The sequence below is a fragment of the Panthera onca genome, chromosome A1, assembly GCF_046562875.1.
Source record: "Panthera onca isolate mPanOnc1 chromosome A1, mPanOnc1 haplotype 2, whole genome shotgun sequence".
Lineage (NCBI taxonomy): Eukaryota > Metazoa > Chordata > Mammalia > Carnivora > Felidae > Panthera > Panthera onca.
The window spans coordinates 110,020,788-110,301,750 of record NC_138339.1 but is presented as its reverse complement, the minus strand read 5'-3'; the positions used below and the strand labels follow the sequence as shown (position 1 = coordinate 110,301,750).

General features: G+C 39.8%; 1 protein-coding gene and 1 long non-coding RNA gene across 12 annotated transcripts; both read left to right on the top strand.

The window, feature by feature from the left end:
* Positions 1-6,719: 6,719 nt before the first annotated feature.
* On the top strand, positions 6,720-37,741 carry LOC132681353 (uncharacterized). Its single transcript, XR_009611030.2, has 5 exons — positions 6,720-7,394; positions 10,913-11,102; positions 13,368-13,531; positions 24,670-24,788; positions 37,555-37,741. It is a non-coding gene; the product is annotated as an uncharacterized LOC132681353 (long non-coding RNA).
* Positions 37,742-45,945: 8,204 nt separating this feature from the next.
* Positions 45,946-243,055, top strand: ZSWIM6 (zinc finger SWIM-type containing 6). Of its 11 annotated transcripts, none has more exons than XM_078449545.2 (17): positions 102,415-102,544; positions 112,084-112,152; positions 117,548-117,702; positions 120,300-120,433; positions 168,627-168,983; positions 184,734-184,882; positions 188,062-188,212; positions 216,520-216,699; positions 221,576-221,752; positions 222,028-222,174; positions 226,494-226,640; positions 228,430-228,690; positions 232,488-232,623; positions 235,750-235,907; positions 236,524-236,687; positions 238,413-238,494; positions 240,303-243,055. In XM_078449545.2, exons 3-17 carry the CDS (start codon positions 117,677-117,679, stop codon positions 241,163-241,165), a joined length of 3,132 nt encoding a protein of 1,043 aa, XP_078305671.1. In that variant the 5' UTR covers positions 102,415-102,544; positions 112,084-112,152; positions 117,548-117,676; the 3' UTR covers positions 241,166-243,055. The 11 variants fall into 11 exon arrangements, with proteins under 11 accessions (XP_060491686.1, XP_078305671.1, XP_078305664.1 ...); XM_060635706.3 differs by lacking the exon at positions 102,415-102,544 and adding an exon at positions 107,604-110,417 and having other exon boundaries at positions 114,678-117,702; XM_078449538.2 differs by having other exon boundaries at positions 112,084-117,702.
* Positions 243,056-280,963: the final 37,908 nt, after the last annotated feature.

Here is a 280,963-nt window from a genome sequence, read left to right as displayed (position 1 = left end):
TGGTTTTTTTCCTTGCCAGAAATCAAACTGGATTAGGTTTTTAGACTTAACTATGTGAAATATGGATATGTACATATTCATGTAGGAATGGGGAGGTTGGATTAGATTAAATCTAAAAAGTCTTCCATGCTTTAGGTTTACTACAGAATAAGCATATACAGGCAACTCTTGACTCACACTGGGTTGGATATGGGAGGATTATTTTAAGTCTGAAGTTGATGGTACAATTTCAAATCTATGGAGGAGGTGGAAGAAGGGAAATTGATGAGGAAGCGAAGAATAAAAACAGAGCAGTTGAGAAAAAACTGTAAAAAGGTAGGGAAAAAATAATCTTTGTCTTAATGCCATAGAAAATTAGTTGATGGAGAATAGTTGAAAATTACTAACGTTGAATAAAGTAAATCAAATTAGTATTAGTATGTGAGTATGTGATTATGAAAAGATGGACTAAATTAGCTGTCTTTTCAAGACTATTGGTAATAGAATCAATTAGGGTTCATTATTAGCTATATTAACAGAAAATTAGCCCTTGCTAGCTCCTAAAAATATGAGGTTCTTATAAGAGATGGTGATCCCTTATCAACATATATAAAACTTGAACATTTATAAAGCAGCTCCCTTCCCAGAGCTAAACTAGATTAGATGATCAATTAATGGCTAAAATGTTACTGTATCTCTTTTTAATATTTCTTGTCAAAAACTTAAATATTCCTGATTCAACTTGTGTTTCTATTTGAGTAATATAATTTGGTCATAATTGGTTTCATTTCAATTGTCTTTACATTTTGGGTACTTATTATCTTTTCTCTCATCCCCTGGGAATGCCAAGTACCAATTTTTGCTATTTAGCAAGTCAGTAAGGAGCTTCCCACTGAGTGCCTTAATTATTGTTAATTGAATATTGTAAATGGTTTTTCAGGATCACCATCTTGTGACATTTTTGTCAGTTAGCAAGACTTAAAGCACCAAGAATCCCTTCTACCCCTTTCCATACAATCATCAAATCAGTAACTATAAAAAATACTCTCCTCTTGTCAAATGTCAAGTCACATACGTGCTTCATATGGTATTTAGAACATGGTAGGTGCTCAATGAATATGAAACAATAGCTGCCCTTTTATTTTATTTTTAATGTTTATTTGTTTAACAGAGAGAAAGCGAGAGAGAGAGCGTGCATGAGTGGGGGAGAGGCAGAGAGAGAGAATCTCAAGCAGGCTCCAAGCTGTCAGCAGAGATCCTGACACGGAGTTCAATCCCACAAACCATAAGCTGAAATTAAGAGTCGGACAAATAGCTCTCCTTTTTAAATGGAATGATTCCCAGGTCCAGTCTTCGAGGGAACATCCCTTTCACTTTCCCGAGCTCCCACAGTACATCTCATCCAGCATGGCAGGCCTGGTGCTCTAGGGTAGAGCTCATCCTTGTTCATGCACCAGGACCAAGCTTTCTAGTACTCTTTGCTGCTCTATAATCAAAAGAAGGAAAAAATTGTAAATAAAGAGCCTCAGAAAATCTGAGAATGTCAAAAATGCTACAAGCAAAAAACTGGAGAGAACTGGAAAAATCACTGAGTCAGCCTTCCTATGTACTTCTTGCCTTACAATGAACAATAAAAAAGAAATGAGAAATTTATGATGTGCTTTTTGAACTTTCAAACTATGTCTCCAATTTTTTAAGGGGCTGGGGGATAAGGCTTCAATGTACTGAAATTGTATTGGAGGTTGGTTTTAACTATGTAAAATCTTGCCTTCTTTATGATTTGTTTTCTTGCTTGGTCAATGAAATCTCAACCATCCTTAAGAAATCAGGACCAGAAGAAGCCTTGAGACATAATCTAGAGTCCTTTCCCATCATGGTGGCCCATAAATTACCAAAAAGAGAATGAGAGAGTGAGAGCGTATATGTCTCTTTGGAGGGATAGGCTTCCCTTGGCTTGGCTAGTAACCTAACAGAATGGCTTAGCTAGTAACCTAATAGAATGTAAATGGCATTTTCTGTCAGGACTTTTGCCTTGTACCTAGTCAACTGTTATTAAGTTTGGCAGGTTTCAGATTTAGAGACAAATTCAAGGCCCACCTTTGGTTATTTTCCAAAGTCAAGTTTTATGTACTATGCAGTGATAATTTTGCTCCTGGCTTTTGATTTTTCTTAGGACAATAAGAACTTGCTTTCTTTTCTCAACTATTTGATCTTTATTATATATAGATTTGTAAATCACCTTAAATATTTTATGATAGAAAATGAGTCAGAATGGATAAATGCATGAATAAAATAATAAAAATGTCCTCAAGCTCAAGTTTAAGAGAAAATTTGCTAGCTCTGAAGAAAAGCTAATTATCATTATTTTGTAATAGAGACAGCAATCAGAGCCTGCTTACACCCCAGACACTTCTAGTGAGAAATGCCCTGAACACAGCCTTTTACTTCCCACCAATCATTTGCTCCTAGGAACTGGACCAGAGGCAGACACCTGACCTGAAGGTAACCATTGAATTGGCTGGAAATGGCCTCTAATGTAACCTGGAACCAATAGGTGAATGGGACCAGTCAGATTCTGTCTCCTGAGAATTGAAGTGCAACAAGAATGTGTTCATTAGTAAGAGGGAGCTCAATGGGAAGGACCTCTATTAGGGAGGGTCCCGAGAGCCATAATGCCATGTGCACACTGGCCGAGGAAGCAGAGACTACAAGGAAGCCACGAACGTGGTCAGGGGAGAAAAGGGAACGAGTCGAGTGGGCCTACCGGATAGATATGGGACAACAGCAGGACCCAGAAGTGCCATTCTTTCTGGAAACTTCAGCATCTGCTTCCAGTCCACATGCATTCTCCTGGTCAACCTCCCGTTTCTCCAAGGAAACCTAGCAGAACCTTTGTTGTTTGCAGTTCAGAGTCTCAATATGTGTCAAAGCATTTTCTTTTCCTGTTTTTACTCACTTGTAAAGTTTTTACTTGATCACTTTGGGCTTTTCATTTCCCCAATAATATTAAAATTTTCTATCTCATAAAAAGATATTTGGGAGCAGAAGTTTGAAGGAAACCAACAGAAAGGGCTATTATTCCCATTTCCTTGTCTCTAAATACCATATTAAAAATTCCTTGATATTTACGAAAGGAGATTCACTAACTTCCTCCGACGGCTTGCTTACTTTTCTTACAAAGAGTGGAACTCATCTACTGTGAGGCCCCACTGTCTGATATTTGCATATACTAGGATTTTCTCCACTTTTTGGAGTTGCTGTGGGTGGAATATCTGGCTTGACTTGATTTCTGCCTGAGACATGCACTGCGTCTCCACTCAGTGCTTCCTTCTTTAGGGCTCAGTTCCCTACACTAGAGGCCTGTTTATCTGGGGGCTATGGGAGGAGCATATCAGCCTGTTCCTACACATGAGCCGAAACTTTTTAAACGGTAAACATGACAACAAACAGCAAACATACTGTGCTGTAGAGAGATCCAGAACTTTTGGTCCTTCCATGTCCTGCAAGGGAACACTGGTGATTAGCTTGATAGAAATGTAGATCCCATGGGAGTTCTACCACAGTAGACACCTCTTAAGTCACCGTGTTCTCCTTGTCCTTCATTTATCAGTCACTTCAGGCTTTCAGAAATAAGCAGACATTTCACCCCCTAATGCTTCTCATTTTCATTACTTCTGTATTCTTTGGGCCCAGAATACCTGCCACACAGAGTCCAAAATTTTAAATAATTCACAAATTTGTCAATGTTTAGTTTCTCTTGGGGGGTCATCTTAGTGACAACAATGACTATATAGCAAATCAAGTCAGTTGTGCAAAATCCAGTTTGCTCATCAGCCGAAAACATCGGGAGGACTTTTCAGTCTGAATATGTTCCAAGAAGTATAATTCTTCCTCACAGTCCGATGCATGTTAACTAAGATTGAGTCCCAGATAATGGTGTCCGGATTTGCCACTTTATCTTTCAGGGCAGGGTCCTCTTGTTCTTAACCTTATGAACTACTCACACCTTCTCTATTGAGAAGCTTGTTTTGTAAACCTTTGGCCTACTTTCCATGGGAGAACCCTAGCTGCTTAACGGTACTTTTGCATCAGCCCTCCCCCCCACCAAGACATTCATGCCACCGTGTGGTGCATAATGCTCTCATTCTGCTCTGCTGGAATGTCCTCCTTTTCCTGGCCAGCCATTGAGGCCCAGCTTAAGTCTTCCCTTCTTTCCAAATTCTCCTCTGATTTTTCCAGTTCTTCTCAACTCTCACAGCCTTAGCCATCCGTATCAACTTAACTCATTATTATAAACTGCAATGGATGGTTGCCTGTATTTGGCAGGTCAGACCCTCCACCAGATCACAAGCTCAGAAACGGAACTGAACTATGGCCTTCACTGTGAGTTCATGCTCCACATCTTTTGCACATTAGTTCTGATACACAAAAGAGAAAAGTTATGGTTGATATACTGCAACTGCATTTTCTTTGCATGTGGAAAAGCGGTAGGAAGCAGAGTCACTATAATCTCCTCTATGGGAAAAACTAGAGGGGGCATGAATCGCCTTCCAGATTTGAATCGTTCTGGAAAAGGACCCTTTATTCCCCCAGGAATTGCCCTTGCAGGAGGGCAGCCTGGAGAGAGAGGGCAGCTTTCCAGTTATCCACAAACTTGCTTCCTTAAGTTGTTCTAAGGGAATGATCAGGTCCTCTGATGTGCCCCGTATTCAAGCGCAAGTATGAAAACCTACTCTAAAATGAAACCTAAGTGATTTTTAAAATCATTCTTCTGAGAGTGGACAGGGGAGCACCCACCACAGAGGTAGTGACAACCAGCCATTGTCACTACCATGGTGTCATTGTTCTCTTCCTCCCCAACTCACAGGGCATACCAGTCGCAACTGAAAAGTAGTCTCGAAATATTTGAGTTGAAATGTTACTAGAAGACTTTCTTATTTTCAATGTTGATGTATTTTGCATGTCAAAGATGCAAATTTATTTTTACCATGCAGTCCAATGGCTCCATACTTTTTGACGATTAAGGTTACGGTGACATTTGCTCACAGCCAGTAAGTTCAAGCTTGTAAGGCAAGCCCTCCAAAGCTGGACTAATTTCCCCTAAGCCCCAGGACTGGAAATTAGGTTACTGCCACTAGGGTTTTCACATGACTCAACCCTTCTCCTAGCTCTCTCTGCTGAGGCAAAGCATTTAGCTCACAATCCGGTCAATGCCTTCAAATGAGATCATAATTGGGAACAGGCTTTGTAAGTGTCTCCTTCACTGTGGGAGCTTAGGTCTGACAGCAGCAACCAGAGAGAGAATAGCACAGAGAGTTGCTGTCACTGAGCCAGCCCATAGGACTCTAGGACAGAAGACCTTCCAAGGCCTCGGCTTCTCACTCTGTGGTAAAGGGAGGCAGTACCGCTCTTTATTACATGTAGTGGCCCTGGAGGAGCAAAAGACATGGACAAATCACCTAACCAGCTGCAGGATAAGCAGAAGCAGAGTGGCAGAGGGAGGAGGGGGAGGGGGCAGGCGAGTAGCCACATCCAAGTGGGGAGCACAGCAAATACTGAAGTCCCAGAGACATGCTGAGGGCAGGCATCTGGGCCGACAGGCTTCGGAAACACAAGGTCTGGGCTGGGTTTGCCATTGCAGCTCTGCTCTGGAGAAATCTCTTTTGCAGGCTTGAAGTACCACCGGCTCTGAGGCACATCTGCCATCGTTACGAGACCGCAATTCAGAAGCGACCGCCTCACACCAAACACGTGGAACAGAAAAATAGGATGAATTTAAGAAGTGGTGGGGCACCTGGGTGGCTCAGTTGGTTAAGCGTCCAACTTCAGCTTAGGTCATGATCTCACAGTTCGTGTATTCGAGCCCTGCCTTGGGCCCTCTGCTGACAGCTCAGAACCTGGAGCCTGCTTCAGATTCTGTGCCTGCCTCTCTCTGTGCCCCTCCCCTGCTCATGCTCTGTCTCCTGTCTCTCTCAAAAATAAATAATAAACATTTAAAAAATTAAAAAAAAAAAAAAAAAAAGAAATGGAGTTGAAAGTCTTGGAGTCACATTCCATGCAGTGGAGAATTGGAGTGGGCTCTCTAGAGCCAATGCCTCTCTTCCCAACTCCACATCCAGTGATGTCAGGATGATGCCTTGAAATTGCTATTGTTGGAACATTCACACCACAGAAATTGGCAAACAGTAAGGCCACCTGGGTGGCCCAGTCGGTTAAGCATTTGACTTGGGCTCAGGTCATGATCTCATGGTTTGAGACTGAGCCCCACATCACTGTCAGCACAGAGTCTGCTTCAGATCCTCTGGCTCCCTCTCTGTCAGCCCTTTCCCTCTTTGTGTGTGCTCTCTCAAAAATAAATAAATGTTAAAAAAGAAATTGGCAAACAATAAAGCTCAGTGTGGTGGGTGTTTTTCCCCCTGGCAAAAGTCACCTTTGCATATATGCCACATGAGCCGTGTGAACCTTGGATGATACTTATTTCACAGGGGGATTAGTGCAAATGAGATACTTAATTTGGAAGTCCTCTGTAACCTGTAAAGTTTCTACATGTGTTAGCTTTTATTATTTGAAATAAAATGTTAAATATGAAGCTTTAACATTTATTAAAATCAAAGTGTGTAATTATTACCTTTCATTGCAAGCTTCAAATATGATATAGGACAAGATTTCAGAAAGCAAAACAATTAGGCAGCAGCCTTTTTGTGTTGGTTAAAGCTATTACGTGCAAGTTACAAAACTCCTAACTCCAACCGGCTTCAACAGTGAAGTGAGTTCACTGTCACCTAAACTAAAAGGCCAGAGAGAGTGCCAGCTTAATTCAGCTAGCTTAATCCAGAGTCCAGGCTAAACCCAGCAGGTCAGATGATGCCATCGTAGAGCGGGAGGACCATATGTTCCTGTTTGCCCAGGATAGTCCTGTTTACGCATCCTATCTGGTTTGGTGTATGTCTTGCCTGGTTTCATTCTCGAAGTTGTCCTAGTTTAGAAGATAAATGATATGTTTACTTAACCAAGGTTTGCTCTCTCTGCTCAGTTTTTTGTGTTGCAGGATTCACCCTCAGGTATCACAAGACATGTTTCCCCACCCGTTCCCTGCAGTTCCAGCCTCTTCCATGCAGAGAGCATAAGATCTGTAGAAGCTGCAGACCCTATAACCTCACACCACCCAATCTAGTGGGACAGAAAATCTCTTCCAGTAGCCTGTGCAAGTGCTGGGATTCACTGCCTCTCCCTGGTCTGATTTGGGTCACATGGCCATTGCTGAAACATCCCTTTGGGAACATGGATTCACCGATGGACTTAGTCAACTGTGCTCACACCTAGAGTAGGCCTGAGAGAATTCCAAACAAATCGCCCAACTGAGAATGAGGTGACTTCTCCCAAGGAACAGCAAGTAACGGTCGGCAGCAGAAGAGGTGAGTGGATACTGAAGAGGGAACAAGAATGATCCGTGGCCTTGCAGCGCAGTAAAAGTGCTGGAATAGGAATGAGCCGACCCAGCTTTTAGCTTTTCCACTAACTAGGGTTGGGATGGCGGGCAAGCCTTTGCATGCCGTAGGCCTCAGTTTCTTGTTAGGTAAAGTGGAAGGGTAGGACTAGAGAATTTAGAAGGTTCCATTTCACTCACCATGTTTAATTTATGGCTGTATCTTCTCATTAGTCTTCAGGGTTATCAATTCCAGGTTTATTTTCATACCGGATTTTTCTCACTGGGCCTAAATAGAACTCACCTTGGCTTTATTCCTGATGCTAGAAAACTTCCAGCTCTGGTGGAGATCTGAAATGTTCCATTGCTCCTATTAAGTAAATCATATTCTTTAACTAGCTAACTTTCCCCACAGTTTACAACTTGTGTCAGACCCCGGGAAGATTTGCTTTTAGTTTTCTCCCTGTGAACCAAACAAGTCATAAAAACAGATTTATATCATGGTTTCCTTACAGCTGCATTTTATCCTGGGTTTCTTAAATCAAGAAATTGACTAACATAATGGCTGAATGAATAAAACACGGCAGCAATGAGTGACTGCCTTTAGCAAACTGAGAGGGAGTCTTATTATTTAAATGTTCCTGGTTATATTAAGTGGAGCAAAAGGCTTGGAATGGAAAGTGAGAGAAATAGACAGCCAAGTCAAAAACGCCACCAAGCTGTAAATAAAATATGAAACTGGCTTGGAAAGGGAGCTTTACTTCGAAGTCAAACACTGATATATAGTCCCTAATTGTGGGACGTTTGTAAAAGGTGACATGACACCTGTCAATTATCTACAGCAGCCAGGAAGTGTAGATTACATGAATAATTCACCAATCCAGTGCCCTTTGTTGCCAAGCCAGCTAAGCCCAGTCCATAAAATAACTGCTGATAGGAAAGAAGAAAAAATATGTTTAAATCGCAAGAGCCGTATGTTACACGCGGAAATGTTTTCAAGGCAGTTTCATTATACAACTATGTTCCAGTCAGCACCAGTGGCTAAATAATTAACATGGGAGCTTTTATCAGGTGTAACAAGGGAGGGGGCTCGGGCTCTGGAAACTTTATAGGTCCCCTTGGGGAGGCCACAGAAGAGTCTTCAGTAACAGAAACATATCGTTACGTATCATCATTTCTCACCTGCACAAGTAGCACACAACCCTTTAAAAAAGCGAAGTCTGAACTTTTGTTTTGGAAACATGGAATCATAGAATAATACATTTGGCAAGTCACTTAGGGATAGCCTACTCTATTGGTTTTTAAAAGCAGTGGAACCCTTTTTTTCAAAGAAAACCTTATGTGCATGTACACAACATAAGACAGATAAAAGTGGGATGATTTTAGCTCACTCTGGGAGTGGTGGTGAGGAGGATTATAGATCCCTGGGAACTGCCTACTTAGCAGCCCCCTGCCCTGCACCTCACTCCCTACCCCTGCCCAAGTACCTACAGGGATCCAACAGTCCCATTTCACAGATGAGGAAAATGAGGCTCCTGAGAGGCAAAAGGGGCTCCTTGAAGTCCCAGAGCGAGTCGATCGCAGAGCTGGGACTGAAAGCCAGACTGCCGCCACCCATGCACCACATATACACATGTACGACTGTCAGGACAGCTTGTCTACACGGCCACGTGAGCTGCCAGGATTTGGAGAAATACCAGTTCTGCAGCTCCCAGGACCTCACAAGTGAGCTTGAGGAATGGAAACAAGTGACTCTTTCATCTGTGGCCTGGGCCCAGGCAGCCTGATACCTATCCTCCCCCTACCCCCCCCACTTTCATGTTGGCCACAGGGCCAGGGTCAGAGGCCACAGGCCAGGTAGAAGGTGGAGACTTGCAATGCCCAAGAGACAGGGCAGGCAGCCATAGGTCACTGGAGCCAGCCATCCAATCCACCTGCTTCTCTGGGCCGTAAGAACAAGCCTGACTCGAGAGCTACAGGGGGCGCCAATTCCAGGAGCAAATCCAGTCACCGCAGAGAGAGCTTTTCTCACCTCCACAAGATGGTTCATTCCTGTAACTTCCTTCCTACGTAAGGAAGATCCCAGCAGACTACGAGGGACAAGAAAGAGGTTCCATTTCATAGAGTGTATGTAGAAAAGAATCCTTCCTCCTCATTTTAGGTTTATTTACTACCAAGGTTTGGCTTCATCTTTGAAAGTTTGCAAGGAGGTTTCATTCCTGTGTAAACCCACTAGGTACAAGTGCTTTGACACAGGTTTTCTCTAACCTTGTTATTTTTCTCTAATTGTTCCAACTGATTATATATATATATATATATATATATATATGGCTTATTAGAAGGCTACTGGGAAAGAAAACAAACTTTCTGATGCAGATTAAAGGCAAGTATAATTTCAAGACTTGCTGAAACTCTCTCTGCAGTCAGTCCTCACTTTTAGAATGAACACATGATATTTAGTTATACATAGAAATAAAACTGTGCTGCTAGCTTTATTGTGAAGAGCTGAGGTTGAAAACTGCATGTTTTCACTTTGATCATTCCAACTAGCACAAAGCAAGAGAAGTTGGGCATCTTGATGTTATGGCTACTTTGAGACTGATTCTCTCAGTGCGTTATGCTACTTCATCCCTTTGACTGCAAGGCCGCGGGAGTTTCTTTCAACAAATGGAGTTCATTATTAAATGAATCAATGGTTATCTAAACCAATTAATGCTCATTCCAATAATGTTTCAGTGTCTCTCAAGAAGAATCTGGAGAGCTCTTCTCTAGTAAGAGGCTGGTGGACCTAGAGCAGCTGAGGGTGAATTCTGGCAAATGGACAGAACTTCCTGAACCTAAGTTTCCTTATTTGTAATTTGGGTGCCATGGTGGTGGTAACAGTGCCTGTCTTACAGAGTGATGGTGAGTGTTATGGCTACCTCATTGCCTGACAAAATCTTTGCCCAGGTGGTTTGTAGTCTGGGCTCCCAGAAAGCTGGGGCTTAGACAAAGGCTCACATGCAAGTTCTTTATGGTCATGGGATTCCAGGGACCTGGAGGAGAAATGGAGGAACCATGGAGGAAGGAATCAGGGCCTGTGGCCTGTATGAGCATGCATGTTAAGTTGGCTACTGCTTAGGGTTTTCATATTTAGCAAATAAAAATACTAAACACCCACTCAACTCAATTCTAGAGAAACAACAAAGAATCCTTTGCAATACGTATGTGCCATGCAATATTTGGGACATAACTTATCGTAAACAAATAAAATTATTTGTCATTTATCTGAAATGCAGTCAATGGAGCACCCTATACTTCAGATGGCCTGCCACTGTTACTAGTGATGGGTTGCTTGTTCCTGTAGGACTGTCTGAGAAGTTGTATGAAATCTGTCTTGGGATTGAGCCATTTGTCCGCATTCTCTGTTTGGCAAAGCCAGTGTTCCCCATGGATTGTAACTTCTCAAAGGCCTTCTGTGTTGTTCATTTGGGGTGAGCAGATTCCCATTCCGTTCTGCACGGTCAGGTAAGAAGCCTTCTGTGAGGTGCTGTGAAGCTGCTTCTGTGTGAGGCTGATCTAGTAATGGTGGCCAGATACAACACAGTGGAGGATGTGCTAGAGGCATTCATACAGGGGGTGAAGTGCAGTGATTAACAGCACAGATCTTGGAGCCAAGAAGGCCTGGGTTCAAATCTCAGCTCTGCCAATTACTAAGGTAGGTCATCTAAAGTCTCTGTGTCTCAGTCTTCTCATTTTTAAAATGGAGATAATAATAACACTTAGTAGGATTATTATGAAGATTAAAAACAAATACAGAGTTCTCAGAATGGTCCCTGGGACGCTGTAAGTGTCTATTGTTATTATCCTGACAGTAGTAGATTTCAACACTGTAGCTTGGCAGCTGGTGTATCTTGAACACGTCGCAGCTGTCAAATTTGATTTGACAAAATTTGCCAAACTTGATTGATGTCTAGAATACAATTTTTTTTTTCATAAATGAAGCTAAATGGTATCACCTTGGTTTGTTTTGGTTTTATTTTTTCCCCAGCACTGAGAATTATTTTCTGCCCTGACTAGTCTTTTATATAATCAGAAAGGAAAGGTTTTTCACCCTCCATTGAGCCTGTGGTCTCCCCCTAGAACCAGCTAGATGCCCTGAGTCTCCCAGCACTCACTCTCAGGGTCCTCCTCCATCTAGCGCCACAGGAGCTGCTCAGTTTGACACAGTCGGCTGACACTGAGGCAATGGTATGCACCCACGGTGGTAGCAAAATTAAACCTTGTGTATTGATCAGAATATAAAATCATGTTCTGTCACCATATACTGAGATTAATAGCAAGTTTCTACAATTCTGTGAAACTTGCTTCTTTGGCCCAGTGTTTACGTCTCAGTTCCTCAAGTGGCCTGCCAAAAATTCTAAAATTTGAAACTGGGCCTTCAACACAAAATTGCTGAAAAATACTGTCTTAAAGAGCCATTCAGGCTATGTTTCCTCTACAGAGCCAACTTCCCGCTCTGTGCTGAGTTACAACTGGCCCCCCCCCCCCCATGCTCTTGGGAGACCTGCTAACAGCCTCACTGGTAGCCCTGACTGTGGGGTGTCACACTGGCTTGTTTGGAGGTCTGCTTCCCCGAGGCTGCTGAGCTCCTTAGGACGGGAGCCATGTACGTTCATCTTTGTATCTCTAACCCGCAGCCCACATCTGGCACAGGCTGAGGAGCAGGGCTGCCTTATCCAGTAAGCTTGGTAGGCTCAGGGTCCACAATATTTTTTAGGGGGCCGTGAAAATGTTTGATTTTTTTTAAAATCAGAAGAAAAAGACAGGGCTGTTAGTATAGAACTTTTATTTATTTATTTATTTAGTTAGTTAGTTAGTTCTAAAGGTTTTATTTTTAAGTAATCTCCTCACCCAATGTGGGGCTCGAACTCAAATCCTGAGATTAAGAGGCTCACACCCCATCGACTGAGCCAGCCGGGTGCCCCTAGAATAGAACTTGTTTTACTTTTTTCTTCATATCAGAAAAATGAAGGATTTTTAGGGCCACAAAAATTTATTAGACTATTTTAATGTTTTGGTTTTTTTAATGGGGGAAGGGCCTAAGAACGGAGAAGTGCCTAGGGCCCAGAAAAGTCATGATGTGGTCCTGGTGTTGAAAGAATAAGTAAACAAATGATTAAATATTATAATGACTGTTAAAAAATGCTTTACAAATGACAAAGTGCCATGAAAATGCAGCTTATTATTAAAAGCTGACAATTTTATTGCTGTTGTGAAGTTCTCTTACCCATTAGGACACTATACTCTAAGGAGTTTCAATTATTTCTCTAAATTCAAAGGTTTTCTTAGTCATATTCATATTCTTTCTTGCTGTGAAAGAAAAGCTTTAAGTGGCTTTATGTGAGGAATATTTTAGTGTGGACAGGGGAGGGGCAGTAAAGGCACAGAATATAAAGGCTCTGGTAATCAGAAGAGCTATCCCCGTGTACCACACTTCAAAGGAACCCCTTATATGAAAAGCTGAGTTCCTACAGAAGGTACACCAAGATGGCTGTTGTTTTTACAAAAAAAAAAGGGGGGGGGGTGGGATTCCTGAGCTTTAACCTTCATGTATGTGTTATCAACATCCCATGATGTTGTCTCACCTCTGAGAAAAGTGAAGTCATGTACTTCTGAGGTGATCTGGTGGTATATTCTATCCTTTGAGTTGGTTGATGACAAATGAACAGTTTCTCTCTCGGAAAATATAAATAGAAGGGACACTGATGTCCAGGATATCTTCAAAGGGATGCTAAGAATTTTCTGACCTGAAGATCACTTGAGGAGATGATACTCAATGTGAGCTTCCTCATATTACCAAGTAGCTACATCCTTATCTTGCAATCTTGAAGGGTCTAATTCATATCAAAAAGAAACTTCACTTTCTGAAATTATTCTCAGCATATTTACTTTATTTATTTATTATTTATTATTTTTTGAGAGCATATGAGCTGGGGAGAGCAAGAGAAGCTTAAGCAGCCACCATGTGGAGACTGATGCGGGACTCGACCCTACGATCCTGGGATCAGGACCCGAGTGGAAATCAAGAGTCAGATGCTCAACCGACTGAGCCAATCAGGCGTCCCAGGAGAGTTCCTTTAAAATGTGAGTTCTCAAAAAATAAATAAATAAAATAAAATAAAATAAAATAAAATAAAATGTGAGTTCTCATAGTGCATTTAAATTTGAGAGTATAAAATGACCATAGGTGGTTACTTTAGGAAAGTTCTTCCCTCTTTCCTTTCTCTTCTGAGTATTCTATAATGTGGCTAGAGTAGACTCACAAGGATAAAACAAGTAAGAGTTACAATTTATGGAGTCCGAAACCCTGCTCTAAGCTCTTTACATACATTTTCTCATTTAAGGAGAGAAATTAAGGATGATGTAATTTGCAAAGGGTGTTTTACAAAACTATTGAGAAAGAGGAGGACATGTTCCACTGATAAAAATGACAGAAAAGCAAAGTAGACTATAAGAGAAAACCTGCTGTATTATTCCCTTCTTTCAGTTTTCAGTTGTATGTTTACCGGCCGGGCTTCTGTACAGCTTGGTTTTCATTTGGTGCAGAAGGCAGAGAAAAGCCCTTATGAAAGCAGAGTCTGATCAGAATAGTCATGATCGGGCTTCCCAGGAGATGGGCAGCCAAAGAACAGAGAGCAAAAGGAATAAAAATTTCCAGCAAATGAGTAACTACCACCTCTTGAGGGTCTCCAGCTATTCTAGACAGCCATTCTAGGCATCTTACATTCATGAATAAGTGTCACATTGGACAACTTTGGGGAAGGCTCCTGTGTTCCAGGCACTATCCCAGGCATTTTTATGTTTATTAACTAATCTTCCCAATATACCAACAGAGTAGGTCCTATTATTAGCACTCTCATGCTAGAAGCAAGGACAGTGAGGCAGAGAGAAGCTCGGCCTCTTGGCCAAGATCACTCAACCAGTAACACATATTGGTCTGGAAACCAAACCCTGGAGTTACGCAACTTAACGTGGGGCTTGTAACAATTCTAAGAAGTAGGGACTTTCATTATCCCATTTGACTTTCGGAGAACAGGAGATTTAGAGATGCTATATGGCTTCCTGGAGTTTACCCAAGCAGCCGGGCCCCTGGGCCCACGCACTGAATCGTTTCAACACACGGAGTCTCCCTGTTCAGGATGGCGCCTCCAGACTGTTTGTCGAGAATGGATATAGCAGCGACAGAGAGAGGTTGGTGGCAGAGAATAGAGGTGAACTGACACGTGGGGTTGGGGTGGGAGCACAGAAGAGGCTCTGGGGAGTATGGAAGAAAGAGAAAGGGGACGGCCTCTGTGCTTTACAGAACAACAGCGAGCTAATGCAGCTTTCCAGGACACAAGAAGACGAAGCAAATCAGAAAATACACGGGGCAGAGAGTTTTAACAGAACCATGGGGACAGAGGAAAGGGGACAATAAAAGTGCAAGGAAAGAGAAGAAGGTGAACAAACTGTAAAGAAGGCTGTGGTGTAAGTGCCTGGGAAAGTCTGGAGCCACCAGCTCCTGGAAGGCCAGCGTTGGGTGGGCAAGGTGACAGCTCACTGCTCATGCAAGGCCTCCTGGGGCTCTGTGCAGATGGCCACGGGCAGCCCCCTCTCTGTGGGGGTGACGCACACGTGAGGATTGTAAGACGAGGCCCTTGGGGCTCTGTTCACAATAAAAACATTGTACAGGCCTTCTACACATGACTCAGTGTGTATTGTGTGTCTGACTGAAAGAAAGATCGGCTTTACCTGCAAGTGCGAACGTGTAGGCTGAGTTGAAATGAGTGCACAATTACATAAGAAACAAAAATACCTGGGGAGCGAGCAGTCTAATGCCTTCCAGGGGACATGCAGAATCCCTAGAGGAAGAGTGCCAGGCCACTCCTTTGCCAACTGTGAGAATAGCTGTGGTTGGACAGGGTGTTTTGTTTTGTTTTGTTTTTACCCCGGCGCTTGGCACAGAATCCTGAACACCGAGTGGGGCCCCTGAACCCTGCCTGACACCAAACCTTGCGTTAGCTAACGTCATTCCTGTGTTACTTTGTTTGAGAAGGACTGGAAAACAGCAAAGGGGAAAGGGAAAGAGTCATTCAAATTTGTCTTACATGAAGACTTTATGTGCTAAGCCTGAGAGAAACAATGTAATGTTTGAAAGTAGGGGGTCTGGGGACAGACATAGGTTCAAGCCTTGGCTCCATCATGTCTTAGCTGTGGCACCCTTGGCAAGTGACTCCATCTTGCTGGATCTTCATTTTTCATCTATAAAATGGGTGTAATGGTAGGACCCACCTCAGAGAAGGTGGTAGGTGTAATGGTAGGACCCATCTCAGTGTGAGAACTGTATGAGATCATGCAGGCAGATAGCTTCACTTAGAACCAGGCACCAAGCACCCAGCAAGTGTTCACCAGTGTTACCATCTGTAAATTGAGAGAGATAACCTCCCCAGTCCCTCAAGGGACACTAAGGCTGCAGCCAAAGGTTAGCAAAATGAGGGCTTTTTGAAAAGTACTTAATAACATCTATTCTCTCCTTGGCAGTGTGATGAAGTAAAAACAATTATCGACATTGAATTCATTAAAAGACTTAGATTCTGGGATCGCCTGGGTGGCTCAGTTGGTTAAGTGTCCGACTTCGGCTCAGGTCATGATCTCACGGTTTGTGGGTTCAAGCCCTGTGTCGGCCTCTGTACTGACAGCTTGGAGCCTGGAGCCTGCTTTGGATTCTGTGTCTCCCCCTTTCTCTCTGCCCCTCCTCTGTTTGTGTTCTGTCTCTGTCTCTCGCTCAAAAATAAATAAACATTAAAAAAAAAAAAAGACTTAGATTCTGGTCTCTGGACCTTCATCTCTCATCACTCAGTGGGGGCATTAACTAAGTTCCCTTTAACATCCCTTTCAGCTCCGATAGCCAGTGCCCAGTCATCCCCCTGACTGACTGCAGCAGGAGGGCAGAGAACCTCACTCTGGTGGGCTTGTGACTGTAGCTCCCATCCCCTCTGGCCTGCCAGGGCCCCAGGTGATGGATTCAGAGAGGCAGAGAGACAGAGAGAGAGAGAGAGAGAGAGAGAGAGAGAGAAAGAGAAGGAGGAAGGAAGGAAGGAAGGAAGGAAGGAAGAAGAAAGAAAGAAAGAAAGAAAGAAAGAAAAAGAAACACATACCTAGGAAGATGTCCCAGATACTTTAAGTGAAAAAAAGGCAAATTGAAGAACTAGAAATAATTCTGTTGAATAAATATTCAAGAATAATTTAAAAAATATAGATGTGTGTATGCAAGGATTATCTCTTGGGCAGGATTAAGAGAAATTTTACTTTACATTTTACACAGTTCTGTATTGTTTGAAACGTATACTATGAGCATGTTTTATTTGATAATCAAAATAATAATACTAAAGATGTGAACAAAACTAAAATGTGTTTTTTAAAATTTATTTTAGAGAGAGAGAGAGTGAGCAGGGGAAGGGCAGAGAGAGAGAGAGGAAGAGAGACAATCTTAAGCAGGCTCCATGCCTAGGGTGGAGCCCGACACAAGGCTCCATCCCGAGACCCTGGGATCATGATCTGACCCAAAAGAAAGAATCAGAATCTCAACCAACTGAGCCACCCAGGCACCCCTAAGACATGTTTATTGTAGACAGTTTGGAGGGGAAAAGAAGAAAAATCACTTATAACCCTCCCCCAACATAGAAATATTGCTACTGACATTCTAATTTACAACCTTTCAGTCTTTTTTCTGTATGTTTATAGCATAGAAATATACATACATATTTACAAAATGGAATCACATTTGTCCATGCTGTCTTATAATTAGCTCCGTTTAACAATATATTGTTTGTATGTTTCCATGTCATTAAAGTTTCTTCTACACTCTACAGCACGATTTTAATGACTGCTTCTTTTTCCATATTGTATGTGGCCAACTTTGCATTGCTGCACATTTTGGCTGTTCTCCGTTTTCCCCCATTGTAAGTATTGACAGGCTTTTGGAGAATAATGAAACGCTGAAATGCTTGGCTTTGTTTCTCTCTTTGGGTAGAGCTGGCTGCTCTCTTTTCTTCTTCCTCTTTGTATCCTTTAGCTTTTGGGTGGAGGCCCAGAGAGCTCCACAAGGGGTGGTGTGTGTTTAAGAAACTCAGCTAAAGAAACAAACGGATCGCAGAGAGCTCTGAACCTACAGTGTTGGGAAAATGCTGAGCGCTGTAATTGGCCTAATGTTGCTCCCGTGAGAGATGCCATCTGCCTAGGCCTCCAAAGTCCTGGCCAGGATTTTAACTTTTCTCATCCAGCTGATGACAGACAAATATTCCTCACTTCAACAGTTATGCGCAACCCCCAAAATGTTTCCTCAAGTCTGTCAAACACTCAAGGGAAGAGACTACCAGCTCATCCTTGAAGACGGAGAAGCAGGCAAGGTCACGTCAGCAAATCAGGACCGTGGGCTTTAAGTTTCATTGAAAAGATAGCCTCTTGGACAGCTCTGTTCCCTGCTCCCTGAGCCAGGCTGTTGGTCCAGTGGTGACTCAAGAAGGAATGCCACTGACGAGCCACGGGCATGCCAGGGAATTATTCGGCACATGCCAACAAGTAACCTCATACGATAATCAAACGCCAGCCAATCTGCGAACACTTTGCGTAACAGCATATTTGGATTTGGGGCTTAGCTTTCAAAGCTTGAGTTTCACGTTTGCCCGAGCACATTCCCAGCCTCCTGGGGCCTCTTCTATGTGCCCTGCCTCTGCTTGCAAGTGCAGAGAGCAGTTCTTCCAAGAGCCAGAGCTTGGCTCTCCCCTCGAGGTAAAGCAGAACTCTGCCAGGATCAGCGGGCACTCATCAGTCTACAGTTCTCAGTTTGGCCAGCAATGCTTCTCCATATGCCCTGTTTCTTACCAAAAGGCCAGCAATGTGGGTGATGGATGCCTCCTTTTGCTGTGGAGACGCTGAAAAGTCATTCCTAGTATTGTCAAGGTCTTCGATACACCTTATCCACAAGAGAGATTTGTTGACTGACAGCTGCTGGTATAACAATGTCCTATCAGGTCTGGCTGTAGGAATCGGCAAAGTATTACCGCATCGACAGGTATCAGGGCTATCCAAGAGCCTCAGAAAGGGCAAAGAGGCTTGCAAATTTTAAGACTTCTTACTCCTGGCTCTGGTCCTTCTCCTGCAGATACCCTGAGAGCCAAATGTTTGAAGGATTTAATTTTGGATCCACAAAAAGGTGATACACTTTTGGGCACAGATTTGCTACAGAATGGCAGCCATGCCCTGAGGGGTCCTGGTGAGCTGGGTAAATGACCTGGCTGTGCACCTCCGCACCCCACCCCCTCCCGTCTCACCAGTAGCGTAGGTCAAGGTTTCCTTAAGGCCTTGAGTGTTTGTATACCCAAGATGATACTGAACATGAAATATTCAAATAGCAATACCTTGGGTGAGAGACAAAGTCTAGTCAATGATCTTATTCATAATTCTTCCAGTGAAGAAGTTGTCACCATGAAGTAGGGCTTTCAAAGTGCTCCTGCCCTTGCCACAGTGATCTCAGAGAGAACTCTGACCTCCCCAGGAGAATGTTGTCATGAGCACAGAGTGCCCAGGTTAGAGACACCAAGAGCTGCAGTGTCAGTCAGCTACATCAGTGACACAAAGCCTTCCCCAGGAATAAGTTGATAAAGACTTAGTACCTAAACATAGTACTTCCAAAAAGAAATAAATCAGTAATTAGAGATCCTGAAGACAGAAGCAGACATTCCAACGCAGACTTAATCATAAGACCTCATGGGATGTTCAAAAGTTCTCCAGAGTAGGTATGAACAGATTTCCTTTGCCCCATCGGTTAGGCTGGGTAGAAGCCTTACTGTGTCTTCCTAGTTTTAAGCACCGATGACAGAAAGCAGGGGATGCCCAACTGAAGGAGGTGTCAGTACTTTTTGTAGCATGGCGTTTACGTGCCAGCCAAGGTCATTAGGAATGTGAAATTCCTTTCAAAATGGAAAAATATACTTGTTCTCTTCTATAAGTGAAAGAGTAAATTCACAGTTAATTATCAATGCTTTATTAGTAGTTACAGGCCCCACAAATCTCACCAAGTTGAACCTCCACTACATATATACAAGAACATAAAAAGTGGCCTTCAGTGATAATAACAGGAGGAAAGAATAAATCTGGGAAATTCTCTGCATAGGTCATCCTAGAAATTTATCAATCCAAAGTCCTTAGATTATAAAGACAATTTTTGAAGGTTTAAGAGGTGCACTTCAAAGAGCTACTTCTTTAATATGAGCTGTGTGAAGATCATTAAAAAGTTTTAAAGTCACAGGACACATAAGAACGCCTCAGGTTCACAAGGAAGATTGGAGAGCTTAGAGCGGAAGCCCAAGTATTTGGCCCAGATGTTTGCTGCTGATTTCTGAAGCTGGTGGGTAAGGATCTATTCTCAGGAAGGACCCAGCAGAACCTCTGCACAGTGCCATCGTGCAGGCAAACTCAGTGGCCTCTGCTCCTAAAAATGGGACCACTCAGCTTGGCCACAGCTGGCTGAAGCACTGGCTTCCCTTATGGGCAGGGTTGTTTCTGAAGCTTCTCGTCTGAGGGAGGTAGCGTCTTGGGCGCCCGTGTCATCTCCCAGTCATGTTGCCCACGAGCAGCGCTGTGAGGATGTCCTCGAACCAATCCAATTCCCAATCCCATCCCTTCTATTTGATGAAACCCTACAAACACTAAGAAAATATATGCCCTCCCACCTCTCGCTCTGCTGTTTATCTGCTTTTTTCTTTCATATACTCTCTTTCCAATTATTGGGCAATCATGTCCAATTCCAGGAAACCAATGCTTATTTTACCTTTCTCATCTGAAGGTGAATAAGGAGTCTACCTTCTCTAGTCCAATGCATAAGGTGAACTTTCTCAACTTGTCCTCCTTAAGGCAAAGTCGTTGCCAGTCTTGTGTGTGTTTTAAGTTTACACACATCTTTTTTTTTTTTTACGTTTATTTATTTTTGAGACAGAGAGAGACAGAGCATGAAGGGGGGAGGGGCAGAGAGAGAAGGAGACACAGAATTGGAAGCAGGCTCCAGGCTCTGAGCCATCAGCCCAGAGCCCGACGCGGGGCTTGATCTCAGGGACCTCGGGATCGTGACCTGAGCTGAAGTTGGACGCTTAACCGACTGCGCCACCCAGGCGCCCCTACACACATCTTTTAAACAGTATATACATACACAGACGTGGTATCCCCTCTCTCAGGAAGGTAGGCTCCATCTGTGTGGGTCAAGCAATATAAAGACTGCCATGGTTATCATCTCTGTTTCATTGACAGTGTTGGGGGAAGCACCCGAAATGGGCATATTGCAATTTAGAGGAACCCCTGGCTACTTTTGTTATTTTTTTCTTTCTTTCTTTCTTTCTTTCTTTCTTTCTTTCTTTCTTTCTTCCTTTTTTTTTATCCCTGGCTACTTTTTTTTTTTTAAGTTTATTAATTTATTTTGAGAGAGAGAGAGAGAGCAAGTACAAGCAGGGGAGGGGTAGAGAGAGGGAGAGAGAGAGTCCCAAGCAGGCTCCGCACTATCAGCACAGAGCCTGACGAGGGCTCCATCTCATGAACCGTGAGGTCATGACCTGAGCTGAGACCAAGAGTTGGACTCTTAACTGACCGAGCCACCAGGCGCCCCAATCCCTGGCTACTTTTAAAGCTGGATCACCATGTACATATTCTGTAAGGTCATCAGTGATAGCACATTGGTTGCCGTTTCTTGAAAATGCTTCTCTGTAGAAGTGTTCATATGTGCCTGGAACACTGTTTCTGCTTCCTTAGATGCCTGTTTATTCCCCACGCTGAAGATTCCTTAGAATCATTGAAGGTAAGTCTTTTGACATGGGTTAGGGGGAAGTGAATGGGGAAGAGGATGAAGAAAGGAGGTTAATCATTTAAAAATGTCAATAATTCTTACTCTTTCCCTGGGTCTGTCACCTTCTGTCTATGCCTCGGTTTCCTCACGTGCAAAACTGGGATGGTAATAGGGCCAAGCTCAGAGAGGTGGAGGGTACAATGGGTTACTATTGGTTAAGTGTTTTGAGCACTGTCTGGGGCATAATAAGTGCTCTTTTTGTGCCCATCCTTATTTATATTCTAATCACTACATAAGGAGTCAGAGGGGCTGGCCTTTGGAAGGAGAATAATTCTTCATGTCAACACCACCATCACACATTATTGAAGAGATTTTGGTGCGAATGGGGCCATTTGACACCCCAGCTTCCTGTGCCACATTTCCCCTACCTTTCCCAGTAAGCTCTCCTTTCCCTAGGCTCAATGTCTTTCTTTTATCTACTGTAAACCACAGATAACTTATCAGGTTAGTCTGCCAGGGGAATTCGTATCTTAATAAGACTCAGAACCTTAAGTCATTTATTAAAATTTCAGGAGGTGAGGGGGTGGAAGGGTGTTTCTAGAACCCCTCAAATCACCCCCCCCACCCAGATGTAGTTGCTTCATTCACGTACCAGTGACGCTGACCCTGGCAGGAAGTCACTTGTACTTTTCACTAATTGAGGTCCTGCCCTCTTGAATCTTGCAATCTAAAAGAGAGAACTTTGATCCGGGGTGATAATAAAACAAGTAAGTAATTAAAGCCCAGGGATGCGGATTGAGTAACTGCTCTGTCCCAGGTATTGGCATGGAGGTGCCGGGCGCACTGAGGTGGAACCAGACTTGTTTGCCTTTTAGAACCTCACGGTGTATTGGAAGGGACAAAATACATCAGACGGTGATAAGGAAATGTGTGTGAGTAAAAGGAAAAGAGGTGTGTGTTGACAGAAGACAGCCTGAGGAGTTTAGCAAACAGGAACGTTTCTCAAGAACTTGAAAGCGTTGGAGGTCTTTCGAAAGGGCTAGTTGTACGCTGCCTGGAGGCTAAGGTAGGAACTGGAAAGGGACTTAGATCAGCCCTTGCTAGCTGGAGGGTTGACTGTATGCTTCAGCACAGGGATCTTGGCTGGAGAGAAATGGGAGCCAGAGCATCGATGACTCATTCTCATCTACTTGACATCATCTTCAGATTTTCGTTTAACTTTTCCCATCCACGTCAGATGCCCCTAATTCTTGGGTGGTCTGCCATGCCACTTCCTGCCAAGTCCCAGCAACTTTATTCTGGGTGGAGGTCTGGGGGTACTGGATCTTATTTCAAAAGGAGAGGGGAAATTGAAACCAGAAAGGCTTTGTGACAGACTTTAGGAGATTCTTTTTTTTTTTTTTCCCCAGCACAGGTTTCTCCAGGCTGGTATCTCTAGCTTAGACTTTCTATTTTATTTATTTGTTTGTTTGTTTGGTTTGGTTTGATTTGGTGAGAGTTAACTATTCAAAATGGAAGTCCTTTTATAATTCAATCTAGTTATGTAAACATAGCCCATTGACGTTAACAAGTAGAGACCAGATGCAAATAATCCACTGGGGCATAACATGGAATAACTAGCAGGAGCTAAAGCAGGCTGTCTCCCCACCACCCTATTACCTCATAAGAATTCCTTCCATGTGGAAATGAGCATGAGGAGAATTTTAAAAAATAATAAAAAACAGGACTCTTACGATGTTTCAAACGGCCTTAAAATGACAGCAGTAGTGGAGATGCTTGGATCACACAAGATTGCCATATAAACAACTGAAGTCATTCCAGAGTTCTGTGGAATTAGGCATGCGTCCCTAAGAAAGGTTAGGTGCCTCCATCTCATGAAGGATAAATTGATTCCAATGGGAAAACAGATTCCAAACGGAGGTCACCGAGTCGGTGATTCATACCCAGGTGCACACGAGAAGATCTGGTTCTCTGCAATTCATTGAACAGGGCATCGCTGCCATGATGAAATTTTATGCCGTTCCCTGCAGCACTGGGTGTTTTAACTGTTCTGGATAGTCAATCAGTTGTTAGGTGAGGCCGAATACAGGGAATCCTAGAATGGCAATGGTGAGGCCATTTTCTGCAGCAAAGAAAGTTTTAGTTGAGTAAAAGAGCTAGGCAATATAAACAAACTTACAGGGAGTCACCAAACCTCTGAGCTGGCCACCATTTCTGCCTGCTTTTCTCAAAATGCCATTGCCTTATGAGTGGCTATTTGATCAAGAGGCCTAAGTCTTGACTAATGTAGTGGGTCTGATTTTCTGCTTTCAGAATAATTCTTTATTTTAAAAGGGTTTTTTGTTGTTGTTTTTGGTATTTGTGTAGGTGTGTGTGGGGAGCGGGGCGGGGGGGTGGGGGTGGTGCTCCAGGACTGTGAGCTCTGTGAACCTTCCTAAGTGGCTGAGATTAAGATGAGAAGTTCTTGGGGGCAGAGGGTTGGCACGGGGATGGGGGCAGTGGGGGAGAGAGCATTACTTTGTGAGGAAAGCCAGAGTCCAGAAAAGCATTTCGGTGAAATCTTCCTGATTTAGCTCTGGGACAGAATTAGACACAACCAAGAAATCCCCAAAAGGTACCCAGTAAATGTTGGCAGAATGAAGGTTAACCAAAACTCTGAAGCTCCTCTTGCGAGATTGTCCAGCTCTTCAATGTTCTCAACAGGAGTTCTTCCTGAAGTCAACCCTAAATCTCTCCTCCAGCATCCTTAGCTCATTTCTCTCTCCTGTTCCAAGGAGAAATAAGATGCTGATACTGCTATTCTTAGGCCCCAATTAAATTCGTACATATTAAAATCTGCCCTCAATCTTCCATTTTGTGGGCTACATAACCCCAATTTTGTAAGCTTTTCTTTCAAAAAGGTAATTTCAAACATTTCCATGTGCCAATCTTCAGAATCACAAATGTTTAGAAATAACTTACAGGTTACCATATAGACGTAGCCACACTGAAATGAATAATGTACTTAATTCATGAAGGTGCCACTTCCTGTTGAAATCCCTGCATCCTGGGCAGTGGGGGGCAGCGCTGCAGGTTTCTGCCTTCTCTCTGGAGCCTGGAAGGAGGTGAAAGCTGATGAGCCAGGCTAATAAGATGCAGCCTCACACTGATTAAATGTCCATTTTCTTGGGGGAAATGGCTGACAGGAGCAGGATAAAGCTGTCAGGAAGCTTGTAGCAATTTTCCCAAATCTACCACTACCAGTGAGCTTTATTTGTGTGCTTAGGGCTATTATTAGCAAAACAATGGCTGGAAAATGTACCAAGGAGAAAATTAAGAAATGACAGGCTTGTTTTTAAAAAGAAAGAGAAAAGTTTCTTTTGTTAAATTTTGTTACGTTTTTTTGTTTTGTTTGTTTTTTTTTCAGCAGAAAGTTTCACTTAGCAAAATACATCGTTCAACCATGGCGTCTGGGTGAGGAAAGTGAAGGAGCAAGAGTGAGTTCCGGTTACCTGTGTGGAGGCATTAATTTCAGCGGCTACTGCCCAGGTGGGAGCATGAGCTCAGGGCTCTCTACAAGGGATGCGAAGGGGGAATTTAACAGTACAACGTAGAGTTTGCCTTAAAATCCTAAAGCCACCTGTAAGCCATGGTGTAGGTGCTGATGGGGTAGAGAGGGCATGCAGGAGTGCAGTGGTGAACAGAGAGAGCTGCTGTGTTTCCAAAGTAACAGGGGTACCTGGGTGGCTCAGTTGGTTAAGCGTCCAGCTCTTGGTTTCTGGTCAGGTCATGATCTCGAGGTTCTGGGTTTGAGCTTCGCATCAGGATCTGGACTGACAGCTCGGAGCCTGGAGCCTGCTTCAGATTCTGTGTCTCCCTTTCTCTCTGCCCCTCCCCCACTCGTGCTTTGTCTCTCTCTCTCTCTCTCTTTCTCTCTCTCAAAATAAATAAACTTTCTCAAATAAATAAATAAACTTAAAAAATAAAAATGCAGGAGCGCCTGGATGGCTCACTTGGTTAAGCGTTCGACTTCGGATCAGGTCATGATCTCCAGGTTCGTGAGTTCCAGCCCCATTTCAGGCTCTGTGCTGACAACTCAGAGCCTGGAGGCTGCTTTGGATTCTGTGTCTCCCTCTCTCTCTGCCCTTCCCCCATTCATGCTCTGTCTCTCTGTGTCTCTCAAAAATGAATAAATGTTAAAAAAAATTTTTTTAATAAAATAAAAATACAAAAGGAGTAACAGAGAGGTATCTAGCTAGGGTTGTGCTGTTCAATACCGTAGCCACCAGCTACAGGAGGCTATTGAGAGGGTGCATTGTGGCTGGTCTGACGAGATGGCTGTAAGTGTAAAATACACACTAAAGTTCAAAAGAGTTTATACTAAAAAAAGGATGCCAAAAACATCATTAATTGCTCTTAAGATTGACTACATGTTGAAATGATATTTGGGATAGATTCAGTTAAACAAAATGTATTATTACAGTGAATGCTTCAACAGGGATGAACCTGGAAAACATTATGCTAAATGAAAGAAGCCAGATGCAAAAAACCCACACATTTTGTGATCGCACTTGTATGAAGTGGCCAATAGGCAAATCCATAGACAAAAGGTACAGGAGTGGTTGCTTAGGGCTGGGGAGGAGGGGGGTGGTTTGGAGGGAAATGGGAAGTGAGTGCTAATGGGTATGTTTTTTTTTTTTTTCACGAAGTGACGAAAATGTTCTAAAATTGATTTTGGCAATGTTGCACAGCTCAGTGAATATATTCAGTTGTATATTTTATTTCTTTTTTACTTATTTATTTTTATCTTTAAATTTTTGTTTAGTTGTACATTCTATTTTATTTTATTTTTTTAATTTTTAATTTTTTAAAAGTAAGCTCTACACCCAATGTGGGGCTTGAACTCACGTCCCTGAGATCAGGAGTCGCATGCTCCACCAACTGAGCCAGTCAGGCGCCCCTCAGTTGTACATTTTGAAATGGGTTAATCATATGGTATGTGAATTATATTTCAATAAAGCCATTTAAAATAATTTAAAAATTTTGGAGGCAAAAGAGCTAATTTTACCTGTTTATTTTAAACTTTTAACAATGAGCTACTCGAAAATTTAAAATTACTTAAGTGGCTGGCAGTATATTCTGTTGAAGCCTGTGGGCTAAGCAACCAAGGGTGAAGCGGCTATGGAAATCTAGGGCTAGTGCTGCCCAAAGTGAAAGTCATAAACACAGGGCAGAGGACCTGACAGAAAGGTTCACCTTTGGTGCAGGGTGAGCAGGAATGAGGGTGAGGGAGAACCTGACTTGGAAGGTGGGGGGTTTTGAGGATAAGGGTAAAATTCGAGGACTGGGACAGGCCTCTGCACCAAGTACCAGCACATGGGGCTGAGGAGCAGACCAGAATTTTTGGTCTCTAGGCAAACAGGGGGCGCTGTCTTTAGTCACCTCCCCGGAAGACTCTTATCAGCCCAGCCGTGAGCAACACTGAGTTATCTTTCTCAAGTGGCTGCCCCAGCTGCCTCAGGCTCTGTTCTCCAACCTCTGGGGCTGAGAGGAGCCAGGGCTTGACTCACCAGTAGCATATTTGCATACCTGGAACCCAGCCTCCGTGAGATGCAGACAGCAGGCGGGGACCTCCAGCCTTATCCAGGAGGGTGAAAGCTTGGAAACTTCTTCAAGGAGTACTAGCCAAGGGAGTTTTTCTGGTCTGTTTGTGAAACGTGATAAACAAACCCTAGTGTTAGAGGGTTTGCTGATTGTAGCAGAAGGGGAAGCCTTGGGTACCTTCTTGCTATCCTCTCCTTCAGTGAGGTTTCTTTCTGACTCAGTTACACACCCATTCCCAAAAACGTATAACACTATGTCAAAGGACACAGCTCAGTGGATGTTGGATAAGGAAGCTACACTTTTAGGGCCTCCACAGAGAAAGGATCCCATGGCTCATCTCTGGAGACGAGAGAGATAATGGGACTAAAGGATGCAAAGGGGTGATTAGCCAAATGAACTGTAACCCCAAAGGCCTAGTTCTGGAGGAGAGGTGAGTAGCCTAGAAAGGGGAGAGAAAATCAAATACACTGTACTCGGTGTAGAGTGAGTATTTGGCACTATTGTGTGCCTTGTCCAAAATATGTCCTGACATTTGCTCCCACTGCAGTAAACTTTACTTTTTTTCATGACGACTGCGTATCAGGTTTCCACAGACCCGGTGGGTCGCAAGCAAAGAAAACGGGGTAGGCAAATTTCGTGAACCTAGGGGCATTGTCTGAGCAGAGTAAGATCTCCTGTTTTCTTGTCCTGATGGAGTAGCAGCAGAAAGTTAATGAAAGTCAATGAAGGCAGAGGAGACACAGACGAGACCATCTTCTATATGACTGTAAGCTCCCTAAAAGCAAGGATTAGAAATTATTTGCCTCTCATGTCCACAATAGGGCCTGGAGGGTGGTGAGTACTCCAGGAATATTTGTAGCATGGGTGGATGAATGGAGGGCAGGTGAGAGGCACAGGACACAGGAGATAATTAATTAACATTGTGTTATGTAATGATGTTTTGCGGGGGTGGGTGATGGCAAGGAAAGGCTGGAGAAAGATTTCATTTATGTGATAGGCAAATAAATTCTGGAAGTGTTAAGTTAAAACTAGTATGATTGCATATTTAGTTTTGTCATCTTTCTAGCTTTTTTTGAGCAGTGCTTAATGCTGAATGAGAGTGAGGGTAGAAGGGGGAAAGGAGGCCTAGAATTATAGCTCATGGGCCTCTCTCATTCTGGATCTTGTAAAATGCAAACCACTTAGGAGTGGACAAATGACTTAATGATGATGTTGTCAGGGCCCTCAGAATAAATATTGCCTTTTCCATTCCCACCGCTGGTTCTACATAGTGCAAGCTGACGTATCCTCGAAAGGCTGAGATCTCCTCATTCTTATCTTCTGAGTCAGGCAGCAAGAGATGGTGAAAAACTTGCTCAAAAAGCATTTGTATCATTTACCCCTGTCCCTTCAAGCCAAGGCGATCCTTTCTGGCCAAGGATCCTGTCCTATAAGTGAGTTGGCTTTTTGTATTTGGCAGTTAGAAATCTAAATTTAAAGTCAAGGTACTTAAAAGTCAGAATACAGAAAGAGTTTCTATCTCCAGATAATTCTATCATGGAGCTCAAAAGGCTCATCTGGAATATTAGAGGACAGGGAACTTCAAAGAAAGCAAAACCATGTGTTATTATCAGAATGAACGTAGATCTCTAAGAATTCTGTGAAACCGTCTTATGTGGGTCCACGGCATGCTAGTAATTGAGGTGGACGTGGTCCTGGCTGGGTGAGCTAAGAAAGCTGGATTCTTCTAAGGAAATAACTTTCTATGATATCATGATGGGGATGTGCAGGTGCAGTTGGGTGGGAGCCCTTGGCAGCAGGGCTCCCTGTAATGGGTCCAAATCCCTGGTGCCCGTGCTCTCCTGCTCAAGTCACTTCTGCTCATGGACCTGTACTATGACTCACAGGCAGCCAGCAGCTGAGAGGAAATGATGTGGCAACTGTGTCCAAAGATGATGGCTAAATGTTGAAAATAGAAAAGAAAATCCATTAAAAAAATATGCCGTTGTATTTTATAAAGGCTGTGCAAGATTTAAAAAGCATGTTTAGCATTCCAAGTATTTTCCCTTTTGTGTCTTTAGAGACTAGCTCTGAGAGTGATTTTTTGTTTACTTAACATTTAATCAAAAGAGATTTGGACCCCGCCAGCTTTTGAACAACAGCTCCAGTAGCCCTGCCTCTTTGCATTTAGTGCGAAGAGAGAAACTTCAACCAGACGGAGAATTTGATGTCTGTAATATGCACTAAAAGATCAGCTGGTCTAACTTTACAGGGCTAATAAAAGGGAAGAATTTTCCTGTGCTCAGGTCTTTTATGAATTATAAATAACCATTCACTTTGGAAGATAGCACATCATAAAATTTTTTTTCACAAATATGCACAAATCCATTTTAAGATCCAAGGAAAAAGATGTTCAGAAGTCTCAGATGTACTCAGTTTTGATTTCGTGGGGAAACATGTTCTTTTACCATATGGATGCTTTTAAGGGGGCCTTCAGCTGGGGCTCAGTAATGGTACCCCAGTGGCTAAATAAGGGATTTCTTTCCTTCTAACATTATTTCTCTGTTATTAAAGGTGGAAAAACCTTCCACAAATAGCATACTATTAGACTGCTTTAGGGGGTGTCCTGGGAATCAAGGTTATGTATCTGCTCCAGAAATACTGTCTGTAATTATCATTCCTCAGTGGTTCTGAGGATGCAGTCTGGGTGTTTTCATTAATTTCTTGATTCTGCTAGTCTGGAGTGCGTGCCTGCTCTTGATATTCAATATTTTGCAGTAGGAGTTTTTTGTGGTTTTTTTTTAGGGTCACAGGTCTCTCCCCCTCCCTTCCTCTCATAATAACCATTTCCTGGCTTCTTTTGTCTACTAAAATAAAAAGGTACGAAAGACTAGATTTGAAAAGGAAGAGAGCTCAGATGTGAGATTCTTCCAAATCCAAGCCTTTATCTACCTTATTTATAATTTAATATGAATATTAAGAGAGAGAGCATTCAGATCTGACAAACAACTGAGGAGAATCCACAGGTCAGACTAGCATATTGATGTCTCTCCCCAGCACATTATTATGAGTGTTTCCAAACAAAGTTGAAAGAATTTTACAGTGAATACCCATATGCCCCACCATCCAGTCGTAGATTCTACCCTTAACATTTAACCATTCTTATTTTATCACATATCTGTACATCCCTCCTCTATTAATCCTTTCAAAGTAGATTGTAAGCATCAATCAATTTCCACTTAAAAAATTCAATATTTCCTTTCTTTTTTTCTGTTGTAAAATTTATATACAATGAAATGTACAATCTTAAGTGTACATTTTCTGAGTTTGGACAAATGTATACCTGTGTTCCCAAGCTTCTGTAAACACATAGAACATTACCATCATCCCAGAAAGTTCCCTCGTGCCACTTCCCGTCAATCCTCACCCTTACTTCCCTTCCCAGAGGCAACCGCTGTTTTGAGTTTTGTCACTGCAGATTAGTTTTGCCTATTCTAGAATTTCATGTAAGTGGGATCAAATAGGATGAACTTTTTAATGTAAGACTTCTTTCACTCAGCATACTGTTTTTGAAATTCAGTCATGTTATCGTGTAACACTAATTCATCTGTTCCATTGTGTTGCTGAGTAGTATTCCATTATATGACTATATCACAGTGTGTGTAGCTATTCCCTGCTCATAGATACCTGGGCCATACTCAGTTTTTGGCTATTGTGCCTAAAGCTGTTGGGAACATTTTTATAAAAGTCTTTTTAAAGACTTATGTTTTCATTTCCCATTTGTGGGAAAAGACCCATTTGTGTTGACTGCTGAATCACAGGATGAATGTGTGTTTTGTTTCAAAGAAACTGCCATTCCTCTTTCTAAAGTGGGTGCACCATTTTGTATTCCCACCAACAATGTAGGAGAGTTCCAGTTGCTTCCCATCTTTGCTGACATTTAATGTTGTCAGCCTATTTACTTTTAAACCATTTTGGTGGGGGTGTAGTAATGCCTCATTGTGGTTTTAATTTGCCATTTCCCAATGAATAAGGGCATTGAACACATTGTCCTGTGCTTATTTGTCATTCATACATCTTCTTTTGTGAAGTATCTGTTCAAAACTTCTGTTCATTCAAAATTTTCTTTGTCTTTATTGTTCAGTGGGAGTCCTTTATACATTCTGGACTGATGTCCTCTGTGGAGTTTATGTTTCACAAATATTTTCTTTCAGTCCATGACTTGCCCATTAATTTTCCTTTAAATTTTTTTAAATTTTTATTTATTTATTTATTTATTTATTTATTTATTTATTTAGAGCCAGCAAGCTGGGGAGGGTCAGAGACACAGGGAGAAATTCCAGGCAGGCTCAGGGCTGTCAGTGCAGAGCCCCACAGGAGGCTCCAACGCACAAACTATGAGATCATGACCTGAATGGAAGCCAAGAGTCAGACACTTACCTGAGCGAGCCACCCGGCTGCTCCTCATTTTATTTTTTAAATGTTTATTTATTTATTTTTTAGAGAAAACGAGATTGCTAGCGGGGGAAGGGCAGAGAGAGAGAATCCCATGCATGCTCCCGGCTGTCAGCACGGAGCCTGACAGGGGCTCCATATCACAAACTGCAAGATCAAGACCTGAGCTGGAGTCAAAGAGACAGACACTTAACAGACTGAGCCACCCAGGTGTCCCTTGCCTATTCATTTTCTTAAAAAAAAAATTTTTTTTAATGTTTATTCATTTTTGAGACAGAGTAACAGAATGTGAGTTGGGGAGGGACAGAGAGAGAGGGAGACACAGAATCTGAAGCAGGCTCCAGGCTCTGAGCTGTCAGCACAGAGCCCGATGCGGGGCTCAAACCCACAAACCGCTAGACCATGACCTGAAGTCTGTTGCCCAACCAACTGAGCCACCCAGGCGCCCCTTGCCTATTCATTTGCTTAATGGTCTCTAGTGATGGGAAGTTTTTTTATTTTGATGAAGTCTGATTTATCAGTGTTTTCTTTTATGGTTACTGTGACCTAAACAAAGCACATTGATCTCAATAAATGGTGTACCCAAAAATCTATTGTAGCCTCAAAAACACTCAAAGCTTCATTGGCTTAATTGCAATAGATGTGTCTTCCTGAAAAAACATCTATTTACACGCATTTTTGGGAACAACTGAGGAAAACCTGGTGACTTGTAAACACTCACTCTCAGTATCCCAGAGGATGAAACAAATTCTAGACCTCCCTTGCTACTTTGCACTACAATAACAAGACTTCTGTTTTTGGTTTGTTTCGTTGCGAAGATTTTTTTTTTTTTTTTTTTAATTTTATTTTTTTTTTTTAATTTTTTTTTTTTAACGTTTATTTATTTTTGAGACAGAGAGAGACAGAGCGTGAACAGGGGAGGGGCAGAGAGAGAGAGGGAGACACAGAATCTGAAACAGGCTCCAGGCTCTGAGCTGTCAGCACAGAGCCTGACATGGGGCTTGAACTCACAGACCGTGAGATCATGACCTGAGCCGAAGTCGGATGCTTAACCGACTGAGCCACCCAGGCGCCCCTTTTTTTTTATTTTTAAGTAACCTCTCCACCCAACATGTGGCTCAAACTCACAACCCTGGGATCAAGAGTCGCATGCTCCATAGACTGAGTCTTCTGTTTTATTGGTGGAGAGTCACCACCTGGTCAAAGGCATGTTATGGTATCAAGTCAGTCCTTTGGCTTATGAGCATCACAAATGTTTTTTTTTAATTAATTAATCATATGTTATTGAGAAATCATATTATAAACAGTTTGAATGTATGGCATGAATGCATGAAGTCTTCCCCACAAAGGCTTTAAGGAATTGAACTAAAGGAAAGAAATCTACAGAGAGACCCAGGTGTCAGTGACAGCATGGGGCAAAATTAAGAGCAGATTGAAGAGGGTCGGCAATGAGAAAAGCAGAACTTGGAAAAATAGAGACCAGCTGAAGAGACATTCAACCTGTTGTGATTCTTTCAACCTGTTACTGGGCTCCACATCTTCCCAAGATTGCACCCCAGACTCTTTGCCAAACGCTGTGTTGTCACTAAAGCTGTTTGATTTCTCCCTTTGTTTCCTTTTGGGACCTAAGGGACACTCAATACGGACATGACATTTTGAAAACTAAACTCACATCTTTTTCACCCTATCTTCATTGTTGTTCTGGCCTACTTTCTCTTAGACACTTTCTTGAGGGTGTGGGCTGAATGTGGTCTTTCAAACTTTCATGCCAACTCCCTTACGTGTCTTTCCCTCTCTGATTCCATCTTTTCCTGGGATCATTAATGTTCTGAAACTGCTCATTTAGTTGTGGGTTACCCTGGGCCTTCTGTGTCTTCTGTCCTCTATTTTTTTTTTTTAATCATTGACATGATTTCCTTCTTTATTAGAGACTGATTCAGGAAAGAAAAGGGGTGAGACTTGAGTGGATGATTTTTGCTGTTTGACTACAGGTTGAAACGAGCAGTTGGATTTTTGGGTTTCATTGATCCTCTAGGTTTTTATAACCAATTCCTTTGGTTACTGATTGTATGATTCTCACTGGAAATTATCTGGAAATATGAACTATGGAGAGAGAGCACCAATTAGCAAAGCTCTAGGTGGTTTTAACCCTGGAGAATATTCCCCAATGACTATGTGGGTGTGCCTGCCAGGCCTGGAGAGGATCTAGGCTAACGATGAGTTTCCTAACCCACCAGTCCTCGTCCAGTTGCTTCAGTATGAAGATTAGATGTGGGTGGTAAGATTTCCTGGCCTCCTGGATCTATTCCTGAAGAGAGCAGATAAGGTCAGGATGAGGGAAGTCTAGGTTCTGAGTTAGAAAAATCAAGTACGATTTCAGGGCCTCTGAAACAAAGATATGTCCTGAGTAATTCATACACAAACATGATTGAAATAATCAGAAGGGAGAAATGAATGGGGTTAGAGTCACAGGGCCACATGATAAATTATGCCTGGCTATGCAAGTAGGTTAAATCATTTCCTAAGATGTTGCCAACAGCACAAATATCTGCATTTAGCAACACATGCAACCAAAAAGGGAACCAAAAATACTCTCCAAGTTTCTTCTCCTTTGGAATAGTGATTCCTGCTATTTTACTGTCTCCATTGAGGCACTCAGGGATCTTGGGTGAAGTCAGCTAGGTCGGTCCCCCTGGCCAGCCATGTGGGTGGACTTAAGTGGGTACCCGAAAGTGGTGGGGAGGGTTGTGAAGCTGTCCTGTTGCCAACCCTCCCCAAGACCATTTTCTGCTCCTGCATATTTTTCTTTATACCAATGGGAGTGGGAGGTGAAAGTATCCAAAACCCAGTCTTGGAATCTTTTTTTTTTTCTTTTTTTCACTTTGAGCTACTTCAAAATGTATATAAAGTAAAATGCAGAACCTTGAAACCCTGTTTCAGCCTGAAACTCAGTTGGCTCAGTTGGATTGGCTGGGCTGCAGGGTCCTTTACAAGCAGAAGAGCCTGGGTTGGATAAGAGAAATGGATAATTCTGGATGGGACCCATGGGAAGCATACACTGATTCTTTCCTCTGACTCTTTCTTTCTTCCTTCTTTATTTCCTCCCTCCTTTTCTCCCTATTCCTCTCTCCTATTCCTTCCTTCCTCCTTCCCACCACCCCCCCCTTCTCTTTTGCGCCCTTCCTCTCTTCCTCTCTGTATTCTTGGATGGCAGCTCCATCTTCTAAGGAACTGGTCTGAGAACAAAGGGAGAGACATGGTAAGGAAGAAGACTAAAGAAACTTTTCTTGTGACTGAATAAAAACTGACAATAAAAATGCCAAAGTTTGGTGATTATACTGATAACTGAATGGGAAATCAGTACTGTACAGAAGCTTCACTTACTTTTTAGGCAAGATAATTCTTTTGATATATTTACCAGAGTTCGGCAGGAACATCTGGCTGACTAGCAGTTATATTTTCTGAAGGGAGGGGGCAGCCATTGCTACCGTCAAGTATCCTCTAACTTTTCCTTAGTACCATAAGGTTTATCTGAATCTCACAATATCTGAGATCCAAATTTCCCTTCAAGCTGATGTTTGTCTTTCATTTGTTTTCTAATTAGCATTCAGGTTTCAGCCCTAGAGTGCACTGCCAGAGGCAGAACGTCTCCCTTGGTGGTGACCCTTGTTGTCATTCTTCTAAAGTGAATTCACAGGACTGTTCTGTGACTTTCAACTTTGCTCTGTGGTACGAGGTCTGTGAATGTTTAGTTGACAATACGTGTGCGCCTCTCTCATTTCCTGTTTTTAAGGGCTGCACTTAATTTATTTGAAAGGGTGGAATATTTTAAATTACAATTCAGCAGTTTTACTAAGGAAGGCTGTAAAACACAATGAGCAAGGAGTTTTACTTCCTCCTCACAATTGCTACTCCCCGGTTTTGAAATCTTGATATCCTCCAATCAGTGGGAATGACTTTAACTTAGGCTGGAACAGTTTGAACAGCAACCAAGCCATGGCTGGAACTATAGAAAGGCAAGGGATTCCTGCACACTATAATTCCACTTTTCCAGACGCCTTATTAGTACCCGGAATGTGTCTGCCTATGCTTGATATTGTTCTATCATGTTGAGTTCCCCTCCCCCAGGCACAGCATTTGGATTGGTTACAGAATACAGTTGCTCAGCCAATCAAGTGAAACCTTTCTCCTGCAACCCTAGCAACACCTGACAATGGTCATTGACAAATGTTAGCAGAAAAATCCCTCACAAATCCAACCAGCCATGAAAGTGGTTTCTGGCGAGGGCAAACAGCTAGTCCTGCCCACAGAGCACTTTGTGTGGCCAGAGGACTTGGCGTTTGGTGCCAGATCTGTAAAAACAGAACCTGCATGTGGATGGCTACCTCAGTCTGCCACCACTTAGGCTGAGCTGGCTTTGGTCAAAGCCATTGTTGGAGTCGGTGATCTGTTGTATGTGTGTATGTAGGGGTGGGTCTCATCTTCTCCCACACCGACCAAACCCTCATCCCCAAACAGAATATTTTCAGTGGTTGGAGAAAAAGTCCACGTAAAACTTCGGCTCCAAGGTCACACTTCTATGTTGGATGGTAATTTGTTCCTTAGGGTAAGGCAAGAGTAACATTTTCTGAGGGCGGCAAGATACCTGGCTGTGTCCCCAGTGGCACTTTTCCAAGCCTTCTGGCTACACATCTTTCACTTCCCAGCCAGCCTCTGAACCCTGTTAGGGTGCAGTTGGCCTGTCTGGCTCACCTGCGGGCACATTGGGACACTCCTCTCAGGAGGCTGCTAGACCTAATGAGCTCTCACTGCTCTCCGGGAGGCTTCATGACTGAGGGATCTGTAGGCAGACCTGGCAGAGGCTGGGGTGGGGGAGGGGGCAGGGAATGGAGAATAAGAAAGGGGACCTGCCAAAAACATGCACAGACAATTCATACGCAAACACATGTTCCCACAAAGACATAATAGCTGTGTGTATATGATACCCTCCTGAAGTCCCCTTACACGATCATTCCAGTTAGTCTAGCCACCTTGGAGGCATATTTCAAACCCTGGTTGAGTAATCCATTGTGTGGTGATTAGCTGTTAATGAAGCTGAAAATACCTAAATCGTCCAAGAAGTAATCTGAATTAATTTTTTTTGGTTACACTGCAAGACAAGTCGGTGTCAAGACAAAGACCTGGGGGACACAGAGACATTTGCACACACAGATATAATGCACACACAGAGATAAACCTAGGTAAGAGGAACAGAGGTAGAACAACCTGGCGTACAAGATGGGGAAAAGAAAGGAAAGGGAAACTTCAAGGACAGACATGAATTGAAGAATGGGAAACCCAAGGTAACATCTTGAAATTAGTGATGTTCATTCAATGCTCCCCACTCACACCCCAGACACCCTCTATTAGGACCACCCTACAGTGCCTGTCTGAATTTAATTTTCCATGGGGGCTGGGGGGAGGGGGTGGAAGTCAGTTTAACGAATTCCTTGGGATTATAAAATGGTAATGGCTTCAAGTCTTAGCCTTTCAGGGGATAGTGATATTTTTCAAAGGGGGCTCATTAAGGTCCAAAGAACCAAATCTCTAATGGTTGAATTGTAAATTGAGAGGAATATCTTTAGTGTGGAGATGTGGCCTTGCTCAAACACATTTGTAAGGTAGAAGCCTTACAAAGAAGGCTGGGGAGGGTGGGGAGTGCAGAGGCGAGCCAACCATCAGATGGATGTTCTACAGAACATGGTGTCTTAGATGGCAGAGGAAAAGCAGCAGGCCTGACTTACACACAGGAACAAACCAGGAGTTGTTAGAATATTCCATGTCCGTCCTTCAGGGAACTTGGAAACTTTCTGGTGACTTGAGATATGGAAAATTACAGGGGTGCCTGGGTGGCTCAGTAGGTTGGGCATCCGGCTTTGGCTCAGGTCATGATCTCGCAATTCGATTTGTGAGTTTGAGCCCTGCATCTGGCTCTGTGCTGACAGCTCAGAGCCTGGAGCCTGCTTCAGATTGTGTCTCCCTCTCTATCCGCCCCTCCCCCGCTCACACTCCGTGTCTCTCTCTCTCAAAAATAAATGATAAACATTAAAAAAAAATTTTAAAGAAAGAAAATTATAATAAAGGATACCATACATTGTGTTAAAAACCAAACCTTATGTAGCCATCCATATACATGCACATAGTTCTCGGTTTCTGAAAGAAATGAAGCCATTCTGAAAGGAAGTAAAATTGTGGGCATTGTCTATTGAGGAATCAAACAATTTTCTTCCTTTCCCAGATTTTTAGAAGTTTGTCAGTTATTACTGGTCAAGTTTTCAGTGGGTATGAGCAACTATCAACTACGAAGACTATGGAACAACAACAACAAAAAAAAGTCACATCAACTGTTTACTTCTTGCTCTGGAAGTTCAGAAATCTTGTCTTACTTGTGAAACAGAGAAAGACAAAATAAAATTGACAATGTATATAGTATGGTTCTTTGTAACCCAACTTTCCGGGGGGTCAGAAAGAGCCGTATAAAATATCTGAAGCTTCATGAAGGTGCCTGGAGGGAAGAGGTAAAGTTTCTCACTTAGAGTGGATAGTTGATGCTCAACAGTTTGAATTTGACTTGAAGATAAACCAAGAGCCTGCAACTGGGACAAGGCATGTTTATCTTTCGTGCAGCGGTTTGGAGGTGGAGGCATTCCTGCAACAATTGCCTGGCACATTCTAGGCACAAAATATTTGTTGGTGACCCAGAACCACTGCCTCCAAATCGACCTTCTCTCAATTCACAGATACTATCAAAGGAGGAAAACCCTAGAACCCCAAGAGAAATCCATTTCTCTCCTCTTAATCCCCAAGAGATCAGTGTTTGCTATTTCCATGGCAACCAGAAGACGCAAAATGGCCAAAACCTGAGAGCTACTTCAGATGAAAGCCAGAAAAAAGAAAATTAACAAGAGACATGTTACAGACAGCATGGATGACAGTGTGGCCAGGTTTCCGAAATTTGGGGAGATTTTCTTATTTCTTTCCTTGGAAGAATGCAATGCTGTCCAGAATGTAGCAGTGGAGCTTCTTGCTGTGCTGCTAAATGTTCATTGAGTACTTCGTTTTATTCTTTTCTTGAAAGGAGTGGAGGGACCCATGGGCCTTGGCAGCAATTGAGTGAAGGTAAGCTGTTGGAAATTGCTCTCCTGGTAAGCCTTGATGTTAACCTCAATGAGGAGGCCAGTCTGGCTACGATGCCCTTGTTCCCTTTCTTCCATGGAGTGAACAAATATTTATTGAGCACCTTCTATTTTCTAGGTAATCTATTCCACACACAACGAAATGAAAACTTACAACTCTGATAAGGGCTCCTAGGAGAAGTCCCTGTAACTACTAGAGTGTGTAGTAAGCAGAGCTGACCTGTTAGAGCGGCCAGGCCCTCCTAAGGAAGTATGATTAAGCTGAGTAGGAGGAAACTGGGCCGTGGTTGCAGGGCCTGGGGAGGGAGAACATTCCAGGCAGTGGGAACTCTTGGGCAAAGGCCCTTTGGAGGAAGTGAGCCTCAAGTGTTCGAGGAACTGAAAGCAGGCCTGAGCAGCCTGTGTTGGCAGAACCCCAGAGTGTGAGGGGAATGAACTTGGGGCAAGGCCAGTTGGAGATGTGAGCAGGAGCCAGGTCATTCTCAGTGCAGAGCCTAGTCTTGCAGGGTGGGTTTGTTAGGGACTTTGGTGTCTATCTCTCCTCATTCCAGGGTGAACTCAAGCTGTAACAGGAATGTATGACAACCCTTCTTGTGTGTGATCTGGGAATGGCAGCTTCTGGTTTATCTGAAATCCGTCAGAATATTGCCATACGTTCCAGATGTGAACCACCAAGTTTCAAAGGATTATAATTTTATGAAATACTTTAAACCTAAATCACATTCAAGATATTTTATGTATGAAGACTCAGGCACTTGGGCGCCATCACCATGAATTTCACTTATCATCATATATTAACCCCTCAGAAGCCAGAGTTTGACCATCTAATAACTTCCCCTGTATCTGTGACCCACCTGGAATCTGGGAAGTTCGCAAGAAGCCAAAAAAAATGTATGTAACAAATTTTAAATACATATTTTTACCAGAAGGTAGGTCCTCATCAAGAACTTAATTGATTAATTTCATTGTACACACAGTTCTAACGAGTAGGTTTTTTGGGTTCCAAGGGCACAGCAGATAGGGAGCAATAATTTACAAAGGGAGAAGGGATGGGGTGGTATATGTAAATAATTAACAGGGAGCAGTACAAATGTAGAGAAGGAGACCAAAAAAGAACCCCCCCACCCCCAAACAAAACAAAACTCCTGAGACAAAAAACCCAAAAGAACTGAAAACTATATTAAAAAAAAAAAAGTAAGGAAGAAAGAGAAAGACTAAAAGCAAACTGGGGCTTTAATTACAGACAAATCTTCTTGCATGCCTTAAGATCTTGAGGGTATTGTTGTGTTTATGATAAGACTTAATGCTTAAGAAGTCAGTCATATTTTAGAAGGATTTCTGGGCCACAGAGTCAAGCTCTTAAAAAGGGTGTTGGTACTTAAGAAGTAGATCTTCAGTCATTGGGGAAATTGTTGAGGATGGTTCTTACCAAGGTTCTGTGTAACCACGGGTTTACTGTAGTATGGTTCTATGGATGTGTTAATACAGATTTTGGGCTGAGAAAATATGTGACATACCAGCTCTTGCTGAAACTGCTTCATTTTCACAAGCCCTCGAAATCTGGGTTTGAAGAAAATCATTGGAAGTGACGCTTTTCATATGTGAATTGTCATGGTGCTATTCTTGACAGTGAATGAGTTCTTGAATATTTAAAAATATTGTAGGTGATACAATGTGCTGCATAAATACATCTTAAAGTTTGGCTTTCACATTTTTAACTTTAATTTTCATGCTACCTCTTAAATGCAAATAATCTTTCTCCAGGCATAAGGTGCTCTCAAAAGTTATGTGGTTGTTGGAATTGTATGTTTTCACTTCCTCCAGATGGGAATGAGAATGAATAAAAAACAGTCCGAACACTTTGGAGAATGCTCATGCTATATGTTTATGGAATGATTTGGGGGATGACATTATGCGTTGCAAATAAATCCTCCGTACATGTCAGGGCATTTTCTGTCTCCCTAGAGAATATGTTCACACTGTAGTAGTTGATGTTTTAATTGTATTTTTCTTATGCTATCTCCCTTATCAGACCATCTGCAAAAGAGTGATGGAATTTTGAAGAAATCATTAATTTTCTAAATGACAATTCTTCTATATTGCTACTTTTTCAGTGTTTAACAGCAGGAGTTTTTGTTTGTTTTCTTTTTTCCTCCAGTTGACATAGGTAAATAAATATGGAAGTAAATATTTTCACATTATCCAATTAAACATATTCTTGGGTCTATCTTGTGACAAGCTTTACAAAAGACCTAGTAAAACGTTACAGCTATTACAAAGGGGAAAGACTAAATGCTCTAATTAAATGTGGCATTTCCTATTTCTTCTGGCTATCAACTAGGTTCTAGGCCTGGTTGGAGGCCAGTAAAACATTCTGGTTCTGAGATGGCTTTTATATGATGAGACTCACCACGGATCTTCAGAGTGGAATGAACAGCAGAATGATACCAGTCTGGTCAGTTTTCACAATACTGAAATTGTATACAGTCTGTATGTACACTAAAATGTTTTTGCTCAAAATTAACATAATATAAATAAATAAAAATAGCTTACCTAATATTTAACAAAAGCAAACATTTACCTCTTGAGAGAGAAATTATTGTTCAAATACAAAATTTATTTTTTTAGATTTTAATTTTTAAGTAATCTCCACACCCAACAAGGGGCTCAAACTCACAACCCCAAAATCAACAGTCACATGCTCTACCGATTAAGCCAGCCAGGCACCTCTCCAAATTATAAAATATAAAGCAAATTTATTTGTAAGCAAGTTGTTAACCTGATCATTTTGTGTATGTCGAGATGTAATGATTTATTTTTCAAAATTCCAGATTGTAACTTATTCCCTCGATTAGCTGAGATGACTAGCAATAATGATGAGGCAATGTCATTTTTTCTTTCTGGAGTCTTCCTTCTAAGCACTGGACTGTGTGAAGTTCTTGCCACTAAAGAGTAGTTTTCAAACTTGGGTGTAAAAAAGCCTTATGTGGGGAGTGACTGATGGTCAATTTATGGTTCCCAGCTCCAGCATTATGTTCAGGTGCACTCTAAGCTTTCTCTCTTTGAAAACCACTGCTCCAGGAATTTGATAAATCTCTATTGAATTTAAATCAATTTTTTCACTTTTTTAAATGTTTATTTTGAGAGATAGAGCATAAGAGTGCACTTGAGCAAGCAGGGGAGGGGCAGAGAGAGAGAACCTCAAGCAGGCTCCACACAGTCAGTGTAGAGCCTGACAAGGTGCTTGCTCTCACGAACTGTGAGAGTGTGACCTGAGCCAAAATCAAGAGTCAGATGCTTAACCGATTGAACCCCCAGGCACCTCACATTTTTCATTTTTAAATTAGAAATTTACCTGGGTACAGGTGCCATGCTAGGTCTCTGGATAGGACTCTACTGCCCCTTTCAAATAAATTCCTTTGCCATACATCCATGTAGGCATCCAAGTACACAGAGCAGGTGCTAGATTTGGTGCTGGGGGAGGGAGTGTCTCTTTCTTGAGGCTCTCAGTTTAGTTCCTGGGAGTCCTGTTAATGAAGTTTGCCTGTCAGCCTAGCCCCTGACCACACTGGCCGATGTGATATGTGATGTGATATGATGAGCCACAGCATTTGGGAAGCTGTAGACGTTTTGTACTTTTATTTCTTACCATTGCCTAATGGCAAATATTGGAACATAATCAGGGGCCTCTAGTCCTGATTTAGTCCCTGGGGTAGGGTCCTGTTTGAAAAGGGTAATTATAAGTAATTTAGTAACGAATTCTATGAACACCAGGAAAACACTGTAAATACCCCCACAACTAGAGCTGGCACAGTACCAACCAATGATAACATATGGTGACTTACTTCTTCCTTGGCTCAGGGGTAAAGCTAACCTCTGGGGAGGTAGCAGCCTTGCAGTATGGTGCTGGGCACTTGGGGCCACAGAAATGGCTGAGGCATAATCCCAATCCTCAGAGGATTTCTAACCAGGGAAGGGAGAGAATGCGAATGGCTCAGGCAAGTGTAAACATAACTGTGATGCCAGGTAGAATGGTATAGATGCTATAGGAAAGATCCAAAGTGTTAGGAGGGCTTGAAGAGAGAGATCACACTTCTAGGTGGGTTTTCCCAGAGGAAGCAGCATTTGAGCAAGTCCTTGAAAGAAGGGTAGGAATTTGGCAAGTTGCAAGGGAAGAGAGAGACATTATAGGCAGTAGACTTGTCCTGAGCAAATGTAGGGAGTGGGAAAATGAGGAGGACTTCTGGAGAAACTGGGAGAAGTCCTGTTGGAGCATAAGAAAAATCCTGTTGGGGAGCTCGAAGTGCTATTGGCTTTTATGGGAGATGAGGCTGGAAAGCTGGGTTTGGTCAAGATCGTATCTGAGTTTGGTCTTCTGCCAATAGGCAGCACGGAGCCATTTAAAAGAACTTGAGCAGGAGGGTGACACAGTCAGAACTGTACTTGAGGAAGCACAACAGCTGGGTGGAGGAGGATTTGGAGGAGGAAAGGTTATACAGACATACCAGTGAGGAGGCCCTGCAGAGTGAAGAGGCGGAATAATTGAGCAGCAAGAGGGACTGGGATAGACAACACAGCAAGTAAGCCTACATGGGAGTCGCAGGAAAAGGAAAAGAGACATAAAGCTTGGGGGCCTGTAACAGGCGGCGACAGTAATGCCAGTCTAGGGGAAGGAAGAGATCCTGGTTTCCAGGGAAGGGTGGTACTCTGGATTTGAGGTGGCCACGGGCACCAGGAAGAAAGAAGTAAGCTGAAGCAGAGACCGTTACTGGGGGATGGGAATGGTGGAAACTCTACGAGGGGCAGGTCACCAAAAATGCAGAAGAGGACCAGGATAGGCTGTAAGGAAGGGTATTATACATTAAAGAGTTTGGAGAAGGAGAAAACCAAAGACAAAGCAGAGAAAGATGAGTTGGAGATGATGGAGCCACAGTAAAGTGTCAGGGAAACCAGGGGAGAGCAATTCAAGAGGGAGAGTGGTTTCAGCTTAAGCTACTGCAGAAGGGAAAACTGAGAGGAGCTGGTGGCTCTGGATTCTTTTTTTAAATTAAACTAGATCCCTCCAACGTAGGATGATGCCTTAAATCTAGTCTCTTTGGTTCATTACAAAATCGAGATCTCTAAAGTTAGGCACCCTCCAAAGTGTCTATTTTTCTGTTCAATATAAATTAATGTCTTCCACTAACACATCCTATGACCCTGAATAAATCACTTACCCTGTCTAGGGGCACCTGTTTTGTCATCTTTTACTTTCCAGATAAGCGATTCTGTGTGTATCATATGAAAATACTTGGTAATGTACACAATATTACACATGCCTGAGACTTATGACTGTATTTGAGAAGAGCTCAAATTGTATTTTACTTTTCGACTTTTTTTCCTATCACCGATGTTTTTCAAAAGTTTAAACATTATTTTTATTTTTAATAGATCCAGAAATGTAATAACTAGAGGAAAGAGCCCTCCCCTCCCATTTGCCTATAAAGATTCTCTTCCAGCTTTTTTCTCAGGCCTTTACCTAAGCATTGAGAGGTGCACCCCCAAATACCAGACAGATATACAGAAACATTATGTCATCAAAATTTTCCTAACAAGTAAGGTAGCGATGGACAGTCTGCCAGCATCCCGTCCCCCAGGGACCTGCAGCCTGGGTCTTCTCAAGGCCTGACCACAGTTAAGAGCCAAGACCGGCAGTTCGAGGTCCCCTGGACCTTGGCCTTCGGTGGGCGATTTTCTTTAAAATTCAGACGCACTCTATTTCCTTTCATTTTAACCCAGGCAATGAAGCAGGCAGGTGGGTAACACCAGCCAATAACCTTAAAAGACGTGAAAGTGTCAAAGGAGATACGGTTTATCTTCCACAATAGCGACCGTATCAGTATCACGATTTACAGTAAAAACAAGGTGGGGAGAAGAGTAAGGATGTCGCCAACGCGCTAATTAAGTCTGCGGCTTGGACCCAGATTTGACCGAGCTCTGTGGAGTGCGAACAATATTCGCAGGGTTCCCCGTTCAGCCCGGGACTCGCCTCTTTGCCTTCGCCGGCGCCCTCGTACCAGCGAGCAGCGCTCTTCGCTCGCCCGCCCCCCTCGCTGCCTTTACCCGAGTGGAAGGGCCGTTCCGGAGTAGCCAGCGCGGCTGGGAGGACGGCGAGCGTCCGGAGTGCCTAGGTTCCTGGCAGCCGGGCACCCGGGGCCGAGCCTGGCCGACCTAAGTGCGCACCCAGCGCGTTAGCAGCCGCCGTCCGCCGCCGAGCGGCCGGGGCGCGCCGTCTCCAGTCGGCTGGGCTGTGCGCGCGCGCGCGCGCGCGCGTGCGGTGTGTGTGTGCGCGCGTCCGTGGCGTGTGTACTCACAAAGGTGTGTTCGCTAAATCCACTGCCCCGGTGTACCCTCTGCCTCGAGCAGAGCACCCAGCTTAGAGCTGGGTCTCGGCGGCGCGGCCGCGGGGGCGACGCGAGCCGGTTCAAGTTTCCCTGCTCCGCGCCAGCGGCCTGGCCAGCTTCCTTGCCCGCCGAGCTGAGAGTGCGCTAGGGCCGGGAGGCCACGGCCAGCTCAGGACGCGCGTCGCAGAGCTGCGGGGCAGGTTCCGAGCGCTCTGCGCGTTTTGGAACACTTTGGCCGGCTCGGCTCCCAGACCGGCCGTCGGGATACAGCGGACACGGGAATCCGGGACGGGTGCACTGCAGCCATGCGGGGCAGCTGAGTGGCCGCTCTCCTTCCCTACCCGGGTCTGCAAAAGTGAACTGGAAAACAGCCGAGCGCAGCCTCCTCCCTCTTCCCCAGCGCCGCAGTCCCGGCTGGCGTGGGGGTGGGGGGAGTTCCCCTGGGCTGACTGTAGGGGAAGCGGGCAGCGGGGCTGCCTCGGCCGCACCTCCTCCGCCTTCCTCTCCACCCCCGTCCCTCAGGTTCCACGCCGCATTTCTTTGTTTTGAAAGCGCCTCCTCCGCCCAGAGGCTTTTCCCCGGGCAGCCAGGCTCTGACGGGGGTGGGGGGGGTGGGGCATTGGCTCGCGGGCCCCGCCCCTCATTTAGCCCGGACCCTTCCCCGGGCTCTTCTCCCCAAGTCCCCTTCGCCTCCAACTCCCCTTCCCTCCGCTTTTAGACCCACCAGGCGCGTCTTCACTTGCCGGACATCAAAGGGCGGCAGGGAATTGGAGGGGGAAGTTGAGTTGGCAGGGGGCACAGAGACCCACCCACCTTAGGCCTGGCTCGGCTGCCCGTCCCCTCCCGCGGGAACCCCGCCTGAGCCCCGCCCCCCGCGTCACAGCAGCCTGACATTCTCACAACCCATCGGGCACCCAACCTCGCCGCCCCCGCTACCCCCGTGTCCGCGGAGTGCTCTATTTATGTTTCAGCTCAGCGATTTGCATAGGCCCCGCCCCTGGCCCTAGGTCCCCCTATCCGTTCCCCGCCTCAACCCCGACGTCACGGAGCAGGCCCCGCCTCTCGTGCCCGTACAAGGAGCGGCGGGCCCTAGATGGCAGCGTGGCGTCGCCGCGGCGTGTGCGTGTCGCGCTTCCTTGTGCCGTTTATAGGGTCCCAGCACTTCCGCTGTCGGGTTAGAAGCGGCGCGGTCATGGCGGAGCGCGGACAGCAGCCTCCTCCCGCGAAACGGCTCTGCTGCCGGCCGGGCGGCGGCGGTGGCGGCGGGGGCAGCAGTGGCGGTGGAGGAGCGGGTGGCGGCTACAGCTCTGCCTGTCGGCCCGGCCAGCGGGCGGGCAGTGTGGCTGTGGCGGCGTGCGGGGGCGGCGCGGCGCTGGGGCTGCTGCCGCCGGGTAAGACCCAGAGCCCCGAGTCGCTCCTGGACATCGCGGCGCGCAAGGTGGCGGAGAAGTGGCCGTTCCAGCGCGTGGAGGAGCGCTTCGAGCGCATCCCGGAGCCGGTGCAGCGCCGCATCGTTTACTGGTCCTTTCCCCGCAGCGAGCGGGAGATCTGCATGTACTCGTCCTTCAACACCGGCGGCGGCGCCGCGGGCGGCCCCGGCGACGACAGCGGCGGTCCCGGCAGCGCGGGCGGCGGCGCGGGCGGCGCAGGCGGCGGCGGCTCCTCGTCCTCGCCGGCCGCCACCTCGGCCGCCGCCGCCGCTGCCGCCGCCGCCGCCGCCGCCGCCGCTGGGGCCGGGGCCCCGTCGGTGGGGGCCGCCGGGGCGGCGGACGGCGGCGACGAGACACGGCTGCCCTTCCGCCGGGGCATCGCGCTGCTGGAGAGCGGCTGCGTCGACAACGTCCTGCAAGTCGGTGAGTCACGGGGCAGCCGCGGAGCCGTCTGTCCGTCCGTCAGTCCCTCGGGGGGCGCCCGCCCCCTCTCCTCCGGCAGCCCCTCAATTGGGCGCGCGTCCGCACCCCCTCCCGATGCCCTCACCGGCCCGGACCGTCCTCTCGAGCGGAGCGCCCATTTCCTTCTCGCCCCTCCCCGCCCCCGTTTCCCCGGACGGGCCAGCGCGAGTGGGAAATGAATCAGCAGGACTCGCCCCGCGGCGGGGTTGGCGGGGTGGGTGTCGGGTGCCCCCGGCCCGCTCCGTTCCCCACCCTTCTCCCGGGGAGCACGTCCCGGAGGGCTGCTCGCCCTTTTTTGGGGGGTGGTTGTGGACAAAGGCGGAGGCGGACGGCCGGGCTCCGGCGAAGGGTGTGTGTGGCGGGGCCGTGCGGGGCGGGGGAGGGGGCGCGGGCCGCACAGACAATGCCGGCCGGGGCCGAGCCGGCGGCCGGGCCGCCCTCCGCGTTCACCCTGCTCTCTCTCCTTGTCTGCCGTTCGCTCCTTTTTCTTTCTCCTCTTTCCCCCTCCCCGCCCCCTCTATTGGAGGGGTGGGGACTACATTTTAATGCCTCTCGGGTGCCGCTCCTTTCGGGGCTCCGACGGGCTGGCGGCCGTGGCGCTCCGGGGTCGTTGCGGCGTCTGGTTTGGCCCGGGCGAGCTCCGCCGGCGGCCCGGGGATTTAAATGTGTCTTTTCCCCCCCGCGCCTCCCCTGCCTAGTTGGTGCGCAGGAGGGAGGGGGGCGGCGGGCTGGACTCCCTCTCCTCAGAGACCTCTCCCCCCGAGGGCGTCCCCGAGTCCATGGGCGCGAGCCGGGGAAGGAACGGCTTGCGCTTCCCTTTCCTGTCGGGCCCGGCGGTGCCCCGGGGCCTCTGCCGCCGGAGTTTGGTTGGCGCTGGGTGGCCGGTGGCCGTGCGCGGGGCGAGCCGCGGTGAGCAGTTACGGGCTTTGCGCTCGCAGCCGGCGGCGGCAGGAGCGCGAGGCAGAGGGGCTCCGCGGCCGCGCAGCGTCCCTCCAGGCGCGGCCGCCTGGCAGCCGGGCGCGACCCCGCACTTTGTTCTCGTTTTCAGGTTTATTTGTGCCCCTTTCAGTTCTCTGTCATCCTCCGAAAAGGGAGACCCAAACAAAAGAGTCTCTTTATATTCTTTTCAGAGCTTGTAAAGTAGAAGATATTTGACAAAGGCGAGCAGGACTTGTGATTTAAAGCTGCACAGCCCTCCTTTTCTCTGACAGACCATGAGAGTTTTCTCAAATACCGAGTTTAAAAGCTTTCCCTATCTTCACTCCGTACCCCCAATGTTTTTTTCTGGCCAGATATCTTTTTCAGCCGTAGGATGGGGATGTTTGGGATGGAGTGAAAAGAACAATGCTATAATGAAACTCCCCCCCCCCCCCCATATTTTTCTCCTGATTGCAAACGGCATGTTTTGCCGCCCCCCCTCCGCCCCCCTCCCCGGCATTGCTGTCTACTTTAAATAGTATTGTGGTGGTGAACATGGTACCTAATGAATGGGGAGAGGGTTGGAAGCATCGCTGTCTCTGATTTTTAATCTTTCTTTCCATAGTCCGTTCTTTTATCCTTCTCTTTGGGAGTCGGGTGGGGGTCTGGATAGGGGCCGCAAAAGAGAATTAAGATTTATTTTAATTCTCTTTAGTTAATTTGAATTCTAATGCAGTCTGCAAACGTGATTTTCTGCATGGTCATTTATTTCCAAAGGCAGCCCCCAGTGTTGTCTTTTCTAGGTTCGGTATCTTCTCCTTATGTCTAGAGGAGATTTAACTTTTGAGGCTATCCATCCTTCTTAAAAAAAAAAAAAAAATCTAATTAGCATTCTTTAAAGTTATACCTCCTTTTTTTTTTTTTTTTTTTACACCCCCCCCCCCTCCCCCCTTGTTTCCTGCTGGGTTGAAACGGATTGAAGCACATCCACGGTTTCTCAGTATAACCAAACTAGAGTTTGGGAATTTTTATGGCTTGGCTGGCAATGTTGAGTGTTGTTTTTTTTTTTTTTTCCTCCTTCTGTGCTTGACTCTGCTTGCAAGCAATGAGGAATGACAGGAGAGCACATAGGGAGGGTTTCTTGGCTGATTGCATTTAAGCCAGGAATTCACTGTGAAAATAAAGCCAAGGGGCGATAAATAAAAGATGCAATCTTCTCTAGGAGACAGACACACAGCGTGGGCTTTGCCTGCTTTCATCAGTGAAGAGGCCTGGGTGAGTTGTAAAAGAAAATAGTAACTTTTTGAATAGTCCCCAAAGGGGAAGGAGGCCACTGAATGGAGTTGGCAGTAGTTGATATGAAATCGTATGATGCTGTTTGCATAGCTTGAAGAGTTGACCACCCTTTCGGAAACACTTACATACGTGCTAAACAAGTGCTGTACAAATTGTGGAAAATATTCTTTTTTCCCCTCTGAGTTGTGCCAGTTTCCTTAACTTCCAAGTTGTATTACTTGTTGTGCCAGTCAGCTTATGAGATGGAAGGCTGTTAAATGCCTGGCAGCTGGCTCTGTGAGATAGAAAACTCAGGACCAGGATTTCTTTTCCTTGATGAAGAACAGAGAGAATGGCTAGATTAACCATCTAACTTAGCTTTAAGTGGTGGTTTGAATTGGTATACTAACACAAGAGACTTATTTTATAATTTTTCGATATGAGGTAGAAGTCATTTTTGCTTCAGAACGTGACATGGAAAATAACACCATATACCATGATAGAACCATAAGCAATATTCTGGTATTCCAAAATTACAAGTTTGTTTGTACAGGAAGTATTCACTGACTTTTGTAGAGATGACTAAATTATAGATGCAGCAGGGAAAATCTAGTTGTTTGACACTGTTGAAGATTTTTTTAAGTATTGAGGGTCAATGAATTGGGACTTACCAGAAATTAAACATGTTTATTAGTTATTTTTAAACTCCTATTTTAAGAAGAAATTTAAAGGGAAAAAAATTAAGTCTTTGATGTAGTAGTTGTAATAGTTGTAAATGGTATTTAATTGGTGCAGAACTGTCCATCAGTTAATTATTGGAAGTTTTGGAGAAAGTGTAGTTCGCTAATTTTTTATTGATTGATATTATATCAAGAGAGAGTCATTGCTGAAGGTACTTGTATGTAAATATTATCGACACCACTGAAGTAATAATTTAGAAGGCATGTAAAAAAATTTCCCCAAAGTTTTGCCTGGGAAAGAGAGCTTTCTTATTATGACCTGAAACTCAAATTTTAAGGACAAATAACTTGAATTAAAAGACAGACAAATTTAATTGGATAAAAAAACCTGAAAATTTCTGGAAGACTGAAAACGTGATAAATGAAGTTAAGCAGCAAACTGGGGCAAATATTTGCAGCATGTTGGAGGCTAACGAGAACTCTGAAAAATTAGTTTAAAAAATAAAAGGGAGGGATGAATAATTTAGTTAAAACACGGGCAACACATTTCACAAAGAAATGTAAATGATCAATTTGTCTTCACTCTTGTTGTTAGTAAAGGTGACAGGCCACGTTCTTCTGCCACATCGGTGAAGACAAAAAAGATGGGTAGATAGTACCCAGAATTGGCTGAGGAGGTGGGAGAAGATGCTGCCTCCCTGGTTCCTTGGCTCTGTCTTTTTATGTCATTTCTAGGAATTTATTTTCTACATTCATTGATATTCATGCACAAAGATGTTCTGTACGTTGAGCAATGCTCATTGCAGTATCTGTAATACTGAAAAGCTGGAGTCTGTGGAAATTTCCATCTGAAGGGAACTGGTTAAGAAGTACTCTATGGAATTCTACGCAACCGTGAAAAACAGAGAGAGAGATAAATATATATACTGATAAGAAAAGGTGACCAGAATATTTTATTTAAAAACAAGTCAGCTCTTCATACGGTAGGCTGTAATTTCTGTTTAAAACAAAAAAGATAGACTTACAGATGCATAAAAATTTCTAGAAGGCTACACAAGCAACCATTGAATAGTGGTTATCTTTGGAAAAGGGCAGTCAAGTGGATGGGTGTACTTTTGGGGGGGGTTACTTTTCATTTTATGATTGTCTTATGGTTGGATTTTTCTAAGATCAGAAGCGCTCATTTTTGTAATTAAAAAGTCTTAGAAAAATTATCTTGTGTTTTTCAATTTTTTGTTTGTTTTGCGGTGTGTGTGTGTCCTCTTTCGGAAAATTGGTATACATTCGATTTTGTATTGAAACAAACAAGTTTGCTTAATTTGTGACTAATCAGTTTAAAATAAGTATTTAAACAAAACTGGGATCTTGCCTTTAGTATGGGCAGGAAGAAGATAAATTTTAAAAGGAGTTGCTTTTTTTTGTTTGTTCTGTTTTGTTTTGTTTTGCTGGTTACTTTTGGGAGAAAGGAATATTCCCCGGAATTCTGTTAACACTTTGGTAAACATTTTTTTATGGACTTTTTAGATTCATAACTTAAAATTTCTTGTTTTAGGGAGTGGCAAGGCAGTAAAAGGGAATCTGTTTTAGAATTAGGTTGGATAAAATTTTTAGTCACTTTATTTAAGGCTAATTTGTGGGCATTTCTTTGAGTGTTTTGGTTTTCTTTATAGACCAGAGATTGTTATATGAAAGTATGATTCTGGGTACACTTTCAGAATGGGATGTTTTGTTTACTGTTGATAGTATATTTCATTGAAAGCATTTTCAAGAGGGAAGTGATAATATAGAACATTTAAAAATTAGATCCTATGTTTTCTTCCTTTTGATTAATGAAAAAGTACACAAAACAAAGTTTGAAACTAGTTGCATATGTCTTCTTTTATTCTGTGCCAGTTAAAATGTTTGATTTGCTTACAATTGATTTTTGAAAGTATCTGAGTACTTAGTATGTGCTCAGCATTGTTCTGAGGAAGGTTAAAATTTCAATTTTTTCAATTATATGTGGGGAAATCTTGGAATTTCCATCTCTGGTGGCTAGTATTGGTCCAGTGAGGAAATCTAAAGTGTTCAGGAAACAACAATACTTGTAGCCAAAAGATTTCAATAAGATGGAAGGTGAATTGCAGATCTGAATTAAGCAAACATTTTTACTATTGCTTCAGGCTTTAATTTCTTGCCATACAGTTAGTTGTATTCTGAGTACACCCTTGGGGTGAGGAGGAAAAGGCCATCCCCATTATTTTATTTCAACTGTGCATTGAATTTCATCCTTTCTGTAAAGACTTTGATGCCTTTCCTTTTAGAAACATCAGGATGACTGTGGAACATGTCCTTTAATAGAAGAATTATTGCAATTAATTGACCAACTCAAGTCATTATTGTCTTAAGTATGTTCTGGCCGATTTTTAAGATGTTTATCCTGGGCCTCTTTTCTTTTCACAATGGGTAATCAATTGCCATCAATTCTAACTCTAAATGTTTCATTTGTGTTTCATGAGCAGGCCAGCACATCTTTTCTGGTCACACTCATATTAAGGGTTTAGTTAATGTTTGATTTCAGTGGGCAGTATGTTCAGTGAAAAGGATGGCAATGGAAGAATACCAATGTTGTCTTTTAAGAAAGCAACCCCTTTTAAAAGTTACACAATTGGGTCTGTAGTAATTCCACATGCTTACATGCTCTGTTTTTGTGTTAGAAAACCGTTTTTCTTTAATACTTCAAAATGAATTTGGTACCTTTAAGAAGCTTTGTTACATACACATAAAATTAAACAAAACTCCTGTGGTGTTAGCAGTTTTTATAGGGGTGGTCATTAAACTTGAACTGTTGTTGACCTTCAACTGTTATATTTAAGGGGACAAATATCCTAGAAAAGAAAGAAGATCATAGTTAACTATAAACATCTTAGAAACAAAGCAGATTATAGGCAACTATTTTTTAGGTGACAATAAACTATGTGGGACTCACAAAACCATTTTTAGTTATCTTTCAAATTATTGTGTAATCTCAAGACCAGTGCTTTTTCACAACAAAAAAAACCTAATTTAATTTTCTTGGTTTATTAATTTTTTGACATGTGTAAATGTTTGGGGATTACAGTAAATTAGAAAACATAAACAGTTTCCTTTAAGTGGATAGGAAGACTCTCCATCTCCTTTTGAAAAATCAGTCTCAAGTGGTAATTTGGAGAAAAATACTACATAGTCTTGTCTCATGAAAGGAGACTCTAGTTTCTTAGTCCTAGCCAGTCTCACAAATAAAGTATGTTGGTTTAAAAAACATATCTTTGCAGGGGCACCTGGGTGGCTCAGTTGGTTGGGCATCTGACTTGAGCTCAGGTCATGATCTGGCATTTGTAAGTTTGGTGAGTTTGGTAAGTTCAAGCCCGGCATTGGGGCTCCCCGCTGATAGCTCAAAGCCTGGAGTCTGCTTCGGATTCTGTGTCTCCTTCTTTCTCTGCCCCTTCCCCACCTGTGCTCTGTGTCTCTCTCTGTCTCTCTCAAAAATAAATAAATAAGCTTAGGAAAAAAAACCCCATCTTTGCAGTTTTTGCTTTCAGTGCCATGTGTTCTGCTAAGAATATGCTTTAAACATGGTTTTTAGTTCTTTAAAAATAGGATGCTTCCTTTTATTTTTCTCATCTAGAAAAGGTAGTTAAAGTAAGCTTTAGAGAGAAAGCAGTGCAAAATCTGGTTTTCATTTGAAATTTAAAGATTGACTTTCAGCAAATAGTAAGTGGACTTTGGTAAGGGTGTGCTAAGTGATTTATATTTGTGGGATTCCTCAGTGATAATTAGATTCGGGTCAGTTAATATGTATTGTATATATTTACATATATTTACTTACGTATTTGTAACTAATTTGATGTTCATAAGTGCACATAAAAGGAGATGAACTCAGTGTCATTTGGGTATCATTACCCGAAGCATATTTCAGTGACCCTGTGTATAGATACATTGTGCTGTTTCTTCTTAAAATATGCTAACAGATGAGAAGCATTTTGTTTTTACAAAATGCGTTTGTATGATAGTTATTATCTACTTGTAGAGCTGAGGCGCAGACATGTTGAGTAGTTTGTCCAGAGAGGGGTAATAAATTGCAAAGTTAAATGTTGAATTTCTGTTTTTCCTCCCTTCAGTCTGCCTGTTAATTTGCTGGAGATGTTTGGTGAATTCCACAAACCCCCAGAACTCTGCATATTCTTTTTATTTTTTTTTAAGATTTTTTTTTTTTTTTTTTCTTTTTAAGTTATCTCCACATCCACTGTGGGGCTTGAATCCACAACCCTGGCATCAAGAGTTGCATGCTCCACTGACTAAGCCAGCCAGGCTCCAGGCTCCAGGCTCCAGGACAAGTCTTTTTTTTTTTTTTTTTTTTTTTTTTTTGAGCTTATTTATTTGAGGCACCTGGGTGGCTCAGTCGATTGATCGGCTGACTTCAGTTCAGGTCATGATCTCACAGTTCATGGGTTTGATCCCCATGCTTTGGATCCTTTGTCCCGCTCTCTCTCTCTGCCCTCCCTCGCTTGAACTACTCTTTCTTTCAAAAGTAAGTATTTTTGAGAGAGAGAGGGAGAGAGAGAGCATGGGTGAGCGTGAGTGAGGGAGGGGCAGAGAGAGAGTTGGAGAAGGAGAGAGAGAGAATCCCAAGCAGGCTATCAGTGCAGAGGCAGATGCAGGGCTCGAATTTACAAACCCTGAAATCATGACCTGCGCCAAAATCCAGAGTCAGACGCTTAACCGACTGAGCCACCCCACATGCCCCAGGCCAGGCATATTCTTGAATGTAAAATGATTGGAGTGTTGGAGAGATTATTTGGCTAACATTTTACTGAATGTTCTAAAAGTATTTCTAGATAGCATTTCAGTTTCTGGTGGAAATCTAATGGGTTCAGTTAAGCAATGATTGTAGCTTGCTGAATACATGCTAGTGTGAAAATATTTGTAGACATTTGGAAATTGTAGAGGTTGTAGGGTGAGACCAAAGTTCTGAAGAAGTTAGACTGTTAACTGTATGAAACTACATTACAGTTGTGTGAATATACATGAATGCACTCCTATACCTGTACACCTATGTAATAAAGAATTTACTAAATGTTTAAAATGCTTGTGCAGAACAAGAGAAGTTAATACCCAGTAAGAAATTTGGCTGCTCTGAATTTAGTACATTTGTGAAAACTTAACCAGCGTCTACATTTGACTTATTTTTGTAGGCTTTTCCAGTGTTTTTGTCAGAATCCCCTACCCTCATGCCAGTAAATAGTATATAAACAGTCCCTAGATGTATGGGATCTTTCATGTAATTGATGTGGTCTCAGAACTTTAGTAACCTCTCTAATTCCTAAAGACCTCTTGTTTGGGTGGCTTTTCTTTATCGAAGGAAGCATGATTTACGGTGAGCTTTTTAATATTACTGCAACAACATTTACTAACTAATAATCGTAGTTAACACTTTCATACCCTTAACCTTGTGCCAGATACGGCTCCAAGCACTTTATATTTCTTAACAGTCCTATGAGGTAGGTACTTTTATCATTCTCATTTTACAGATGAGGAAACTGAAGTATTGGAAAAAAATGAAAGTGACTTTGCCCATTTACACAGACTGGTACATTACTGAGCCAGACACAGCCTCTCTGGGTGGTACTCTTACCCTCTAAGTAATACTGCCCACGAGGGGCGCCTGGGTGGCTCAGTTAGTTGGGCCAGTTAGTTGGTCTGACTTAGGCTCAGGTCATGATCTTATGGTTGGTGGGTTTGAGCCCTGTCTCCAGCTCTGTGCTGACAGCTCAGAGACTGGAGCCTGCTTCGGATTCTGTGTCTCCCTCCCTTTCTGCCCCTCCCCACTCACACTCTGTCTCTCTCTCAAAAATAAGTAAACATTAAAAAAAAATTAAAAAATTTTTAATGCCCATGATGCATCATCATTAACTATTCTAGAGGGTTCATCTTTAGATCTATTATAGTCTTTTCTACTTTATAGAGTGATTTTCATGGTGGCCAGAATTTTAAATTATCACAACTGTGATTTTTTTTAAAGGTTTATTTTATTTTGAGACAGAGAAAGTGAGTGCGAGTGGGGGAGGGGCAGATTGAGGGTGGGAGAGAGAGAATCTGGAACAGGCATTGTACCATTAGTGCAGAACCCGATGTGGAGTTTGAATGCATGAATCATGAAATTATGACAGCCAAAAATCAAGAGCTGGATGCTCAACCGACTGAGTCACCCAGGCTCCCACAACTCTATGATTTTTGAAAAAAAATATTTATTTTTGAGAGAGAGAGCACCATTGGTGGAGGGGCAAAGAGAGAGAGAGAGGAGGACAGAGGATTCGAAGTGGGCTTTGTGCTGTGCTGACAGCAGTGAGCCCAATGCAGGTCTCTGACTCATGAACGAATGGAACCATGAGAGCGGGACCTGAGCCGAAGTCGGACCCCTCACCATCTGAGCCACCCAGGTGCCCACAGCTATGAATTTTAACATGTATTTTAGAATTTGACTTGAAAAACTGCATTTCACAAATTCCTCTTATGAATGAATTTCAGCTTTGGAAGATGGTTGTGTGGGGTGATTTTGATCATCTTCCATTGGGCATTTTTTAACTTTTTTTAAAAGTTTATTTATTTTGAGAGAGGGAGAGAGAGCATGCGTGCAACATGAGTGGGGGACCCCAGGGGTGGGGTGGGGGGAGACACAGAGAGAGAGAGAGAGAGAGAGAGAGAGAACCCCAAGCAGGCTCTGTGGCCAGTGTGGGGATCAGTCCCACAAACTGTGAGATCATGACCTGAGCTGAAATCAAGAGTTGGTGGCTGAACCGACTGAGCCACCCAGGCACCCCCATTTTTAACTTTTGAAAGAGGAATTAACTTGTAGGTTAGATCTAAATGTGGTATATATGAGGCAAAGGTAATCTTTCAAGGTAAATTTTAGAAATTCTGTATTTATCTCATTTTAAGGCCCCTTTTAAATGTTTTGATTAAAAATCATTATTTCTTGTGGCTGGTAAAAAGATTTCATATTCTTTGAGAGGCAGAGAGTTCATTGGAAAGATGTTAATTTGAAGGATGCAGTAGGACCTGTCAGTACATTTAAACTGGTACTAACTGAATAAAGTGATCAGATAAATTGGAAGCTCATTTAGCGAATTAATGTGCTTAAATTCAGGTGACTCACTGCCTGGTCCTGCCTTATTTACCAGTCTCCCTGTTTACTTAATGCATTTTTTATTGTTAATTGGTGTCAGATCTCTAATGATGGAAGATATTATACTGAAAATAAGCATAAGAAGGTAGCATGTAGAGTGAGTCCACAAAAGCAAGATTTAAATTCTCTTAATTAGATCAGTACAATTTAGAATGCTATATGTGCCACATTGTACCTGTTAAATATTTGCTAACAGTGACCAGCATTTTTATAAATGAAATATTGATGTTTTATAATTTCAGTGTATGGGCAGAGCCTGGAGCCTCTTCTCGTGTTGTGTTAATCTTTCTTGGTGACGGCCTGCCGAAGTTATACTCAACCTTTGCTCTTGCTATAGCTTGATATTAACCAATTTCCACAGACAAGATGGTCATGGTTTTCATAAATATTTGTCATAATATAAGCCCCTAAAATTCAAATACCAGAAATTTGTAATCTTATTGGTGTATGTGAAGGAGCATCTTTTTTTATACATTTGCATTCTTTCTTTAGGACTTTGTTTTCTTAGCACTTCTTGACACTTCTGATTTTGTACTCTTCACACTGTCTTTTAGGCCACCCCTTCCCTGCCAGTCACCTATGTGTTTTTTTCCTTCTACTTTCTCTAGACCATGGTAAACCTGAGGACTGAAATAAATGACCAGTGGCTGGTTTGTGATGATGGTAGAATCAAGTGAGAGAAACCTGAGAGTAGGAGGTGGCGGAGCCTCTGAACCTTCTTCAGCGCTTCACTGTCTTCCTCCCTTTCTCCCCTTCCCACACTTCCTTCTTGTCTTTCCTCCTTTCTTGAGTGTGGGAGATGGAGTGGTGGGAGTGAGGAGTAGGAGGGAGTGGTAGGAAAAAAGGCAAGAAATCTGGGAGAGGTAGAAAATACCAGCTGAGAGCTTATTCTGTTCCCTTCCTTCTCTGCTTTTAGTTGTCTCCTCCCCTTAAACCTCCCTTGATTTAGGGAAATAAAGCTGAGGTCACAAGGACCTATGTGTTCCAGCTGCTGCTTGGCTGCTATTTTTAGCCTGGCCCTGCATCAGGCTGGCACCGGGCCATGATGGCACAGGGCCAGCACGTTGTGGGACTGCTGGCAAATGTCAAAAACCTAACTTTTCGGTTATCAAACTGAAATTTCAGATATATTCTCCACGATGATACTCTACTTATCTCTACTTTTTTGAAATGGGACATATATGTTTATTTTTAGAAAAGATTGAGTTTTGACAGTGGTCATCATACTACTATAACTATTTTAGACAGGAGGAAGATTTAAGAATTGCACTATCGGGTCATTGTTATATCCTGCTCAGTAATTTTGGTTTTGTGGTGGCACCAAGAAGTGTGAAATTTGCCCGACCTATTTAATATGTCTTGGGCATCTTTTTTTAAAAATTTTTTTTTAAACATTTATTTATTTTTGAGACAGAGAGAGATGGAGCATGAACGGGGAAGAGTCAGAGAGAGAGGGAGACACAATCTGAAACAGGCTCCAGGCTCTGAGCTGTCAGCACAGAGCCCGATGCGGGGCTCGAACTCATGGACTGTGAGATCATGACCTGAGCTGAAGTCGGCCGCTTAACCGACTGAGCTACCCAGGTGCCCCTGGGGCATCTTTTAAAATTGCCATTGCTGTTGAAGTTGTAGAGTCCGAATTGGTTTATATAATTATAGGTGTCATCAGGCATTTTTAAAAAACATATGTACTGTTTTTTTCTATAGCTGTCAGTGTTCTCTTTGCTAATTCGGTTGTGTGTGTTTAGGTTTGGTTAATACTGTAGAAATATGTTTCACAAACAAAAAACTTACTGTTTATTTTCATGGGGAGCAGCTAGGTTTCTGGAATATCAGTGTCTTTGTATAGATTTACCCAGTATCATGTGGATTTTCTTTGCAAACTGAGTTTTAAATTTTGGATGCACATGTGGATTTCAGTACTTACCTGGTTATTAGTTGCACTCAAAATGAAAAGTAAGTTGTATTTTTTCTTGAATGCCGTTTTGGAAAAAAGTAAAAAAAAATGTTGGAGTGTGAATCTTTATCTTTGGAAGGGACTTTGGTAAGAACTGTTTATATTCTTTCCACAGTGGTACGTAGAAGAGCTTGAGGTTATTCTAGGTATGATTTTCCATTTACCATGGACTACAGTGAATATGAGTAGAACCAGAGATGATGGTTATTCAACCTTATTCAAAGAGTAGTAATGCTGTAATATACTTAGGTCTTTTGAATGGCAGGATAACATTTAGTGCATTGATCTGATGTCCTTCTTAAAGTAGCACAGAATTTTTGGCCAAAATAACTAGAAATAGAGTCTGATTGATTTTTTTTTTCTTCACTTTATCTTTAAGGCAGTTATTGGATGAATTCTGCTGAATTCATTTTTGTGAAATAAGGAAGTTTAGGTGAGGGATTTAGTGAAAGGTGAATTTGTGATCTAATAGCTTAGAGAAGGCAGATGTTTTAGAGTTTATTTACATTTTTACATCTTCAAGTTCTTACTTTGTGGATAAGAGCAAATTGGGCAGCTTGCTGTTGCTGATATAAGAATAATTTACTTTTTTACTTGGTGAAAACAAAAATTTCATTAGGAAATATAATCAGAATGTCTTGGGGATAGATTATCAAGTACATTGAATTCTTTAAAAAAATTTTTTTTTAATGTTTGTTTATTTTTGAGAGAGAGAGAGAGAGAGAGCGAGCACGACCAGGGGAGGAGCAGAGAGAGAGAGAGAGGGAGACACAGAATCTGAAACAGGCTCCAGGCTCTGAGCTGTCAGCACAGAGCCCGACGTGGGGCTCAAACTCAAAACCGTGAGATCATGACCTGAGCCGAAGCTATAGACCAACTGAGCCACCCAGGCATCTCACAAGTACATTGAGTTCTAATGCAGTGTAGTAGTTGTACCATTTGGTTTCTTTCTGCAGTTAGTGGTTATAGTAGGTATTTCAAAGGTGTCTTAGAAAAAGACTATTGATCCATAAACATTATATATGTCTCTGTAGGGGTATGTGCGTGCGTGTGTGTGTGTGTGTGTGTAGATAATAGATAATCTAGATCGATTATATATCTATCTATATACAGTAATATGATGTGTAGAACATTGTAATTTACTGGATGATAGTGTGTAAGTGACTAAGTTATGGATCCTTAATGTAATTTATATTTTATTGAGGTGAGTCATGTAAATGATGTCTGCACCAGGTCAGCTAACAAGCTTGATTAAAACCAAAGCCCAGAAGGTAGTTTGACTAGTGCTGTTTAGACTCCTTAGGAGCAAAGTGCTCAAATGACGTTCCTTATTGGAACTTTGCTGGGGCAGTTTCTTTGCAGTTTTCATGAATCTCTATTAGCAACTTACTAAAAAAGCATTTTGTCTAGGCTGTTTCATAAATAGGAAATTCCAAAGTACTGAACAGTATTGCATTTTTGCTTCCAATAAGGATGATTGCAGTGGGAAAAAGTTTAAAAAACTCTTATTTTAACGGTTTATGGCAAAATACTTCTATTTTAAAATGGATAGATTTAAAAAAAATTTGTTTTAATACTAATTTGTTTCATTTATGATTTTTCAAGTTTTTTTTCCTAGTTTATAAGTTTAGATGTGTTAGAAAAAAATTGGTGATACAAGAGCCAGTGATTATGAGTTTATTAAAACTTCAGTGTATATATTAAGCCTGAATTTGTCTTAGTAGCTCATAGTTTAGCTTGGTTTTTGGTTTTTGGTAAATCCTGAGACTTCTGAGTTCTTGTGCTCCTCTGTGAAATTTGTTTTTTGACATATAAAGGTATGGTTTGTATTTTTTTAAACGGGGTGTGTGTGTGTGTGTGTGTGTGTGTGTGTGTGTGTATGTGTTTGTGTGTTGGGGTCTTAGGAAGGAATGGTGGTAGTGGTGAGCCAAGCTGTGGTGGCTTAAAGTCAGAAAAGCACAACAATTTCAAGTAGCCATGTTCAAATATACAATATTTATTTCAAGAATTTATATTTCTTTGGGTTGCACATTTATGTTGTCATATAAAAACTTATTTTTTACTTAACTTTCCCTCTCCCCTAGTTCTTCCTGTTAAAAATACTAACAATTCAGAAGGTAATCTATGAAAGTTCAGTGTATATTGGTAGTCTGTATTATGATAGTTTTATGGATGTATTTTGTATTGCATCTTTAAAAGGCTAGTTTAAAGAAATTTACTTCCTTGAGTTGCTCTTTCCCTCTTTGATCCTTAACAATTGTGGATCAACTATTTTTCTCTTTTTAGTTTTGCCTTTTTAATCATTTAGAATAGAGCTTTGATTCTCTTTCAAGAAGCCTTATTTAACAAATCTAGAAAATTCTATTGTGTCTTGATTCTTAAGAAGCCTTACATAAGGAATCTAGAACTGTCTTGCTGTTTTTTAAAAAGATATAGTAAATGGGGTACATTTAAATAATCTGGTTTTCTTCCACTGAGAGTAGGTTGACCTTCTGAAAATCTACAAGAGGTTGTTGTGGGGCCTGACACTGGCCTGATTCATGACCTTTTCCAAGCTTGAGAACACAACTGTGGAACTCATCCTTAATGTAAATATTGGAGGAAATGAGAGATGACTTATGAGAAATCAGAAAATCTAATCCTTTGTAGGATTGCAGATTTCTGTGTCTTTGATAGAGGGAGCAACAGTTGGCTATCGAATGACTGAAAATATGAAGTGCCAACAAACAAATGTAAAAATATTCTGCTGTGCACAGTTACAGAGTCACTTTGAGTTGCCCATTGTTTATTTTTAGTCTTTTTCTTTGGGACGAGAATCCCAGAGTATTTAAATACAAAGTCCCTTTTTGGTGTGAAAGATGTATCTGCTAGATGGAAAAAAAAAGGTACTAGGAAATTTAAATTCAGGAGAGCCAACTAGTAATAGTGCTCATGCAGTGTACTTAGTAGACATTGAAATGTTGCTTGAATGAAATAAGCTTAGATTTTATGCCAGTCTTTGTGATTGCCTCTATGAAATTCTCTTAGGTGAAAAAAAAAACCAAAACAATCAAACTCCATTACCCAACGTGACCCCAGTGCACCTCTTTTTGCCTATGAGTCCTGTCCCCATGCTTTAATAAAATCACCTTTTTGCACCAAAACAAAACAAAACAAAACAAACAAACAAAAAAAACCCCTCCAAGTTCTAATTTCTGTTTGCTTTTCTGAATCTGAATTGCTGTAACTTAATCTCTTAAGAGGCATTTTGAATAGGAATATTACCACAAGATAGATAGTTTAATTTTTAGGACTGGGCTTATTATTATCAGCTTATTTCTACAGAGAGAAATAACCTCACAGATGTAAGGTTTCTTTCTTCAGTTTTCTTATTTGAGGGGACTTTTTCTTTAAGCTTGTTAACTTGTTAATAACATTGGCCAAAAAGCTGTTCTAAAAGCAGTTTATTTGATGATTCCAGTCCTAAACAGAAAGTAATTTGAGCATTCCTGTATAGAGCAGTACTTTTGAGTTACCCAAGAAAATAACTTTCAATTACAAATGCCTTTGAGGGATTAAGAGATTGCTTTTTCCTTTTATTTGCTATTTCATTTTTTAAAGACACTGGCAAAAATAAATTTAATTAGTTTTTTTTTTACTTTTTTTCCAGATAACTTGCAAAGCACATGTGACTTCAGAACATCCCACAAAGTCTGACATATTGTGAAAATACATTGGCTAATTGATAGGAATGGTTTATTAATAAACTGGTCTACAAAATGCTGATGACTTTCTCTTGAGGTAGAATTTGCTTCAGACTCAGTTTTGCCTAAAATGGGATAACCAAGCAGTTTTCTGAATAATAATTTGCTAATGAACATGTACTCCAAATGCTTGGCTCACGAGAGGGGGATGGGTTGTCCAGATATTGGGTGACCATGTGTTTCCATTTGTCCAGTCCACTGAATCTTAGTTTATGCCTCATTTCCTGGCATAATTATCAACAGTCCCCTCTTTCACTCTTGTAAGTGTTCCAGTTCAAATTATAAAATATACACTTACTGTAGTTGTATAAATACCTCGTTGTTCACAAAGGATGGAGCAATTAAGAAATCATTTTAAAATTATACTCTATGTGATTGCACATGCACATTCCAGTATGTGTAGAGGGAGAGGGAGAAAGGAAGGGAGGGAAGTTGTTTGAGGAGTTGTTTGGGACCAGAAGGAAACCTTTTTGCTATCCCTGGTCTTCTTAATCAATGACTCCACTCAGTCTCTTTCAGATAGGAAATATTTGATTTCTGTCTGGGTTTTTAGTCATCTCAAAAGGAAACAATTAAGAGATTTTCGAACTCTTGGTTTGATGTGTCTCGCCTTCACTGCCCCCCACTGTTTTTTTCAATTTAGAGATATGTTAATTTTCCTATCCTTATTTGATGTCATAGTATTTTAGCATGTTTATATTAATGATACAGTTCTATTTGCACATTTTCTTACCTTAGATTGATGTTCAGAGGTACTCTCATTTTAGGTACAGGCAGTTGACCACTTCTGTGACTGTGTCATTTGCTTATCACATGACCATGAGCTTAGAGGGGATGCCTAACTCATCAGGAGACAAGAGTCCTCTGCTGGCTCTTGTCTTAACTACCTGTGTACCCTTAGGCAGATCACTTACTGGCTCTGGGCTTCCTTGAATCCTTACAAAATGTGAATAATTATACCTCTGTCACCTCTATCGTGAGGCTGTTTAGAGACCCACATGGAAATGAATACATGAAAGTACTTGAATTCTGAATAGTTACACAGGAGGAAAATACATTGTTATGCAGTGTTCCCGTTTTACCTAATTTTCTCCATTATTTACCTAATTTCTCCAATTTACCTAATTTTCTCCATTATTATTTTCTTCTGTTTTTTTCTATTTCCCGAAAACCCTGCAATAATCATGTATTGATTTTGTAATCAGATAGGGGAAACATTGTTTCAAAAATTGCTTCATTAACCATTAAAACATGAAGTTTTGCTATCTGCAGATTAATCTCTATTAATATTTTATTATGATTGCAAATGTTGCTTGATCTAGTGCACCTAAACAGAATATATGTTGGTCAACAAAGTATGCCTTGACCTTGATGTCATACGCCTCTTTTGTTTTTGACCCGATTGATGAATTCTGTCTTTACATGGAACTCTAGAATAATTTCTTGAAAATGGGAAGAGGAATGTCTAATATCAATTCAGTGATATTCATGAGTAGAATGGACAGTATATGGATTAGCCTAGTGACTTGGGGTTTAGTTTCAATGCTTCCCTGAATATTTACCATAGGCAAGTGGAGAATGGAAGAAGATACAAAGCATTCCATTTCAGATATGCTTCTGAATTTCTCAGGTCATATGACTATGTACTGAGATCTACCTTTCCTTCTTTTGGCAACTGGAATCAGTAAAAAGAGTTGATTACCCTTTTTTTCCTGATTTAAACATTTACAAATCAAGTGTTGAGAAAAATAGTTTCAAGTGAAAATTTAAGAGCTTACTATGAACTGACATTTTGGGTGTTTTTTTTCCCCTCCTCAATTCTATTTTTAAGTATCTCATAAGTCTTGCCCTTGAAAGCTCTGCTGATGTGACCTATTTACCCCACTTTCTTTCTAGCTGTTCAGTGAACTTAATGGCCTTTCTGCACTTCTAATATGTTCCACAGAGATTTTTTATTTCAAAGAATATTCTTGCTTTCTTTGTGTATATGCACATGTGTAAGAGTGGACTTCATGTGTTTCTAAGAGTATTAGAATCAGCTTAAACTTTGGACAGGCAAGCATCAGCTCTTACAATCTGTATTGCAGCCAGAATGATGTTGCCCATTTGCTCCGTGTGTGGCCTCCCTTTGTGCAGAGGACTTAAGGTCATTTGAGGGTGTGCAAGGCTTACCATAATCTGGCCTGTACTCTCATCTGCCTCTTGCACATTTTCTCCCTTGCCCTTCTATTGCCTCCAAGCTGCCCTGCTAGCTGCCTTTGCCCATGTTCTTTTTTCTGCTTGGAATGCTCTTTTTGCCTGGTTCGTGCCTTAATTGTCATCTTGGCTTAGAGAAATATGGCAAAGGTTTCTCTGCTTTGTAACCATAATCACAATTTCCCGTGTGATTTTTTTTTTTATTGTCTCCCCCATTAGATTGTATGTGTGTGTCTGTATGTATGTGTACGTACTTTTGTATCCATAGTTCTTAGACAACCCTTTGCACGTACTCCACTCTCAGAAGTTTGTTGAATAAATGGATGAAGGAAGTAATGTTTTACTTTGAAAATATTTTCCTAACTCTCCAGGAAGAGGCACTGCTTTAACGCAGTGGTTCCATCTACCTTCCATCCCACACCTATGCCACAAAGAATGTGTTAGTTTGAAAAACAGCCCAGTTGTGTGTTTGTGGCTGCTTTGGGCCACTCCCAGATTCCCCAGAGGTACATTTTCATGCGTCTCTGCTATTACAGGGACTTTTCTTAGAAAAGTTTGAGAAGCTCCTTTATCAGGGTCACTTGTGCTGGTATGTGGGTTCATATGACTGAGAAATTTACTTTGTCATGTAGCACCTGGGAAAATCCAAACGGCCAAAGGTTTTGAGTAGATGGTAGGGCATGCGGTTAGAACAGGAGATTCTCTTGCCCACGTGTGGGTCACTTCTTGTTTCCTTTTTTTGTCAGTTCTCTTGAACGGGCAGTTGTGTTTCATCTTGATGGGCAGGGCACTGGCTCTGGAGAGAGCTCATGTGCAGGGTCACTGTGGGCCACATAGCAGGTCTGCATGCAGCATTTTTTTTTTTTTCTGTTTATTATTCTGTGCATTCTTGCTTGTGCTTGAACCTCTGTTTTTTCCAGTCTATTTTTTGGTCATGTTAATCTTGGAATCTTCATGTTAGTTCAACTCAAAAGGAATAGGCTGGAATGATGCATCGAAGACCTATCAATTGCATATCTACTGCATAAAGGTATTTTTGTCCCATTAAAGTGATCTTGGACAAACTTGAACTTTTTTCATCACCTTGTTTGGCATGGTGGAGGGGGTCAACTCTAATTTGAAACCTGTATTCGTTCACTCCTCTATGTAGTTGCAGCATCAGAACATCTACCACTTTTTCGGTACTGGTTTTAGTGCTCTGCAGGCATGATCTCCAGCTGTCATAACAACTTTGAGAAGAAGGTATTCGCTTCATTCGTGACTGTGGAAACTGAGATATGAGATGCTAAGTCACATGTCCAGGAGCCCTCAGCCAGTCTGTGCCAGACCAGGACACTCAGGCCTCCTACTTCTCAAGTGGGGTCTTTTCACTGTACTACCTTCTTTTCATGTGTTGCTGCAGGCAGCTTGTCTTCCTGTATGTGCACCAAAGAAGCCATTGAGAGACCTTCTTGGTCTGTGACACCATGCAAAATTGGCTCCCTGACCTTTGAACGATGGTCCATGATTTCTGGGATCTGCTACATTTTATTTTTTAGGTTTTGATAGTAGTAATGGGTATATGACCCATAGTATCTAATTGCTTCTTGGAGCTGGTACTAAACTCCGTTGCATATGACTTTTTTCTTTGTGAGCTTTTTAAAAGAGAGTTTCATTCACAGCATTTGATGATATTAATAATTTGGCTTGAAACAGTTATGTTTTCTCTTTCTTTGGTTCCTTGGTTTTAGTGGGAGACCTGGGTGCAATGTATGTAGGGAGATACTTGAAAGAGAAGGAGGTATAACAGAAGCTGTGTGAGGCTGCTGTGGTGCAACCAGCACTGTTATGTGAAGGCAGCTCCGGGTGCTGGTGGGTTGTGTTAATAGCCCTACTGATGGAGAGATTTAGCAGTTTGCTGAAGTGCTGTGAACAGTCTTTTCTTACTAATAAATTCTAGTCTCACTCTTAGAGCAGGCATTAAAACTTCCTTTTCCTCTTTTGTTTGGAGGGAACTCTCCTCTGCTGCAGGCTAAGAAAGGCTAGATGTGTCCTTCCAGGCAACGTACAGGGTCTTTCCCTTTTCCCTATTCTCTCCTGTGTGTACCATGAGATTCTATAAAGGGGCATTTATAGAGGCCATTGAATCCACTAGTCTGAGATGCCAAGACCTTTATTTTTCACTTGGGAGTAGGCAGTGTAAAGGTGCACAACCTGACTGGCTAATGTAAGATAATAGTCAGGACTCTATCCTTCCTTAGAAGACCTGGGTTGTTAGAGTTGTCTTCTTGTGACCTCATTCCTGCAGCCACTGTACCTTCTCCTCAAAGTAGTGAACTCTGCATATGGCTTCAACTTTTATTCTATAGCTGGGCCTTTCTGCAGCAACTGCAGCTTACTATGTAGATGTGTCTCCAGTTAAAAGCTTAGTAAGTCTATATAACTTGTCATAATTTTAGCACTTTACCTTATTAAGGTATATGTTTTCATTATCTGATTTACAAAAGTACCATATAAAAACCTACCTATGCTATATAATTGCTGAAACACTGAGTAAGCTCTGCTTTTTATGACCAAGTTATGGGATGAGTAATTACTCTCTAGAGTGAATGGTTCAAAATGAAATAACTATATGCCTAAGGTGTGATGTGACACCAGATGTATTTAAGCCCCAAAGGTGTGTAATTATCTCACTACTCTTGCACATACACACAAGTACATTTATGCTTATGGTAAGTTTTATGTGCAAAAGAAAACTCATTTCTGAAAAGTGAAGGAACAGAACAGTCCGTTATTGAGAGGCTCAGAGGTTGTTTAGTGTTAGAAGTACTGTTTTAGTCCCTCCTGACAAAATCCTACCTCACTGGATTCTACAGGAAACCAGCATCAAATTGTGGATTTCAAGTGTTAAGGCTAATGTACAGATTTTCTCAAAGCACCATGTTTATAATTTATAGTCTGCTGCCGTGTACTCAGTGACTTGTTAAATATTCCATTGTTGGACTCTATTTTGATCATCAGGTGTGTTAATTAAAAGCATTAAAATGATGTACTCTGGTTTCTTACTGAAAATAAAAACTTACAGTCTCCTTAAATTTTTAATTTTGCATATAGGTTATCTGTCTAATCTCTTTCTATAGATCCTGAATAATTAAACATAGTACCTCAAGCTGATTTTTCCTCTCTAGTTTTAATTCAGTGTTAAAATGCTGTTTGAATCACATTAAAAATATATTTTATCACAATTCTACCAGTCCCATTGTGTTAACTGTGCTCCTATCTAATGGTATAAAGTGATCGGGTTACATCAGTTTCCGCCAGCAAATGACCAGACACTGTATTTTGGGGATTTGGTTGGTAGTTATGACTTAGCTCCCTGTTAAGCCTAGGAGATGAAAATTTCCTTAGCGTGGAGACCAGTGCAGGCCCATAGTGGCTGCTAGGTCTTCCCTTGGGCCAGAGAAAGGCGAATTGAGATTCTGCTGGCTTTGGGACTCACAAGTAAAATAGCAGTTGATGGTAGCTTACCTTACCTGTTTACAGTGTGATTCTCTTGGGAAGTTTTTTTTTTTTTTTTTTTTTTTAAATACAGTATTTAAAAACTATTTCTGTTTCGCGGGAGGCAAATGTTTGCTTAGTTTTGAAACAACAATACAAAACATTTACAGCTTTAAATTCTTAAAAATGCAATTTACAGGTAACTTGTGAACAATAAAATTCATATGCTATGCTAACATCAGTATGTTGGGACACAACCACTGTATCAAGCATCAGTCTATTCAGTGAAGAGAAGTGAATTTCACTTTGTTTATATGTGTGCCCTCTGATGGGGTAGCTGCTAGCCACATGTATGACTACATTTGGAATGCACGGAGGTGTGCTGAAAGTGTGTAAGGCAGGCACCAGATTTTGAAGGCAGCACAGTTAAAGGAAGCATGTGAAATATATTGTCAGTAATTTGTTGAAATGGTGATCTTTTGGGTATTTGAGTTCAATAATGTATATTAATTTCATCTGTTTGTTTTTACCTTTTTTAGTGTGGCTACTAGAAAACTCAAAATTACATGTGCAGCTCACATTTTTCTTTTAGTGCTGGTTTCTGGACCCTGTGGTCTCATAAGAAGTTCTTTCTGCTTAGGTATACATTTTAGCTGTGATTTGGTTATATAATTTGATTATAACTTTTTGCCAACCATAAATTTGAGTACCTTGTAGTGATTCTTAAACCATGGTTCCAAGACACTGTTCTTAAATTGCTCTTTGTGGATTATTTAGGACTGTTTTTCAGTCTTAAGTTTCTAAGGTAGAAGAACCATCTGCCAATTGATTATTTTGTAGATTTGAAACTTCATTGGCTAAGTTATTTCCAATAATTTAAGAATCTAAATCCATTTTATCTTCTTAGAGGAGCTCAGTGGATTGGTTATGATATTTAAAATTGAGATTTTATTTCTAGGTAAGGTATACATTGAGAGCTAAAATTATATTTACTTTCAAAAATAGTTCCTTAGAAACTTACAGGCCTTGGGGTACCTGGGTGGCTCAGTTGGTTAAGCATCCAACTTTGTCTCGGTCATGATACCGCGGTCCATGAGTGTGAGCCCCATGTGGGGCTCTGTGCTGACAGCTCAGAGTCTGGAGGCTTCAGATTGTGTGTGTGTGTCTCTCTCTGCTCCTCTCCCGTTCACTCTCTGTCTCTCTCAAAAATAAATAAACATAAAAATTATTAAAAAAACCTATTGGCTATAAAAAATTTATAAATAAGAAACCTGTTGGCTTTGTAATAATGTAAGGAAACTGCCTTAAGAGGTTTGATTTTGCATATGAAGACAGAAGGATGGGGTTTCCTTGCGTTTCAGAGTGTTTTTTGGATTTTATTGTCTACTGAAAAAAAAAAAAGGGAGGGGGGACAGACCAACATAAGATGGCCAGTTCTTTGTTTTGTAGTAGTTTTCATAGTGTGGTCCCTGGTTTAGTAGCATCAGCATCAACTGGAAATTTCTTGGAAATGCACATTCTTCTCTTTCACTCCAGATGCACAGACTGGGAAACGCTGGAGGTGGGGACCAGAATCTGGATTTTGATATGCCCTCCAGGTGATTTTTATACATCCAGAAGCACCGGCTAAACGTACTGGTTAGGGTCCAGCCAGGAAAAGTTTTTAAAAGTTTTCTAAATTTTTAAAATAGGAATTCAGTGCAGGAGATTGGTTACACAACCTCCTGCTTGTGATGGACGAGCTGAGAAGCAAGATAGGATGGTCAGGCAACCCAGAGATTAACAGCACCAAGAAGAGAATAGTATCACTGGTAGTTATGGGAGTTTAAGAAGCCAGGGCTGCTCTGAGATTGGAATCTCCTGGTAGGAGCTGGTAGGAGCTGGTAGGAGCTGGAGCCGTGGAAGAAATGCAGCTCTTGCTGGGAACACTGCCTGAAGTGGAGAAGTAAAAGGGAGAAATACCGTGGCTCCTCCCTTATTTCCACCTGTCAATTCTCCAGGAATGCTTCCCATAGACTGAACCCGGAGAAAAGCCAGGTGACCTGGGAGCCTGAGAAATGATGTCTGCAGTGATCAACTTTCCTGAGCTAAGGAACTCTCAAAGTATGTATCTGTAGGAATAGGCCTAGGACTGGCACGTTTAGTATTTATACTTTAAAACAAAACAATATTTTGATATAATTAAAAAAAAATTTTTTTTGAGAGAGAGGGCAGGGTGCAAGTGAGTGAAGGGACAGAGAGAGATGGAGAGAGAGAAAATCCCACGAGGTGGGGGGGGGGGGGGGGAGAGAGAGAGAGATTGGGGGAGAGAGAGAGAGAGAGAGAGAGAGAAGCAGGGCTCACCTGAAGCAGGGCTGGTGCTCACCCGATGTGGGACTTGAACTCATCAACTGTGAGATCATGACCTGAGCCGAAGTCAGATGCTTAATTGAGTCACCCCTGTGCCAATAATTAAAAAATTTTAAGGCATTTTAATACCAAAAAATAATCTCACAATAGAGGACAATCTTCTTAATTGGGATAAATTTGGCTTTATTTTTTTATTTTTATTTTTAAAAAATTTTTAATGTTTACTTTCGAGAGAGACAGAATGTGAGTGGGGGAGGAGCAGAGAAAGGAAGACACAGAATCCAAAGCAGGCTCCAGGCTCCAGGCTCCGGGATGTCAGCACAGAGCCTGATGTGGGGCTCGAACTCATGAACTGTGAGATCATGACCTGAGCCTAAGTTGGACACTTAACCAACTGAGCCACCCAGGCACCCCTAAATTTAGCTTTATGAACACACACATATCCTTTTATAATTTTATTGATGGCCAGGGAAGTGTTTTCAGGGATCAGCATCTGTAAGTGTGGGAAACATTGCCATATACCTTTGAAAGACTTATTTTGCCCCTACTCTAGAACTTACTTTAATCCTCTTCTTATTTGAAGGGCTACAAAGCTGTCCTTGATTGTTAACACTGTTGTGTGGCAAATGTGGGAAATTTGTTTCATCAGTTTCTCTGCCAGCTGTCCTGGAATATCCTGGATGTTTTTCTTTTCATATTTCCCTTTTTCATTTGTTTCTTAGAGTGTAGTTCTTCCTTTGTGTTATGTCCTCTTTGCCTGCAGTATTTACATTTCTCCCCTTGAATTTTCCAGCCTTCTCTCTTCTCCCTGTTTCTTTTGCTGTTTCAGCTTTGATTAAACTGTAGTTGATAGGAAAAGGGTAATTACAGTGATAGGCCTATAACAAGGAAAATGCAAGTTTCAGATTTTCATAGTAAAGTTAGAAATTGTGTCTTGAACCTTTTAAGCCCTTGGAAGGATCCTGAAGATGCCCTCAGAATCCATGCAGAAAGTCATGCATTTCCTTATCCTTCTAAATGAATGTGTTTTTTCTTCCCAGACAGCGGTATTTAACTAATATTTGAAACAGTATTGTTTTATACTGTTTATAACAAATGGAAGCTAAGAAGCTAACCACAGTTTCCCTCCTTGAGGGGAACTGTGTTCTGAATTCCAATAGACTGTTTTAGATAGAATCCAATTATGTGTTTAATGGTCCAAAATCAAATCTAATATTTCTGAATGCAAATGAGTCTAGAATATCTGTTTTTCTTATATTTGAAAGATCTGTGCTTTTTCTTCACTGACTTTCTTATATACACATTTCGTAAGTTAAGAAAAAAAGTTGTAGGTTAAGTAAGGAATGGGTATAGTTTTCATTTAACTTCTGAGTTTTTAAAAATTTTTTAGTATATGTGCTGCCGAAGCGAGCACAAGTTTTTAAAAATTTTTTAAATGTTTATTCATTTTTGAGAAAGAGAGAGAGCGGGCGGGGAAAGGGCAGAGAGAGAGGGAGACACAGAGAGAGAGAGAGAGAGCGGGCGGGGAAGGGGCAGAGAGAGAGGGAGACACAGAATCCGAAGCAGGCTCCAAGCTCTGAGCTGTCAGCACAGAGCCTGACATGGGGCTTGAACTCATGAAGTTGGACGCTTAACCCACTGAGCCACCCAGGCCCCCTTAACTTCTAAGTTTTTATAATAGCGAATGCTTCCAATTAAGGCATTGAAATGGGGGAGTTATATTTCATGAGGTCTGGTGGAAGACCAGAGCTGTTTTGTGTGAAAGGTGCTGAGTGGGATGCTTCTGGAGCAGTACTTCCAATCTCTTTTACTTCAGAACACACTGAAAGTAATACTTTGTACAGGACATGGGGATAGGAGGTTTTAAACTACAGACAAGCTGCCACTGGACTGGTAGCCCCAGATGGCTGCCCCAAGAGGTGAGATATCAGTATCTTAAAACTTTCAGCTCTCATATTGGGAAGTTCTGCTCTATAGAGGGCATTCAGGAGGTCCTAGTCTTGTGAAGAGCTCAATATTTACAAGTTATAACGCAAACATATAGTGTTAAGTTATGATAGTATTATTTGGTGAAATAGTAAGAATGGAGGTTAGATCTGTTTGAGGTGGAAAGGACCTAGTAAAGGTTCTGTAGAGGGGGTGGTGCATGGAAGGAATTATCTTGTGCAAAGGTAGAGTGGGAGCAAAGGGCAGAGGGAACTTGGGGTCTGCCAAGGATTTCTGATGTGGTTGGAGGGTAAGATTTGGGGATGCAAATAGGAAGCAGGATAGTGGGAATTACTGTTAAGAAAGTAGGCTGCGGTTGGCTTCAGGAGGGCCTTTATGAGATTGAATGAGCTCATGACTTTGGGCAACACTGGTGGTGACACTTCCCCTATTCCTTTTAGGAAAATCCTTCTGGGGCAGTGTAGAGTGAACTGAAGCCTGCAAGCTGATACATCCCTCGGGAGGGAAAGACATTGATCCAGGCTAGATGAGGGATAATAAAGGCTTGCACTTTATTATTGGCGAATAGAGGTTGAAAGTGCTTCTTGAAGTGGGAACCCAAAATTCTGCTTATTGATAAGGAGAAAGGTGACTCACATTTGGAGTCTGGTTGAAGGAAAGGATGACTCAAGACTATTTTCAGAATTAGAGTCTTGTATAGGCGACAAGGAACTTGATTTTGGACATGGGGATTTTAAGATGCTTGCAGAGAAATAAGTGTTAACGTTTATAAAATGCTAGGTTCTGATCTAAGCACATTTTAAAACTCCTTCTATTCTCATAATAGCCATAAAAAAGTACGTGTTATCAGTTAGTGTCCAGTCAGGAAAATAAAGCGCACGGAATGTTTTAAGCACCGAAGGGTTTAATGCAGGAAATTGGTTACAGTGGTATTGGAAGAGCTGGAGGAACAAAAAGAAAAAGGTGTGTGTTGGAGCAAAAAGGAGAAGGGAACAAAGAGGAGGAGAAAGGAGAGGAGGAGAGAGTAAGTGCGTGCGTGCGTGTGTGTGTGTGTGTGTGTGTGTGTGTGTAGATGAATGTTGGAGGAACAAAAAGGAGAAGGAAATGTTAATCAGTTGTCAGCTGCTGCATAAACTGTATGCTCTACAGATTTGCTGGAGATCTTCATTGGTTCTGCTGCTTTGGAACCCCCACAGATGCTGCTGGAGCCTCTGGCTGTCTGTGGCTGCTTGTGGAGGTACCACCAGGAACAGGAAACAAAGACATTTTTCTTGCTCTCACCTTGGAATCTCCTGCCACCATATCCAAGAGGAAGGTAGTTGGTAAAGGGAGTTTGGAAAATACAGTTTATAGATTTCCAGCTCCTATGTAATAATAGAGAAGAGAACCAACAGAAAAATAACCAGCACAGTGGGTACTGTTTTTATCCTTATATTACAGGTGTGGAGACCAAGTCATGGGAGAAGGTCACACAGATACAGCTTGGCAGAGTTGAGATGTGGATGTAGGTAGTCTGGTTTCAGAGTGTGTGCTCTTAGCCTCTGCACTTTGATCTTGCCTCCACACATGGTTATTATTTGCTTTTTCTCCTTATTGCTGAGCACTTCAAATGAGCAGCTGTTTCCATTGATTTTGCTTATCCTGCACTTACTTTTCTTTGATATCTCTTACTGGCAACAGTTTTTCACCTCAACCTCTGGAACCTGTCTTCTGGTCCCTATTGATTTTATAGCTAATATAATGGGTTATTTCAGTTTCTATTTGTCTTTAATCTATTTCTGACTTTTGATACGGATGGATACCTATTTATATGGGATTCCAACCTTGATTTCTATGATGCTGACTTGCTTTATTTTCCCCTTATCTCACTGAGGCTCTTTGGTTTTTTTCTTTTTCTTCCCATTCCTTAAACCATTGCCATATCTTGCCTTGAGTTTGGATTTTAGTGTATTATAAGAAGCTGCTTAATGTTAATTTTATATTTAAATCAGGACCAATAAAATCTTCATGTATACAGTTCTTATGACCTTTTTCCTTTGTGTGTTATGAAGTCAGACAAGTCAGAGCAGGGTTTCAATTTGTGTTCTGCCCTGGGCAAGGAGGAAGAGAGTAGGATGACTGAAGGAGACAGTCTCACTCTGAGTATCTACTATGTACCAGCACTGCGCTAAGTGCTTCAAATGTGTTGCTTCATTTAAGTTCTCCTGTGTGAGATTGCTTGTTTGTTACCCTTATTTACCGATGAAGAAACTAACTCTTTGTGATGAACCAGTAATAGAACTGGGGTTGAAACCCTCATCTGATTTGCTCTGACAGCCAGATTCTTTCCTCTGGACCACCTGGGAGAAGCTCCCACTTTCTTATCTGTTAAGTGAAGAAACTGGGCAAGATCAGTTTTAAGGCCCATTTCAGTATCATCGTTCTGATTTTGTCACAAACTAGTGTCGCAAGCAGTAGTTGCTTCTCGTATTGAAAAAGGAAGTTGCCTTCCCACTCCACGAAACATCCTGTTTTATTAAGATCAAGAGTACTAATGTGTTATTTGTAAAAGTTATGAAGTAGGGCACAGGCATTTAAAGTAGTCATGATGATAGATCTTCATGTAAGTTGCAAGAGAGCCCCATTACCTCCAAATGAGGCTGCTGCCTAGAACATTAGAGGCTGTGGCTTTTATTGACAGGTGCTCAGAATAATAGCTTTGGAACAACTCCAGTCTAAACAAAAGGGCAATCCAGTTATTCCATTATACTTTATGCTGAAAGCATGTGCTTCCAGATTAAGAATCCCTTTCTTTGGATGGAATTTAGTGTGAGATTTGCAAGAAGATAGTGCAAAATACATTTTAAAGATAAGGTTCACTGTAATATGGTTTGATTTCTTTATAAAGCCAGTGGACAACCCTAAAATGGTTAACTGTCATGTGATTCATCCATGTCTTGCCATCAGACATGCAGATAGATGGTTTAAGTGGATACCAACATCCTCTCTTGATATAAAGGACCCATTATAAAATACTCATCTAAGTATTCCTACACACACACACACACACACACACACACACACACACACACACACACCCATTAGGATAAGTGCGTTTTGGAGCACCTGGGTGACTCATTCTGTTAAGCGTCTGACTATTGATTTCAGCTCAGGTCATGCCTGATCTCATGGTTTGTGAGTTCGACCCCTGTGTCAAACCACGCTTCGGGCCCACACTGACAATGCAGAGCCTGCTTGTGATTCTCTCTCTCTTCTCTCTGTCTGTGCCTCCCTATCTTCCTCCCTCTTCCTCTCTCTCAAAATAAATAAGCTGAAAAAAAAATAGAGTGTTTCCAGATTCCGTAGAATTTATCTTCTTTACTCATAAACATCCTCCAGCCCTCCCTCATTCATGTTTTATTTTGTAAAAATGGGAAATTGAAAGGTTTATACCTCTGTTTTTAACTTTTAGTTTTATTGACTTTGCCTGCTTTAGAGGAAGCCTGCAGGGGAATCTCGGCTCCCTGGCCACTCCTTCCTTTGGTTTAGGTGGTTGGTTCTTCCTTTAGCAAACCTCTAACTATATGTGTCCCCGGCACCTGAGGCTGGGCTATTTTCTCCTACGTAGGTGATACCAATCACCCCCAAATTCTTCTATGCTACCAAGTGATGATTACTACCCAATTTTGGTTTCCAGGTCTGACTGCTCTCCTGGTTGCTTATTTACTTCTTAAGTCTATTTAGATTTGGTGGGAATTTCATGCCATACATTGGAATGTAACATATTTTATCGATTATATTAATGAACTTTTTATTTTTTTATTAAAAAAATTTTTTTAATGTTTATTTTTGAGACAGAGAGAGACAGAGTGTGAGTGAGGGAGGGGCAGAGAGAGAGGGAGACATAGAATCCGTAAGAAACTATATCACAGCTGTGCACAAACATACATTACTATAAATAATAGGAACCAAAGTTTCACAAAGACAGTAATTACCTTTAAAAGATGACATACTTGATGTTTTCAAAAGCATTCAGTTTCATTTCATTAAAAGATGTTCTCTGTGACCCACATCTACCTTATTAATGGTTTGTGACCTACTATTTGAAAAACACTGTTCTTGAGCCACTAGATGTGTTAGAGATACTTCAAGTTGAGGAGAGTCTGTCCACATATTTGGGGACCATAAATATTTAGAGTGCAATACATCATTATGAAAGAAGGCTTGAACAGATTCCTTGTTTTTCCCTATTTCAGGAAGCCAAAAGTTTCTTGTACTGCTCTTCTTGGGGTCACTGATAATCCAACCACTAGTTGGTTGACCCTCCTAGGAAACTGTATTTCTGACCTTTCCCTGTATGAGCAAGATCTGGATAAATGGAATTACTAATGGCTTTAAAAAGCTATGAAAATGCAACCAATTAGAATTCCCAGGTACAAAACAAATGTCTGGCCCATATATATTATATACATATATATATATTTTTTTCCTTCAAATGCTTAAGAGATTTTGATATCCCAGATCAATACATGTTTGTTCCAAGTGAATCACTGACTTTCAGATACCTGAGGTAAATCATATTCTGGTTTCAATTTGTCTCTTTTTCCCCTGAGGTTCATGATGAAGAGCTCTGTTTTCTTTAACACCTGCCTACTTGGCAGCTCTGACACTTGCTTGAAAAAAGTTGTTAAAATGAGGAAGCTTATTTCCTCTAATTTGACTGCATCCTTCTTTCCCCACCCCACAGAGGGCAATGCACACAGGAAAGGTGTTTGATCAGAGTCCACTGAGGCGGACCAAGTTGAAAAGAGTTATTATAGGCAACAACCCCAGTTTAAAAGGTTATCCCATATAAGAGTGATCATGTAAATTCCTCAAGAGATTCAGTATGGAATCAGAGCTAGCTTTCGGTTCAGAATTGTTTATTAGTTAGAATTGGTAAGGATACTCTCAGTCACCTACAGACATGTGGAAATTGTCGGATTATATACTACCTGGTTTGAATATATCTATAACAGAACTCGCTATAATAAGATTTTATAGGTACTTACCTTGCACGCTTCTGCTAAGCTCACAGAAGGTTGACTAATCCAATGTTCTCAAAAGCCTCTTCTCTGATCCAAGAGTGTTTGCATATTTTAGACCCAACATTTATTCTAATAAAGCTTCAGGAAATAGCTTGTATCATGCTGAAGAAATTTACAGTTGGCACAGTGACTTACTGGTTGGTTAGTTGACCTATAGGGATTATGCAGGGATGGGGGGGGCTCTTAGCTGTGCTACGATGGACCTAAAAATACTGTGCTTAATAATATGAACATTGCAGAAGTTTAAGTCATTCCTGAGGGAAGTTCATACATGTTTAAAGATTATTACAAATACACAGTCTTATTTAACATTTTGGTGTTAACTTTAGAAGCCAGGATTTTTAAATTGTCTGTAAAGCATCTTTTCCATCTTTTTGAATTCAAAAGCACAATAGCACATTGTTTAACAACCACCTCTATATTTGAAGGGAACCTCATTTCAAAATTGCAAGTCAGTGGGGTTTTTTGCATTTTCATTTTTTTAAAGTTTATTTTATTCATTCTTAGAGAGAGTGGGTGTGTGTGCACATGAGTGGGGTAAGGGGAGAGAGAGAGAGAAAGAGAGAATCCCAGGCAGGCTCCGCATTGTCAGTGCAGAAGCCTGACCCAGGGCTCGATCCCATGAACCATGAGATCATGACCTGAGCTGAAATCAAGAGCCAGTCACTTAACTGAATGAGCCACCCAGGCGCCCCTTCATTTGCGAGTATTAGTATTATGTCAAAGATCCGAAAAGTATGTTTCATTGGCTAAATCTGACCTGCCACCAGTTTTTATGTAGCATGCAGAACGAAGATTGGGTTTTATGTTATTTTAATAGTTGGAGGAAAAAAAATCAAAAGAATAATGTTTTGTGACATATGAAAATTACATGAAATTTAAAATTCAGGGTTCATAAATAAAATTTGATTGGAACATATTTGTGCTTATTATTTTGCAGGTTGTCTTTGCTGCTTTTGTGGTACAAGGGCAGAATTGAGTAGTTGTGACAGAGATTTTTATGGCCTGCAAAACCTAAAATAGAAAAAGTCGTTTACTGAAAAAGTTTCCTTGTCTCTGGCCTATACATTTCCTGGCCTTTTGGAATGTAACATATTTTATCGATTATATCAATGAACTTAACTATTTTATTTTTTTATTAAAAAAATTTTTTTTAATGTTTATTTTTGAGACAGAGAGAGACAGAGTGTGAGTGAGGGAGGGGCGGAGAGAGAAGGAGACATAGAATCCGAAGCAGGCTCCAGGCTCTGAGCTGTGAGCACAGAGCCAGACGCAGGGCTCGAACCCATCGACCACGAGATCGTGACCTGAGCCGAAGTCAGACACTCAACCAACCGACCGAGCCACCCAGGCGCCCCTGAACTTAACTATTTTAAAAGATTCCATTGTGGAATGTCATGTTCATAAACGTAGGTAATAACAAGGGTTTGGGGTTAAAAACAGGAATTTGTTTCTGTGGAAATAATTCCTAGACCAGCTTCTTGAGTGGGGAATGAATGACTTGCCGAATTTTGAAAAATGGCAAATTTTGAGAAATGGCAGTTATAAGGATATGACACAGAAATATAGCAGTGCTTGATATAGTTGCTGTAATAAAAGTGGAATATTTTAAACTTTGTTCACATTTGACAGCTTCTATTTTTGAGGTATCTCAAATACATTTTGTATGATCACCTCCATTTCACCCCTCCCTTGTGTGCTTTTATTTTAATCCAGCGAAGCCAGCCTCACAGTAAACAGTGTTATTATATTCTCTTCTAACACTTAGTGGTTTTTGGTACTTAAGTTTGTCTAATGGGCCCATCACTAAAAGTCGGAGTCATTTCTCTCTGCTGCCTTGATAGAGAGCATGTGGGTTTGCGTGGGGCTGCCTTGCAACACAGCACTGAGTTGTAGTGTGCAGAAAAGCTGTTCTCTTGATCCACTACACCTGGCAGTCCCCGGGCAGGTGTGTCTAAGATGAGGATGTTTTCAATGTACTTTCGTTCCTCTTCAATACGGTGCCTCAGACCCCAAGACCTATCTCTTACTTGTGTTAGGCATCACCTCTTACCTCCCTTAACCCTTATAGTGAGCCAGAGGAAGAGGGTTGTTTGTGTTTTTGTGGACTCTTTTGGGCAGTGCAGTGTACTAGCCTGCCTTCCCTCACCATCTTTGTGTATCTGATTTGATGGAGCCGTAGCAGTGGCCCATTCTAGTGTGCTCCAGCAAGACCCTGCTTATCTGTAAGCCTAAAACGTAGGGTATTTTCTACACTTTTGAAAAAAAAAAATATCACAAGCTGACTAAGCAAAAAAAAAAAAAAAAAAAAAAAAAAAAAAGCACTCTAAAAAGTCCGGCCCTATTTTCCTCTTACCTAATTAGGAGACCCTAAATCCTCCTTTACAATCTGTATTTCTTCTTAAGAGATCATTTTAGAAAGTCTGACTGTTTCCCTTTCTAGTTAACAGTGTATTTGAAGGAGATGTGGAAGAGGGGAAAGAAGGGTAAGCTCCATATAGGCAGGTTAGCATCCAAGAGTGCCAGCTTGAGAAAGTGATAGTTTGAGAAAGTAAAACCTTAAAAAAAAAAACAAAAAAAAAAAGATTCAAGAACTCACCAAAAGCATTTTGAGGCCATTTGGTGTGAGACCAAAGCCCCCAACACCTCACTCTTCCTTGAAGAATCACTGTGCTATTGCTTACTGATCTTCTTGAGTCCTCTACTTGAGTCAGTTCTGTTTACCAAGCATATTACACACTCTCTCCTCATAACAGCTCCATCATGCAAGAACTGTTGTATCAACTCTTACATTTATTTTGTAGCTGAGAAAAGTGAGAGATTTTTTTCTCTAGCTTTTCCAAGACTCATTATTGAGCAGGGGAGCTAGCATATGAATCTTGGTAGTCGGATTCCAGAGTTCGTGCCTTTCCCATAATCTCCAGTCCCCAGAAGAGAACAGGCCAGAGCACAGGGAGGCAGTATAATATAGTGGTTAGACTTTCTAGCTTCAGATTGTAGTTCTGTTACTTTCTGATTTTTTTAACTAATGTTCATTGCCTCTGTTTCTGTATTTATAAAATATTGCACTGGATTTTAAAGTTGTTTGTACTTACATCATAGGGTTATTGTGAGGATTCAGTGAGACTTTGTATGTAAATAACGCAGTGCCCAGCACATATTAAGAGCTCGGAACACGTTAGCTACTATACTTTATATAAAATACAGTTACTAATGATTCACAGCAGACACATAAGTAATTTTTTTATATTTAAGAAGATAGATGTTTAATACATCCTAGGAACATTTTACGCAGCTGAAATATTTAAAGAGTATTAATACTTACACAGGGTCATCATTTATCACTATAAGTTAGGATAATTGGCATTGCCATTTTAGATACTGAGATGTTGTTTTGCTTGATCTATAAACATTAGAAAAGAAGGTGAAACAAAACCTTTCAGAGGTCTGCCTTTGATTTTCCTTTATGGTATTTGCTCCTGAACTTTTAAATAAATCCTTAAAAAAAAAGTCAGGGCTTTGGCTCAGTAGGAGGCTTACCTTTTTAATTATCAGTTTGCCTTTTGGGTAAAGAACTGTGGGTTTTCTATTATGTGTGTCATTAGATGAAACAAGTCTTACTGCTGGCTGGCTACCAAGAAAGGACATATATCAGGGATGTCATCACAAAGTTTCCCTTTGATCACATTGCCTGCACAAGATGCAAGTCCATCAGCTCTCTGATGGAGCTCTGGCACGGAGAGGAGAGGCACGCAAAAGTGTCCTTCACCCCAAAGTGTACTTTCTGCTTTGCCATTTAATAGCTATGTGAACTTGGGCAAATCATTTAAGCTTTCTGAGCCTCAGCTTCATCGTTTAATACCTGCCTTGCTTAACTTAAAAGGTTGGTTGGAATGTGAGGTGGCATATAATGTGTGAAGGGAGCACCTTGAGGGAGTGCTATAAAGAAAGGTCTAGATACATTTTAGTTATCAAATATTTTATATATGATGCCTTTTTAAAACTATGAAGTGTTGTACAAATGTTTGTTGGTGGTTTTAGCAATCACTTCCTTTGGTACTAGATACAGATTCATGTATTGTTATAAGATCTGAAGACCCAGTAGTTTTAGTAATAAATGTGGCAGTTCTTGGGGAGCTAAATCTCACATTCCCTATCATAGAATTTATCTCCTATAACAATCAAAAGGTCTCTGAGCATAGGTAAGTGAAAGCCCAAGTTGAATGAAATAATTTCATCATTGGGTTAAACTTCATAAATGAGCCTTTTGTTAACCATTATTTAAGAAAAAAACAAAACTTTTAAAAATATTTATTCTTTGAGAGAGAGCGAGAGCGCGCAAGTGCTAGCGCATGAGCAGGGGAGGGGCAGAGAGAGGGAGACACAGAATTCAGAGCAGGTTCCATGCTCTGAGCTGTCAGCACAGAGCCCTACGTGGGGCTTGAATTTGCAAGCCATGATACTGTGACCTGAGCTGAAGTCAGGCGCTTCACTGACTAAGCTACCAATCACATTTTTAAAAGTTTATTTATTTTGAGAGAGAGACAGAGAGAAAGAAAGATTGGGTGAGGGGCAGAGAGAGAGAGGGAGAGAGAGAATCCCAAGCAAGCTCTACGCTATAGCATGGAGCCTGACGTGGGCTCGATTTCATGAACTGTGAGATCATGACCTGGGCCAAAATCAAGAGTTGGATGCATAACCAACTGAACCATCCAGGCATCCCAGCCACCATTTCATGTAATAGCTAAAAGAAACAGGTCTCAAAGTCTCTTGTAATAAATGTATTGATTTATGGTTGGCTAGAATTGATCTTCCTAGTGTCAAGCTTAGGGTGACATGGAGGTTTAGCTGGACTTTTTTTTAGTCATTTGGGTAGGCTATCCAGTTCTTTCAGAAATGTTCTAATACTGTGCACAGGTGTTATTGGATGTGGACAGTCTATGTATGTCTGCTTACTTGAGTTGTGGTTTGTGATTATCCTCACTTGTGGGACATTAGTGTTTCCTCTACTCAAGCATAGCTCTGTATGCTTGTGTAAGAACCAAACTCCCTGTGGTCTCAGGAACTGTCCTGCTAGCATGGGACACATTATTAAGATTTAGAATATTATTAAATATGATTTTTACCTAACAAAGTTTTTTCTTAGTACAAGTAGCTCTTTTCCAGCAGACATTTTGCTAAGTACTGAGGATGTCAGATTTTACAAAAAAACTAGAAAATGGAGGCTGTAGCATAAGTCACATAATAAAACATACCAGGTTAAAAATCAAATGGCTTTCCGACTGCATTTAAAATAAAATAACTAGTGGAGTAATTTCTAAAGTCCTAGGTAGGCTCACAATCAATTGTTTTTTGCATCCTTTGTACAGTGGAATTTGGATCATACGTAACAAATTACCTGAGGAATCTTTATTGTACTTTCTATTTTTCTTTTTTGGGAAAAGAATGTCAAAGAACACTCAAATTTCTGTTCTTATATTTTAAATTTGCACATGGTCTGTAAAGCACTCATTTTTCAAAGATTTATTAAAATAAAAGTAATTAAACCACATTTTGAGATTTTTGCACGATAGTGGGGGAAAAACCATTCTGTACCATCACATTAACCAACTATAGTCTAATTTTAGTGTTTTTCTTTTTTGTATTTTCCTGTGCATTAAAAAGGGGTTTCTATCATCTGTACATTTTTGTATCCAGCTCTTTTTTGGTTTGACAATGCAATGTATGAAAAGCAGTTTTCTTGGGGCTCCTGGTGGCTCAGTTGGTTAGGTGTCCCACTCTTGATTTTGGCGCAGGTCATGGTCTCTCAGTTCTTGAGATCCAGCCCCACATCAGGCTCTGTGCTGACATTGCAGAGCCTGCTTGGGATTGTCTTTCTCCCTCTACGTCTCTGCCCCTTCCCAGCTCATGGGCTCTCTCTCTCTCAAAATAAATAAATGAATGTTAAAAAAGAGAGAATATATTAGAAAAACATTTTTCTTTTTATATACCTGTTATAATTATTTTTTATTTTTTTGATGTTTTATTTATTTTTGAGCGAGAGAGAGAGAGAGAGTGTGTGTGTGTGTGTGTAAGTGTGTGTGTAAGCAGGGGAGGGGCTAAGAGAGAGGGAGACATAGAATCTGAAGCAGGCTCTGACCTCCGAGCTGTCAGCACAGAGCCTGATGCGGGGCGCGAACTGTGAGATCATGACCTGAGCCGAAGTCGGACACTTAACCGACGGAGCCACTCACGTATCCCAAGTTTTCATGACTGACGATGTATAATAAACCAGTGGATTTATCCCATTTTACACGACCATATTTTTCTTATTTTGGACATATTTTGGTTGTTTCCAGGTTTTCATTTTATGAATAATTGCCAGAAAAGCATCTTTGAGCATATGTAGTAAGCACCCCCCTCTGCTCTGTCCATATTTTATTCCCGCCCCCCCCCTGCTTTAGAATAGACATCTAGAAGTGGACACTGTGGATGAAAGGGCATGGGGATGTTTTTAAGGCTCTGTGTACATATTGCCAAATTCCCTGTCAGTTTCACACACCACTTACCAGTTCTAGATATTACTGTGGTTTTAAATTTTTGCCCAGTTAGCAAGTTACCAAAGTTGGCATAAAACAAAAGTTACCTGTTGTTTTAATGTGAAATTTTTGGGTCACTCGGAAAGTTGAATATTTTCCTGTGTGTTTGCTTATTAGTCACATTTCCTATTTCAGGAATTTTATTCCTGTCCTCCTCACCTGTTAGTAAAGGTTGGGTAAAGGAACACAGTGGTGGAAAGCATGAGTTCTGGAGACAGTTGGCTCAGTCCCCACCTCGCATCTGCCCCCGGGAGTGGGGGATGTTGGGCAGGTGTTACCATCTTGCCAAGATTTTAGTTGCCATTTTTGGACATTTGTAAGATTTGTTTTACTTTCGGAATTTAAACAATTTTCCATTGTGCTTTCTTTTCTAAGTATAGAGAATGTTTCTCACCTTTCCAGAAGTTTAATACTCAGTTCTATTTTTGTTCCCTTTTTAAAAATTATCTCTTTACTGAGATTTTATTTTTATGTTGTAAGCTCCTATAAAATGGATCACTTTCCTAAGTGCCCGTGCTTATTATGAAGGCATAAGAGATGTTCCTCAGGAATGAAATTTGTCATGTTTGAAATTTCAAAATTGGCACTGCATTTGTAGTACAACTAAATGTTCAGAAGTTAATGTCTTCACCTAAATCACTTTTATTTTAGAGAAACCTGGTCAGAGAACCAGAATTTATTGGGTGTATTAGCTAGTGTTTGGCATGGTGATTTGTTAGGGTTTGGATATTACAAACAGTTTTATTGGTTCAGAAGTATTTGGTGAGATATTTATCTTTGATTTTTTTTTTTTTTCTCTAAAGGTGAGTGTTATATAGGAATCTGTACTTGAGAAACACGTGGCCTGTGTACAGTGTCCAGGGAGCAATTAGAAGGGCAATATGTTAAATCTCTTGCCTCAAGGCAAAACCATTAGTTGTGCTGTGTATGAGCCTCAAGGGGTGTAAATAACCAGACCATTCATGAAATCATCAGTTTCCTTTTATTTCAAGGCAACTGTAAAACCTTTAATCTGTGGAAGAATCAGAGGAAGTTGACCTATTGGATTTACAGATTATTTTCCTTTATGTGATTATTTTGAGAAAGTGTATTTCAGAATTTACCAATTCCTGGTTGAACATTAGGAATATGAACTCTGAATTCCATTTTATGTTTTGATGTGAGCATCCTAAAGTTCTGATATGATTTAAATGCATGCAGACTTCTCTTATGAACTCTTGTATGTCTACGTAAAAGATTTTCGGATTGATTTTATTTTTTTAGAGATTTATTGTTGATGTTTTTTGTTAATTTATTAGAGCTTATCTTTAGGAGCAAAGAAATTCCATTTATTGATGGCTGATATTTCTCACTACCTTAATAAGACAGACCATCCTCAGAAATGAACAGCAATCCAGTTTGTTTTCTGTATTAATTTGGGGGACATTATCAAAAGGGGAAGGGATAACTCTTTTTTCCGTATTACTATTGTGTATAAATACCGTTTAAACATTAGGAAGGCTTTTCTTCTTTACAAAAAATTCTCATTTGACACCCAAGCCTTCCCACTTCATTCTGTCCCTCAGTAACCTTTCTTGTTTGTTTGTTTTCATATTTGTATTTCTTGGAAGAGTGATGTCACTCTGTTTCTTCACCTTCAGCTTCATTCCTCAGTCCGCTGCCCTCTGGTCTTTGTCCCTGTCACTCCACTGAAGCTATGCCTGTTAAGGATCCCAGCGTCACTGAATGCAATGTGTTCTTCTCATTTTCATCTTATTTAACAGCTGAACAACACTGAACGAAGCTGACCTGACTGCTCTTTCTAGTAGTCTTCAGTTGACTTTTATAATTCTAAACTCTCTTGGTTTTTCTCTTGCCTCTCAGGTTAACTCCGCCTCTCTTTGCTGGGTCACCTTCTACCCATGTTTCTGGGCCCTTTCCCTACTCTTAACCTACTCTGAAAAATTCCACATTCTAGCTTCAAATCTTTACTTCTCATGAGCTCCAGCAGTCTGTAGTCTGTTCACTGGATGTCTTTACTTGCTTTCAGCACTTGTGCCTCAAACTTAGTATTTTCCTTACAAACTTGCCTTTCCCTATATGTCCCCTAGTTCTATAAATGGCACCTCATCCTCTGGGTTCAAGCCATCAGTGTCTTAGCATTGCTACTTCTTCAGTATCTGTAAAACAGATCCTTTCTTGGTCACTACTGCTGCTACCCAAAGTCCAGCCATTATTGATCTGGTTCATTGCAATAAGTTTTTCTGTATCTTCCCATGCCATACGACCACTAACCCTTCCTCTATACTGTACACAGATAATTTTTAAAAAGCCATTATGATCATGTTCTTTCCCTATTTAAAATCTCTTTGAGGCTAAAATGTAAAATTCTTAACTGTTGTCTGTAAGTCTCTGCTTGATCTAGCCCTGCATACATCTTTAATCTCATATCTTGCTCCCCTCACCTTTCGGCAGAGAGAATACATTTCTCTTGATATCTAAGACTTGTAGCATTAAAATTACAGGATATAGTAGTAATGAATGTTTTGGTTTTAAAATATTGCTTATAAAATTATTCTTCATTTTTCTGTACTTTTTCATGTGTAGGCATATGTATATTAAATGAGATAGTGTATGTTAAGGTGTTTATAATTTGTAAATGTTAATATAAAATATTGTTTCTCTCAACTTTTTGCTCCCATCCATCATTCCTTTTGCTTCCATCTACATGATGGTAAAAGATACTATACATGTGGTAACAATTCTGTAGGAATGTTGGGGTAGAATGGACATGATTTTCCAATTTAGAGCATCCTTTGAATGGGAAATTAGGAAACAGTCCATAAAATAAATCTTTACGATAGGTGTGATATGTTTTGAAGAAAAGGTTGCTTAGAACCTGGTCTAGATCATCTGTAGAAGCCTTTTTCAGTTCTTTACTCTTGTGTCTGTAGCTTCCATTTTAAGAAAACATATGGTGACCATAGAATAACTTCCTATTTATGTTTAATCTATGGATAAACTCAGTGAATGTGCTGTTTTAGCAGTACTTCTGACTTTCAGACATTTTCATATGACCCTTTTGTCTGTAGGAGGAGGGTTAAGGCCAAACACCACCACTACCTGTGAAGAAGACCATCATCTTGTGACTGGAGATATGCTAATGTGAAATATGAACGCTTTAACTAAGTCTTGAATCACACCATTAGTACTCAGTGGAACAAAATTGCCAGGGATTGGGGTTGTTGCTTAAATGAGCTCCCCAAGTTTGTCTGTAAATTAGAAGTGACCCTAATAAAAATTCCAAAAGGGTTTTCTTTGGCTTGACAAACTAATGTTAATTAATGTAGGGAAAAAAAAAAGTGATGAGAGGTAGAGCCAGCCCTATAAGATATCGAAAGGTATTATTAAGCTACATTAATTAAAACTGTGTGATGAAGGCACATGTGTAGATCTACAGATCAATGGAATAAAGTAGAAATACTGGAAAGAGACCTCAAAACACATAGGACATGATAAAATTGGCATCTCAAATCAGTGCTGAAATTTATTCAGTAAGTGGTGTTGGCATAACTGGGGAGCCAACTGGAAAAAAAATAAAGTGGAATGTATAATTCATACTTCTACCAGAATGAATTTTAAGTAGATCATGCTTTAAATTTAAAAAGCAAAGTCACAAAAGAAATAGAACTAAATAGGAGAGAAATTTTTTACAATTTAGAATGAAGTAGGTTTTTCCAACTTTGATACATAACTCTGAGGCAATAAAAGAAAAAGACTCATAAGTTAGTTAGACTTTATAAAAAATGAATGTCTCTGCATATCAAAAACTAACACAAGCAAAGTCAAAAGATAAGTTGAGAAAACATTTAACTCCTCAAAGATTATAGGAGATTTTCTTTATATATAAAATTTTTCTACAAATCAGTAAGAAAAAGACCAAATTCGTAGAAAAATGAGCAAAGGATATGTGTGGAGATTTCATGTAAATGAGATACAAATGGCACTAAATCTAAAGGTACTTATTTTATGAGAAATGCAAATTAAAACTGCATCAGATGCCCTTTAAAAACAACCCATCACATTGATAAAATAAAAAATTTAACACATTGTTAGCATAGGTTAGATAGGTGTGGGGTTATAAACTGGCACAGTCTTTATGGAGGGCAACTTGATAGCATCCATTAGATTTATAAATGTACAGACCTCTTTGACGTAACAGTTCCATATCCAGGAATTTAGCTTATGCTGAATTGAAATGAAGTAGCTTATTGAAGCATTGTTTATGGTAGCAAAACTCTGGAAACAACCTAAATGTTCATTATGGAAGACTGGTTAAATAAATTATGGTCCTTCCACATAATGGAATATCGTGCAGTTGTAAAAGAACAATGAGGAGAACCATACTGATATGTAATGATACAGATGTTTGTTAAATAAAAGAAACATGTAAAATAGTTTGTGTTATGCTGCCACTTGAGTAGAAAGGAGACTATACAAGCATTTATATTGCTTATGTGTAAGTGCATATAGTATTTCTGGAAGGATTAGTCAGAAAATGATAACCTTATGTTTCCTGGGGAGAGTTTGGGAGGCAAACATATCCTTTCAATTTTTTTTTTTTCAGTTTTCAGCCATAATAAAAATCAAATAAAAATTAGAAAGGTAGATATAAAACAGTTGGGAATTTAACATTAAGTCTGTGTCTTCTTTTTATCAACTGAGAAATGTTTTTATGCTTACTACAATTTCTTGGGCTAGACCTTGTGAAGGAAATTCTTTTTCTATCTGGGGAACGATCTTTTGAATTTGTGAAGTGTGTTTTATTGCTTCTCTTTTCTTTTAGATCTCTATTGTCTAAACGACTGCATAGAAGTACACTGTCATCTTAAAATTGTAGGGATTTACTTGTGGTCGAGTAATCCATTGCCTTTTACAGTTTCATTTGCCAGAGGGTCCTTCGACTAGTTTTGATAACTATGGAATGGTAATTACTATGGACTTCATATAGTGATAACTATATGAAGACAAAGAATTTGATACCACAAAAAACGGAAAGTCCTTTTTATTCCACTGCGTATCTGAAAAACAGCTCTTTTAGGAAATTTTCATTTCCATTGGTTCTTGCCTTGTGAGGGCTGTCTTTAAGGAGGAATAAATTATATTTGGACCCACCCCTATAGGATATCAAGTGAACACTAGAATAAAGCAGTGCGGACCTTCCTTTTTACAATGCCTTCCCAAGAAAATAAACATCCCCCTACCAAAAATTTTCTACCCTGGTAATATACCAAAAGTGGAAGTATGCATATCTGCATCTTGATGTTACTAGCATATCCTGGTCTGAGGCAGGTATGAGATCCAGTTATTGCTATTCAAAAGGACCTGAAAGTCTGAGCATACTTGGAAGAAGGACTATGAGCAACGCAAATGTCAAGTTACATCTGATAGTAAACAAAACTGTTAAGCCTCTTTGTGTCATGTTTAAGATGAGAAAATGGCTTTGTTTATGATTTTAAATAGGCTTGAACCTATTTTGTTCTGTTTTTCACTATCCTCACACTAGATTTCGTAGAGCTTTAAATTATGCCCAGCATTTGGACATCCAGTAGTAGTTTCCTCATAATAGTAGAGCTCCAGAAAATATTCCTAGCAGCATCTGTAGAATGGTTTTCTTATGATATTTAAATCTAGTTTTTGAAAATACTAGCACTGTAAAATCCATTCATAGTTCTTAGGACTTCAAATCTTGACAAAACTGAAGTTACTGAGTGTATTGTATCTGGGTCAGTATTCTCTATAAAAGTCTGGAGCCCTTTCTGGGTATCAGTTCAAGAGGTGGAAGTGTGGGAAATGTTCAGCTGGGTAGGATTTTCTGGCCTGTAGTAAGTACTGAAGAAATACTTGTTTATTGGAAGATGCTGACTGGAGCCCAGGGGGATTATACTTCTATAATCATTATTAACCATGAAGTCTTCTTGAGTGTTGACTTTTGCTCTCTTTGATTTTTGTGCCAGTAATTACCAGTCCCTAGTTTAGAATCGTCATTGTAAGCACAAACTCCTTCCTACGTTCATAAGGAGGTACTGCTCCTTCTGTTCCTCCTTATAGTATGAGCCATTCCAGGACTTATATTTAAAGAATACCATTGCAAATTATTTTAAAGTGAAAATCATCTCGAAAGTTTTCTTTTGTGTAGAACACTGAGTTTACTTATAGTAAACTACATTTGTCTTGGACGAAGAGCTCAAAGTAACATTGTGATGGATGTCGTGGCTTCATCTAAAAGTGTGAAGGAAGGCGCACACATGCCTCAGTGGTGAACAGACAACTGCTGTAGTTTATTTTGTTCTAGTCTGTACCTGTGGCCTCTTGGCTGTAGAAAACCAACACACAGTATATTATGTCTTTGATCATCAGAGAAATATATTTTTCCCTGTTCATTTGGAACTGCGTATAGTCAAAATTTCTGAGTGCCATGAGAAGGACTGTTTTCTCTTTAGCAATTGAAGCATTTTTGCAGTGTGGAGTGAATAGATCCTGCCATCACAGTGCATTATGTAGTTTACTGCATAGATAAGTATAATACAATTCATTCAAAACAAATATGAAATTTACTGGGGCTTTTCATGGAGATGTGGAATGTAGATATCTTTTTCTGTATAACAGATGAAGTTGGTTGTAACTAACATGTGTTATGCTAGTAGAGGTCCACCTGTTAAACTTTCTGTTCTTTGTTGAGGGATAGAATATGGAGTGATACAGATATGCTAGAAAAATGAGAACTGGAATGCAGGCCACAAGCTGGTCTGTTCCAGATGAATGCAACCAAGACTAAGTAGCGTCTTGTTTATCTGATAGACCAGTGTGGCTGGTCCTGCGTGCTCTCTTATGCATCTTTTCCCTCTCTCTACATGTAGTTATCAGTCATTTGGTTATAAAATAGCCAGAATATACATCTGTATTTCAGAGCCAAAACAGAGAATCCTTTCCACCTCATTTCTTCTCTGAGATTTCTACAGAGGGATTATGTGAGTACTGTACTGCCATTGCCTTTGACGCCCATCAACAGTGATAATCTTGAGATGTGTTTTTATTTATGATAAAGTACTTGCCTATAGTTACACAGCAGACAGTGACAAAATAAACTGGACCCTAATGGACTCAATAATTCTTTCTTTAGCGGGTTTTTTTTTTTTTTTCAGTTTACTAAAAGTGTTATACCAAAAGCAGTAAAGTTTTGATGCCTTCCTTGTAGAAAGAAATTTGATTTTTGGGGTGAGTGAGGGGGGTTAGGTAGGAAATTAAAGAGCTAATTTGCAATGAACTGAAATAGAGGGTCAGGAAATCAGGAAACCTGAGATAGACTTTTTTTTTTTTTTTTTTTTTTTTTAATTTAGAGAGAGAGAGAGAGAGTGCATGGGCAGTGGAGAAGGGCAGAGGGAAATAGAGAATCTTAAGCGGGGCTCTTGCTGCACATGGGGGCTTGATCCCATGACCCTGGGATGATGACCTGAGCCAAAATCAAGAGTCGGATGCTCAACTGACAGAGCCACCCAGGTGGCCCTAATAGTCTTGTTTTTAAACAGCATTTTAATTATAATTTCTTTAACCTCCAAATAACTTTCCAGGTAAAGTTTCTCTGAATTCAAAGCAATGGATACAGTTCTTAATCTGAAATAAGTACAGTAAATAGTGTGTCCAATAAGTATGGACCCCCCCCCCCCCCTTATTGATTGAGAATATTTTTTGAAAATCTAACTTACATACTTATTCTGTTTTTTGAAACAGCTTTAGACACTCAATATTTTGTTTGTTTTTAGGATTTTTTTCTTTCCAAGTTTCAAGCATAGTGCTATTTTAATTTATTTATTTAAAAACATTTTTTTAACATTTATTAATTTTTGAGATAGAGCATGCTCAGGAGCGGGAGAGGGCCAGAAAAAGGGAGACTGAGGATCTGAAGCAGGCTCTGTGCGCTGATCACAGAGCCTGATACGGGGCTTGAACTCATGAGCTGTGAGATCATGACCTGAGCTGAAATCAAGAGTCCGCTGCTTAACCGACTGAGCCACCCAGGTGCCCCAGCATGGTGCTATTTTAAAATAACTCTACTGTCAGGAAGGAGGCTAGGCAACTGACCAGCAATCTCCTCCCTTTTAGATTAAAGACCTTCTGGGCTGCTTGGTGCTGCACCTTCAACTTTGGAAGGTGGGGGAATAGTGAAAGGCAAAGGGTGGGAATGGAGGCTGGTGTGGCTGGCTGGCTGGCTTTCTTTTCACTCCAGCAGCTGACTGTAGCTGTAAGTGAAATCTTGATCTTGTTTTGAGTGAGTTGAAGGCCTCGAATGGTTGATGATTCTTGCATAGCAAGTACTATTTTGATATTTCTTATTTTAATCTGGTACTTACTGATGTATAAAAACTTTTTCTTATACATACCAGTGGCTTGTGGGACTGGTTTAAGTAATACAATCACTTTATCTATTTGATCATTTTTAGGGGGGGCAGAGAGAGCGTGTGCACACACATGTGAGTTGGGGAGAGGGGCAGAGAAAGAGAGAGAGAGAGAGAGAGAGAGAGAGAGAGAGAATATCTCATGCACGTTCCATGCTCAGCATGGAGCCCCACATGAGGCTTGATCCCGTGAGCCTGGAACCATGACCTGAGCTGAAATCAAGAGTTGGACGCTCAAACCACTGAGCTGTCCAGGTGCCCGTACAATCATCTTATTTAGAAAAATGAAAAAAATGATGCTAAAGTCAGTAATATTTCTGAGGAAAAACTACTACTTTAATGGTACTGAAATTTGCCAGATAGGGATCAGGTTTACACTGTTAAAACGTTGTTCATGGTAAAACAGAGAATCTTTGATCTTTATTGATAAAAAGTCTTCCAAACTGATACAGAGTTTTTAGAACAAGTGTGGTAGTAAAAAGTATACGTAGCTCTGTAAGTCTAGAGAGGGAGGAGAGATTCGCAAAGAGTAAAAGAATACCACCACCCTCACACAACCTTGTGAACAGTTGCTTTACTCTCGTGTAGTTGAGTATGACTTCATGAGATTACAGTGTTTAAGAAATGTTAAGATTGACAGGTGACCAGTTTGTCTTGTGATGGGCATTATTTCCCTTTTCTGGAATGAAACTCAAGTGTTGGTGGAGTGCTTTGAGTGTAGATGGTATGTTGGAACCTTTGTGTCCCCAAAGCTGCTGAAATGAATTTTAGATATCTTGAGCCACGTGTAAATGGCTTTCTTTTCATATTTTTAACACTTTAGCTCTCTACCTTGGGCAAATCTTATGAGGGAGGTCCTGCAATCATGGGGTTTGACCAGGTGGTCTGTGGCCCTTTCTATCTGTCAGATGAGTGCAGTCTTTCATCCCAGATGGCGCAACACTGTGGACATGGCGCAACACACTGTTCGGCGGTGGTTGCTGTATTATGTTTAAGAAGGAAGTTACAGATTTTGAGAAAGCGTTTCATCGAAAGTGGTAAAAATAGAAGAATGTTAGTGATTAAAGGAGTTCTTCCAACCCAGTGTGCATTGCTTGGTTGTCAAGGAAATGCTTAGTTCCTTTTAAGTTTCAGACCACCTTTATAGATGCCTCCAGTGGAACTGTGACTATTTCAGGACAGCATGATGATGAGAGAAATAATACAAGGCACTGTGATTTGATAGAAAGAACATTTTCTTTGTAGTTGAGGAGATCAGTGTTTGGATTATGGTTCTAGCACCTACTAAGTTTGTGACCTGGGCAAGTTACTTAAATTCTCTAGGGCTCATTTGCATTAATTGAGGTACTTCATGTCTCATATCTAGGCCAGTGTATTGATGCTTTATCACTGTTAATGCTTTTTTCCTCTTTCATTGTTTCATGATGGAATGCACATATTTTGCACAGCACATAATGTCTCAAATAACCAGGCAGAGAAGTTTACTTGGCTCCATCACTGACAATCCACCTGCATCTCGGTTCTTTTGAGAGCCTGTTCTCAGCTCCTTTACCCCATGGACAGAGAGGTGTGGATAACTCTTGCTAGCCTTGGTGATCATACCCGCTTACTTCCGGTTTTACAGAGAGTCTAACCTGGCTCTCTGTCTTTTGAATAGCAGTGAATACCCGAGACTGTTTGGTGCCTGGTTGGATATAATTTACTGCCAGCTCCAAATATAGAGGTTTGCAGTCACACTCAGGAGAAGTCCCTCCTCAGCCACACCACTTGGAGGGGTAGGCACAGATAGGCATAGCAGATAAGGGGAACAGGGGCACATAGCCGATAATGAGAACAGTGGCACTGGTTCCCATTGCTAAAGATGGGAAAATCGCAGGCTAAAGATGGTAAATACTTGAGAGCTGGTCTACATTTGGCATTTATATATGACATACTAATTGAGAACACATTTTATGCTTTGAAGTTGTGAAAAGTTCTGCCTACATTCTAGAGTAATGTCTATGCCCCGAGCTTGCTGTTTGTTTCAAGTACTGCATCAAGGAAACACAGAGCTCCGAGAGACCTTGAGTTTATTCCCAGTATATCAGTGGACATTTCTCTTCCTGCTGCTTCTGAGTGGTTTTGCCTTTGCCTTTGTGCCTCGGTAGTTTTTTTCCCCGCTCCTTGTTTAAACAAGGATTAATACTTCCTTTAGTTGAGCTGAGGCTATTTTATTTTACATGGATTGGTGATTGTAAGTTTTTCTGAGCAGGTGTGGAGCAATGAATAGTCTTTTTAATTTCGTTTTTTGGATTTACATTTTTTTATAACCTCTTCTGTAACAAATGGTAAAGCTCCACCTCCATACTCTTTTTTAGTCAATAGTTAATGTTTCTTCCATACTTCCCAGCTGCTTATCATGGGCACAGCTGACAAAACCAGAAGAGCCTTTCCAGTAAGGTGAGCTGAGCTAGCATTTGAGTAGGACAAAAGGCTTTGGTATAGAATTAGGGCTTTGACAAAGTGAACAAATGTAAAGGCAGCTGGAAAACTTGAGTGTTGCTAATCAGGAATATATTTCGTGATTCTGAAGTTTCTAAAACATGTATACTTAAGCAAAATAATTCAACAACTTGTGGGTCAATTTTCCTGTTTTAAAATCCCTTATGTGGATTTAAAAAATGTTTTTCATACTTCTGAATGTCTTACTTTCTCAAGAAACGTTGCTAGCTCCCCTTTTTCTTTATTTTCATATCTCAACAAAATCATGATTTACTTTTGAGCCTCTTCCTCCATTTGCTCTTGCCAGATGCCGTCTGTGCAACTTGATTATGACAGACCCCTTTATCTTTAGTTGCTAAGACTCTTTTCAAGGGAGCGTTTGCTTTTATTGTTTTATTTATGCTATTGATAGTGAACACTGTGTAGAGTTCAAAGGGGCTTGTTCTAACTTGAGAATTTACTACTTTACTTGTAGTTGTTTGAGTATAAAACAGCTCTTCTTCAGTTGGACTGGCATTTGCGTTTGGGAGGTATCTATACTTTCCCTAAGTCAGTGAATGGGTAATATTAATAATAAGATAAAGTAAATCTGCTAGCCTCCCCACCCCTCCCCCCCTCCCCCCCCAACAAGCCATATGTTTGCATAAGTTGCCTGAAAACCAGCGTTGTGTCCATTTCCTGTTCTCTTTCATGCCTTATGCTGGAGAAACTATGATTATGTTAATTAACATTCCTGCACTATTAAAAATAATGGAATATGCTAAATGTAGCAAATAGAAGGGGCAAGACAACACTCCTGAGATTCAAATGCAAAAGTTACGAATTAAGAAAGTGCTTTTTAAAATTAATTGGGTGCTTATAACATTCTGTACTTTAGAGCTGTAAGGCAAAAGTACTTCACATGTTTAACACTCTACAAATGTATGTAAGACTAGTTTGAATAAGTGACCAGTCAAAGCCACTCTTTGAAAAACAGAATGAAACAAAACAAAAACACCTCCCAAACTATCTTCCTTTTCCTTTTTCCCTTTGAAAGGTGTAAAGAGGGAGGGAACAGGTTTAATTTCAAAACTTTTCTTGATGAGTATAACTCTTCGAAAAACCACTGTTAGCTGAATAGCTCACCACATTCCAAAATGTTATTTAAGATGTAAGAAACACTTTAGTTTTATACTGTCTTTTGAAATTGAGAAATACTTGGGATGCTTTAGCAGTGATATTCTTGTTCCAGGAGAGAAGTTGAATTGAAATGTTCAGTGGTAAACCTGCTGGATGATGATGATGGTAATAATAGTAACAGTCATTACTATTATTGTGTGACATAATGTTTTAAGAGTTTATGTATATTAATTTATTTAAATTAAGAACTACATAAGGAAGCTGAGGTACAGACTTTTAAGTAACTTGTCCATGGTCACATAGCTGGTACATGGCAGACCTGGAACCTGAGCCCACACAGTGGCTCAAAAAAAAATCTATGCTCTTAACCACTTTGCTGTGTAGTGACTGAGAGGCTTTAAGTTTTCCTGAGTTAGAATTGTGGCTTTGGTATTTTGCTACTGAAAAATCTTAACAATGGGAATCTATACTGTTTATGTAGAAGTAGAAATAATTGTGAAATTGACAATTTCACAGTTGAAATTGGTAAATTCTGAATTTGGTTCTGCAGTAAGCAAAAAGACTGCCTTCAGTCTGTCTTTTGAATCATTGTAGATTATTGTTTTTTTATTCTTTGTCACTTGAAGACCCATAAATGCATTTTGGCACACTGGAACCCTTGTCCCTAAATTTATTTGGGGAAAAGAAAGGAGAGAAGAGACAAAAAATGAAGAAAGTCACCATCTGTCATTGAAACTTCGGTCTGTTCTCCTGCCCTTGAGCACACTCTGTTTGCTCTGGGGGGCCCCTCCCACTGGGTCAGCTTCCCTTCTTAGGTCGGCTCTCCTCACCTGAGACTTGTGGTACCATACTTGCATACTGAAATGGAAGTATACTTTCCTTGCAGCTTTCAGAGCTCCACATCTTAATGGAGAAGTTAGGGAAATGAAAAATCCTGTGGTGGTTCAAAGACTAAATACATTTGGGAACTGTCTTGTTGAGGAATAAAACCCAAGTTTAAGAATACGGTTTTTTCTCCTCCTCTTCCTCCTCCTCAATTAACATGTAGTGTAATAATGATTTCAGGAATAGGACCCAATGATTCATCACTTACATATACCGCCCAGTGCTCATTCCAACAAGTGCCCTCCTTAATGCCCCTCGCCCATTTAGCCCATCCCCCCACCCAGCACCCCACCAGCAACTCTCGGTTTGTTCTCTGTGTTTTAAGAGTCTCTTATGGTTTGTCTCCTTCTCTGTTTTTATGTTGTTTTTGCTTCCCTTCCTTATGTCATCTGTTTTGTTTCTTAAATTACACATATGAGTGAAATCGTATGACATTTGTCTTTCTCTGATTTATTTTGCTTAGCATGATACCCTCTGGTTCCATCCGCATTGTTGCAGATACCAAGATTTCATTCTTTTTGATTGCCAAGTTATAGTCCAGTGTGTGTGTGTGTGTGTGTGTGTGTGTGTGTGTGTGTATACACACACAGCACATCTTCTTTATCCATTCATCAGTCGATGGACATTTGGGATCTTTCCATACTTTGGCTATTGTCGATAGTGCTGCTATAAACATTGGGGTACATGTGCCTCTTCGAATCAGCACTCCTGTATCCTTTGGGTAAATACCTAGTAATGCAGTTGCTGGGTCGAAGGGTAGTTTTATTTTGAATTTTTTGAGGAACCTCCATACTGGTGCAGAATGACTACACCAGTTTGCATTCCCACCAGCGGTGCAAAAGAGATCCTCTTTCTCTACATCCTCGCTGACATCTGTTGTTGCTTGAGTTGCTAATGGTAGCCATTCTGACCAGTGTGAGGTGGGATCTCATTGTGGTTTTGATTTGTCTTTCTCTGATGATGAGTGATGTTGAGCATCTTTTCATATGTCCTTTAGTCATCTGGATGTCTTCTTTAGAAAAGTGTCTATTAATGTCTTTTGCCCATTTCTTCACTGGATTACTTGTTTTTTTGGTGTTGAGTTTGATAAGTTCTTTATAGGTTTTGGATACTAACCCTCCATCTGATAGGTCATTTGCAGATATCATCTAACATTCCGTGGGTTGCTTTTTAGTTTTGTTGTTACCTTTGCTATACGGAAGCTTTTTATCTTGATGAAGCCTTAGTAGTTCATTTTTACTTTTGTTTCCCTTGCTTCCAGAGACATGTCAAGTAAGACGTTTCTGCGGCCAAGGTCAGAGAGGTTGTTGCCTGTTTTCTCCTCTAGGATTTTGATGGCTTCCTGTTTTTGTTTAGGTCTTACATCCATTTTGTGTTTATTTTTGTGTATGGTGTAAGAAAGTGATCCACTTTGACTCTTATGCATGTCGCTGTCCAGTTTTCTCAACACCATTTGCTGAAGAGACTGTCTTTTTTCTTTGGATATTCTTTGTCAAATATTAGTTGGCCATACGTTTGTGGGTCCATTTCTGGGTTCTCCATTCTGTTCCACTTATCTATGTATCTGTTTTTGTGCCAGTACCATACCGTCTTGATGATTACGGCTTTGTAATAGAGCTTGAAGTCTGGAATTGCGATGCCTCCAGCTTTGGTTTTCTTTTTCAGGATTGCTTTGGCTATTTGGGGTCTTTTCTGGTTCCATACAAATTTTAGGACTGTTTTCGTTCTGGCTTTGTGAAGAATGCTCGTGTTATTTTGGTAGGGATCGCGTTGACTATGTCGATTGTTTTGGGTAGTATCTACATTTTAACAGTATTTGTTCTTCCAATCCATGAGCATGGAATGTTTTTTTCATTTTTTTCATGTCTTCAGTTTCTTTCATAAGCTTTCTGTAGTTTTCAGTGTGTAGATTTTTCACCTCTTTGGTTAGGTTAGAATATAGATTTGACATTACAAATCCATTTTGTGTCTGTCTGTTCTGTGTCTGTGTTGGTCTTCCATGCAGCTATCAGCGTTGTCATTAGAAGTTACAGCAGGCTACAGATGTATCTTGATGAGGACGTGCTGGGTTGAGAATAGCCACATGCTGTATATATACTAGCCTTGATGTACAAAAGGTGCATGCAGTGTTTGATTTGGAAACCACAAAGAAACCAAGTCCCTTGGCCAATCTGGGGGATTTTTTTTGTAATGAGAATGTGTCATTAATCATATTTCTTGAGGGCATCTGCAGCATGAGGCAGAGTTGAATTTTTCTTTCTTTTTTTCTTTTTCTTTCATCTCATTTGCTACAAAGTTCCCATTCGTCTTCATCTTCTTTTTCTCTCTCCTTTCCTTGACTCTGTTGGCCAGCCTGCCTGCCAGTCTGCCTGTCTACTTATAGGATGTCCTGCCTTCCCAAATGAATTCATTTTATTGGGAAGCTAGTCTGGTACAATGAAGAGAGTAGGGCATTTCATAATTGTTTATTGTATTTATTTTCAAAAGTATTTTTTTTTTCATCAAGGGCTAATAATTTTGACAAGGAAGTTTGCTATAATTAACATTTCTTTATCCTCTTATGCCTTTCATAAAAGGGAAAATTATTAGAATTCAGAAAGAATGTGACCAGCATTGTGCCCAACTCTCAATTGTTTTTTTAGCTCACATACCTTCAGATACCTTATACCTCTCCCTTATTAAACCTGTGCTTATAAGAAAGTAATATTTTTTGTGTCTTTCACAATTCTTTTCTACATGAGGTGGAAAGTCCTATTTCTCTGTGCTCCTCTCCTCCACTTTTGTCGTTGCCCTTTGTTTTGGAGAGCCTACATGCGATAACGTTTAAAAACAAATTTTTTTTAAATGTTTATTCATCTTTGAGAGACAGAGAGAGACAGAGCATGAGCGGGGAAGGGGCAGAGAGAGGGAGACACAGAATCTGAAGCAGGTTCCAGGCTCTGAGCTGTCAGCACAGAGCCCAACGCATGGCTCAAACTCACGAACTGCAAGATCATGACCTGAGGTGAGGTCAGACGCTCAACCGACTCAGCCACCCATGTGCCTCATTGATAACATTTTTATAAATGAGCACTGTCAGTTGGCTAGTGATCTCCAAAGTGGTATAGTTGATCCTTAACAACATGGGTTTGTATTGTGTGGGTCCAGTTATACATGGATGTTTTTCAATAGATACGCTGGAAAATTTTTGGAGATTTGTGACAATTTCAGAAAACTCCAGATAAACTGCATAGCTTAGAAATATTAAAAACAAGAGAAAAGCATGTCATGAATACATGGAATATATGTAGATATTTGTCTGTTTTATCGTTTACTGCCATAAAATATACACAAATCTATTATAACAGTTAAAACTTATCAAAGCTTATGCACACATCCAACAGACTGTATGTGACATCACTCACAGTTGAGATATGTAAACGTAAAGATGCATTATTAAATCCTAGCCACAGAAAATTAACTGTAGTACATACTATACTACAGTAATAATTTTGTAGGCCCTTCTTGTTGCCACTGTACTGAGCTCAAGCATTGCAAGTATCTGGTTAAAGCACCGTGTAACACTGATTTTCTCGTGAGCAGTTTGTCTTTATGGTAAATTGTGTATCACGGTGAAAAGTTCTTTCGTGCGGTTCTCATGTACTTTTCACTGTGTTTAGTGCAATACTGTAAACCTTGAATGACAGCAGGGGCCCCACACAAAGTGCACTAGTGATGCTGGAAGTGCTCCCAAGAAGCAGAGAAAAGTCCTGACATTAGAAGAAAACATGGAATTTCTTGACATCTACCATAGATTGAGGTCTTCACCTGTTGTTGCCCACCATTTCAGGATAAATGAATCCAGCATAAGGACCACTGTAAAAAAAGAAAAGGAAATTTTGTGAAGCTGTTGCTGCAACTGTGCCATAGGTGCAAAAACCTTGTACTTTCTGCAAAATACTTTTTCATCTCATTTTGAACATGCAGTTTTTATGTAGGTGAGGATTGCTGCGAGAAAGACATTCCTATAGACTCTTCAAGTGATTTGAAAAGGTGAAGTCATCATATGACCATATGAAAGTAAAGGACCTAAAGCTGGAGAATATCCCATGCCAGCAAAGGATGGTTTGATAATTTTAGGAAGAGGTTTGGCTTAAAAATGTCAAGATACCTGGAGAAACAGTTTCTGCTGACCAGGGGGTAGCAGACGAGTTCCCATACCCAACATTAAGAAAAGCACTGAGGTGAAAGGATATCTGCCTGAACAGGTTTTTAATGCAGACAAAAGTGCCCTATTCTGGAAAAGAAAATGCCGCAGAGGACATTTACCTAGTAAGGAAGAGAAGTGAGCACCAGGATATAAGGCAGGAAGGGATAGGCTAAATCTAGTGTTTTGTGGAAATGCAGTCAAATTTATCATCAGGACTGCTCTCATCTATAAAGCTGCTAACTCCTTGGCCTTGAAGGGAAAAGATAAACACCAGCTGCCAGTCTTTTGATTGTACAACAAGAAGGCCTGGACAGTGAGAACCCTTTTTCTGTACTGGTTCCATCGATGCTTTGTCCTTAAAGTCAGGAAGTACCTTGACAGTAAGGGACTCCTTTTTAAAGTTCTTTTGATATTGGCCAGGGCCCCTGGCCACCCAGAACCCCATGAGTTCAGCACTGAATGCATCAAAGTTGTCTACTTGCCCCCAAACACGGTGTCTCTGATTCAGCCTCTAGATCCAGGGAGTCATGAGGACCTTTAAGTCTCGTTACACATGATCCTTTATGGAAAGGATTGTCAATGCTGTGGAAGAGAACCCTAAGAGAGAGAGAACATCATGAAAGTCTGGAAGGATTACATCATTGAAGATGCTATCATTGTTTTAGAAAGAGTGGTGAAAGCCGTCAAGCCCAAAACAATAAATTCCCGCTGGAGAGACCTCTGTCCAGATGTTGTGCATGACTTCCAAAGTTTACAACAGAGTCAGTTAAGGAAATTATGACAGAGATTGTGTGTATGGCCAAAAAAGTGGGGGCAAAGGGTTTTAAGGTAGGGAGCTTGAAGAAATTCGAGAGCTAATCGACAGCACGCTAGAGGAACAAACAGAAGATGGCTTGATGGAGATGAGTGCTTCTAAACCAGTGCCAGATGATGAGAAAGAAGACCTAGAAGAAGCAGTGCCAGACAACAAATTGACATTAAACCATAGTACAGAAGAGTTCTGATTATTCAAGACTGCCTTGACTTCCTTTATGACACAGGCCCTTCTATTTTACAGGCGCTGAAATGAAAACAAATGGCGATACCGTATAGAAACATTTTTAGAGAAATGAAAAAGCAAAGCCAGAAATCATAATGTTTTGCCGTGAAGTGACACTGAGTGTGCCTGTCTCTCCTGGCGCCCCCCCCCCCCGTCTCACCTCTGCCATCCCTGAGACAGCAAGACCAACCTGTTGTCTTCTTCCTCTTTCTAGCCTGCTCAATAGGAGGATGATTTGGGTGAAGACTTTTGTGATAATCCATTCCTGCCAAATGAATGGTAAATTGTCAGACCGTACAGTTAATGAACTTATCTGTTTTGTCTATGTATGTCTTCCTGTGGAAATCTAGTAACTGTATGGAAAGAGCTGTGTGAGATGTTTTTGTGTCATCATCATCCAGGTATTAATTGCGTAGAATATTGTGTGCAAGACTTGGATGGGAAAGGATAACTTATTCTTACGTAGGTTTAAGGTGAGTGATATGTAATATAAAATTAATAACATGAGTTTTCTTACTGTCTCATAACTGCTTTCAAAGAATTATAGTACTGGGGCGCCTGGGTGGCGCAGTCGGTTAAGCGTCCGACTTCAGCCAGGTCACGATCTCACGGTCCGTGAGTTCGAGCCCCGCGTCAGGCTCTGGGCTGATGGCTCAGAGCCTGGAACCTGTTTCTGATTCTGTGTCTCCCTCTCTCTCTGTCCCTCCCCCGTTCATGCTCTGTCTCTCTCTGTCCCAAAAATAAGTAAACGTTGAAAAAAAAAAAAAAAAAAAAAAAAAAAGAATTATAGTATTGTACAGTATGCCTCCCTCTCTTGTAATTGGAGAAAATGCCTATCAGCTTATCATCACAGGTAAGTGGTTTTAAAAATGTTAACAATATTTCTAATACTGTATTCTGAATTATGACCATAATACTGTATGCCCTAAAAATTTTATAATGATTAATTCATTAGGCTAGGCTGCTGTGAAGCAATCACATCCAATTATACTAGACTACCATAAAGTACCCATGTTGCTGCTTTTTTTAAAATTTTATTTTTTATTTTTTAAAATATACATCCAAATTAGTTAGCATATAGTGCAACAATGATTTCAGGAGTGGATTCCTTAGTGCCCCTTACCCATTTAGCCCATCCCCCCTCCCACAACCCCTCTAGCAACCCTCAGTTTGTTCTCCATATTTATGAGTCTTTTCTGTTTTGTTCCCCTCCCTGTTTTTATATTGTCTTTGTTTCCCTTCCCTTATGTTCATCTGTTTTGTCTCTTAAAGTCCTCCTATGAGTGAAGTCATATGTTTGTCTTTCTCTGACTAATTTTACTTAGCATAATACCCTCCAGTTCCATCCACGTAGTTGCAAATGGCACGATTTCATTCTTTTTGATTGCCGAGTAATACTCCATTGTATATATATACACCACATCTTTTTTATCCATTCATCCATCGATGGCCATTTGGGCTCTTTCCATACTTTGGCTATTGTGGATAGTGCTGCTATAAACATGGTGGTGGACATGTGCCTTCGAAACAGCACACCTGTATCCCTTGGATAAATGCCTAGTAGTGCAATTGCTGGGTCGTAGGGTAGTTCTATTTTTAGTTTTTTGAGGAACCTCCAGACTGTTTTCCAGAGTGCCTGCACCAGCTTGCATTCCCACCAACTATGCAAAAGAGATCCTCTTTCTCTGCATCCTCGCCAACATCTGTTGTTGCCTGAGTTGTTCATGTTAGCCATTCTGACCGGTGTAAGGTGGTATCTCATTGTGGTTTTGATTTGCATTTCCCTGATGATGAGTGATGTTGAGCATTTTTTCATGTGTCGGTTGGCCATCTGGATGTCTTCCTTGGAGAAGTGTCTATTCATGTCTTTTGCCCATTTCTTCACTGGATTATTTGTTTTTTGGGTGTTGAGTTTGATAAGTTCTTTATAGATTTTGGGTACTAACCCTTTATCTGATATGTCATTTGCAAATATCTTCTCCCATTCTGTCGGTTGCCTTTTAGTTTTGCTAATTGTTTCCTTTGCTGTGCAGAAGCTTTTTATTTTGATGAGGTCCCAGTAGTTCATTTTTGCTTTTGTTTCCCTTGCCTCCGGAGACGTGTTGAGTAAGAAGTTGCTGCGGGCAAGATCAAAGAGGTTTTTGGTTTTTTTTTTAAACTTTTTTTTAAATGTTTATTTATTTTTGAGACAGAGAGAGACAGAGCATGAACGGGGGAGGGGCAGAGAGAGAGGGAGACACAGAATCCGAAGCAGGCTCCAGGCTCCGAGCTGTCAGCACAGAGCCCGACGCGGGGCTCGAACTCACGGACCGTGAGATCATGACCTGAGCCGAAGTCGGACGCTTAACGGACTGAGCCACCCAGGCGCCCCAAGATCAAAGAGGTTTTTGCCTGCTTTCTCCTTGAGGATTTTGATGGCTTCCTGTCTTACATTGAGGTCTTTCATCCATTTTGAGTTTATTTTTGTGTATGGTGTAAGAAAGTGGTCCAGGTTCATTCTTCTGCATGTCACTGTCCAGTTTTCCCAGCACCACTTGCTGAAGAGACACTCTATTCCATTGGATATTCTTTCCTGCTTTGTTAAACATTAGTTGGCACAATGTTGCTGCTTTTTTGTTATCAATGCATGGATCATTATACCTATAAGTACATATGAATTTCTTTTCCACATTATTTTTTTCATCTTTGATGTCTAGCGCTAGTAATATGTATGGCATATACAGTGTTTTATATCATATAAGACAATATTGTGAAGGTACCGATAGATGATGCATCGTGTAAACAGATGACATAAACTCATGGTATCAATAAACACAGTACAGGTTTCTAGATGTATTTTTTCCTCCTTATGATTCTTAATATTTTCTTTTCCTTAGCTTAATTTATTGTAAGAATATGGTGTATAATACGTATATAAAATATAATATTCATCAACTGTTTATGTTACTGGTATGGCTTCTGGTCAGCAGTAGACTGTTAGTAGTTAGATTTTTGGGGAGTTAAAAGTTATATGGGGAGTTTTGGCTGTTTTGCGGGTCATTGTCCCTAACTTCTGCATAGTGGAAGGGTCAACTGTATACGTCTTCAAGATTGTTTTTTTCTTAAGGCTGAAATGCCGTGGTGTTTCAACAGTGAAAATTTGATGAAGTATTTCTTCCAGATAGAACTAAGAAACTATTTGAAATTGATAGGGTGATTGAAGCTATCTATAAGGTATCCTTATAATATTCTGTCTAAATACTTTAGCATTCAAAATTGTGTTTTCTTTTTTGTTTTAAGTTTATTTATTTTGAGAGAGAGAGTGAGGGAGAGAGAGAGAGACAGCGTGAGTGGGGGAGAGGCAGAGAGAGAATGAGAGAGTTCCAGGGCAGGCTCTGTGCTGTTAGCACAGAGTCCGATGTGAGGCTTGAACTCACAAACTGCAAGATCATGACCTGAGCTGAAATCAAGATTCAGATGCTTAACCTAGTGAGCCGTCCAGGTGCCCCCAAGATTCTGTTTTCTACTAGTATTGATGAATTTACAGTGATGCACCTATATAGCCTTTTGCTGATTTCTCTATTATAGCAGATAGATGTAAAACAACACTTGGTGGTTGTGTCCAGGCTAGTTACATACATGCAAGTACTTGCTTTTTTCTCTCTTTTCTTTTATTCTCTAAACCAGTGTTTGAGATGTATGTGCCTATACTGGAGTCTGTTTTTCAAAAATAATTTTGTTCTCATTATATATAAGATCTTTGATCCTGTAGAGCATTCAGACAATATAGAAAATTGTGAGGAAGCAAAAATCAAGGTTAACAGTTTAGTAATTCCAGATTGATCACTGTCGACAGTTTGGTAATTTGCATGCATGGGTGTCCATGTGCACATAACATGAACATACACATGTGTACACTCTTGTGTCATGAGTGAACTTCTATAACACATGCCATTTACCAGTCTTAATTTTTTACTTAATACTTTGTTGTGGCTTTTTTCTCGTGCTAATGAGTATCATATTTTAAAATGACTGAATTGTGTTTCACTTGATGTATATATCATAATCTATTTCTCAGTACCCTTTTGATAGGTGTTTAGTTTTCAGTTTTTCACTATTGGGAGCAATGCTACCCTAAGCATAGTGGCATATTCCTCTTGTCCGCTTGTATTTTGGGGGCAAATTTCTGTAAATAGAAATGCTAATATAATTTTATTTTAAATATAATTATACTTTGTGGCAATATATTAAAAAGTATATAATTTTGTATGGTAAGCAGTTCTGGAAAGCTGATAATTTTCCCTTTTAAGAATCTGACCTGTGCTCTTTTAGACTGAATGTAGTTATTAGCATCCACATATATAGGGCCAAAATGGTCCAGATTGCTGGTTTTGGGGGTTTGGGGGTCTGCATTTTTATAGATTTATTTTTGTCTTCCTTATAAAACTCTTTTCTCAAACCTGCTGCTTTTAACCTGTAGGGAACTTGGAAACAAGATAAATAACTTTATTATATGATATATAAAATTAAATCAAGTAGCCCCTGAGTCAAAATCTATGGAGTGTTCTAGTTATAGAGGTAGAATAAAGTTGTTGACTGGTTGAATTTAGGAAATGTAAGGACTATTTCCATTTTGGGGGCTGTTTATTTTATGTCCACGTTCTGTTGTATTGAATTATTTCTACTACAAAGCAGCAATTTATTGCTGAATGTAGGAGACAAGGCTGTATGAATTGAGATAAAAGGTAAGCTTTTATGATTAGGAAATTCCCTTCCTTCAGGTGGGTGGAAATGCCGATGGAGTGTTTGCCTCCTCGTTCCTTCTCTGCCTGGCATTGCCTACTTGTTGTGCTCTTCACTGGGGAAAGTATATCTTTGTCTCTGGGCATGCTCTCGAGGCTGCTGACACCCTCGGTGCCTTCTCCAAGGCTGGTCATGAGGGAGTCAGCCAGGATCTGACTGCTTGGGCTCTGGCACCCCCTGTGTGGGAACAGTTTTCTGGGATAGATGAGCCCTGGGCAACTGAGCAGTGCCAGTCTTCCTTCCATTATTGCCTGATTTGTGCTGCCAGCACTGGTGTGTATTAGGAGTGCAAAACTGAGTCAGACCCCTTCCTCCTCTTCTGGGAGCTCACCTTGTGGAAAGTAAGATAACCTCAAAGCATGTAGCTTGATAGATGGCACACCAAGTACCCTCTGAGTGGTGTGTTTGAGAGGGGAGTTATCAGTTCTTTCTGAGGAAGAAAGGCTGCAAAGGCTTCCAGAAGAGACGGGGAAACTTGTACCCAGAGGTGGAAAATGAGAAGAGTTGGAGGGGGAAAGTTGTTAGGAGGGGGAAAGGTGGGGTCAGAGTTGGGGGTATGGAGATACACTCATTCTAGGCAGCAGGTAAAGCTTGTGCAAAAATGTGGAGATAGGAAACATTTACACCTCTTTTGTGATTCACATTCTGCACAGCTTTCATGGCTGGCACGCTAAGTGTTGGAGGAGAGGGGGATGCTTGAAGAAGAGATGGTAGAGACCATAGTGGGCCTTGTGTGCTGTGATGAAGAGTTGGACTTGATCTTTTAGTGATAGTGGGGCATCATCACAAAGCTTTAATTAGCCCTGTGCCTTGATTCATGGGCACATTCATGAGCAGCAAATGAAAACCTATTGTGCTCATTTCATGGAGTGATAAAAATCCCATTTATGAGTTAGGGGATGTGCTAAACATTAGTACTAGAGGGAGTACATTTATAATGTGACTCATTCCCTCAGCAAGGCTTTCAGGGTCTGTAAGGTAAGCAGAAAGACTCCTTTAATAAAGGGACGCCATTTCAGACAGGTGGTATAACTGCTTAGTGCTGAGAAAACTTATGTCCAGGCAGTCCAACCTGGTGTATAGATACAGGTTTGGGGGATGGCACAGGGTGTGTCCTTACCCAGCCTTGCCTGACAGCCCGACATAGGACAGACGGCAGGCTATGCAAAAAGGAACAGTCTTTGTGCAGTGCAGAAAAAGACTGCTGTGCATTGATTTTTTTTTTCCCCCCATTTCATACCTGCACACAAATATGGATCTGTCAGGGTGTCATCTCTGAATACTGAGTTAAGTAATATCAGAGTTAAGATAAAAATCAGTGGTTTAATTGATGAAATGAGCATAGGGCTAGACATGTAATAGCTCGATAAATAATTGATTTAAAAAAAAAACCTGACTTTAAAACAAAATGGATTTTCAAAAACTGAAAAAGACTTGGTTAAAAAATTTTAAAAATGTATCAGAAGAGATTAGGATTTAGAATTTCTAGTATATAAATTAAGACATTTTATTCACTTGATCTTTTAGGCAGAGTTTTTAAGTAAGACACTGTAGGCCATGGACTGTATTCATAATCTGATATTAAAGTGTACTTAGAGAATTTATTCCTTTATAAATTATTCAAATGGAGTAAATAAGCAGGATTTACGGGGGGAGGGCAGTCAGTGGGCTGTTGACTTGAATATCTTACTAAGCTTTAAAGATGTTTCCTTGAGGGGCAGATGTTGGTTTGAGGAATTCTCAATCAGTGTATTGGCTTGGAAGTGAAAGAATCTGGAAAGCTTGTGCTTCTTTACAAATCTCCTGCATATACTGAGATCAGAAGGTACAGTCTGGTGTGTGGAGGCAGATGTGATTTTGGCAGCGTGGATCCAGAAGGTTGGGTTTCCACTTACGTCTCACCACTTCGAGCACTGTGCCCTAGATGTCTTATTTACCTCTATCACTTCCATCTTCTTTTGCAGACTTATCCCTATAACACCTCTACCTCCTAATTGTACAGATTTTTTGTGAGAATTGAATGTTCTCATTCTAATGTGAATGAAACATTTTATTTAGCTTGCAAAATACTTTACCGATGTAAGATGGCAGTATGAGGTGTCAGAAAAGTTTTGTTTTTAGTGGCATAGCGTTTTTAAAAAATGTTTGTTTATTTTTGAGAGCACAGAGACAGAATGCGAGTGGGTTAGGGGCAGAGAGAGAGGGAGACACAGAATCTGCAACAGGCTCCAGACTCTGAGCTGTCAGCACAGAGCCCGACGCGGGGCTCGAGCTCACAAGCTGTGAGATCGTGACCTGAGCCAAAGTCAGTCACTCAACCAACTGAACCATCCAGTCGCCCCGAGCATAGCATATTTTAACTTCAGTTTAGCTTGGTTTAAGTAAAGAAAAGGGCAGAAATCTACATTCATCAATACACTAATTAGACATTTTTAAATGTAAGTTTTTGGTCATAATTTCTACATGCTGCTGAAGAAAAATATTCAGAAAACACATGGTTTTTTGGAGAGTGGGTTTAGGTTTAAATGACTGATCCTTCTGATGTCTTTTAAATATTCATTATTAAATTTTTGAACTGGACATAGTTAATCTCTTGGGAGCATTTTACATACAGTGCCTTGTTAAAGTTGCAAGATACAAAATATGCAAAAATCTGTTGCATTTCTATGTACTAATGAACTATCAGAGAAGTTAATAAAACGATCCCTTTTATACTTGCATCAAAAATAATAAAATACCCAGGAATAAATTTACTAACAAAATTTGATTAGTCAAATTCACTTTGAGTGTTATATTAGGGAATCAGTGAAATGCTCTGGGGGGTGGCAATTGTGGCTGAATCCACATTTCAGGAAAAAAATGACAGTTTGTTTTGTTGGTCTGCGCGTGCAGTGAATCCTCAGCCTCGCAGCAGGGGCCCTCTGGGGATGTTGGCATGCACAGCCCATCAGTGACAGCCAAGCTGTCAGGAGGTGACTTCTGAAGGGGAATAGAGTTCTTGCTGCTGCCTGTATTCCAAGTGTATAGAGTGGGCTGTAGGATCCCAATCCTAAAGAGAAGAAATTTGATTCCAGTGCTTAGCACACAAAGCAATGAGAAATTTAATCATTATTAATGTAACTATTAGAGGCTTACCTTCATAATAAAGGAAGTTCGTTTTCATACCTACATTTAGTCCCTCCTGCTGCCATTAATGTTTCTGGTTACAAAATCTCATCTCAGCAGTGTTTCCAAGAATGGCACTTTGTGCCCTGTGGTCCCTTCTGTCGTCTGGTCCCTGTGAAACCCTTGAATAAACAAACTCAGGACCCCCTCCTTGCTGTGGTTCCAGTTGTTGCTTGGAGTCTACAGGATCACTCTCCTTGTGCAAGTAAGTAGGCAGGCAGCATTGTAAAGTGGTGAAATTTGTAGACTTGGAGTTTGGAGTTTGAAGCATGGCCATTACACTTAGTAGCTCTTGACCTTGGGCAAGTAAGTTAATCTCTTGGAGCCTTGTTTTCTTCATTTACAACACGGGGATAATATTTACCTTATCAATAGGCCGTAAAGTACTTAGCATAGCATCTGGCACCTGGTGAGCCTTAGCAGAGGTTCATTAAGATTGTGTTTTTATGATTAAACCAAGCATTGTGTGATTGCAATTCTGAGAATAATTTTCTGGGAGTTAGGGAACAAACTGAATTTGTGGACTATTGTTACTAGGGTTCCTGTTGGTGCGAAAAGGAAGGATGGCTTTAGGTCATATGGCTGAATGGCAGTTCAGGGAGTGAAGAGGAGCGAGTTTTATGGCTCTTTAAAAAGTCAGTCAGCATCTATTATTTGAAAATGTATTTTGATTGGAAACACTGAGTTTGATTGTGAATTTAAATCCTTTTATGTGACTGGAGTGAGAAAATTATTCACGCTGGCAGTTTCTCTTACACACTGAAATCTGTTTCTTTGCCGGTGCAGATTTCATTTCTGTCTTTTTGACTGAGGAGGAAAAATAAGATCCTCTTTTGCCTTTTCTAGAATCTATCAATACTTACTGAATTAGGTGAAAGGTTTGAGCCATTCCTCTTTGTAGGCCTGAAGGACCTGAATCCTCAGTGCAAAGCTCTCAAAGCTGAATTTTTAGTAGAAGAAGGTGTATGATATCTGTGTACGTGAAGGATTGGTGTTTGTTGAGCTATCAGAGTAACTTTGAACTGTATGTAAAGAAGTGAGAAACAAACAAAATCACTTATCCCATGGGTTCTTCCAACTCCTCCTTCTCAAGTGTGAATCATCTCTGAGGAAGACAAGGGTCAAAGTGGCCTGATATGTGGAAGAGCAGGAACAAGATGGAACAGGATATGAAGAGTGTGGATCTGGGAGCCCGGAATGCTGGCTTCTGGTTCTGGCTTTGCTAATATATGATTGTGATACTTGAGAAAGGTAGTTTGCTGGTTTGGCTTCAATTTTTTTTTTTCTTTTTTTCTTTTTTTTTGTCTCTTACTGTTCAGGGGCTGTAGGTGATCTCCAGGCTCTTGGGTTGGAAGTAGCTTATGCAGCCTTCCATAAGAGCACAGGTAGACAGCCTTGAAGCACTCTTGGCAGGTCATTATTCTGTCTCTATTGGCTGTTTCATTCAGCCTCAGCTTCCCTTCCCTTCTAGAGATGGGGGACTCTTTGTTTTCAGTGCAGCTTTGAACAGCTTAATATTGAGGAGCTTTTCATGGTGTGTAGATTCCTAGCCTTCCCATAGTCCTAATTATATCTTCCATCTTTCACGCAACAGATCTTCAGATATTGAACGAGTGTCAGGTTAATTTTTTCCAGGTTATGCTGCCGAAGCTCTAACCATTGCTCTTTGATGTATTTCAGAACTTCAATATCATGCTAACTTTTCTGAAATATCTCAGGTTTTCACTGCCACTTTTAAAATGTGACCCTTGGAGAAGCATATCCAGTACTTTAGCTAGGATGTGACTAGCACAGTGCATGCTAAGAATGTTTGGAAACTGTAATTTAATGAGAATAGCCCAAGTTGATGTTTTTGTTGGTTTATTTTATAGACAGATTTCTGCTATGTTGAGCATGTAGCTCTCATCCTTGGAGTTGTCTTTCACATGAATTGCTCACAGGTAAGGCCTTATTTTGTAGATGAACAGCTTATGTTTTAGCTCTAGGGCAGTACTTTATATTTAATTCTTTTTTCTTGTGAATTGTTTTATACTTGTTCCTTGCTCCTGACTGCTGAATTTTCTGACCCTTCCGTCTGTCCTGGATATTAGGGAGTCCCACAGGTTGTGTTCTCCTCATTTCTCCTCTCTGATACTGCCCCTGAGTCCATCACAGGTAGTTGATGAAAACGTTGACCAAGGCAAAGCCAAGTGGAGACTCTTGTGGCAGAGAACCAGCATCTTTCTTTGTTCTTTACATTTAACGTGTGGGGAACCATCATAGTGGTTCCAGGCTCTTACCAGCAATATGTTTTTAATCATAGCTGGATGTAATTTGTCTTGTTTTGAAGCCTTCAGTTCAAACAGGCTTCTCAGTAAGTTATCATCTGTCTTGAAAATTCTGTATTTGTAAGTTTCTGTTTTCGTGTGCATTTGGACTGCTGGTGCCAGCTCTTTTGCCAGTTCTTGTGTTCTACTTAGGTGAGCCTTTCCTTATGTGATCTCCAATAATATTGCCCACTAGTCCCCATCTTGTGTTTTTCTTGGTGCTCTCAGTCTTCCTATGGCTTCCTGACCTCTGGAATGCCCAGAACTGAGTACTGAATTGCCTTGTGGGCCAATAGAAGGAGGAAATGTCCTATGTTAAGAAGGTTTCTGATCTTTTTTCCAGAGGTACTACTACATATATACCTCAGAGTTTTTCAAAAGACTATAACTTTAGACAGTTTAAATTTATCCTCCAGGGGTAGAAGGAGAAATTGCAAAAAAATATTCCAGGAGTCTTTTCTTTTCTTTTTTTTTTTTTTATGTTTATTTATTTAGAGAGAGACTGAGAGGGAGAGAACATATGAGTGTGCACGTGAATGCACCTGAGCATAAGCAGGGGAGGAGCAGAGAGAGAGAGATTGAGAATGGGAATCCTGAATCCCAAGCAGGCTCCATGCTCATGTGGAGCCTGACACCGGGCTTGATCTCATGACCGTGAGATCATGACCTGAACCAAAATCAGGAGTTGGATGCTTAACCAACTGAGCCACTCAGTTGTCCCTAGAAGTCTTGTAAAGAGGGGGCAAAATTTAAGAAACTATCTCCTCTTATTTTATCACTCTTACAATGTCCTTTATGGAACATGTGTATCCCAAGTAATGGTAGCAGTTAGATATTTCTGTGTTTGAGGTTCTCTTTAGTGTAAAGTATTAATCAGTAATAGAGCACACATACTGTGGAATGAAAGGACCTCATTTGTAAGGATTAGAAAAGATGAATTGTACCGTAAAAGGTAGAAGAACATTCGGAATGGAAGACTAACCTGTGAGAATGATTTTGAACATGGACCTATAAATGCTTGGAATTTTGATGTACTTAATTATTAATGAGAACTTTTAAAACTACAGAATTTTGCATTAAGTCACTCATTATCATTGGAATTTTGCCTTGTTTAGATTTGGCTTCCAACTTATATAAAGGCTTTAATTACTTGAAGTAAGTCAGACTTTTGCAGCATGGATTCCAGGAACAGTATATAGAAGAATTTCCATTAATATGGGAAATACTGTGTCTAGAAGCTCTTCAAATGAAGGAGTCTTTAACGATTAACTTTCTGTGGAGAACAAGATGCTGTATGGTTTCTAGATTACAGTGCTGTAGGGGTACATGTGGAAATTAGAACTCTAATGGGATTCAATTTTATTAAATACATAAGGTTTTGCACCTTAAAGGTTAAGTATCCAGTTGCACTCAACTTAGGAAATTCAAAGTTATTATTCTCAAAATAACTGTTACTTTGTCCCCATGGGCAGATTTTGAATTTGCATTGTTGAGCATAATGTATAATTTATACTTCAATATATACAGTTGAGTCTTATATCTAAATGAGTGAAAGAAATTAACTTCATTTCTGTATATATTGTAACTGGGCAACATTCATTAACCAATAGTGATTTGAACATATACTATGTGATAGGGCCTAGGGATATAGAAATGAACAAATAAAACAGAATCCTTGCTTTTGTGTTGTACACTTAGGTAATATGGGGGAAATGCATGTATCTGTGATTTTGTGATAAAATTAAGGGAGTAATTGTGCATTGCACTAAGAATAATATGTTGTCTACAAATGATGTTATTTGCCAAGTTTACACATCTGACATAGAAGAAACAAAGATTTTGGACTCCATTGAGGACACAAGTCTTTGGTGTCCTTGAGGTAACTCTGGTTCTCAAAGACTATCTTGAAACCATCGGCTGGATTTACTTAAAAAAACCCATTCAATTTAGGCAGTAACTAAAGATGGAGTGATTATTCACTGGGACACTTTTCATATTACCAAAAAATTTAGAATTTATAGCGTTCAGAACTCTTGGGGCTGTTGAATTTATGTTATTGTTTAGAAAAATAAAACATAAAAATAAAAATAAAATGGAAAAATAAAAAAAAAAAAATGGAAAAAGGCCTGGAGTTTCTAAACCATGTGACTTGTGGTCAGTCCCATTTCTCTTGATACAGAGCAGGGAGCTGTTCTCAACAGGACCATTCTAATCTGTGTGCAGTTGGCAGCTTCGGATTTTCACAGACTAACAAGTAAGACCGCTAGAGGCCTATACCTCCTTTAGTTGTTGCAGGGGTGCATCATCACATGGACGAGGTGGGAAAAGAACACTTTGTCTCCAGGCTTAGGAAGTAGGCTTGGAAAAGGAAAGAGAATGTTTTGAATAAAATCAGAAGGGAAATTATGCATGTCAAACACGAGTCTGGAATCATACAGAGTAATGGATACTCAGACTCTGCATGGGAGTTGAAAACTTTTTTTTGGCTAGTATATATTTTTGTCCCAAAAGGAAGCAGTTTTTAATGCTCTGTTCATAGCTTGCAATCTTATGAGCTTCCTGGTATTTAAGTAATATTTTTGACAGTTAAAGCAATTAAATCATTTGGAAATCATTCAGCCCCTGAAGTGTATTTTCTAATTTCTTCCCCTGGAGAGCACTAGCTGTAGTCTTTGCTAAGAGATGAATTAGGCCCCCTCATACAGTCTTTTTAAGAGCCATCTTAGGAGGTTTGAAAAGTTACTCTTTATACCATAGGGTAAAACCCCCTCCCTCCCCTTTCCTATCAGTTGAATTCTTAAAATGATTACATTTTCTTCTTGTTCCCTAGGACTAAATTTTTAAGCAAATAATGGCATAAGTTGAGGCAGATGGAAAACCTCAAAGGGCTTCCAGCACCTTCCTGAATTATTGTTGCCAGCGCCTTTAAGCCATGGCTACCACCCCACAAGGAGAACCCTTGTCCCTGTTCTGCTATCTTTGGTTCAGATTTGCTGTGGGCAGCAGACCTTAAGGTTGACAAAGGCAGGTGGGCTTTAAAGAGGAAACCCTTAACAGTTGCTATTCCTGTAACTCTTGTCGCTTTTCTCCTAGTAACTGCCTTTTCATTTTTGGGGCTGAGATATGAGGCAGAGAAGGTGAACTCAAGAGAGAAGAAGGATTCTCACCACTCCCTCTAGTCCCCTTGTTCCCTTCATGGCCCTGCCCAGTCTACTATTTTCCAAACTACTTGTTTACAAATCAGAGAGTCATGTAGGGAGGTATTTTTGGGTTTTTTTGGTTTTTGTTTTAACCAAGTAGTTTCCCAGACCCCACTGTCAGCTTTTATACTTTAGGAAGTCTGAGGCTTGAATCGTGAAAATCTCTGTATTTGTTGACTTATTATGCAGGTAGGTGCTTTTGATGCCCAGTTAGATTTGAGAATTATTGGATACTGACTCATCCTGACCTTGGAAGTTCTGAGTCGTAAGTCATAGGTCCAGTGGGACTTACTACTCGACAGATAAAGCCACAGGTACCAGGTGTTCATGAACTAAGAGGGCTTCAAGGAATGAAAGAGCATTTGTACTTCTCTCTAGTCATCTGGTTGGTGGATGTTGTGTTTTTAGTGCCATATTAAAATATATTAGCTTTGTCCTCTTTTATATTTGTAAGTTGATGGAAAGCTCCATTTGAAGATGTGATGGGTAAGCTGACAACCTCCCATCCCCCTAAAAAAAGATGAGACCAATTAAAAAATGTATACTTTCTTTACATAAATGTGTTACCTAAGTAGATTTTTTATAAATAGGATCTACATTGTTTTTCTTCATAATCATCCGTCTATTAGTGGAGTGTGGTCTTCTCTTAGTTTCTTCTTTTATCTTCACATTAATTTGAGAAATTTAAACATGTATTTTGATGACATTTGTCTTTTTCAGTTTTCATCATCGTTGGGGAGGCTGATGGAGTTTATGAGGGGCTGACTCCTCAGAGAGGGAGGAAATTATGGAGGAGGCAGCATTTGAGCCAAGTCTCTAAAATGTGGGAGAAGATGTGAGTTTAGAGATTGGTATTCTCTCTTGTTGGGAGGATATTCCAGATACAGGAAAATGTGAGCAAAGTTAACAGGCATGTTTGAGAAACAGCAGGCCCTCCTCCCATGGGGCCAAAATGTAGGCTCCTTGAAAGAAAAGCATAGAATGCTAGACTAGGGGCAGAGTGTCAGGAGCTTTAAAGAATTTCTGTTTGGACTTTATGCTGTGTGTCATAGTTTTTATAGGGAAATGGACTCAGATTTTAAAATAGTAACTTCATAACTATAATTGTAGCACTATATCTTAGGAGAATAAAATCTTTTATATGAATTCTATTTCAGAACTTTCAAAACTGCATATGTGCAGGTGTCTGTTCCACACAAAGCAAACATCTTTAACTGCTTTCTCCTGACACGTACTTTGCAGTCCGGTGACTCTGGGTCATGCCTGCCCTAGGGAAACTGGGGCTTGGGAGTACTGAAATAAATGAGAACCTCATCATGTGGAGAACAGCCTTAGCCACATTTGGATCTTCTGCCTCTCAGGGTTTGGGCCTTCTTCCTGCTTCAGTCATTCTGTTTTGTCCTCCTGCTCCCTGCCCTGTCTCCAGCTTTCCTCTCTCTTACTAACATACAGGGGCTTTGAACCTTGTGCTTGAAAGTTTGTGTCATCTTGCTACACCTTTTGGGAACTACTTGGCTACCCTTACGAGATCCTGTTCAAAACCGTGTTTCTGGTGTGTTTTTAGCAGCTAATGAAAGTTGCCTATTACTGTCTTTTCATATATTCTTAAAGTTGAAACCATTGGTATGCTTAATAATTTGTATAATTAATAGAATAAGTAATCATTTATTAATATGATGGTTTACATAAATATAAAACCTAGGAATTTCACAGAGCCCGGGTGTAATAATCTCTAACAGATCTGGAAAGAAGGTCAAAGACTAGTTGAAAGGACTAGTTTTTCCTCATCTAAAAAAAAATTTTTTTTTTTGATGTTTATTTGTTTTTAGACAGAGAGACAGAGCATGAGCGGGAGACACAGAATCTGAAACAGATTCCAGGTTCCAGGCTGTCAGCACAGAGCCTGATGCGGGGCTCTGACTCACAAACCACGAGATCATGACCTGAGCCAAAGTTGGATGCTTAAACCAACTGAGCCACCCAGGTGCCCCAGTTTATCCTCATTTGTAAAAAAATAGAATATTTTTTAAAGGATATATAAAAGACACGTTTGTCTACAATGAGTATCAAAATTTTGCTTTAACTCTGTTTTCAACGTTTTCAATCTTCCTAGTAATGGTCTGAGGCTTTAAGAAGACCAAAAATGCTTGCCATAATTGGTCGGGAGTCATGTTTCTGAATGGATGTTGTCGAAAAGCTACTTTGAAATCACAGTAGATACTATTTCAGTATGATACTTTGCTATAATTTATCCCAGAAATCCTGAAAAGGATTTAGTTTGGTTTAAAAATGGACAAAACTCCCCAAATCTAAAATGTATTTATGGAAACCAGATCTTGTTGTCTGTGGAACACATATCTTACTTTCTACTAGATTTTAAAATGATCAGTAACTTATATGCAGTGTGAAATATAATGCATCATGAAAATTCTATGAACCCCATGCATACAAAATTTGATAAATATAATAAAGGTAGCATTTCAAATTGAAGGAGGAAAGATTATTCAGTAAATAATGTTGGAACTGCTGGGTATTCATCTAGAAAAAAAACAAAGGATAAACTTCACAAATACTGAAATGTAAAACTGAAAACATAATAGGTATTATAAGAAACCACAGGAGAGTTCTTTTATAAACTGCATTGGGAATTACAGTCTGTCTGATAAAACAAAAGCCATAAAATAATTGATTGATAACAATCCACCTACATGAAATTCCTAAATTTCTGTGTTCCACAAACCACCAAAATAATTTACCAGAAGAAAAAAGTTTTTTGCAACTCATATTACAAAGGGCTAATTTCCTTAATATATAAAAAGCTCCTTCAAGTTCATTATAGACAAAAGATACTTAGCTAAAAATGCTTCTACAAAGCAGTAAGAAAATCACAACCAACCCAATAGAAAAATGGACAAAGTTTTAATTTTACAGTTCACAAGGAAATACAAATGGCTCTTAAATGTATAAAAAGATGCTCAACTTCATTCATATGAGAAACGTAAAATAAAATTACTTTGAGATACCTTTTTTTTTTTTTTTTAAAGAGATCTGTTTTCCAAAAATAAAAAAGCTTTGTAACAATGACCTGACAACGAATGGGGGATCTGGGACCACTGTGAAATAAAGGAGAGCCTCTTAATGCAGGAACATAGTCTGAGCTGAGTGAGGTTGAAATAGCATCCTTCTGCCATTCTGGTAGGAGTGGAAGAGGTACGCCTCAATGCAGGGCAGTTTGCAGGCATCTTTCAAAATTACAAATGTGTATTTGCTTTGACCCAGCAATTGTCCATCTAGGAATTTATTCTAGAGATATCATCATATAAGAGTTTGACTGCATCCTTATTTGAAATAGTAAAAAATTGGAAATTACCTACATACTTGTATATGGGGGACCACTAAATCAGTTGTGGGATTCCATGCAGCTCTAGAAAAGAAGGGAGCCAAGGAGAGAAAGCATGTGTGGTGTTTACTATTATGTAAAAAAGCGAGAAAATAGAATATATACTAAACTACTCCTGGGTTATTACAAGGGAAATAAATCACATTGGTTTTCATGGAGTGAGAACCGGTTACCCTGGGGTACAGGGTTGGAGGGAGATTTTTGTCACTGTATACTGTTATTTTTGTGTTTGGACCATTTGAAGGTATACTCTCTTGAAAAAATAAGTGCTAAGATAAATTAAGGAAGGGTATTGAAAAAATTGAACATTATATTGTTTTAATAAACTTAATTTCTTTGCTTGAAAAGTAACATTTTTAAGGGGGAAAAATGTGGGCCTTGTAGTGGGAGCATGTGTGTTTAATTAAATTGCCTCCTCAGCAATATTAAAAATCGGCCAGTTGTGATTTGGTGCAGAATATATTACAACCCTGTAGGAGACCGAGTTCGGAAGTTTGCTTTGAAGTTCCAGAAAAGAAGGGGTTAAAGGTGTGATGCAGGTAAAGGAAGGGTTAAGGACATTATGCAAGCTGTTAAGTAAAAAGGAAGTGCATTACAAAATGCTGAGCTCAGGAGTCTGGCTGCCAGCCAAGCCTTGCTTTCTTCACTACAGCTGAGGGCTTTCGAAGCTTCCCACCAGTGGGTTTGTCTGAACTGTTTAGGAATGCGGCCGCGGTCGCCAGCTGACGTCAGCGCTGCCGGTTCAGCCGCGGGCCAGAGCCCGGGACTGACAGCGTAGGGGGCGGGGAGGGGCGGGGCCTGCATGTGACTGACAGTGTGGGGCGGGGCGGTGTGTGTGTGTGACTGACAGCCGAGGCAGGGTTGCGCGCGGGTTTGCGGTTTCATAATGAATGCTAAATTCTGATTATTTTCTGTGTGGTAAGGTGAAAGACTTTTTTTCCCCCCTCGTTTTCGAAAGCCAGGGCTCGTATTGCTTCAATTTAGATGGCATAAAACCAAGTATTTGTAACATCAAATTGTCAGATTTCATGGGCCGTTGTGTTTGTTTTTGCTTCTGACAGGGAAACAAACACTAAAAAATATGGCGATCTTTGATGGTGGAGGGGTTGGGGTGATGACTTTTGCTGGATAATGAGGTTCTTGATTTTTTTTTTTTTAATCTTAAGTCCATTTTATTTCAGAATTGTACCAGAAAGAAATTGTAAAGGCTCTCAGATGCAGTTCTGTAAAACAGAACACCAAAAAGAAGAAATACTATGTGGAAAACTGCCAAAGTTGAATACAGTTCTATTAAAAACACCTTTGGGCATGACAGGTATGGGTTATTGTTGCTGATTCTTCAGCTCTTAAAAATGGGGACTTTTCCCTGGTGACATCTTTCAAAGATCAGGTTTGCTGCTACATTTTCTCCCCTTACATCCTGTTCTCATGTGGTTAATTTTACTTTGAAAAACATTTATGTTTCTCAACTATTTATTAAGTAGATCATTTTGCTTAGTTATAGTCAAGAGTTTTGTTAATCTTCTGGTTCTTAGTTTGATGTGAGTCAGTCAGGAATGCAAGTTCATTAAGTTTTTGTGTGGGGTGATGAGAGGTATGGGTGGTCAGCGTGGAGTGCAGTACAAGTTTATAAACAAGGATCTGTAGCTCCTTGGAGCCGTTAAACTTGATGGAAAGCTTTGTTACTTGATCAGGCCAATAGGGAAGCCTTCTTTGAGTGGCTGCTGGAATTATCTAGTATAGCTAATTTAAGTGAGTGGCTTAGAGTAACTGTTACCCCAAATTTATAAGTTTTTTATTATGACTTTCCTTCAATACAGAAGGTTTTAGCTTTTTTATTTTTATTTTATTTTTTTTTAAAGTACACTCTACACCCAGCACAACCCCAATATCAAGAGTAGTACACTCTACCATCTGAGCTAAGGTAGCCAGGAAACCCCAGGAGGTTTTAGTTTTTCAGGAAAGGAAGCCTTATGCATATTTATCCTTCTTGCTAAGAAGCTGCTTCTGCACTTGTTTTAGGCACTGATGGCATTCACCTTCTGGAGTCCGTCACTATGATTTCACTTGTGTGTAGCAGCCTCAGCTAAGGTGAAGCCATCATGTACACTAGGAGTAAACAAAGAGCAAAAAACCAGGACATTGTTCGGCGAAACACAACATGGTTGACAACGTGCTTAGCCTTAAATTATTTAGAGAGGCTCAAGTGGTCAGCCCTAAATTGTCGATTCGACAGAATTTTAGAGTTTTCAGAGTTTGTGCCTAGTGTCATAATTATTTATTTGTTTTCTTTCTAAAGCATCAGGCTACATGTTAAAGACTTGTGTTTTTCACTTAGGTGTCTTTGGTGATAATAATACATTTTATGCAGATTAATACCAGAAGTATAAAAAACCATAAACTATTCTGTTATTTATTGTTATTATTTTGTTTGTTTTTTGAGAGAGAGTGCATGCTTACACGTGTGTGATTAGGGAAGGGGCAGAGGGAGAAGGAGAGAATCTTTTAAAAAAAAATTTTTTTTTTTTTAACGTTTATTTATTTTTGAGACAGAGAGACAGAGCATGAACGGGGGTGGGTCAGAGAGAGAGGGAGACACAGAATCGGAAACAGGCTCCAGGCTCTGAGCAGTCAGCACAGAGCCTGACGTGGGGCTCGAACTCATGGACCGCGAGATCGTGACCTGAGCAGAAGTCGGACACCCAACCGACTGAGCCACCCAGGCGCCCTGAGAAGGAGAGAATCTTAAGCAGGCTCCATGCCCAGTGTAGAGCCTGACACAAGGCTTGATCCCACAACTGTGAAATCATGACGTGAGCCAAAATCAAGAGTTGGACACTTAACCGATTGAGCCACCCAGGCACCCCTATTCTGTTATATTAGATCCAAATATTAAAGTTACTTCATTTAATACGTGGAATATCCACAGGAGTATTTGGTATATTCAACACTGAATTCAGAAAGAGGTTATGAATTCTTGCTTAGTCACCAAGTACATGGCATTCTCCACTCACTTTTGATTGCACTGTGTCTTGGTTTCACTGGAGGGAAATGCTTTTAATTAGTTCCCCCATAATAGGACTCAAGGCAAAAAAGGTTATTAACATAAAAATTCTGAGCAATGGTACAATCTGGTTGGGCTCCCCAGGCAGCAGAAGAAATGAGTTAGTGTGAGTCCTTACTGACACCCCAGTAAGGTGTCAGTCTGAAGCACCCCAGCACTGTTGTGAGGACCTCACTGGGCTGCCCTGTGTTCTGGGAGAGGAGCCCTGAGTGCTTTGAGTGTGGACGGGTTTAGAATTAAAGCTTTTCTTCTTTGCTTTTGCAAAAATAGTTATTATTTTTTCTAAAAACGCCTTCAAAATAATGACTGAATGCTTATTGTCTTCTTGAATGAGTCTATTTGGAGTTTGTAGAAGACAAGTATGACTTAATTAATGGACTGCTTTTTAAGCTCTACTTAATACCAAGTGAGGTGAGCACATTTTAGCTTCTAAAGGATAGGAACATGGCAAAGATTGCCATGCAGCGGTCTGTGTTGGAAGTTTTTGCCCCAAACCGCAGTATGCTTTACTGTCCAAATACTATGATGTGTTTTAGGGATTTTCAGCCTTGTCTTTAATAAGAACACTTTAAAATCACTTCTTGTCTAGTTAACCCATGTTTTAAAAGATACTATCTACAAATACATTGCGTTTGTAATTACTATGTGTTCAATGAAAAAAAAAAAAAACACCTAAAGAAAAAAGCACTGAAGACATTATAGCAGGCAATACCCAACAGCCTCATATAACCAATATAACCACACTGAGTTGATTTAATTCCAGCCCACAAGGAAAAGGAAACAACCGTTGTTAGCCTTGTAGCTCACCCCTAGTAAATCTTTAATTTCCATTGGATGGCTTGATACTTTGAGCAAAGCATGTAGATACTTTTCCAGTGAATCACAGCAGATTGAGACTGGGACCCCAATACTGAGACTTCATGATTAAAAGAGAAAAACCTCAGGAGAGAACGTGGAGCTACTTTTCTTGTAGGGAAAGAGCTGTTGGATAGGTCAGAGTTGCAACTATCATACTTCAGATCTGGCATCTTGTTTATTTGGAATGGGGTGTGAGGAAAGGCAGCATCTTTGCTCTGATCCTTTGAAGACTGATTGATGGCTCAGGCATAGTGCTGTGGTTTCAGTATATTTCAAGACTTGAATTTAGAATCTTCCCCTCTCCTTCTCTTGCATATCACGAAATAGTGATATGAAGGCATTTATTGTTTTTGGTATTTGAAGCAGCTGGCAGCACATTTGTGTCTTCGTTCTGGTTAGTGTTTTAACTATTTGCATATTCCTTTTATGAGCTACTTCTTGGTTTTTACTGACATGGAATTAAGAGCAAGTTCAGTAGTGACAACAGATTTGTCAAAACCAGAATAGAAGCATGTTGTACTTAATTTTCAAAACTTCTGTTAGTCTTTGTTTTGGTTCCTCAGAGCATTGCTCAAGAATCTTTTAGGAGTGTCCATTTTGAATATTAAATTTAAAAATGGTTTATTTTGGGGGTGTCTGGGTGGCTCCATTGGTTGAGTGTCCGACTTCAGCTCAGGTCATGATCTCACAGTTGGTGAGTTTGAGCTCTGCTTCGGGGTCTGTGCTGACAGCTCAGAGCCTGGAGCCTGCTTCGGATTCTGTGTCTCCCTCTGTCTCTGCCCTTCCCCTGCTCACGCTCTGTCTCTGTCTCCTCTCTCTCAAAACTAAATAAACATTTTTAAAAAATGGCTTATTTTTAATTTATCCTCATTGAGGCTGGTTTCATATATTGCTTTTCATTTTGTTGTTGAAGGTATCTGTCATTAAAATTTATTTTCTGTTCTCATTCATTCATTCTTTTCTCAGAAACTTTTTGAATAGCTGCTATGTGCCAAACTTTATGTCAGGTATTGGATACATACTACTGAATAAAAACGCTTCCTTGCCTGATGGATCTTGCAGTCTAATGGAAAGTAGAGATTATTAATAAAGTATGTGGGAAGAAGTTCCTGAGGGAAGAAGGACCTGATGTGGCGAAGGAACTGAAAGGAACTGAAAGGAACCAGTGTTGGATGGTGAAGTAGATGATGAAGGGACAGTGACCCCAGATAGGGTAGGAGAAATGGGCAGGGCAAGATCCTGTAAGGCATTTTTGAGGCATGGTAAGTAAGTAGCTTTTATTCTGAGTGTAATGGCAAGGCCCCCAACCCGCCCCCCTCCACCGGCTGCTCCATGGAGAATAGGTTGGTGAATGCAAGAGTGGAAGCAGGGTATCCCGTAGAGAAGGTGGTTGCATTAGTTCAGGCAATATTAGCTCTTGCTGTTGTGGGGTGGTGGACATAGAAGGGGACAAATCAACAGGGTTTATTTTCTGCTTTGAACATCTGGGTGGTGCCTCTGTACTGGAGGGGTTTTGGAGTGTGACGAATCAAGGCTTGTTTTGCATGTATGTTTGAGCTATTCAGCAGAGAGGTCAGATAGGGAGAGTGGTGAAACCTTTTTTTCTTTTATAGAGTTACTTATGCTTTTAAAAACTGAGGATACAGGATTTTAACTGCTGCTTGTTGGGTGTTCTTGTAACTCAGACTGAGTTAATAATAGTAGACTTCTATTTCGTCTGTTGAAGGGGAAATATCTTGTGGTAGTTATAATTGGCAACAAACAACCCCTGAACTGAAGAACTCAGCATGGGAGAACTCTCATGAAATATGCTATGCTCATGAAATATGATTGGAAGTTCAAGAAGACTGTATATGTTTCAGAGGAGTGAGCACCCAATACCTATTTTGATTTTTAGGTATTTTTTTGCTTATTTTTTGAATTATTTTTCCCCAAGGAATTTTTAGGAGGTTTAAGCAAAAGATATATTACAATAAAATTATAAAATAGAAATAAAAAGTAAAGAATTATAGATATTTGCCAGCTGTTTATGAAAATTAGAAATAGTGTACAGGTGTGTTTTTGTAACAGTGTTAGCATGAGGACATTGTTCCAATCTCAGTACATTTTTGTATTGGATAGAAAATTGGAAAGTTGGTGTTTATCATATATGTATATGTATATATGTGTGTGTGTGTATATATATATATATATATATATATATATTCAGAGGATGCCATTGACCTATTCATTGTAAGACCTGCCCTTGATTTATTTTTCTGGTTCTGATATGTACAGACATTGTCATGTGATTCTCTGTAAAAACTAGTTACACATTTGTGACAGAGCCACTTAATAAAGTTGTGGAAGTAGAACAGAACAAATGATGCTTCATTTGGCACTTTTCTCTGGGTAGTTGAGATATTTGATGATATAGACTAGATTGGATTGGGAATGCTGTGTTCATTAGTCCAGGCTAAGACTTTCTTGAAGCTGGGGATATGGCAAATGAGGTCATAGGATAATAGAACCAAAGACCTCTATCTCGTAACAGAGAGAGAACTGACCCATATAATAGAATCTACAATAAAAGTTGAACACTGTATTTCTTGCATTATACTGATTTCTTACTGTGTATTATTTTATTCAAGCTTTAATCCTCATAAGAGGGCTGTGAAATAGTTGGCATGTGGATCTGCACTTTACAGATGAGGAAACTGGGTTGTGGGGAGGTTATTAGTTGTTGTAGGCTATGGAGCTAACATTGCCATTTGGGACTAGAACTCATGTTTGACTGTATCCAAAGCCCCTGCTTTCAGTCACTATTCTCTGTGGCTGGAACTGAACTAACAGGTCTGTGTGTTTTGCAGGCTTTTCTGAAGTAATGTGCTACACAGAGAAGTTAATGTGGTAGAGCTCAAGTAGGCTTTCATTTCTTAGTTTAGAAGCCCAAACGGCTGGAGTCTTTAATTTAGGGGTACTTTATAGATTATGAAGGCAGTGTTGTTTTAGTGTATGTCAAAGAAGTGTTTGGCTTAGAAATACTTGGTGAATCCTATATATGAGTATGTTTGTTGTTGCTGTGGGTAGGAGATGAGATCTGGTATTGGCCACATAAAGATTCTGGGCCACATTTCTCTATAACTCACAGACGTCCCAGTTAGAAGATAGTATCGCTAGTGACCTAAAAGCCATCTTTCAGTGTGTGTTGCTAGATGAGCTTGGGTCAGTTAATGTATATGCTATATTCTACCTCAGAAAGACTAGTTAGGTCTTTAGAACTTCTGTTCCTCTCCCACCCCTCCTCCTCTTTCTGTTTGTTTTGAACAACTGAGAACTTTAAGGGCAAAAAGCCTTCATAAAAAATTTACCAATGAAAGGTAATAGGAGCTTAAGTTATTCAAGATAAGCTTATCAGGGCTTGGAATACCAGCAGCCTGATTTTACTGTAAAAGCAAAAGCACAGATCATAATCTTTGTCTAACCTTCTTACGTATGGATTGGGTAGAGAAGTATGTGGATTGTAGGAATCACTGAGGACAGAAAGGGCAGATAGAAGTAGACTCTCTGCACATGAGCTTGTAGAACAAAAGGCATTCCTTTGTTGCTCAGGGAGTCCAAACACTGGGAAAGGAGTATAGTGAAAGGAAGCAGAAAGACTTGGTTCTCACAGTGCTATGCTGCTTGGTCATACTTCATGGAGGCCTTCTTAAGATGTGTTAATTCTGGTTACCCTTGGAATTTTCCTACTACTGACACTTCTCTTCATATAGCTTTATCCCTTCATCTTTCCCTCCCCCAGAAACTATATGAAACTTCTTGAAATTTTTAATGAGAATTTTAGATACTCCCACAGTAATTTCTAGGAGCCACAGCCTCTGATATCATGCTGCTTTTGGTCTTTTCTCTTGGGTGATTATATACCTGTCAGAGCTTATATACTTCTGATTGCCTCCTGAGGATGTGATAGCATACTGTTCCTTGATTCTCTAGAAGTGATCAGTGACCAGCAGGTAGGCTTTTTAGCCAGCTGATTAAGACCTCATGCCAGTGAGATTAAATCAAGGGTTTGATTCCTATAGGTCCATACCTCTGGGAGTGATTTAGTGTGGCTGTGCCATATCCTTTGGCCTCATATAGCCCAGTAGCCCTAGCCTGCTGCCTTGCCAGCTACCATGCTTGGATTGCAAGACAGAATTAATTGAAAAGATGGATGGTCAAAAATAAGTTACTGAGTTTAGAAAAGCATAAAGCCCATGTGTCTTTACAGAAGCTAAGGAAAGTGAACAAGTGTGAAGAAAATGAGAAAGATGGACAAAAAGAATCAAAGAGAGGGGTGCCTGGGTGGCTCAGTCGGTTAAGCGTCAGACTCTTGAACTCGGCTTAGGTCATGATTTCGGTTTTGGGGAGTTTGAGCTCCACATCAGGCTCTGTGCTCACAGCGTGAAGCCTGTCTGGGATTCTCTTTTTGCCCCTACCTACCCCGCTATCTCTCAGAATAAATAAATAAAGTTTAAAAATAAAGAGACAGTGCCTGCATTTGGCCGGAACTGCTGTTGTAGAAATGACTCAGTTCACAAGAAACTCACTGCCTATCCTTGCTGTAGAGGGTCTCGTTTCAGTATATATCATCTACATTGAACAGGTTTAGAAGATTACTCAAATTTAGTATCCAAAGTGGATTTTTTTGGGTATATATTGATCCAGGTTTCAAAAAAAGCCTTCATGTAAGTAGACAAGCTATTTGTTCTTTGCTTATGAATATCTTTTTCAGATATTGTTAGAATCCACTGCTTCAGAATTGCTGAACCCTGGAGGTGGAAAGGCTCTTGAAGAGGCTGCTGTGGTAGTATATGAGAAGAGTTTGAAAGTTAAATGAAAAGCAGAAACTAACCAGTAAAGGTCCATGATAGCATGTACTTTTCTTAGTGTTCTAGGTTGTTAATGGTATAAGTAATTATATTCTTACCTCTTAAGAGTGTACTTTTTAATTTGTGCAGTTAGGAAGGATTTGTGCTTTTGAAATACTAGAAATGAATGTCTTTTTATACTTAAAAACTAAATTCTATAGTCAGAATTTTGGACAGTGGGTGGATCTGTGAATTTTTGAAGCAGATTGCACATACATAGGTTTTGCTACTTAAGCAAAATACGTGATTTTTCTTAATAGGAGGCTCTAAGAAAGACCATGAATCCAACTGAAAACCACTGAGGATATCACAGAAGAGTTGAGTTTTAAAATTGACATTTCTTCGAGGTGATCTAATCATCCCATCAGTTAAAAATGAGAAAACTGAGGCAATGAGAAATTAAGTGGATTTTAAAGGACAAAATACAGTAGTCAAAGAATTGGAACGAAGACTCCAGGCTTTTGACTTGTAGTTCAGTTGTGTTATCAGCACCAGTAAGGCCCTTTGAACATGGATGAAGCTAAAGGAGTAAGAAATGACAAGTACTTTTGTTCATGGGACTCGTGAAACCTATCTGGGGGTTTTGAAAGTCTCGGTAGTTTTATTTTATTTTATTTTTTATTTTTTTTCAATATATGAAATTTATTGTCAAATTGGTTTCCATACAACACCAGTGCTCATCCCAAAAGGTGCCCTCCTCAATACTCATCACTCACCCTCCCCTCCCTCCCTCCCCCCGCCCCCCCCCAATCAACCCTTAGTTTGTTCTCAGTTTTTAAGAAGTCTCGGTAATTTTAAAACAAAAATTTGATGCCATACTAGTCTGTTTTATTTAAATGAAACCTCTTATTCCCTAGCTAGGTAATGAGAAGGGAGACATAGTAACAAATGTTATGGATTGTGATAAGAGGTATGGATGTGATACTGGAAGGACACAGACATGGCTGTCCTGTCCTGTAAGATGTTCCTTTAAATTCTTCCATGTAAAGATACAGTATTATTAGAGAAAAAAATGGCTGATTTACTAAGATACTTTGCTTTTTATATCCATCAGCTCTTGTTTATAGTTTAGTTGGTGTAGTTTCCATGCAGTGATAAGGTCTTTTTTCCCAAGAAAGCCATTGTGACCTATAGAGTAGAGTTCCTTGCCTTTCACAGTCGATGCTATCAGCAGGCCTGGGCGTTTACAGTCACTTATTAGATTTGGCTGACCAGAGAGTTTGCAGAGATTGAAAGATTATTCTATGATTATCTTTTGGTTGTATTACTTTTGATGGCGTCATATCCATTCTAGTTCCTGTGAATCAGTGGTGTGCTCTGGGCCTGCTGTTTAGTTGATTTTCTTTTTCATTTATGCTTAAGTCTACAATATTAAGACATTAACATTAAGCTTCACTTCCCATCATCATGGTCTAGACCTGAGCTGCCCAGTAAGTTAGCCACTTCCCACATGTGGCCATTTAAATTTAAATTAGTTAAAATTAAATAACAGTAAAAGTTCAGTTTCTCAGTTATGCATTTCAAGTGCGCAATAACCACAGGTATCTAGTAGCTACTGTATTGAACCAGTTCAGGTGTAGAAGAACATTTCCATTGTCAAAAAGTTCTGTTAGACAACACGGGTCTAAAGTGTTATTCCTCATTCACACAGTGCAAACCTTTCTGAAAGCCCCTCAGCATAGTATTAGTAAATGGCCGTGGCCCCCCAGTTGCATTCATTGCAGAAGAGGATATGCAACAGATAATGGGATTTTTTCTGGCTGGAGTTAGGTGTGCAACTGGGTTAGATGTAGCCATGATTTAGATGTAGCCATGATTTTATTAATAGATGAACACATTTTATTAATAGAATAATGCAATCAGAAGATACAGGTTGAGATCCAGGTCTGCTCCTTCCTTACTGGCAGTAGGGAGTTGGGCTAATCACTTGATGTCTTTGAACTTTGGCTTCTTCACTTGTAAAATAAGGATCTGTTTCATAAGGTTGTTGTGTCAAAAGCATTGGAAAGTAGTTTATAAACTGAAGTCTCTATAAGTATATGGTATGAACTTACATGTACCAGCAGTATTAATTTGCAGTAGTAATTTTTAAGTTCTGACATCCTGCCTGGAAGGCACTATGAACTCATTGATAAAGAACTCGAGGGATGCCTGGGTGGTTCAGCAACTGACCGGCTCAGGTCGTCATGATCTCGCAGTTCTTGAGTTCGAGCCCTGCATTGGGCTCTGTGCTGATAGCTCAGAACCTGGAGCCTGCTTTGGATTCTGTGTCACCCTCTCTGCCGCTCTCCCCCTCATGCTCTGTCTCTCTGTCTCTGTCCCTGAAAAAATGAATGAACATTAAAAAAAAAAAAAAAAAGAAAAAGAAGTTGAAAACCATATGAACAAGCCAACATGTGCTTTAGAGATCAGAAAACTGTCCAGTGACATTATATGGTTAATTTATGGACTGTGTTAAAGATAAAATGATAAGGGTGCCCCTGCTTCTTAATAATATATCTAAAAGTTCTAGCAACCATTTCACTTGTTTCTGGACCAGTAGGTTGCTCGTTAAACATCACATGGAAAGAAAGATCACTTATAACAACGTTTTTTAATGTTCTCTGTACAGAAGTTTCTAGTATTTTTACCAGAATTCATGATCTTTCTGATCTCACTGGGAATTGGAGCACAGCATTAGGGCATTATCCCTGTTACATAGTGTGGCAGGCAGGTTGCAGTGGACCCCGGGCTGCTGGGGAGTGGGGTGGGTTGTATGTGGGGAGTTGTGCTTTGGATCAGTCTGACTTGGTCACTGATGATTAAGAAACAATTGCAGAGGTTGCATTTGTGTCAGTTTCTTACCTTAGATTAGTAGAAATGAAGTCTATGAGGCAACCTTCTGTTAGTGAAGAATACAAACATAATCTTCAGCAAGTGATCCTGTTCCAAATCAGATGGCACCACCCAGATGGTAAATTTTACTTTGTTTATTCCAACCCTACACTCCACTGTCAGTAGGATGGTTATCTATGCATTCAGCACTGTACAAATTGTACAAGCCAATGAGCCTTCTGCCCAGAATCATAAAGTGAGAGGAAGCAAGAATGTTAGGAACCAAAAACATTTCATATGTTTAAAGTTCAGCTTTTTGTTTTTATAGAATTTTACCCCAGTCTAATACTGAATTTTGACACTAACTGACATTTTATCCCTCAAAAGCCACTTCCTCCATGAACCTTTATTTCCTCCCCACACCCCACTCTCTATCCCCCACAAATGAACTGCCCTTTCTCTGTTTTTTAGCACTTTGCTTATGTCTTAGTTATACTAGCCCTTTCTTCCTCCCTCCTTTCCTTCCTTTGGTGATGGCAAGTTTTTGAAGTAGGCAGGGTGCCTGTGAGTTGTTACCTCAAGACTGTAGTTTTTGAAGGACAAGGACAGTCGTGAGAAAGAGAAAGTAAAATTTGCTGTGCAGGCTCTGACAGCAGACAAAGGATTGGGGGTGGAAATTAGAAGGAGGATGGACTTTAATATATGGAGTATCTTCTTCCATCTTTCTGAAAATAAAAGAAAATGCTTAAGTGTTTGAGCTGAGGCTAGATTACTAGCAGGGATGATGTTACAGGGATTAAGATATATAGCAGAAGGCTTGATTAGCTCACTTTTTTGGTAAAATACTAGTTGGGAGAGAATTAGGATTATATTCATTAGGCACTTGAAGGCAAACCTAAGGGAAAAGTTGGGGGGCGGAGAGGGAGCCAGGACTCAGACCCAGGCCTTGCCCAGAGAGTGGAGGCTGATGGGCCTTTGGCTTTCTCTTCAGGCACTTGGAGGACCTTTTTCATTCACTGCTTCTAATCTTGAGGTTCATCCCAGCCATTTCTCAGGATCCTGGTGACCTTAAAGGGCAAGCTTCCTTTTTGTATTTGTCCTGGCTCTGGTGCCCTTAGCCTATCCATGCTGTGGGATCACTCTTGTTGGGGAAATAGTATAACCTCGTGGTTTAAGAGTATGGATTCTGGGGTCCAGTCAGCCTAGGGTTGAATCTTGACTCTTCTGTGCAACTTTCACCAAATTAATTAAGTTCTCTTTTGTGCTTCAGTTTCCTCATCTATAACTATGAAGGAATATGTGGCAGTAAAACTGTATTTCATCAGAACTCACACCATTGATTGTAAGAAGCACCATTGCTTTACGCTAAGCCATTTCTTACTCTAAGAAAAATATGCTGTCCTTTTAATTATGACACATCCCAGTTTCGGGGAGGTTAAAATAGCAAAAACCCTGTGAGTTAGGATTGTTGTGAGGAGTAATTTGGTGTTTTGCACTTACAGTAGTGTCTGATACAAATTAAGTGTTCCAGGTGTTAGTTAGCTGTTGTTTACTGTTGAACCTGTTCTATTTAGAGAAGTTAATTTAGTCATCGAGTCAGTGTGCTTAGAAGACACTGTAGACTACAATCCTTGCTCTGAGGGGCCTTACATTCTAGCTTTAGAGAAACTCACGGAAAAAGAAATCCTCATATGACTCAAAAGTAGGGACGTAATTCTTTGGGAGCAGAGTATAAGGAATAAGACTAACTTTGTCTGGAAGAGAGTCAGGAAAGGTTTCATAGAGGCTGTGGCATTTAATCAGGAAGCATAACAAAAGAGCTCACCAGAAAGAGGAGGGCATCAGACAAGGATGGTCCTTGCAGAGGAATGGCATGTGTAAAGGCTTTTGGTTTATAATCAGCCTGGCTGAAAAATTGAGGGTGTGTGTGGGGGTGGTGGCTGCAGCAGATAAATCTCTAGAGGTAATCTTCTCCCCTAGATTGCGAAGCGTGTTGTATGCCAAGTTAGGGAGTCTGAACTTTACATTCTGTCCTGTAGGAAATGGGCGGATAACTGGAGGTTTTAAGCAGTGGGCTGATGTGAGCAGAATAACTTTCCTTTCCTTCCGTTTTGTTATTATACAGTTAAGCCTTGTCGAAGCAGGAACTGCTCTTTTACACTCAGCTATGGAAGTGTGAAGGCTGCTTTTAAACCTTTCTTTGACACAGGTATCCCTTCTCTGACACAGTGAGGCTGTTGTGTGCTTTCTAAGGTTGTAGAATGATAATGTAATGAAGTCTTTTTTTTCATAATTCTGTTTAAGGGCAAACACTATGTTTACCAAATTAGATGGCAGAACACTAGAGTGATGCATATAAACTTTTTATATTTTAAGTTTAAAAATGTAATAATTCCAAAACTGCAGAAAAATAGTACAAGAATCAAAGACTGATTCTTTTTTTACCTCTTTCTTTTTTTACCTCTTTTTTGCCTCTATTCACTTGACTTTTTAGCCTATTTTCTTTATTATTGAGCTCTTTTTCTTTTAACACTGATGAAAACTTTTAAAATTAATGTAGTGTTTATATTCCAGTTTTTTTCAATTGATCCAATAATGTTCTTTATAGGTCGTTGTTGTTTTTTTCCCCTTTTTTGGTAACAGGACCCAGTCTTGAATCAGGTATTGCTTTTGATTCTCTCTCTTTAGCCTCTAATCTGGGATATTTCCAAAGACTATCTTTTATGAAAATCGACATTTTTAAAGAATTGAATTTTCCCTCTTTTTCTAATAGGATGTTTCTTATTTGGTTTTCTCATGATTAGATTCAGGTGACGTATTCTCTGCCAGAATGCTACATAAGTAATGTGTTCTTCTCAAGGTATCACATCTGGAGGCACATGAAATCCATCTGCCCCTCATTGGGGTGTTAATTGTGATCATTACTTGGTCAAAATGTTTTCCACTTTCTTCACTATATAGTTAATTTCCCCTTAGAATTAACGAGCATTCTATGGGGAGATACTTTAAGAGTATGAAAATGTCCTGGCTGTTTATCAAAATTTCTCCTAGACTTGGCATCTACAGGTGATTCATGCTTGAACTAATGTTTACTTTAGTAGCTGCAAAATGTTTAAATCATCTATATATTTTTTAAGTTTGGTGTTTTTTTTTAAATAAAAATTCTAATGCATATGCTTGTAGTAGTAATCAAAGAGCTATTTTAATAAAATTCTTAAATTGTTAAATATCATATATTTACAATGATTCTTTCTGAGTTAATAAAAATGGGATTTTGAGGGAGGGTGCCTGGGTGGCTCAGTTGGTAAAGTGACTCTTGATTTCGGCTCAGGTCATGATTTCACGATTCTTGAGATCCAGCCCCACTCTGAGAGCTGAGCCTGCTTGGGATTCATGCTCTCCCTCTCTCTCTGCCCTTTCCCTGCACACACACTCTCTTTCTCTCAAAGATAAGTAAATAAACTTAAAAAAGAATGAGATTTGGGGGCACTTGGCTGGGTCAGTCAGTAGAGCATGTGGCTCTTGATCCTTGGCGTCATGAGTTCAAGGCCCACATTGGGCCTACAGCTTAATTAAAAAAAAAAACAAAAAACGGGGGGGGGGATTTTATTGTCCATCCCACTCTGCCCTTTTGAGAATTCCTTTCCAGCTACTGACGATGGCCTCCTTGGTTCCTTTGTACCTTGATGATGGCTCCTGGATAGGTTAGGTATGAGCTTAGTAGATTTAATATTATCATTGAAGGGGACTGGGACCACAGGAGACATTGCATTTATAATGGTCAGTATCTAAGAGAACTCTAGTTTATATAGGACTTTCTTAATCTTTTATTAGTGCTCTAATCATTTTCTTGAGTGAACCACCATTTTGGTGATTCCCTTGGGCTTTTTTATTTTCAAAATTAACAGGGATGCCAGAAATATATGAAGGGATGGAAAACATAGTCCCATTTCATTAAATATCTTCATACTGTGTAACCTCTTTTGGTTTTTGTTTAAAAAAAAAATTTTTTTTTTTTTAAATTTTAAAATGGGCTTCACATGTATGTTTTCTGCGTGGCTTTGTGCTTCTTAATCACTGTGGCCTGTGTCCCTCACTTTGGCTGACTGTGTTACTCTCTGTTATGAGGCAGGGAAGAGGAAATACTTTGAATGATTTACTGCAGGTCCATTGCTACTACTGTAAAACCAATTGTTAGTAATTTAGAGAAAAAGCTACTTCATTTCTTGGGTTTGTTACATCTTTATTATTTTACATTTTGAGATGGCAGGGAAACCAACTTCAGTTAAAAACACCCCCTGTTTGTGGCTAGAGGGACAGTCAGATGTTGCCAGTCATTTGAGGTTCAGATTCTGAGACATTTATTAAGAGTGCCTACTTTGCAGGAAGCACTGCTCATGCAAGGGGGGGGAGGGGGGGGGTTTGTTCTAGAGAGTGATGGTGTGCTTCTTGCCTTGATCAGGTGGCATGATTATCTTGTTTTTCTTTTTTGTTTTGTTTTTAAACTGAGCAGATAATTCCTTTCTTTGCTGGATGGTTTTTTTTATTTTATTCCTTTCATCATGATAAGTGTATTCTTAAAAATCCATCCCCTGTTTCACCTATCCCTCCCCAGCTCCCCTCTAGTAATTATCAGTTTGTTCTCTGTAGTTAAGTCTGTTTCTTAGTTTGTCTCTTTCTCTTTACTCGTTTGTTTTGTTTCTTAAATTCCACATATGAGTAAGATCATATGGTATTTGTCTTTCTCTAACCGACTTATTTAACTTAGCATTATACTCTTTAGTTCTGTCCATGTTGTTGCAAATGGCAAGATTTCATTCTTTCTTATGGGTGACTAATATTCCACGATATATACACATACATGTGCATGACACACATATACATATATGACACATGCATACATGTGTGTGTTGTGTGTGTGTGTCTTCTTTATCCATTCATCCATTGGTAGACACTTGGGCTGCTTCCATAGTTTGTTATTTTAAATAATGTTGCATAAACATGGGGTATCTTGCTTTTTAATTGAAATTTATTTAAAAAAGCAATCTAGAAATAAATAGTTCAACTAATAAGCTGGTTTTAATTGGAAACGTGTACATTGACATGGTTAATTATTAATATATATCAGAGTTGATTTGCTTCACATGACTGTGTTGTAGTAATTTTTATGTGGGGATTTAATGGAGGAAAATTTTAGATTTCTTGATATAGTAAATGACAATGTGTATAAAGTGGATGAGGTAGAAAATGTAAAGATGAAGATGGGGGGGCGGGGGTCACAATCCGAAGCCTTCAGTTTTCCTACAGAATAGAGTCACAGTTTTGGCGTAGCATATAAAGTTAGTCTGAGCGTAGGGGAATGCAGTGCTCCTACCTGTGCTTTAGACTGATAGTCTACATTGGAGTGGCAAGATGGCGGAAGCAGGCAGGGAGAGCTCATCCACTGAGGTTAGAGGCAAAGCCTGATTTAGAGAAGGGCTTTGGGAATGAAGGTGAAGCAATAGATGCAAGAGAGAATGTAGAGGAAGGCGTTTGCAAGATCCACTGTGGCCAACATGAATGAAATTAAGGAGTCTGACATGGCCTGGAAAGTGGTACTGGTTTTGGCAGGAGATGAATAAAGTACAGGTGGATATAAATATACATTGTATATATGGAGATAGCTCCAAACACTTGGGTAGGAAGGACTGGTCATCAGAAGAAAACAGAGATGAAGATACAGATTTGGGAGCTTGCTGGACGTGAGTGTATGTATATCTGTTGTGTGTGTATGTATTTTGTATGTTGTATAGTTTGTAGTAGAAAGTGTGGGAATGGATGTTGTTGTTCATAAAAAGGAAGCCTTATCCCTGGTAAGGCTGAGAACAATCCCAGAAGAGGTCCACTCCATTGCTCAGCTCCTGTGGGTACCAGTTTGCATTGTCATTTGTGTGATTGGCACCCCTACGATTTGTGTAGTGGGGCAGATATATATATGAAAGGCAGATCTTAAGTTTGAGTCTCCTACTTAGGATCATTTAGATCCATGAATGCTAAGTGAAAGGTACTGAGAAACAGGTGTTTTGACAGGTTGATGGAGAAGGATGCCAGTGCGGTATTGCAGAAGCCAGGTTGGAAGGTTTTATGGAGTAGTGTCAGACGTTGTAGAGATGTCAGAGCAAATGAGGCCTGAAAGAAGACCTTTGTGCTTTACATTTATGAGTTTATTATTAATTATCTCTAAAGGATATCCCTGTCCATGGGATGTTTGGAATGGAACACAGATTGCAAGGGGTTAAGCAGGTGAGAAGAGGAGACGTTGGAAGTGACTTGAGGCAACATCATCATTGTGACATGATTTTATGAACTATATATAATATTATAGGGTATTTCTCGATGAGGTAATTATTTAAAAATAAATTTGCATTTTAGAGATTATTTTGAATTGTTATAGTAATGTTTTATAATTTTCCTCATATTTTATAAATTTTCTCAAAATGTTCTTACAATACTTTGGGAATTCGTAAGATTCTCAAATTTTATTTCCCATATTGTTCATGTTATCTCATATTAATTCGTACTAATTTAAAATGTTACATTTCCTATAATATTCAGGAAGCTCGTTTGTGGTATTCTCAGTATACATACCGCCTGTAGAAAATGAGTTATAGTAAGAATGAATCACCTTTGTAAGGCTGTACAGTGAATTTCAGACTTTACATCCCTTGTTTTTTCTAGTGGACCCAAAGTACTTTCTTCTCTTCTTTTTTTTTTTTTTTTTAAATGTTTATTTTTCACAGAGATAGAGAGAGACAGAGCGTGAGCAGGGGAGGGGCAGAGAGAGAGGGAGACACAGAATCTGAAGCAGACTCCAGGCTCTGAGCTGTTAGTCCAGAGCCCGATGTGGGGCTCGAACCCATGAACTGCGAGATCATGGCTTGAGCCGAAGTCAACACACTTAACTGACTGAGCCACTCAGGCGCCCGCTCCCCACCCCCTCCCCGAGTATTTTCTGTTGAATATTTATTTTGAAAGAGAGACAGAGTGTGAGCGAGGGAGGGGCAGAGAGAGAAAGAATCCCAATCAGGCTCCATGTGTCTCCAGCGCAGAGCCCGATATGGGGCACGATCTCACAAACCATGAGATCATGACCTGAGCTGAAATCAAGAGTTGGATACTCCACCGACTGAGCCATTGAGGCTCAGTATTTTCTGATCTTGAATGCATATGTATGTAGAAGTTGTAGTTAGTAATGATAGCTTACATTTCACATATGTAGGAACATAGATCTGTGTTGGGAAAATAATATAGGAGCTTCATGTTTTGAAAAAGTTGTTGTGTATGAACCAAGACAGTACTAAGTTAGTTTATCTTGTACAGTCATTGCTAGTGTTGGGGCAGGAGGGTTAAGATGGAAGAACCTTTTGATATGGCAGAAAGTCATTTTATAATAATTAAATAGTGACTTCCCTCCCCCTCCCCCCGCACCTGAATTATGTAAACATTTGACCATTTCAGCTACTTTCTTAATTCTTTGCTTAAAGAATGAGACTTAATTAAGAGATACCTTGTGTTGACGTGGACATAAAATCAGTGCTCAGTTTGCCTGGGGAAAGTTTTGGGTTTCCTTTTTCTGTTTTTGTTACTGGTTTTTAGTCTGTTTTGGGACTTGGCTAAAACTGCAGTGGGTTTTTCTTTCCTTTTTTTGTGAACTGCATTAGCCATTCACGGAACAGAAGCAAATAGCCATTTTTAAAATTCATGTCTTCAAATGTTAATTTGATGCTTTGAGGCATAAATGACCTTTCTAGCCAGCCCAGACTTGTCAAACAAAGGAATGATAGGAACAAGCTGCTGTTTGTTCTAATACAACAGGCTGTTTTTCACAGAGAATTTCAAAACAATTTTGCTTCCCTCCTCTCTAAAACATGAAACTTCAGCCTGTGCTAGGTTTGAATTGAGAAGGAATTGTATATACACAAGTGGTTAAATGGAATCCCAACCACCTGTGCAAAACAAACCATAGGCTTCAGTTTATAGAATCTATAGATGTGTGTAGGAAGTACACGCCTGGCTTCTCAGCCCAGTGTTGGGCCCAAATGTAGTTCAGTCACTGGGTTGGAAGAGAGAAAGGAAGACCAAAAACAGTACACGAGCAGAGTGAGGCATTGCACGTAGCTTTTCTATTATTCTTGTTGCAAATTAATTGCAATGAGTGAAATGAACTGAGGGAGTGTTGTGGAATGACTGCTGGACTTGGCACCTAAGGACTTTGGTTTTCACCACAGCTGGTTAAGTAGCCTTGGCCCTGATGTGTCATCTAACCTTCTTGAGTTTCGTTATCTGTTCGATGGAAATAATACTGCTTGTTCTAGTCCATTGACAACTCTGTAAGGATGTTTGTTGAGAGGCACCTACGACATGGATGTAGAAGTGTAAACCCTGTTGTACATTTGTCTCAATAATGATGATGTTAACGTCTCCCTTGTTTGTTCTAGATGTTGTTCACAGATACCAACTCTTCTTTTCCTGGTTATGTAAGGAAGTAAATAAAAATTCTGAGTTTCAGTTTTTCATTGGGTTCTCATGTTCTAAAATAAATGACCCATAATCAGGAAGCCAACAAAGTAAAAAACAGTCCACCTATAAATACAAATCAACCCTTCTATACACTTATCCCCAAATAGTTTAATATCCAATTATTTCCTTTGAAAGTTTAATACTCCACATAGAAGAGTGAAACATGTGCTTTATTTTGGTGGATTGTTTGATTTTTCTTCTTAGGTGTCATGAAAAGGCATTAAAGAAGGAAACAGTTCATTTTTTGTCAAAACATTTTTTGTCATTAACCCAAATAAGCTTAAAAGAGTCACCATTATGTTCTGAAATTTTGTTTTTCTTAAGTTTAAATTGGTAGTACTGTGACAACAGACGAATTCTATTAGGTACATTTGTCTTATTGCCTTTCATTCCTGTCTAAGCAAGGCATAGAACATTTCCGCATTGATTTATATTTGGGGATTATGTTTGATTTTTAGGAGTGAGGGAATCATTTAGAAGTTTGATAGTTGTAAAAGACTTTCTATTTACAGGCGTACAATGTGGCATGTAGTTATACTATAGTAGAAAGGCGAACATTAGGATGTGTGTAAGAGCTAAGGAATTACTTTTGACCAAACATGGGATTGGTTTGTAGACCTAGTTTAACTATTTATTTATGAGGGAGAGGTTGGGAGGGAGAAGAAAGTAAAAAGGAAGGAAAAGGTTTATGAAAGCAAATTCTTATAAATTTCATAAGATCGTTTAAGCTTTTACCACAGGAAACAAATACAAGTCAGATTTTATAATTTGTCATGAGCTGTTATATTTTATGAAAATGCTGGCTTTTAAAATAATCTTAACTTGGATTTAGTAAATGGTATTTTCCCTTTACATAATTCTATTTCTAATATTTCAGTATTTGGTTGGAGCAATTTTATGAAAAGACCCTTGTTCTGGAAACCTAAAGATAATCATGTTCTGGACATTGTCTAGCTACTAACTAGTCATGTGACCTTGGGTAATTCACTTGAGTTCTGTGGACCTTTTGTCATTTGATAAATGATAGAAAATATAAGTAATTAAGATGTCTCAGATACCACTTAAAATCTTACTATTTTTGTTCTTGGGGAATGTTATTAAAATCAGTAATGGAACTTAATTTTAGATATAAATTCAAAATACTGTATTTGTTTTTCCCTTGACGAGTTTTCATGTAGCCAAATGATTTAAAGCTTTTGACCACAGCTGCTACAGAAATGTGTGCACAGCTACTGTTTTGGTAAACACAGACTAGTAACCAGATGGTAGTAATACTTTAAAAAGTTAGGCTATATGGTCTGGGAACCATCCAAATGAAATTTTCAGTGTTTTGCCTAGGTACATTGGATTTAGTACACACTAAATGAGTTTCAGTGTGTTTTATTACTGCAGTGGCTAGAAAGAACAAATAGAGTATTATGTGGAATACAAATAATGCTTATTAAGCTTGCAGTTGATTCCTTCTGATAGATGTTCCAAATTGCTGTCAGACTATATTTACTTACTCATAAACAGATGTGCTTTTGCTTTAAATCAGGATAACTATTGCAAACCTAGTTATGCATATTTTAAACAACTGTTAAGGATTACATGTTAAAATCATTGTTGATTAAATAAGAGGCTGATTTATTATGTTTTCTCAGGTTGTTGGTTTGTGGTGGTTTTAGATCACAAAGAACTTAATTTTGTTTTTGAAATGCTGATTAAAGATGGGATTAAAGATCAACTAAAATTTACTTTCTGGTGTCTAACCCGTAATGTATATCTAAGATGAACAATTACTTACATATTAAAAAAAAACTTTAGTCACGATTTAATTATCACCAGATGAGATGTTGGTAGGAATTTAGACATCACCTGACAAGTGTTTGAACTAAACAATACAGTGGTGGTAATTTTAGTCTTAAATTTTGCAGGTTTGAATATTTTATCCAGGTTTAGTTTTTCTTCTGTACGTGTATGTTGTTGTTAGGGCTTATTTGTTAAAATCTTTGCTAGGTAGGCGCCATACTATTCATTAAATATATAAAGCTTCTGTAGCCTCAGATTGTGACATTAATCAGATTGTGAACTAGCTTATTCATGGAAGTCTTGGTCACCATCAGCTCTTTTCTGGTTTGATGGTAGGTTCTGTCTAGTTCCGTGGGTTCGTGTGATAGTTCCTACTAATTTCAGATTGCTTATGTCTAGCATTCATGTCCACATGCATTCACAACAAATATTTATTGAGTCATCATTATCAAATATTAGACATTATGCTGGGACACATGGGTGACCCTAGTTTTCTGGAGCGTACCTTCTAGAGGGAGGATGGATGTTAAATATATAACAGATGTAAAATTGTAGTTGTAAGTGCCTGAAAGTAGAAGTACCTTAATGGTTTCTGCTCCTCAGAAATAGAACTAGTTTTTTTTGATGATACTATAAAAACAGTGTAACTGGCTTGTCTTCCCAGGTTATAATGATTTCCAACCTGAAATATTCTTAATGGTTTTAATCAAAAATATTTATCAGCCTGCACTCATTTCTACTGCCCATCATCTAAGTTGTGTTTTGCCAGTTGACCAGAAACTGTTCTTGGATCTTGCCCTGCCTCCCTCCTCTAGCGGAGAGCAGAAGAAGGCTAAAGGAGTATGAACATGTGCTTCAGATTGCACACACTGCTAACTACATTAGCTGCTGGAAAGTTATACTAAAACCAAGCAAAAAAGACACTGCAACATAAGGGAAGGGAAGTAGAGGTTCTATGGTTGCTTCAACAGCCACGCACCTGCTTGGGAGCTTCTGAAAGACATGTGGGGTGAATGGTAATGGGCATGCACTGATAGATTTATTGTTTGAACTTGTGGCATCTAAACTTACACATCTGAGAGAAATATCTATTAATCTTTTAAAGTTTATGACCAGATTTTTAGGCCTCATGTTTTGGACTTTGGGTAAAAACAGACGGTACAATGCCAGTCATTCACTGTGGGCACCTCACATGGCCACTGTATCTTCATCATACCAACAGGCGTATACTCGCATCTGACTACATACAAAACCAAAATCTGCTAGTTGCGTTCTGTAACCGAATGCAGTATTTGTTAACCAATGTGGATGATTGATAAAGCTAGAGTGACCTTATTTATTCATCTAAGCATGTCCTGTTAGAGCAATACTAACTGGTAAAGCGGTCCAGATGATTGTGCCAATGTGGCACTTTTATTAATTTTGTTAACACCTACATTAATTCTTTATCGTACATCTAGTATCACATAGATTTGACTAGTATAATACTGGCATTTAGGGTACTTCTTAAAATACTGAATATTCTCAGCTTCCTGCTCAATATGAAGGTTAATGAACAAAACCAATTATAATCTGTAGGATGAGGACTATAGAGTTTAAAGCTAACCCCTCCACACCCCATTCAGAGGCTTATTCAGTGACATGTGGTACAACAATTTATAGAAAAAAACCCCTGTATGTTTAACACGGAGTGAGTTGCTGATAAGAGAGAGACTTGCTAGAAATATGACTTTGAACATCAACCTTTCCAGAAAAACAACAGTTCAAATATTCTGGGTTTACAAATAGCTGTTAAAAACTTAACACCTCTCCCCCAAGACCCTCCTCCCCTATGGCAACCTAATGTAAAATCGTATCCTGGGAGCCTAGAATTCAAAGTAAATTGTTAGTAATTACAGGCCAGAAACTTGTCATGTTTGATTACATTTCTCTGAGTCATGATTGTTCAGTATTCTGGATGCTGCTAGTTTGGACCTTCTGTTAGAGACAGCACCAGGGAGGAGACCTGATAAAAGAATCCCATATTTTTTAAGGGGAATAATTTAAAATAATGCTACTTAAGAGTACCTCCTATCAGAACAAACAGGCAATGAACAGCATATAATTCTGCACATTATGCAGAGACATTAAATATACATATTAGTAAGGTAGCAGATGCTTTGGTTCTGAAATTGACATGTAAAATAGCAGTCTTTCTCTGCAGGGCTCTGCTCTAGCCAGCGCTCCTTCACATGTAATGAATAGCTAATTTCAGTCCTATGGTCCATAGGAGACTGACGGGGAACTGGGAAGAGGAAAGCATTCCAGCTCTAAGAACAGCAGGATGTGCTGAGATGTGCCTTTTAATGGAGAAACATTTTAGAACTCTTGGGGGTAAACTCATAAAGAGGGTTGTGCATGTGTTTTTTGTATTTAAATTAAGGAATTATTAATACAGTTAGACAACCAGGAGTCTGGCAGCTATATTGCAGGAGGGAAAATCAGAATTTGGTGACTGAACTAAGCTCAGAAATACCTTGCACTTTTGATAAATTACATACTAAAACTATGCTGGGTCTAAATGGAGCCATTTATTAGAAATAAGCATCTGAAAATGTATTTAACTTGTTGAAATTTGGGATTAATTTGTATATAAGAAAAGTGAAATGGCTTTTATTCTTCTGCCTCAAGGAGATTTCCTTGCCATGTGAGATCTCCCTGTGTCCATAATTCATTCATACATATATCCTTCCAGTGTTTCTTGAGCATCTGCTGTGTACCATGATGTTGTGGGAGCCCAAAAATGAATAAAATCAGTCTCCACCCTCAGGCAGTTGATAGTCTGGTGGAAAGGCAGACTTATAAATGCTGTAACTGAAATGAAAGTAAGGATTTTATGTGTGGAGACTAGAGTTTTTAAGCTAAAAGACTGCCTTTTTTTTTTTTTTTTTTACTGTGAAGTATAAAATAAATATTGAATAGTACATAAGACATATGCCTACAGTTGAACAGATACTTATGGAATTCCATTTTATGTGTTCTTTGTGTTTGCTTTCATTCAGCATTATGTGATTCATCTGTGTGGTTGCTTGTAGCATGTTCATTGCTGTATAGTAATCTATTTTAATTCTCTGCACTACTTTGGATTGCTTTCAGTTTTGGGGTATCAACAAGGTTGTCAAGAGCATTCTTGACTATCTTGGTGGGTGTGTACACACACTTCTCTAGTGTAAATATACCTTGCAATGGAAATGTTGAGTCATAGAGTCATAGAGTGTTTCAACCCCACTAGATAAGGACATACTATTATTTCTAAATGATTTGTTCCAGAATAAAAAGACTTTTGAAGGATATTTGATATTGGTGCATTTTTGTTTTTTTTTTAAACGTTGATTTATTTTTGAGAGAAACTGCGAGGAGGGAAGGGGCAGAGACAGAAGGAGACACTGAATTTGAAGCAGGCTCCAGGCTCTGAGCTGTCAGCACAGAGCCTGATGCGGGGCTCAAACTCACGAACTGTGAGTTCCATGACCTGAGCCAGTCCATTGCTCAACCAACTGAGCTACCCAGGTGCCCCAGATATTGGTGTGTTGTTTTTGTTTTTTTTTTAAGTCAAATACTTCCTCATAGAATTTGGTTTTCTCATGAGAAAATGTGGTAAGGATAATTAATTATATGTAACTAACACATAGTTCAAAATGTCTTTTCTACCTAACCTGCAGGAATCTTTTTGAAATGCCTTATCACGACTTAATATTTTACTCTGGTAATTGGAATCATCTTTGGCAAATGGAGGAATATTGGAAAGATCTTCGAGACTAGAAGACCTGCCACAGTTTTGTTTAATGCTATAAACAAAAGGTGATTAAAAAAAAGAGAGTATATTCAGGATACAAAAAGTTTAGTGGTTTTAAAATGTTGACCTCGCATTTTGAAGTATACTTCTATTTTAATCTCTTCCCTAATGGAAGAAGAAAGAGGACTGATATGGTAGGGTACTCTTGTTTGAAAAATTGACAATTCTTTGACATGAAGCCCACATCTCTTTTCAGATTTTGTGTGAAATTGAAAAATGGAGGTTTCTTAGGTGCTATTTATTAGAGGTGGTGTAGGAAAGGTACTTACTCTTCATATTGTAGGAATGTCGATAAGAGGTAGTGGATATTCCATGTAATCAACCCCTGTTACTTTCCCAGTCAGAAGAATGTTACGAATATTAGAACAATTAGCAGAGCATTACTTTAAAGATACTAGGGACATTCATTTTAATTGTTTTTGGTCTTTAAATCCATTAGAAATATGAATCATTTTTGTTTTAGTTTTAAATTATGGTGAGGCTCTGCTTTTACAATCTGTATTCATACTGAAAATTAAGATCAAAGAAGCTTTTGACCTTCTGGTCCACAGGTATGAAGACTTTTTAAATACTGACTGCTTTTTAAAAAAACCGTTTCCCCCAGGTTTCTCTGAGACCTGAATTTACAGGGTACTTAGAGTTTGTTTTTGCCACCCAGTATAGCAAAACATGTCTGAGCATGAATATTTGGGATGTTCAGACCCAAAGCTATGTTGGTTGGTGAATAGGAAATTTTGTTTTATTCAGTTCAATTCAGTGAACATTTAGTGCGTGTCAGCCGTGTGCCTGGTCCTGGTAGGTACTGGGGACACAAAGATGAATAAAACAGTTTATAGTCCACTGGGACAGACAGGCATATAAACAATTCACCATAGTGTTGTGTTTGCTAAGAGCTGTAATAACAATGTGTAGAGAGTACTTTGGTGCATAGAGGACAGAACAAATACTTTACTGTGTGATATATAGGTGGTGAAGTTTTACATAGTAATGATCTTTCACTGTGTGGATGACCAGATTTGAAATAGGTCATACAGGTGACGAGGATTTCCAGAAGGAGAAGCAGCATATTTAGCTGAAGAAATTGAATGAACTAATGAGTTTTTGTTGTTCATCTAGATTGTGAATAATCTACATGAGATTATATTATGTGTAAAAGTTAAAATTTCATGGCAATTTAGGCAGTGGTTCCAAGTTTGAAATTGTTAGCCTTTCCTTTTTTTTTTTTTTTTTTTTAACTCACTAAAATACACATACTCATAACATTTTTTTCTCCCAGCCAGGATTCAGTAATCAGGCAGACTCACCTTCAACTCCTCCTGGATGTGAAGATAACTTCAGGGGTAGACTGTAGTCAGTTCACCTTTCATCATTCAAGAGATATTTTTTGATTCCAAATCATCTGGATTCAGGAGAGTATAAGGAAGGCTTAATAAACTTTTAGTCCTAGCTGTATAGGGTGGTGATTTTTAATTAAAATTTAATGGAAATAGTGGTGGACATAACCTTAAAAATTACCCGGTTTACCTCACATTTTATATGTAGGACACTAAGGCCTAATTAATTGGTGAAGGGTCTTGTCCAAAGCTACACAGCCCAGCTGCAGGATGGGATCGGCTGAGGAGATGGTGCTGTGCAGAGCCTCTGACTGCACAGGCCCCGGCTCTGCCGTAGTTTCTGTATGCCTGCTTTTGGTCACAGATCAGCCTCTTATTTACTGCTGGTATGGTGTAGAAAACTTAGCTGACACAGCTAGATTTGAAACAGTATGGTATAAATAAGAAAGCCTATGTGACCATAAAAAGATTTAGCTGGTGGAAGAGAGATGCTAGAGCCGCTGGTGGGCAGTCTGAAAGGAACTGTTCAAGGAGTTTGCAACCTCAGAAAGGCATACAGGCCTTATCTGATACATTTAGAGACAATAAAGTAAAAACATTGAACCAGGAAGTATATGGGAGCATGGTGAGAAGATTTATTTGTCATGTGGAAGTCCAAATGAGCATATTTTAGAAATAAGAGTAGCTGGCAGTGAAAGTTGAATGAGACTAGACTAACCTTGACTAGGGTGTTCTCTCTGACATTGAAGTATTCTGAGAAAATCATGGTGCCGGTGGGAGTAGAGAGTATTAGGTGAATACGGGATGTTTTGACATTGTGGTCCTTGAAATGCCATTTACAAAGGGAATATGCTAGGAAACCTCACAAAATGGTAAAACTGTCACCCTGGCTGTCCTTGTAACCAGAAGCGTCTTTTCCCCCTTTGAATCCCTACCACCATTCTGTAAGATTTCTTTTTGGCACTTACATTTAACAATGGTGATTGTTCTCTATAATCCTAGGTTTGTGCTCATAATACAGTAGAACAGTAATTGAGGATAGCACCTATACTCGTAGGATGTATCACTGTTTATTTTCAGTCACATTGGTTTCCCATTCTGAGTCACCCAAAATGAGTTTTATAAGAGAAAACTCTTTTTGTTTGAGTTGCAGGCCCGGTATTTAGCATGGACTTTTCTTCAGTGTTTAATATTACTAACAGGCATGTCACAAAGTATTCCTGGTTAGGGTTACACAACTTTTTAAGGAATTGTTATTATTTTCTCGTTTACTTTCTTGCATTTCCAGAGTTTTAATACTTTTTTATTTGATTGTTTTTAATAGCCTAGGTTTGAATAAGGCCGTATATACTATCTCACAACTCTCCTCTGGCTAAATTATCCCAGTCTGCTTCTCAAAAGGTGTTAAGTAGTGGTGGCAGTGGTGGTGGTAGTAGCAGTAGCAATAGTGGCACTAGTAGTATTTTATACCGGGATTTTGTTGTCATAGTTCCAAGAGTCACATTCCCAGCAGAGTTGGGATGAGTAGTGATGCTGAATGTACAAAGCGTCGTGGGGACCTGCTCAATCCCATTCATACTCCTTGCCTCTCTGCTTGTAAGTATAGCTATTTTAGGACAGGAACAGATGTGAAGCAGATGGGAGGGCAGTCTCAGTGAAACACCTGTCCCCTGATTGACCTCTAGGTGTGATGCAGGCAGTAACTAAAAAGGAGGCTTGACTCACGTACCTCACTGCCAGCTTAACCAGAAAGGCAGAGATGGGCTGGGGTGCTGAACAGTTTGGACTGACTCTGCTAACTACGTAAGTGGGGTGAAAGAACATCCTCCTTTTCAGAAACATTTCCAAACTGATAGACCACTGCTGCTTCTTAGAAGCTCTGAACCTAGTAGCAACCCGTAAGCCTCTTGTCTTCTGACATCCTCAGCTTCTTTTTGGTCTCCTTTCTGCTGCTCTTCTTGGATTATCTTTTCCACTTACTTTTCCCCTTCCAATAATTTGGTAGTATCAGGTGGCAGGAAGAATGGTGATTTGTTCAAAATCTTCTCTGCTCCATCTATGAAATGGGTATTGCTGAAGGCAGTGGAAATGGATGGCTGTAGATGATTTGATCAGCCTTCGCATTCTGCCAAGAAGGGAAAGGAGTGGGAACAAATGGGGATGCCTTTCCAGACATATGTAAGTACTCTCACTTGAGATTATTTCTCATTTGGATGATTTATTAAAAAAATAAGTAATTGGTGTCTCAAATAAAGGGTGCCGCTATATAAAGTATGCCTTCTACTGAATTGCCACCTTTAACACATTTTCCCTAAAGTGGGTTAATAAAACCCTCTGTCACTTACAGGCTACTGTTGGAGATTTTTATCACTTCCTGGTTATACTTCTGTGAACTATGAATGCTTGACATAATCAGTTAATTATTATCATTGTTACTAAATATTTACAGGACTCCAGAGTAGTGAATAGTATAGAAAGCAAATGGTACCTTTACCTCCTGAACTGGGAAAAATGATTCATGAAGGTGAAGCTTTGGACAGGGATAAGCCAGCACTCAAGGGAGAAGAAATAAATGAGGGCAGAGAGAAGGAACCCCAGGAACATTTGCCATTGGTCATTTTGGGAACACTTAAGTAATCAAGTATATTTCTTAGAGCTATCTGTAATTTTACTTCATTCGATTGAGGCTTATTTATTTAAAGATAATGTGGTTCCAAGAAGTCTGTGTGTTTCAGAAGACTGTAGTTTGAAGCTTCTCTTACCTTAAAAGTGTGTCTGGACTCCTGAAGACTGACGGGCTGGGTTGTTGTCATTGTGATCAGTAAAAACTGCTTTGATTTAGGAGTGATTTATTCTGAGTGTTAACTGCTTACAACTGCACAGAAGAGGCAGTGGTTTGCATTTTGGCTCCTGTTCAGCTGGGGAAACTTGAGATTCCTTAGTCTTTTCAGAAAGCCTGACTAGGAAGCTGGCATCACGGCAGGAATGTTTTAGTTGGATTCAGGAAGTCAGGGTACAAATGTTAGAGCAATTTAGATTGATAGACCGACTAACTAACTAACTATATATATATATATATATATATATATATATATATATATATATTTAACTCTTAATTGTGCCTTAAATTATAACCCTATTAAATACATTATTTAAAGTTTGTTCATATTTCAAGAGACTTGTAGGAAGTAGTAAAACCTTCTATAAGTTTGTTATTTTCTTATTTCTCTAGTGACCTTAATTTCTCAATTTTATAGTTTTTCAAAAGCAAAATCTCACAATGCAATAAAATTCCCCTATGAAAGGAAATGTGGTTTTTAAGCTTTGGTTACTTTTGTACTCCCTGGGTGTGTGCTCACTACAGCAGTACATCTGCTAAAATTGTACCCTCTGGGTGTTTAGGAGGTTTTTTTTCTTTTGAACTCAGAACTTGACCTTAAAGCACAATTAAGTAAATAATTATTTTCATGTGGAATCAAGTATTTCTCACCGAGTAAGGGATTTAGTAAATTTAGACCGAACTAACTTACATTTAAAAAAATAGTTTAATATTGAACAGAGTTAGCACTTTTTGATTATACTTTTGGTATCTTATAGCTCAGTCTTGTCATAATGATAGATTTTGGCCAATCCCCTCTTTGGGAAATACTATATTTAGGCGTGGGTATTGAGCCTAGGGCCACTTTAGTGTTATAAATTTAGCATAAGCCTACTGTTTTTATTATAATTGGCTGTGGAAATAATTAAAAAGTTAAAGGAAGTACGTTTATCTTGATTTTTTTAATGCTGTATTTTATGCCCAGGTGTGATAGCTAACTTGTGGCATTCACTCTAGGAATCTACAAAAATATCCTAATATTTAATTTTGTGAGCATTTTATGAATAACTTGTGGCTTTTGGAAAATTGATGCATAAAATACTTCAAAATCTGAAGATATTTTAAAGTTTACTTACTCATTGAGGGGGAGAGAGAGAGTGCGCGCATTGTCACGAGTTAGGGAAGAGGAGAGAGAGAAGGGGAGAGAGAGAGAATCCCAAGCAGGCCCTGTCAGTGTGGAGCCTGATGTGAGGCTTGAACTCATGAACCATGAGATCATGACCTGAGCCAATGTAGTGTGTAGCATGTTGACTGGCTAATAATTCTGAATTGCATATTTGAGAGTTGGTAGGACAGAACTGAAGAGTTCTCTTCCCAAGAAAAAGGAATTTGTAACTATGTATGGTTAAGATGTTAAGTGGACTTACTGTGGTAAGTACCACAGTATTTATATGTAGTACTTACTTGTAGTACCTACAAACACCGAATCGGTATGTTGTATACCTACACCTGAAACTGATACAATATATGTCACTTATACCTCAATAAAAAAAGAAAAACTCAGATTTGACTGTAGTCCATTCATTTTTCACAGCTGCATTGTATTATACTATAGGAGTATGTCACAACTTAGTCTGTTGCTGATGGATATGTGGGTGGCCAGTTTTATAACAAAGCTGCTTTGAACATTATTTCGTGACTCTGACTTACAAATGGGCTCGTATTTCTTCAGAGTCTTCCTTCCTACCCTTTCTCTTGGCATGACAATCCTCTTAATCTTTAAATTGAAATACTAAGAATCTCTATATTAAAGTGGCCCAAAGGATCTTTGTGGTTTAGATATTTGTGACCTGTTTGCCAGGGTCTCAGTAACCATACCAAGGTTTTTTTGTTTTTTTTGTTTTTTTTGAAATAAGTTGAGATTTACAGAAAATTGTAAAGATAGCAGAGTTCCCATTTGCCACTTACCCAGTCTTCCTTAAAGTTAATATATAACCCTGCTATGTTAATCAGAACTAAGAAATTAACATTGGTACAGTACTATTAAAGTACAGACTTCATTCAGATTTTTCCAGCATTTCTACTAATGTCTTTTTCCTTTTTGAGTATCCATTCCAGGTTACCATAATGCTTTTAGTCATCGTGTTTCCTTCATCTCCCCTAATCTTTGACAGTTCATTGGTCTTTCCTTATCTTTTGAAGAGTACTGGGCAGGTAGTTTTGTAGAATATCCCTCAATTTGTGTTGTCTGAAGCTTTTCTCATGATGAGATAGAGGTTGTGCATTTTTTAAAAGGATAGCAGAGAAATAATAGTGTTATACACTTCTCATTGCATCACTTCGGATATCCCCCTGAACAGTGTGAGGAGTTGGGGGGGATACGTTGATATCCCCCTGAACAATGTGACTTACTATTGCTTATGCCGACCTTTGTCACTTGCTGAAGGTGATATCTGACTAGTTTGTCCACTCTAAAAAGCCACAGTTTTTTGTTTTGTTTCGTTTTGTTTTTGCTTTTCATTAGAAAGGAGTCACATAAAGTCCAGGTCACATTCAAGTGAAGAGAGTTAAGCTTCACTGCCTGGAGGGAGGAGTATCAAAGATTTTGTGGATAGGTGCTAAAACCACCACAGTTACCTGTCTGGAGGGGAGCTACTTTGAGGCTATCCAAATATTTTGTTTCTTTTTAACGCTTTCCCCACTAATTTTACTATTGTCAGTGTATCTTGCACCAGATATTACTGGGTTTTCTAATGATGGTTTTTATTTCTTTCAGTCTTTCAACATTATTAGTTGGACTTCTTCTAGAAGGAAGATGTGTGTCCTTTAATTAATTAATTAAATTAATTCAGTAATTTTTATCAGTATACTTACTTTTTGAGTTATGTAATACTGAAGTTATTTTATTTTGTTGCTCAAATAGTCACAGCCTGGCTAAGTGGACTCTTTCAGGATGTGACAGTTCCCTCAAATTTTTTTTAAGCATTTCATTTCTGACACTATTCATATTTTCTTCATCTCAGATGTAGAATAAGCTGTTTTCCCAAGAAGTTTTGGTTCCTTTTGTTGGAGAATCATATTTAGAAACCAAGATCTGGGTGTGCCTCGTTTTCTTAAAACAAAGGTGTTTGTCTTAAAAATCATAGAGCTTTCTTATGGTAGACTTAATGTATGTTTATCTTAAAAATCATTTTTTTTTCCTGAGAGAAAAGTGAGATTTATATGGTGACAGGTAGAAGAGTTAACTCTTATTACTATTGGCAGTAGTGATTAAAGCAATCAGACATTATACCACATATTTCTAGTAATGAATGAAAAATATCTTTAGAATTTACCTTTTTGAGCTCATGGCACTTTTATGGAAAACTTGAAAAGTAATGTATTCAGTTTCTCTGTTATTTTCTATCTGGGATATAATTGAGAACAAACAAGGACAAATGGTGGGCTTTTGAAGCTACCAGTCTAAATCCACCAATATCCCCAGACTGCAGCTTAAGCACTTAACTCACAAAAGAAAACCTCAGGCCTGTATTCAGACGTCATTTACTCTTATTTATACATAGGTCTACAGGCGATGGTTATCTCGTTTCCAAACTCCTAGAGGATGTAAACCAGCATTTTAGAAGAAGGATAGGGGATGTAAGTATTAAGTAAAATGTCAGCATGAGAAGGGGCAAGGGAGGAGAGAGAAAAAGAAGCAGACCAGGCTCTCAGCCAGCAGGGCAGTACCTTTTAGCTCTTCAAGTCTTCAGCTAAAGGGCTAGTAACCGGGCTGAGTGAGGCCTTGAGGGCATTACTGGGAAGACATAGTGTAGTGAATGTTGTTCTAATGATGACCTTGAATTGTCAAGCAAGTGTTAAATTAGATTTTTTGGATGCTGTTAAGGAAGTTCTGAAGTATTGATAAATTTTTGATAGATTTTCATCAACCTGATAAAAATGAAAATCCTTGGTTTTTCCAGCTGAACCTTTGGTTCTGAAGAATTAAGAGCCAGAGTTTTGGAGCATACAGAACTGCTGTTTTAGTGAGGTGATGATCATGAAAATTGGATTCTTGTTTAATCTGATTATGCTAGTTTCATCTTCTCTTAAGGTATCAACTTTTCATTTCTGATTTTCTCCTTTAAACATAACAGTATGTCATTAGGTATGGCTGTCATTTTTATATTAGGAGAATTCAGCTTCTCAGTAGGGTTTAATGTATCAGAGGCATTCTCAAAAATAATGTGTAAATATAATTCTTACATATTTATTTAGGGGGAAAACCCCCAACATTTGTTTGAGGAAGAATCATCAAAGAGAATGAATTAGGATTCTTCAGTGTTTTGGAACTTCTAAAATATTAAGCCTAATGTTTCTCTGGCCTGCCTAGATTTTTCATTTTCTTATTTAATAAAATGCTGAAATTTGATATGTGTGTAAAAAAAAAGAAAAAGTCAACTTAGATTTGTGCTCCTTGTAGTCTTGTAGAGCTGTTTCCAAAGGGAAAAAAACTACTTTAGGCTCAGGGTAACTGCAGACAATCCCCAATTAGTTTATAAATGGTCCAGGTGGAGTTTGGAGTTGCGGAGTATCCCTGCCCCAGAGAAGATTCTCTTAGCCTTTTCAAAATGGAGGGAGGAATAAGGGAATGAAGCAAGGTACAAATGTGTTTAGCAAAGGTTGAAAGTGTGTAAAGAATTTGAAAGAACGAATGTTAGGAGAGGGAGAGAAATGAAAGAGGAGAAGGACCAGGTAGACTAGTAAAAGATACTGCTGTGGCTCTCATTTATCATTTATCATGTCTTTACTTCTTCCATATTTTGTGGTCCTAACATTTATTTGTAGGTTTCTGAAGCAGGGACATAGATTTCTGTTGGGCATGAGACGTTTCTGACTACCTTTTTACACAAAAGGGGCAAATTTTATTTCAACCTTAAATAGCAGAATTCATACTCTACCAGAGAAATTAATTTGAATTATGATGAAACATTTGTTTAGCTAATGTATTTGATTTACAAATGTAGGGCCATTTGCCTTTTACTCGGAATTTGAAAACTACCACGTAGTTCATTCCTCAGGTGTTTTGTTTTTGTTTTACATTGTGGAGCTTTCTTTGACAATATATATCCAATATATTTGTATTTTAGGCAATTAAAGTAGCTTTTTATAAAAAATATTAATTCTGTTCGATTAAACAACTAGACCACATGTCTTTGGTCTCTTAGCTGTTGAAGTACTGTATTTTTGTCTGCATTTAATCTATATGTCATTTGAGTTTTATGATGCCTTGGATCATATACATGATGTGTGTTATTCCTCATTATTTTTCCCCTTTAACTCCCGTTAAGAATCTGTTGTAGATTTATTCTTGTTTCATCATTTCATGCTGTGTATTACGTGGGCTATATTTAAATTTGAAGTCCCATATTCTCATGAATGGACAAAATAGCCTCTTGAGCCTGGGTAAGTTGGTTGCCTCCAGGTATATGGATACTTGCATAGGTGTTCCAGTTGCTTCTAAATGTCTAAATTCTTTAAAAAAGTCCTTGTAAGTCCATTGTAAACCAAAGAAAAAAGTAACTTGAGGCACAAGTCTGGATTTTCATTAGTTATTTTGAATCTGAGTATATATGTTTTGGTTGTTTTTCACTCAGAAACTAAAGTTTAGAATTTGAGGGTCTGTGGGGAGATCTACAAGGATGCCCTTAAACTAAATAAATGAAGATAACAGATCTTGAACTCTGAAATACTCTGCATAGTTTTGTGCATATTTGGGGGAAACATACATTGCCCTTTTTCAGATTCTCAGAGGATCAGTAACTGCTCCCTGTCCCCCCTCCCCCCAAAAAAGACAGCTAGGGACCATTGATCTAGTCCTTCAGCCTCTTTTTGCAGATATGAAAATGAGGCCAGTGACTGAGGGTCAAATAGCTAATTAGTAGCAGAGCTGGGATTAAAACTCCAGTCGCTTTCCCAGGTCACTTCTTATTCCATTATACTGACAATCCTTAGACACATTATTTTGATTCTGAACCACATTAATCCACTGTATACATAATTGCTACTTAATTAGTACTCTTTAAGATTTGAAGCCATTTGCATTTATATTTTCTGTTTAGAATGAATGGTATTTAAAAATTTGGTGCAGGAGTTCTGTTACCTATTTAAAATTCTTATTATTTTTAATCCTGAAGTTTGGATTATTATTCATAAAGTTTCAGTTAACAGTTACTTGATGTTGAAAAGAAAATTGTGGTTAGAGCTCCTGGCCAGTACCTGTACTTTTCTGATTCTTTCTAGAATGTTAACCAATACCCTGTCCAATAGAAATGTTCTCCAGTCTAAAATGGAATATATCTGTTCGTTTACCTTATAAAAACTTTGTTTTCAGAAGCAATAAATACAACCAAGTTGTTATTTAAAATAGTGTGTATTTATTATTAGTGGCACTTTTGCAAGATCTTGAAAAAGTCATGCATAAACAGGGTAATTATCTATAGTAAGAGTTTAATTCTAACTACTTCACATATGTTTCCTGTGTGAGGCACATGCAATCATTTGTTTTCAGACTTTGCTATCTTGCAGCTTCTTACACTAGAGCAATTTGGTATAGAGCATTCAGATTTTATTTAATCGCTCTACAAAAAAAATTTTTACTTTTTCATTCATTCATTTGTTCACTCAAATACTGAGTACATGTCCTGTGCAGGCACTGTTCTACATACTTCTGAGTGCCATCAGCATCTTAACAGTCCTTCCTTCATAGGACACCATGTACTGTTCCTTTGTATTATGGAATAAACTCTAATACAGAATTTGCATGTTAAGACTCTTTCAGGTCCTCCCTCAAACAGATGTTTGAGCTTTGCCACTCAGGTTTTTAGGATTTGGAGGTAAAATATCATAAACACTTTTCTTAACCATTTTGGGTTGACAGTGTTTAGTATTCTGGTTAATTGAATATTAATAGGTGTTTCTAGTTGAGAGAATGCCAGATGAACTTTTAAGTGTAATTGTGTACATAACAACATTGGTGTGCTTTCTTTTGTATTGTGTTGTAAGAAGACTGGCTTTCAACGATAGGCTTACTTTTCCCCATAAATGATTGGTTCTTTAATAGTAGAAGGGGAACATTGGTGATGAGGCTTCTCCAACCTTTAAGCCACTCATGTCTGAGTTGGCTTAAACTCCTGGAGAAAAAGTAACAAAAGCCTGTCAATTGGCTCGTTCTGATTTATGATTCTAAACTCTCAGTTGAGCCTGTAGTTTAAGCAACCCTATTGCTCATCTTGAACTAAATACATTTTTAAATTTTCCTATAGCTGTTCTAGACCTTGTACTACCATTCTTCTTTAAGAAATGTGGCATTTCTAATTTTTTAAAAATATTTATTTATTTTTGAGGGAGAGAAAGAGTGTGAGCGGGCAAGGGGCAGAGAGAGGGAGACACAGAATCTGAAGCAGACTCCAGCCTCTGCTCTGTCAGCACAGAGCCTGACGTGGGGCTTGAACTCACAGACTGCGAGATCATAACTTGAGCTGAAGTTGGACGCTTAACCAACTGAGCCACCCAGGCACTCCACTACCATTCTTCTTTAAAGTCCTAGTAAATAAAGTTCAGTAGGACTCCATGTACTGTTTAAGTTCTTAGAGCTCTTATTCTGAATGAGCTACATTCTCAATCTCTAAAAGGGTGGTGCTGGATGCAACTTAATAGAAATTTCTCTGACATAAGGGAACACCTCCCCAAACCCCTACCCTTTGATACCTTTTAACATATATAACACAGTGTGGGAAATGTCGGTCTGTTCTTCTTATGTATTTCTGAATTCAACCCTGATCTGACTTCATAGGTGTAAATTGCCCAATAATCCAGTGATTTCTCAGAACTGGAGCCCATGTGTTATTCATGGATACTTCTCTGGAGACTTGTACATTGCCTGTTACCAAGTTAGGGGATTAGGGAAGTGTCGTTGAATGGTATAGCCCCTCATGTTCTTAATTAATGGATGGGAAGGGAAAGAATACTACTGCCCTTTTGGTGGTAAAGACAGACGAGATGATCTAATCCATTTGTTTCATTTCATTTTTAATGGGCTTTCGTGTTTTTATATTCTATATTGTATACATTTTGCATAGATAAACTTTACCTGTATTTATACAATCTGAGATTTTTAAGATTAGATTTTGATTTTAGATCTAGAACACAAAAAGCTATTATGCCTTAAGAATATCAGTTATAGGCAGATGGTTAAAAATTACGTAGTTATTGTTTACTTTTATATTGAATTTCGAAGTTTTAAAAAATTCTCCCACACGCTAGTGACATATATACATAGATGCAACAATAGTGGTATTTATCCTTTTTGTTGCTCCTTCCCTGAGCCATAACTTCTAAGTCCTTTGAGAGGACCATTGCTTCAACTTTGTGGCAGCCAGGGTAAGTCAAAGGTCTTGGGTTGAGTGAGCGTGACAGCTACCATCCTTCATCTTGCCGTGGATACTCTCCATTACTGCTGCCAACCTTCCTAATTTTCTAGACATCATCTAACATCTATTTTCCTTATTTAATACACGAGAAAAGAAGAAAACAAGAAATAGATTTGAAGCAACTTGCCCATGGGGCTGACATTAGCTAATGGCTGAAATTAGAACCAGGAGCCCAGTCTCTCTGCCTTGTTTACCTTGAGTGCTGAAGTCCATCTTCTTCTTTGGAAAGTGGCTGAGCCACGAGGAAGGCTGAGCATCCATGGGTTAACAAGAGCCTGGGAGTGTCCTGTTGGTAAAGTAGGCTGGGCCAGGTAGTAGGGCAAAGCTTGACTGATGATCACTGTCACTGTTTACACTTGGTGTGTGGTCATTATCAGGCACCCAGAACATGTTTTGGGCATCCTTTATATGGCAGATTCTTTCCTCAGGAAGACTTTAAGCACCTTTGCAATTTTACTGAGAGCACTTTTTTTTAATCTCTTAAGTAATTCGTCTTCACTGTAGAAATTTTAGAAAAAATACTTCCTCCACACCAACCAAAACAAGGGAAGAAAATCATCTGTAATTACACTGGGCCAAGATAGGAATGGGAATATCTTAATAAATTTCATTTACATTTTAAACGGGTGACCAGTCCGTCTCTTTGCTTCTCTTTTATCACTATGTACTTAAGAAAAAAAACAAACCACTTAGCCAAGGTGTAAACGCATCTGCTCACTGTTCTTAAAGACATACACATGGAGCAGAAAGGATTTTCTTCTCAGGTGGATCTCTACATACAGGGAAATAATAATACTTACAGCTCTGGCAGGGCTAGTGTTTCTTAGGATTCTTTGAAGAGGGCATAAGTTCTAACTTCACTCTGCTTGTCAGGCCATAAATTACCGGGAATGAAAAGCTGTGGTCACTTTTTCTTTCACAGTAAGAATTGCAAGTTGCCTTACGGTTGCATCCAACTTTGAATTAGTCTCTAGCTCAATGACAAGATGGACTTGAGCTGTGAAAATAATTTTGTATACAGTGACACAGAAGGCAAACATTAGAAGTAAAAAAGGTGTTTTACATTTTAGAAGAGAGATCTTCAAAGATAGGATTGGAAAATTACTGAAACTAGAAGTTACTTTCAGACAAAATTAATACGTCTTCTAATTTTTCTTCTTTTCTCTACTGTTTGGAATCAAATCACATTTTAAGAATGTCCTATGTAAAATGTGGACAGTTTGAAAAAAATTATAGCAGTTCCATTAATTTGGAAATATGAGTATATTAGAGTTAGTACAGTAACAACAAACCTTTGCATGTTATTGTAATGGAAATGCTAGCATGCTCCTGGAAGCTTGGCATTTCCAACAGCTTGTATACTCGCCAAAGGGCTAGGGTTTTTTTACACTTGTTGGAAATGCCAAGCTTCCAAGAGCATTACATTTCTATTACAGTGCTGATGATAGCAGGCATTCCATAAAAGGAATCCTTGTGGTGGTTAACGTACATTGTCAGTTCTACCCCTTAGAGCAGTCCTGGAAGGTAAGGTATTATTAATCCCTTTTAATAAGAAAATCAAGGCTAAATTGCTTGTCTAAAATTGTTTAACAGAAATGTGTTGGAATTGGAAGGAAATTATGAAGTCCTACTTCACCTTTTGTTTTCCTGTACGTTCTGTTGCCTCTGACTTTTTCTTATTGAGTATACTTTCCTGTAGGCAAAAAATATGTTACTAAAATAGTTGCCAGTTTTTTTCTCATTAATTGGATTGTTTTACATTAAAAATTTGTTTTATTAATGGTTTATTTATTTTTGAGAGAGAGGGAGAGAGAGCGCGCGCACACGCGCACACCGGTGGGGGAGGAGAAGAGAGTGAGGAAGACACAGAATCTGAAGCAGGCTCCAGGCTCTGAGCTGTCAGCATACAGCCCGACGCAGGGCTCGAACCCATGAATTGTGAGATCATGACCTGAGCTGAAGTCTACACTTAATGGAATGAGCCACCCAGGTCCCCCAGATGGATTGTTTTGAATTCACAAAGAAGCATCAATTATGATGAATCCATGGGACACTGTGAAACAATCTCTCTGTAAAAGTAAATACTCTCTGATTGATTTCTAATTTTTATGTTTTAATTATGATTTTGAATGAAGGTTTTACTTAAAAAATTATGAATATTATGGAATTTTTTTCATTTTTTTTTCCTAATGCTGAGACCATTTAAATATTCCATACCTGTCTTCTTGGAATGAGGAGCATGTAGTTTACATAGTAAGCTAGAAATTGTTTACATTCTTTATATCACAAGCTATATATTCTTTTCTGTTCTCTTTACTGTGTTCATTAAGTATATTTTTGACTAAAAAAGACTTGTTTAAGCTTTAATTCTAATCATCATGGTTATTGGTTCTCTGGACCACCAGCAGCAGCAGCATCACTTGGGATGGTGAAATGGGTCCAGCCGTCTTGTTGTATAATGAGTTTGCCAGGTGATTCTGATGCACATTCCAGTTTGAGAAGCACCATTTTGTATGTTCCACATACCAAGAGCCTAAGAGGATTTGTGCATTCTTTCACCTAACAAATGCTTCTTGAGTGTTTCCTTAAAGATAGTCCTCTGTGATGGAAATACAGCAGATATCTGCTGTCTTAGATGGTGTCACAGACCTCTGTGTCTCGCTTAACTCAGTGTAAGGGGAGAGTGGACTCCCAAGTTTATAGTATCCTGGGCTTGAGACCAAAGCTTTTATTTTTTCTATTTGTGACTTCTGCAGGACAGGTCATGCATTGCTTGGAAGAGCCCCATCACTTCCTTCATTTGACAGTTACAAGGGCCTGGCCTGTTCCAGGAGCTGTGTTGGATCTTTGGGCTACAGAGATGAAAGACCGTGCCCTGCCTCCAAAGGTCCTAAACCTTAACACTGTTTACTGTCTATATCTATTAATTTGCCTCCCTTCATCCTTTTAAACCACTAATGTGTTGGCATGGAGAGATTTTACTTGTGCAAATTTATCATTTGGAATATAGAGACCCATGTTCCTAATAGTCCTACAGAGCCCTATCTAATCCAGAGTGTGTTCTATCACTGCTACTCAGAGAGAACCTCAGTTTGTAAAAAGGGGAGGATGATTATAACCCACTTTGCAGGATGGTTGTGAGATGTAAGTGTATCAGATTCTAGTCCTTAGGCATTAGGAATTGGTGAGGGCCAAGATGTGTGGGCTCATGTTGGGATTGAGGGCTCAGGCTGGAACTTCAGGGTGTGGTTGGAGGGTTTTGATCACTGAAGCCTGCAATCTCCCCTCTTTGGTCTGAGCAGACTTTTCTCCTTACCTCTTGGCTCTGGTAAACAGCATTAGTGTCTAGAGTTTCCCCTTTCTTTCCGCTCCTAAAACAAACAGCCAAACATTTCTGAAGGTTGTTTGGCTGTAAGCAACAACAGGAAATAAACAGATAAAAAGGATTTTCTGTCCCCTCTTGATTTAGGCCTGGACCCTGGGAAGTAAGACAAAGGTGTGTAAAGGTGCTAAGAGTTGGTGTTTGGGCACCAAAGGCCTCTAATAAACTTAATCTGTACTTCAGAAGTTGAGGACCCAGGTGAGAGACTAAGTAGGGGAGGGGAAGAGGAGGAAATACCGAATTGTAGGGGTGCAATGGCAGGGGTATTGAGGACTATGCAGATGGAGCAAGGGAGCCTGGCTGATCTGGCCTTTAAGAAGGGTGGAAGGCTAGAACTCCTTTGCTTGTTAGAAAAGTTTGGCATTTAAGAAAGTGGAACTTAAAAGATTGGGGCAAATAATTTAAATTCCTAAGCACCTTGCAGCTTTACAGATGTGCAAATAAATCAAATTCTGTTAATTTGTTTACTTCCCCCACCATCCCCCTAATTCTCAGGTTCATTGATGGCTGTTTCCCTCACATATGCATGTTAAAAAACAGAACCGCATTCTGGAAAATCTGGAAAATTATGGTAATGGTGATAGTGGGTAATCCTTAGGTACTTCAAGATTTCAGATGACAGAATGATGTGATTTTTTTTTTTTTTAATCCAATGCATTCCCCTTAAACTAATGTTCCTTCTAAGTGTGTATTGCAGATAGCTAAATTAGTAGATACGTGTCTTCAGAAATAATTTTAAATAACTAATGCCATTCATATCTAACACAGGTATTGTGATCATACAGACCCTTTTATGAAATGGTGCAAGAATATGCATTAACTAGAAAATAAACCTGACACTGAACAGAATGCCGCTGGGAACTCTTGGTTGGGCCCATCCAGTGCATGCTCCGTAAATTTTTATGTTGTTTATATGGTGTGCTGTGGTTTACAGTCTGGTCTTTGCATTAATTTGCCATTGTCTTTCTCTCAGATATTAATGAAGTGTAGGAGTGATTCCATCCCAGGCAGACATTTTTAAGGTGAACTTAAAAAATAAAGCTTTCCCTTTAAAAAATAATTTTTCTAAGAGACTGAAACTGCTTCATTAGTGATTGCCGGCAAAATCTCCTAATATCTCCTAAGCTGTTTAAGCTTAGTATTAGAAATTAGGGCTAGAGAATTTAATTAGCCAGCTCAGAGGATGCAGTCTCTTTAATTTAGGATTTCCCTTTGAGAAAATTATGTAGTTGAAGAAGGAATATCATATTTTAGACAAGGTGGTTTTTGAGTTGATTTGTATCTCCATCTTGGGCTCTGTACCGCATCTGTATTACTGATCTAGAAATTGTGCATGATTTGAATTAAAATTTTTTGTTTTCAAATTGATAATTGCAACATGGCATGTTAGATTGTATACAGTATTTATTAGAGTTAGGAAAGGTGAAAGTTAGGCTTTTGGAGGCAGTGATTAACTCATCTGTTTTACCAAAGGGCACATAATCAAATATTAGTTACTATGCAATTCGCCAATATAATGAGTTTAGTCAACCCGTGAATACTTTGTTATGAGAGTATTAAATGTTGACACTTTTGCATTTTTAGTCTTAGCTTAAAAAATCCAAAAATACCCTCTCATAACCCTTACCACCCTTTCAGCCATAACATTACATTGCCTTGGTTTCTGCCTTTAATTTCCCCAGGGGTTCTTTTTATTTAGGAAAAGGGTGAAAAATGTATTTGTGTAAGTGCTACACCAGTGCTTCTGTTAAATTCTTTTTCAACAAAGAATATGTTACTTGAACGCCTCATGCACAGGGTGCATATTTTTCTGAAAAGAATGTACCCTGAAAGAAGTAGTTTTTAGTGTGTATTTATTTCATGTCTCCCAGTTTATTTTAGCTTAGAAATTTTCTAATGCTTTGGGTTTGTAACGATTTTTCAGTTAACTGAGCATGTACATAGGTACATACATACATACATATACATGTATATGTGCAAATATATATGTACAAAGTAGCCACCCTTTAGAAATTCTTTGTATATTTTAAAACCGTTGTCTTCCCAGTCTGGTATCATAGGTCTCCTTGTCCCCTTTAAAAATGAAACAGAGGGGCGCCTGGGTGGCTCAGGCGGTTAAGCGGCCGACTTTGGCTCAGGTCATGATCTCGCGGTCCGTGAGTTCGAGCCCCGCGTCGGGCTCTGTGCTGACAACTCAGAGCCTGGAGCCTGTTTTGGATTCTGTGTCTCCCTCTCTCTGACCCTCCCCCATTCATGCTTTGTTCTCTCTCTGTCTCAAAAATTAAAAAAAAATAAAAAACAAACAAACAAACAAAAACGTTAAAAATGAAACAGAAATCTAACCTTAGATATGGAAAATCAGTTTTCAAGGAAAGTTCATTGTAGAATGTTAGTGACAGAGTAAATGTTTGCTTTCTAGAAACTTTCATTAATCCTTGTTAATGTGAGATTAATGTAGAGGTTATGAATATGTGTTCATATGTGAGAAATTTGATGTAGTATAAAATACAAGTGGAAATAATGCCATTTAAAAGATGATTTGGTGAAGAAGATTTATCTTTTCCATTTCTTAGCCGTACATTCTAATAGCAGTTTTTTGTTTTTCTGATCTCATTCTTAAGGAGTCCTTTGCTAATGAGGATTATGCCTATTGATATTTACTGTTTGAAATTAAACCTGAGAAAAAATAATATATTTATTAAATAACAGTAATAAAGTTATTAACATAAATAGCATGCCTTTATGAAAAAACTTTAGCCCCCCCCCCCCCAAAATATATTTTCGTGGAAAAGGTGGCATTGTGTTACATTTTTGAAAATCTTTGTAATGTCTGTCTTTATTGGAAGAGATCTGGATTTTCCTGTCCCTATCTTCATTTTGTTGTGATAGCACACATCATGTAGCTTCTGGAAAATTAAATGTGTACACTTGAGAGGGAGAGTTTAAAAGGTCAGTAATGCCGAGATGGAATTATGAAAACAATTTTGATCTTGTAGACCCTGTGAAAGGGTCTTAGGGACCCTGGACCACGTTTTGAGGATCACTGCATTTTAACATTTTAGAAATATGTATGACTGCTAAAAAAAAAAAATCTCTTCCCAATTTTCTGGTTTCTCTGTGTACAAAGTAACCATCGATCACAAAATTAACTGTTTATGTGTTGGTAGAACTTAATAGGAAAGGGGAAAGAAAGCTGGTATATAAGCAAAGGACCCTGAAGGGTTTTGGTTTTGTTGTCGAACAGCAGTGATCCCTTTAGTGTCCTCCAACTCATTTACCTCAAACATTCTCAGTGGCCAGGCTTACTTTACAAGCCACCTCTCAAGTGAGAACCACCCCCCCCCCCACCACCAGATTTCAGTAGCATAGATTAAAAAAAAAAAATGTTATAGATGAAGGGATTGTATCTACCACCCCTCTCCTGTTTCTCCAGCTGGGAGGGTAAGGAAAGGGAAATAAAATTTAACAAGCACTTTTACTATGTGCCAGGTGCTTTGCATATGTTATTTCATTTAAATTCCCAAAACAACCCTAGATGGTATTTCTAGCCCCATTTTGCAAATAGAGCAAGACTCAGAGAGGTTAAATAACATGTCCAGAGCACTCAGCATTTAAATGACAGAGTCTGGTCCCAATCAAAGTGTCTCTATTACTAAAGCCCATACAGCACTGTGTCTTGGTTTGTGCTTTGTTTTTCTTCACTTTCTGCAGGTTGAGAATGTGAATACTAACGTTTTTGGGGGGCTCCCTGATAAAAACATGGTGATGATAAAACAATTTGCCCTGGGAGGTTTGCTCTTAAGGGATTAACTATCTTTGACAGATTGTATTTTGTAAAGTCAAATAAATACTTTTATAAGAAAAGGTTTATGTAAGTTTTTTGGTTTTAGTTCTTTGAAAATTAATTGCCCATGTTTTACTACAGGGTATAGAATTGCCTGCCCCTTTCTTTGTCCTTAGATCTGTCATATAGAACAGTTAGCTATTCCAGAAAGAGAGTTTTTATTTGCTACTCAGTTTGTCATCAAGGTTTGTCAGAACTCCAGAAAGGCAAAGTCCATTCTTAGGAATATTATTTTGTTTCAGGTCACACACTCCCTCCCTAAGAGGTAACATCAGCTTGGGTAGGAGGGAATAAGGGGTGGAGGAAGGATGGCTTATGTAGCTCTCTAGGGATTGCTGAGGGAGTATTCTTAGTTCTCTTGTGGGTGCTCTGGTATGATATAGGACCAACTAACTTAGAGTGTGTTGGAATTTCAAAGGTTTCTCAAATTGGAGATGCCAAAATACATGAGTACACGATCCTGAAGTGAGTCTTGATGGAATTCTTACAAACTGACTCAGTATTGCAGTCTTAAAAAGTACTTATACCAGCTGTCGCGCGCGCGCGTGTGCGTGTGTGTGTGTGTGTGTGTGTGTGTGTGAGAGAGAGATTTTCCTGTATTTAAAAGTAAAGCCATTCCCCTTAGTGACATCAACCATCTCAACCTAAAAGTAAGGGGCGGGGGACCCCCTCCCCAAACAAATAAGCCTCAGAGTATTTCATAGCTGTCACAAAGCTGGTCACATTAGAGGTGCAGCTGACCCGAGGGCAAATAATTTTCTTTGAAAAGGCTAGCAGTATGGGAGAGGAGTCCTTGTGATAGCTGATAGTGGAGAAAAGTAACAAAAAGCCCGCTGAAAAAATGCTGCCACCTGCAGTCGGCTGTTACAAAGAATGTTGCCCCACTCACTTGGTAGCACCAATAGTCAGCTGATTAGGGTGGGCAGGGTAGAACTTAGAACATTTAGAAATATTTCTAAGAAAAATGTTTGGAATTTTTAAAGGAGTTGGGGGTACTTGAAAGATAATCTAGAATTGCTTAGAAAATGAACATTATTAAACACCTTAATCTTTGATGATATCAGATTAATGAAGTGTTACTCTGTAAGACATGTATGTTTATGTGCGTTTTCATATATCTCTTGAATTAGATTGTTTTGGAGGCCACAATATTATATGGTTTGCTTTTTAAAAGACTTTGTGAGAATAGTAAATATTTGTTGTAATGAAATTGAATAATAGATGAGTTTTTCCTTCGGCATAATTTAATGATCGCAGCATTCATTCAATACACTTTACTTCCTTCTGACTTGTGCAGCTTTTTGCAAAAAATTGTGTGAGGGGTTCATCACTTTTCTTAATAAGGGCCTCTTCTTTGGTAGTTAAATCATTCTCTTTTGAAGTACCTGTTATGTTATACCCTTACAGATTAAATAGTGACTAGTCCAACTCTTAGATCCTCAATTATCTTGACTTTTCCTATGATTGGAAAAGTTGTCCAATATCACTGTCATGGAGAGACAAAGATGTTGACTTGATGGACAAGGAGAGCTATGGTGCTGTGAAGCTGGGAGAGATCAATTTTATAAATGGTCAGTTTATGGTAACTATTTTTCCATAGTGATAACCAGTTTCTTTGTATACAACATGTCTGTGAAGGTAGAAAACATTGAGATCTCTTGCACTGAACGTACAGAATATACTTCAGGACTTTCAGAATTATCTCTTATCCACTGGGTTTTTTTCTATCTTAATCTGTGCCTGTCTTGTGGATTTTTAATTACTGTAGGCTTATCGTGCATCTGGTATATAGTAAGGTAAGTTTGTCCTTACTATTCTTCACTTTTGAAGTTCTCTGGGTGTTTACTTTTTCTGTGACTTTTTCCTCATGGGAAAATACATTAAATTAAAAAAAAATAGAAGTATATCTACTATGTATCTTTTCTTTAATTGTAGTATTCAAAAAAAACTTCTTGACCAAAAGAGGTAAAGGAGACTGGAATATTCATTCCGAAACAGGGATAATATAATCTCTTTGTAAGAAAAACGAAGATTATCATATTACAGTTCTCTAAATTTCTTACCATGAAATTTAGTAGTAACTTGTTTTTAGGGATTGCTCTTTTTAAATTAACTTGGTAAAACTTATTACCACACTTTTCTCTTTCCTTCTATGTTACTAAATATGACTTATTAGGATGAAATTATATTACTCTGAAAGACTTCTTCTAAACTGAATAGTGAGTAGTGTTTCTTCCAGCTCTCTGGCCTGATGATCATCCCTTGGGGGAGACAGTAAGTAGGGTTCAAGTGCCCCATATGTGAATTCTAGGCATTATCTAGTTGTCATTCTCATGTTATATGTCTGTCATCCCTCTCAGATTTCCCAAATGGTAAAGATCTTTCTTTTTGGGAATGAAGACAGTGTCCTGCTTGATGAGTTTTATTCAAGTAGCATAGATAGTGGAAGGCTGAAAGAAAGTCAAAACCTTCATTCTGGATCTTAGGTCAAGTACTCAAAATCTTGAGGTAAATTGGTGTCCTGAAAGTTCCCAAAATTATCTCCTTAAGGTTTAGCCCTTACCTCTGAATGTGGTTGTGAGAGAAGGAAGGTGGAACTGAATGGATGTGCCAAAAAGAAATTTGGGGTTAACTTGCCACATACTGATATTTCCACATATGGATAGTGAGAGGAGGTTTTGTCCCCTGGCCAAATAGGCCAGGACCAACTGATGTCAGTGTGGTGGGAGGCAGTTTTCACTTGGCTGTATGCTTTTCCTAGAGCAATCCAAGGGGGAGTCGTGTGTGTGTGGGGTGAGCGTCTCCTCTCTGGACCATTGTAAGCAGCCACCAAATGACCTCTCGGTCAGGGAGGGTGTGAAGGATTTGTGTGTAGTTCTAAGTTTAAGCTGTAAAGACCCTTTCCCCTTGGTGATTCTGTGTGCCTGTGTGTTTGTGTATGTAAGCATGTTTAATAACCTTACTTCTGTACCAGCTCATTGTGAGCTACTTAGACTGCGGTATATATGAGATTTGGTGGGCTTTGAAGTTCTACCAATAGGCATTGCTCATAGACATTGCTGTATTGGGGCATATGTTAGGCACGGATTATTAAATTAAAAAAATTATCTGATCACAGTCACCTGGGTGGCTCAGGCGGTTAAGCATCTGACTTCGGCTCAGGTCATGATCTCATAGTTTGTGAGTTCGAGCCCTGCCCTGCATCAGGCTTTGCACTGCTGGTGTGGAGCCTGTCTGGGATTCTCTCTCCTTCTCTCTGCCCCTCCCGCACTCTCTCTCTTTCTCTCAAGATAAATAAACGTAAAAAAAAACCTTAAAGAAAATTTATCTGATCAGTGTCTGTGAACGACCTGCCCCAGAGTTGCATTGTTGGTTAGAAGATGTTAGTGGCTGCCTAGAATAAAGGAGGGAAGGGAGGAATTTGTTGAGCGCAAAGCCAAGCTGGCCTTGTTTTTTTGTGTGTGTGTCTTTAAAGGAAGAAAACCACTGATCTGGGGATTTGTGTCAGGTATACTACAGGTTCAGAGATGAGTGATTATGGCTTATTAGTGTGATCTAACAACTTCCTATAGGTGTGATGGTGGTATACTGCAATACATATTTTCATATAGATAGATGTGTAAAATACTTTAGCATGTCTGTCAAATACCATTGCTTTTTTCCCTGTAAAGTGTGGAGAATGGGAGGCGGGAGGATGTCTGCGTGGTCTGAATGTTTTTACTTGAAAATAAAAACTGTCAATATTTTTTTCTCGCTGCCGTCAAGTACTGCCCATTGCAAAGAACTAAGAAATACTTCATAGCATCTGAATGCAGCAGCTAACCTCTCTCCTCCCTTTCTATCACATAGGTTTCCACTTGAGTGGCACAGTGACAGAACCTGCAATACAATCGGAGCCAGAAACTGTTTGCAACGTGGCCATCAGCTTTGATCGTTGCAAGATTACCTCAGTGACCTGCAGCTGTGGAAACAAGGACATATTTTATTGTGCTCATGTTGTGGCACTGTCTTTATACCGCATCCGCAAGCCAGATCAGGTCAAACTGCATCTTCCCATTTCAGAGACTCTCTTTCAAATGAATAGAGACCAACTACAAAAGTTTGTACAGTATTTGATCACAGTGCACCACACAGAAGTTTTGCCAACTGCTCAGAAATTAGCAGATGAAATTCTTTCCCAGAATTCAGAAATCAACCAAGTTCATGGTGAGTATAGACATTCATTCTGTAAGATGTCTTTTCTGTATTCTTTTTCATTTATAAATTCCTTTCTTCTGCATAAAAATGAATTAAATGTGAATTTAGGTCTTCAGCATTGTTCTTAGTAGCCAAGAGAGATTTAAAAAATTTTTTATTCTTAAAGTATTGTTGACAGAGGTTTTTAAGTTTAGTTTTGTATCCTGAAACATTTGTTTCGAAGTGTTTTGTGCATTCTACTAGATAGCAAACCTTTTGTGCCCAGAAAAATTTCTCAGTTGTTAAAGGTTGACTCCTATGCTTTTACATTTGGTAAAATTTCATCAAATGTTAGATATTGGTTGTGGAAAACACAAGACTTATTTAATTTACCTTTGACAGCTTTTATCAGTAAATTAACTTGGACGTACTCTGAATTTTCTTCCCCCATTTTCTTTTAAAATTTATTTTCCAAGAAAGGACATTTCTGACAGGATGCCTCATATTAAGAAAATTAAATTATTCTTAGAAAAATATTACAACTGGGCTGCCTGGGTGGCTCAGTCGGTTGAGCAGCTCAGGCCATGATGTTGCGGTTCGTGGGTTTGAGCTCCGCAACAGGCTCAACTGCTGTCAGCGCAGAGCCTGCGTTGGATCCTCTGTCGTCGCCCTCCCCACCCACCCCCCGACCCTCTCCTACTTGCGCTCTTTAAAAAATAAACAAATATTTTAAAAAAACATATTACAACTTGTTCAGAGAGACTTTAGGATATGATTATCACTGTGTAAGAAATCTCAAAAATGGTTTCTTATAAACACATATATCAGGTGTTTATTTTGTGATTGCAGATATGTTGACTTACAAGAATGTATGTGCAACCTGTCAGAAATACACCCACAACCTATTTCATGGAGTACATTAAAACAGGATAAATAATATGGCTAAGTTATAGGTTGTTATGCTTTAAAAACATTTAGACATAATTTTAAAAATATTTAAAAATATGTTGAGGAGTGTAACACAGTCTTGACTAGGCAACTCTGGGGCCTAACATTTTTGCATTTCTTTAGTTATATTGATTTGAGATACAGGACTCAATCTATTCTTTTAGGTTTCTAAAAAGTCCTTAATTGCTATAGGGAATGTAAATATTTAAGGAAAGGAAGTTTAATATTATTTCTTGAAAACTTTCAAAATTGTGAGGTAAAACATGTAGGAAAGTGCATAAAATATGAATATGTAGTTTTAATAAAGTGAACCAACAACACAGGTCCCAGAAATAGACTGCTGTCAGCACTTGAGAGGGTTCCATATGTCCCCTTTCTGTCACAAGCTCCTTTCTCTTCCCCATGGTAACTAACCACTGCCTGGCTTTTATGGTAATCACACCTTGGTGGTTTGTGTTTTGTTGTTGACATCATTAAACACTAGTTGAGTTTTATCTGACTTCTTTCATTGGAATCATGTTTGTAAGGTTAATGCATACTGTTTCATGTACCTGTAGTTCATTTATTTTCATTGCTCTAGAGCAGCACTGTCCAAGAGAAATATAATGTGAGCCACTTGTATGGTTTAAAATATTGTTATAGCCTATTTAAAAAGAAACAAGTAAAATTAATTTTAAAAGTGATTAATCTCAATATTCATAAATATCAAGTCAACAAAAAGCTGATACATTTTACCCTTTTTTTCGTATTTCAGTCTTTGAAATCTGGTGTCTGTTTTATACTTACGGCATACCTTAAACCCCCCATAGTCACAGTGTTGCAAGTGCTTAATAGCCACGTGTGGCTAGTGGTTACCTTATTTACTGGACAGCACAACTCTAGAATAGTCTAGCTCTGAGAACATCACCGTTTGTCCATTCCACTGTTGATCGATCTTGTTTTGAATAGAGCTGCTGTGAACATTCTATTACAAGTCCCCTAGTGCTATAAGATACTTTGAAAATGGTTTTTATGTCAGAGGGACACCCCCATAGCCATACTTCTTCTAGTACTCCCCATATTAGGCTCAGTTTTATTAGAGTGGTATCACAAGGTGTGTAAAGCATTTTACTTGGTAGAGCCTGCCCTTGTTAAATACAATATTGTAAACAACTGTGGCACTGAAGTACCTTTGACCCACCAAAGGACATGCATTCAAGGGCTCGTTCAGGTAGGCTTCTTCTTTGTCATACTACCTCCCTCAATCTTACTGCTTTGTGAAAATTTAGGCTAGCTAACAATCATCTCAGATTTCTCAGGAGCCTATCCTTGGCTTTTTTATTAAATTGTTCAGTGGAGGCAGAAGAATAGGATATACCATTTCTTCAAACTTGTATGTGTTCTTCAAACTTTTATTTCCAACCCCCGCCCCCCGAATTTATATAATCCATTAGGGTTACTTTGTTCTCTGAGTTTTAGTTTAACCATAGGTCCACACCAACAATCATTTGTTCTGCATGGGTCTTCCTTGTTTTGAAGAATAGCAGCCCCCAAAGTTTCTTGTCTAAAAGCTTTGAAAATTCATTTTTATGTTCAAATAGTAAGACTAATGAATTAATGTAATGCAGAGTTGGGTGCAAGAAAGTGTTCCTATGATATTTATATTTCTTTCAGAATTTCTAAAATAAGAAGAAAAAGTTTTCCAAGGAAATAGCAAGGGCAGAATGCAGATTAGCTTTAGGCTTAGTGTGATTTTCACATAACTTGTATGAGAACAGCTTAACTAGAGCAGTGAACTTGAGCAGTTTATCCCACCAGTTTCTTCTTCACTTAATTTATCATCAGATTTGCTCCCAGCCTGGAAATGGGCCAGTTACATGAGCTGCCTTCTTGCCTTCTGTCCTTGTATGATACATGGTAAAGAGAAGACAGGTAGGAAGCAGGCCATGACTTTAAGTGACAAAAGGGGAACCCTGGAGAGTGCTATTTTAACTGTTAGATTGGTGCCTTATTAGAGAGTGGGATTAAAAATATTTTGCAGTTATTTGACCACATGATTTCACCTGCCTCCAAACATCTGTACATAAAGCATTCTCCAAATCATTAAAGCAGTGCTTTTTTGTATGGTCTTTTGGGTGTAGTTTTTCTTTGAGTAGAAAGATGTCTTAAACACAAATATTGATAGAGTTAATTTTTCTTTAAGGAAAAGCATCACTTTTACTTGGCCAGATAATAGAGTTGGGATACGATTTAGTTTCAGTTATCTTAATAGGTATCTTAAAGACAAGTTTGGCTTCCAAATCCTTTTTAGAAGAAAGTCATAATTTAAGGAAATACAAACTATGTTGGTAACAGGTTATTCATTTTTCTTAAAAACTTATTTATCCTAATGTTGCTTAAAATTCTATTAGTTGCTTTTCCTTATTATAGTTGACCCTTGAACAACATGGATTTGAACTGCACAGATCCATTTATACCTATATTTTTCCCGTAAATATATGTATAGTACTATAAGCGTATTTTCTATTACAATTTTCTTAACATTTTATGTTCTCTGGCATATTTATGGTAAGGATACAGTATATAATACACATATAAAATACATGTTGATCGACTTTACCTTATTGGTAAGGCTTCTGAAAGTCAGTGGTAGGCTATTAGTAGTTACCTTTTTGTGTAGTCAGATGTTATACATGGATTTTCCACTGTTTGGGAGGTTGACCCCCCAACCCTTGCATTGTTCAAAGGTCACTGTATTTTGAAATATTTTCTTTCTGCAAGAATTTTATCCTGAGGAGTTAAAAGCTTTCTCAAGATGATTTCAGGCATATTATTCCTAACAATTTCCTTTTTAACTTGATATTGCATATTTATAATTACAGTAGTTTCTAGATGAAGAAACTGAAGAGAATGTGTTAGTACATCCAAGCTCACAGACTGAGCAAAGGTACTTGGAATATAGACTTAGTTATTGTAATAGTTCATTCGTTGTCAGATTTTTTTTTTCATTTCTTTGTGTTTTCATAACATTCCCCCCCACACACATAATTTTGATTAGATTATAAAACTAACTACTGTATGCTAAATAGTGGCTGTAAGATAGTGATGTTAATGGCCCTCCAAGGAGATTTCCCATTATATCCTGCATTTTTTTTCCCAGCAAAATTGTTTGCTTTCAGTTTTATATTCTAATAAAACTTTCCAGCTTCCACATTCTTAAAAAAGATGCTGGTGTCTTCGCTAAGTACTTTTCTAAATTTACTGATTTCCAAGTGCTAGTCCTCTCTCTTACTTAACTCAGCCTTTTTTGGTCCTTTACGTTTTGTATTAAAGGAGGTGTATTACATAGATTGGTAAATCGTGGTGTAGAGACAGAACATCAGACTTAAAATCTGAAGGCTTAGAGTCCAGTATTGTCTCTATTATGTATGCATTACTTGAGTAACCTTGGGTGAAGCTCATTTTTTTCTCATTTACAGTGGTCATGCTCTTCTCTAACAGCATTGGAAGAATTTTAATAAGGAATACACGTATAATAATAATAATAGAAATATTAGTGAGTTTACCTCATGTTTAGTGTATCCGGAAGTTCTCATAGAAGAGGGTAGAAACCAGTTGGGGGGGGGGGGGCGGTGAATGATATCACAGTTGGAGGTCATCTTACTTTACTCTGACTTTCTGTCATGTATTTCTTCTCCTTCTACTTTCTCACTTGTGCACTTTGTCCCCCCCCCCCCCCCCCGCCCCCCCCCCACCTTCCTATGAGCTAGCCTGTAGTGGGCACACTACAGCAAAGAGGGACAGACTAAGCGGAAGCTGGTATTGGTCTTGGCTGGGAGCAGAGTGTGTATGTGTGTGTGGGGGGTCATTTCAGTGGCCCTCTCACTCCTAGAGCCTGAGCGGTCCCAAAAGTAGGGTAGACTCCTCCCTGATATCACTGTCATGTGCCCAGAGATACCATTTCAGTCAGCTAGAAGCAGAAGGAATATATTCACATGTTAGATGCACTTGACACATGACATCCAAGATCTCTTCCACCTCTGATTCTGTGACTTTGGTGGTGGTATTTCTACAGAGACACAGGAAGCACCTGGTATCATACTGCAAAAGGTGCACCTCCTGTGGTTCTACTCAAGTGTGCACTTACGTGTTGTTCTTTGATGAGACATTTGAATTTGTTTGAGCATGGTTCGAATAAAACCAACATCATAAATTCCATTCATGCCTGCCAGTCCTGCTTAACTTAGCCTCCAAATGCCTCTGTGTCCCAGCCATCTTATATATCAGTCCATTCAGGGTCTCTTAGATATTCCAAACAGACAAGCAGACCTACTCAGCAATCCTGTGTTCACTGTGTAGCTTACTTTTAGTTGATTGTAAACTCCATCAGGTCCGAAACTATGACCTGTGTGTGTATCTTGGTGGCCTCCCTAAGGGCAGTACTTAAGAAGCAGTAGGCACTCGGAATTTGTTAAACAAAAAGTAACACTGTCATTTTTCGTTCTGTTTTGTTCTTAGCAGGAACTTGGAGATTTATTTTTGTACACATACGTGTTCCAAATCTAGCAGTGAGCGACAGTCGGAGTTGTTTGATGGAGGCCTTATGTCACATCTTTCTTCCTTTTGTTCCCCTGTGGATGGTCATGTTCATTGTAATTGGCTTGCATTAGCAACCAGTTTTTACAAGTATCCTAGGGAGATAATTTGGTTATTACAAGCATATTCTTTCTTTCGTAGAACACTCAGGCATTGACATTTGGTGAAACAAAGGTATGATCTACTGGTGATTAATACAATTTGCAAATATTCTGTAGGAGAGAATTGAATTTGCTGTCCTAAAGTGCAGCAGTGTGAAACTTAGAGAAATTTTAAAACAATTTTAAAAAAGTATGTTGGAAAAATATATAGTAATATAGAACTGTGTGAAGATAAAAAGACAAATCCGGATTGGCTCCTTCATCAACCAGCTCCTTCCTTAGTGTCTCCAACAGTTCCCTTATTCCTCAAGGCAACTACTGCTGACGGTGTGGTTTGTATTCTTTGAGACAGCTTTCTTTGTGCACACACACACGTAGTTTTTAAAAAACAATTAAACATATTTTTCTCCCTTTTGCTTTTTTCTCTTAATATATGGTATATATCTTATGTTAGTACAGACGTGTCTATTACTGTTTTAAATGCTGTGTAGTATTCCATATTATGGATACATTTAATTACTAACTTACTGAATAATTTTGAAGCTGCTTTTGTTTTGTTTTTGTACTGTGCGCAGTACCACTTCAACCATTGTGTGTGTGTATGTGTGTGAATTTGTGCAAATATTTTTGTTTTTTTGTTTTTAAGTTTATTTATTTTGAGAGAGAGAGAGCACATGAGCAGGGAAGGGGCAGAGAGAGAGGGTGAGAGAGAGAGAGGATCCCAAGCAGGTTCTGCAGTGTTAGCTCAGAGCCTGACATGGGGCTTGAGATCATGACCTGAGGCAAAAATCAAGAGTCCTTCTGAGCCACCCAGGAGCCCCTGTGCAAGTATTTTTGAATAATAGATCCTTAGTAGTAGAAATGCCAGAACAAGTGGTACATGCATTTTTTAGTAAGTACTGCCACATTTCCCTCAAAGAATCACTGGGTTTATTTAAAAAAAAATTTTTTTTAAATATTTATTTATTTTTGAGAGACAGAGACAGAGCACAAGTAGGGGAAGGGCAGAAAGAGAATGAGACACAGAATACAAAGCAGGTTCCAGGCTCTGAGCTGTCAGCACAGAGCTCAATGCAGGGCTCAAACTCACAAACCATGAGATCATGACCTGAGAGCCAAAGTCGGACGCCTAACCAACTGAGCTACCCAGGTGCCCCTCACTAGGTTTATTTTTAAGTTTTGACTAAAACTAGATGTTTCTCTAATAAGATTTAATTTTTTTTTTTTTTTTTTTTTTTACAAAATTGATGGAATGTATGACCATGTACGTATGACTATCTTCATATGAAAAAGCATTTCACTTCAGCAAAAGAAGTAATCTTAGAACTTCTGTGTCTTCATTTGGAGGAATCACATCTCTAGCCCATGAGGAATTTGCTAGGGTAATACAGAAACAGCCAAGTTACTTTCAGCCCAGTATGCTTCATTTTTTGTCTTTTCACCTCCAAATCTTGCCTTCCCTCATACCATATAGTCATCTCTGACACTGTCTTCACTCTCATGCTTTTCAAAGGATAGCTACCAGCTGTGATCAGTTTCCTCGCTAGTCCTCTGTCCTTGACCTGACCCTAAGTCTGTCCATGTTGGCTCTATGAGCTTCTTGTGCCCACCTCCCCCATAAATGGGGTTTTCACTTTTTCTGAGACTCTGCAGAGTGTTGATGATCTTAGAAGTTAGCCTATGTAGGGGCGCCTGGGTGGCTCAGTCTGTTAAGCGTCCGATTTCAGCTCAGGTCACGATCTCGCGGTCCGTGAGTTCGAGCCCCGCCCACGTCGGGCTCTGGGCTGATGGCTCGGAGCCTGGAGCCTGCTTCCGATTCTGTGTCTCCCTCTCTCTCTGCCCCTCCCCCGTTCATGCTCTGTCTCTCTCTGTCTCAAAAATAAATAAACGTTAAAAAAAAAAATTAAAAAAAAAAAAAAGAAGTTAGCCTATGTTTCCTTTGCTCTCCAGCTCTGTTACTGCAGATAGCAACTGAATCTCTTCAGACCTCAGTTTTCTTATTTATAAGACATGGACAATAAAGAGTTACCTGTTTTATAAGGTCAGGAAGGTTAAAGGAGTAAATTTGAATTACTGTTATCACTGTCATGGTGATGACTCAGTTGACATGCGTCTTCAGGGCAGTGAGAGTTGAGGAAAATATTTGTGAGCTGTTTTTTAAACAACGTCATTTAAATCTGAGCATGGGGCGCCTGGGTGGCGCAGTCGGTTAAGCGTCCGACTTCAGCCAGGTCACGATCTCACGGTCCGTGAGTTCGAGCCCCGCGTCAGGCTCTGGGCTGATGGCTCGGAGCCTGGAGCCTGTTTCCGATTCTGTGTCTCCCTCTCTCTCTGCCCCTCCCCCGTTCATGCTCTGTCTCTCTCTGTCCCAAAAATAAATAAAAAAAAAAAAGTTGAAAAAAAAATTAAAAAAAAAAAAAATAAATAATCTGAGCAAACCATTCTCGAAGCTTGCAAACATAGTAGATTTCTTTTAATAAATCTGAAGAGTTAGGTAATGTAAAGACAAGCCTTCCTGAGAACTTTTCATTTAAATATTTATATTTGTGTACCAAGTAATACATTTTTAGCTAAGTTGCAGAAAGTGACCTACCTGTTATGCACACTATGTTTACATTCTGCATTTTTATTTTTATTTTTATTTTTTTTTCAATATATGAAGTTTATTGTCAAATTGGTTTACATACAACACCCAGTGCTCATCCCAAAAGGTGCCCTCCTCATTACCCATCCCCCACCCTCCCCTCCCTCCCACCCCCCATCAACCCTCAGTTTGTTCTCAGTTTTTAACAGTCTCTTATGCTTTGGCTCTCTCCCACTCTAACCTCTTTTTTTTTTTTTTTTTTTTTCCCCTTCCCCTCCCCCATGGGTTTCTGTGCATTTTTAAATGAGCCTGGAGAGTGTACAAATACTGTATCGCTTTTTCACCCATATAAGACACATGCTTATTTCTGTACATGAATAAACATATTATTGAGCTTCTGAAGGAAATTAAGTGATAATAAGAGATGAGTAATAAAGTCAGATGAAAGGAAAGTAATAGAGGAAGATCTATAAACCCTGACAGGTCTTTCTATGTGAGTTCCCTGAGCTATATGGTGATTGCAGTACTACTTATTCTCTTCTTTCGCATTGAACTGAAGGGAAGGTGGCTTGCTGAGGGAGCCCAGCCTGGCACATGCCAGGGCTCCCTCTGTCATTAGCCTCCCGAGATAAAGACCATGGGCCGACCTCTAACAGCTTCTGGAGCTGACCATTGAGAACAGAAGGTGAGGAAGGATCTGGCTTTTGAAGCCATCACAATTGTAGGGTGAAAGGAAGGCATTGCCTGCCACTACTTTGAAATGAGGATTTAAGGAATAATAAAATTTGAATCTTTTTTCAAGTGTGTTTTTATTCAATGCATGTTATTTTTCAGCAATATCCTAATTCTTGTTTTTTCTAAAGAAAGAATTTTTTTTGGAGTCTGAATCACTAAAGTTTGCTGCTTTGCCTTTTCCCTTGCGGTGCCAGTGGTTGATGTCAGGATTTTGCCTTCAGCTTGTAAGACAGGTGTACCGGTGCTTTTTTAAGTCGCAGACTTAATGTTGCCTAGCTTTAGCAGCGGGCACTGAAATTTTAGGAGATGGCATTTTTCTAGGTGCCCTAAAAGAGGCTGAATTAATCACCTCTACAGTGTTGACATCTGTTGCCTACATTCTGCCTTTATAGATTAAATTTAACAATTTTAACCAAAAAAAAACACCTCACTTCTGCATAAATATAAATAGTTAAGGCATTATTTAGACTACTGTATTGTTAAAGCAGTTAGGTCACAGTTAAGGTGAAGAGGTAAAGTAAAGCTTTTCATTTCCTTTTTGTTCGAATTGTTTTCCAGCAGATTAAGCCAAGAAAAGAAAGCATTAAGTTCCCTATTAGAACCCAAAGCTGTGAATAATTCCACATACCAAACATAGCATAAGCCAGTTGTGAATGTGTCTCAGTTTCTCAGTTTAAAATTTACAGAATGGTTTGCTGCCGCTTACTGCTTAAAAGCAACTGTTTCCTTGACATGAGACAGATATTTCATTTGGTGTGTCTTAAATATGCTTCATTCAATACACTGGAGAGGTGTCTGTTTGCTGCTTCTGAACCCTGAATACTTTTCAGTATGAAGACCCACAAAGTGCCAACATGTTTAACATTCTCTCCAAATATAGAATAGTTCCCCTACCCTGCTGGCAAACATTCTGAGTCAGTAGTTCTGAAGTGTGGTGCCTAGGTATCTATTTTTTCCACAAGGTGCCTCAGGAATCTTGATAGACTCTTAATTTTGAGAACTGCCCGGATAAGGGGGTTTTGATACTGAGATAAACCAAATCAGGTATCAGACAGGGGAAGCCAAGGACATGGACCAAGTGCCCCTCCATGTTCATGAATTCTCTTTTTGCTCTCTTTCTATGGTATTACATAACTAACATAAGAGGGTAAATCAAATTCACACATCTCTAGCTGGGAATGAGAGACAATTAAACTGTTTGACTTTTTTCACTAGATAATTTCACTTTCCCTGAAGGCTTGAAACTTTGAAGAATTAAGCTTTGTTAATAAAATGCTCACAAAGATTAATTATACAGTTGTAAACTTACAGCGTTCGTAATTATAAATATAAATAAGGGTAAAAAAAATATGATAGGTTTTAAAACCTTTTAATGGACCATTTAATTTACATACACAGATTCTGGTTCCTGCCCAACTGGGGGACTATTTAATAGCAAATGTGTAAATACGTGAATAATGTTTTTCTTTGCATACCTTTCTCAAAGCTAAACACTGAGAGGTTTTCTTTGTTGGTAGATAGCCACTAACAAGTAGAAATAAATTTTGCAAGTCTACATTTTATACAAGGCTTAGGCAACACTTTAATACTTGTAATCAAGACATATTAGGATTTAAATAGTTAAGCATTAAAGTTTACTAAATGAATCTGTTCTTTTAAGGAGGTTATTATTGTAGACATTTAATTTTCTGGTCTATAATGTATAGTATTACATATTCCTAAAGTGTTGAGTTGTGTTTAGAGTAAATTTATGTTTTATTTACCAACTGGTTGTGTTTACTTGCATTCTTATTACCAAGGGAAGATGTTTTCTATGCAGTCACATGAAAAGATTTCTAATTCTTACCGCCTAGTTAATTTTTTATTCCTCCATTATACAGTATTAGGTTTGAGGAAGTGGGAGGCTTGAGGATACATAGTTTTTCCAAGCTGTGCCTAGAACTGAAGTCTTCCGAGGTCTGATCTAGGATTAGGTCTTCTCGGCTCGTGTGTAGACGTTATTAGATAGATTATTTGCAGTAAAATTTTATCTGGGCCATTTTGCCTCTGCAGTGTCTCCCCCTTCCCCACACTCTTTAAGAAATACGTTAATTCTAACACTAGCTTACCAAACCTAACCTGCTTTTCCTGACCTCAACATGAAAACTGAAAAACCCTCAGTTTTGTTAAAAACTTGAGAAACATTATTCATATATTTATACATTTTCTTTTAGATGTCTTCCCAGCTAGTCAAGAATATCTGTGTGTAAATTAAATATCCCATTAAAGAAACATAAAAAATTATCATATTTTTAAAAATACGAGTGTTTTAAAACATATTGAATTTTAAGGAAAAATTCATTGTTATAATTCAAGTCAAATAAATGTGATTTCTGGAATATTCTTTGTAACATTTTTCTCTTTTAGTATGAAAAAAATAAGAGTTGAGTATATCCTGAAGTTCTTGTAGAGTGTCTGAATGTTGACCCCTTTGCCACTTTAGGCCAATAAGACTGGGTTTTTTTTCTCTAAACCACATTGAAATCTACTTAAAATATTTGGAAATTGGTGTGGCATATAGAAAAGCCAAGTCTCAACATGGCTCTGACCCACGCAGTGAAGGGTAACATGCCTTCTACTATACCAGGACGGTCCGTCCCCATCTCAGTCCTTTAGGGACAGGATTCCTTGTAGGTCTTGGTCTTCAGTGCCCAATAGAGAACAACTGAAAAGTGAGGAGTATTGGGGGAAGTAACCACTGTGAGGATAGAAATTGACTTTCTTTAGTTCAGCTCATCAGAAGGAACAAAGAGTAGATAATCAGTAGCTTGTCAGAATTTTCCCTAAAAAGAGGTTAAAGAAGGATGTGTCAGATTGCCCAGGAGGGTTTTAGCAAGATACTGGACAAAGCTTAAATATGAAAGTTGACATCCTATCATTGAGTTGTTGGGCAAGTCTCTTCTGGTGCATTTAAAGAATCTATAGGGGCGCCTGGGTGGCTCAGTCAATTAAAGACATGACTCTTGATTTTGGCTCAGGTCATGATCTCATGGTTCATGGGATTGAGCCCCGTGTGAGTCTCTTTGCTGTCAGTGGAGCCTGCTTGAGATTCTCTTTCCCTCTCTCTCTGCCTGTTCCCTACTCACTTGGGCATGCACGCATTCTCTGTTAAAAAAATAAACTTAAAAAAAGATGAATCTATAGTTGTCGTTGTGCATTTGTATTTGTGTGTGTCTCTTTCTCTAGAATCAAGGAGATGGGCTGGATTAGGGGCTCTCAGTCCCTGTGGGATACAGATGTAGCCCCATTAGTTAACTCTTCACAGCACTGTGTGTCCTTAGATCTTCCTGTGAAAGAGAGAAATGTGTTAATAAGTGCTTGCGAACATCCCAGTATCTTTCCTTAGATTTGTGTTTGATTTAGGGCTGACAATGCCTGTCTTGATGTCGTCAGGGTTCAACTTTAGCTCCAAGGTTCTGGGATGTATTCTTTAGAAGGGGAGAAAACCAGGAGACTGTGGATTTGGCACTGTGGCTCTGGACAAGTCCTAATCACCGTGAACTTGTTTCTGCTTCTGTAGAATAGGGATCATGATCTTAACTCACCTCTAGGGGACGTTGTAAGGCAAAAATGAGATAAATGTGAAAATGCTTTAGTGGTTCTTCTTTGATAGGAATCTTTCTCTTAGGGGAGGAATGTACACATGTCTTTCTCCTCCCTCCTTCTCCCCCGTTCCCGTACTTGACTGCCTGATAGAGGCAAAAACTGGTTAAGTGTCAGGAAGCAGTGGTGAGCAGGGCAGCTACCATCCTTGCTCTCTGGAGCTTAAATATCTACTTACATACCAAGTCCTCCTTGGTACAACTTTCTCTGCCTTACTTCTGGAAGAACCAGTCTCTCCAGCTCTTCCTTCTAGGCCACTCATTCCCGTTGCCATCCTCACTCATTTTCTTTCCCAGTCTTTAAACATTGGCCTTCCTTGGGGCCCTATCTTAGATACTCTTCCTATCTGTAGAGTCTCCTGTAAAATATCCAGTCCCCTACTTGAAATCGTTTCTCCTCTTCTTGGCTATCTCAGAGGCACTTAAAATTCACCCTATCTGAAACAGAACTCATGACCTAAACACTGCCCTCCCACCCCATAACCTGGTCCTGCTCTGATCTGTGTGTCATTGAGTTGTCCATCATCCAGTTGTTTAACCCAGAAACGCTTGTCTTTCCTAACTCCCTGATCTTACAAATCTCACATACCCACTTCTTTGCTTTAATGTCTTGAATTCCTGTCAGATTCTACATTTCTGTTCTCACTCTTGTTTTTCAAGCTACCATCATCATCCTTTGTACAGACCATGAAAACATCATCCTCACTGTTCTTTTGTGTATTTTTGCTTCCTAGTCCATCCTCCACACTTGAGAGATATTTTTTTAGGTACCTAAATATATTCACATAGTTCTCAAATTTTAAAAATATGCAAAGGTGCAGGGAAGAGCTTTCTTCCCTCGTGTACCTAGGTTACCCATTCTTTTTTTTTTTTTTTTAATTTTTTTTTTTAATGTTTGTTTATTTTTGAGACAGAGAGAGACAGAGCATGAGCAGGGAAGGGGCAGAGAGAGAGGGAGACACAGAATGTGAAGCAGGCTCCAGGCTCTGAGCTGTCAGCACAGAGCCCGACGCGGGGCTCGAACTCACGAACTGTGAGATCATGACCTGAGCCGAAGTCGGACGCTTAACCGACTGAGCCACCCAGGTGCCCCCTAGGTTACCCATTCTATGCACGTGGAAGGAAATGCTAAGTTTTGGGCTTTTCCTAAAACTTCATTATTTACATAAAGTTTTTTTTTTAATGTACACTTTTCTTCAGCTTGTTTTATTTTTTCATTCAACAGCATATCTTGGATATTTTTCCATTGTACTACATAGAGATTCTCCACATTCATTTTTGTGGCTGAATATGTTCCATCGTAGGAATGTTGAAATTGATGCACATTAGAGCAAAACATCTTTACTATCTAGAGTATTTCATTCTTCTCCTTTGGATGACCTTGTCAGGAATTCCTCTTTATTACACTTAGGGAAGAGAAATCTAAACTCCTCACTTGCCAGGGCTCTCAAGGTCTAGCCCTTCTTCTCTGGGTTGTCTTGTATTTGTCTTTTCCTCATCCTCTACTTTTGGATTGTATGAACATAGACTAGCTTTTATCTCATCTGTGTTCTGTGTTCCTTCCCACCTGAGACTTCTGCTTAAGCTCTTAGTCTCACATGCAGACCCATTCCTTCCTTTTCCTGTTTTGTAGTTAACCTCTAATCTACGTAAGGGAAATTTCAACTCAGTTTCCATTTCCTTAAGGTGTGCTTACCCTGGTGATCCATGGCCAAGTCAGAGCTTTCTGATACCGTCTTCTGGCATTTGGTTGCTTCCTTTGAGCAGTTATTATCATTTATTATTGTGTATTTATATGTGTGATTATTAGGTTGATATTTATCTCACTTAAAATAGTATTTCTCAAATAGTGGGTTGCAACCCGTTTTGGGTTATGAAATCAGTTTTAAAAATTATGATAAGCCCTTTTCAAAAAAAGAAATAGAATATCAGAGCCTTTCACTTAAAGTAAAGGTCTTTTTTCCATCATGCTTTTGCTTCAGATTAATAGGTGTGATCACATAAACACCTGGATATACAAATATATTGGGCATGATGTTAATTGTTATTGTTGGTCTTAGTCAAAAATATTTTATGGTAAATTATATGACGATAGCAGTTCTATTTTTGTACACAATTTCATCCCCAAATCTAGCAGAGGACATTCAGTAAATATGTTGTCTCAATGAATAAATAAATGAATGCGCACCTTTTCGGGGAGATTCACAGACTCATCCTTCCTCTTAGGAACTAATGAACCCTGGTTCTAAGCAGATGTTAGTGTTTGTTTCCTTGGCCAATTCATTTTGCATTATTAGATTATTAGAAGAAAAGGAAAGGAATGTAAAACCAGACTTTTAATGTATCTTTTAAGGGTTGATAAGGAGATTAAACACTATTGATGAAAAGTTTTTAGATTTAAATTTTTTATATTACTTATACATCTTAGGCCTTAAATACCATTTTGCTTTTTGAATAAATAATGAAACTTAATTTTTACCTGCCTAAATATCTGGATAATGTTTGAGTTTCTAAGGTAGTCTACGTGGAGGGCTTATTACATAGCTCTTACCTTTTGTGTGTGCTTCAGCAATAAAATATTTATGCAGTTCGGCAAGGTGATACTACAACCTGGTTTAGTACAACAGCTGCACTGCCTGTTCCCATGTGGCTTGATTTCCCTTTTTAATCTTCAGTTTTTGTGCAACTAAAGACTATGTCAGCATGTAGTTTATACAGCAGCAGATAACAGTGAAAGCTTCTTGAATTAACATAGTAAAGAGAAATACTCTGCTCAGTTTACTTGGTTTCACATTTTTCTCATGTCTTTGAAAAACTTTCCTAACATGTTTTACACAGTAGAGCTTTATCAACAATCATGTATTTTACAATAAGACCTTTTTGTGACTTTTTAATTCTTTAGACGTGTAAACTCATCTGCAAAGGTTTAGTTTCTGATCTTTAAAAAGAAAATATCTCAGTTCTACAGTAATCTGCATTGTAGCTTAGCACAAATCAACAAAGACCTGGAAATAAGAGAATGATTTTCATATTTATTTTCAGTCATAAATTTGTATGTATAATTGAAATTGAGATTGGCTTAAAAAGTGTGTAGGCAAAAAGTATAGAATCTTAATTCTTCTCAAATTTATTATCAGAGCCCTTTAGCACAGAGTTTTTATCTAGCATATGTGTTATTTTTTCTTTCTATTTCTAGGTGCTCCTGATCCAACAGCAGGTGCTAGTATAGATGATGAAAACTGCTGGCACTTAGATGAAGAGCAGGTTCAAGAACAGGTTAAACTGTTCCTTTCCCAGGGCGGGTACCACGGATCAGGGAAGCAGCTTAATTTGCTCTTTGCAAAGGTATGATTTTTTTTAAAAGAAATATTCTAAATATATACATATATAGAAAGTATCTATATATGATTATGTGTACACTAAAATAAAGGCTTTTTAAATTATTTTTTTGAAGAATAGAGTCTGAGTTAACCAACCAATTAGAAACTATTATGTTGTAATGCATTAATTTACTTAGGTGTCCGTAGACAAGATGTGGAGCATTTTTGTTTCTCTCAGTTCCCATTACTAAAATGGTAACAGTTTATACAATTTTGAAAAACCTTTTAGTACTCAAAAGCAAATAGCTTAATATTATTAAAAATGCTATCTTTTCACATTTTTACTTTTTCTAGTTAATGTTCTCAAGTAGAGCATAACTTTGAATATAGTCCCTATAATGTGCTTTGTATATTTAAGGGTTTTTTTTGAGGTTCCGAAGTATCTCCTGTTCTAATCCATATTCTGTAAATTTTACATAATTATTTTTGAACAGTTTATACATGCATGTGAGATATTATATATTTAGTTTAATAATGTCAGTGTATTTAAATTAGATTCAGAAGCAGGGACTTTGGAGTCATACAGACCTGGGTTTCAATCTAAATTCTAAATCTTACTGAATGTATGAACTTTGGCAAGTTATTTAAGTCCATTTCCTCATCTGTAAAATTAGTTATTGATAACACATCTCCCTCAAGTTATGAGTAAATGTAATGGTGTCTAACATGTCGTTTTAGCCTTGGTAAATGTTAATTTTCATCACCAAAATTTGATGGCCCAGGAAACGTAGTTATCATCGTTATAAATTCTGTGTGAGTAGAAGCTATGTCTGTTGCTTTATACAGAACTTTTAGTACCCATAAACACAATTCTCAATACTGGGTAAAATGCTTTTTTAGTCATATTAAATCACTCTCTTTTTATAGGGGATATAGCTGTTGTTCTGGCTAATGTATTCAAATTGGTTTTTAACAGAAGAGATAACTGATTGATACTTTTGACAACTCATCAATACTGTGTTAAAAAGCTTTTCTACTATTTATAATAATTATTGTTTTTTTTAACTCTGAAGAATTAGCATATATTCTGTTACTGGTCATGTTCAGAAAATAGTGTATTCTGATTAATCAGTATCCTCTTGCCAAAGATTTATCCCATTTACTAAATATAGATCGCCAATTTTCCGAGAATTAGATTACAGTAAAATACATTTAACCCTAAAACTACTTCACATGTGATTTAATCATCATTTGGTAATTAATAGGTAGTCAAACTCATGTAGTAGATCAGAGTCTGCCTTCTGAACATTAATTACCGTTAGACTATAGGTGTACTTGAGTGTTGCTTAATAGTTGTGGTTTATATGCTTAAGAGTAAAGCGTTTATTTTCATTGCTATTGCTGAGTAATAGGTTAGAAGTTTATCAGGAAAAGAAACATTAAATCAAATCCATGATGTAGTGGTAATATTAAAGGTTTGGCATATTTTGATTCACAGGAAGTATTTCACAGATTCTCATGTTAGTGAATAGTACACTTTGGCCTAGTGGAAGCAAAGTGAAAGAGGTATTAGGCCTACAGCTGCTATTTTTATGCCTGTAGATGATGTATACATTATATATGCTGTATGAAGTAACATCATCTAATTTTGGAAATGGAATAACTTTTTTTATTTTTTAATTTTTTGGCATAACTTTTAGAGTTAACACAGATCTGGGCTCTGATCCCAGCGATTCCTCTTGTCCTTTGGGCAAGTTACTTCATTTCTCTGAAGCATGGTTTTATAATTCATAAAATGGAATTATAATCTGGCCTACTTTATATAGTTATTGTGAAGAGTACCTGGTAGGTACAAATGTAAAAACTCTTTAGCGTGATGTCCAGTAAATGGCAACTCCCTTTCTTCCTCACAGTCTTCATCTGTTCATGACTGTTTAGTGCTTCCATATGGGAAATAACTTTTTAAGATTATTGAAATAATCCTGGAAGCACAACATTTGTGATTTAGGGTGAAAGTGCTTTTGAGTTCTTTGCAAGGCTCAAATGTAAAGCCTGTGATGGGGTTCCGTTACTTGTCAGGGTACAAGCCTGACACAGGATCTGTGGATCTTTAGGTTTGGGCTGCTTAATTGAATATCTGCCATTTCCTCCTTCATTTGCCTTTCACACAGAACCTTGAATAAAAGGACCCCCTCTCTTTTTCTGCTGCTTATGACCTTGTTCAAGTAATGTCCTGTAGGGAGAACTGGTGGTGTTCAGCTCAGATTCTTATTTGTTGAACACATGGCAGTAAACGCTTTTGGGACTGATAGATTTATTTAGGGTTTTCTCGAAAGAGACTTAGTCTTGTGTCCCCCCTCCCCCCCCCCTTTTTTAAAATTTTATTTGGAGAATTTGGCATAAGAGTAGTGGACAGAGCTTTAAGTTCCAGCTTTGACAGGCTGAGTTAGCTTACCAGGTCACAGGTTATGGCTCTGCTTCCTGGATCGCTCATTTAGAGCAAGAGAATTCTTTAACCTGTGATGCAGTCCATTTCCTTTGACTATTGCAAAAAGAGTCCCATCTGAGTGAATATAAAAGTATAATGTTGCTCTTCTTGTCAGAAAACTTTGGTGTGAGAATGTACCAAAATTTTGATTTACCTCAAAAACTGAAGGACTTTGCAACTCTGGAAATATACTACAAAAGATTGCAGTGTACAGTTTAAATTGGTGAATTGTATGGTATGTGAATTATGTCTCAATAATGCAGTTTTTTAAGAACAGAAAGACAGACGTTATTATTATAAACATTACTCAGTCGATTTAGAAGATCCCTAAAGAGTTATCATTAGACTGCTTTTGGCTTGTCTATTCTGGTGGTAAGTACAATCAGTTGGAAGAGTCAGGAAGGTGCCAAATTATTTGTCTTGTTTAATTTGGTATGTTTCTGTAGGCTGGCAAAAATTTCTTCTTTGTAATTGGGAAGGTAACCAAATTTCCTCATGTGGATTATGAAACATGATTTAAAAAAATTAACAGTTAATTCTCTGATTAAATTGCCATTTAGGATAGAGACCAGTTTTTAATAAACTTTTGTTTGCTTAAGAGGGCTGGTGTCAAAAATTACCTGCCCTGGACCCCAGAGAAAGAAATAAAGTGGTCTGTTTGTGTATCGCTGTGTATTTTTGAACACTTTTCTAAAGGTCTGATTTTTCCCCATTAGGTGCGGGAGATGTTGAAGATGAGGGACTCTAATGGGGCCCGCATGTTGACGTTGATAACAGAGCAATTCATGGCTGACCCTCGTCTGTCACTTTGGAGACAACAAGGCACTGCGATGACTGACAAATATAGGCAGCTCTGGGATGAGCTGGGTAAATACAAGTTTCCTGATGGATTGCCATTGAGTTGTGTATGGGTAAAGATCATGGTGGAGTGTTTAAAAAAGCATAGTCAGAGTGTTGCTGAAGAGAAAGCTGCTCGTATGTGAACTAACTGCCATTATATCCTGGTTAGAAGAAGGAGGACTTGGGCTGACATTTGCAGGAAATAATCTTGGGAAGGTTTGGAGGAAATTGTGTGATCTTGAAAGCGAGCATAGGAATCTGCCTTAATATTTGAAAAAAGAAGCTATGTTGTTTTAAAACAGTTATTTTGTTTAGTAGAGCTAGTTACTTATTTCTAGAATAATATTGTAATCAATTCGCCTAAAATTTGGGTTTTTCCCCCCTTTGCCTACGTTAAAAGTATCAAAAGTGGTTTGAACATTTTTTTTTTTTTTGGCTGCTACAGACTTAGACGAACTTTTGATTGTCTGAATGGAAAAGATACAGCAAACTATAATTTTTATTGCTTCTCAGATCTCTGTAATAAAAATGATTGAAAAAATGACAAATCCATTAGTCTTATTCACCGGGAAATTTGGGGAGATGAATATTTTTACCCAGTGTCCATTGCTAGGGAATTAACAATGCATTTGTGGTCTTTCTATTAAGAAATCTGCATGGGGAAAATGGAACTTTTGACAAATATCTCAATGCCTGTATTTTATGTTTTGGATATGATAACTAGAAGATCCTAGTTTCATTGAAATTGAATAGAATAACTCTTCATACCTTCACCTTTTTTCTCTCTTGGTTAATAATAGACCACATCCTGTTGATTGATCCCATGTCAAGTCTAGACCAAGGGAAGCTGTTGTTTTTGTATGTGCCCCATGATTGTAATAATTGGAAGGGACCTTTGAAGTGAACTGTTTTATGGGTAAGGAAACTGAATTCTGGGGAAGTTCAGGAGACTTACAGAAAATGACATTGACTGACTTACGGATATGCAGCAAGTTGGTAAAGAATTGGACGTTAGAGTTTCCTCTTTCCCATTAATAGAATGTATGTTCAGAAACTTGGTATGGATGACAGCTCTTTTTTTTTTTTTTTTTTTTTTTTGACAGATATATCTGCTACTTGCCACCTGTTAGGTATTTGTTGACCTTTTTCCCTGGTATTTTTATTAACTATCTTGTGATAACTTAATCTTGGTACATTCCTTGGGTCACCTGAAGTAATGGTTAGTGATCTCTAACCCAATCAAAATTTAAATCAGTCTGTAAGTATAGTAGATTGTTTCAATATATTAGAAGAGTGTTTGGGAGCATGGTCTGGTGATTGGAGAACACAAGTGTAATGTGTGGTTTAAACGTATTTTTATACAATACTGAGTGATACACTTTTCCAGGTAAACCTTTTTCAATTTTATAATTCATCAGTAAATGTTGAATTGATTAGTTGGTTTATGACATTCAAAAGGACTAGCATTACAAAAAAAACTATAATGAAGGGAATCATTTAAAGAAAAAAATTTTGGATTAATACTAAATGAGTAAAATTTTAAGAACTTAGATGCTTGGAGGAAATTAGAATTACAAATAACTAATTAGGAGAAGGCAAACTAATTTTTTTGGTTACAAAAAAAGTGATATAGTTAAATAAAACTTACAGTGTTCATATTTAATCCATTAGTCACATCTCACTTTTCCAAGTTGTTTTGGAAATTATGTTCCTCAGCCTTCAATAAGAATTATAAATTCTCATTAGGTGTAAGTTCCCACCAGCTGATTCTAGTTATACTCTATGATGAACTGCTTTCTGATTATGGACCAGGCTTTATATTATTCAAGTTCTTTGATTTCAGTCTAAGATGAAGAATACATTTTCTTGCCCTGTATTTCCTTTTTTCACAAATCCCACCCTGCCCACCAATCATTACTAGACTGTTGTAAATTCTCTTGTGTACTCTGATGGCAAGCAGAGGTCACTAGCCATTTTAACCGCATCTATGTTCTGTGAAGAATCCCATGTAGAAGTAACAATAGCTACCATATCTTAATATTCATTCACCAAAAAATTAACTAAAAGTTGCTTCTGGACTACAAAACGAAAGGATTTTGCTTCTTAATAAAATGGGAGAATTTGACTTTGTGCCCCTGCGCAGGGCTCACATTGCTTCAAGGCTCTGCTTTGGAATTAAATGCTGAGCACTGCCAGATGCCAGACATTGAGAAGAGGCTGAGTTTTGTCGGCAAATGGGATCTGCAAGTTAATTGGTGTTTTCTGCAGGCTTCTGGCTGTGAAATGAAATTGGAAGCCCTTTAGCCACATGGATAATACAGGACCTGAATACAAATGTCACATGTCACCATCAGGACCCACTGTGAGACAATAGTGTTCCCACTCCAACACTGCACCATTACAGATCATTTAAATATGGGGATTACATTTAAACTAAAAGCCCCATTTGCCTTTTACTGCAATTTAAATGTCCTCTTAGCAAAAGCTAAGTGACAAATTAAATGAAAAAAGTGCCCACATTTTTAAAGCTGTAATGCAAAACAACCTTTTATTGCTTCTCATGTGCCACGAATGAATCATTATACTTGTCAACCCTAAACCAAGCCATAATTGGAGCAGCTACTGTTATCAAAGTGGGGCCGCTCTGTGACAGCTTAATAAAGCTGAAACTGTTAAATTAAATCTCAGATGCTTAACTCCTTAGCACTGGTGAATTCGATGGGTCCATTTCTGGCAATAGCCAATACACCAGGAAAAAAAAAAAAAAAGATTCCTGGCATGAAAGCCTTAATCTGATGAAAGTGTACAAGTAAGAGTATCTTAGCCAAGTAACTGTGCTTCTTGGCAGAGGTATTTGGAGGCATCAGATTGTCAGCCTGATTACAAAATTTAATTTTTTTGGTAAGATCAGATATTCCCCTCCCCAATATTTACAGCTTACTGAGTATATGTGATTTATTAAAATTTAACTCTTGATGTTTCAAAATTAGTTTAAAACATAATATATATATGTATAACTTTGTCTCTCTTTCAAGTAAGTATATACAAACTTTTTTGAAGTAGCAACAGGCCCGATTCCTTTCCCCCTCGGGAACAGAGGGATTAATTATGCTCAGTTCTTCTTTTCTAAATTAAGTGCCTATGATATTCATTTAGTCTGAGTTAATTTTTGTGACTTATTCCCTGATATTCATAATGTAGTATGAAATAAATACAGATGCATACTATTAAGATCCTGTTCAGTGCATCCCATTTGCAGATACATTATTCTTATATATGAATCTTTTTCAATATTAGTTTTACTTTTTCTATGTGACAGTCATTTTCTAAACCATACGGCAGTCATCTCAGAGTACGTGTGGTATCATGATCAGCAAGAGAAAATGTATACGTTAAAATCTTAAGACAGGGGGTGCCTGGGTGGCTCAGTAGGTTGAGTGTCTGACTCTTGATTTCAGTTTGGGTCATGATCTCGTGGTTCATGAGTTTGAGCCCCACATTGGGCTCTGCGCTGGCAGCACTGAGTCTGCTTGGAATTCTTTCTCTCTTTCTCTGTCTCTGCCCCTTCCCTGCTCAAACGTGCATGTGCATGCATGCTCTCTCTCTCAAATTTCAAAAAATAAAATAAAATCTTAAGACAGAAAGCCCATTGCAGTGATAGAAGGTGCATATTTGGTAGATCTATAGAATATACACCTGTTTAGTTGCATTCTTTATTCTATAAAATGCAGATTTTCTAGAAAGCAGATCATAGAAATAATCCTTAGATTTCAAAGAACAACCCAGTGTCGATTGGTGGTGAGCACACCTACTGTTAGCCCTAATGGCTTTGTGTTCAGCACACTTAATTACCATGGGGGTCTTTAGGGATGAGGGGGTATATTGTAATCTCTTATCTATGTTGATGGGTCTCTTTCCTTAAATGTCTTCTAGACTGTAATTTTACTTTGCTTCATAAAACTATAGGTTGTAGCTGCCAGTCTATTAAAATCTAATTAAAAATGGATGTCATTAGAGGAAACAGTTAAATAAGATTTAATTACAGCTTTATCATAGGGAAAGATTCTTAAATTTTCATTTTTCAAGTTTTACATATGTGTTTTTTTTCCTAAAATTTTAAATACTTTCTCTGTGAGCTGAGTCATATGTTTTGCATTCTAGCATCTCAACTTTGTTTTTTAGGTAGAGGCTGGGCTACCATTGCAAGAGCCTTGCTACTCTGAGCTTTGCTCACATTCACAAGATACAAGGAGTTATCTTACAGAATTCTTTTCCAAGGTTTTGATATGGGGGTGTCACACTGGCTCAGTTGGTGGAGCATGCCATGCGACTCTTGATCTCGGGGTTGAGTTCAAGCCCCACATTGGGTGTACAGATAACTTAAAAATAAAACCTAAAAAAAAAAAAGTTTTGAAATGGGTACCTAAGTCTTTGTGAGTAGAAATAGTCATAGTTAGAAGTTTCTTTCTATTTTGAAATCCGCTGTAAGGTTAGTTTGACCAGTGGCTAAGCAGCAGCTCTCGTGTTCCTTGGTAGGGTACCGGATAGATTTGAGTGGGTGTACAGATTCAGGGTGCATGGAGTCACAATAAATCTTTGTTCAGCAATAGAGAACTTAGCCCATCGTTCATCCATTGAGACCAAATCTGTTGCAAATACTGAAAATTTCCTGTTCCGCAGACTCAGAACACTTGTCTCATGTACTACCTCAGATACCAGTAGTCATCTCTATGGGCCTCTTCCGCACCCACCCACCCACCCACATTTTTCCTGAATCGTATGCTTAAGTCACACATTTAAAATGATGCTGTAAGTAACTTCGAAGGGCTTTTGTGCACAGTCAGAAATAAGATTCCAAAGACTCTGCTTTGGAGGTCATTGTGGAGAAATACCTGGGAAATGCCACCTAACGTCTCTAAAAGTAATAGACTTAGTAATTTCATCCACTGTTTTGAGCCACTACTTGTTTTATATGATAAATTCAAATCCAGGCCTTCCCAAGTTTGAAGCTGATGGTGGTTAGTGAATGTCTGAGGAGTTACTCCTTTTCAGAGAGAACTTGGAAGCATTCCAGTGTGGTTTGCCATATAAGTAGTGTTCTCTTTGCTAGTGCCATGGAGAAAACAGCAATTCCCAGAGCCCCCTTGCAGCAAAAAGTTGTCAGGTGCAAAAGTTGGATACTTCTCTGTAGCTCTAAGTGTACAATGTAAGCCTAATGGACTACACATTAGGGATTGTTTCTCACCTGCCAGTTTATCTTCCCTGGCCATAAGGAGAAGACAACTTTACCACTGAAACCACTTCAGTGTCTTCTCGTTAACCCTTCATTCCAGAAGTCTTATTGTGGTTTCTTTATCAGTATGGTATTAAGCCCTTGCTATGTTCAGAGGCATAGATGTATTAAGTGTTTGATTTTACTATTGGTGATGGTCCTGGTAGTATAGGGGGGGAATAGAGGGATAGAACCTTCAGGAGACAGAAATTAGAATAGGCATGAGTGAACTGAGGGGTACTTTGATAGAGTAATTTATTCACATATTAGTACAAATACTTGTAGAGACTGAATTTAACATGGTTTTACAAGGTGTTCATGGAGGCGAATTGTTAGGAAGTAGGAAGAAGTAGTGACAATGAATAACATGAACAAAGACAGGTATGAACTCAATGGGAGAGGGTTCAAATTCATTGTCAACAATGTTGTCTTCAAGATTTTCAGTCCAATTTTATTGTCATTTGTTTTTACTCCAAAGGGAGGTGAGAAGGGAGAGAGAGTAGACCTAGGATCTAAGCTTTTCCTATGCTTTATTTCCCATTTTAGTCCAGCTACTGAAGATGACATAGATGTCAGCACTTATTTATCAGGAACTATGCTGAGCACCTAACGCATGCATTATTTTTTCATTCTTGAAACAATCCAGTGAGATTTAGGTATAATTATTTGCCTTAATTTTATAGCTGAGAAAACTGGCACTTTGGGAGACTAGATAACTTGCTTGAGGTCACAGTAGCAGAGCCGGGATTTGATCCAAGGCCAGTGGCTTCAGAGACTTAACCGCCAAACTACATACCATCCTCACTTGTTTTGTTTTGCCTCTCTGCTAAGTGGTCTCTGCTCCGAGCAGAGCAGGGGCAAGGTGAAGCTCACCTAGATGGCAGTAAACCCTGTAAAAGCTGCGCGGCTGGTCTGCCCACTCGTGGTCCTGCAGGTCTAATTATAGTCGTCAGAGCTTACCTATTCTAGTTGCTCATCTTTGTTTCTAGCAACTCTCTAACTTCAGCATCTGAAAAAAGATACAGTGTAGAAGAGCCACATACATGCTATTGATTGAGAACTGTTACAATAAACTTATGCTTATCACAAAATACAGAGAGAGTACATAGGGGATACGGGATACAGTCGAATTTTCATTTCATTTTCCAGGCTCCTTTGCTAAGGAGCCAGTGAGACCTTTAGGTCATGGTCTTTGTCCTGGCCTGTATCAAGCCCTAATGATAACACACTTGTCAATACTTGCTTATGTCATGTGGTCTGTAGCTCTGCAGATCCCTCCTGCACTTGGGCTAGGCTGTCCTGCTCTGGAGTGGGGTTACACTTCCTGTTTCAGTCTGTGGTTTTCCCCTTATTATTCATAGCTCCCTCTAAATACAGAGGCTTTGTCAGTTGTTCAGGAGGCTTTGCTTCTGTCTGGCCATGTTCTCAGAACACTGATGCTGCTGCTGAGTCCTCACTACCTGTGCGTGGTGTATTCCTCTGTTTTGTGGTCCTCTTGCTTTTTGTCTCTTAAAACTGAGACTTCTGTGTTCGGGGCTCAGAGGCCCCTGGATTCTGCTCTGCTCTGGGAATGGGAAGAAGGGGGGTTGTTCTCTGCTCCTTGAAGTAGGCAGAGTTAACTTTTAGTTTGGGTCAGAACTGAACCAAAAGAGAGAATGCGTATTTTTTTAAACATTTTTTTATGTTTATTTATTTTTGAGAGAGGTGGTTGGGAGGCGGAGATAGAGGGAGACAGAGGATCCAAAGCAGGCTCTGCACTGACAGCACAGAGCCTGACGCAGGGCTCGAACTCCCGAACTGTGAGATCATGACCTGTGCTGAAGTCAGATGCTTAGCCCACTAAGCCGCCCAGGTACCCTGTGAATGCATATTCTTTACTTCCTGTACAGTGCCATCAACTGTCTTTCCCTTGAGTGCAGCTGCTAGGATTTAATTGTCCATTCATTACTCACTTATGGGAAAGAGTAGAAATAAAGAGAACAATTTTTAAACAAATATTAATAGAAAATGGTAGAAGATTCTCAAGATTAAAAGAGATCTTTACAGATTGTTTGATCCTATTATCTAACCAATTGGAGATTCCTAATGATAATCATCTTCTAAGTTATTTAGGTGTACAAATAGATGATCTGTAACAACACTTGGGGATCACCCCCTTGTGTATTTTTATGAAACTTTATTCTAAATATAGACCACAGAGATTTTATTAGGAGTTAAGATGCCTTATGACTTATGATAGTACATGTTCGTGTCCTATATTGTATATGTAGTGTGTTGGTAGCATTATTTGTACCAAGAATAGGTTCTAGTTTCTTTCTTTTATGTAATATTTATGAATCCATTGTTAGTAGATATTTTTCTCATATTAGTGGCTACTAAGAGTGTCAGAGTATTAGTATAAAGTGTCTTTTTCTTCCTCACAACAATTTTAGAAAAGTTTTATTCTCTTTCTGTTTCCTAAGAGTTAGTATTGCACTTGCCCTCAAGAAACTGCCACCAAAGGGAAATGTGGCTGGGGGAGAGGTGGTCTCCTTGCTCAACTGTGGATCTCTGGGGAGCACCATCACAATAGGGTGGGGGGGGAGTGAGAGAGTGGGAAGGAAGGAAGGAAGACGGGTTGGGGAAAATTTCCTCTCATCACTTCTTACCCTGAAGTGGCAGCATACAAAAATAAATGAGGTCTGAGAAGCCTCATCTAAGCCCTCTGAGATTCTCAGGAGCTTCACGGGGATCAGAGATGCCGGGAGCCAGACTAGAAGAAGTAGAAGCCACGGGAGGAGTGAGACAGCCACTTAGGTTGTTCTCTGTGGGGTGCCGTGTGGAGCAAGGTGCTTTACAAATGTTTGTGCAGTTGATTAAAGCTTAGGTGGGTCAATGAGGGGGCAGGAGAACCTAAGGAAATGATGAATGTGTGTCTGTTAGACAGGGGGTGTTCACCTGTGCCTCACAGAGGCCCTGAGGCGGGATTGGGAGGAAGTGAGTGTGGATGGGGGGAGGCAAGTCCTCTCCGTCCCAACAGATGACTTTCACCACTTGACACATAGGCTTTCTGTCAAGATTTCTCTAGAACAAAGGGTTCTGAGATTAAAAATGCATGCTTGATTCTTACCATCTTCAATAGGCTTTTAAATAGCTGCTCTTCTTAGAGGTGTACCAAAGAATGACTTTTATTTATATAAATAATTTTCTTTTTTGAGGAGAAGGCAAGCTGGTAAATGATGTATAGCAGGTGAGTTTTTGTGAGGCTGCTGTAAGCTTATCTAACAATTGCATAATATTGTTTCAGTGTTTAAAAATTCCAAATTGGAATAAGAATAATATTCTGTCTAGTAAAATACAGGTGCCCTCTGACATTAAACTGCTTGGATGAATTAGTAACTGGTTCTAGGTTATTTTCTCAGGCTCTGATCTAGAGACAAATAACCAGGAGTAGTGATAGTAATTGTCCAAAATGGGGCTAACTCACACAGCTCTCTGTGTCTCCTGTTGCAAAGATAACCTTTGAAATAGAAATTCTAATCTTTGAATTTGGGCTGTGTCAGCTCTATTTTCTTGACCCTAGGTTGTGCTTCCCAGCCCCTTTCAATTTGGGGTATGTTAGTAAGTTTCAAAATTGCTTTGGGCAATCCTGGAGGAGAGCATGACCACTCATCAATTAGGTATCAGACTTAAGTTATCAGCAACCTTGAAATGGCTTAGATTGGAAGCCACAGTCTCTCTTTATGGATGGGCATAAGCTGAGGGAGTTGGATGGGAGGACTGTATACAGGGCACTTGGGTCCAATATAAGCTTGGAATTTGGAGAGAATTCTGTTAGGAACAATGGCTTCAAAATGTTGCCAAGACCACAAAAGTGGGACACCTCCGGTCTCCAACACACAGACATTTAAAGATGATAGTATATCCGGTAACCTATTCACCATACATACTGATCATACACATAGGATGCTCTTTGCCAAATGTTAGGGTCCTGTGTACAACAGCTAGTCTGAGAGATTTTTGTTTGTTTTGAAACCATTTAAACCACTCACTGTCCTTAATAATCTTGTCAGTTGCTGTCTTTTGGGGGCATTTAAACTAATTCCAGAGCCATCCTTTTTCATCTTTATTAGTGTTCATGTGATAATCTCACCCCCCTTTCCTCTTCTTGTCCACTAATTAGAATACTGAAAATGACACATTTTTTTTTAAGTTGTTTTCCTGTACAGGTGAAAAAAATGTGCCTGGCATATAGTTGGTGCTTAGTAAAGTATCTATCAATGAAATAGTGAAGAAATAATTGAAGTGTAATGCTAAAACACTTATTTGGAAGCTTTACGAAGTTGAGTATTTTTGATGTACTGAGAACAGTGATTGAAAGGCCTTAGTCTTCACTGTGTCTTCAGTTTTCTTCCCCTCCTGGCTTATCTTGCCGTCTTCGCCCATGTACAGGTGGATATTCATGGGTGCCTGTTTATGCCTGAATGTATGCAGATGCACGTGTGCGCACACACTCAATACACACTGAAATACAAACAGTATAGAGTACAGAAGGGCAGTGATTCCCCCTTGCCATCAGTGCTGCAGGTAATCTATTGCATTAATCAGCCAGCCAGTGGGAAATGCATGGGGAGTGATTATACTATCATACACAATACAATCAGCATGAAGCACTTGTCAAGACCAATACATCAAAGTTTAATTCAGTAATAGAATGAATTAGAGCAAAATGAAACATTCTGTTCTCCAAGAACTCAGCACTCATCACAGGTTCTTTCTCAACTCGGTAGAAAAGTCAGTGCATTAAGAAACTGTTTTTATGAATGAAATTGAAGTTCTCTTATGTCCAAATACTGCAATCCCTTTTACTGGGGTTTCTTATACAAGTCTAATGCTAAACTATATTCGTCAGTATTCCATAATCATAGCCATTGGTAAATTTGATTATTTTTTGTGAGGGATCCTGATGATCTTGTATCCTAATTGTTCTCCATGGTTAAGTGAAAGGCAGTTCTTTTCCTATTGGCTCAGGGAAGAAGCACTTATCTATAGATATGGCTGGTGGACAGTAGAGTGCCCTACCAGAAAGCAGATAAATTAACAATGACTTGGTGTTTACAGTGCTTTATGATAGGTACTGTCATTAGGAGCTTATAGTCTAGTTGGGAAACAAAATGAGTAAGGGAAAAATAAAAAGCAGCCCAAGACCACCTAAGGCAACTGAAGAAATGAAGTTAGATAATGTAGTACCTGTTTCAGAAAAATTTGAGGATCTAACACATTTCATATTCTGAATCAGTCTTCTGTGTCAGTTTATAACAGTCAAATGAAATACACCTAACCGAGCATGCTTTTTCAAAGGGACAGGTAACAGCTCACCAGGACTATTGTAGTTTTCAAAGCCTTCGACTGGAATACAGAGATTTCCTGAAGTCAGATGGTCTCTAAGTATGGATTCTGATCCCCATATTTACCAACTGTATATCCCTGGACAGGTCCCTTATTTTAGAGAGAACTTTAGTTTCCTTATGTGTAAAATGACCATAATGAGGATTCTTAAGGCCTAAAGATGATTAAATAACGCATAACACTTTCTTTCTCATTCCAAGGGTCTTTTGCCTGTGTCGAGAAAGTGGGCCCAATGGGAAGCTTATAGGAGAGAGACGTCATGAAAACCTAGGGAGTCTTTTTCAGAAATAGATTTCTATAAACTTGGACTGTTGAATGGATCGTGGAACTGTTTGTGAAGACAGCTTGGTTAAGCAGCCAGTGTAGAGCGCATGGAAAATGCTCGTGCAGGTTACCACAGTTCACATTCCTTCCCCTCACTAACACTGACTACCCTTTTTGTGTATGAAAATAAGACGTCTGTCATTGTGGCTTTTTTCTTTATGATTTTTCCTGTCTTTCCTCCCTCCCTCAAAAATGAGAAGGGTGGTGAGTAGTGGACGAGCTGGCTCTGGCCATTCCTACAGAACCAGATTCCCAGTAAGGTCAGGCAGGCTGTTTTTGGTGAATCTGGCATGTTGACCTGTCAGCACTGACAAATCACTGCGTATCAGAGGAGGGCCACAGGTTTCCCCAGAGGAAACATTATCAAGGATACCCATTAACTTTTTGGAGTATCTGGTTTGTTTTCTTTTTTGATAGCAAAAAAAGATGGTTGTTTCATTCAGTCTTTTCTCAGAGCCTGGCTAAATAATAGCCGATTTTGCGCGCCCTTTTGCTTGAGAGTTAGCCCTGCTCGGGGCACCTGGGTGGCTCAGTTGGTTGGGCGTCTGACTTCAACTCAGGTCATGATCTCACAGTACGTGAGTTGGAGCCCTGCATCGGGCTCTGCTGACAGCTCAGAGCCTGGAGTTTTGGATTCTATGTCTCCCTGTCTCTGTTCCTCCCCAGCTCGTGTGCACTCTCTCCTTCTCTCTCTCTCAAAAATAAACAAACATTAAAAAAAAAGTTAAAAAAAAAAAAAAAAAAGCCCTGCTTGACCTAACATGATCTCAGAAACTCTCTCTATACAGTGTACCTGAGGTATTTGAAATTTTCCCAGAAATGTTTTAGTGCGTTCGAAACTATACCAAATATAAAGTAAGGAGAATGTTTTTACCAGTTAAACTTATTTCTCAAACAGTGGTGACTAATATATTAAGACTGAATTGTACTGAGAACAATACTATAATTAGGGTCACAGTTTTTGTGTGGTCTGACCCAAGAAATTTTGTGACTATAGTTTTGGTAGCACAACTAATTATACCAGTGATCTCCTATTTGTGACTGCAATTAGGCATTTCATGGCCTCTAAATAAGTATAATTAGTTAATTGGATCATGCATGAAATTCTAGCCTCTCATAATAGCCTCTGAGAACAAAAATAAATATGATAAATATTATGAATTGTTTTATAACTGTGGAACCCTGGGAAATACCACAATTGTTTTACTTTGTTACTATTTCATAGGAATAAACATGGTATTAAAAAGTAGAAGTTAAACTATGTAACATTCTTTATTCTCTACCTTTGAGGCAGAGAGAAAAGGGAATCACTAACCTTTCTGCTGCTCCTCTGCCTCTTACTCCCCACTTGCCACTGCACCTGTGTGTTGCCCCCTTAGCATTATACACGTTGTATCTTCTGGAAAATAGGGAGAAGAGCCACATTTATCAAAAACGCCTAAGTGCCTTTATGGAAGAGGTGTACCTTTTAATTACTGAATTGATTTGCATACTAAAAAAACCATGAAGTAGAAGGACTTTAAAAACAAGTGTTATTGACTCCGGGGGATACCACTAGAGAATGGCCAACTGATTTATTCAGTCACAAATCATAATGCTCCACCCAGTAGTACACCCACAGGCAAAAAGCACACTTAGTCACACGCAAGTGCATTATCCTGGAAATGCTGATGTGACTGTATACCAACAGACCTCGTGATACATCATAATTTCAGAGAAAACAGATTTCTTCTGACTTGGATAATCATTCTTGAATTGTAAGTTGGGTTTATCTTTTGTTTGAAATCTTCAGTGGAGTTTCTTGTTTGCTGTGACTTTCAAAGTCTTGAAAAATGCAGTTTTCTTTTGTTTTCATTAGGCTCTTTTTAAATGGACCTTGTGTAGGTTTTTGTTGGGGATGCTTTCTCTACAGGGGAGAGACAAGACATGGTTAAATAAAGTACACGATTTCTTAGCTGTGCCTTTAAGGTTTCTTCATAATTTTAGACAATAATGTACCCTTTTATATTATGCTGCGAAAATATGAGCAATAGAATGATGATTCTGTCAAGAGACAAAAATGGTGAATCTTGGGATTTATGTATGCATAACTACATACATGAATCCTAGCTTAACAGAAGTACTTTTTGACTACATAGGTAGGCAGAGGCTACAATACCCGAGTGTTGAGAATATTGGATTTTGGGGAGCATGAGTTTGTAAGTTACTTTAGCTGTAAAGTGAGTTTTTGTGACAGTGAAATGTGATTGTGTATGTAAAATACTTAGCACAGGGTTAGTGTGAGGTGAATATTCAATAAATGGCAGCAGTTATTGTCAGGTGGATAAGTAAAGATGCCATTCACTTTTAGAACTGTGTTAGCTGAACTAAATAGAGCGGTTTGTACCCTAAAGCAGACATTTTAAAACTTTAAATGTAGACTCTAATTAGAAACCTAACATGTGTAACCTGATATTGTTAGGATTTTCCTTGAAGGGATAAAAATATTAGCATACAAACCAGCACTTAATATTGCATTGTGTGTTGGGATACCTTTTGTGCTGTTAAGCTTTCATAATGACCTTTTTTTTTTTTTTTAAGTTTATTTATTTATCTTGAGAGAGAGCGAAAGCACAAGCAGGGGAGGTGCAGAGAGAGAGGGGAGACACAGAATCACAGGCAGGCTCTGCACTGTCAGCGCAAAGCCTGGTGCAGGCCTCAAAGTCATGAACTGTGAGATCGTGACCTGAGCCCAAGTCGGTCGCTTTAAGCAGCGAGCCACCCAGGCATCCCGACTTTGTTTTTTCCTGTAGTTGCAGCTCTTCTCATATGTTCAGTGATTTATTTGGGTTTGATTAGTTTGACAATATTCACCTACTCATTGGTAAATACCTCACTTTTCTATCTTGTAATCTAGCAGATTTATAATCTTCCTGGTAATTGTGATAGATTAAAGATGGCCATATATTCTTTGCTACTCTCTCATTGAGACATGAGGTCTTTGTTTTCTCCTCTTTTATCTGGTCAATTTTTTAAAAAATGTTTGACCAGCAGAATATGGCAGAATAGATGCTGGGTCAGTTTCTGGGCCCAAGCTTTAAGTGACTAGCAGGTCTATTTCCTGTCTCGTAGAAGGTTCTATCTTGGTTCCCTGAGTTTTCATGTAAGAAGTCTGGCTCTCCTGAAGCTGCCATGCGCTGGGACAGCCCCTGCTGTCCACATGGATGGGCTGTGTTGAGGCAAGGGGAAGGTTAGGAGAAAGGCACTTCTGACCTGCAGAATCATGAGATACAATGGTATGTTCTGTATTAAGCCAGTGCTTCGTGCTTCTTCTCATGGTTATTTTCCAAATGCCAAATTTCTCCAGCAGTACAGGATATAACAATGTGTGAAGATGAAGTTCTGTATTTCAGTTTTTCCCTTAGGTTGGATTAAGTCAGATGTTTGTCACCATTGAATGTTTATTATTAATGAATAGGGTAACATGATCTTAACATATTCTGCATCTCCAATTTTAGGAATTTTTTTACAGTAATTCTTCCTCACCATCATATTTTAATTGTGCCAAATTTCACCTGGCTCGACTTCTGGATTTTTCTCACCTGGTAATAAGAATTTGAGTTCACTTTTAATTTTGTGTTCCTGTAGAAGACTGTGGAACCCTGGGCATTGAAAATGAAAAAAGGAGACAGTGTACAGTAGCTAGGAGTTTCAGCAGAGAGGCTGAGGAAGGGGATGCTAAAGGAAGAATAAGCCCACACTTCAGTGCTGCATTCTCTGTCCATCCATTGGCACGAAGTTACCATGGGCAGAGAAAATGTTACATGACCCTGTAGGGATGGGGACGAGTTTGAGAAATGTCTCTTCCATGCCAGTAGATAAGGACAAAATTACCCAAAGCATCTCTGACCTCTAAGTGTCCCTGTGGGCCCCAGTTGGCCTTGGGAAGCTGGAGAGAACAATGCTTGCCAGAAAACAAAACACATTTAAAAGCCTATTGTGGAAACTGAGGGAGAAAGACAGACTAAAAGATGTTTCCTGCTAAAATCACACAGCGAGTGGAAATTAATTTACAGGAACCCATTATTACTAGCTTAAACATTTAATGTCCGTGATATTTTATTGATGTAATATATTCTCTTAATTGTTTTATTTTATAAATATAAAAATATTTGTATGGATATTCACAGAATCGCTTGCAGTCTGAGCCTTCCAATCCTGTCTTAACTTTTGAGTCTTCTCATCGTGTTTCTCTAGCGTTGAAGTCTTCTACACAGAGGTTTGCAGGGACTTCACCTTTTGGAGCTGAGTGAACTCTGCACTTTTCAAACACTTTATATATTATCTTAAGTCTCAATAGCCCTCCAAGGTAGATGGGATTTATTATCCCTATTGTTTAAATAGGGAGCTGCCACCTCAGAGACAGTAAATGGTCTTGCCTGTAGCATATCGTGTCCTTTCCGGATCAGAGCTTGTTGATGAAACATTTCTTCTAGTTGGAAATGTAAAACAACGGATATGTGAGATGGGGCAAAATGGTGGTGATTTGTACAACTGAATATTTGATGGAAAAGACAGGCTTTCCTGAATTCATTAGTCCTTGTTACCCACATTTTCTGGGAGTATGGGTGCTTGTCCGCTGGCACTATTATTGGATTGTTGAAGTAACCATAAAGGCCTTTGTGATGATTTATCTTCTGCCTCTTTGTGAGTCTGCCCACATTTGCTGGTGATTTGGTCAGATAGGGGATATCAACAAGGTTAGAATGCTTTTTTTTCCTCTTCCCAGGGGAGTTGCCTTCCTAGTTTTGGTTTACTTTGGCTGGTACATTATAGTGCGTCTTTTTGGTGAAGTGCATCTTTTGGGTATAGATGAGGTGGTATCGTGGAAAGAAGAGTAAAAGCATGCTGGTGGGAAAAAGCTAGACTAGAGCCGAACTGTGCTGTGGATAATTCAGAAACTGAATGATGTACACACCAGTGACTTGATAATTGCCTTTATACACTTTGAGGCATTGAAGCTAGAAAAGCAATTTAAAGGTATTGAATTTGTTTTCACTGTAATTCATTGCAAATAATTAAGCATCCTTTGTGAAAGAACCAGTAATACCTTTATAGATGTCAGGTCCTCTGGTAGGTGCTGGAAATGCTAAGTTCTGAGTTCTGTGTTGTATTTTTGGTTGAGTCCTTAAAAGGGTTAATATTTCTGAGGGACAACAGAATGAAGTGTTTAATTATCAAAGAGCTTTATTTTTAAAACTACAGATGTTTCGGGCATGTGTTTGAGGGGAAGGAGATAAATGCCCAAAGTAGAACTCTGAATTAATAAAATTTGGAGAATGACTTACTCAATTTGGTTAATTTGGTTATTAAGGCTAATTACAGCTTTTGTAGTGGTGACTGTTAAGATAAAAGACCATATCTATTATAGCTCAGAACTTGAATTGAACATTAAGAACATCCTTTCAGGATCAAACCTCTTTTTGGGGAGGTGAGCAATTAAAGAATGTTATAGGCAAATTAATAAAGGCTTGGCTTTAAAATTTTTTTCTCATTCTGCAAAATGGAAATTTTCTAATTAGAGAAATGTAAGCACAAAAATCTAGATTGGATTTTTTTTCCTCAAATCATAGAAATCGTTGTGTAAGGTTTCAAGAATATTTAGGATTTTGCTTTTAAGGACCATAATCGATTTGAGTTTTATTTTTCTTTAAAGTGGGAATCGAATATTAGAGTTATAAGTTAATGAGAAAATGTTTTTAAAGCCCCATATATGGTGCCTGTAGCACATAGTAGACATCCAAGAAATGGCGAGGATCAATGATGATGATTATTTAATTAAAGTTATCTTTGGTATTCTTCTATTTCTTAGAAAGAACACTTAAAAAATTTTTTTTATTAGAGAGAGAGAGTAAGAGAGAATATCTTAAGCAGGCTCCATGCTCAGCACAGAACCTGACACAGGGCTCAATCCCATGACCCTGGGATCATAACTGAGCTGAAATCAAGAGTCAGGACACTCAACTGACTGAGCCACCCAGGTGCCCCAAAAGAACATTAAAATCAATTTTTTTAATTAAAGGTTTTATTTTTAAGTAATCTCTACACCCAATATGGAGTTCGAACCTAAGACCCCGAGATCAAGAGTTGCATGCTCTACCAAGTAGCCAGCCAAGGGCACCTCAAAAGGACATTTTTAAAGAAAAGTAGTGTTATGTCATCAAAATCATGTTATCTTCTTACAGACTATGACTTCTCCGTAGGTGAAGGTGAAACTCGCTGTTCTACTGTCACATTATCAACTCCTTCATAAGCAAGTCAGGCCTTCAGCACTATATGTATCGGTTAATGTTTTTCTAATTTTGAGTTATTTCGAAAGAACTATTGCTTGATAATAAATTTGGTTATTCTGTTTTTAAAACCTTGTGTTATGTTTATGTGGAAACAATGGGTTTGGGGTAACATATATCTTAGGGTATGTAATTTCTACATTTAATTTAAAGTTAGCTCTAGCCCAGCTTTTAGTTGGCTTGGGGGTGCATGTTTCATGCTGATTTTCAGAATAAATTACAGTTTACAAGTTATGGACTGAAATACAGAATTCTGAACTATAGTGAACACATTAACGACAAAGCACTAATTTTAGAAAAACATTTACATCACATTATTTGTCAACAGTAATTTACTTAGTTGCCCTTTTACACACAACCTTGTTAATACACTAACAACCTGATAATGAAACTATACTAGTCATGGCGCATCTTTCAGGGCAACTTCTTGATTTTAGTTTTGTCTAATGTCTACTTAAGATTAGGAGAATTCTAAGATAAAAACGTCTGGGAAGAAAACCTTAGAAGATTCTTAATTTTTAAGCATTACCCATTGAATATTGATTTTGTTTTTTCTAAAGGTCATTTGATGATTTGGAAATTTTTTTAGTTCATTGTACCCTAATAAATATTAATGGAAATTTTTGATCCAGTATATAGCTTTTATTTAATTACTTAAATGTAACTTTTTTTGTGTTGCTAGGGTCCACAGCCTAAAACCTGGTAAAGTTGTATCTTATTTTCCAGTGGAGTTCATTGGAAAAGGCTGCAACTTAACAGGTTCTTTAGATACCGTTTTGATTTGTCCCTTGCTTTGTGACATGTTTCATTTGAAGCTGGGTGGCCATGTTTCATTTGAAGCTGATTGTCCTGTTTCCCTTTCTGGGAAAGGCATAGAATTAATAAGGTAGTGATTTTTGCAATGTCCATTGGCTCATTAGAAGATTCCTGCTTAGAGTGCCCTCATACTTAAATCCTTGGAGTACCAGTAGACAGTATTGTTTGGTACAGATATTATGTAGCAGCAGTTTACTTTGTAGTTTACATGTAGTAAAATTCTTACTGTAAAATATATACTGCAAGTACTTACTATAAAAATACAGACACCTATACTTAAGGTCTTGGGTCATCATGGAGAGTAGGCCTGCCATTGCAGCATCAAGCTGGTGGTTTAGGGATATTTGAAAATGGTATTACAGTGCTGCAGGGTTCAGTAAGCCGGGGTTATTGCAGGATGATACAGTATGTGAGAATGATAGTGGAAAACAAGCATAGGAAAGCTTCCTGGGAACCTTTATAATGACAGGATGATTCACATTAAGGGAGCACTGTGCCTGACCATGAGGCAATAGATTTGCATAAAGAGCAGTAGACAAAAGAGGAGGATAGGTTCTACTCCAAACCGTATCTGAAAGAGGTTATTCAGGAAAGAAGAGAGAGAAAAATGGGTAAAGAAAGAATCATGTAGTTGGAATCTATGGTTGCAGCTGTCCTCAGAGTATTGTTACGAAGTTGGTTAAACCTGAAATGTACAATTTAGAATGCTGGACTGCAAATGTATTACTTTTAAATAAATGTCTATTACAATTATTAAAAAAAATACATACATCTGAATTTTTTGATGTACAGTTTTGAGTTTGGACAAATGGCATCTTCTGTAACAATGACCACAGTCAAGATATGAAATGGTTATATCATCTCCAAAAATTCCCTCACACTGTCCCCATGTGTCCTTTCCATCATTGACTGTCCCTTTCATCGGTGATTTATTCTCACTTCTTTTAGTTTTGCCTTTTCTAATATGTCATATAAATTAAATAGTAAAGAGGGTACACACACACGTCTTTTTCATTCTGGCTTCCTTCGTGTAGCATAATGCATTTGAGATGTTATGTGTATGTCAAGGGTTTGTTTCTTATTGCTGAGTAGTAATCGGTTTATGAATGCACCAGTTTGTTTACCCATTCACCTGTTGAAAGCCATTTAGGTTGCTTCCAACCTGCTGCATTTATGAACAAAGCTGTTGTAAACATTCCTGTGTAAGTTTTTTTTTTTTTTTAATTTTTTTAATGTTCTATTTATTTTTGAGACAGAGACAGAGCATGAGCAGGGGAGGGGAAGAGAGAGAGGGAGACACAGAATCTGAAACAGGCTTCAGGCTCTGAGCTGTTAGCACAGAGCCCGACGCGGGGCTCGAACTCACGGACCATGAGATCATGACCTGGGCCAAAGTCGGACGCCTAACCGACTGAGCCACCCAGGCGTCCCTCCTGTATAAGTTTTTTTATGAACATAAATTTTCAGTTTCCTTGGGCAAATTCCTAGAAGTGGATTACTGGGTTATGAGGTAATTAAATAATATGTTTCACTTCATGAGAAACTGCTGAGCTAGTTTCCAGAGTGGTTCTATCATTTTGCACCCTTTGAGCATTCCAGTTGCTCCACACTTTACTAGCACTTGGCATTGTCAAGTTCTAAATTTCTTTTTTCTGATTTTATTTTAATAGGTGTATAGTGGTATGGTTTTAATTTATACTTTCCTAATGAGTGATGATGTTGAGCACATTTTAATCTGCAGTTTGCAGATATTTTATTTCATCTGCAACATCCCATTATACACATTATATGGTTCTGTAGATCTTACTTGATGAAGTGTCTTTCCAAATTTTTTGTCATTTTTATAGGGTCGTTCACTTTCTTGATGAGTTTTGTGAGGACTTTTACATATTCTGGATGCAAATCCTCTGTCAAATGTATGATCTGCACATATTTTCTCTCAGTCTGTGACTTATCTTTTCATTCTCTGAAGAGTATCTTTCGTAGAGGAAAAGGTTTTAATTTTGATGTTTGCTTTCTCAATTTCATCCTTTATGGATCTTGCTTTTGATACTGGATCAACTTTATCTTTGTCTCACCCAAGATCATAAGAGTTTTCTCCCCCTCCTCCAAGTTTTATGGTAAGGCTTTATATTTAGGCCTATGATCTATTTTGAGTTTTTAAAAATTTAATTGAACCAATCCTTTAATGAAGTTTTTGGTATGGATTTAAGTTCACTTTTTCACAAGAATATCTAATTGTTGCACCAGGTGTTGAAAACGTTTATCTTGGGGCGCCTGGGTGGCTCAGTCAGTTGAGCGTCCGACTTTGACTCAGGTCACAATCTCGCGGTCCGTGAGTTCGAGCCCTGTGTCGGGCTCTGGGCTGATGGCTCAGAGCCTGGAGCCTGCTTCCAATTCTGTGTCTCCCTCTCTCTCTGCCCCTCCCCCATTCATGCTCTGTCTCTCTCTGTCTCAAAAATAAATAAACGTTAAAAAAAAATTTTTTACAAAAGAAAATGCTTATCTTTTCTCTACTGAATTGACTTTGAACCTCCAATTGACCATATTTGTGTAGGTCTGTTTATGAGCTTTTTAATCTGTACCATTGATCTGTGTGTTTTACCAATTGTGCATTGTCTTGATTACTGTAAGTATAGGAAGTCTCAAAATTAGCTACTATAAGTCTTTCCACTTTGTCCTTCAAAATTGCTTTGGTGATTCAGTATCTGTTCTTGTGTCCATCATGTACACAAACACCTGCTTGGCTTTTGAGTGGGGTTGTGTTGAGTATATAGATCAGTGTGGAGAGAATTGACATCTTAACATTGTTAAGGTTTCTAATCTATGAACATAGTAAACTTTCTGCTTTTTAAGATTAACCTATTTTGTCAATATTTTGCTTTTAGCATAGAGACTCTGCACATGTTTTATAAGATTTATAACTAAGTATCATGGTTTTTTGGGTACTAATACAAATGGTAATTTTTTGTTTAAATTTTTAACTGTAATTTTTCAGTTTTAGCATATAGATTTACAGTTGGTTTGTGTGTGTGTGTGTGTGTTTTATTTACAGAGAGAGAGAGAGAGCATGAACAGGGAGAAAGGTAGAACAGTAGAGAGAGTCTCAAGCAGTTGTCATGCTCAGCACAGAGCCCATAGTGGGACTCGATTCCATGCACTGGGATCATGACCTGAGCCAGAATCTTGAGGCAGACACTCAACTGACTGAGCCACCCAGGCACCCCAATTTTTTGGGGGGGTTTGTTTGCTTTTTGCTTTGAATTTGTGTCATGACCTTTGGTAAACTTATTAGTTGTAGGAGCATTTTTGTAGGTCACTTGTCTGCAAATAGAAATTGTTTAATTTTTTTCCTTTCGTATCTATGCAGTTAACTTCCTTTTCTCGCTTTTTTGGGTTTGCTGAAATTTCTAGTGTAATGCTGAACAGGAGATGGAAGAGATACATCTTTCCCTTATTTTGATCTCAGGAAAAATATTCAGTCTTTTGCCATTATGATGTTCGTGTAGCATTTCTTTCACACATGCCTTTATCTGATTATCTTCTTTTCCTATTTTGTTGAGAGGTTTATTTATTATGAAGGAATGTTGAATTTTGTCAGTTGCTTCTTCTGTTGGGAAAAATTACTTTATCTACATCTGTTGGAGATGGTCTTTTTTTTTCCCCTTTGTTAATATAGTGAGTTGTGCTGATTGAATTTTAATGTTAAATCAACCTTGCATTCCTGGGATAAATGATACTTGGTTGTGGTTTATTTTCCTTCTTGTATATTTCTTAATTAGACTTTCTAGTATTTTGTTGAGATGTTTACTTCTGTGTTCATGAGGGATATTCATCTGTAATTGTATTTACTTATATTTTTGTCTGGTTTTGATATCAGAGTAATGCTGGGCTCTTAAAATGAGTTGGAGACCATTCCCTTCTATGTTTTCAGGAAGATATTGTGTAGAATTGGGATTCTTTCTTAAATATATTTGGTATAATTTTCCAAGGAAACCTCTGAACCTACATTATTAGAGACTGAATTGCAGATTTAATTTCTTTAATTTATTACTATTCAGGTTGTTACTTGTTGAGTGATGAACTTTGGTAGTTTGTGAGTTTCGGGGAATTTTTTTTTTATCTAAGTAGTAGAATTCATAGGCATAAAGTTGTTCATAGAATTCCATTATAAGCCTTTAATTTTTTTTTTTATTTTTTACATTTTATTTGTTTTGGGGGGGGCACAAGTGGGGGAGGGGCAGAGAGAGAGAGAGAGAGACAGAAGCTGAAGCAGGCTCCATGCTCTGAGCTGTCAGCACAGGGCCCGACATGGGGCTTGAACTCAAGGAACTCTGAGATCATGACCCAAGTTGAAGTCGGATCCTTAACCGACTGAGCTACCAGGTGCCCCTGATTTTATTATTTTTTTTTTAAAGAAGCAGCTTTTGGTTTCACTGAATTGAGGGGGTGCAGGTTTCAATTTAATTGGTTTCTGATGTTATTTCCTTCCTTATGCTTGCTGGCTTTTGCGTTCTCATTTTCTTAAGGTGGATATTTAGGTTATTGCTTTGGGTGCCTGGGTGGCTCAGTCAGTTGAGCATCAGACTTTGGCTCAGGTCCTCATCTCCCAGTTCATGGGTTCAGGCCCTGCATCGGGCTCTGTGCTGATAGCTCAGAGCCTGGAACCTGCTTCTGATTGTGTGTCTCCCTCTCTCTTTGCCCCTTCCCTGCTTGTGCTCTGTCTCTCTCTCTCTCTCTTAAAAATAAACAGAAACAAAATTTTAGATTATTGCTTTGAATCCTTTCTTTTTTCCAGGATAAGTATTTAACCCTGTAAATTTCCCTGTAAACTGTTTTCAGGTATACATCACAAATTTTGATATATATTATTTGTATTTTCATTCATTACAGAATATTTTTTGAGTTTTCTTGTAACTTCCTCTTTTACTCATGAGTTATTTATAAGTGTTGTTTAGTTCCCAGATATTTGGGAATTTTCCAAATATCTTCCTGTTACTGATTTCTAGTTTAATTCTTTTACATCAGAGAGTATACTTCGTATGATTTCACTTCTTTCAAATTTGTCAAAGTTTGTTTTATGGCATAGAATATGGACTGTCTTGGTGAATGTTCTTTGTGCATTTAAAAAAAGTAATGTTTTGTTTTTCCTATTAATGGTAGGTAGAGTTTGCTATAAATGTCAGTGAGGTTAAATTGGTTGATAGTGTTGGTATTCTTCATCCTTATTAATTTTCTGTCTGCTTGTCTTATTAGTTATTGAAAAAGGAGTGTTAAAGCCTCTAAATATAGTTGTGACTTTGTCTATTTCTCCTTTAAGCTCTGTTGATTTTTGCTTCATGTATTTTGAAGTCTTCATGTTGGGTTTAGCTTACTCATTTAGGATTCTCATTGTTTTTGGAGAACTGACCCTTTTATTCTACATCTCACTTTATCCTTGATGTAACTATTCCTTGTTCTGAAGTCTACTTTGTCTGATATTAATATGGCCCCTTAAGCTTTATTTTGAAAGTTTTACGCAGTATATCTTTTACCATTTAATCTATGTCATTCTATTTAAAGTATCTTTCTTGTACATAGCGTAGAGTTGGGTCTTTTTAATCTGAATTTACCATCTCTTTTAATTTGTATGTTTAGACCATTTACATTTAATGTAATTATTGATGTAGTTGAATTTAAGCCTCTTTATCCTTTCTGTTTTTATTCCTTGTTCCTTCTGCTTTTTCCTGTCCTCCTTGGATTGTTCTAACCTTTTTAAGTATTTCATTTAATGTATTGTCTTTTTTGTTTTTATCTCTTAGTATATTTTTTATGGTTTTGGTGTTAAACATACCTAGCCTTAAACAGTCTATTTTGAGTTAACATTTTGCCACTTTAAGTAGAATGTAGAGTCTAACAACCTTATAGGTTCCTTTACTCTCCATTCTTTATTTTATAGTTTTCTAAATGGGTATTACATCTACATACATTTAAAATGACACAAGACAATATTCAGATTTCTTCTTTCAGTAGTCATACTTATTTTAAAGAACTTAAAAGGACAAGAGCAGTTTATTATATTTAGTCAGATATTATTCTTAATTGCTCTTTGTTCTTAAAGCCTCAGTTTCCCTCTGGTATTAATTTCTTTAGCCTGAAGAACTTTCTTTAGCATTTCTTCTAGAACAGATCTTTTGGCAACAAATACTTTAGTTTTCTCTGATGTGAGAAAATCTTTATTTCACCATCATTCCTGAGCAGTATTTTTGCTGGATATAGAATCCTAGGTTGACACTTTAGTTTCTTTGAATACTTTGAAGGTATTGTTTCACTGTCCTCTAACTTCTATGATTTTTGATGAGAAATATCTAATTATTTGAGTGATTCTTCTCTGTATGGTTTTTTATTCTTTACTTTCAAGTTGTTTTTTTTTTTTTCTTTATCTTTGGTTTTCATTGATTTGATTATGGTACGTTTGGGCATGGCTTTCTTTGAGCTTACCCTTTTCCTGGTTAGTTGAGCTTCTTCATTCTGTAAATTCATATATTTTCACAAATTTGGAAGTTTTTAGTCATTATTTCTTCCACAGTTTTCTGTATCTGTGTCTCATCTTCTGGGACTCCAGTAATACAAATATTACACATTTTTATGTTTTCCCACTTGTCTTTAAGGTTTGGTTCATTTTCTTCTGATTTTCTCTGTTCTTCAGATGAGATCATTTCTATTTTCACATTCACTAACTTTTCCCACTGCCGTATCCATCCTGCCATTGATCCTATCTAGTGAATTTATTTCAGATATATTTTTTTTCAGTTCTAAAATTCCCATTTAGTTCTTTTTTATAGTTTGTGTTTTACTCATTTAATAGTGTTTACCTTCTCATGGAGCATAGTTATATAGTTACTGTAAAGTCTCTGATCATTCTCACATATGGTTTATCTTGGTTGTCACTGTTGATTGTTTTTTCCCTTGAGAATTGATCACATTTCCCTGTTTCTTTGTAAGCCAAGTAATTTTGGATCCTGGACGTTTTGAATATTGTGTTGTGAAAATCTGAGTCTTCTTAAAATCCTCTGGAGAATTTGTTTCTGTTTTTGTTTTGTTTTTGTTTTTTAAAGCATACAGTCAACAATCAGGGTAGATTCAGGCCATAAGTTTTGTTTTACCTTCTTTGGATGACATTATCAGTAAAGTTTTCAAAGCCTTGTCTCTGTTGCTTGCGGTCTGTCCAGTACATAGGACTTGGGCCTGTTGGTATATAGTTTTTAGGGGCCTCCCTCTTCAGCTCCTGATTGTGAGGAGGGTCCCCTTTTCCCAGTTCTCTCACCAACTAGATGATATTTTCCTTTTTTGCTGAATGTGCCCTCTACAAAGTTCCCAAAATGGGACTAATTTTCTGCCAACCCAGGAGACAAAAGAGGGGGAAAAAAGTAATATGAAATCAGCCTCACATGGCTTATTTCTTAAAGTTTAATTTCTCCAATCTACTTGTTTATTTACTTTTTAGAGCCCTCAAGGTGCTGCTTTTTGTACTTTTGGAGAGAGATAAGCAATAGTGGGTTTATTCCATTTTATTTTTTTAATTTATTTTTATTTTTATTTTTTTTATTAAAAAAAATTTTTTTTTAATGTTTATTTATTTTTGAGACAGAGAGAGACAGAGCATGAACAGGGGAGGGTCAGAGAGAGAGGGAGACACAGAATCTGAAACAGGCTCCGGGCTCCTAGCTGTCAGCACAGAGCCCGATGCGGGGCTCGAACCCACGGACCGTGAGATCATGACCTGGGCTGAAGTCGGACGCTCAACCGACTGAGCCACCCAGGCGCCCCCGGTTTATTCCATTTTAACTGATCACATTTTGTTTTTAATTGGCATTTAAAAATATAGGAATGTAATTTTTAAATACTTCTGGCTTAAATAATCAGTTGTGGCAATTTTAATTTTCTGTGGTAAAAATTGTTTGATATTTAAAATATCAGATTCTATAATTGAAGAAGCTTGCTAATTTTATTAAGTTTTTAATTTTAATTCCAATATAGTCAACATACACTGTTATGTTAGTTTCAGGTGTACAATATAGTGATTCACCAGTTCTGTACATTACTCAGTGCTCATCATAAGTGTACTCTCCAGTCCCCATCACCTGTTTCACCCATATCTCCACCCACCTTCTCTCTGGTAACCATCAGTTTGTTCTTTATAGTTAAGAGTCTTATTTCTTGGTTTCTCTCTTTCTCCCTTCCTTCCTTCCTTCCTTCCTTCCTTCCTTCCTTCCCTCCTTCCCCTGCTTTTGTTCATTTGTTTTGTTTCTTAAATTTCACATATGAGTGAAATCATACAATATTTGTCTTTCTCTGACTGATTTATTTCACTTAGCATTTATATTCTCCATCTCCATATATGTTGCTGCAAATGGCAAGATTTCATTGTTTTTTTATGGGTGAATAATATTCCCCGTGTGTGTGTGTGTGTGTGTGTGTGTGTGTGCGTGTGTGTGTGTATACACATCACATCTTATCCATTTATCTGTTGATGTACATTTGGGAATCTTGTTAATTTTATATGTGAAAGAATGTAAAACATCTCTTTTGGACAAACAAAACAAACTGGTTGTTTCTACCTTTATTATTTACTTGGCTAACACAGCTGATTAAAATACACATAGATACATGTACCTTTCTTTTTTTTAAAATGTTTATTTTTGAGAAAGAGAGAGAGAGAGAGAGAGAGAGAGAGAGAGAGAGAGACAACATCAGCAGGGGAGGGGCAGAGAGAGAGGGAGATCCAGAATCCGAAGTAGGCTCCAGGCTCTGAGCTGTCAGCACAGAGCCTGAGCAGGGCTCAAACCCATGGACCAGACTGCGAGATCATGACCTGATCTGAAGTCGGATGCTCAACCAACTGAGCCACCCAGGTGCCCCACACACGTACCTTTAAAAGAAAAAGTATTGTGAATGAGTTTGAAGTACTAGAATCTGTCTTGTTTTGAAATTAGTAAAGTAAAACTTGTAGTTTTAGAACTTCTGAAGTATTTGTTTGAATTAGCTACCTAATTAGCTATTCAAGTTATGAGTTATGCATTCTAAACTCATTATGGCAGGGTGCCTGGGTGGCTCAATAGGTTAAGCATCTGACTCTTGATTTTGGTTCACAGTTTGTTAGATTGAGCCCTGCATCAGGCTCTATGCTAAGAGCCTGATTCTCTCTCTCCCTCTCTCTCTGTGCCTCTCCTGTTCATGTGTGCTCTCTCTCAAAAATAAATAAACTTAAATCATTTGAAAAAATAAATTTATTATGGTTTTTCCTTTGAAAAACAAGTGAAATTTTGATTAATGTTTAATGATTTCATTCACATAAAGACAAATTTAGTGATTTCATTTATAATAAGATTAGTTTTTGAAGCGCCTGGGTGGCTCATTCGGTTAAGCCTCTGACTTTGACTCAGGTCATGACCTCACGGCTCGTGGGTTCAAGCCCTGCATCTAGCTCTGTGCTGATGGCTCGGAGCCTGGAGCCTGCTTCTGATTCTGTGTGTCTCTCTCTCTGCCCCTCCCCTGCTCACGCTCTGTGTCGCTCTCAAAAATAAGCAAACATTAAAAAATATATATATAATAAGATTAATTTCTGGTGAAATCATTTAGGGGGAAGTATGTTTAAGTGAATTTTATTTTTAAAACATCTGTTGAAATATACATATGCATATCAATTGATATGCATTCTAATTTAAAAACATCATAAAGTTTGGAAAGCTTATAAAACTAGGAAATTATTTATTTGTGTCCATTATAGTACCTTTATGATTTTATTGTAAAAAGGTAAATTTAGAAGTAAATTTAATTTTTGCATGGAAGAAGCATTTAGAGTGCTTTGTAACAGCATCCATATATAAAATCTGTAGACTAAAGTGGTAAGTTGGACTTTACTTCTTTTTTGTCTTTTTTGTCCAAAATGTGACACAAATAGGAAGGTGATACAATTAGCATTTGAAATATCTTTCATCTTTATATGTAACCATGTTTGGATCTTTGGTTCAAATTTGGGCTCTGTTGACCTTCTTTCCATTAAACTCTATATGAGATTTGTGGCTTAGATTAAGGAGAGAATGGAGTTATAAAAATGGCAGACCTAGGTCCATTCTGAAAGGGTTTAAAATGTATCATTAGGTTTTAGAATTGGAAATTTTTATGATATTTGAAATTTACTTCCCTCTCTCCCTTTAAATTAGGTGCTCTGTGGATGTGTATAGTTTTAAACCCCCACTGCAAGTTGGAACAGAAAGCCAGTTGGCTAAAACAGCTGAAAAAGTGGAACAGTGTTGATGTCTGTCCATGGGAAGATGGAAATCATGGCAGTGAATTACCCAACTTAACCAATGCTTTGCCTCAGGGTGCAAATGCTAACCAAGGTGAGTCCACAGTAATATTTTGCTCACTTTATATTCGCTTAATTGTGCATATATGTTTACAGCAGTAATACAGTATACGTGGGAAAATTATTTTGCTCACTAAGAATTCACAATTCAGGGACTTAGTGTTTTGACTGTGATTGTATGTATTTTAATTTTTACCTGATATCTTTGTGTATGCTTTTTCATTTTATCAGAATACAAATGAATATTGTACTTTTATGTATTAGAATGTGTTAAAATTCTCTATTAATTATTTAGTTTGAAATAATGTAAAAAATCATGGAATAAGGAGGTAATATATTACCATGTAAAACAAAATATTGAGAGGCTTGAGAAACTATTTTTATCTCTTTTGGTGCAACCGACTTCATATTTGGGTTGCTGTGTAATTTAATCGGTAAAAATTTGTTAATTTTAAACATAACAAACATTTATGTGACTGGGTTGGAGGGGCATGGGATGCTGTTGGCATTTAGAGTAGAAAAATTCTTTATTATAATGCATTGTGTAGCATACCTGTTCCCACGTGCTGTAAGCTGATAGTGCCTTCCAGACATTTCCAGATGTCCTCTTAAGGACCTGTGTCTTTCATTTCTATGCTCTTTTTTTCAGCTTCTCCCTTTCTATTGGATCTACCCATTTAGCTCAAGTTCCTCTCATCTTCAAAAAACAAAAACAAAAACCAAAAAACAACTCTTTCCTTGGCCCCACTTTCTCTTCCAGCTACTACACAATTTTCTCCTCTCTTTCAGAACCACGTCCTTACAGAAGTTAAGTCTTAACAAATAAAAATTTCATTCACTTATTCCTGTAACTATTTTTGTGTGATTTTGTGTCCCTGCTGCCTCTTTTGGTGGGGGAGATGTCTGGGGGATTTGACAGACTATGACCAATGTAAAGTGGGAGTTAAATGACATTGGAAGGATCCAGAATCCACATTGTCTTTCTGTATGTGCTGGCCCCATATGGAGTTGGTACTACTGAAAGAGCTGGCCATTGTGTCAAGTGTGAATGTTACTATAGTGTTTTCAGTATCTACAGAGAAAGAAAATAAGGTCTTTTACTCCATAGGGACTTGTCTTACCAAAAAGAAGTTTTAAGCTGTACTTGGCTGGCTCAGTTGGTAGAGCATGTGACTCTTGATCTCAGGGTTGTAAGTTTGAGCCCCATGCTGGTTGTGGAGATTGCTTTAAAATAAAATCTTTTGAAAAAGGAAGTTTTAGGACTTGGAAGAGATGCTTGTCTGCCTCAGCTTTGTCTAGAAATATTTATTTGCTTTAGGAATTCAGTATTTGAAATCTGTCATATTTTATTGCCCATGATTATGTTAATTCATAACTTCAGAGAAAATAAGTACATCCCAGTTTCTTTTCTAGAAGCATAGAATTTTCAGGTTTACAATTTAGTTTTATTTTCTTCCATTTCTAGGAAACGGTATACCTATATCTATATAGGTAAATTACTTTAATCTCCTTTTACTTAACTGTTTGTTTCTCTGTGTTTCACTTCCCACCTGCTTTTTGGGACTGCCATCCTAACATTTTACAGTTTACATTTTACTTTACATTTGGTTACTTTCCCTTTGATTAAACATAAATATTCCATAGGCTTTAGAAAGCCTTTAAGAAGTGGTCCAGCCTCCAGATGAAACCGCTCATTTCCTTTATGGTTTGGTCCTGGGATATGAAGTTAGAATCTAGTTTCTAAGGGTAATATTTCTCGGGCCTAAAGGTAAAGGCACCATAGTTTCTGTTTTTAGCAGAATATCCGCATCCTGCAAGAGGCTGTCAGAAGAGACATCTCTACAGAGGGACTCTGATGTTCAGCCTGCAGTAGTGCTGGGAGTGCTGAGCAGGCTTGGTTGGGGAAAGCCAGCAGAGCCCAGCCGCCATGCCTCTGCAGCTGGGCGGAGTGTGTGCATGACACAGACCACGAGCAGAATTGAATGTGCTGGCAGATTGGAGTGAATGTGAAGGGTGAATCAGGCCTGGTCTTCGCTAAGATTATTTGTTAGAATTAATTAACAACAACAGTATTAAAATCCGCACTGTTTGAAAGAGTAGTTTTTTTTTTTTTTAATATACCAGAATTGTAGCCAGTTTTTTTATTTTAATTTTTTGATAAATGAGCTAATGGTTTCCTCTTTTACTTTTCTGAATTTCCCAAGTTTTCTTTAATTGGCATGTATTGATATTACATATGCTTTATTAACAACAACTTTTTACAAATTTGTGTATTTATCATTTTGAAAATTTGACAAATGTAATCTGTTTCTTTTTTCCATCTTGTTGCAAAAATAAAAAAAAAACTACATGGGGCACCTGGGTGGCTTAGTCAGTTGGGCGCCCGACTTTGGCTCAGGTCATGATCTCACAGTTGGTGGGTTCAAGCCCCGTGTCGGGCTCTGTGCTGACAGCTCAGAGCCTGGAGCCTGCTTCAGATTCCGTGTCTCCTGGTCTCTCTGCCCCTCCCATGCTCATGCTCTGTCTTGCTCTGTCTCTCAATAATAAATAATGTTAAAAAAAATTTTTTTAATAAAAACAGAACTACAGATATTATGATAAAAATTGACCATAATTTTGATATTAATGAAACTAACTTTTTATCTTTGTAGCCATTGTCTTTGTACATAATCTTTATTTTATTTCCCAGGTTGTTACAGACAATGTTATATCTTACATTTTCATTTAGTTATTATTTCATTAGTATTTAGCCTTTTTTGTTAGAATTGGTTTTATTAGTCTTTTATAGCTAACCACTGTTGGAAGTGTGGTGCATTCCTATACCTTTCGCTTTGCTCATAGGATCACAAACATGTGAAAAGTTAAGATTTTTGCTTTATTTATTTTTTATCTTATTTATTGTAAATGTTCCTCTTTGAGAGAGTGAGTGGGGGAGGGTCAAAGAGATGGGGGGAACAGAGGATCCTCCAAAGCAGGCTCTGCGCTAACAGTTTGATGCGGGGCTCAAACTCACGAATTGTGAGGCCATGACCTGAGCCGAAGTCTGATGCTTAAGTGACTGAGCCACCCAAACCCCCTGAGATTTCTGCTTTTTTTAAAAAATGGAATCATACTCTAAAACTTACTTTTCTTGAGTGATACCACAGTGAGCCAAATTGACAAGTAGAACTCTTAATTCTTTTAATATATGCATTATACTAAATTGCTTTTTTAAAGGCTTGATTTAGTTTTCAATTCTCTTTCTGTGATTTGAGCTAAATAAGTGTAATGACAGAGCCACTTAAAATGTGTAAAATTTGGACTTTGGAATATTTACCCAGTTGACACTGGGTGAGAGGTCACGGAACCAGTTTTTTGTTGGGTAGGGATATCTTTACTCTGCTCAACACAAGGCCCCAGTAGGTTCAAAGGGCCTTAAATGTAGGGCCCACTCTTCCTCTTTGCAAGGTGTTCATCTGCCCACTGGGCAGGGCCGTGACAGATACGTCACTATTTATGCCTCGTGTATTCAGTCATCATACATTTTGATATGTCTCCCATTTAAATACAGATATCTAAGTTGACCTGAAACCAAGCTGAAGGTTTGATAAAACTGAAGGTCTCTCTTGTGAAGACCTCGCTGAAGCCTGTCACGACAGCTGAAATAGCTGAGTTTGGAGTGTGGATATTTATGTTTTGATCTTGATGGCCATTGCCTGGCTGTGTGACCTTGGCAAGTCACTTTAATCTCTCAGTTTTCAGTTCCATCAGCAGAATAGGGGAGTTGCACCAGATGAGTTTTCAGAGTGCTTCTCAATTCGGTTGTGTTTTGGTTTTTATGATTCCCTTTACATCTTTGCGGAGCCAAAGCTCCAGTTTGCTTCTCATTTAGTTAAGCTTCAGTACAGTGAGGGGTGATACTTGAGCTAAGTAAAATCTATATAGGAATAGTTTGTTTTCCTGATTATCACTTGAAGCTTGCTAAGGTTTGTGCCACAGTTGAAGGTAAGTCTGGAGTGGGGACCCGAGGTGTGGGATTGCAGTTGCAGAATTGGAACCATGTCATCCAGAGGGACTGAATAATCCCAGGATTTAGGATGAGAATATTCTTTATTCCCCAAACATTTCTTTTCTCCGTCAGGTCCTGAAACTTGAACCCTCTTCGGAGTGTATGCTTCTGCTCTTTTGTGATGCCCCGGCATACACTATGCTGGGGACATCACACCAGTCATGGAACCTGCACAGGAGTCAGGAGGCAGCCTGTAGGGGCAAGGTAAGTGCGCTGGTTTGTTTTGTAGCTATGTTGTGTGGCTTTGTGAAATGTTAACTATATGCATTTATGCCCTTTGGGATATAAAGTGGCATTTAATAAGCATTATATCCCAAGAAGCATAATAGTTTTAATTGTGCAAAACCGCACAATATAGTTAAAAAATACAACCAAAAGCACAACCCTTATGCATATCTTTTAAAGGCTGATTGCATCTTCCTGAAAGGTTCCATGGCTGGTGTCGCATCTCTTGCATAGTGTTTGTGAGAGCTGTTGATCCCATCAGGGCAGCCCACCACAGCACCTCAGAAGTGGGGAGCAGTGAGTTTTCATGTGACTTTTGTGCCGAGTGCCTCCTTTGAGTGTATTTGGCATGGAAACTAGACTTGACCCTTCTTTTTGCAGGATGCCTTTAACCTTAGCTTTGATGGCTGCAGAGTGTTTGTGTTTGATAAAACAAGTGAGTGGATGGTGGCTCTTTGGGCTGACTTGCCTCCTAGTACTTAGGACACGAGAGTATTCACCCTTCATCTTTCTGCTTAGGGGGTGCAGGACAGTGTGTGTGGGTGTGTTCATGAACATCTGGCCACAGAATGGTATGACTGATTTATTCACATGTGAATAATAGCTGACACGGCTTTCTGAATTGTGGAAAAAACAGATTCATCGAACAGGCCACATCGGACAGTGTTCACCCGAGCCATCGAGGCATGCGATCTCCACTGGCAGGATAGCCACTTGCAGCACATTATCAGCAGTGACCTATACACCAACTACTGTTACCATGACGACACTGAAAACTCCCTCTTTGACTCCCGAGGGTGGCCCCTCTGGCATGGTAAGTGGCCAAACCGGAAAGACATTTCCATGACTTACTTCTTTGTTTCGTTTCTATAGCATTATTGGAGTGGGAGGTGGAGAGTTGAGGGATTCAATGGGAGACGGATGAATGCTTGGCAGGAGGAGCTGAGTTTTGCATTCAAATCCAAGTTCAGAAATGGCTTCTTACGTCTTTTTAATAGTATTTTGGGGAAAAACATCATACTATTTACATGCTATTTTTGTACATATATCTGACGATGACAACTTTGTCCCCTTAACTTTCTGTTTTAGAACATGTTCCTACAGCTTGTGCAAGAGTGGACGCATTACGTTCTCATGGGTACCCCAGAGAAGCCCTGAGACTAGCAATAGCTATTGTTAACACGTTAAGAAGACAGCAACAGAAACAGTTGGAAATGTTCCGGACTCAGAAAAAAGGTGAATGTGAAGGAGTTTGTTTCCAATGGAATGGGATTCTTGGTGATGACATCACTGGATTTTGTCGTCTTTTGGGGAGAGATGGCTTTTGAAATTAGGAGATGGCTTTACTCACCACTCATTTGGAATATGTAATAGCTGATCTGTGAGAAATTTGAGGCATGTTTTGTCTTGGTTAAATGTTGTAAGAAATAGGATTTTTAAAAACATTTCTTAGGTTAGTTAATTTTTTTAAGGGGATAATTTTGTTGTTGTTCAAGTAGTTATTTAGTGTGTCTGAATTATCAAAAATGCCAGTGAGCCAATAGCTTATTTTGTGAAAGTGCATTCTAATTCTAACAGTAAGGGGTCTGGGGGCACACTGTCCATGTTTGAATCCTAGCATTGGGTCCCAGCTAGGAGACCTTAGGCAGTAGATTCCTCATCTGTGGATGGAGCTCAGTAGAGGATCTATTTATTAGAGTTGTTGAGAAAATTAAATAAGTTAATTGCTACAAAGCTCTTAAAACAGAACCTGGCATAATATGTAAGTACTTTAAAACTTCTTAGCTGTAACAGTTTTTGTGTCGGGACATGGTATTTGTTTAAAGTGATCAGATTTGATTTTTCAAATTCTGTAAATAACATCTGATGAGCTGCCAACTGACAGGACACATTTAACTTCTCTTTATCTTAATTCACTATTAATCTTTTAAGTAAGTACTGCTGAGTAACAGTAATTTCAGAGAGTTATACTCAGAAGGCCCTGATCAGAAAAAGAAATACATATGCTTTTTCTGATTAATTAATGCACTTCTTGTTCCTTCCATAGGTTATAAATTTTTTTATGTTGCTTTGATTAGGTTTGTTTTTTCACTGTGGAGTTTTATTTCTTATTCAGACATACTTTTAGTTGCTAGGGGTTTTTTTTGAGTTATGTTTTTGTTTTTAATCCTTCTATGATTATACACACACCAAGGATACAGCTAAAATTTATCACAAGTTGTTGTAATAGGCTGAAAGTTGGAATGAGTATTTGTTGTAACTTTTAATACCCTCTATATCAGAATTATTATAGATATTAACATTATTATTTATATGATGAAAGAAAATTTCAGAGTTAAAATTGTAACCAAAGAAAGGGGAGCTCAAATGAAATTGGAAGGTAATATCCCTGGCTATCATTATTTTGTTCATTTCTTCATGTTCTTCATAACATAACTGGTTACCAGATGTGTTTACAAAACATACTATTTAGATTTTTTAAAAATTTTTCTGAAATCCCTCTTCCCCTAAACACAATCTATAGCCAAAAGTAGCCACAGTCTATAGCTACTTCTGAAAAGTATAAAGGATAATAATATTCAAGCTAAGAGAAGTGAGGCACTTTTTGTACTGCAGAAATAAAGCTAGGTCATGATGATTATCAGATTAAAAAAATCATAAACTTTTCTTAGAAATGTTGTTTTTAGGGCCACATGGATGGCTCAGTTGGTTAAGCGTTCAACTCTTGATTTTATTTTAGGTCATGATCTGTTCAGGTCAGGTCATGATCTCCACATCGGGTTCTGTGCTGACAGCATGGAGCCTGCCTAGGAATCAATCTCTCTCTCTCTCTCTCTCTCTCTCTCTCTCTCTCAATAAACCATCTTAAAAAAATGTTTTAAACACTCATTTAATAAGAGTGTTGCAATATCTGGGGCATCTTGATGGCTTAGTCGGTTGAGCGTCCATCTCTTGATTTTGGCTCAGGACATGATCCCAGGTCGTTGTGGGATCCAGCCCTGCACCGGACTCCATGCTGAGCATGGAGCCTGCTTAGGATTCTCTCTCTTTCTCTCTCTGCTCCTCTCCCCCACTCATATACTCTCTTTCTCTCTAAAAATAAAAAATAAAGATTTTTAAAATGTTGGATTATCTAAGAAACGGAAAGTGTAAAAAATGTTAGTTTGTATAGGTAAATTAGAATATATGTTAAGTTAGACTCCTTTAATTTGTCTTTGAGACTATTCTTAGACCCATTTCTCTTTTATCTTGTGAGCAATGATAACTTATTTCAGACTATTCTTAATTATTACTGTGATTGCATTTCTATACCTATATCTTTTCTACTTTTTTATTGGTTCATATTAAAAGAATAGGTTTTCCACAGCTGTTACAATTCCAAACTGCCATGACAGCTATTTGTTATGTGATCAAGATTAGTATATATATATACACCTTGTACATTTTCAATACCGTTTGGCATAATATGTCAGCTTTTTGTTGTTAATTGAGGTATAATTCACATAGAACAAATTAGTTCAGGTGGACAACATAATGATTCGATATTTATGTATTTTGAAATGATCACATTTCATTTCATTTATATTTATTTTTGAAGGAGAGAAATATAGTGTGAGTGGGTAAGGGGCAGAGAGAGAGGGAGACACAGAATCCAAAGCAGGCTCCAGGCTCTGAGCTATCAGCACAGAGCCTGACTTAGGGCTCGAACTAACGAGCCATGAGATCATGACCTGAGCTGAAGTTGGATGCTTAACCAACTGAGCCACCCACGCACCCTGACAAAATTTTTTTATGATGAGAACTTTTAAGAATTACTTTCAAATATGCAGTACAGTATTATTAATACATTTTTAAATGTTTATTTATTTATTTTTGAGAGAAAATGAGCAGGGGAAGGGCAGAGAGAGATGGAGATAGAGGTTCCCAAGCAGGCTCAGCACTGTCAGCGCAGAGCCTCACTCAGGGCTAGAACTCAGGAACCCTGAAATCAAGAGTCGGAGGCTTAACTGACTGAGCCACCCAGGTGCCCCTGCAGTATAGTATTATTAACTGTAGTTGTCCTGCTGCACATTATATCACTATGACTTGTTCATTTTATAAACGGAAATTTGCACCTTTTGGCCCCATTCACCCATTTCACCCACACCCACCCCTGCCTCTAGCAACTAACAGTCTTTTCTCTGTATCTAGAAGCTTGGGGGTTTTTTTTAGATTCCACTTATAAGTGACATCATACAGTATTTGTCTTTCTCTGTCTGACTTATTTCACTTTGCTTCTTGATTTTGAAAAAAAAAATGACACTCCTTTTTTTGTTTATTTCTCTCTTTTCTCTTTTTTCACTAATGTTTGTGTGGAAAGAAATAAGAGGAAATACTTTATAAAATTTTATGTCGTTTCCATCACTTGATAATAGATTTATTTGTGTAAGTACCACACCTCCTTTCACCATATATCACCCCCCCATAAAACATATATATTTTGTTGTTCCAAGAGTAAACCCCTCTTTCTTTTTTCATACTGATTATGTATATGAAAGACAGTGACAGAAACTAAAGGGAAAGACCCCTCCAAGGAATATAAGACTCAACTTCTATAAATTTTCATATATTGTGCCAAGCCATGGTTTATTTTTTATGTACTGATAGTTGATGGTCTAAAACCAGAAGACTTCTAAAGGACTGTTGGATCCATGAAATGGTTCTTCAGTTATTTACAAAAAGTCAGCTTTTTTCTTGGATATTTTATCTTGTATATAGATTTCATTATATTTTCCTTTAAGAAGGAGCTACTCTTATTTATTACTTTAGTAAACACTTGGATGTAAAATATTGCATATTTTACAACAAAGAACATATCTTAGAATATTCACAGCTTTTTTCTCAGGACTGTAATTTAACATAAGAACTTGAAAGTGCTACCATTCTGTTGAAAAAATGCAAAGGATATGTTTCATCTAAATTATGTTATCTTCTGCTGTAGTTCCCCTTTGTGGCAAAGATCTTCTCTTTAGTGGCTTACAGATCCATGATAATGAGGACTTTCATAGGTGCTAGGGTAGTAATTAAATGATACCCATAGAGAAGTCCCAAGTCGGACCCAGGTTACCACTGCCATCTAGTCTCCCGTGTAGGTGACCCAGTGAACATTGACTTTGATGTATCTTCTTAATATAGTTATCCAGTATAATTCCAGGGAGACTTCTTAGTCTTCTCTAATAATGCCACTCTTGGGGAAGTAAGTGTTCCTCACTTCTCGGTAAAAATTTGCAACTCATTTTTCCTCATATAACATAATTTAATAGTATAAGTGGGAATGTTAACCCAGTACCTTGGGCACACAGGCCTGTCCTCGAAAGTTGGCACCATTTATATGGATTTACAGATAAACTTTGAGAACACCAAATTGTTCACATGTTGGGGATTATGTGTACGATCGTTTTTTTAATTAAAGAAGAATTGCCAGTGGAATTCAGGACTAATTTGTTAGGATGCCCCTATTAAAAGCATCTCTTCCTCTACTTGTCTCCATCCCTCAATTTTCTTTTCTTATACAGAGCTACCCCATAAAAGCCTCACCTTGATAACCAATCTGGAGGGCTGGGTTGGACACCCCCTGGACCCTGTGGGCACTCTTTTTAGCAGCCTTATGGAAGCTTGCCGAATTGATGATGAAAGCTTCTCTGGGTTCTCCGATTTTACAGGTAACACTGTTGGCATTGTCTCCTGTGCTTTTTTTCCCCTAAACCTTGAGTGGCATTGGTCAGTGTTTCTTGTCACAGTTGGTTTTGTGAATCTGTACAGTTAGTAGTACTTTCGGTTAACAAGGGAGCAAGGAAATGGGCATTCCCATGGTTTTATGGAAAACTTAACACGCTGAGAAAAATCTTCGAATCCACAGTTGGGCGCATGTGTTAAAGAACCTTAGAAATACTTATTTTCTTCTGGCTAGTGATTCTGCATCTAAGAATTTATCTGCATTTATGACTATTTTCCAGCGTTAAGATTTAAGATAAAGATGTATATCCTAGCATTGGGAACTAGAAATTTGGTTACTTTTTAAATTTGTTTTTGCCTTAGAAGTTACTTGTGACTTAAATGGGTTGTAGTCTACTTTAAGAGGATTATCTAATGTCACTAAAAGTGTTTTACATCACACATTATTTTATTTTATTAAGTTCATTTATTTATTTTGAGACAGAGGGCAAGTGGGGGAGGGGTGCAGAGAGAGAGAGAGAGGGAGACAGACAGACAGAGGATCCCAAGTGGGCTCTGTGCTGACAGCAAGAGAGCCCACGCGGGGCTTGAACTCTCAGACCATAAGATCATGACATGAGCCGAAGTCAGACACTTACCCAACTGAGCCACCCAGGCTCCCCTACATCACACATTCCTTTAAAGCATGTTTTGAGATTTCTCTCTGGCCTCTTGAAACTTAAGAATCAGCGTTAAAATAACTGCCTGTGGGCTGTGGACAGAGGTGTGGCAGGGAGGGAGTACTGTCCCTTTTCTGCTCTCATGAATGGGTGAACACAGAGGATTAATAATGTTGTCCCTCCACAATTTCCCCTGTGGTGTTTGCCTTCATGGATTATGGGTGCCCCAGACTCTGTCAGGACGGTGAAAGCTATGACTCTGAATTCATTTTCCTTGGGGGTCTGATGGTTGAAGCTGGTTAAAATTTCTCATAGAAGTGCTTCAGCAGAGATAAGAGAATGCTCAAAGAATCGTTCCTCTTGATAACTGATGACTCTTTGATAGCAGAAAGGACCTTGAAATTGGTTAGTATGTTGTGTTCTCTAATTTCTTCATTAAATTCCAATATTGTGATAACACTTTGGAAACAACTTCTTTTTTAATGCCGGGCTTTAAAGAGTTGGTAACTATGGCAGTCATATAAGTTTACTCTTGTTTAAGTAAAGTTTTTTTTTGTTTTTTTGTTTTTGTTTTTTTGGGTTTTTTTTACACTTTAGTATTCTTAAGATCTCTTCTTAGATTTGTAGGGTTTTTTGGTGATTCATTTTCAGTGGAAGGAAAATATTTGTAATATTCTGTCCCTTAAAACATACATATCTAGTCATTCATGGTCATTTTTTAAAAGATCTAGGGGCGCCTGGGTGGCTCAGTTGGTTGAGCGTCCGACTTCGGCTCAGGTCACGATCTCGCGGTATGTGAGTTCGAGCCCCGCATCGGGCTCTGTGCTGACTGCTCAGAGCCTGGAGCCCGTTTCAGATTCTGTGTCTCCCTCTCTCTCTGACCCTCCCCCGTTCATGCTCTGTCTCTCTCTGTCTCAAAAATAAATAAATGTTAAAAAAAAAAAAAAAAAAAAAGATCTAGAAAACTACGCACTTTAACGTAAGAAACGTATTTTCTATTTTTCTTGGAATAAAGTCAACGATTCATTTAATGGTCCTGGGTAAAATAAATATTTATACCTATTGGTACCTGCAAAAGTAGTATCTGAACTCTGCTTTCTTTTGTGACATTTTACAGAGAATACGGGACAGTGCAAGTCTCTGGAATACCAGCATCTCCCTGCACACAAATTCTTAGAAGAGGGGGAATCCTATTTAACACTAGCTGTGGAAGTCGCCTTGATAGGGCTGGGACAGCAGCGTATCATGCCTGATGGGCTGTACACACAAGAGAAGGTTTGCCGGAATGAGGAGCAGCTCATTTCCAAGCTTCAGGAAATTGAATTGGATGACACACTGGTGAAAATTTTTCGCAAGCAAGCAGTCTTCCTATTAGAAGGTAGTGTGATAAAGAAGTTTTCCGCTTATTCTGCCAATTTTATTGAGGCACTAAGCTTTCTTATGTTGGGAATACTGTTTTTATGCATTCAGTATGGTAGTTATTCTGATTGGTATGGCCACTGAATGTCACAGGAATGTTTACTATCCAAAAAATAATATCACTTAATCAAAAAGTACTGATGTTCACTTGTGTGTCATTTGATATAAGTGGTGATGTGAGATAGCCTGTTAGAAATGAGCCCCTTTTAATGCCACAAACCTTGAAAAGGACTGTCACTATTTAGTCTATGTTGTTACTGAGATAAATGTTAAGTTTGATATTTTGCGAGTTCTTGCTGGTAGCCATGTACCTATTTACTTGATCACTTAAATAATGAAATGGAAATTCATCGGCATTCCTCTGAATTATTATTTTGGCTTTTACATGACATCTGGGTTTTGAGTATGTCGTTTTGCATGTGTTAGCAAAGGACTTGGAGGCTCCAGGAATGAATTACCACTCGCTAATTCTTTCAGAGAATTCATTAAGCATAGATTCACCAAGTTCAAAGTTTCATGGACTCTCTAAGGCAAAGTCTTAATTCTCTTCTTTTTATAAGGTCAAGAGTCGAATGGCTTAAGAAATTTTGGCTGGCATTATTTTTAAAAAGTTTTTTTTGTTTGTTTTGTTTTTTTTCTGGAAAAGAGTAAGTGTAATTTGTATACTAGCCTAATCTTTTATGCAAATTTCTGTGATGCCTACTGGGTAAAGTTGCTTCTATATCTTAAGTACATGGGTATTATTATTGTGGGGTTGTCTGTGATTGATAGATGAGTAAAGTGTGGTGTTCATCATATATTTAGAACTGTTGCATACAGGGAAAGGGTTTAGAGAAAATAACATTTCACTGCCTTTTATTTGTCCAAAGCTAAAGATCTCTTTGAAAGAAAAACCTTTATCAAATATATTACAGTATCATACATTTGTGTGTTTTATGAGTGTATTTTAAAGGGAAAATGTTCTTAATAACAAGAGTAATTTTGGTAAAATTCTTGATAGTAATTTTTTGAAGCACTCTCCTTAACTTTTATTTTCTTCTAAAGATTAAAAAAAGCCTATCTTGGCAAATTTCAGGTGATCTTCATTCTTTGATTACTGTTTTGTTTTAGTTCCCTCCTGTTTAATTCCTTTTGATACAAGCAGTACCATTAGCCACAAACTTTTATGTTGTTATTGGCTCTTAGTAACTGAGTTTTGATTTCCATTATACTGAAGGACAGGAAGAGAATGTGTGCTTTTTATAGAGTTGATAGTGTCTTATACCTGTTTATCATTTGCCTTTTTAAATGTCTCCATGTTCATTACTCATGAATATTTTAAAATTTTTTCTTAGCTTTTGATTAGCGCATCCCTCCCTGTTTAAACTTTTTTTTTTTTTTAAGAACTGTGCCTGATAAGGAATGCTGTTGATTCATCACAGCTTCCTTTACTTTCCTGATCCTGCTAGGACTGTAAAGAATGGGTAGTGCAGGACGGGAAGCAGTCTAAGGGGAAGCCAAGGAACCATTTCTGTAAACTCCTGAAAATAAGCACTCCATGACTGAGTTGACTGCACTGGGGCATCAGTTCTTCTTACAGTTACTTTGTAAATTTCAGGAGCATAGTAGTTAGCAGACACTAACTATTCTGAAATAAAAGATGCTAACTTTTTCTGAAAAAGAAACAGTAGTAACCCTGTATTGGTGCTGCGTGTTAATCGCTTTTGACCACAATGCAATATTGGCACATTGGACCAATTGACGTAATGGTAAAGCACTTCTGGGAGTTCAGGGATTACACTGATTATTCATCTACAAATAATTCTGAATAATTGGCTGAATGTTTTTCTTGTTGGGAGGTATCATAACAAGAAGTGTTGATTATGCATCCTGGCCTGTTTTGCATAGCACAAAAAGGTAACTTGATGATTTAAGGGAAACATTGAAAGGAAATGGAGGAGAAATGAAGAAAATAGATAGTCTACAAGTTTGCTATAACTAGGCCTTAAGTAGAGTTAGTGTCTTAGTCTTCCCAGGCTGCCATAGCAAAATACTGCAGAGTGGGTGGCTTAAGCAATAGAAATTTCACACAATTCTGGAGGCTGGGAAGTCCAGGGCCAAAGTGCTCGATAATTAAATTTCTGGTGAGCCCTCTCTTCCTGTCTTGTATATGTCTGTCTTCTTGTGCTCTCACAAGCAGAAGGGTAGAAAGAGAAAGAGAACTCTTTGATATCTGTTCTTATAAGGACACTAATCCTATTGGATCAGGGCCATACCCTATGAACCCATTTAACCTTCATTACCTCTGTAAAGGCCTTCTGTCCAAGTATAGTCACCTTGGGAGTTGGGGCTTCTGCATGTGAATTGGGGTGGGGAATATAAACTTTCAGTCCATAATAATAATTTAAATAGTTTGGCCTCATTATTTAAACTAAAGGCAGAACTGTAATGCTATATCAACTTTTGCAGAATATTTTTAAATGTCTTAAACGTAAAAGAAAGGTCATGGATTTGGTAAAATTAGAACTCTAGGGTGGATTTTAGTTTGCCTAAGTAAAAAAACAAATTTTTATGAGAATACGATTTTCAAAGTCCTTAAATAATGAACAGTTCAAAAAATACAGAAATGTTAAAATAATCTCTATTAAAATTATCTGTAATGTATCATGCTCCTACTCAGTGCCCAATTCCAACTCTTCACACCATTTCTTCTGAACTGACATTTCTTGCATTCTAAACTCTTCGCCAGACTGATTTTTCTCATGGAAAACAAATGTATTATGTCCTTTGAGCAGTAGTGTCATGGTTCATAATTCTAGAAATCATTAAACAAATGTTACCCAAAGGTGACATGGAAACTAATTTATTAAACACTTTACAGTAACTAAACCTCAAAGTACCTAAGTGGAAAGTAGTTGAACTAACCACTGTGGTTTCCTTTCAAAATTTATTTTAAAATTTGGTATTGCCTTTCTTAGGGCAGCGTTCAGAGAGCTCACAAGGGAAGTTAGTTCTGTCACCATGCCTGTCATAACCTACTAAGAAATGAGTTTTGACAGCTTAAATGTAATTTTACTTTTGAAATTGGTCTTTTGGAGCCCTCAAAGTAGTAGATTTCCAGTTACTTTAATTTTTTTTTTTTTCTTTTGCCTGTGGTGAGTATCAAACGGGTTACTAACTATTCTTTTATTATTAATCACTTTCCGAGAATTAATACCTATTTCTGCTTATTAGAAGCAACTGTGTTTAAAGTCTTTGCATTGGGATTTGTGGTTTAAGAGTCCTCCCTTGAGGCGAAGCACTCTTTTCTGGAAACCTGACTTGTCCGTGCCCACAAGACTGATGGGGGCCAGGGGCAGGTTCCACAGTTAAGCTGCACAGTCGTCTGTGCGTTTGCAAATCTGGATGCTCAGATGTCACACAGTGAGAAAGGATGTCTCTTGAATTCAGTGAGATTTTATGCTTCAGAGGGTTTCTTTCTCTGAAGCAGTTATAATATGAAAAAGCTCTGCCCCTTAGTTCTGTGATTCTCATTTTCGCTATGGTACAGTTAGTTGGGGACTGTTCCTGAAGTGATTGGATACTGGATACTACACCCTGTGGAATCATTTTTGACTAAGAATTGTATTTCTTTCTACTATGTCACTTTGGTTACATTCTTAACTAGAATAGCTTGTATATGTCATAACGTTACATAAAAATTTTTAAAAATATACTTTACAAGAAGTCTTAGTTCCTTTTTTAGGAATGTAAAATGTGTATGCTCTCTTCCCACAGCCGGACCATATAGTGGTTTAGGCGAAATAATCCATCGGGAGAGCGTTCCAATGCACACATTTGCCAAGTATCTCTTCACCTCTCTCCTACCTCATGATGCTGAATTGGCATACAAAATTGCACTGAGAGCAATGCGGTACGTATTCACAGCCCAGTCGGGCAGAGGCAATCCAAATTCCCCACTGGGAAAAAAATGGCTGTTAACTGACTTCTCATTCATTCATATCTCTTGTAGGCAACAGAAAAGCTAAAGAAACTATTTATGCTTCTTGGATTGTAGTGGTGGTTTGTTTGTTGGTTTGTTTGGCTTTTTATTTTACAGTAAAGGAAGAATTGTCTCCTAGACTGCTATCATACTTGTGCTCATGGTGGCTTTTTCTTACTTTTCTTGAAGCTAGAATTTGGGAATTAAAGAACAATTTTAGGCCAAGTTTAATCACAAGGGAGCAACAGTTGAAACCTTCCTAATTAGTTAATTGTTTTGAAAATATTAGATTTTGAAACAGTGGTAAATAATAAGTATACTTGACTGAATATAATAACTGAGGGAGCCCTTCACACCTGCTGCATCAATAACACAGGAAGGCCGTAGTATCGCTGAAACCCCTTTGTTAAGAGCTTAAGGGAGGATGAGGCCTGGTGGCTAGGGTTGAAGGCAGCACTATTAGGCATTTTCCAGGACCTGCTCTCCTCAGTCTGACTACTTCCGTCTCCTCCCCAGCCCTCCCTTTCATGAATGATAATTAGATTATGTTGTTCTCTGCCACTGACCTTCCTATTTTCACTTTCCTTTTTATTTATTTTTAAAAATTTTTTTAGAGAGAGTGCACAAGAGGGGTAACGGGGGTGGAGGGGCAAAGGGAGAGAGAGAGAATCCCAAGCAGACTCCACACTCAGCACGGAGCCCAGCACAGGGCTGGATTCCACGACCCTGGAATCATGAACCAAGCCAAAATCAAGAGTCGGATGCTCGACTGGCTGAGTCGCTCAGGTGCCCCTTCACTTTACTTTTTAAAGGCTGTTCATCAAATATTTTTTACCATGAATTTGTCTAGGTGAATATTTTTTAATGAATTCAAGATTATATTTTTTAATCTTAACTGTTGCCTATTAAATGTTAAGGACCTGAAAGGCATATCTCCTTTTCTTAAAATATGAGATTTTTCCTTTTTTAAATAATTAAAACATTCCTGTCTTCAAGTGCAGATTAGACTTAGTTATAGTCACCAAAGAAAGACAGACCATGTACACACACGCCTAAGAGTTTGAGGTGCTGGGGAGTAGTTTGGTCCCATAGAATCTTTTCATCAAAGTTTCCGTGTCCGCAAACATTGTAGTGGATTCGAAAGAAATTCTTGCCTGTGTGAGGGCAGCTTACATCTTTCAAGAGGCCTCTTTTTTTATGCAGTGAGTGTGCGTGTGTGTGTGTGTGCGTGTACCTACCTGTGTGCCCATGTGTATTGAGTCTGACGTCTTTTAACTTGGTATTCTTTCCTTGGCGCCATGAAATCTGTTTAACCTGTCAGAGAAACCTTGTTGAGTTCTCTCTTATCTAATTTTTAAAATGTCCCCAGATCAATTAATAACTAACATAAGCAGAAATCCCCCCACCAAATTACTTTATACCCCTTGGTCTATTTTAGGGCACAGTTTTGTAAGTTTTTATTCCCATTTTTGGAAGCTGAAATAGAAGTTGTCAGACGAAGACAGATGCTTAGCTCTATGCTCCCATAAATCTTAAGAATTTTGCTCCTGTTTGAAAGGGAAGAATGCTAATGTTGTATGATTGCTAGGACCACTGTAAAGTTGAGGGGTAAAATAAAAGGTTTCTCTGTGATTCTAGCTTATGGGGAGGTATCTGTCAGGTAGAAAGGCTTGCTTTGTAACACTCAGAAACTCACTGATGTTTGTCCTTGGTTGCTGCCAAGGCAGTTTGTTTATGGGAGGTATTAGTAGGACCCTGGGGGATTGTTTTCCAACCTTTTTTTCTACTTTCCACTAGTCCTGCTAAAAGACTGCTGTGGAAGGGAGGTAGTGTGACCTACTAGAGCCTCTCAAGGCAGCCAGGGCAACAGGAAAGAAAAGAGACCTGTAGCTTACTTGCTTCTTCGTCCTTGTGGAAGTGAGAGAAGGGTAGGAGAGCGGGAAAAGGGTGTTTTTAGCACTCATTTTCTCATCCTTTTAACATATTGACCAGTTTCCTCTACAGCAACTCTGGAAAGATCTGCCTGTGAACACAGGGGCATTCTAGGTTTTTTGAAAAGTTAAATAGGAACTCCACCAAAATTCTTCTTACTTAATAGCTTACCTTGCCACTCTTTAATGCTCACATCTCTTTGTCCCTAGATAAAAGGAAATGAAAGTGAGGCATTTGGCTTAGCAGAGCAGTGACTGCTCTTGGGTGAGGCCCCAAGGCCAGCCTCACACCCTTTGGTCTTCAGCTCTTATTCCATCCATAGTTCCTAACACTGGTATACCTGAATTAAGGTCAGCGTTTTGATGATTGTAAAGGAGTAGCTACTCTGCTTATCTCTTTGGTACTTCTATCTGGAAGAGATTGCTAAGCACGTTCTTTGTTTTCCAATAATTGTTCTTTATTTGTCAACATATCCTCAGTCAAACATAGATTGATTGAAATTAGAGATCTCACTGAATTTATGCAAGACTGTCAAAGGACAAATACTTGGATCATTTGCATTCATCATCTCTGATAGGATTGATAGAACATATTCTAACTACAAATTCCTGAAGTAATAAGGAACTAATTCTGCAGGAAGCATGAGTTTATTTTTTGTCTAACTTCCCCTCTTATGTTGTGTTTTAATGAGTTAACTTATCCATTTCAGCTATCCACTGATCCCTGACCGTTGCAAGCTCAGTCTTAAACGTTCACCTGACTATCAGTTTCTGTTGATTTTTATTTTTTTAATGAGTGATAAGATTCAAAAATTTTAAAGTAGGTAAACATCGAGCCTTGTGTTTCAGATCTCTTTGTTGCTATATATCTTAATTTCCTTGAATAATTGCAATTTTTTGAATGATGCTAAGGAAAAGAAATCTCTTAAGTTTGGGTCATGAGCAATTAACAAGGTGACTTTGGCATCCAGATAGCAAAGTGTAGCTGTACCAGCTCTTCTTGCACCAAGGACCTGAGCAGTTTCTCCCAGCATCTACCCATTCATCTGCTTTCTGACCAGACCCTGTGGCCAAGGTGATGGACCAGGAATAACTGGGAGCCAACTGCCTTGTCTTCTCATTACAGGTTACTAGTATTGGAATCTACTGCTCCAACTGGAGACCTCACCCGCCCACACCATATTGCGTCAGTTGTTCCCAACCGATATCCTCGTTGGTTCACTCTAAGCCACATAGAATCCCAGCAGTGTGAGCTGGCATCCACCATGCTAACTGCAGCCAAAGGTATTGGATTGTCCTGAGACTTCATGATTAAATAGTTTGCCTTTTTTATTTAAAGGGTCATGTTTTCCATCCAGTTCTCAGTAGTGGTGCTAATGTCTGGTTGTAAGGACATTAGCTTATAAGGTAAAACAAGTGCTACTCACTTGAACCTGACGTTTTCCTCTTTTAATTGCATCATTAAACTCGGTGCTGACAGAGTTTAGGTTTAGTGTCATGCCATGTAAATGTGGTTCAGGTTCAGAAGCAGATTAAAATGTTAGGTGACATATTTTTTTTTCTCCCTGAAATATTCACCAAAAATATGTAAGTAGGAACTAAGGAGGGTTTTTTACTATCTCATGTTCATTCTGGTTAATATGTGCCTTTGTTACCGAGGATGTGTCTCCGTGTATCTTTGTGAAGCGGAGATTCATAGGCATGTAACTCTGGAACACTTAGTTGTAGTGACATCTGTGCCATATGTGAACATTTCAGGTAAATTAACTTGTGCTTTATGTTTTGTTTTGTTTCCTTTTTTCCCTCCCTCTTGTGTGTGTGTGTGTATATGTATGTGGTTGTATGATTTGTTTTGTTTGTTTTGTTTTGCTTTGGTTTGGTTTTCCCATGTTCGTTGCAGGCGACGTTCGGAGGCTGGAAACAGTATTAGAATCCATCCAGAAAAACATTCACTCCTCATCCCACATCTTCAAGCTTGCCCAAGATGCATTTAAAATAGCAACTCTCATGGACAGTTTGCCAGACATCACTCTTTTGAAAGTGTCTCTGGAGCTGGGCCTGCAGGTACATGACTGGTGGTCTTTCCTGGGGCACCACGAACTGCTAAATAAAGGCATCATCTTAGGGTTGTTTCTGTTTGGATATTTTAGTGCAGGCAAATGACTCTTCAATGCACAAAATGGTTAGACTTTAGAAGAGCACTGTATTTCAGAGCTATGCTCATTGCCAGCTGAACCAGACTGCTGCCTGAGGTGCAGGGACTGTACTTTTAGAAACCCTGTATGTGTCCTTCAATAACAAAGGTCATTTTCTGAATTATGGCCTTAACACCGCTGTTTGTCCTTTAATGAATAGAGGAGATTGTTGCTAGTAAGAGACTTAAATAGAACTATCGTGTATGATAAAGAATCAGTTGTGGGGTTAAATTTTTAGAGGAAGTATGAATTTTTATTGATGTTTGCATTTTCATTATAGATGGGCAGTTCTAGCTCCTTTTTATAACCTTGAGAAAATTAGGTAAAGGAGGAATGATTGGGCCAGGGTCCAGTTCCAGTATTCCAGCAGGCTTTCTTAGTCATACAATTGGATGTTTGCTTCCTTATAGTTTCTAAAAAAAATTCCTATATAAACCAGGAACTGAAAAGTTTAAACTTTGATCTGTCTCAGGAAATCTCTCCATTAAAATATATACCATACATACCATTAAAAGCATTGAAAGAAATTATTACATAATTACCTTAAGTATGGGGAATAGAATGTCCTGATCAGATGATTAATGTAGATTTTTAGTTACGGAGTCTCCTCATGATAGTTAATAAAGTTTAAAGACTTAGATTACAGGAAAATGTACTCACCCTGTATAGTAGTGTCCAAGTAGAGGGTAGAGAGGATTGCTGCTATACAATCACATTTTAGAAGTTTCTTTTTAAAAATAAATTTGTGCTCTGTGGCTTATTTTTGTTAATCATTTGCCTCTTTACGGAATGATGCAGAAAGTACCATTAACACAAGCTTTCTGGTTATTTGGAATTCTGGCAGGTTTTTTTGGATAAATCTGGCAGATCACTTAGAACTTAACCCCTGCCTTGTTCTTTCTAGGACCCAAGAAGAAATCCCACAATGCCTTTCTAAGGCTTTAGGCATGTCATTCCCCAGATGTTCTAAATCTTAAAGGGTGGGGGAAGTAGGAAGTGGTGGATCAACTTATTTTAGGATCTTATTAGAAAGTAAAAAACAAAATCAGATGACTAATGATGCCAAAAAATGATTTCTTTCCATAGACCTAGGCATATCTTCTTGATCACCAGAAAAAAGAACAACCAGATTTTGAAGGAGTAACTAAAATGATTATTTTAAAATACCTGTTTGTCCACTGAGAGGTCCTAGTCAGAGTTAGTTCATGAAGAGCCTCAGAAATCTAGAATCAGAGAATATGTTAAAGCTGTGGAGGAGGTGAGGGCATGGACTGTGCTTAATCCTGCAGTCCAGCGCTCTGGTTTTGCAGATGAGAAAAGTGATAATTGAGCAACTGGCCCAGGATGCCGCATCTGGTCAGTTGGCCGATTTGGTGTAGAATGTGGGCCCCCTGCTTCCTAGGCAAGGTCAAGGCCAGCTAGGGAAGCCATGGTCGAATCTAAATTGATGTGCAGAACTTTGCTCTAAATACGGCTCTCCATCCTCCTGGTCATAGGGAATACTCCTAGTAGTTTATACCTTGGGATGAATTATTTCCTTTTTCCATTGACTTAGGGTAATCTTCTGAAATATTTTGTTATCCTGTGTTTATAGGTTATGCGAATGACACTGTCCACCTTAAATTGGCGACGGCGGGAGATGGTGAGGTGGCTGGTGACGTGTGCTACTGAAGTGGGTAGGTAAACTCTGGAGAAGGAGAAACTTTCCCCAGTGCCTCCTGTTGGATTTAACTCATCATTTATAAATACAAGAATGTTTTCCCTCTTTTACCTGGATTTCTCGAAGGCTCCTTGTTCCTTCTAGCAACCCACAGGGTCTTCCTTTCCTCCAACCCCTGCCTTCAGCCTTTAGTTGTACTGTTCCTCTTCTCAACTATCACATTTGTGAGGCTTCACACTCCTGTTTAAAATTGAATAAGTCACTGAGTAAATACTTTTTGTTCATTTCTGTTGTTCTTAAGGTGCTTTTAGTAACTTTTTGTGATAATCAGGCCTATGGTTGTTTCTTTAAGTTTTAATTTGTATTTATTTTGAGCGAGCTAAAGAGTGAGCAGGGGAAGGGCAGAGAGAGAGAGAGAGAGAGAGAGAGAGAGAGAGAGAGAGAATCCCAAGCAGGTTCCATGCTGCCAGCACAGCCCGATGTGGGGCTGGAATTCATGAACTGTGAGATCATTATCAGGTTTATAGTTTTATATTAAAGAGTTGCAGAGTGAATCCTTGGTAGGTTGGAAACCACATTTGAAACTAACTTGAGACTGTGGGTTAGTGGTTAGATCCATTTTAATTAAAATAATATAAAGTTATCTAGGTGTGCTGAGATTTTTCTTTATCATCTGAAGGCATATGTCATCATATCCAACAGATAAATGACAGTGTGGGTTAGGTGAGCTTTCGGGTATGTGAAACCTATAAGAAGATCCTCCTGGTTGCCCATAATCTGCAATTTGTGAGACCATCAACCAACTGTTTCTCCTCTGTTGCGGTAAATCAGTACTAAAGAAAATTAGATTTCCAGTAGGAATGTCAACAAACAAAATGGTGGCTGCTTTAAATGAGTGTTGGTTAAATTGTTTTCCTGTATGCATCAGAAAAGGGTATATACCCCTCTTGCTGAGAGGACACTGCCACCTGAGTTTTTAGATACTGTAAAATCATTCTTCTTGGTTTTTTTCTTTTATTAATCTTAATGGTTTGTTACTTTGGAAAAAAGGAAATTGGTCTCAGTATAAAAATTGTATCATTAGATTGTTGAGGTGATGCTTTAGTGCAGCATTACAAAAGTAATACTGGTTGGAGAACTGCTAATACAACTTCCGTACCCCTGCACCAAGGCATATACCTAATTCTCTTTTGAGTTTTAGTACCTTGTCTTCAGATCACACGCAGTTAAGATTTTCTTATGGCTCAGCCACATTGGGTCTCTGCCCTTAAAATGGTTGTTATAAAGATCTTGTCAGACATTCCAACATCTGAGTCACCTGTAGGTCTGCTTCTGTTGACTTTTTTCTCTTGATGACGGATCATATTTTTCTGCTTCTTTGTGTGTCTTAATCATTTTGTATTGTGTGTACTTTAAACTATATACAAACACACATCCTCCATAAAAACTTTCTCTTTTGGTGAGAGTGGTCATTTTTTTCTGACTCAGATTCTGTGGTGGATAACTGACAGGAGGCCCCAGTGAACTAGAACTCATTAGCAATAAGCCATTTTCTGAAATGGCAAGCAGTGCAGTGCACATACCAGCTACCGAGGAAGTTTATTATGGGAAATTCGTGTTTCTTTTAGGTATTTCACTGAATAATAATCTGTCATAACCTTATTCTAAAAGGTTGCACCCGGGCATGTTACCTTCCAGGATTTCGTGGCCTAGCTCACGTCCTGTGATGGTTAACCATGTAAACGTTGATTGTTAGGTGGAAATAAGGCAAGACCTCTGTGCAGCCTCCTCGTCAGTAATAGGGCTTCTCTGTGTTCCTTGAAGGTGTCTATGCCCTGGACAGCATCATGCAGAGCTGGTTTACGCTCTTTACTCCCACTGAGGCCACAAGTATAGTTGCAACCACCGTGATGTCCAACAGCACCATCGTTCGCCTCCATCTGGACTGCCACCAGCAGGAAAAGCTGGCCAGCAGTGCCCGGACACTTGCATTGCAGTGTGCCATGAAGGACCCTCAGAACTGTGCCCTCTCCGCGCTGACCCTGTGCGAAAAGGATCACATAGCTTTTGAGACGGCGTACCAAATTGTTCTAGACGCTGCTACGACCGGCATGAGCTACACCCAGCTCTTTACGATAGCACGGTACATGGAGCACCGCGGGTACCCCATGAGGGCCTACAAGCTGGCCACCCTGGCCATGACCCATCTCAACCTGAGCTACAATCAGGATACACACCCTGCCATTAATGACGTTTTGTGGGCCTGTGCGCTCAGCCACTCCCTTGGTAAAAATGAGCTTGCAGCTATAATACCTCTGGTGGTCAAGAGTGTCAAGTGTGCAACGGTACTGTCAGACATTTTGCGCAGATGCACTCTGACCACTCCTGGCATGGTGGGACTTCACGGAAGGAGGAACTCTGGTAAGCTCATGTCACTGGACAAAGCCCCCTTGAGGCAGCTCTTGGATGCCACAATTGGGGCCTACATCAACACGACGCACTCAAGACTCACGCACATCAGTCCTCGGCACTATAGTGAGTTTATAGAGTTCCTCAGCAAGGCCCGAGAGACCTTCTTAATGGCGCACGATGGACACATTCAGTTTACACAGTTTATCGACAACCTGAAACAAATCTACAAAGGCAAAAAGAAACTGATGATGTTGGTTCGGGAGAGGTTTGGTTGATAGAACTTGTATGAATGGGGGTGGGGGGTGGGAAGGGAGGGATGGTTTGTTTTTACTTGAGCCTGCCTTTGTACCCTTTTTAACTTAAAGAACAGAGCCACACCGGTATTATATGTGTATAGTTATATTGCGTTTGCAGACTAAATTGTCATGTTGTGAAAGTTTGTGTGTTTTTTAATTTTTTTCCCTTTTTCTTACTTTTTTTTCCTTTCCTTTTATTTTATTATAATTTTTAATTTTTTTCTTTTGGTTTTGTATGAGAGAGAGGTTAAAAAGGTTTGGTTTACACTGAGTATATGTTGTCAAGTGGCGAAAGTCCACATAGCTCTCCTGTTTTCTGTATACGTTCACAGCCTCAAAAAAAAAAAAAAATAATTGAAATGGCTTTAAAAACCAAACAGAACACCTCCATCCTGTGATAAGTACCTCGAATGGATTCAGCTTTACTCCTTTGTAACTCATCTTTACATTTTCAGCATATTTAAACAAACCAACAAAATGAAATACTAATAGTTAAAAGGCTGACCCACGTGGCTTTGCAGTGCTGTTCGTCCGGAAGCATGGCACACGATGCTTGTGCATGTGGAAACTTAGCGACTGTCAACATACATTCTCAGGGATTTATCAAAAAAAAAAATTAAAAAAAGAATGAGAGCATTTATTGTACTGTATATATATTATAGTATATGTCTGAATATTGAAAATATAACATGAACTAATTTATAAAAAATATTCTATGTAATGCAAAATACTTGAAGCTGCAGTAGCTTGGTTTTAAACAAAAACAAAAAAACTGAGAGAAAACCTATCAGAAGGACTAAAAGAGTGCGCCTTGCTTCAGGGTTGGCTCAGGCGGTGAACTTCATGCTGGGCATCTATGCAGAGCCACCTTTTGGATTGCATGGTTGGACTGCGATCTATTGGGAGAAATGATATATGTATATATATTTATACAGTTTATGTATACATATATATATGTATACACACAGACACCAGACACAAACACACCACCAACAACAACCACTACACCACACATGCTTGTAACAGGCACTAGAATAAAGAGGGACAACAAAATACACAGCCAGAGCAGCAAGCCTTAGCATTAAGAATATACAGTATGCCGGAACTGGGGTTCGTGCCTCCTAGCCTAGGAAACTTAAAAGAAATATCCTTTTGACACGAAACGCAAAATGTTTTCCAAAACAATTGACATATGATACAACGCCTTTGCAGTGAGCTAATAATAAGCTAACCTTTGTGCACAAATAACATTATATATATTATATATCTATTCTGCATAGGTATTTTGACTTTGTGCAGGACAGAAAGTTGTGTAGGTATGACTGTTCTACTTTTCAGTTTTCTTTCTTTTTTTTTTTTTTTAAATATATTTTATTTTCTCTAGAATTACTCAAAACAAAAGCAGCCTTCTATCTTGCCTTGTCTTAATGCTTTAAAATAACCAAACTGGAGATCTAACTACCAAACTGTTCATTATATTATTAAATACCAACTTTGGTTACAGTATAGTGTCTTTACTTTAGCTGATGGTTCTGTAACCTTGTGCTTTTTAAAGCAATTTTTATGTTTTGGTGCAAAAGTTGTCCAGTGTCTCCTGTTCCCTTCATTAGAGAACATGCTAGAGGTATGTTTGTAGGTATTTTTGTTTAGAAGAACTATTTCATGCGCTCCATTTTATTTATTATAATAGGTAAAAAGAAAAAAAAAAGGTTGTACTTCATCACCCATGTAAACATGCTCATGAAGTTGAAAGTAATTAAGATTTGATACACTGATATCAATTTATTTATGTAACTAAATCACTGTTTTATAAACTTGTTAATGATCAACAATTTTTGTTTTGATTAAAATTAGTTTTTTGAAAGTTGATTCTGCCTCCTTTATGGTATATCTCGTATTACGCTTGAATTTGGTGATTATAGACCTGGATATTACCACATCTCCAAGTGTTTAATACTATGTTCATTCATCCAGTAAATATTTCTGTACTATTTTCTGGGCCCTGGAGATACGGTGGTGAACAAAATTGCACACTGGAGCTTACTGTCTACTTAGTGGAGAAGACTGACATGAATCATATAATTACAAAGATAAAATATGAGACAGAATAGCTGATTTTTCCTCAGTCTGTACGTTTGGTCATTCTCCCTAATTAATAAACTATAATATGTTCAGGACTTGCTATATTTAATAAATGCTGAGTTTGTGAGAGGTTTTCTGTGTGTGTGGTTTAAAAGGAAATTGCATTATAGGGAGTGAATGCTGCATATGCAACATAAACATTCGTCCCACCTCATCTCCCTCAGAGATTATAGCAAAATGGTGCAGTTGGATTGTGTGTGTGTGTGTGTGTGTGTGTGTGTGTGTGTGTGTGTGTCTGTGGTAAAACCACATCACAAATATACCATGTTAATCATTTTTTTTAAAGTGTACATTTTGGTAGTGTTAGTCTATTGACGTTGTTGTGCATTATCTCTAGACCTTCCTCATCTTACAGACTAAATTTTATACCCATTAAACAATTTTGTATCCATTAAACAACAGCAGCCCTTTTTCTCCCTTCCCCCAGACCCTGTATAACCACCATTCTACTTTCTGTGAACTTGATTACTTTAGAAACTTCATGTAAGTGCAATTATACAGTATTTGTTCTTTGTGTTTTGCTTATTTCACTTATTTCTGTAGTATAGCATACTCCAGATCCATCCATGTGGTAACATGTGATGGGATTTTCTTCCTTTTTAAAAACTATTTATTATTGAATTATAGTTGGCATATAATGTTATATTAGTTTCAGGTGTACAACATAGCATTTCAACAATTCTATACATACTCAATGATAAATGTAGTTATCATCTGTCATCACACAATTTTGTTATAACATTAGTGACTCTATTCCCTGTGTTGTACTTTTATCTCTGTGACTTATTTTATAACTGGAAGTTTGTAGCTCTTAATCCCCTTCACCTATTTTGCCCCCACCCCCACTGTTTGTTCTCTGTATTTATGAGTTTGTTTGATTTTAAATTCCACATATAAGTGGGGTGCCTGAATGGTTCAGTCAGTTGAGCGTCTGACTCCATTTCAGCTTGAGTCATGGTCCTGGGGTCGTGGATTTGAGCTCCCTGTGAGGCTCTGTGCTGAGCGTGGAGCCTGCTTAGGATTCTCCCCTTTCTCTCTCTCTCTCTCTCTCTCTCTCTCTGCCCCCTCCCTCTCTTTCTAAAATTACATTTTAAAAAATTAAAAAAAATAAATTACACATATAAGTGCAATCATGTGGTAATTGTCTCTCTGATTTATTTCGCTTAGCGTAATACCCTCTAGATTCATCCATGTTTTCGTAAATGGCAAGATCTCATTCGTTTTTATAGGTTGAGTAATATTCCTTTGCATATATGTACCACATCTTTATCCATTCATCCATCAGTGAACAGTTGGATTGCTTTCATATCTTGGCTATTCTGAGTAATGTTACAATAAACATAGAGATGCTTGTATCTTTTCGAATTAGTGTTTTCGTTTTCTTTGGGTAAATAGTAGTAGAATTATGGGATCGTACATGATTTATATTTTTTAAGAGTTTTATATATATACATATATATATATATACATATATATATATATATGTATATATATTTAATGTTTATTTATTTTTGAGAGAGAGAGTGCCAGCGGGAGAAGGGGCAGAGAGAGAGGGAGGCACAGAAACTGAAGCAAGCTCCAGGCTCCGAGCTGTCAACACTGATCCTGACATGGGGCTCGAACTCACGAACCGTGAGATCATGACCTGGGCTGAAGTGGGACACTTAACCAACTAAGCCACCCAGGTGCCCCAGGATTTGTATTTTTAATTAGTTGAGGAGCCTGTGTACTGTTTTTCATAGTATATCTTCCCACTAACAGTGCACGATGGTTCCTTTTTCTCTATATCGTGACCAGCATTTATTTCTTGTCTTTTTGATCCTAGCTGTTCTGACTGGTGTGAGGTGATCTCTCATTGTGGTTTTCATTGGCATTTCCCTCATAATTTAGTGATATTGAGCATCTTTTCATGTGTATGTTAGCCATTCTTATGTCTTTTCTGGAAGATGTCTGTTCAGGTCCTCTGTCCATTTTTTAATCAGATTGTATTTTTGGTATTGAGTTGTGTAAGTTTGGATATTATATATTTTAGAGTTGTCCCTTATCATATATGTCATTTGCAGATATTCTCATTCAGTAGATTGCCTTTTTGTTTTGTTGATGGTCCCCTTTGCTGTGCAAAAGCTTTTATTTTGGTATGGTCTCAGTTGTTTATTTTTGCTTTTGTTTCCATTGTCTGAGACCTATCCATAACCTAGACCTATGTTGCTGTGGCTAATATCTAAGAGATTACTGCCAGTGTTTTCTTTTAGGAGTTTTTATGGGTTCAGGTCTTACATTTAGGTTTTTAAATCTCTTTTGAGTTTATTTTTGTGTATGAGGTAAGAAAGTGGTCCAGTTTGATTCTTTTGGATGTAGCTGTCCAATTTTCCTCAACACCATTTATTGAAAAGCCTCTCTTTACCCCATAGTATATGCCTTTTTTGTCATAGATTAATTGACCACAGAAGTGTGAGTTAGCATTTTCCTTTTTTAAGCTGCGTGGTAGTCCATTATATGTATGTGTGACATTTTGTTTTTATCCATCAGTGTAGATTATTTGGGTAGCTTCCATCTCTTGGCTATGGTATATAGTGTTGCTATAATGTAGATATGCAAAAGCCCGTTGATACTCTGCTTTAAATTCTTGTGTCTTTATACCCAGAAGTGATATTGACAAATAGGGTTATTTTTAACAACACAATTTTTTAAATGCATATTTACTTTGAGAAAAAGATAGACAAAGTGCAAGTGGGGGAGGGGCATGGAGAGAGGGGAAAAAGAGGGGGTGAGAGAGAATCCCAAGTAGGCTCCAAGCTCAGCATGGAGCCCAACATGGGGCTCCATCTCATGACTGCAGGTTCATGACCTGAGCTGGTATCAGGAGTTGGCCCCTTAACTGATCGAGCCACCCAGATGCCCTAACAAATACGTTTTTTAAAGCTACAGTTTTCAAAATACTTAATCCCTTGAAATATTTGTAAAGTTTCTCTTTGTTACATAGTCTTAACGGTGTATTCCAAATGTTAACAGGTTAAGTCAATAGGTGAAAGTTAAAATAAATGTGTCTCTGGTGACATTTTAAAATCTCATTAATGCCAAGTAGAAATAAAAATTAAAACTAAAATGGTATGAGGGTTGGTTCTGTTATGCAAGTTTATTCTTGTTTTTTTGAAAATTGATGTTGCCTAAAGATAAATATAAATTCACGTGGGTCTATTAAAACAGACATTTCATAATGAAGTAGACTGCTGAAAAGTTAGGAGGAGTGGCATCAGAGGAATAAAGATGACTGGTAGTATAGAATTGGAGATCTCCCCTGATGGAAAATTCTTTTGACCACCTTTGCAGAGAGATCTTAAAATTATTCTGAGCCTTTAGATAAAAGATGGAGTTCAAGGATGTCAGGCAAATGAACTCACATTACTTTCTCATTCACGTTTTAGCCAACGTTCTTTTTTTTTTTTTTTTTTTTTTTTAATTTTTTTTTTTTTTTCAATGTTTTTTTATTTATGGGACAGAGAGAGACAGAGCATGAAAGGGGGAGGGGCAGAGAGAGAGGGAGACACAGAATCGGAAACAGGCTCCAGGCTCTGAGCCATCAGCCCAGAGCCCGACGCGGGGCTCGAACTCACGGACCGCGAGATCGTGACCTGGCTGAAGTTGGAGGCTTAACCGACTGCGCCACCCAGGCGCCCCTAGCCAACGTTCTTGAACCACCATGACTTCAGCTCCTAGGTTAGGACTGTGGTAAGGTAGACAAACAGATTTGATAGGTGCATGTTTTCTCACATTCCAATGGGCCCGTGCTAGGAAATGTCCTGAGATTGTTAAAATGTGAATGAACAGCAGGAAGAAGAATGGAGGAAGCGTTAGATAATTCAAGGGGAGAGAATTTGTTCCTAATTGGGGCTTGGACTATAGAATTCTACAATTCACTACTCTTGATTTGTGATTTCATTTGAGAATGGAAACTAGTTTGGGGGGAAATGAATGTTTCATAACTTTCGAATATTGTCAGTTGAATACAATTATTAAGTGGAGTCATTGTAGCCACAATATTATAATACAATATGGTAGCAAAGGACATCTGAGCTTTTTCCAAATTGCTGAAAAAAAATGTTAAATGGTATCTGTTTCAGGAAGTAAATGGTCAGTGAGAGGACAGGGAGATGTAGGGGAAGAAAATATCATTACGTAGTCAGGTATATTTTAGTTAAAGAAATGTGATTGAAGCAAAATTTAACTTTTACAGCAGTAGGAGAACGGATTCAAGCTAGGTTGGGTAAAAGATTGAAATGTAAGATGTACTACAGTGGTTCCTTTAGCCAACATCTTTTGTGTGCCTACCACACGATAGCCATGGTTCTAGGCTCTAGGAAGACAAGTAATGAACAAAAAAATGCCTTTTCTCGTGGAGCACATATTCTATTTTGTTTTTTTTTAACATTTACTCATTTTTGAGACAGAGAAAGAGCATTAGCCGGAGAGAGGCAGAGAGAGAGGGAGACACAGAATCTGAAGCAGGCTCCAGGCTCTGAGCTGTCAGCACAGAGCCCAATGCAGGGCTCAAACCCACGAACCATGAGATCATGACCTGAGCCAAAGTCAGATGCCTAACCAGCTAAGCCACCCCGGCGCCCCATAATGGAGCATATATTCTAAGTGGGAGGAAGACCTAGGTAATGTAATTAGCTAGTGATATGTGTTATAAGGAAAAGGAAGGGGTGCTATTTTAGGTAGAATAGGCTCAGAGGTCTCCTCATATGGTGAAATATGAACAGATTTCTGAGGGAAGTGAGGGAGGAGGCTGACCATACTAGTGTCTGGCAGATGGGTGTTTCAGGCAGAAGGAACAGCAAGAGCACAGAACCTGAGGTAGAAATGTGACCATGCTCTTGCCTTATCTGAGATCAGCAAAGGAAAGGGCGTGTGACTGGAGTAGAATGGGGTGGGCAGACAGTGAGGGGCAGAGGGAGGGAGGAGATGAGGGTAAAGAGTAGGGGAGTTGGACTATCCCAAAATTATTTTTTATCATTATTCCTATGGAGGTTTGTAGGAAGATTTTTACTCCATTTGAAGGATTCAGAGTAGAGGGAGGAATCCTAGGACCTGATTGGTAAGTGAGATGAGAAACCATTCACTGGCTGCCATGTGATTAGGAGGGATACAGACAAATTGGGAGGCTCTTAGAATAATCCAGGCAAGAAATGATGGAGCCTGGACCTGGTCACATCAGTGGATATAGTGACAAGTGATTAGAGTCTATATATCTGGCAAGTTGAGCCATTTCCCGATAGTAGATGTGATAATGTGAAAAAGAGAGGCATCAAAAATGACTCCAAATTTTTAAACTTGGGCAACTGGGAGGAAGAAGTTGCCAGTAACTGAAATGGAGAAGGTGCCGGGGAGCAAGTTTTTTGGAGGAGGATCAAGAGTTCAGTTTCACACATTAAATTCGAGATGCGTCTAAGACATCCATGTGGCGCTTTCAAGGCAGAGTTAGTTCAGGAGAAAGATCAGAGAATGAATGAAGATAATTGGATCCAAAATAGAATCCTGAAAATGTTCATTTCTCTTATTTGTTATCCTGACATACACCTTTGCCAGTCCTTCATCTTCCTGACTTCCACATGGCTTCTCCTAGTGTTGAGTCCTCTGAATGCTGCTCTTTGTTCACTGAATATTGACTTTATTCTCTTAAGAGTTACCTCACAGATAGGAAACAAATTTCTGATCCTCACATCTCACAGTTCTTGGCCAGAGATGGACCATCTTTTCTTAGTTCTAATTTGGCAAATCCCAAGGAAGACCTTATCATGGCTTGGCCCCTGACATAAGGAGGAGGGTCAGAGAGCACAGACCTGGCCAGGCAAGGACCCCTTGGGGGTGTGGGATTCCAGAGAGGAGATTTATTTTCCACTGTGCAAGCGTCATTTTTGGTGTCTTCAATGCCCAGAACAGTAATAACCTATTGACAGGCAGCTTTACAAATATATAACCTTACAAATATGAATATTATGACTTACGAATATTTTGACTTTCCTACCTGTCCTGTCATTTGGCAAGAATTTTACACTTTGTTCATTGTGGAGAATCTTGGGTTGCTTAAAGATTAGGTAAGGGAATGATGGTCCCTATTCTTTCCTACTTACATTTTTATTTTTCTTGTTTTCCCTTTCCCAACTTTTTATTCTAAAATTTTCAAAGAGAAAAGTTGGAGGAGTAGTAAAAACTATTATTTCCTAAATGTCCACACAAGCTGTAAAACTTCAAGCATGTTTTGGCCATTAATGTTTACCTTCTCATGAATCAGTGTGATGTGGTGTGAATTGCCCCTGCACAGGGAACCCAGTTTGAAAATAGGAAAGGAAGAAAACAGCTTCCTTCCTCTTCTCTTTGTCTAATTTCACTGTGTATTAACAATCAGAAAAAAACCTTCACCTTTCCTGATAAACCCTAGCTTGCTGGGTGTGGGACCTTCTAACATAGGCACGTGCAAAGGGATTTTGCTTTTCCTCCATGGATGATTTGTAGTTGGACTGCTGCCTTGTAAATATGTTCCTTTAAGTAATATAAAATATAAAAGAGAAGTAATATAAAAGTAGAGAAGCTGAAATCTACTTCAGAGTAGTTTGAACATTGCTTCCATTTTAGAATAGAGCAATGTGCGCATTCACGGATGATGAAAGAAGGTTTGGGGCCAGTGCTAGCACAACTATAGTCCTTCCCTATGGTTTCGGCCATCATCACCATAACAACAATCATAATAATGATGGCAAGCACATTTAGCATTTACCGTGTTTCAGGCACTGTTCTATGTACTTTATATTAGCTATTTAATTCCTCACAACAATCCCATGAAACATGTTTTATCATCCCCCTTTTACCAGTGAAACTGAATTACAGAAAGGTTGTCCAAAGCTACACAGCTAGTTAGTGGCAGATTAAAACACAGACAACTGGCTTCAAGGTCCCACTCATGCTTCTCATGGAATTAACGGTGTTAATTGAGCATGTGATGTATTCTTGGAACTGTAGAGGGCCCACAGAAAAATGTAAGACATGGTTCTGACCCTCAAGAAGAAAATGCCACAGCAAATTGTAAAATGGATAAAACGAAGTGGATGGAAATCTCTTAACAACCATTTTGAATTTTCATTAATGGTACAACATGACATGAATAATTTTATTTTTATTTGGGCCAGAGAAATGCGATTTTATGTGCGTATGTGTTGTGGGTGTTTGAAAACAAGGTAGAAGCTTATTAGCTCACCTGATAGGCCAGAGATAGTCCAGAGAACACCCACATTTTCCATAGCTGGGTTCAACTTGACTAACCTGATCCTGCTGTCATATCACCAGTCAGGGGTTAGGAGCAGATAGTGGAAGGGAAGGACAAGCCCATGAATTTTTTTTTTTCACATGAACAAAGTATGTTTTGTTCTCCTTAATCCGTGAATCATCTCACAGAGCAGCGTTTATCAGAGCATGGTCCATGGACCCCCTGTATTAGAATGACCTGAGGCACTATCAGACATGCTAACTCCTGGACCCCAACCCAGACCGGTGATTTTGACCTTCTGAGTAGGAGACACAGAAATCTGTATAAGGAAACTCAGTTTTAAAGATTTTTTTTTTTTGCCTTCATCACATCCAGCATTCCCAGGTCTGTCTGAACGGTCAATTATGAAACAAGGTGGACCAGAAAGAGTAAGCTTGGAGGCTGGGCTGCGTGCCAAGCCAGACCACCACAGATATTGAAACCCTGCCGCCTTCTCTGCCAACAGCTCTTTGCAGAAGGATTTCTCTCTGCGATTCCCACGTGTCACCCAGAGAAACGCCATTTGTCATGGTCAGGGGGTGCTGCTGCACACGGCTGTGACATACAGTCAGAGAATACCTATGGGCTAGATGCTGGGTGAACTCTCTCACTAGGTGAAAACCATGAATAGAGCATTCAGCAGAATTTTAGACAGGAATGACTTCCTAGGGTAGTCAGTACATTAGATTACATGCACAGCACCAAAAAGAAACAAACAAAAAAGCGAGCCTGGAAAAAATTTAGGTAGCAATGAACTTGGAACACATGAGCCTTCTTAAAGTCACACTAAGTGTGTGGCCCAAACAGTTTCAGATGGCCCTGCCAGCTCTGGCTCCCAGAGCTAAAAGTGCACCTGTGTCTGCTTTCAAACCATTCACTTGTGCCAAATGATCGAATGCTTTCAGTCTTTCACAAGTCATACCTCAAACCCTCTGGTCACCTCACTGGCCATGAGATAAAGCCACTGAGCTTCCATATTGGAACCAGTAAATTTAATTTGTGGATGAAATTCCCCAAATCAATTTTGATTGCTGTCACTCTGGGAGATTTGGGGGACTCAGAACTGATGATGATGTGTGAAAAACACTTCTTTAAATTGCTAGGCAGAGAATTCACGCTCAAGGTCTCCTTGCCCTTCAGATCCCACTGGATTTTCATGAATATCCTGCTAGTGGTTCAGGTGAAATTGAAGTGGGGGTGGTGCATTTTCCTTTATCTTGATGACCTTGTCAAGTGGCTCTTTCTCTGAGCCCTTAGTTTGAAAGCCCCAAAGTTCCACCACATGCTTTATAAAGGCAATATCTTTTCAGGCAGTGGTTTGTTCCTTTCGAGGCCTTGTTGGGAAGACTTAGTCTCACTGTGCACAAGAATCTCTCTAGACAAAGTGGCTTCCTGTATTTGCAAAGCATTTCCAACCAGCCGTGTTCTCACACCAGGTGACAAATGACTTTCTGCCTCACTGATTTGGTGACTCAGGAGTCCTTGTCTGACCCTGTTGAAGTCTAGTAAGAGAAAACCAGACAAACTCTCAGATGTTTGTTTTTTAATTAAAGAGACTTTTGAAAATATTCTTACCTAGAGACACCTGGGTGGCTCAGTCGGTTAAGTGTCTGACTTCAGCTCAGGTCATGGTCTCGCAGTTCATGAGTTCGAGTCCCATGTTGGGCTTTGTGCTGACAGCTCAGAGCCTGGAGCCTGCTTCAGATTCTGTGTCTTCCTCTCACTCTGCCCCTCCCCTGCTCACGCTCTCTCTCAAAAATAAACATTAAAACAATTTTTTTTAATTATTATCTGTTATTTGCCAATTGGTGCTTCTGTTTCTGGTTACTCTAAGGGGAGAAAGGCTCAGTACCTGGTAGTCATTGAGTGGATATAACCTGTTAATAACAAATCACCAAAAGAAACGTGCCTGGCTTATCTTGTTTCTCCAATTAAAGCTCTGACAGAGGCTGTTATGGTTGTGAAGCATAATAAGGAGATTGTGTGATGTGGTAAAGATGCTTTACTTTACCAAGAGCAGTATCCCAGATTTCTGAGTTATTACATAAAACCATGGTGATTGTGGGCTTTGCTCCAAAGGGAAGATAAATTTATCAATGGTGTAAGGCCTTTCATTTGCTCATTGAGTCCTCCAAGGCCTCCCTCCCCCAGTGTGGCTCCCTGATGGGGTCAGAACTCCTCATAAATGCTATTGGAGACAAAGGTATTGCTAGGGCTCTGCCCTTGCCTCTGACAAGTCATGAAAGCCACAACCCCACCAAGGCAGAGAAAGAAATCAAGAAACAAACTCATATTTCATCTTGGATAAAACTAAAAGGCATCCTGTGACCCTCACCATAATATACGAGGGAGGGCTGCCAAATGGAGTGCTATGGGAACATCTTAAAGGAGGAAGTTTCCATTTATACATCTCAGACAGTGCTGGAACAGCAGAATTCTCTCACAAACCCTAGTGGCCTCAAATCCCCATCCCTTATTTGATTCAGTGGCACTAGGATATATCACTAGATGATAGGAGCTTTTCTGGCCCCTGTGTGAAACCGAAAAGTAGCAGGGATGTGAGGCTGAATGAGGAGCACACAAAAATCATCTTTGAAGGAGGCAGTTTGTTGGAGAGGATGGGGAAGAGAGACTCCAATTCACACACAGTCTTATAACTGCTGATTTCTATGAAGGACAGATAGTTCGCTCATAGGCACCACTCTATGATCATGCAGACTATTTCTGTTGGTCTGAAGCCCAGGCTAGCCTGCCGTGAGAATCTCCTGTGAAATGCTAGTCCAGGAAGAACTAGCCTTATTGAAAGATATGTAATAATTGAAAAAGAATCAGTACAGGATCTACACAAACATGTTATAAGAAAACATGAGGAAAAGAACGAGAATAACAGATAGGAAACAGGCACCAGAAAAATGTGGCCATCAAGTAGATGAAAATTATGACCATATCACCATGAACTCAAAAAATGTCACAAGTTGATCTAGGAACACAAAGCAGAGGCAAGAGCTCAGAGAAGAAACAGCTGTCGTCGTCATCGTCATCATCGTCATCATCATCATCATCATCATCATCATCTCCTTTTGCTAATTCGTAAACAGACCTTAAAATGTGCCCATCATGGTTCAAATTGCTTTTTATGTATTAACTCATCAATTCTTAAAATAGCCCTGTAAGGTAAATGCTCTCATTTTACTCAATTCAAACACAAAGTGCCAAAAGTCAAGTAACTCAATCAGATTTATGTTCCGGTAAGTGGTATCTAACCCTGACTTCAGAGCCCTCACTTTTAACCACTATACTGTATGGCCCAGCAACTGGGAGAGTCCAGGAAGGAGACAAAGAGAAATGAAGTACACATTGGAATAAGCACAAAAAGGAATAAACACTGATGGAAATGCAAGAAGGACACAGAGGAAAGGACTGAGAAGCCAGCAAATTGAATTGGAAATGGAGAAAATTGTGACAAGACTAACATGAAAATAATAGAGAGGGACATCAGTCAAATGACATCCATAAATAATATCCCTATAGAACAGCACCAGGCAAGTAGAAGAAAATGCTCAAAGGTATTATTCAACAATATTACCAGAAATGAAAAAGACTTGAATTTCTACTATGGAACGGCATACCACATCCCCAGAAAAATTGATACACTGAGCATCACATCCTAGTAAAGTAATTAAGCTTCACAGATAAGGAAAGAAGCCTGTGAGCATTCTAACCAAAAAGGAAAAGTTGCCTATACAGGGAAAAACAGAAGGCTGATATTAAGCTTCACGACAGAAATGGCTGATAGTTTTTCAAATCATGGAAAGAAAATGTAAGGAATCCAAGCATTTTATACCCAGCAAATATGTTGATCAAGTGTCAAAGTAGAAGACAAACAGTTTCAAATAGGTAAGATAAGCAGTTCTGTGGACCACTCTTTGAAGAAACTATGAGAAGGCAAATTTTTCCAGCCAAGAGATCAGTGGGAAAACTTTGGCTATAGGAATAGTGGTAAACATTGAATCCCTACGGTTGTAGGACTAAGAATCAAAAAGTGTGGAAATTATGGTTGAAATACAGAATGTAAGTGTCATACAACACTTCACTATAGAAATCACATATTTCACCAAGTTTCTGCAAGGAAAAAAGAAAGCAAACACACTGATTTCCAAAAATTTTAGAGTTGGAGGGCAAATGCTATTTTTTTAGGAGGTAAGTGACAATAGTATAAGTAGATTTAATTTCAGATGACTAGGGGCGCCTGGGTGGCTCAGTCGGTTAATCAGCCGACTTCGGCTCAGGTCATGATCTCGCAGTCTGTGAGTTCGAGCCCCGCATCGGGCTCTGTGCTGACAACTCAGAGCCTGGAGCCTGTTTCAGATTCTGTGGCTCCCTCTCTCCCTGACCCTCCCCCATTCATGCTCTGTCTCTCCCTGTCTCAAAAATAAATAAACGTTAAAAAAAAAAAACTTTAATTACAGATGACTAGATGGAACTATTGAATAATTTCCATGATACGTCGTTAAGTAGAGGGCAAGTTAGAACAATATATATAGTATAGTATTGTGTAAAGGGCAGGGTAGATTGTGTGTGTGTGTGTGTGTTTGTATGCTATAGATGCATACATTATCTCTTGAAGAATATGTTCAAATGTGTTAACAATGCTTACTTCCAGGGAGAGGATCTGCTTGGTTGGGATATACAGGTAGGAGGGAGACTTTTCATTCTCCAGAATTTCATACCATGTGCTTACATTAACTGATGAATAACTTATTTTTAACCCAGGCTTTGTTAAATCTTCATGAGTGTCAGGTTCACACCACTTTGTTCTTGAGCTATTTTGGGGGGTTGTTCCACTTTGGCATGTTTTGCTTGGGTCTGAGCTCCCTTTGCTGGGCTCCAGGTTATCATGCTAAGCCTGTCTAAAGAGATAATGCACGATTTTCTTCTCGTCCTGGAACCTTTAAGGCCCTAGTGAGAATCACCTTTTGATAAAAAGATACCCTCCCTGGTCCTCATCCCCACCCCACCACCTCACCTCCCTGCTTCTCACCAGGGACGCTTGCCCTCGATATGAAAATCTCTCCTCCATGACCTCTGAGATCAATGTGCACCACTGGAAGGGGGAAAGCTTTAACCTTCAATCAAGAAGGTTGGAGGAAAGCTGAGGCCCACAAAGAGGGTTAATAAAGTGACTGTTTTCTTTCTTTTGCAGACAACCTGCCACCCACTGAGGCAGGGATAGTCTGCACAAAGGACTCCGGATATAAACAGTGGCCTCTTTCTTTATAATTGATTCTAAGGGCTCAATAGAAGCCTCGGACTGAGACAGTGGAAGAGTTGGCTTGTGAGTCATGCCAAATCACCGCATTTCTCTGTGCCTCGCAGAATTCTGGACTTTCTGAATGGGCTAGATAGGACAACTCCTGCCAATTGAGGTCAAATATTGCTGATAACTTCTGCTGAGAAGGACGTTTATTCCCTTCTCATATTTGTAAATACATGCATCAGGATGTACTCTTCTCTTGCCAGCTTGACCAGTTCTTCCTGATGGAGTGCTGCCTTCCTGCTGAAGGCAGCCTGGGGTGGTGTATTCCCCCACAGAAAGGCTCCAGCCAGGACAGAAATTGCTTCGGTTCTGAGGTCTGGAGCCAAAATTTCCCCTTGGTGTGAGGTTGCTGGACTAAGCTGCCTACAACAGCTCTCCTCTGACTTGTTCCACACTGGGGTCTTCTAGGCCCTTCCGTGCATGCATCTGACCTCTTCTTAATCACATCTTGGCCGTCTGACCCTTACCACCCCCTGGGAAACAATGTAGGCAGGGCCTATGACTGTGCCAATCACTGTGGAACGTGCTTCTCTTTTCCTACTATCTGTTGAGGCTTACTGATGCCAGACACTACCCTAGGCATTTTCTGAGTAGATATTTCATAGCAGTCTTTTGGGATTGGCAATTGAAGGTTAAAGAAGTTTCAGACACAGGCCTATTTCTACCTGACTCCAAATCTACAATTTGTTCAACTGGGTCACCATCTTATTCATTCTCTGCAGTGATCCTCTGAGGTACTTACTATTATCTAGATCTCTCCTACATCACTATGCATGGTACTCTTCCTGAATCTTAAGTGGGCTGATTGAATTGAAAATCAGGGCTGAGGTGTCAACTGTACGCCTATACATTTTTTTCTCTCCTTTCCCTGTCTGTCAAAAGAAGATAAGTGCTGAAGACACTGCAGAAGAAAGAAGGATTAGCAGATCTTGTTGACTGAACATAGACGCACTGCTTCCTTTTCTGCCCTCTAAGATCTGGGGAACAAGGACTGTTCTGAGGCCACTGGCTTAGAATTTGGATTTGGGAATAGGAATATTTGGAGTTAATGAGATGAATGAAAAGTGAAGTTGTAGATAATCTAAGTAGTGCCATCTTCTTTCTCCCATCCATATGACACGTTTTGGATCATTTCACAGTAATGAAATAGGTCTTTATAGATTCATACAGCCATTTGGGATGTGAACAATTCTTAAAGGACTGGAGCCACTCATGTATCTCTGTTTCTTGCTTCCTACCTTCTAGCCCTGCTTCTGAAGTCCTTACCCCCCTTCAGCTGGAGCCTCCACCCCCTCCTCAGGCCTCCTGTAAGTTGCAGAATGAGGCATGATCAGGGCAAGGGAGGGTATAACCATCTCGGGGTGCCCTGCGTGAGGCTCACCATGATTGCTTGGTTGTTGATTGGACTCCAGTCTTGGGTTGTAGAGTTGTTACTGAGTCTGAGTCCTTACACTGGGCCTAAAGAGTTTTGACAGGTTTCAGCTTTATCCCCAGTCCTAGCATCCTGTTGTGGTCCAGTGACTCATATCCTCATCCCTTTACAGGGCTGGGACCCTGGCTTGTTCTTTTGAGTCCCCCTTCTAAGAGATGGAAGGTATAATTCACGTATATTCAAACCCAAGTCTGTATAGGAACTGTGATAGGTATTATTCCATTTTATCTTCATAAAAGTCCTAGAAATTGACGCACAAGTACTGAATAACTTACCCAAGGTTGCCCAAGTGCAGATTTTTCTGTTATGACAGCTCTGTGTTTTCTACCATCACACATACGTAACCCTAGTTTTGCCCTTCAGTTCAGAGGTTACTTTGTAGGCACAGATATCTCTTAGGGTTCAACCAGCCATGTTATTTTTTTTTAAATAGTTTTATTGAGACATAATTTATTTACATGCCATAAAATCCGTCCATCTAGAGTATATGATTAAGTGGTTTTAGTCTATTTTACATAGGTGTGCAGCCATCACCATAATCTTAATTTGGGATACTTTCATCACTCCAAAAAGAAACCCCATCCTCATTAATAGTCACTCCTGATTTTCCCCACTCTCTCCCCTCGGTAACCACTAATTTACTTTCTGTCTCCATAGATTTACCTATTTTGGACATTTCTTATAAATGGGATCAAATGTGGTCTTTTTACCTGGCTTCTTTCACTTAGCGTTATGTTTTCAAGGTTCATCCATGTTGTGTATGTCAGAACTTCCTTTCCTTTAATTGCTGAACAATAACCCATTTTGTGAATATGGTACATTTTGTTTATCTCTTCTTCAGTTGATGGACACTTGGGTTGTTTCCACGTTGGACCATTATGAATAATGCTGCTGTGAACATTCATGCACAAGTTTTGTGTGGACATATGTCTTCGCTACTCTTGGGTAGAGAGTAGAATTTCTGGGTCATATGGAAACTCTGTGTTTAACATTTTGAGGTGCTGTCAGAATGTTTTCAAAGTGGCTGCACCATTTTACATGCCCCATAGTAACGTATGGGTATTCTAGCCATGGTTTTTTAAAAGTCATTTTGATAATCCTTTTCCTCACCCATAAAAGGGAGTTAATCATTTCTACCCCACTTAGTATTTGTGAGGCTTGTAGAACAAACATAATGTGTAAAGAGGACGTATATCTCAAGCTCTGGAGTACATGAAGTGCCTAGTAAATTGAGCTATTTCATTATCAGACAAATGGAGGCATTTGATTCACTGCTAACTGTGCAACAGCCATGATCAGCTATTGCATGTTTAAGGCATTCTCAGCCTTTGGTTGTTTCTTTGGCTGAAGATGGTTTCATGAAATTTCCTGTCATATCAACAGACAGAAATACTTATCTCAGAGGAGAAGTGTTTACTTTTGCAGTCTTCCCAGACTGCACCCAGAGATGTCAGGACTTGAGGTAGCTCATAGACCCGCTTTTTTCTCTCTAATATGGCATCTCGGGAAGGCTTTCTGTGTCACCGAGAATCTTTAAGTGGGCCCCAGTTTGTGTGGCCTGAGTGGGTTCTTGGGTAACAGTGAGCTTCCTGTCAGTTTTACCCATTGGGACTGGCTTAGGAGACAATTCTAGAATTCTCCAAGTGTCTGGAAATGCCCCATCACCACACTCACTTCTGCCATCACTGGGCCTGGAGAACCATGCCCACCAGGTTTCTGTTGTGAAGCCTTGGACCTACCTGGAGAAGCCCAGTAGAAACGAGGTCTGGTAGTTGGAATTCCTACTCACAGACTGAAAATTTAACAACGGGGACATGAAAACCACTCATGGCACAAAATTTGACTATTGTTGGAATTTGGCAAGATGCACACTTTACTTATAGTAGCAAAGTTCAGCCAGACATCCTGTCACCAAGTTTAAACCTTTCCCACTGTGAGCAGCCTCTGATTTGAACTCCTGTCTTTGTCCCTTTAAATATTTCGACTGGCAGCTGCTCCTTGGTCCCCCCCAGTTCTTGCTCTTAGTTGGCCCTTTGGTCCTCCCTTGGCTATGGCACATGTAGGGTAATGGCTTAGAAGAAGCCAGAGGTGTGTTTCTTCAGTCATTCATATGGTGCCATTATCGTGTCTGACTCAGAGGCCAGAACCACCCTTCTAGTGGGCTGGAGATCATCTTTGCACAGAGGCTTTCTGAGGGACTGACAGCTGGGATGATCTGAGGCCTCAGGAGACTGGGACCATGCCCAGTATTCTTCATCACTCAGTCAGCTGGAGGCTGTGAAAGCTACACTAATGAAATCAACATATAATGAGAGGATACTGAAGCCTCTGCAGGCCTATAGAAACATCTACTTCATAGTGGCATAATCAATGATATTAGCACATTTGATGAAGACACAAGGCAGGACTAATCTGCAAGGAAACTCAGAAAAATGGGTACCTTATGGACAAATAGGCCATGTGGTTCCCCTACCCCAGAGGAGAGGGAACCTCAAAACTGGGGACGTCCGGTATCTTAGGGTGTTGTGGGGGCTCCAGATATTAGAAAGCAACAACCTCTTCCTCTTCCACCCTCTCCTCTTGGTATCAACACATTGGCAGCCTGGCTTATCTGTGGGCCACATGTGACCATGTTTGTGTTACCACCACTGAGAGAGATCACTGAGAATATGTAAAGCTGGAAGAACAGGGTCCAGCTTTAGGATATGGGTCTTTTGGTGACTAGGCTGCCAGCAGCCCGACCTAACAACACCTTACACCTGGCCACAGGGTGTCTTTCCACCTCCTACCTATAGCCTTTGGAGAAAAGCTAGTGGAATGATGAGCTGATAGATATGCTGGCATTAAGCGGGGTGATCAAGGAAGGCTGCCTGAGACATGTAGGGTCTGATTTTTAAGCTGGAAAAATTTACTGCATATCTTCTGTGTGCCTGCACTGCTCCATATTTTTTCTTATTTAATCATCCCAACAGCACCCCTGAGTTTCACATTATTATCCTTACTTTATGGGTGAAGGGATTGAGATTCAGAAATGTGAGGTCACTTCTCCACGATCACACTGCTGGTCAGAATAAGAAAGTCGTTTTTGACTCTCATTGGAGGCTACTTTCAAAGGCCTGGATGTATCTGGTCATTAGCCCTGGTCCCTCTTGTTCATGCCCTACCCTGGGATTATGAGGTTAAGGCCTTGCAGGAACAGAGAGGGATTTCCACCCATGTCCAGGCCATTCCCTGAGCACTAACCTGGCCATTTCCTTCTTTGTTGGGATAAAAGTGACACCAGGCATTGTTCTCACAAGACCCAGAATGGACAGGGCCTCAGTGAGGAGAAATACACAGCAGCTATTCTCAGTATCAAGGCAAGGAATTCATTTGTGAAGGCATCGGCTTCCCTGGGAAGGAAACACACGCTGGAAAGGCTGACTGCCAACAAATTCTCATCAGTATGAAGAGGAAGAAAGGCCATTTCCACTCAGATCTCCATGTGGGAAGGGAGGAAAGGCAAACATCCTGGCCAGGGAATGAGCCGGGGGCGAGTCTCCCCGTGGGTTATGTTTGGCTGTTGTCACAGGGCTTGTGGGCCTTTGGGTTGGTTTTGAGGCCCAGGATCTTCTTTTTGGAGGCCCCAGCCTGGGCTCTTATATTCATCCCCCAAAGGCATAGTAACATGGTTTCTGGACAGGGTCCCTGATACCGAGAGCTCACAGTGTGTACAAGAATGTGGGTCCTGTTCCTTTTGATACTGGATTATCTCTTCCTCTGCTCCGGTGCTCAGCCGGGCACAACCAACCCAGAAGGAGGCTCTGGGCTTGTTTGAATAAGTATAATCAGTTTATCGACTGAGGTGGACTTGATAAGGTGTAAATCTGTGCTATACCCTGGTATCTTCCTTCCATGGCTCTGAATCATCACCTGAGTTTCTACTCAAGCTGTTTTGCCATCAAAACTAGTTTAATTATCCACAAATATTAAAAATTGAGTATATCCAAATTAAAGTTCTAGTCACTCATATATTTCAAATCTTTGCACCTGCCCGTCCCCTATAATGCCACACACACACACACACACACACACACACACACACACATATCCCTTCTTGGCCTGATTTGGTCTTGGAAGGCTGCACTGGGGAGGGTCTCTCTTCCTTGCTCTACCTCTTCTTTTACTCACCCTCTTGTTATTCTGGCCCTTTCAGGATTTAGCCTAGGGGAAAGGGGACATCGAAGAACAAGTGTGCAGAATCTCGAGGATGATGAGGTTATAGTCTGGCATCAGGGCACTCTGGAATTATACCAAGTGTGTTATGCTTTTATGATTCTTTGGAGACTCACCCTGTCCCTAGGGATCTCCCATTTGTAGTGACTCACCATGGGCACTGCGTCCTCTTGTGTTCTTCCTTCCACATAGTAGTTTCCAGAAGTCCATTCCTCTCTTGGCGTCCCCTCCTCCCTTCCTGCCTTCTCAGGCTGGCACTATTCCAAGGGCCCATCTGGAACAGGCACCACATCACCTAGCCAGAGCTTTGCCTCCTGGCTCAGCCACCTGTTATCTCTGAGTCGGCAGTCAGTGTCTACATCCTCCCTAATTCCAGCAGACACAAATCAAGCTCCCCTCTAGAGAGACTTCCTTGATGACTTCCTTAATTTCCTCCTCACTCCCTGCCCCCACCAATAGACGGCCTCTCTCTAAATAAATCCACAATTCTAAATCTCTAAAGAAATTTCACAACTCTCTCTAAAGAAATCCTTCCCTTCAGCCTCTCCAACTTCCTCAACTCCAAAGCAGAGCTCTGGGTGGGCATTCACCCATCACCACCTCAGCTGCAGAGTGGAGAAGGCTATTTGCTAGACGACCAACACCTCACTCCAGAGTCTGAGTTTGAATAGCTATTGTTCTCAGTTTGGGGGCCTCAGGCAACACTCAGAGACAGGAAGAGTCCTGTTTAACAACTGGTTAGACAAGGTAATGCCCAGGGAGACTCTGCACCACATACAATGTCAGCCTTCATGTCCCATTCTGAAGGGCTGGCAGGCTAGCTGTGCCCTCTCACTGCTGGAGCGCCCTGGCCTCCTCCTGTGCTTGTCTTTGCTTCCTGGATGGACATCAACCCTCCTAAAGGACCTTATTGTGGGAGAAGAGGCAAAGTGGGGCTGAAATGCTTCCACATCATTTTAAGCCTAAGCTGCCCTGGCCAGAGAACTGGTCAAGGGCACTTCATTTTGGGGAATGTGAAAATTGAGGGGAGGGTGGAAGGCAGGGCTCTGCCTTCACTCTTTTGTGAAGAGTTCAGGGCTGCAGTTTTTGAATTAGCTTTGGATGAACCACTAACCAGCAAGGGGGAATCTTGGCAAAGTCACCGAGCCCCTCTGGCCTTAGGGACTACCCCTGTAAAATGGAGCTGGGCCTCAGGTCTAAGGGCTCTTGCATTAACAAGGTTAAAATGAAATAGACAGGAGTGGGAAGAGACTGCTTGTCACTGGATTACTTCATTGTGTCCTATTGGCCGCTCCAACCTCCTGTATAGTCAGCTGAGCCCTCTGTTGAGATTGTATCACGACTCACTCTCTCCCTCTGCCCACCCATGCCTCCTTCCCTTCCCTTATAGGTGTTGGTCCCAAGAGCACTCCTGATAAACATCCTGCACAGTAATCTATGTCCGTCCTCAGGGGCACTAACTTGAGACAGACCCCCTCTCTTGCTTCCCCCCTTAGTGTCTCCCCACAGCCCCTATATACTTCTGCCGTGTAGATCAGAGCCCTGAGAACAGTGGCCCCTAAAAAGCCATGTCAATTCTGATTGGACTCGGGAACTGTGGGAAGTTTAGGAGGAATCATTGAAGTGGCTTGTGAGTGTGTGTTTTAAAAATTAGGAAGGCTTAATCACTCTGATGTTTCCTTGCTGCCCCTGCTTGGGGCTGTTAGAGCACTTTCTTGGAGTCCCTTTACCCTATGAGTCTCCAAGCTCAGAGCAGTGGGGGACTGTGGCAGTGCCTTAGAGCCAATAATATGGGGTATTGTAAAATATGCAGAGACAAGTATCCTTTTTGCTGTGTGACCTAGAAGATGCCACACAGGTAGGACTCAGTGTAGCCAGGGTTTACACCTAGGTCATCTGATCTGGGCTCTACAATTGTAACCACTGTACTAAACTATCCCTCCTGTGGCTGTGGCTTGAAGGGGTACAGACCCATCTCCGAACTGGGAAAAGAGTGTAGGCAGAAGTACTCCTTCTTAAAAAAACATCTACTCTCTGGGCAGAGAGCTGGAGAGAAAGAAGATGACAGAGAATTCACAATAAAGACAAGTAAAGGGCTAGGGTTTAGCACAGGAGCCCTCTGTGAGCTTTCTCTGGTTTCCCCAAAGTTTTAAGTGCACGCCTGACATTTGGCAAGGACAGCAGGAAAACTGGATAAAACTCTGAGCCTCTAGGCCCTCCCATAGGGCCCCCATCTCTCCTTCCCAGAGGCCTCCTCTGAAAGGTCTGCCTTCACTAAATTGCATTTATTCAAATGATCTGTCTCAGAAGGATGCCAGGCCTAGCAGAAACCCTCCTGGGATTTGAACCTGCAGTTCCCCGGAGCAGAAGTATTTCAAACCTGAGGCTTAGGTCACTGAGCCAGGCCCTGAGGGGACTGAATGCAAATTTCGTACTTTAATTTAAATCTGGGCAGGAGAAAAGGTGCCCCAGACGGCACTTTGCCACCCGGGAATGCTGGAAACCCCTAACTCTTCCTGGTCTTTTGCCTCAGGCAGCAGCAGGCACCATGGGCAACAGGGAGGCCAAAACAGCTCACGGTGCACGGGGCTTCCTGCATGCTCCTGCACAGTGCTGGAAGATTCTCCTTCTTCAACCCAGCATCCTTGCATTTGATAAGTGCCTACTATGTACGGGGCGCATAAGTTCCTTCATGTACTCCTTGCCACAGTGAAGGAAGTATTGTTTGGCAGACAGTTCCGGCTTTATTGAAGTCACATATCTAGGCTGCATTTCAATTATTCTAGTTTTAGTTCTGGTAAATCAGAATGTCACGGGTTGTAAAAACAAAAGCATCCCTGTGTTCCTTAGCGCCCTTTCTGGGGCAAATGCACATGGACTGAAACCTGGGTGAGGCTTTCAGAGGGCAGCTCCCACCGCTTTACTGCAGCTGGTAAACCACCAAGAACTGGGCTTCTGATGGAGACTGGGAGTCGGGCATTTGCGTGCTCATGCTAATGGACAACTCTATCATCAGCCCCACCGAGGCTTTCAAAGATCGATGTGTCGTTTGCTTGCTGTCTGGGATATGTATTGTCATTTCTAGCTCTCAAAGTGTTTGTATCAGGAACTGTGTGCCTGGTGCCCTAGTTAGGTGCTGGCAGCTTTACCTGCCCCAGGCGCTCAGGAAATTCCTCCCGGCCCATCCCCAGCTGCGGATGGGGCACATGCCATCTGAGCCTCCTTTCAACAAGCCCCCTCTTGCCGGATGGATTCATCTGAGTTATATCCCATGTCTGGCTTTTCAGGGTGAATGCATTCACTCAGGAGCACTGTTTGAGAACATCTACGTTGGCAGGCTGAGAGGCTCGTAGCAGTGAGGGGCTATAGCAGGACACAGAAGAGCCTCTGTCTGTCTTTCCGAGGGAATCAGTTCGGGTCCAGCTGAGGGAGCCTACGGGATGCCAAAGGGCAGGCGGCCTCCCCCCTGGCTGCAGGGAGTAGAGGCCCAGGGCGTCCACACTGCCTGGACAGTGGCCATCTTAAGGGAGCGCTGAGGAAGGCGGATACTGGCTCTAAGGCTGGTGTTGGGACAATCCTGTCTGACATCCATGTTCCTTCCCATGGGAAGCAGTGAGAGGGGCAACATTTCTGTCTGTAGACAAGGTGGAGAGTGTTACAGGTTGACTTGTGTCCCTCAGCCCCCACCACAATTCAGACATGGAAGTCCTACTCCCGGTACGCTGGCGTGAGGCCTTATTAGGAAATAGGGTTATTGCTGATGTCATTAGTTGAGATGAGGTATTAGGATGGGCCCTCGTCCCAAACAACAGGTGTTTTTATAAGAAGAGGAAATTGGGACACGGACACGCAGACAGGGGACACCATGTGAAGACAGAGGCAGAGATGGAGTTGCAGCTTTTACAAGCCAAGGAGCCCCAACATTGCCAGGGAGCCCCCAAGAAGCTAGGGCGGAGGCCAGAACAGATTCTGCCTCATAGTCCTCACTGGGAGCTCGCCCTGCCGACACTTTGATCTCAGACTCCTAGCCTCCAGAACTGTGAGACAAGGAAGTTTTGTCGTTGGACTAGCAAAGCGATCCAGTGTGTTACACTGCTCAGCCCCGAGGGGCCTTTGCACAACCTCTCCTCTCCATGGGGAGCAGCTCCCGCGAGAGTTCTGGCTCCCTTACTGATGCCAAGGGTAACTTACACTCCTCTCTTTTAATGGTGACAGCGATGATAGTTTCGTTTATTTGGTAAAGATTTTTAATGCGCACGAGCATCCGTTATTTACCTGGCACTGTTACAGGCACTGAGGGACCAGTAGAGGACAAAACAGCCCTCATGGAACTTACATCCTAAAGGGGGAAAGCAGGCAGCAAACAAAATGTATGAGTAATGTGACAGTATGCCAGGCAACGGCAAGTGTAGCAGAGGGAAATAAAGCTAGAGAGGGGAGCAAGGATTGCCGGGGGAGGGGGGTGTGGGGAACAATGTTTAGGAAAGAGCTCTCAGAGGTGATATTTAAACAAACCTGAACAAGGGGAGGGTGTATCGTGAGGACATGGCAGAGGGAACATGTGCAAAGGCCCTGAGGCTGGGACAAGCCTGTCTTGTTTGAGGAGCTGTAGGAGGCCGGAGCAACAAGCGGAGTGAGCTGGTGAAACAGCAGAGGGAGATGAATGGAAATGTGCTTTCCCTCTCTTCAGGTGCAAGCCCACGGGCTCCCTGCTGCGCCCCGTCCACAGAGGCAGAAGCTGTGCTGAGGAAAAGAAAGCTGTTCAGAACACCTCAGGAAACAGGCCGCTCACCTCTCCTGCACTAGACCTATGGCTAGAGTGTCTGGGGATACCTGGGCCTCCTGGTGGGTTCTCTGCCCTGGAAAATCAAAAAGGTCAGTCTCACTCGGGTACCACCAGGCAAAAGCTGCTTAGTCCTCTGGCTCTGGTAGGAAGCCATTTTGTGTGGAGCCACATCTCTTCCTTGTGGGAAGAGGTCCCTGTGCCCATGGGGTGTCCCCCCACCCAGCCTACTCAGAGAAGATGGCTAGAACTCTGGCCCCCTCACAGCCCCTGGGAGATAGAGTGGGCCTGGCTCCATCCATTCTGAGGAATCAATCTCCACGTGTTGTGCTTGGGGAATGATGGTGTTCCACCGTTTGAGCTTCTACCAGCCACGGTGAGGAAAGACTTCATATCATTTAATTTCCCTTCTAACTGTTACAAGTTGGTAATATTCACCACGTCGTTCACGGACTGTCTTCAGGAGCGGGAGGTTTAGAGAGAAGAAAGTCGGGTAGTTTGCTTTGAGGCCACAAGGAAGGGGCCTCGGAATATAATCTTCTTTGCTTTGTTGGTTGTTCCACACTTGAGGACAAGGAGCCAATACTTAGAACCTTTTGTATCTGATAGCGGAGGTGACTGGTTGCTATTATTACCTTGTCTCAGGAGGTGCGGAGAAAAGGAGTCCTTTCACAGAAAATCAAACCAACTGATCAAATATTTAAGTTGCCTGAGTTGGATCATCCAACACACCACGGAGGAAGGAAAGAAAGAGACAGCGAAGGCTCTGCCCCCGGGAGTCTCATAGCCCTGTCAGAGGAGCTAGGACTCTATGTGCACGTGGCTTTTGGAGAACAGGAAGACGAAGGAGCAGTGAGATCTGTAAAGAAACCCCTGGAGAAAATAAGCAATTTTAAGTCAATTGGACCCTGGAGGGAGTGATTTAGGTTAGAGGAGGAAGAAGGAAAGGATGAGGTTATGTGGGCAATCGCCAACCTGGATGATCAGACTCCTTGGGGATCCTGTCACCCCAATTTTAAATGCCACAAATGGGGCTCTGAAAGGGCCGGGCAGGAACCGTGGTTTGAGTCGCTGAGTCAGGGGCACTTCCCAGACCTCGCATTTGGCCTTCTTTCCAAAATTGGCTTTGTCTACTGCAAGTCTACTTTGTCTTTTAAATGTCTACAGAACCCTCAGACTGTTTGATCCACAGCCATATATTTAAAACGCACACACACACAGACGCACACATGCGCACGCACGCACAGAAACAGCATTGAATTTTCAATGTTTCTCGCCCAGAGCAAAAGAAGTCGGGTGTCCAGAATCCAAGCCATAAACTGTCTTTAGAACGGGCGGATCCAGCCTTCCTTTGTGCAGTTTGCCGAGGGCTTGGAATACCATGTGTGGCTGCTCTTGTTCTGTCCCCTTCTGGTTAACAATGAGCCCTCCCTGAAGCCCAGGAATCTGCCTCATTTCCTGTGGCTCCTATTTCACTCAGCATGTGGTGCATGATTCCTGTAACTAGCATGATGCAAGCCCAGTGGTTAAGGGAGGTGGCAGTTCAGGGAGGCTTAGGTGACTTCTGCTAAATGACAGGGCACATCTCATCCCTCGGCCCCTTGTCCCGTGCCCAGGAGGAGCTGCCTTGTGTGGGAGCTTCCCTGCTTGTTTGTGACCGTCTTAGAGGATTGACGCCTGGGGTGGGGGGTTGGTTGACAGTGGTGGAGTTAAATAGATGAGGAGAAGTCTCTTCATCAGTGTGATGCATCAATTCCTTAGGGTCCCATCACTTTAGAAAGTTAGAAAATTAAAAACAGAAGAAAGTCAAAGGACAATTCTGTGTTTGGAGAATTTTTGTAAGACTACTTGGGACCTTGATAAGCAGCCACCCTGGGTTCTGGTGAACATGTATTCTTTATTTGACTTTCCCAATGTGGGAACACCTCCCAGGCCAAAAAAAAATAATAATAATAATTTACTCCGCCAGGCCTCCAACAACGTGATTATGGCACATTTGTGGGGTTTTTTTGCTTTTGTTTTTTAAATATTTATTTAGTTTTGAAAGCGAAAGTGGGGGGGTGGGCCAAGAGAAAGAGGGAGACAGAGGATCCGAAGCAGCCTTCTCACTGACAGCAGAGAGCCTGATGTGGGGCTTGAACCCATGAACCGTGAGATTGTGACCTGACCTTAAGTCAGATGCTTAACCGACTGAGCCACCCAGGCACCCCTTCTCTGGAGTTTTCTAGTTTCTGTCTTTCTGGAGCCATCTCTTGGTTAGCTCAACCTAATGAGCTACCCAGGCACCACATTTGGGGTGTTTTTGATCTTAGGATGAATGCCTTTAATCAATAAAGTAAGAACAGGACAGTGCCTGGCTGGCTGAGTTAGTAGAGCGTGTGACTCTTAATCTCAGGGTCATGAGTTCAAGCCCCACATTGGGCATGAAACCTACTTAAAAAATATAAAATAAAATCCTTTTAGGGGCACCTGGATGGCTTAGTCAGTAGAGTATGCAACTGTTAATCTCAGGGTCATGAGTTTGAGCTCCTTGTTGAGCATGGAGGTAACTTTAAAAAATAGTAAGAATAGAGTTAGTCCATGGAATACCATGTGTGGCTGCTCTTGCTCTGTCCCCTTCTGGTTAATTTTTTATTTAAAAAAATTTTTTAATGTTTATATTTATTTTTGAGACAGAGAGAGAGACAGAGCATGAGTGGGAGAGGGGCAGATCGAGAGGGAGACACAGAAACTGAAGCAGGCTCTAGGCTCTGAGCTGTCAGCACAGAGCCCAACGTGGGGCTTGAACTCATGAACTCCAAGAACATGACCCGAGCTGAAGTCAGACGCTCAACTGACTGAGCCACCCAGGCCCCCCCCCCCCTTTTTAAAGATTTTTTTAAATGTATGTTTATTTTGAGAGAGTACTAGTGGGGGAGGGGCAGAGAGAGACAGAGACAGAGAATCTGAAGCTGGCTCCAGGCTCTGAGCTGTTAGCATAGAGCCCAATGCAAGGCTTGAACTCATAAGATGGTGAGATCATGACTGGAGCTAAAGTCGGACACTTAACCAACTGAGCCACCCAGGTGCCCCAGAGTTAGCTCAGTTTCTAATGAATGTTCTGTTTGACACAGGCATAGTGGGATGACTCCTGTGAGGTCCAGTTGCCTAAAACTTTAATCTAAACACATGAAGCAAGACTTCCTTAATTTTCTTGTTTTCTATACAAATCTAGAATCCATCATCCGTGAACTTAATTCAGTAAATGTGTATTAAGCACCTTATGTTAGTTAGAATATGAATGCAGCTGTTCTAAGGCAGACCCAGAATAACACAGTGGCTTAAATGCAGTCGAAAAGTCTTTCTGGTGTAATCACCTGTGCATAAGCTGCTCACTTGGCTGGGCAAGTGGCTCCATGTCATCTGGGACAAGCTCTTTCTGTCTTTCGTCTTTCCTGATCCTGTGGTGCTTGCTCACATCTATTCTGACCAACGTGGAGGGCCAGCACATCTTCATTCCAGTCAGAGAAAAGGAGGGCACGGGAAGGAGAAGGGGTGCTCCTTCCTTTTAAGGGAAAACTCAGAAGCCACACATGCCCTTTGGTACATTTCTCTTTGGCCAGAACTTAGGCACAGGGTCATAGCAGACACAAAGGAGACTAGAAAATGTAATGTTTATTCTAGGTGGCCATCTGTGCAGCTAAAAAACAGCCCTTCTCTGCAGAGACAACGACTGGATGTTACAGGACAGTTGGCAATTTCTGTCTTACATGTTTACTTTGTAAGTTTCGGGTAGGTGGTGAGTAAGGAGAAAGAAGATGGGGTCCTCTCACAATAGATGCATTTAATTTAAGGAACCTACAGTCTAGTATACTTTATAAGAAAAGGACAGGGCTGACTTTGAGAGGAATAGAAGAAAGATAATGGAGGAAAGGAAATTCCTATTGGCATGAGAGCTGGGATTTAGGAGGAGGAGAGGCAATTCTGGGCAGTGAGACCAGATTGAGACCCTGAGGTAGGACAACTGGTGTGTCTGGGAACAGTGGAGTCAAGCAAATGGCAGGATCATAGGTGGATGTGGATGGGTAGAGGGTAAGCTCAAATGAGGTTGGTTGAGCCACCCATGCCTCTGTGGCATTCTTCAGCTACAAAGAGACTTTGTCAGAGCTGCCCTGGATGGAGATCATTCTGGAAGCAGAGAAGTGCTCAGATGGGGTGGCAGGGCCATGAGTGTGTGTGTGTGTGTGCATGAACACCTATATTGGGGGAGTGGTGAGGGTAAAAGTGAGAAGGATGTTGGCAGAGAGATAATAAAGAAAACATTACAAGGTCATGAGAGCTAGAATTTAAGGGAGGCAGCAGGGAGAAATAGAAGGAAGTGCTGGGCTCCAGAGATGTTGGTCAATACAGAAGTAAATGTTATTTCTACAGATAGAAAGAACTTTGGGAGGAAGATTAAGGAGTATTCTTAGACCTCAAGTTCTGATCTTCATGAGGTGAGTCAAGAAGCTTCATTCACAGACGCACATCCACACTGCTTCTTCCCCTGAGTCCTACCTCAGGGTCTCAATCTAGTATCACTGCCTGGAAGTGCCTCTCCTCCTCCTGAATCCCGGCTCGTGTGTCAATAGGGATTTCATTTTCTCTTTTTTTCTTTTCTTCAAGAGCTCTTTTCAAAGTCTGTCTTGTACATTTCTTATATACTAGATTACAAATTGATTTATGGTAAGATTGGAGAGATGTTTGATTTTGGAATCGATTTTTTTTTTAACTAATAGAAAAACCTCAGGGTCAAATTATTTGGTGAAGAGCATAGCTGTTTGTTCCAAGGAGTTCTGACTTGGGTGAGCTGAAGGTCTCTCTATCCTAGGACATCCTGAAAGCCAGGAAGGTTGGAAACATCCAGTGGTGTGCTAGAACCACATCTCACCAGCTCATGAGAGTCAGTTGCAAGCATCTCTTCCTAATTCCTCACTTGATGAGGTTTGATTGGTAATGTGAAACTGGCCATGATGGGAACATTTACACCACGGAAATTGGTGTAAACTGGGGGCTTTTTCCTCCTGCGTGGCCAGTAGTTGAACATTTTCCAGTACATTGCTAGGGTCACCAACCCAGATTGGCCACTTTTGTTTTGTTGAGACCCTAATTGATTTTGGTGTGTTCCTTTCCATCTGTCCACCATGTCTTAAGCTAGTTGTCTTCTACTAGGCACCATCTCCGTTGCTCACTCTTTCTTTCCTTTTACTCCTTCCTGATTGTTTCATCAGGTTGAGTTTAGCAAATAGACCAATTGCAATGCCATCCCTTGACCTTACAAAAGTTACTCATTGGGTTGTTCTATATCTGCCAATAGTTTTCTTTTTTATACTAGTAATAGCAATTGCTGCTACAATTTTCTTGATTTCGTTCAAAATAGCTTAGTTAATCAATCTTTCACCAACCAGATTTACTCTTGGCTTTATGAGTAGACTAGAGGTTTGTTGGTCTAGTTTTTTGATTTATAAGTCGTGCTAGTTACTGTTGCATTTTGAACTGCAGTGGCCAATTCTTTGGCATGGGTCTATTGACTAACTCAGGTTACTGACTATGGTAAGGGCGGAGTGTTATGGGTAGGGTATTAAAGAAAGAGTACCATTAAGTATCAGTTTCTTCATCTGTAACCTCAAGGTAAAATATTTATTTTGTATGGTTCTTTGAAGATTAAATAATATATTATTTGAAAAGGACCTAGAAAAGCGCTTTTTACCTAATAATCACTGTGTAATGTGATGTGATATTATTTTGTGAAAATAGCTACCATAGTGCCTGGTGTTTGATAGGAAACAAGTAATTGTTAGTTGACCAATGTACTACCTCATATATATTAATGCCTGTGTCCTTTCTCTGCTTAGGATGTCCTTTGCCATCACATCCGCTAGGCTAACCCCTACTTAGCCTTCTCCTAGAGGTCTCTTAGGTAGGACCTCCCCTTTGGTGAAAACTGTTATTCTGCATTATTGTCATTTTACTTCTGTCTCCTCCTCTAAACTTTGATATCATTAAAATAAATCATATTTTCTTGGTTCCCCAATTTGTACCAACAAATTTCATGCATGATAAGGTCTCTATAAATTGTTGGTTAATGAATTAACGGGTGGATGGAGATGTCCCATCTAGTCCTTGGGGCCAAAGACATCCCATGTGGGTCATTTGCCAAAAGAAGACACTTGAGGACTTAGGTGTGAATGAGGTCACCAGGGGAATGTAGCATGAAAAGTGAAAAGGATGAAGATAGTATGTGACAAAAACTTACTGCGTGGGAAGAAGTGGGTTTAGAGGATGCAGCAGATAAAAAAGAAGAAAGACAACATTGCGATAGGGTACAGGAAAGAGTAAGAGAGTGACACGAGACAGAAATCAAGAAAGGAGAACATAGGGGAATTTAAGGAGTCGTCTGAGTATCAAAACTCCTCATAGTCGGGGAAGCAGATGATTTAGACAAGGATAGGGATATTTGGAAGTCATTAAGGAGATCTTGAAAGCAGACTCATAAGGCTGGCTGAGAGGAAAGCCAGATTTATTTGTGGATATGGCAAGTATACACTGTTCCTTGGGGAATTCAGTAGAAAATGAGGAGGAAGAGGGATGATGGAAATATTAGGATAGCGAAGGTTGGAGCAGGTATTAGACTGCAAATATATACAACTCAGCCTTGTGAGTGGGTTTCTAAGCTTTCTTCTTTGCTATGTCAAGTCATGTCATCCTTGCTTTTCCTCACTTGCCGGTCTCGTGAAGTTTCTTCTGACTTGATATATACGATAAACAAGTTCTATTCATTACTGTCTATACTCTGTGTTATGTTAATTTTTGTATGGAAGTGCATCCAGCTATCCATCTGTCCGTCCATACAGCCATATGTTCATCCTGCCATACAACCAATATTTATTGGGCCACCAATAAGACCCAGGCACTACTGTAGGAGTTATAGGGAACCAGGACTTCACTTCAGGAGTCTTTAGTTGAGAAGATTAGAACACACTGGCTGCCTTCTCTGGAGTTTTCTTTTCTTTTCTTTTTAAAAAAATTTTTAAATTTATTTTTGGGAGGGAGAGAGAGAAAGAGAGAGAGAGAGAGAGAGAGAGAGAGAGAGAGAGAGAATGAGCAGGGGAGGGGGAGGGAGGATGGGAGACACAGAATGTGAATCTCAAGCAGGCTCCAAGTCTCCAAGCTGTCAATGCAGAGCCTGACGTGGGGCTCGAACCCATGAATCATGAGACCATGACCTGAGCTGAAGTCAGATGCTTAACCGACTGAGCCACCCAAGCACCCCTTCTCTGGAGTTTTCTAGTTTCATTCTTTTTGGAGCCATCTCTTGGTGTTGCACATTACCTGGTGGTGTGTCTGACTCCAAGAATCATGTGCTCTGAACTGAGACCTGCAGCTGGGGGTTCCTGGTGATTGGTCAGTGTAGAGCTCACCCCACACCAGGCACACCACAAAGCATACTTCACTGAAGTAGATAGTCTGACAGCAGGCCAGAGCCTAAAGGCAACAGGCTGAAGGTTTGGGAGCTTCTCCTTCAGACTCATGTGCATTATTCATAGCTTGTCATTTGCAGTCAGAGAGACAGGCTGCCCTCTGACATCTCTGAAAAAGTTCATGATTTATTGGAGACATCAGAAGAAATATAAAACTAAATAGTAATATAATCCTCTGGGGGAGGCCTCGCTTCAGCATTTTACATAATATTAGAACCTCAGCAAATAGTTTCCCTAAGATAAAAACTTTGGCAAACATTCAACTGAAATGTTTGAGAAGTGAAACCATTCATGTTTTGATGTCAGGAGACTTGAGTCTCATCTAGCCTTCTAAATACCAAATTTTGAGAAATCCCCCACTACAGAGGAACAGAAAGTCTGTAACTCAAGTACCACAAGGGGCATAAGCTCTGACCCCTCTTCTAGAGACAGTGGGCAATTTTGAACTCTTCATTTTTTGCTCCTTTCCCCAACTCACCAGGACAAGTGCTGACCCTTTCATTCATGATCCTTTAGGGTCAGAAGAAGAGAAATATGCCAAATCTTCAGTGGCTCTGTGGGTTCATACTTGTATAAGATAGGAATCAGTTTTGTCACCACTAATAGAAAACTCACCCAGAAGAGACTTGAACTACTGACTTGAGCTGTATTTCCCTCACAGAACAAGCAGTCGGGAGGTGTGCAGCCCAGCGTTGGTACAGCTGCTTCGGGGTGCCGCCAGTTCCTTTGTATCTTGCCGTCCCATTATTCTTAGAATGCGGCTCTGGGCTTCCTGTTTGCAAGACTGCTTCCAGGCAGAAGAAGCGGGCATGCCAAAAGCTGTCTTCTCGAGAGGCTTTATTTTTTATTTGGAAAGGGAAAAGCTACCATGTGGCTTCCACATATATCTATTTGGCCAGAATAGGGCCCTTCCTGGCTGGAAGGAAGGCAGAGTATTTAGCTTTTCAGTCTCTGTGTTAGAGAAAGGTGAGGAAAATAGCAGTTGGGATTAGGCACCAAGTAAACCATTCTCCAGTACCTGCCGCAACACTTTGGAAACCATTTTGGAATGTTTGAAGTATAAGAACTCAGGCATGCACACTGTTTTAAATAAGTCAGTAAATTAAATCCAAAGATTAATAGCTGACCCAAGAGCTGTTATGCTCTGCATACAATAGGATCTCAGTAGGAATTTTCATAATGGTTGATTAGGAAGCATATTTCAGAATGTTTCACTTGGACTCAAGCTGGAGATAGAAGATGGTGGAAAAAGGGAAAGAGCAGAATCTCCTCATTTTCCTGGGAAAATGGAGCTGCCTCTGACTTTAGCTCCTCCCGGTGATAACCCCTGGGCTGAGAGAAGAACAGAGGAGCCATTTCAAGGTGGTTTGGCAAAAGCCCCTGAGAAAAATCTAAAAGGATCTGTCATAAAAGTTCATTCCAGTGCAAGTCCCCTGTAGGTTTCTACATGTGCTCATAGTGACATGTGCCATGGAAATAGAGTGACCAGTTGGAGTCCCAAGGCATTTGCTGCCCTGCTCTGAAGGTTTTGGCAACACGTGCCACACCGTCTTGCCTGTACCTGCTGGTACACGTGCTGGGTGTAACTCATCACTCGGCGGGCCCCACATCCTCCATTTTGGATTAGTGGTTAATTTGTCACACCCAGGGAGCCAGTGGCTAAAATAGGAGTTTCCTCTGCCCCACATGACCACGTCTGCTCTTCTCCTGCCTTCCCTCTCCCCCACCTGCCCAGGGGGATCAGGACAGAGCCAGGAGGAGCACATTTCTGTGCTCCCAAAGGCTACACTACCAGCTGTCTTTTGAAAGCTGGATTGCGTTTGCTTCATTAAAATAATGAAATTCCAGACGATGGTATTAGAGAGGCCAAGATGCTGCATCCAGAGAGAGGAAAGAGGATGCTCAGACAATAGGAGCCCCATGATAAGGATGAGGGAAGCAGAGCTTCGGGACTCATGACACGGGAGCCAGGTTAGAAGGGAGGAGTTAAATCTCTTTATGAGAATTGACATTCTTGTTTGCCCACCCTTTTCGTGAGATCCCGAAAACTGTGGCTTGTAAACCAGAGTGTCTTTAAATAAAGCAGCATCTTAGCCTTCATTGCAATTGTGTTGTGCAGTTTTTCTCTGAGGAAATACATGGAGAATAAGGAAAGAGAAGGAGAAAAAGGCTATGCACAAACCATATGATTTAATCTTGCCAATAATCCTATGAGGTAAGAAAGCTCTATGAGGAAACTGAGGCTCAGAGAAGTTATATGGCACCTGGTATCACACAGCCAGTGAGGAGTAGTTCAGCATTTGGTCCCTGGTCTGTCTGATGATAAATCCCACAAGCTCTTCACTAGACTGCCTTTCAGGGTCCCCATCAAGCCAACTTTTTAGGAAACCCCTAAACTTAGAAGTCCCCTAGCCCAGCCAGGTGAGAAGTCTCTAAACGACACGTCGGGCAGAGGGATGGTACAGAAGTGCCCTTTGTCCCTCAGAGCAAAACCACCAGGCTGGCAGCCCCCTCAGGAGCAAACATGTTATACTGACTAAAACGGCTGCAGAGTTCAGCTCAAGTCACTTTCCTAGTTCCATCTGGAAGCTCTTCAGAGGCATAATTTCATTCCAGCCAAATGTAATTAAGAATTTGATTTGATTAAAAAACAAATCGAAGGAGAGAAATGAGGTTTCTCCTCATTCCCTCCCTTTCTTCACAAATAGGGCACTCATTAACAAGGCATGTGCACATGATCAGTGCCCAGTTCAAGGGAGGGACGCCCTCTTGCCCCTTGGCCACGCTTCCAAAGGAACTAGAGAGGGGGTGGGGGCGGGGGGGGGGGGAGGGGCGCATTTCCCACCAGAGACCAGAGAACTCAGCAAATGAAAGCTAAGGATTTAAAACATTCTAATTTGGCTTCAAGATACTAGCAAAACACAGCAGCTGCACCCCCTCTGCGGGAACGAGATGTCCGCTTAATTAAAGCATGGCCAGGCGGCGGGCATCTCCCGGGGAGAGAGATGCAGCGATACTGGGTACCAATCAAACTAGACCTGCTGCCAAGAGAAACCGTGGTCAGCGGGGATCACCAGCTTGCCTCTCCAGGAAGATGGGGCTCCAAAGCCAATTCGGGTAAAAAAGAAGAGGAGAAAAGTAGGGTGAGAGGAAGGGATTTGTGATACTGCATTACTGGCCGTGACCCAAATAATCTGCCTCCGACCTACTCCAGCTTATCTCAGAGGCCCTAATGAGAATTGTGTGGTGAGCTTTTATAAAGGGCAATTCAAAATGAGCACAGGGAGGTCAAATGCTGTGGGGGCTGCTCCTGTCAGATTTCTGCCCAGCACACCCTCTCTCCTGCTCCCCTGTTTATAGGGATGCTGGGTTTCCCCCCCCCCCCATTTTCTGAATCTGCTTCTTGTCCTCTCTTTAAAAAAGCCTCATGTGAGGTTTGCAACCTTGGAATCCTTCCATGTGGTGAGATTGTCTCTTCCTGAGAGGAGCAGTCATTAAAATGAAGACCTACTAACAGTGGGGTATGAAGTTTTCAGAAAACACCATTGTCTGCACTGTTGAATCACTTCAAATTAGCTAATATCCTGCTAATATCCTTAATAAGCCTACTTCTTAGGCCTAGAATCCTAAGGATGACCTTGTCTGTGGTGAGAAAGAGGGAGAAGTGAAGAAAATCTTTCCTACGGCCCCCATTGAGAATTATGGATGTCTGATTCAGTTAAAAGTAAATAAATTCCTCAGAGTGCAGAGCAGTCTGCTTCTGATATCAAGCTGCAAAGCTTCAAGCAAAGTACTTGATGGTGTCCCCATCATAATAAGGAATGTTATCATCAATAAAAAAAAAAAATCTTTTTTTCAAAAAAAAAAAAAGAAGCCTCGTGTGAGAGTATATGCAAAGTGAGCTAAGCAGGAGCTGGTAACTATTTTCCGATGTTTCTATTTGGTCAAATTAAGTCAGAAGTTACTGAAAAGAAATGGAATGTACAAGGAAGTTCCAGAACTCCAATCTGTCATAGGATGGGACTCAAACATGGACCCTAGGGCTAACGTGGTTACTGGAATCAGTGTAGAGGCTCACAATGGCATCATGGGATCAGGCTGTTTCTGTCTTTCCTCTAGAATATTGCCTTTTGTCCTCATGTTTGTTGATTTGTGGTTGCAGGAGGGCTGCTGTAGGTCCAAACATCACATCTACACTCCAGGTAGGAAGGAAGGTGGAAGAGGGGGCACTGGTTCCACCTATTTCATCGTATCAGAAAAGCAAAACCTTCCCTGAAATCCCAAAAGACTCCTTATATTTCACTGACAAAAACTGTCACGTGGTCATTCCTGGCTGCAGAGGAGACTGGAAAAGTGGGTATTTATCCAGGAAGCTTGTTGATCTGACCAAAATTGGCGTTCCATTTACAAGACAGATAGAAGGAATGGTCCTTGGGTAAGCAATGAACAGTGTCTCCTAGAGGTGCTTAGACTACTGAGTGGTAAGGGAGAATAGAAACTGCTGTAGGTATATCATACAGAAAGAATTCAGTGCAGGCATTTGGTTTTTCTACAAGAAATGTCAGAAGGGCCAAAGGAGAAAAAAGGAAAATGAGGTTAGGGGGAGTTACAGACATTAGGAGTTATGTGACGTCATTACCACCCCTAGGCTATAGCCGTGGAAAGACATATGATATTACCCCAAAGTCAGGGTTGCTGGACTCTGGACTACTGGTATACCTGCTGCTGTTGCCACATTGCAGAAAGCCAGAAACCTGTGCTCTCACTGATACTCTAGGAGCCTGGAAATCTGAGCACCTCCACTGTGACAGTGCTGTTGCAGGGCCAGAGCCCTTGAGCACCGAGCTGCCAATCCTGTTCCCACCACTGCCCAGGAACCCAGGAGAGACCCCTTGCCTGCTTCCACTACTGCACTGATGACACCATCAGAAGCAGAAAGAACAAAAAGATGGTCTTTCTCTTCTTCCCTCTTTCTGGTCTCCTGGCAGTGCCTGCTGTTGACAGAACCTAACTGGAAGCCAGTTGGCGTGGGAATCGACCTGGGAAATGTTGTTTGCAGGCTTCTAGCCCCATGTGATATAGAGAGGCGCACAGATGGCCGGAATGGCACGAGACAGATGATGACACCGACATCCCTCCCTGCAGTAGTGTAAAGAGGTGGGGGTTGACACCATCAGGTTTGTGAGGCAGCATGTGTGTGGGCTGTCCTCTGTCTGTACTGACTGGTTGAGGAAATGGGAGGGCCCAGTGACCACAGTAACCCAACTTCAAATACTAATATAGTGGGAAATCCAGAAAGAATTCTGTTAATTATCTTTCCAGAGAACTACCTTCGAAATTAAAAGATTCCTTCACTTAGTTCCACTCAGGATGACCAGGAAATTACAGCACTTGAATGGATTTTTTAAAAATGCCTGCCTTGAACATTGTCTCCTGTCTGATGTTGCTTGAGAGGATAGAGACAGCTACAGACCTCTCTTGAAGATGTTTCAGGTCAAAGGATTTGTGCCAGTGAACAAACTCTGTTGAAAAATAGTCCCACAGGACTCTAGCATTGGGTTTGATAAGGCCATTGGAGAAAAAATTTGTAGCCAGCTGATTATGGTCATATTTCCACCCTCTTGTCACTCGTGACCCTCTGTAGGGGTCTGTAGGGTTCTGTGGTTCACCATGGTAGTGAATCCTTGGCCACAGGAGGACAGATATGCACAGATTCTGGCTGGAAAGACCTTAACTTCAGGGACAACTTAGAGCATCTAGTTCTGAGGGCACAGATGGACAGAGGAGTTTGTATCCATGCAGCTGTATGTAGGTATTGGGAAACCCAGGGTTTGAAATGTCAGCTGTGAGCAGGATGTAGGGATGAGAGTGTAGTCAGGAACCTCAGGTAAGCAACCCCAAGGGTTCCTCTCTGTGATCTTGGCGTCTCTTAAAAGCTCTGAGAACCGGACACAGAGCCAAGGCAGAAGATTGCTGTGGGCTGGAACAAGGGCCCAGACTTGCTGTTTGAGAGAAGACAGGAAGGACAATGCAAGAACTCACAATATTAATAATAACTCTTTACATTTGTGGAGTGATTTATGATTTATAGGTGTTTTTCTATAATCTTGACAGTTAATCTCACATGGTAATCACTTGCTTTGCAAGTTGGGTGTTTCAGTGGTCTATTACTGCATAACATACTTCCCCAAGTGTAATGCCTGTGCATCTGGAATGGCACATTCACATGCCTGGCAGTTGACGCTGACTGTTGGCCAGGAGCCCAGTGGGAGTGCTTGCCCAGAACGTGTACAGGTGGGCTCTCCATGTGGCTTGGGCTGCTCAGAATCTGGTGGTAGGTCCTGAGAGAAAGCATTCCAAAAGCACGTCACTCCAAGAGACCTCAGTGGAAGACCAGGATGCCATATGATTTAGCCTTGGCAGATAGAGTGTCACTGCCTTTGCATTCTCTTGGTCAAGGCAGTCATTGAGGATGGCTTGGATTTGAGGGGAGGGAAATCAGACTGTACCTCTCAGTGGGAGGAGTAGCAGGGAATGTGGGGCTATCTTTCATTTACTGCAGTTCATATTATGAGCTTCATTTGGCAGTTTTTACACAAAATTAACTTGCTTGAAGTGCTCTAGTAAGTGCCAGAACTGAATTGCAACACAGGTTTGCTGACTCTAAATCTAGTATTCTTATAAAAACCGTGTGTGTGTGTGTGTGTGTGTGTGGTTAAGCCTATGCTCTGTGTACTGCATCTCATGACTTCATAGTGATTTGGAAAGTGTAGAACCCTCTAGGTGAGCTGGTCCCTTTCTTGGCTATTTTGTTGTTGTTGTTGTTGTTGTTGTTGTTGTGATGATTTCCCATGCTTCTTTTCCAGAGAGGTCCCTCCATAGAAACTAGAGGGCCAGCCGTTCTGGGTCCCAGATGCAAATAGGGGGTAGCCCTTCCTGAAATCCTGGAAGTTTGAGTCAAGCCCTTCCAGGGTCCTGAGCCAGTTACCTGACTTGGCTCCTAGAGCCTGCTGCCCTAAATATCAGACCTTGCAGTTCTGATATTAGACCTGCATCTAATCCTTAGAAGACTCTGTATCGTACTGA

Bases quoted from the DNA above. Each gene is read 5' to 3' on its own strand.
- ZSWIM6 (XM_060635703.3), top strand. From the start codon at position 46,028: ATGGCGGAGCGCGGACAGCAGCCTCCTCCCGCGAAACGGCTCTGCTGC. The intron at 188,213-216,519 runs GTAAATACAAGT...CCTTTAAATTAG, and splicing joins GCAGCTCTGGGATGAGCTGG to GTGCTCTGTGGATGTGTATA. The intron at 232,624-235,749 runs GTACGTATTCAC...TTCTCATTACAG, and splicing joins ATTGCACTGAGAGCAATGCG to GTTACTAGTATTGGAATCTA.